This window comes from Bubalus kerabau, chromosome 7, assembly GCF_029407905.1.
Source record: "Bubalus kerabau isolate K-KA32 ecotype Philippines breed swamp buffalo chromosome 7, PCC_UOA_SB_1v2, whole genome shotgun sequence".
Taxonomy (NCBI): Eukaryota; Metazoa; Chordata; class Mammalia; order Artiodactyla; family Bovidae; genus Bubalus; species Bubalus kerabau.
In genome coordinates, this window is record NC_073630.1 from 76487995 (window position 1) to 76776352 (window position 288358).

The following is a 288358-nucleotide window of genomic DNA, read 5'->3' on the forward strand; positions in this document are numbered from 1 at the left end:
CAGGAGACCTGGGTTTGATCCCTGGGTCAGGAAGATCCCCTGGAGAAGGAAATGGCAACCCACTCCAGTACTCTTGCCTGGAAAATCCCATGGACAGAGAAGCCTGGTATGCCGGGGGCCGGCATATTGCATATTGAGTGCATATTGCATATTGAGTGCAGCACTTTCCACAGCATCATCTTTCAGGATCTGGAATAGCTCAACTGGAATTCTATCACTGCTGGGAGCCAGCGTGAGGAACTCCGCCCATGACAAAGGTCATGAGGAAGGAGGCTTGGCATACGCAAAGGCGGGATCGAGCCTCAGGAGTCCCCCTGGAAATTCTCGAGCATCTACCCCCAAAACCAGTCTGCCTACTTTCTGCTTTGTGCTTTCACCTACACCTCTGACTTTACGGGGGCTGTCCCCCACTACCTCTCTCTGAAAAAAGAGTTAGCTTACAGTTCCAGTTAATAATTCCTGGGTGTGACAGTGTTTCAACCTACAAACTCCTTTGGAAGTCCTCTGGCCTGCCTGAATAGGTTTTTCCGGCCACATGTGATTGTTCAGAGCCTCCCAACTGTGAGAGGCGGGAGATGTTCTAAACTGTCTAAACACAGATTCCTTTGAGTAGTTAAAAGATTGATTAGAAATTGTATTGGTGAAGGGTTTTTCACTTATTGAGCCAATGTTTGCTGCTAAGTCTCCATACTCCTTACTTACTGTGTCCTTGGCAGTGTATTGATTGATATAATGGGTGTATAGAAATGTAAGTAGTAGCCTCAATGTTTGTAACCTTGGACCCTTGAGTTAATTCTTTTCTTGATTGAGCCCACCTCACCTTTGCCCTATAAGAATGCAGCTTTGTCCAATGCTTTTTTGGAGGCTGGTGCCTGACTTTAGAATAATCACCTTTAGAGAAAAATAAGTTTCTTAAAATGTTAACAGGCCTCCTGACCAGAAGATGATGTAATTCACCTGAACTTTTGCATATGATAAGTTTGAAAGCCTGGCTTCAATTAGGACCAGGAACTGCTGTCCTTGCATGACCCCACCCCTTCCCCCATTATCCTCTATGCACAACTTAAGGTATAAAAACTACTTTAGAAAATAAAGTGTGGGCCTTGTTCACCGAAACTTGGTCTCCCCATGTCGCGCTCTCTCTCTCAAATTCTGGCTGAGTCTCCATCTGGAGTGCGGAACCCGCCATGCTTGCTAATTATGCCTGGGCTTCTAAGATCCGACCGGGGAGGCCTCAGTGTCTCCTCTCCTTCGGGAGAACGGAAGGACGCCTGCGGCCTACGTAAGTGGTGCAAACTTCTTGTCTTGAAGTTTTATTGGTCTCCCGCGTAAACCAAGCTACTCAGCCTCTTTTCTCCACTGAATTTTCCTACTGAGCTATCCTCATTCTATTACTCTTTATATCCTTAATTAATGTTTAATTAAGCAGTTGTTTCCTGATCCTCGCCTACGCCGTCTCTCCTTCGAATACCCTGGATCAGCCGGGGCTGGACCCCGGCACTGGTAGACTACAGTCCATGGGATCGCAAAGAGTTGGACACTGAAGACTTCACTTTCACTTCATAGCAGTAGTTCAAGGGTGGAGTTGTTGACAAGATCAAGGTGTGTCCAGGCTCTGCACTTCTCTAATCTGGTCTCAGGTAATCTTCTTGATGAGCCTTTCTGCTTTCTTTAATCTGGCCTCAAGTTATCTTCTCTGACATAATCCATTTGTTGGGTTTTATTCTATAAAGAGCTTAAATATATTGTTATACCTTGTATTCCTTGAAGTGGAACCAGGACCCTGCCCCAAGGCTACACTACTGTTTCTAGACTGCTCCTCCTTTGTCTCTGCATCCACTCCCTTCCCTGATTAGCAACTGTTTGTACCTGCCCTTTCAGGGAACTTCAGGAAACTGAAGCCTATTCCCTATAAACAAGAAACAGGGGACACAGAATGGTTTCTAGTACCAGGAGTACAACTAGGTCCTGCCTGGTTTCATTATTGAAAGGGTCAGTAATACCCACTCACTGTGACATAAAAAATTATCTTTATTAAAATACATTTGAGTTTGTAAAATCTCTTATAGTCCTAAAAGCAGAACTAAGAACCAATTGTCATAAATTCCCTTCACTAGAGGCCATCCCTGGAATCTTCCAGGGATGACTGACTCTTATCATGAGCAAAGATAAGTTTTCACAATGTAAACAGACATTGTCACAAATTGATCCTATCTCCCATCTATTCTCCTGATGCACATTTATCTTTCCAAAATGTCATTTGTTTTTGAATAAGCTCCCTTCTTCCTCCCCTTCCCTAATTGAGAACTCATTTATTTTCCCATTAGTGTCTTTCTCTTCCTCTTCTTCCCCTATAAAGATGTTACATAGCCCTCCATGTATAAATTCTAACTGCCCTTGTGTCACATTTTTTCTGTGCACTCTCTATATACCTTAATGAAAATATGATGATTAAATGTTACTTTTGTTACTCTGTCTTTTGTCAGTTGAATTCAAAAGACCCCAATCAAGAAAGTACAGGAAAAGTTTTTGTTGTGGTGGTTTTTAAAATTGAAGTATAGTTGATTTACAATGTTGTGTTAATTTTTGCTGTATAGCAAAGTGATTCAGTTATGGATATAAGTATATATATATTTAAATATTTTTCCCATTATGGTTTATCATAGGATATTAAATAAAGTTCCCTGTGCTATAGAGTAGGAAGGACCTTGCTGTTTATCAATTCTATATATAATAGCTTACATCGGCTAAACCCAATCTCCCACTCCATCCTTTCCCCAACCTCCTCCCCTTTAGCAGCTGCAAGTCTGTTCTCTATGTCTCTGAGTCTGTTTCTGTTTTGCAGGTTCATTCATGTCATATATGAAGGATATCATATGGTATTTTTTACTTTCTCTTTCTGACTTCATTTAGTATGATAATCTCTAGATCCATTCATGTTGCTGTAAATGGCATTATTTTATTCTTTTTTAGGGCTGAGCAGTATTCCATTGTATATATGTACCACATCTTCTTTATCCATTCATCTGTCTATGGACCATATAGGTTGCTTCCATGTCTTGGCTATTGTGAATAGTGCTGCTATGAACATAGGGATACATGCATCTTTTTGAACTAGAGTTTTGTCTGGTTATATGTCCAAGAGTGGGGTTGCTGGATCATACGGTAATTCTATTCTTAGTTTTCTGAGGAGTTTCCATACTGTTTTCCATAGTGGCTGCACTAACTAACATTCCCACCAATAGTGTAGGGCAGTTATACAGGAAAAGTTTTAACTCCTGGACATTTTATTGTATGAGTGTATTAAAATTTGTTTATCCCTTCATCAGTTGGGTTTTAGGGTTGTTTCATTTTTTGAACACTAATCTCCAGGTTTTTTTTTGTTTTTTTTTTTTGCATGGCATAAGTTTTCAATTCTCCTCAGTTAGTACCTAGAGTTGGATACCTATATTATATTCTATGTGTCTCTATAAGAAACTTCAAGACTGTTTTCCAAAATGGTTGTTTTGGGAGATGTTGGGCCAAAAGATACAAACCAAAGCTTGGGAGAAGGATTTATTACTTGCAGTAAGTAAGGAGAACACCTGGGGTCTTTTCCAATGCAGTGTCTCCACAAACAGCAAAATGGGAAATTTTTAAGCTAAGGGTACATGCATGTTCTTGAAGGGGTTAGAGCAGAAAATTCCACATAGAATTGGGGCAAAGGTAGACAGAGTCCAAGCTTTAGCTGATAGAATTCAGAAGAGGTAAAAATCATCATTTCATCCTCCACCTGGGTAGGGGGATTAGTTCCTGAAGAACTCAAAAATATGTAACAGAGTGTTATGTATATTCCTCATTGCTTAGTTTCTAAGTCATGTTCAACTCTTTGTGACCCCATGGACTGTAGCCCACCAGGCTCCTCTATCCATGGGATTTTCCAGGCAAGAATACTGGAATGGGTTGCCATTTCCTTCTCCTGGGGATCTTCCTGATCCTGGGATTGAACCCACAGCTCCTGCATTGACAGGTGGATTCTTTACCACTCAGCCAACAAGGAACCCCAAGGGGCAGGAGCTAAAACTCTGTTTTATCTTTGAACTATTGTTTCTTGACTGCTTTTCCTTTGTTCCTGCTTCCCCTAACTTCCCTTAAGATCACTGATTATTGAGGCGAGCATGGGGCCAGCTTAGATGCAAAAAGCTTAGGCCAAATTGGTTTTTCTTATGTCAAGAAAACCATGCCTGGTTCTCTTTCTCTGAGGATCCCTGATCCTATCAGTTGTACCAGTTTTCATTTTCATTGTCAGTAAGTTTTCATTTTCATTATCAGTAGATGAGAGTTCTAGTTGCTCAGTGTCCTCATCAGCACCCTTATTTTCAGTCATTCTGGTGGATAAAGTGATTATTTGAAGACAAATATGGAAATGTCAATTGAAGAAACATTTATTTATAAAACCAGCACTGTGTATTAGCTTTGACTGGGTTGATACACTTTGTTGCAAGTTTAATTTTATTGACTGTGTCAGAAATAACACAATTCCTTATCTCTTCAGGTCCTTGTAGTCAGGTCAGAAACAGGAATGAAAGTATGTACAACAGTATACCTCTCATGGTACTCTGGATGCTTTTGCCTCTTTCTGGAAGGAAGGAGAAGTCTTCCACAAGTTGTATTTTGAATCAAGTCCCATTTCCCCTAAATTGACAGTTAGCTCTATAGGTTAAAATGTCAAAGCTGTGGCTGGAGTATTTTAAAAGCAATGGAGGAAAATAAGGGTTTCCCTTGCCAGGAGATAACTAATCTTAACCTTAAAATAGGGTCAAGAGTTAAGGAAATGTGGATCTGAAGAGTATTTTAACCTCAGATATATACTGTCTGTATGTCCATTGAACATAGCAGCTCATCAGGTCCAAAAACAGTAAAAGATGTTTTAGGTAAGGGTGAGTTGCTGCCAGCGATTAGAGTTTAAGGCACACTGGAAGAGCACTGGGCCAGTTGGAAATCTGTGTCCCTGGGCCCAAGTTCTGGCTGTGACCTAACTAGGTGAGCAAACCTGGACAAGTCAAATGCTTGCAGGCCTGTCTTTTCTTCTATAAAACAGAGCTTGGATTCCTAAGATCTCTTTCAGTTGTGACATTTTGTGGGCTGCATATGACATGGAGAATTCTGGGAAGAAGGACAATAGGGAAGGCCAGAGCAAAGAGATAGAATGCAGGGGAAGGGCAGGGTTGTGCAGGGAGAGAGGTGTGGCTTATATGTAAAAAGGGGCAGGGAATTCCCTGGCGGTCCAGTGGTTAGGACTCCATGCTTTCACTGCTGAGAGCCTGGGTTCAGTCCCTGGTCCAGGAATTATGATCCTGCAGCTGCACGGTGATAAAGCTAACAAAACAAACGACAACAGAAACAGGGGCAAATAGAGGGACCCTTGAGGCCCAAACAGACTTTTAAATTCTACCTAGGAAAATCCAAGGAAAGACTGGTATGTGGAACTAGGAGTGTACTAGGAGTACCATATGCAGAAGAGCAGGAATGGAGATTTTCAACAGGAAGGCAGTGCAGAGGAACCAGTGACCTAAGAGCATTTTTTTACCCATTCAACAGATAGCTATTGAAAGGAAATATTTTAGGGGACAAAGAGCTAGGCCAGCATTCAGCATGAGGGAAGTCTGTGATGGGTGTTGAACTGGGGGTACGAGGGGCCCCACTGTGAGAGATTGTGACATCAAGCTAGGATCCCGTAAATATAACAAACACATGTTGAGCAACTACCACATTATAGGCATTGGAGATAAGGACTAATTTCTTTGTTCTTTTGGACATTAAGTTCTGTTCCCAAAATCTTGGCCCCCTGTCCACCAGTGTTGAATAAAGAATATGGAGACAGAATTCAGAGGAAATAGGAAAATGACTCTATCTTTGCCTGGCACAGAGGAATACACAGCAGGCTAGCACCTCAAGAACTAAGCCCCTCTCCCCTGGGGAATAGGGAGAGGGTTTTCTACCCTCATGAAGGTCTTGTGTGTATGTATATATATATAAAAATCTTTTTTTTCTTTCCTGCAAGTTTACAGCCAAAAGCTGGAGTCAGGTGGCTCAGCAACCTGATCTGGTAATCCCTGAAGTTATAGGCCAAGAACTTCTTCCTTTTGAGATGCAGAATCCTACTAGAGAGTGTAGGGGGAGAAAAATGTCAGGTGCAGAGTATAATTTATGTGGAATCAGATAGTAATTAGCTTTGTGAAAGACAAATCCAGCTACAAGTGTTTGTCAGTAGTAACACCTAAAGAATAACCAAGATTATTTAACTCTTGCAGACATGTTTGGCTGGTATGTGCCAAACGCTGTCTACTCTTTTTTGTTTTTGCTGTGACAGTTTTAGTAAGGAAAGATAAACAATAAATGGTAAATAAATAAAATACATGGCATGTTTGTTAGCAATAAATGCTAATAGCAGGGAAGGACAGTAGGATTGGGTGCAAAGGGGAAGAGCTGTAATTCTAAAGATTGTGGCCGCTGAGAAAAAGCTGCCATCTGACCCAGGAGGGGAGGGAATGAGCTTGCACGGATAGAGAGGTACGGGATAGTCTTTTAGATAAAGAACAGCAAGTTCTAGTAGCCAGGGTTCAAGGAGGCCAGGGAGTTGAGGGGAAGAGGAGCAAGGGGAGAGTAGTGCAAAATGTCATCTGGGCTGCCTGAGACAGCAGGAGGAGAAGCAGGAGGAGCCCAGCTCCTTCCAGAGCTCCCTGGCTCCCCTCTTTCCCTTCTCTCAGCATTTTTAGATACTGTCATGGATAAGACTGTATTCTGATTACCAGAACCAGAACAAAAGTTTGGGGCTCAACTGGCAGCAAGGGTAGATGAAGTTGCTGTCAACAGTGCTAGACCTGGCCTTAAATCTGTCTTCAGACACCATTAATCTTTTTGTTGTTGTTGTTCTGGCTGTGCCACATGGCAAGTGACATCTTAGTTCCCTGACCAGGTGTCGAACCTGTGGAATCTTAACCACTGGACTGCCAGGGAAGTCCCCAGACACCAACAGTCCTAAAGCCAGTGTGGCTCAAGGCCTACACTGGTGGGTTTCCCCACAGAGTGCAAAAGAAGCTGCAGAGAAGAAACAAGGCTGCCAGGTATATTGAACTGAAAAAAATACATATATGATTGTTTTAGGAAATACCTGCACTAGATTCAAAATTTAACAGAATAAAAAGCATTTGAGGGATTTGCCTGGTGGTCCAGTGGTTAGAACTCTGTGATGGTTCAATTTCTGATCAGGGAGTTAAGATCCTATATACTGTGAGTCAGCCAAAAAAATTAAAACAAACAAACAAACAAACAAAAAACAACAGAACTCAGTCACAGTTCAAAGTCTTTTTTTTTTTTCTCAAAAGATCTTAAATTTTGGATACAGCAAAGTAAAATACAGCCTCTTGAAAAGCAATTAGTAATTAGTTTATAGAACCAGCTTACCCCAAGGAGAGTTCCTATTAATTTATAAATTTGGCCTTAAATTTGACCTGTGGCCTTCACATCATGATGATTTGGGTCACTCTGAATATGACATCTCTGAAACAAGGACCTCTGCTAATTTTAAATGAATGCAGCTACCTATTTCTCATTCATTTATTTGCATCACAATATGTTGGAATAAATTCCCAATTAATAAAACATTTCCAGTAAGCAGTCAGACTGAGGAAATGAAGGACATTTATCTAGTAAGTTTTAAAAAGAAATGTTTCATTTTTGTCTTTTTTGGACATGAAAAAGGGGAAAAAGTTTATATTTTTGCAGGCTGTGACAGAGGCCAGATTTGTTCTCAGGGTTACAGCATCTAAAAAATCCTGCAAGCATTATATGGATTTAAAAAAAAAAAATTTTTTTTTTAAAGTGAATAAAGGTAGTAAAGTTTAGGGAATTCCCTGGCCATCCAGTGGTTCAAACCTGGCACTTTCACTGCCAGGGGCCAGGTTCAATCCCTGGGTCTACAGGCTGCGTGAAAGTGAAAGTGGTAGTCGTCACTTGTGTCCGACTCTTTGTGACTCCATGGCTCCTCTATCCATGGAATTCTCCAGGCAAGAATACTGGAGTGGGTTGCCATGCCCTCCTCTATGGGATCTTCCCGACCCAGGGATCGAATCCAGGTCTCCCGAATCGCAGATTCTTTACCATTAGAGCTACCTGGAAAGCTGCATAGAGCGGCCAAAGAAAAAAGGAAAGAAAGAAAAAGTTTGCACCAGGCCTACAAAGGTTTTTTTTTTTCTTCCTTTCCTTCCTTTAATTTTTTTCTCCCTACCCCAACTCTTTTTTCTTTTTCACCATTCCCTCCTGCATTTCTTTCTTTCTCTTTTGGGATCAATGAAAACGAATGCGTCTTAAGTTTGATTCATGGGGGGATTTTGCATTTGAACAGCAAGGAGATCAAACCAGTCAATCCTAAAGGAAATCAACCCTGCATATTCATTGGAAGGACTGATGCTGTAGCTGAAGTGCCAATACTGTATCCATCTGATTCGAAGAGTTGACTCATTAGAAAAGACCCTTATGCTGGGAAAGATTGAAGGCAACAGAAGGGGATGACAGAGAATGAGATGGCTGGAGCATCATCTACTCAATGGACCTGAGTTTGAGCAAACTGTGGGAAATAGTGGAGGACAGGGAGGGAAGCCTGGCATTCTGCAGTCCATGGGGTCACAAAGATTTGGACACCACTGAGCGACTAAGCAACGAATCAAAACCTTTGGTAGTTAAGCATGGAGGACCTTTATTCCATTTTCCATTTGACCCTGTACGTTATTTAATAATGTACTGTCAACAATTAGACAGGGCTTCTAAGGAGTAGACCAGGAACATAGAGTGTGGCAGCTCTCTCATAAAAAAGTAAAGGAACTTTAAAGAGAAGGAACTGGGTAAACTGAGTAGGAGGTACGGTCTCAGGTGTTTTTGAGCTTGCTGTTTTTACTGCTTATAATGTTCCTTCCCCTATTTTCCACCTGTTGAAATCTTCCCAATGCTCAAGACCAGATCAGATAATCATCTACTGTTGACTGTTTCTAGATCCTATTAGAAACTAGCTAAAGCGTCTGCCTACAGAGTGGGAGACTTGGGTTCAATCCCTGGGTCAAGAAGATCCTATGGAGAAGGAAATGGCAACCCACTCCAGTACTCTTGCCTGGAAAATCCCATGGACAGAGGATCGTAGTAGGCTACAGTCCATGGGGTCGCAAAGAGTCGGATACGACTGAGCGACCTCACTTCACTTCCTCTTCTAAACCCCCAAAGCCCTTGTTGCTACCTCTTTTATACTATTAGTGATAGTCCAACTTATCTTGATCTGGGTAGTCAGGGCCTTGAATGCCATACTAAGGAATTTAAGAGAGTCATTACATTTCAGAGGATAGCTGTGAATTACAATACTTAGGCATTTCTGGGGCAAAAAGAAACTTTTTTTCTCTCTCTCTTCCTCCCTCCCTCTTTCTAGCCTATTACTGTGTGCCAAGTAGCAGGCTTGGTTACTCCACTTTATAAACATGGACGCAGGTTACTCTCCAAAACTGGCTCAGGATGCAGCCTCGAAGTCCTCACCACCCTCGTTACCCTCTATAATCTGAGGGTAACTGCTACACTGAAATGGTGCTTTGAAGGCTCCTTAATGACTTGATACCTTCCACGTCTAGGGACTTGTCCCCTCTGTGCTCATTCTCACAATTTTGAATCCACTTCGTTCCTGAAATACTTTGTTTTCACAACTTACTGGGTTTTTGTTGTTGTTCTTTTTGTTTTTTGTTGTTTTCCTGGCTTATAGCTTAACATTTGGAAAGCTTTTTTTTTTTTTAGTGTAGACTCAAAACGAAGCTTAATTAGTTAAGGGTGGCTATGGGTGGAGATCAGAAGATTCTGAAAGGTACTTTTCAAGCATTTTAGACTTGAAAGGGAGGTGACAAAGCCTGTAAGAGCGCTCCTTTTAAGAGCGCTAGTCTCTTGCGTGCATTCCAGGGCTGGGGGTAACTTTTCTGTTGTTAGTTTATGAAGGAAATCAACAAAGGAAGCGGGGTTGGCTTCTTTTCTGACCTCAGAGCCCGAGTTCGAGACACTGGGGAAATTAGGTGCTGCTACGTCTAGGAGCTCCCCCATCCAAAGACCGGGCCCCCAACGGACTCCTTCGCCCAGGGGCGGGGCGCGCTAGGCGACTACGCGCGAGGGAAGCGGAGGGGGCGTGTCCGGCGGGCGCGCGCGGGCGGTGAGGGGGCGTGTCCCGGGAGTGGCGGCGGCGGCGCGGGTCGGGTGCGCGGCGCAGCCTCCTGTGTTGGAATGTGCGGCTCCCGCGAGCTCAGGGCGCAGAAGCAGAGTAAGCGCCGCCGAGGCCTGGGGCCCCAGAGCCCGCTGTGGGTGGCGGCGGTGGCTCGGACCGCAGGGCGAGAGCCAGCGGCCTGAACACTCTGCAGCCCCACTGGGTCTTCGCTGGCCTCGACGAGCCCAGCGTCCAACTTTTCCACCGTCACCCACCCCTCCCCCGAAACTCCTGCAACAAAGAAAAGTAGTCCGTGAAGGAGCGGCAACGCGGGTCGTCGCCCCTCCTCGCCCAGAAAGGCCGGTAAGCGCGGCGTGGTCTGACACACGGTCGGGTGGGGGCGGCGGGCCGGCCGGGCGGTCGTGGCCGCGGAAAGGGGAGGGCGCGGAAGGACGCGGAGCGAGGCGCTGTCCAGGGCTGATTTGCAGATACTGTGGCTCGGGCGGCGGCGACCGCCGCGTCGGGCGGGGGCGGGCGGCCGGGCGGGATCGGGTTACATCGTCGCCGCCGGGGGGCTGGGCCGGGGGCGTTTGTGGGGAGCGGCGCGTCGCCAGGACCCCTTCCCCAGTCGAGGCCCGGCCGCCGCGTCGGAGCGGGTGCAGGAGCGGGGATATCTTGTCCTGAGGCCGGGAGCGGAGCTGCTTGGGGCCCTAGTCCTGAAACTAACTTCCTCTAGTGCTCCTCCTGCTCCGAGTCCCGCCGCAGCCCCTCGCCTGCCGGCGGTCCTCGCGTCTTCCTCCCTCCCCGGCCTCTCCCTTTCGCCGGAAGGCGCCGTTGAGTGCGGCCGGGCGGGTTGAGTCAGCCCGGGATCCGGGCGGTTCCGCCAATGGGGCTGGACAGCGATTTCTGCGCTCTAGCCGCCAGGCCGCCGAGGCCCTGCGTGCGGGGTCGTCTGGCCGCCAGAGTCGGCGGGCCCGGGGCGCGAGTCCCGCGGGGCGCCGTGGGGGAGTGAGCCTCAGACTTCCGGGGCGCAGGGGGCCCCCTCTGGCGCTCGGGGCCCGGGGCCTCGGGAGGTCGCCCGCGGAGGCTCCCGGCCCCCTGCGGAGGGCGAGCCCTGGGCGGGCGAGGAGCCGGGGAGACGACGACGCGGCAACTTTGCTCACTCTTCCCGGACTGGGGCGCGCGGGCCGGGAGGGGGCAGCCTGGACTGGGAAGACTCGGTCTGGCCCAACGGCGCCCCGAGTTTGCTCGTCTCGCCGTCTTCAGTGGTGGGGACCCCAGGAAACGCTTCGGGACGACTTGGTGTGTCGATGGTGCAGTGAGCGGGCCGAGGTGAGGGGAAGCGAGGGCGCCGGAGTTTGCGAAGAGCTGCTTTGTGTTTGGTACGTATTTTGAGAAAATGGCCGAATGCCTATTTCAGTCAGGAATGCCGCGGCCGAGGCCGGCGCTGGTGAAGGCAGCACGTAGGATCCGAGCGGCACGTTGGGCTTTTCTGGCTGTGCGCGGACGGCCTTCCTGAGCAACGTGGAAATGCCTGTGGGGATGGTAGGTAGGGTTTGGGGAGAATTAGGAATTACGAGTCGCCTGGGCTGTTTCGTTAAGGCTTTGGACAGCCTTTGCTGTGTGATGGCATTTGATTCCAACTTTCGTTGGTACCTATGACTCAACGAGTTTGTGTTTATGCGCTTGGGTTAAACTGATTACTTTTGGTATTTTGGGTATAAAACTTTTTGAGCTCTTGCCACTTTGCTTTTTCTAATTCGCAAGAGAACATCTAATTTGAGAATTAACACCTTTTAGGTTGGAAAGTAATGAGGTTAAGACACTTCATTGAAAAGCCCAACGTTTTTTCAAAGTGATTTTATTATGGCTCCTCTAGGCAGTTGAGTCAGATCAAACACAAGGCAAGAAAGTTGCTGATTTGAAGATGAGTTATTCAGTTAATGGGTGTTTGAAAGCTCTTGTGTTTTTATTTATGTATATTTAAATACACTAAACTTCCTTTTTCACAGGAAAAAAGATATTTAATTTTTGTTTACTTTTAAACAGATCATCAAGAAAAGAAACTTAAGTAATACTTTTAGTGGTATGCACTTTTTCAAAGTACATTGGGCCCTTGAACAACAGGAATTTGAACTGCGTGGGTTCACTTATATGTGGATTTTTTTTAAGAAATATATTGGAAAATTTCTCATAGATCTGCAACATTTTGCAGAAGTCTACAGATGATACACATAGCCTAGAAATATGGAAAATTTAGAAAAAGGTACATCATGAATGTATAAAGTATACATAGATAATGTATTTTATCATTGACTACTGTAAAATGTATACAAATCTAATAAAAGTTACCAAAAATTACAGACCACCATGGCACCATTCCTGTCCAGAGAGATGTAAACAAATGTAAAGATCAATCATTCACCCATAACTGCATATTAACTGTGGTCCATACTGTGGGTCTGTAATCATTTCATAGCTACCTCCTGTTGCTATTTTGGTGAGCCTCAAGTGTTTAGAGGTATCCACTTAAAACGTCTTGTAAGTCTAATCATATCTGGGTGAGCAGTTCTCTCTAGTAAATTGTGCTTGCAGAAAAAAAGCCACCTCTCCCATTTCCTGAGTGTTTTTCATTGTGTTTAGTGGGATACCAGAAACCTTGAATGACTCCATGGGACCCATATAAAGTGCCATTGGTGATGCTGGAAATACTCCCAAGCAGTAAAGTCATGGCATTAGAAGAAAAAGTTAAATTGCTTGATATTGACCGTATCAAGTTCTGCAGTTTCCATTACCCACCACTTCAAGATCAGTGAATCTAGTGTAAGGGTTATTGCAAAAAAAAAAAAAAAAAAAAAAGAAAAGGAAATTTGGAGACTGTCTCTGCATTTTTGCCAGCAGACATGAAAGCCTTACACTTTTTGTAAAATGCCTTCTGTCTGATATTAAAAATGCCTTTTTGGGAATTCCCTGGTTGTCCAGTGGTTGGGACACCGTGCTTTCACTGCTTGAGGATTCAGGTTTAATCCCTGGTTGGGAAACTAAGATACCACAAGCCACCAAGCTGTGTGATGTAACCTTAAAAAAAAAAAAAAAAATGAATTTTTTATGTGGGTATAGTTATGAAAGGCATACCTATACAGTAAATTGATTCGAGAAAAAGTGAAGTTATTGTATGACAATTTAAAGCAAAAAGAAAATGAAGTTTCTAAATCTGGAGACTTTAATGCTGGCAGAGAATGGTTTGGTAATTTTAGAAAGAGTTTTGGCTGAAAAAATATCAAGATAGCAGAACAGCTTTGAGTTCCCGGATGCTGTTAACAAAATTATTGAAGAGAAAGGCTGTCTGCCTAAACAGGTTTTTAATACAGAGTAATGTGCCCTAGTCTGGAAAAAGTTGCCGAAAAGCTCATTCATTACTAAAGAAGAGAAGTGAGCATTAATTTGGATTTAAAGCTGGTTGAAGACTAACTTGTTTTGTGCAAATTGAGTTTTTGATCAGGACTGTTCCTATCTATAAAGCTGCCAAGCCCACTTTTTTTTTTTTAATGGAATTGTTTTTCTTTCATTCTTTGTCTTCCTTTCTTTTTTTGCTTTGCACGATCTCAGTTCCCCCACCTGGGACTGAACCTTGGCCACTGCAGTGAAAGCCCAGAACCCTAACCATTAGGCCACCAGGGAACTTAATAAGCTCACTATCCTTAAAGATAAACACTAGTTACTATTCTTTTGGTTGTATAACAAGAAGGCCAGGGCAATGAGAATACTTATCTAAATTGGTTCCATTGATGCTTTATCCCTGATTATGAAGTACTTCGCAGTAAGGGGACTGCATTTTAAGATTCTTTGGTATTGGACAGTGACCCTGGCCACCTTAACCCCATGAGTTCAACATTGAAGGTGTCAAATGGTATTCATGCGTGTGTGCTAAGTTGCTTCAGTTGTGTCCCACTCTTTGCGACCCTATGGACTGCAGTCTGTCAGGCTCTTCTGTCCATGGGATTCTCCAGGTAGATTACTGGACTGGTTTGCCATTTCCTCCTCCAGGGGATCTTTCCAACCCAGGGATTGAACTGAGGTCTCTTACATCTACATTGACAGGCAGGTTCTTTACCACTAGCACCACCTGGGAAGTCTGTCAAAGTGGTTCCCAAACACAGTGTCTTTGAATAAAGCCTATATTAAGGTATCTTAAGGACCTTGAAGTGTCATTACACATGGTACTCTAGAAATCTAGAAAGGATTGTCAGTGCTGTGGAAGACAACCCTGATAGAACATCATGAAAGTCTAGAAGGACCATACTGTTGAAGATGTTATCATTGTGATAGCAAAAACTATGAAGGCCATCAAGCCTAATACAAATTTCTGCTAGAAGAGACTGTCCACGTCTTGTGCATGAATTCACAGGATTTACGACAGCCAATCAAGGAAGTCATGAAAGAGATGGTGGATATTGGAAAAAGGTGGATGAAAGGCTTCATGATACATAGTTTGGGAATATTCAAGAGTTAATAGATAGCATACCAGAGTAATTAATGGAAGTTAATTTGGAGGTGAGTCCTTTATAACCAGTGCAAGACTATAAGGAAAAAGACATGGAAGAAGCAGCGCCAGAAAACAAATTGACATTAGACAGTCTGGCAGCAAGGTTCCTTTTGTTGAAGACTACTTTTGACTTCTTTTACAGCTTGGCCCCTTGTATGATACAGACACTAAAACTAAAGCCCTTGGTAGAAGGATTAGTACCAAATTGAAACATTTTTAGAGAAGTAGAAAAGCAAAATTTGGACAGAAATTTACAAATTAACTTGTCTCTCAAGTTACGCCTCTTTCCACTTCCTCCACCTCTTCTCTCTCTGCACCTCCTTCTGCCTTCCCTTACACTTCCTCTGCCTCTTCTGACTGCCACTCCTGACTCGGCAAGAGCAACCCTTCCAACCCCCACCCCCTTACTCAACAGAAGACAGGAGGATGAGGACCTTGATGATGATCTACTTCTCTGCTTAATAAATGTTAATCACACCATTCAGTTAATAAACTTATCTGTCATGTATGTGTATGAGTGTTTTGTAAAAAATCTAGTAATTGTACACCAAGAGCTGGAAGACACTGTGTCATCACCATTGTTACCTAAGAATTCATTGTGTGCAAGACTTGAAAAAGGTTTAAAGTGATATTTAATATGAAATTTATACTCCAGTACACTTGCCTGGAAAATCCCATGGATGGAGGAGCCTGGTGGGTTGCAGTCCATGGGGTCGCTAGGAGTCGGACACGACTGAGTGACTTCACTTTCACTTTTCACTTTCATGCATTGGAGAAGGAAATGGCAACCCACTCCAGTGTTCTTGCCTGGAGGATCCCAGGGACAGGGGAGCCTGGTGTGCTGCCATCTCTGGGGTCACACAGAGTCGGACACGACTGAAGTGACTTAGCATAGCATAGCATACTGTATCAGAGAAGGCAGTGGCACCCCACTCCAGTACTCTTGCCTGGAAAATCCCATGGATGGAGGAGCCTGGTAGGCTGCAGTCCATGGGGTCGCTGAGAGTCGGACACGACTGAGCAACTTCACTTTCACTTTTCACTTTCATGCATTGGAGAAGGAAATGGCAACCCACTCCAGTGTTCTTGCCTGGAGGATCCCAGGGACAGGGGAGCCTGGTGTGCTGCCATCTCTGGGGTCACACAGAGTCGGACACGACTGAAGTGACTTAGCATAGCATAGCATACTGTATCAGAGAAGGCAGTGGCACCCCACTCCAGTACTCTTGCCTGGAAAATCCCATGGGCAGAGGAGCCTGGTAGGCTGCAGTCCATGGGGTCGCAAAGAGTCGGACACGACTGAGCAACTTCACTTTCACTTTTCACTTTCTTGCATTGGAGAGGGAAATGGCAACCCACTCCAGTGTCCTTGCCTGGAGGATCCCAGGGATGGGGGAGCCTGGTGGCTGCCGTCTATGGGGTCGCACAGAGTCAGACACGACTGAAGTGACTTAGCAGTAGCAGTAGCAACATACTGTATTAATTTTTCTACTGTTGTATAATTTTGTTTTTAAATAATTACATTACCTGGAACTTCCTTGGTGGTCTAGTTGTTAAGAATTCATGTGCCATGCTGCTGCTGCTGCTGCTAAGTCGCTTCAGTCGTGTCCGACTCTGTGCGACCCCATAGACGGCAGCCCACCAGGCTCCCCCGTCCCTGGGATCCTCCAGGCAAGGACACTGGAGTGGGTTGCCATTTCCTTCTCCAATGCAGGAAAGTGAAAAGTGAAAGTGAAGTCGCTCAGTCGTGTCCGACTCTTCGGGACCCCATGGACTGCAGCCCACCAGGCTCCTCTGCCCATGGGATTTTCCAGGCAAGAGTACCGGAGTTGGGTGCCATTGCTTTCTCTGCCATGTGCCATAGCAGGGGATATAAGTTCAGTCCCTGGTCTGGGAGGATCCTACCCACATGCCGAGCAGCAGTTAAGCCTATGGGCTGGAACTACTAAAGCCTGGGCTCTAGGGCCCCAGCACTGCAGCAAGAGAAGCCACTGCAACTACAGAGCAGCCTCTGCTTGTCGAAACTAGAGAAAGCCAACATGCTGCAACGAAGGCTCAGTACAGCCAAAGATAAATTTTCAGTCCAGTTCAGTCGCTCAGTCATGTCCAACTCTTTGTGACCCCATGGACTGTAGCATGCCAGGCTTCCCTGTCCATCACCAACTCCCAGAGCTTACTCAAACCCATATCCATAGAATCGGTGATGCCATCCGACTGTCTCATCCTGTATTGTCCCCTTCTGCTGCTTTCAATCTTCCCCAGCCTCAGGGTCTTTTCCAGTGAGTCAGTTCACATCAGGTGGCCAAAGGATTGGAGTTTCAGCTTGAGCGTCAGTCTTTACAATGAATATTCAGGACTGATTTCCTTTAGGATTGACTGGTTAGATCTCCTTGCAATCCAAGGGACTCTCAAGAGTCTTCTCCAACACCACAGTTCAAAAGCATCAATTCTTTGACACTCAGCTTTCTTTATAGTCCAACTCTCACATCCGTACATGACCACTGGAAAAACCATAGCCTTGACTAGAGGGACCTTTGTTGGCAAAGTAATGTCTCTGCTTTTTAATATGCTGTCTAGGTTGGTCATAGCTTTTCTTCCAAGGAGTAAGCGTCTTTTAATTTCATGACTGCAGTCACCATCTGCAGTGATTTTGGAGCCCCACAAAATAAAGTCTGTCACTGTTTCCCCATCTGTTTGCCATGAAGTGATGGGACCAGATGCCAGGATCTTCGTTTTCTGAATGTTGAGCTTTAAGCCAGCTTTTTCACTCTCCTCTCTCACTTTCATCAAGAGGCTCTTCAGTTCTTCACTTTCTGCCATAAGGGTGGTATCATCTGCATATCTGAGGTTATCGATATTTCTCCCGGCAATCTTGATTCCAGCTTGTGGTTCATCCACCCTGGCATTTCTCATGATGTACTCTGCGTATAAGTTAAATAAGCAGGGTGACATTATACAGCCTTGATGTATTCCTTTTCCTATTTGGAACCAGTCTGTTGTTCCATGTCCAGTTCTAATTGTTGCTTCCTGACCTGCATACAGATTTCTCAGGTGGTCTGGTATTCCCATCTCTTTCAGAATTTTCCACAGTTTGTTGTGATCTACACAATCAAAGGCTTTGGCATAGTCAATAAAGCAGAAGCAGATGGTTTTCTGGAACTGTGCTTTTTCGATGATCCAGCGGATGCTGGCAATTTGATCTCTGATTCCTCTGCCTTTTCGAAATCCAGCTTGAACATCTGGAAGTTCATGGTTCATGTACTATTGAAGCCTGGCTTGGAGAATTTTGAACATTACTTTGCTAGTGTGTGAGATGAGTGCAATTGTGCGGTAGTTTGAGCATTCTTTGGTATTGCCTTTCTTTTGGATTGGAATGAAAACTGACCTTTTCCAGTCCTGTGGCCACTGCTGAGTTTTCCAAATTTGCTGGCACTTTCACAGCATCATCTTTTAGGATTTGAAATAGCTCAACTGGAATTCCATCACCAGTAGCTTTGTTGGTAGTGATGCTTCCTAATAAGGCCTGCTTGACTTTGCACTCCAGGATTCACTCTAGGTGAGTGATCACATCATCGTTATTATCTGGGTCATGAAGATCTATTTTGTATAGTTCTTCTGTGTATTCTTGCCACCTCTTCTTAGTATCTTCTGCTTCTGTTAGGTCCATACCATTACTGTCCTTTATTGTGCCCATCTTTGCTTGAAATGTTCCCTTGGTATCTAATTTTCTTGACGAGATCTCTAGATCCTCCCATTCTATTGTTTTCCTCTATTTCTTTGCACTGATCACTGAAGAAGGCTTTCTTATCTCTCCTTGCTGTCTTTGGAACTCTGCATTCAAATGGATATATGTTTCCTTTTCTCCTTTGCCTTTGGCATCTTTTCTTTCCTCAGCTATTTGTAAGGCCTCCTCAGACAACCATTTTTGCCTTTTTGCATTTCCTTTTCTTGGGGATAGTCTTGATCACTGCTTCCTGTACAATGTTAGGAACCTCTGTCCATAGTTCTTCAGGCACTCTGTGTATCTAATCCCTTGAGTCTTTCACTTCCACTGTATAATCATAAGGGATTTGATTTAGGTCATATCTGAATGGTCTAGTGGTTTTCCCTACTTTCTTCAATTTCAGTCTGAATTTGGCAATAAGGAGTTCATGATCTAGGCCATAGTCAGCTCCCAGTCTTGTTTTTGCTGACTGTATAAAGCTTTTCCATCTTTGGTTGCAAAGAATATAATCAGTCTGATTTCGGTGTTGGCCATCTAATGATGTCCATGTGTACAGTCTTCTCTTGTGTTGTTGGAAGAGGGTGTTTGCTATGACCAATGTGTTCTCTTGGCAAAACTCTGTTAGCCTTTGACCTGCTTCATTTTGTACACCAAGGCCAAATTTGCCTGTTACTCCAGGTATCTCTTGACTTGTAACTTTTGTATTCCAGTCCCCTATAATGAAAAGGACATCTTTTTTGTGTGTTAGTTCTAGAAGGTCTTGTAGGTCTGCATAGAAAAATAAATTAAAAAAAATATATAATAATTACATTACTATATGCTCTTTGAGAAACAGCATATCAGCCCATCATACATATATGCAGTTAAAAAAAAACTTATTTCAAATACTATGTTATGAAAATGCCTTACACTATATGCCATAAAAATTTTATGACTCATTTATTTGCATATCGGCTTGGCGACTGGGAAGCAGTCCTATCGATTGCAGTAGATTTCAGTAAAGCAGTCATATCGTTGCTTCAGTGTTATCAGTGCTTTGTTATAACTGTAAATGAGTATGAATTTCTTTTTCACAATATCTTTTCTTTTTTGATGACTAGTGTTAGTAATATGTATAATATCTGCAGTATTTTGTATCATACAGTATTGGTAAAGGTATGACAGGTGTAATTCATCTTGTACCCAGGGAATGTAAACTGACTGTATTTATAAATACAGTACTGGAAATGTAGTCCTTATGATTTTCTTAACAACTTTTTCATGTATCTATTATATAAATGCATGTGACATGCAAAATACATGTTTACTGTCTTATCCCTAAGGCTTCTGGTCAACAGTAGACTATTGATATCTTAGTTTTTGTGGAGCCAAAAAGATGAGATTTTTAACCTCACTGGGGGTTGGTGCCTCTAACCCATTTGTACAAAGGTTGATTTAATTTTAATTAGCACTAAAAATGAAGGTTACTTACATTTTTCCACCAGAAACAGTAAAAGTGCTTAAGGGAAGGCACACTGTTGGTAGACTTGGTTGATGGATGAGTTGTGTCAAACACTTGATAGAATTTCTTATAGGGGTTACAGAAAATTTTTTGATGACTGCAGTAAAGAGGGTTTGGACTTACAAAATGATTTTAAAGACTGACTTTCAGTAGTTAATGAAGCTGATTGAGTTTAAAGATGATGTGGGAAAATGTATTGTTTTAAGTTACAAAGAACTATAGGGATATGTTGTTTTAGACTGGTAGACGTTGTGCTTAAACTGGTGCTTTTGTGTGTTTTGTTTTGTTTTGAATGCAGAGCACAGATATGGCCACCCAGGTAATGGGGCAGTCTTCCGGAGGAGGAGGGCTGTTCACCGGCAGTGGCACCATGGGCATGGCCTTGCCAAATGACATGTATGACTTGCCTGATCTCTCTCGAGCTGAACTGGCTGCGCCTCAGCTCATCATGTTGGCAAACGTGGCCTTAACTGGGGAAGTAAATGGCGGCTGCTGTGATTACCTGGTTGGCGAAGAAAGACAGATGGCAGAATTGATGCCTGTTGGGGATAGCAACTTCTCAGATAGTGATGGAGAAGGACTTGAGGAGTCTCCTGAGGTGAAAGGCGAACCCAGTGGGCTGGAGAACATGGAACTGGAAAGTTTGGAACTCAATGTTGTGCAGCCACGGCCTGTGTTTGAGGTAGCAGCTGCCTCAGAAACGTACAGCTCAAATAAAGACGTTCCTCAGGAAACACCCGTAGCAGAGGACAAGTGCAAGAACTTGAAGAGCAAACCCTTCCGCTGTAAACCATGCCAGTATGAAGCAGAATCTGAAGAGCAGTTTGTGCATCACATCCGAGTTCATAGCGCCAAGAAATTTTTTGTGGAGGAAAGTGCCGAGAAGCAAGCAAAAGCCAGGGAATCCGGCTCTTCTACTGGGGAAGAGGGCGATTTCTCCAAGGGCCCCATCCGCTGTGACCGCTGTGGCTACAATACCAATCGCTATGATCACTATACTGCTCACCTGAAACATCACACCCGAGCCGGGGACAATGAGCGAGTCTACAAGTGTATCATATGCACGTACACTACAGTGAGTGAATATCACTGGAGGAAACACCTGAGAAACCATTTTCCAAGGAAAGTTTACACATGTGGAAAATGCAACTATTTTTCAGACAGAAAAAACAATTATGTTCAGCATGTTCGAACTCATACAGGTAAGAGTACCTTTCTCACTTATTAAGTGTACTGTACCCCCCAAAATGAAACAGTCTTAAAGATGTGAAAAATTTCAAACATCTCAGAAGTAAAGAGAATTAAAGATGGGTAAATCTCATCTCGGAAGTAAATTACATCTCAAAAGTAAAAAGTAAAGATGGGTACCCACAGGTATGCATCACCTATACCCAACAGTTATTAGTTATTAATATTTTATCACATTTGACAATTCATGTTTTAAAATAACAGCTTTATTGAGATATACTCCACTTCCACACAGTTCATCCATTTAATGTTAGAATGCGTTGGCTTTAGTATGTTTGCAGAATTGTGCAGCCCATACCACAGTCAATTTTAGGACATCTTCACCCCAAAAGGAAGCACCTCTCAGTGGTTGCTCCTCATTTTCCCCAATACACCTTATTTATTCACTTTTAAATTGACTTTCAAATCTTTGTAATTAACGGGTCTTATTTTTTGAAAGCAATGTTTATAATATTGATAGTTGCAGTACATTTTCCTGGTAAGAATTGGTACCTTTGAGGACCGATTGCTGGTCTGAATAATATGGATACGGTAACCTAGTACTCTGCTTCTCACATCAGCAGTGAGAAGGGCTGTGGAATGCTGTTTGCATCAGATCCCATTTGCAGTGGTTCTCACTCTGCAGCACTGAACCTTGAAGTGAGTCCTAGTGAGGAGAGGAATTGATGTTGAAGTGGTAGACATAAACAAGAAGACTTGCAGATGAAATTCCATTACAAGAAAGACATGTGTAGCAAGATTTCTAGACTCCAACAGATGGCTTCTGTGTAATTTAAAGCTTAAAATCTAGTTATATAAAAGAATTTGAAATCTCTTTGGAATTTGTTATAATCTGTGATTGTCTCTAGGCTTTGCAACCATTTTATCTCAAAAGTAAAAAAGTTTCAAAATTACATGGCATAGGAAATGAGAGTAACCGGAGAATCCTACACCATTAATCACTTAAGAGTTTTAATTAAACAAACTGTTAGACTAAGGTTAGACTAAACTAACCTCACTCGCAGTATCATAAAATAAATCCCAGATACCATATATACTTTAGCCATAAGTACTTCATGTTCCTTTAACAGTCCTGTGAAAACTGGGGCCTAATTTATCATAGAATTGGCCATAATCTATAGAGCTTTTAGGTAATCAGTGTGATAAACGGTGAAGTACATGACTTTTACATGTACATATTTATGAATTTTTAAAAATTGAGGCATTATTGACAGTGATGAATTTTTACAAATATATATACTTAAAACCACCATGCAAGTCACCATAAAAAATAATACCAGTGTCTTTATCTTATTAAATTTTTTTGGGGTGTCAGTTATATTTTTGATACTTTCAAAATTGTTGAGTCACTGAACAATTTTAAGATTTTCCCCAAAATCTAAAAATGTTTGAACAAAAAATTTAAATTAGTTGATTTAAGAGATTTTCAGAGTTAAGGAAAATGGAGAGAACTGGAAAAATTTCAGTTTGGTATATATTTCCAATTTCTCATGTATACTTTAAAAAAAAATTAAAACATAGGATCTCTACTTTTTGCCATTTCTTCTTTTTTTCTTATGGTGGTTTATTTTCATTTAATTACAATCTAGGCAACTAATTTTAATGGCTGTTTTTATATATTTCATCATTACTTAATATTTTTTCTACATTAATTTAAAGTTGATATTTCCACAATTAAGTTTATGACTTACACAGCTAACTCTGGTTGTATGTATTTCATTTCACATTTAGTGTTAAACTTATTTGATAATACTTTTTAAAAGCTCCCTCATTGCTTGTATTACCTTATTTGTGGTTTTTAAAAAAAATTTTTTGTAAGCAGTTTGTTGGTGCATAAATAGAATGTTATTATTTTGATTATTTAAAATTTGAGAGTATCAGTGGTATTAAAGGCATAGTTCTAAAAATTATATTTATGGAAAAATTAATTCATCGAGTGCTGAAGAGCAAAGATAAATGATCATCAGCAGGAATCCATTATTTCTTATCTCTCACTTAGGTAGCCAACTTTTCAGGTTCACTTACCAAGTCTGGTATGTTTCTTTATTGAGTGCTCAGGGTTAGGTGCTTTCTTCTACTCTGCTGCTGCTAAGTCGCTTCAGTCATATCCGACTCTGTGCGACCCCATAGACGGCAGCCCAGCAGGCTCCCCCGTCCCTGGGATTCTCCAGGCAAGAATACTGGAGTGGGCTGCCATTTCCTTCTCCAGTGCATGAAAGTGAAAAGGGAAAGTGAAGTCGCTCAGTTATGTCTGACTCTTAGCGACCCCATGGACTGCAGCCTACCAGGCTCCTCCGCCCATGGGATTTTCCAGGCCAAGAGTACTAGAGTGGGGTAATCGTCAGAAAAATATGCTAAGGAAAACAGGTAAGTGTTTATTGAAAGCCTAAAGTATTGTATCCAGGGTCACATACAGCTAAGATTAAAAGTTCTGTATCTTTTTTATAGATAATTATTATGGTAGGCGGCTGAGGATTTTCATTTGAGTCTTCAGTAGATTTTTCATTTTGTGGTTTTGCTATCTTAACCAGTTCACAAATTCTGCTTTGAAAGATGACATTTTTGCCTGTACGTGTGAGTGAAAAATTACTAGTGTTTCTAGAGTATTTATGCCTGTTTTGGTGAGTGGCACAGATAGATGCAATCTATTTTGTTATGAACAATTTAAAAATAAAGTATCTGTACTTGATCCTATATGTTAATCTTCAGGGTATTAAATTTTTCTTAGCTTTTTTTCATAACAACTTGACTGATACACAATTGATATACCATACAATTCACTGTGAATTGAACTGTTCAGAACACTTCATATCAATGGAATCAGATGATAATGAGGCCCCCAGTGGCTACTTTCTTTCACTTATGTTTTCAAGGTTCCCCCACATCAAGCCTATAGTACTTGTTTTCCTTTTGTTGCCAAATACTACTCTAAAATGGGTAAGCAACACTTTGTTTTTCTATTAGTTAATGGATTTTTGGATTATTTCCACTTTTTGGCTATTGTGAGTAATGCCGCTATTGCCATTCTTATGCAAGGTTTTGTGTAGACATGTTTTTATTTTTCTTGGGTAAATATACACCTAGGAGTGGAATTGCTTAGCCATATGGTAATTATGTTTAATCATTTGAGGGACTGACAAGCTGTTTTCCAAAATGGCTGCACTATTTTACAATCCCACCAGCGCTGTATTAGGGTTCTAAGTTCTCCAGAACCTAACAAATAAATGTTAACATCTGTTATTTTGATTATAGCCATCCTGGTGGGTGTGAAATCATCTCACTGTGGTTTTGATTTACATTTCTGTTGCCTAATGATATTGTGCATCTTTTCATGTGCTTGTTGGCAATTATGTATCTTTTTACAGAAATACATTTCAACATTTTTTAAGTTATCTCAGAATTCTTCCAGGCTAAAGTAGGCATCCTGTTGCCATGAGCTATTTTTGTCTAATCTACAGGTACCAGCTAATAATAGCTAGATAGTTACTAGGAACACATTTCACACTTATCACCACATTCTTTCTTTCTTTTTTTCACTTTGTCGTTTCCTTTTCTCCTTCCATGGGTTTTTTTGTTTGTTTTTTGTTTTTGGCCAAGCCACATGACCTGGGGGATCTTTAGTTCCCCTACCAGGGATTGAACCTGTGCCCCCTGCAGGGGAAATATGGAGTCTTAATCAGTTGACTGCCAGGAAAGTCCCTCCTTGTCCCTTGTTATTAGGTACATCTGTTGCTGTAATGCATAATATAGACAGAAGAATAACATATTTATTGAAGGCTGTATGTGTCAGGCACAGGGCTGAAGGCTATCCATGTATTATCTTAATTTAAATTCTCACAGTTCTAGAAAGTGGAGGTACTGTTACTTTTATAGATGAGCAAGCTTGCCTGAGGTCCTAATTGTTATCTTGTGGCCAAAAAAATAGACAAATGTCAAGATTTTTTAGTATATTTTGTGGTCGACAACCCATGTCCAAAAAACACAAATTTTCTGCCTTTGAGACTTAAATTCCTTAGTAGTAAATCATTGTTCTCTTATCTTCAGTTGCTGTCAGTTCTTGTGGCTTTATGAGTATAACTGGGACTTCCCTGGTGGTCCAGTGGTTAACTCCATGCTCCTAGGGCAAAGGGCATGGGTTCGATCCTTGATCTGGGAACTAAGGTCTCACATATGGAACTGAGCAGCCAAAAAACCCCCCCAAAACTCAGTATTAAATAATGTACGTATTGCTAGTGAGAATTGTAATTGCCTTATTTTGTCATTTGAACATTAATCACTGTATTTTTGTAGGTGAACGTCCATATAAATGTGAACTTTGTCCTTACTCAAGTTCTCAGAAGACTCATTTAACCAGACATATGCGTACTCATTCAGGTTGGTAAAAAAATGGAAACTTTTCTATCATTTTTAGTAAACTACCATTATTAAGAAGTTGTTCTATACCTGGAACTGGGTCATTTCTTATAATTTATTTTTAATGTAATTTGGATATTTATATATTTTTTAAATATAATTTCAGTGTGTGGTTGCTGGGTTCCAGGGATTCCTTGTTAGTTGTTTAGTTCCTGACATTTGGTTTTGTTCTCTTGAGAATTGTTAAGGCTTCCAAAGATTGATTTACAAAAGCCAAACTTTAAAGAATGATTGATAATCCATGATCCCAATTTATTCACTTATAATAAATAAAATATAGGACTAAAACACCTGGGAGAATTGTCCACTCTAGAACTGCAATGACCATGATCACTGTCCAGAATTGGCCCCTATTGTGAAGGTATGGAGATGGCAAAGTTAAAAAGTATTTGCGTAGGTGGTCTTGAATGGATAATTATTTCATTTTTGCCACATTAACCCTTGGGAGGTCCTGATATGATCCACAACTCTTCCTTTTCTAATTCTCAGTAGATATGTTACCATTTCATCTTGGATGAAATATTTAGAACTGGAGGGAATGCATCCGATTTGCATGTCCCTTTGTAATATTTTTGTAGGTATCATACTGGATAGTTCTTCCATCCTGCTAGCATAGGGATTCATTTTGAATATTTTCCAATTACGAGCACAGTGAATGTTTGTTAAAGGGAATTAACATCTTACTGAATTCTATCATGGACTACTTATTTTTAAGATGGAAAAATAATTTTTTCAGCAAAAACTATTTTCCTTCCACTGAGTACTTGGTGATTATTATGGAGGCACTGTTTTTTTTTGTTTTCTCTTGGCCAGGTGGCTTTCAGGATCTTAGTTCTCCAACCAGGGATCAAACCTGTGTCCACTGCAGTGGTTGCATGTAGTCCTAACCACTGGGCCACCAGTGAATTCCCTGAAGGCACTATTTTTAATAGCTGGGTCATTTGAAACATATTATGGTTTGAGAGTCTTTTTGTGAAGTTTAGAATAATTTTTTTTTATTCTTTGTTATTTTTATTTATTTATGTTTTTTGGCTGCAGTGGGTCTTTGTTGCTGCACTTGGGCTTTCTCTAGTTGCAGCGAGCAGGGGCTACTCTTTGTTGTGGCGCATGGACTTCAGTAGTTGTGGCACACGAGCTGAGTAGCTCTGCGGCGTGTGGGATCATCCCAGACCGGGGATCAAACTGGCGTCCTTTGTGTGTTGCAAGACAGATTCTTAACCACTGGACCGCCAGGGAAGCCCTTAAACATATTTTATTAAGGTTTAATTTACCCACACAAAAATGCACATGTGTTAGGCATATAGGTCAGTGATTTTATGTATGCTTTCTCTTATTTGACTGCCATTTTGGTGTAGACATGAAATGTTTCTACTACCCTTAGAAAAGTTCCCTCCTTACCCTTTCTAGTCAGTACTCCCATATTCTTCCATCAAGTGATACTCTGATTTCTATTAAAGATTTAACATCCTTCTGTAAAATGTTTTCGAGAGTCATTCCATGCTGCATTATCAGAATGTTGTGTTTATTGCTGAGTAGTACACCCCTGTTACTCTTGAGTTAAAAGGTCCCTTGTTATTCTATCTGGGCTCTACTTGATAAGAATGTATATAAGCTTGTAAAACTCTCTTTTTGAATTTGCCTTACATTTATAAATTAATTTGGGAAGAATAAAACAGACACCTGGCATATTTATAAAGATGAAAAACAGGTAGAAATTTTTACTAGAACTGGAAAAGGAAATTGTTAAAACTGTTGGTATAGGGCAAAAGAATTTTCATTCAGCTAGGTATTAATAAACTAGTCAACTTGATGAATTGATCTTCCAATGCAACAGATTTAATGGCAATAAAGCAAAAATAGGGGTGGGGTGAATGAAGCAAATAAATGATGCCATTGGAGTTTTAAACAGAGTACTAGGAACTCCATTCCTTGATCATTTCACAGGTGGATGCTTGCATCTTGGTTGATGCTGGCTATGAAAATGCTCTCATTCATTAGGGCTTAAAAGTGGTGACATTTTCTTTATAATTCTTTTAAGAGCACAGATATTTTCCTAACGAGATCAACTTCATTCATCAGCTCTTTGTTTACTCAAAGGTAAGGTTTATATAGTAAGGCAGGATAAGCACCTGAAATCTTCCTTTGTGTTTACCCATTCTATAATATACCAGTTCATTCCAAAAGTCATAAATTACAGGTAATATGTATTGACTGTTTGGCCATCTGTTCTACACTAAGTGCTTTATATGGATTAGATTATTTATAGCTTACAACACATAAGAATAGTTTACAGATGAGGAAATAGAGCCTTAGAGAGTTTTCAGTACCTTGCTTAAGACCTCACAGTAAGTTGCAGAGCCCGTACTTGATCCCTGTAGGTAATCTTACTATAGAACAAGGTCTTAACCGTTAAGTCACATATCTTGTTTCTGCCATTCTGTTTCTATATATATTAAGTAGATGTTTGTCTCCATTGAAGTCATTCAATGGAAAGGACAAGAAAGGGCCAAGTGGAGAGGAATGTAGCATGTTGTCAGAAACCTCTCTTTATGAATCTGTTACTGGACTAATGTGGAAAAGAGCTTATAGTTTGACATACTTGGATAAGTTTTTGTTTTTGTGGTCAAGTATTCTGTAATCAGATATCTTCTAATTATGTAAAGCTTACTATCAATGGTTTTACTTAATGTCTGAGTAGTTTTGCTTTACAAAAAAATTTAATAAGATTTTACGTGGATTTGAGAATGTTGAGAGATGAATTTTCATAAATGTCAATTTCCATTTTTCTGCTATGCATTCCATTGGACCAGTGGGGTATGGATACCGTTTGGTAATATTTGCTAGAGTGTGATCTAGATGGGTATGTATTCAGGTAGAATGAGTTAAATCTTATGCCTTTAATTTGGGGGTGGGAGGGCTTCTGGTCTTATATGTGCCTGTGATTATAACTTGTGCTTATTTTATATGCCATATCTATTTGTATGCCCCTGGTTTCTTTGCTCATTCGTTAGAAGAAAGTGGGAGAAAATCTAAAAAGGATTTCTGACTTTTTATAGTTTGCTGTAGAATAGCAGCTCTGGCAGTGGAAAAATTTGCTGAATGAAATCTGATTCAACTCTGCTATGATGGACAAAGGGTCAAAGCATTGTTTTAAAGCTTTCACATAAAGGTCTGGGAGTGTGGCCTAGAGTATGAAGTATTTCTTTTGAAGTCTCAAGGTTTATCTTAAATGTACGGGAATTTTATGTTCTGCTCCTTTATACATTTGTTTTAACTACATAAAAACGTTAATATGTTACCTTTTTGAGTGCCTTTGCCCAAGAATTAACATCAAGAGCCTAAGTCACTTTTTTAGTAATTGTATATTTCTTGATGTATCTGTGTTCTTTAAGAGTGTTTGAGCTAACTTGATGAACTTTTTAGAAGATGATTAAGATAATTATTCCTTTGTTTAGGATGAGAATCAGAAGTCAAGGGATAGAGAAAAGATACACAAATAAATATGAAAGATATACAAATAAATATGGTAAATATAAATTGCATGATTAAGTCTTCATGAAATAGTTTTGGTGGTTTTATTTTATTTATCTATATCTATATCTATATCTATCTCCACTTGTTGATGAGCATATTTGAATAAACCTTGAATTCATTTCTTAATGTGTGCCTTCTGTAACATCTCTTGTCTACCTTCAGGTGAGAAGCCATTTAAGTGTGACCAGTGCAGTTATGTGGCCTCTAATCAACATGAAGTAACCCGCCACGCAAGACAGGTTCACAATGGGCCTAAACCTCTTAACTGCCCACACTGTGACTACAAAACAGCAGACAGAAGTAACTTCAAAAAACACGTGGAGCTCCATGTTAATCCACGGCAGTTCAACTGCCCTGTATGTGACTATGCAGCTTCCAAGAAGTGTAATCTGCAGTATCATTTCAAATCTAAGCATCCTACTTGTCCTAATAAAACCATGGATGTCTCAAAGGTGAAACTAAAGAAAACCAAGAAGCGAGAGGCTGACTTGCCTGATAACAAACTCACCAGTGAGAAAACAGAAACAGAGCAGACCAAAGGAAAGGGGGATGTGACTGGGAAGAAAAACGAGAGGTCTGTAAAAGCGGAGAAGAAAGATAATGTTTCAAAGGAGAAAAAGCCTTGTAGTAATGCCTCAAGCCAAGTGACCACCAGAACACGCAAATCGGCCATGGAAACTAAAGAAGTGGATGTGTCCCCGGGAAACAATTCAGAAAAAAGCTGCAAAAGCAAGAAAAGCAAAAGGAAGGTGGAAGCTGAAGCCCATTCCTTACAAGAGCCTGTTAATGATGAGGAACCTGTGACAAAAAAGAAAAGGAAGGCAGAAAGCAAATCCAAAAATAGTCAGGAAGTGCCAAAGGGTGACAGCAAAGTAGAGGAGAATAAAAAGCAAAACATTTGCGTGAAAAACAGTACAAAGAAGAAAACTGTGAGAAGTAAATCATGTAAGAAAAGCAGCCAGCCTGCTCAGAGGCGGCCCACTCAGATGGAGTCTGCTCAGGTGGGGTGTGTTCAGACGGAGCCGCGGCCGCCTCCTTCTCCTCCCCCTCCCGCTCCCGTGGGGTGTGGTGAGGTCGAGGTTGTCCAGAAGGGGCCTGTTCCCATGGAGCCATCTCCTGCCATGGAGCCTGTTCAGGTGACCCCTGTTCAGATGGAGCCTTCTCCTCCTCTTCCTCCTCCTCCCCCAGAGCCTGCTCAGGTGGGATCTGTTCAGGTAGAGCCTCCTCCCTCGCCTCTCCCTGTGGGGGCTGCTGAGATCGAGGTTGTTCAGAAGGGGCCTGTTGAGACAGAGCCTCCTCCTCCCATGGAGCCGATCCCCAGAAGGTCTCCTCGAAAAGATAATAGAAAGGAAAAGTCCAGCATGCTGAGTGAAATGGCACGGAAGGAGCAAGTCCTTATTGAGGTTGGCTTAGTGCCTGTTAAAGACAAGCAGCTTCTAAAAGAAAGTGCCGGTGCACAGGATCTCTTCCCACCATCACCACCCCTGCCAAAGGAAAGCTTAAAGGGGGAAGAATCGAAAGACCAAAATTTGTTCCCTGCAGGCGAAGGAAATAAAGAAGCCCCTCTTGAAAAAGTGGAAGCAGAAGAGGCAGATAAGAGTCTGGCTGGTGTTGCTGCTGTTATCAAGGAATCTGCCAACACTTCATCCTCTGAAGAAAACTTGAATATGCCAGAGGGTGAAACTTCAGAGGATAAACATCAAGCTGAAGCTGTGCTCTGTGAAATGGAGATGGACACTGATGAGAAGAAAGCAGAGAATATCCCCAGCAGAGACTTGGCAGTTGAAGAACCAGTTTCACCACCACTTCCTGCTCTACCGCTAGAAAAACATGAAGCCGTGTCCACAACTGCTGTGGCCTCACCTCCTGTCACCGTGGCAGTAAATGAGTCTCAGGAAATGGATGAAGACGAAGGCATCCACAGTCATGATGGAAGTGACCTAAGTGACAACACGTCAGAGGACAGTGATGATTCTGGATTGAACGGTGCTCGGCCAGTTCCACAAGAGACCAGTGGGAAAGATGGAAAGGATGCCTTGGCTGTCAAAGTGGCCGAGGGAGATTTCGTTTGTATCTTCTGTGATCGTTCTTTTCGAAAGGAAAAGGATTACAGCAAACACCTCAATCGCCATTTGGTTAATGTATACTTCCTTGAAAAGGCAGCTCAAGGGCAGGAGTAATGAAACTCTGGTCAAGGCTTCAGTTCTTAGTGTATAAGGTCTCTGACATTTTATATGCATTTGGAGTAGTAGACAGCCTTTTGTTTTTAAAATCAATTACTGTCCAATCTTGATTTTTAAGTGGCACTCTTTTTCTTAGGACTCCGTGTACCTACTGATGTACACATTTTAGTAAATCCAAGGGAGTTACTGTAGCAGACATCTAAATCTGTGAGCTTTTTTTTTTTTAATCTGTTTTTGCTTTTAATTGAACTAAGGTGGCCAAGGTGGTATTAGAGCATTCTGTCAATTTGTTCAGCTATATAACTTAATCCGTTTTTTCCTCATGTCTGTCTTCCTATTTCACTTTAGTTTATTCTTCGTTTATAGCCCTATAAAAATTGGCTTACTTAAATAGCAAATGACTTGAAGAATTTGCCTGCTTTATATAAAGTTAGCACTTTAAAATTGTTCTAGCGATAAGAAGAGAGACATTGAATTTGAAGAGAAATTCTCCCAACAATGGATGTTCTATCAATCCAGGTATTTACCTTCCTGAATTTTGATCAATATGTATGTTTATTTGTGTATGTGTTAATTGTCATAAAAACAATGATTTTGGTGGGTTTTTTGTTTTTGTTTTGGTGCTTTAATGCCCTAAGATGTTGCACATTGTTTTTTTTTTAACCTATGCAGTTAAACTTTTTCTAGAAATAGCATTTGCATTGTAATACTTTATATATGCATGTTTATTTTGATCTCTCTGGAGGGATGCTTTTTAGTCTTGTTTGCAAAAGGGGCAGTTTTCTTTTTCCTTGCCGCAGTTATCTTTTTTGAAGAATAGTAGTCTGTGCAAATTTGTGAGCAAATGAAAGATGGAGGTTTAGTCCATTGATTTTGATTTTAACATCTATGCCAGAATCTGTATTTCATATAAGTTATTTATTTTAAATTGATGTAGTGAGTTCACACCTTTCAGTTTGAACTTTGCCGTAAATAAACCACTAGATCTATGTTGAATGGATTTTTATCTCAAATACCAACCATAAGTAAACTTTTTGGCCCGTCTTAGTACATCTACTTCCTCAATGTGTGGTGTTAAGTTGTATCTTATAGGAAACCTCTTTTCCTAGATGGTTGGTGTTTATTTATATGTCTGCTCCGCTGAATAAAGAACTATAATTTTAATTTGGAAGCTGCAAATCTGGAACTAGGAGGCATAATTACTCCTTCAAGTTACACAGAGTATCAGTTTGTGAGATTCCAAAGCCATAGCAATTACACAGAAATCCTAGGATGAGAAAGGTAGTATGACTGCTGGTAGACCAGCTGCTCCTTCCCGTGAATATAGTGAAAAAGGCTGGCGAAAACTGAAGTTCAGTCCAGATTAAAAAATCACAGTTTCTCAGGGATCTCCTCCAACTAGTGGGTGTCCTGGCTATTATCGGGACAGCCTTTTGCTACAGGTGAGGCCCCAAATGAATAGCTATTTTGGTGTTCCTACAGGACCACTTTGTATGGAAAAGAGTATGTGCCCCAAACTTGCTGGTAGGTTCTTTGGCCAGTCACCAAAGAATATGAAAGAATCTAACATAGGTTTTTTGTTTTTCCTTGTAAAATAAAGTATGATTCCAGTAAGAAACCTTGATTCTTCTTATCCTCCCAGGTTCTATTCTGAAGTAATCACTTTATATATTGTTTGTTTTCTTTTGTTTGGTGGATCTCTGAGGCAGGTTTCAGGGTTTGGCAATGCAACATGAAAAATTAGGAAAAAGTGTTAAACTGTGTGTGGAAAACTAGTTATTCTGAGAGTGGGTGTTTAAGGTAAAGGACATTTGAACTTGGAATTGACTGGGAGGCCAAAGATTTAAAGAAGCAGAAAATTTTCTCAAGATATGAGTAAGTTGTGTATTACTGTTGTGTGTTTTCTGTACATAATAGGGATTTGTAAATGATGTTGAATTCTAGGTGAATTCTCAGCTCCGACAATCATTGTCAAACAGATCAAGCTGCAGATATTTATGTTTTAAAACTTAAATTATAAAGCTAGTTAAACCTTTCTAACAACTAGATTTAATGTTCACTAGTACATTTTATATTAAAACGTTACCTTTTCCAGTACATACAGAAATATTCATATTAAGTACAAATTGGAGATGGGGAATCAGTTTGGATTCTTTGATACCTCAAAAGAAAAAAAATTGACTTCTGGGGAATTGAACGTATTTTCTTATCTAGATTTTAAGACTAGAATGCCAAAACCAAAAATATGAAAGAAATTAAAACCCCTCTATTAAAGTGATTTGTGAAAACATTGTGACTGGAAATTGAATGGACTTGAGGCCTTTCCTCCAGAAAACAAGGACTTGTTTGTCAGGCCTATATTAGGTTCTGAACCTTAGTGCCATGTATTTGTTCTTATTAAAAATCATTTGATTAAAAAATTGGTTTCATTGAAAAGTATATTAGTAATATGAACTTCTGGTCTAGTTCTTCCATTTGAAAAATGTGCTGTTTGCATGGGACTATTTGAATCTTTTTTTTTTCTCAGTTTCCCTTCCACTGGATAGGATTGAAGCTAGACTTTTCCCTTTTGATAAAGGAATAAAAAGTAAACATGTTGTTTGTAAACTGATGTTTAGTATTAAAGGTTGAAATACTTAGAATACCTTTATAAGCCTAATCCTAGGTAGCTTTGTAAAATATGTCTCTTACCTGTCTTCTGAACCTGTGTTCACATTGCTTTTCAGGATATTTTAAGTTTTTTTCCTCTTTTCAGAGAGCTGCTTCATTGAGGCTTTTTTTTTTAAAAAAAAATTAAAGTATAATTCATAAAGAGCTACTCTTTTTTTTTTTTTTAATTAGGCTTCTTTTTAACTATTGCTGGATGTTTTGCTCTAGTCTTCCAAGAAAGGCCATTTTATTTTTTAGTCACTTCTAAAGTCACATGGTCTTAAACTTTGGGGACTCTTGCATCTGAGTGCTAATTCAGATTTAAGCCTAAGTAACCTCATTGCCTCTCACCCCAAGAATGTTGACAATGGAAGAAATACTTTGCTGTAGTTCTGGACTAAAAAGCTGGGGAAGAAACTTCATTTTCTTTTTTGCACAAGTCAGAAAAACAGCTACTGTGCAGAGTTTTCTTTTTGACTTCAGCTGATGAACTGGATTGATAGTGTTAATTCAGATTTAAGAGATTATCTGAATCTTGGTTTGAACAGATTTGGGATCTGCATGTAACATTAACTAGATCAGATAGCTTTTTTATATTTTCACATGTATACATAGGCTCTCCCTACCCTTGTCAACATCATTAGTTATTGAACTTTGTGAACTGGCATTGAAACATTACAACAATGTTTTGTTGTACCAGTTGTATAAACTTTTACAGTGCAATACGTGGTATTTTTCAGAGACAAACCAAAGGTTTATTTCTCAAGGTTCCTGCTGTTTGCTTTAGCAGCATTTAATGGAGAATCTTTTATATACATTTTTAATAGATGAAAAACCAGATTGCAAATTCTTTTTATTGTTTTTGTTTTTTGAAGCAAACCATGTACCAGGTTTTTGGTCCCAATTGTGTAGGATAAGTTAAATTGCATTCTATTAACCCATATGAGTGTATTTCGTAAGCATAGTAATGTTGAAATAAAGTTTTAAAAAGCGTGTTATGCCTTTGTTTATTTGTGGTACATCAAATGTCAAGGAGCCCAAATTTATTTGGCTGGAACTAGAAGTAAATTAATAATTCTCAAAACATTTTCACTCTGATAACCCAGGGTAAATAGAAGGGTACTGAAAATCTCTGGGGATAACCAGTCTGTGTGTAGAAGTCCAAAGCCTCTCTTCCTATAATCTGCTGTCTGGGAAGTGGATATGTAGTAGGTAGGGGAGAAACAACCTGAAGACAATTTATAGGAAATTATATACTCCCAATCACAGGTCCCTTAACAGTCATCATCTACATGTCTGTTCTCAGTAGTAAGCCTGCTATCAGTAAATATTCACTCATTGGAAAAAGATGCATTGAACAGAAAATAAGATGAGTTACACTAAGTGTTCACTGAGTGCTAGGGTACTATTTTGACTCTAATTTTACTCTAATGGAAGTCTGAGAAGGAAATGAAGTCCAAGGGAAAGTGATAAGCCATATCATAAGGTTCTGCTTCCTATGTTACTGGAAATGACTGTGCTGTATGTTGAAAAACAGTGTTGAAGACCTAGGTATTTCTTAGATATTTCTGTAGACTTGAGAGAAAAGGGAGAACAAGTTGGAGAAACATCAGAACAACTGGATTGCATTCTGTCCTGATGGAGTAAGTGACCTAAAAGTTCATGATTCAGGAAAGGATATTTAAATGTTACTGATGTGTGACTTGTTTGTTACCTTTAAGTGTGTTACCGCAAGTGTGTTTTTCCAGTCCCTTGCTATTTCCTTCTCAGAGGCTCACCCTGTTATGATTTTTACAAGTATCCGTTTTTCACTTAATCTTTGGCCGTCCTTGTATTCTGCCCAGGGGGAGTTAATGGTACAGCAGTGGGCCCCCCTCCAAGGGTACTCAGCCTCAGCTCCATACAGGTAGGTTGGTGAAGAGGCTAACAACAATGTACTGATCTTTGGTAATCAGGGGAAGTTTCAGTGTAAACAAAATTGCTTATTTAAAGGATTATTATTGATGTTTGCTGTATCAAGTGCTCTGTGGCCCTTGCAGTTAGAGTTGGGTTCACTGTGGGCCTCTCTTCCTTACAACTATAATTTTGCAAATACTTTTAACTTTGTTAAATCTGTTTCTTCATCCTGAAAATGAGGTCATATGGTACTTGTATCCATAGGGTGACTCTTAAGTGTTAAATGCTTTTGTTGGGTTTTTAAAATATTTTTTTGACTGCACTACACCAAGCTTGGGGGAATCTTAGTTTCCTGATCAGGGACTGAACCTGGGCCACAGCATTGGAAGGGCTGAGTCCTAATTACTGGACCGCCAGGGAATTCCTGAGTGTTAAATATAATTCCAGCTGAACTATTTCAAATCCTAAAAGATGATGCTGTTAAAGTGCTGCACTCAATATGCCAGCAAATTTGGAAAACTCAGCAGTGGCCACAGAAGTGGAAACGTTCAGTTTTCATTTCAATCCCAAAGAAGGGCAGTGCCAAAGAATGTTCAAACTATCACACAATTGCACTCATTTCACAGGCTAGCAAAATAATGCTCAGAATTCTCCAAGCCAGGCTTCAACAGTATATGAATGAACTCCCAGATGTTCAGGCTAGATTTAGAAAAGTCAGAGGAACCAGAGATGAAATTGCCAACATCCGTTGGATCATAGAAAAACATCTGCTTCATTGATTTTGCTAAAGCCTTTGACTCTGTGGGTCACAACAAACAGTGGAAAATTCTTCAAGAGATGGAAATACTAGACCACCTTACCTGCATCCTGTGAAACCTGTATGCAGGTCAAGAAGCAACAGTTAGAACTGGACATGAAACAATAGATGGTTCCAATTTGGGAAAGGAGTACATCAAGGCTGTATATTGTCACCCTGCTTATTAATTTAATATGCAGAATGCTGGGCTGGATGAAGCACAAGCTGGAATCAAGATTGCCGGGAGAAATATCAACAGCCTCAGATATGCAGATGACACCACCCTAATGGCAGCAAGTGAAGAGGAACTAAAGAGTCTCTTGATGAAGGTGAAAGAGGAGAGTGAAAAAGCTGGCTTAAAACTCAGCATTCAAAAAACTTAGGATCATGGCATCTGGTCCCATCACTTCATGGCAAATAGATGGGGAAACAATGGAAACACAACAGACTTTATTTTCTTGGGCTTCAGAGTCACTGCAGACTGTGACTACAGCCATGAAATTAAATGACGCTTGCTCCTTGGAAGAAAAGCTGTGACCAACCTAGACAGCATATTAAAAAAGCAGAGACATTACTTTGCTGACAAAGGTCCATATAGTCAAAGCTGTGATTTTTCCAGTAGTCATGTGTGGATGTGAGAGTTGGAAAAAGAAGGCTGAGCACTGAAGAATTGATGCTTTTGAACTGTGGTGTTGGAGAAGACTCTTGAGAGTCCCTTGAACTGCAAGATCAAACCAGTCCATCCAAAAGGAAATCAGTCCTGAATATTCATTGGAAGGACTGATGTTGAAGCTGAAACTCCAATCCTTTGGCCACATGATGGGAAGAACTGACCCATTTGAAAAGACCTTGATGCTGGGAAAGACTGAAGGCAGGAGAAGGGGACAACATGTAATTTGACATATGATTTTAGTATTAAGTGCTTGACATGTAATTTTTGTATTAAGACCTTTTACACTAATAACAAAGCAAGTAAGAATCCTTAAATATATAAAAGTGCTTCCTCTATTTGGCATAATTAAGGTGTATAATCCACCTGCCTCTCTTGCATGTCTTTTATAGTAGCTTTTAATGTTAAAATAGTATGTGGGCTTTTGTGTCAGATGATATAATTGCTACTAGAGTCAGAATGATTTTGTTCTCACTGCTTAACCCAAGTACCTAAAACAATATCTGGCCCTTGGAAGGGCAGATAGTTGTTGATTACCCAGGGCTACAGGTGTGTTGTGTGTGTGATATTTTTCTGTGGGTGTGTTCTCCTTGATTTCAACCAATTCATATAGAGTGGTCATTTTACTGTAATTTAAAAATTGTGGTGATAAATATTGTTTCATAGACTGAGTATTGTCTGAACACATTAACAAGGCAAGGAGAGAGTTCACTCAGGTAGCAGAAAATAGCAAGTCTTGAGAAAGTGACTTTGTTAAGAAACTGAGAAATGCTTAAGTTTACAGAGAAGTTGTGGGAATGGTACCCTGAAATCTTGTGTACCCCTTATTTGGGATCCACCACTCAGTGTTTGTTTTCTGCACATTATGTGTATTACATGGTGGAAGCCCAGAAATTAAGTTGAAAGCATACCTCTTCATCTCTGAATATTTGTTTGTATTTCCTAAGGATAAGAGCACTCTCTTATACAACCATCCTGTAATAATTAAATTCATGACTTTAAAGATTGGTGCAGTCTGTATAGTCTTAAGTTCAGATTGTGCCAAATATCTTAATAACTTTACATATCTCCCTGCTCCTAATTCCTTGTTGTATTTGGTTGTCACATATCTTCATTTCTTTTAGTTTGGAACAACTCCTTAGCATTTGTGCTTAACAACATGAAGAGTTTGAAACTGTTTAAAGAATGTTTCTTAATTTGAATTATAGTATCATAATTATTTTCTCATGCTTCAGTTCAGGTTATGTCTTGGCAGGAATAGTCAGTACCGTACATTACATCAGAACATTACATCAGAAGGCACACGATCCTGTTATTGGTTGTGTTAACTTTTATTGTTTGGTTAATGTGTCATCCACCAGATTTCTCCACTGACGGTATTATTTATTTCCCTTTGTAATTAATATTCCATGGGATGATATAGTGAAATTATCTTAATCCTTCAACAAACCTAGTGATTTTCTCATCTATTGGTTCTTGCTTGAGTCAATTATATCTTTTATGGTAACTGATATTCTTTATCAATAAGAGCTTCCTTTCCATTTTACCCATAGATTCAGGGTCTTGTTTCCTGTGGTAACTGGCACTTTACCCCCATTCATACAGTGGAAGGGGGAGGGGGATACCCTTTCAGGCTCTCTAAATTGGATTCTTAAGAGTGAGACTATTACACGGAACAGTTAAAACTCATATATCACATTTCTCCTTGCTTGTAACAGTACTATAAAATTGATGAAAGCTTGAAAGAGTGTCTTAAGGATTAAATTGTGGAAACTTACCAGTGGTCAGGCTTCTACCACTAGAAGGGGCAATTTTAGAGACCAGTATCCTAATTACATTGATTTTGAAATACTGCACCTTTGATTTCTTTTTCTGTGTGCTCTAATTACTTTTTAATGATCACATAATGCAGGTACAACAGCAAACTCATTATAACAAGTTAAAATCTATCTTGACTAGCTGTCTTCCTACTAATCCTCTTAGTCTCATTTGTTTCTTCTGCAGACTTAATTACTGTTAATAGTTAATATTAACTCTACCTCCATATGTGTATGCATATTAAAATGTTTGATTTCTGGGCTGTTTACATAACTGGGATTATTCTGCAGTGAGTAGAATTTGGAGAGCACTAGTTTTTAGGACTATTTTCATTCGGTTGTACAGTGTTTTATTGTATGGATATATCTGGTTTTTATCAAATTAATTATTGCCAAAACTGGTTGATAGTCTGGAAATACTTTGAGAGTGGATGGGCAGTGGTTCAAGGAACCCATAATATCTTACAACCTTACAAGTTATGGTTATATTTGTGTCCTTAAAATAGAACTTATTTCAGACTTGCTGATAGTGATCAAGTCTGTCCTCTTGATTTTTTTTTTTAAACAGAAGATGTATATATTTGGGATGTTTAATTTACTGTGGCTTAAAATAACAATGATGGATAATATGTTCATGTAGCATTCAGCATTGATATGGTAAGGGACAGGAGATAACCTACATTTGCATCTGAATTGATTTTTTGCATTTTAAATTTACAGAAGTAATAGTGCACACTTTTCTTTAAAAACTTCCTAAAAGATTTATGATGAAATCAGAATCGTACAACCTGTGTTCCCTCCTTTTTTCAATCACGTAGCTATTCTATGTATCTGACTCCTGAGGTAAATCTAAGTCATCATCAATTTTCTTTCCTATTCATTTATTTATTTGGCTGCATCTGGTCAGAGTTGTGGCACACAGGATCTTCATTGTGGCACATAGGCTCAGTTGCCCTGTGGCATGTGGGATCTTAGTTCCCCACCAGGGATCGAACCCACTTCCCCTGCATTGCCAGGCGGATTCTTAACCACTGGACCACCGGGGAAGTCCCATCATCAAATTTCTTGTTTGATAAATTTACAGTGGGTTCTCTTCATATAGGTCAGAACATACAGCATGTTATACTGCATTTGCCTCAGGGTGATGAACATGCTGAAACTGTGTGGTGGATGAAAGTAGCCACAGATTCTTGGCAGCCCTTCCAGTCAGCTTGAGTTTCTGCTGCCACTGCAACTTGCTTTGACCAATAGAATACAGCAGAGTGACATTGTGTGATTTAGGAGCTTCAGCCTCCAGAGGCCTTGCAGCTTCTACTCATGCTCTTTTTGAACACCATCACCTGTGATTGAGCCAGAACTGGCCTACTTGAGGATGAGATTCTAGGTAGAGAGTGTGACCCCTGGGAAAAGACCCAGGTTTCTCAGCTGTTACAGCCATCCCAGCTGAAGTTCTTGACATGGATTGAGGTCTGCAAATGCATGTCCCCAGAAGTGGGCAGAAGAACCACTGAGCTGAGCCCAGATTAAACTGCCAAATGAAAGAATCAGAGCAAAGCTTCTTTCAATTCACTAAGTTTTGAGGTGGTTAGTTACTGAGCCATTAGATGTGGATACAAACCTAATTATGCCCTCAATTTAGTTAAAAAAGAAGCATTTCCAATTGACAACTGAGTAATTATACCTAGTAGTGACTGAAGCCACACTGAATGGAGGAGTTAACGGGTAAGTGGGACGGTTAAGCACCGTTTTGTTGAACAATCTTACCCAAGTTCCCTTGTTGCAAATCTTCAACACATTCCTCAGAACTAACTTGACATGATAGCCTTAGTTGTCCAGTGAAAAAGACATTTTCTTAAACTAATACTTCAATAAAATACATCCTTTATCTGATACTTTAGGGACAGTAGTCCCCATTTTCCTTCTGTTGAATACTAATTTTCCTTCCTGTTGAATATTTAACCATAATTTAAAGTCAAATATAGGAAAAATAAATGTTTTTAGGCCCAATGTTAAATACTGAGGAAAATTGGTCAACCAGGATCTCTTTTTATTTAAAGTAAATGTGAACAGGAACAGGAAACAGGACGAGTGCTACACAAGTAGAAAAGACAGGGCCATTTGAACAAGTTCAGGGCCAAATCTGGTTTTTGGAGCTATTTGATTTGTGAATACATAGGGACCACCAGTTCTCCTATGTCACTAAAGGATCAGGGTTTTAGATCAGCTTTTCTTTTAGGATAGTTTCTTTCCTATGGTATGATTCTTTGGATGTTTGCATTCCAAATTTCCTGTGTATGTTATTTCCTATTAATCAGAATTGTGGGTTAGGATCTCCTTTTATGCTGTGATCTGTCTGTGGTACTTGGCAAAGATCACTAGCAATGTGTAAAGATTTTTAGCCAGCCAGGAAAGTACTTTCAATTTTTTTGTTTTTTAAAAATTTATTTTATTGAAGTATAGTTGATTTACAGTATGTTAACTTCTACCGTATAAGTGATTCAGTTACATCTATAGGAGTTCGTCAAGGCTGTATATTGTCACCCTGTTTATTTAACTTACATGCAGAGTACATCATGAGAAACGCTGGACTGGAAGAAACACAAGCTGGAATCAAGACTGCCAGGAGAAATATCAATAACCTCAGATATGCAGATGACACCACCCTTATGGCAGAAAGTGAAGAGGAACTCAAAAGCCTCTTGATGAAAGTGAAAGTGGAGAGTGAAAAAGTTGGCTTAAAGCTCAACATTCAGAAAACGAAGATCATGGCATCCGGTCCCATCACTTCATGGGAAATAGATGGGGAAACAGTGGAAACAGTGTCAGACTTTTTCTGGGCTCCCAAATCACTACAGATGGTGACTGCAGCCATGAAATTAAAAGACACTCCTTTGAAGGAAAGTTATGACCAACCTAGATAGCATATTCAAAAGCAGAGACATTACTTTGCCAACAAAGGTCCATCTAGTCAAGGCTATGGTTTTTCCTGTGGTCACGTATGGATGTGAGAGTTGGACTGTGAAGAAGGCTGAGCGCCGAAGAATTGATGCTTTTGAACTGTGGTGTTGGAGAAGACTCCTGAGAGTCCCTTGGACTGCAAGGAGATCCAACCAGTCCATTCTGAAGGAGATCAGCCCTGGGATTTCTTTGGAAGGAATGATGCTAAAGCTGAAACTCCAGTACTTTGGCCACCTCATGCGAAGAGTTGACTCATTGGAAAAGACTCTGATGCTGGGAGGGATTGGGGGCAGGAGGAGAAGGGGACGACAGAGGATGAGATGGCTGGATGGCATCACTGACTCGATGGACGTGAGTCTGGGTGAACTCCGGGAGTTGGTGATGGACATGGAGGCCTGGCGTGCTGTGATTCATGGGGTCACAAAGAGTCGGACACGACTGAGCGACTGATCTGATATCTATATGTATAGATACAGCCCTGTATGAGGTGTTCCCTGTTCCCCTTTCCAACCCCTCTTTCCTAACACTCCCACTTTGATTTGAAAACCCTAGAATGCTTTAGCTCCTCCCACATACTTGTGCCCTTTTCTCCCTTTGTTCAGGTTATTAAGAGGTTTTCTTGAAAACTTGATTCTACCCTCCTCCCAGGCTTGGGCTATTTCCAAATACACACATATAATGTGTATATTATACATACATACACATTTTTCATATTCTTCCCCAATATGGTTTATCTTAATTCCCTGAAAGCACTTTTCATTTAAAACTACTGATATGGTAAGACAGAAATCACAGAAGAACACTTGTATAGATTTGGGTAAGGGTACAGCTCAACACACATACACCCCCTACCTATGAAGAATATTCTTTTTTTAAAAAATTAAAATGTGTGTGTGTATGTATGTATGTATTTTGGAGGAATAGTCTTCTCAGACTGGAATTTTATATGAGAGGATTAAAATGAAGCTAGGAAGTGTCTGTAACACAGGGTTTCCAAGGAAATTGTGTCATTACCTTTGAGGTCTTCAAGTGGGTTGATTTTCTTAGATGGTGCTAGTGGTAAAGAACCTGTCTGCCAGTGCTGGATGGTGAAGGGCATGGCAAACCAGTATTCTTGCCTGGAGAATCCCATGGACAGAGGAGCCTGGTGGGCTAAGTCCATAGGGTCACAAAGATTCAGATACGACTGAAGTGACTTAGCACACATGCGTGTATATATTTAAAATCCATAGAACTACGTTAAAAGGGAAAAAGTCAGTTTCACTGTATAAAGGTGCTAGAAGCTTGTGTTTGAATTTTGAATCACATCTCTGTCATTCATTAGTTATGTGACCCTGGCTAGTTACTTTTGCCTCAGTTCCATCTCTAAATGCAGATAATAGTAGTATATTCCTCCTGCATGGGGTTGTTCTATATACAAAATGCCTAAAACAGTGCCTGGTTCACTGTCCTAAATAAGGGCCGTGTGCGTGCTCAGTTGCTACAGTACTGTCCGACTGCGACCTAATGGACCATAGCCCTCCAGGCTCCTCTGTCCATGGGATTCTCCAGGCAAGAATACCGGAGTGGGTTGCCATTCCTTCCTCCAGGGGATGTTCCCAACAAAGGGGTTGAACCCGAGTCTCGTATGTCTCCTCCTTTGGCAGGTGGGTTCTTTACCACTAGCAGCACTTGGGAAGGCATCATATGATCATAGCAGCAATGAATATTCTCATATACAACTGTCCTGAGGTACTGCCTTTAGGCAGGATGGGAAGAAACCCTAGAAAAGTGTCAATGCTAAGTCAGCTTTCCATTTTTCAGAGAAGGAAAAAATCAAACCCTCAGAAAAGTCCCTTTGTTCTCCTAATTCATTCATACATTGAATGCATATGGCTATTTTCTGGGGACTTAGTGAAAAGTTAGAAAGGAACTTTGGCTGTCTCACATGTCCAAAATCACCTGATAATGTGGTCTCTGCCCCACATTAAGAAACAGATAGTGTCTTTCTGTGTGTATGTGGCCTTAGTTTTCTCAGATCTACCAATGCTCCTGGCCAGAGGTACTCAACAGTGTCTGTGATTAAGCATCATACCTATTATATCTACCAGTGAGAATACTAAGACCAAAGAAATCTTTCCACTAGGTTTATTACTCAGAAGGCAAATTCTGAGAATTACATGAGAAACAAAAGGAAGCTTCTGAAAAACAGGAACCTCTGAAGCTCCAAGCCATAGATATTTGCTCTAAAACTCTAGACTTAGGAGTTTTCAGATCATGAAACTCTTGTACTACATGAGAGAATATCTGTCGTCTTTGACATGATGGGGAAAAGTGATGCATTGTTCATACATTAAATTATTAATCTTAAGCTGTTCCCACCCACTACAGGGCATCAGTGAGACAGACAACAGGACAAAGATTAAGAGCAGGCAGAGGTGCTATCTGTTGGATTCACATGAGTCTGAAGTCTTGTTTTTATTGTTTAAGCATTACTCTGACATTTGAGAGAAAACAATCCCTGGGGAGGAGGAGAGGAGCCAAGAGAAAATGGAGCAGTCTGAGAAAGAATGGAAATGATTCTGTTGCTCCACAAGACACAGCCAGGTGGGAGGGAAGCCAGGGTAAATGATCAGAGGCCGTCTACAAAACAGCTCACCTCAGCTGGAGCACAGGGGTGCCTATTCTGTGAAGCAATAAGCGGTCTGCCATGTCTGGCACCACTGGAGCTCCAAGTTAGTCATCTGCAGGAAACCAGCCTTGATTTCCATTTTGCAGAGAGTGAGTGAACAAGAAGCACAAGCACACAGGATTGTGTCTGTTCTCCACTTCTCGGTTGTCATGGCAAGTGTTGCAGGTAACAGACAAATTAGACACTGGGGAACTACACAGTAAAGCCCCAATGATTGGTAGAACTTGCTGTTTATGGTGATTAGAAATACAAAATACATTAAACGTCACTGAAACTTTGAAGAAAATGCTATTTTAAAAGGGGAGAAAAAGAGAAGATGGAACGTCAACCCCTATTCTGTGGACATGAGGGGCTGTCCTGACACCTTGCCGTTAACTTCTCTTTCCTGACTCCTGCATGCTGCCATGGTATAAATGATTAATGCTGGAAGGGTACTCTTCATACTGAGACCAGTGGATTAAGAAGTATTAGTAAGCTGACTTACACTCAGAAACCAACACAGTAAGAGAACTTTCTTAATAGCAAATCCACTGTGATCAGTTGAATAGACCAGCAGTGATCTGGGCTGCGCTAGGATGGCAGTTCAGTTCAGTTTACTCGATCAGTCGTGTCCGACTCTTTGCGACCCCATGAATCGCAGCACGCCAGGCCTCCATGTCCATCACCAACTCCCAGAGTTCACCCAGACTCACGTCCATCGAGTCAGTGATGCCATCCAGCCATCTCATCCTCTGTCGTCCCCTTCTCCTCCTGCCCCCAATCCCTCCCAGCATCAGAGTCTTTTCCAATGAGTCAACTCTTCGCATGAGGTGGCCAAAGTACTGGAGTTTCAGCTTTAGCATCATTCCTTCCAAAGAAATCCCAGGGCTGATCTCCTTCAGAATGGACTGGTTGGATCTCCTTGCAGTCCAAGGGACTCTCAGGAGTCTTCTCCAACACCACAGTTCAAAAGCATCAATTCTTCGGCGCTCAGCCTTCTTCACAGTCCAACTCTCACATCCATACGTGACCACAGGAAAAACCATAGCCTTGACTAGATGGACCTTTGTTGGCAAAGTAATGTCTCTGCTTTTGAATATGCTATCTAGGTTGGTCATAACTTTCCTTCAAAGGAGTAAGTGTCTTTTAATTTCATGGCTGCAGTCACCATCTGCAGTGATTTTGGAGCCCAGAAAAATAAAGTCTGACACTGTTTCCCCATCTATTTCCCATGAAGTGATGGGACCGGATGCCATGATCTTCGTTTTCTGAATGTTGAGCTTTAAGCCTTTTTCACTCTCCACTTTCACTTTCATCAAGAGGCTTTTGAGTTCCTCTTCACTTTCTGCCATAAGGGTGGTGTCATCTGCATATCTGAGGTTATTGATATTTCTCCTGGCAATCTTGATTCCAGCTTGTGTTTCTTCCAGTCCAGCATTTCTCATGATGTACTCTGCATATAAGTTAAATAAGCAGGGTGACAATATACAGCCTTGACGTACTCCTTTTCCTATTTGGAACCAGTTGTTGTTCCATGTCCAGTTCTAACTGTTGCTTCTGACCTGCATACAGATTTCTCAAGAGGCAGGTCAGGTGGTCTGGTATTCCCATCTCTTTCAGAATTCTCCACAGTTTATTGTGATCCACACAGTCAAAGGCTTTGGCATAGTCAATTAAGCAGAAATAGATGTTTTTCTGGAACTTTCTTGCTTTTTTCATGATCCAGTGGATGTTGGCCATTTGATCTCTGGTTCCTCTGCCTTTTCTAAAACCAGCTTGAACATCAGGAAGTTCATGGTTCACGTATTGCTGAAGCCTGGCTTGGAGAATTTTGAGCATTACTTTACTAGCATGTGAGATGAGTGCAATTGTGCGGTAGTTTGAGCATTCTTTGGCATTGCCTTTCTTTGGGATTGGAATGAAAACTGACCTTTTCCAGTCCTGTGGCCACTGCTGAGTTTTCCAAATTTGCTGGCATATTGAGTGCAGCACTTTCACAGCATCATCTTTCAGGATTTGGAATAGCTCAACTGGAATTCCATCACCTCCACTAGCTTTGTTCGTAGTGATGCTTTCTAAAGCCCACTTGACTTCACATTCCAGGATGTCTGGCTCTAGATGAGTGATCACACCATCGTGATTATTTGGGTCGTGAAGATCTTTTTTGTACAGTTCTGTGTAGTCTTGCCACCTCTTCTTAATATCTTCTGCTTCTGTTAGGTCCATACCATTTCTGTCCTTTATCGAGCCCATCTTTGCATGAAATGTTCCCTTGGTATCTCTAATTTTCTTGAAGAGATCTCTAGTCTTTCCCATTCTGTTGTTTTCCTCTATTTCTTTGCATTGATTGCTGAGGAAGGCTTTCTTATCTCTTACTATTCTTTGGAACTCTGCATTCAGATGCTTATATCTTTCCTTTTCTGCTTTGCTTTTTGCTTCTCTTCTTTTCACAGTTATTTGTAAGGCCTCCCCAGACAGCCAGTTTGCTTTTTTGCATTTCTTTTCCATGGGGATGGTCTTGATCCCTGTCTCCTGTACAATGTCATGAACCTCATTCCATAGTTCATCAGGCACCCTATCTATCAGATCTAGTCCCTTAAATCTATTTCTCACTTCCACTGTATAATCATAAGGGATTTGATTTAGGTCATACCTGAATGGTCTAGTGGTTTTCCCCCCTTTCTTCAATTTAAGTCTGAATTTGGTAATGAGTTCATGATCTGAGCCACAGTCAGCTCCTGGTCTTGTTTTTGTTGACTGTATGGAGCTTCTCCATCTTTGGCTGCAAAGAATATAATCAATCTGATTTTGGTGTTGACTATCTGGTGATGTCCATGTGTAGAGTCTTCTCTTGTGTTGTTGGAAGAGAGTGTTTGCTATGACTAGTGCATTTTCTTGGCAAAACTCTATTCGTCTTTCCCCTGCTTCATTCCGTATTCCAAGGCCAAATTTGCCTAACTCCAGGTGTTTCTTGACTTCCTACTTTTTTTGACTTACTACTTTTCCATTCAGATCACAGTAATCCAAGTCTATGCCCCAACCAGTAATGCTGAAGAAGCTGAAGTTGAACAGTTCTATGAAGACCTACAAGACCTTTTAGAACTAACACCCCAAAAATATGTCCTTTTCATTATAGGGGACTGGAATGCAGAAGTAGGAAGTAGGAAAGATGGCAGAATGTGGTGTAAATTAATAACAAAACCTAGCACCAGTCTCTACTGTCTATGCTCAGAGGGCTTTTTTCATCTGAGGTCTTGTAACCACCCTTTGTTGGCTTCCCTGCGTGTTTTTGCTGAGAATCCTATAAAGTTAGGACTGAGAAATATATAGTATAATTCCCTCATTTTATAGATGAGAAAATGAAGACCCAAAGAGATTAAAACCAGGGAAACTGAAACTTAGTAAATTGCACTGTTTAAAACTACTAGCAAGGTACCTTGGAACATTTTTAGATATGCCTTAGTGAAAACATAACCATTGAATTTTAGAGGTAAAAGAATCCTGAGAATATAAACTCTGAACATTTAAAAATGAAATCTATGCTAGTTGAGACGTCTGAAAGCCTAAAGAAAAGATGAGGGAGAAATGTTCAGCTTTCTAAAATATGTAAGTTTTCAGGGTAAATACAGCATCCGTTTTTGGGTTCTATATTTTTCCATAAGTGCACGTTTACCATATTCTTTTTAATCTAAAGATTTCAGGCCTAAGCTCCAAACTGCAAACAGTACACAAATACAATGGTCACAGTTTTAAGTTATGAAATTTACAGTATTTCATTTTCTCCAAAATAAACTAGAAATCAGCTACCATTTTCTTAACTTGGGGAGCTACCGCCCTCTAGAGGGTGGGTCTAGAAACGTCAGGGTTCTCCATTGTCACAGTGAGGAATGGGCCAGGGGTGCTGCTAGTGGCATTTGGTATTTGGGGATGAAGGATACACATATAGAACCACTTTCCCCAAGATGCCAACAGTATTCCCTTTGAAACATAATGAAAGTGAGACCTACGGTTTTTACAAGTAGTTTTTTAAACTTTTATTTTTGGCTGTGCTGGGTCTTTGTTGGTGAAGCTGGCTTTTCTCTAGTTGTGGGTAGCAGGGCCTACTCCAGTTGCAGTGAATGGGTGTCTCACTGTGGTGGCATCTCTTATGGAACATGGGCTCTAGGGTGCGTGGGCTTCAGTAGTTGCTGCACAGTGTCTCTAGAGCACAGGCTCAGTAGTTGAGGCATACAGACTTAGTTGCTCCACAGCACGTGGGATTTTCCCGGATCAGGGATTGAACCCGTGTCTCCTGCATTGGCAGGCAGATTCTTTATCACTGAGCTACCAAAAAGCCCTACAAGTTGCATTTTAAAATACTGACTATTTATCCTATAATGACCTACTTAGTGAGGGGGGAAGAGGGGGCTCGAGTGTATATGTTGTCAGAGAATACAGGACTATTAAAAAGTTAACGCTAACCCTAAGTCTACAGGAAGTTCAGGGATCTGTTTCAGGCCAATTAACTTCACAGCTTTCATCTCATCATGGGACCTGGGACTTGACTTGCCAATTCATTGTCCACAGCTATAGGGCCACTCAATCGACTAGAAATACTTGAAGGTAAACACTTCTGACTGGTGTAATGTTTTATTTACAGTGTTTACAGACAAATGTTGATAAAATAGTTGAAGTGCTCTGATCCTTGCAGAATAGATCTCAGATTCCAAAAGGATATAACATAAATCCTTTTCTAAGATTTTCAGGCACTTTTAGATTATGTAAGGGAAATTTCTACTTGTTTTCCAGATTTCTTTCACTGCTGCTTCCCCTAAGTAATAAAAATCTGACTCTGCATTTCCGTTTACATCCTCCAGCTTCCTCTTGGCAGGGTGTGGCCATGGAAACATTGACCACTGGACACTGTGATGTGGGCAACTTCCAGCTCTTCCCTTCATTTCAGTACGGTAGCTGCATGCTCTTCACACTCTTCTCTTCTTCCCATTGCTGTGAAAGGATGACAACTTGAGCAACCACCTTAGACCCAGAGATGGAAGCCATGGTGTGTTCCCCAGTTGGGTACTTGGCTGACTGCATGAAGTGTAGCCGCTTACTCACCTCTCTGATTTAAGCTAGTATATTTTGGAGAAATTAACTTGCTGCCATTTTCTCTTAAGCCAACTGCTAAGCTGCTCTTTCAACTAGATTCTAAATGAGAAGTGCCATCTGGTCTCAAATACTAGTGGGAGAAAACAATGTAGCAGAACTCTCTTTTAGGTATGTTTGAATCACAGATACATACATGTATGTACCCTACTAAAAAAAATAACGTGTTTACAAACTCAGTTCATTAAAAAGAGGCACAGTCCTTGGTAGTTTAAAAAGGGTTAGGGGGCTTTATTACAGCAGGATTTAATAAAATGTGGTGCGATGCACACAGAATGTTCTATATAGTTCATCTTCGATGTGAACAGGTCAGCTTCACGTATCTATCTTTTCTTCTGCAGATTGTACACAAGAGCAGGAGGCCTTTTGGTTTTATACGCCACACTTCCCTTGATGCGCTTTCCTTTGATGTTAACTATATGTGGCAAGAGAGGGCGCCGGACTGTCAGGACTGTCCCCTGAGGTGTATAGCCTCGGAGGGTCAATGTGTCCTTAAACTGCGGTGTTACTGCTACCCAACCTATGCAGGCACGTGAAAAAACACAGACGGTGTTAGCAAGCATCCTATTAAAAACACCAAACACAGCTCCAGATGGAGACCCAAGGGAGGCTACTGCTGCCTCACTATTTTTTTTTTAAAGCATCAATACATTTGTGAAAATGTACAGATTCATTTTCAGAGCAGGTTGCATCTTATGGATAATCTAGCATGTATTTCTTAAAATATTTGGCTTATGTCAGTTAAGGCAAATCTGTATAAAAATATGATAAACTGTTGTGCTTGGTGTAAAATTACCTGCAGAGGAGAACTTGATGTCAGCCACTGCTTCAGATTCCCCAAGTCCTTCATCTAACGTGATGTCTTCAGCAACAAGAGGAGGAAATCCTGCCATTCTTTCTTCTCCACCCACTGGTACCTTCCATTGGGAGGAGATAAAGTTATTTGGAAATTCAAATGAAACCCCTGATAACTCTAATATTAAGTAAGGCACTGATAAGATAATACTGTACAGGTATCAAAAATAAAACCATTAAACTAACAGGCCTGTCTGGACACACAGGTTAATCCCTGCCTCATTAGAAACCAAGGGTACATGGATAATGGTTAACATCAGCTCTATGTTTACAGATGTTTCAATTATTGGAAATAAGAGGATAATAATTTACCTATTTATTAATGGATTTCTCTGTGTTTATCACTAAGAACACAAACACAGACGTTACAGTATGGTCCCTGCTCCTGAGGAGATCAGAAGGTGGAAAAGCAAGTAAATAAAAGGTAAGATATATAATGAGAGGCAATCTATTAAGTACTATGGTTGTGAAAGGAATAATGAATGTGGCTTGGTCAAATAAAACCATTAATGAGCAGAATTTTGAAAAATAGATTAAAGTTACTCAGGGTTGAAAGGTATTCTGAGTAACATACAGACACAAAAATTGGAAAAAAGATGATGAGTTCAGAGAATTGTAGTTTAACTGTGCTGAGTGTGTTATGTGTGTGTATTAGTGATGAGGCTTTCAGTTTTGACTTCTCAGTAATGTGGAACTAACAAGGAATCATAAGCAGGAAAGAAAAAAGAATGAAAAAGAATACTGGGACCTGCTTTATATTTTGGAAAAACCTGTACAGTGCAGGATTTATGAACCTCAGCACTATTGACCTTTTGAGCCAAATAATTTTTTGTTGGAGGAGGCTGTCTTGTGCATTGCACAATTTTTAGCAGCCTCTACTCAGCGTCCATTAAGTTGTGAAAACCAAAACTGTCTCCAGGCTTTGGCAAATGTTGCCTTGCGATAAGAGTCAACCTGGTTGAGAACTACAGCTGTAGTGGGGTGGGGGTGGGAGGAAGACAATAAAATGAGTCTAGATTATACCTCATAATCTCAGAAAGCAGGCTACAGTTTGGACTGTGAGGCTGGTCTCAGTGATGATTAGGAGGCAGGATTGACTTTGACTTCGGAGATAAATGAAAACCAGAAGGCAAGGAGGAGGCACAGAGTGGCCCAAGAAACTGTATTACGAGGGGAGAGAAGCCTGGGTGTCGCTTTGAGAAGCATCAGTGAGTCCACCCTGAAGACTACAGAGATGCATCAAGGTGGAGCCCTCCCCTCAAATCCTACATGTGTCTGGAGCATCAACTTTAGGCCAGTTATTTCAATGGAGTCTTAATTTCACTCTGGCTTTTTTAGTCCAGACAGAAAGAAGCATTTGCTTCTGAAGTCAGGTTGGTTTTATTCTGGTTGAAAGGCAGGTGTGCGTTTTGACCTATTTTTAGTTGTACGAGCATTCATTAATGTAAATCACATCTGCATTGGATGCACCTGGTATTTTTGCAGGAGCTATGTCCCAACCCCTCCTCATCACCACAAACACTTACACAGCAGTGACAGCGGTGCCCTGGCTCTGGATCTTCTCCACAACCTCATGGTGTGGTCACAGCAGACAGAGGTAAAGGAAACTCGCCTCAAGTCGCACAGCTTCACTTAAGTGGTGGAGCAGAGTAGGATTTGAACCCAGCCTAGCTCCAGTGATCTTAACCATCATACACTACAGGCTAGCCAACAGTGTGTATGCCGGTCTGGTTAAAGAACTATAAATAGGGCCCCATTCAGTTTCTAGTGAACTTGGAACAATTTCAGTGGCACAAAAAGGGCACAGCAGGGACTGCAGAGGATGGGAGGTGAAGAGCAGGAGTCAGCTTGATTGTAAAGAAGAGGAAGGAGCGGGACACTTGAGTTTTGTTTTGTTTCTGGAAGATTAGAGAAATTTTCACACACTGCTTAACAGGTCAAAGGAAGGCTCAAGTAAGCAGGAGAGAAGACGTACGATAGTCTCTAAGTATCTGTGATTAAGAACGTGGGAGGAGAGCTTTTCTACCCAGACAAGGGCTTCTAAGCTCAGCACTACTCACATGTGGACCAGATAATTCCCTGTTGTGAGGGGCTGTCCTGTGCACGCATTATGTTTAGCATCATCTCTGGCCTCCACCCACTACATGCCAGGAGCATCACCCAGTTGTGAGAAAATCCAACGTCTCCTCACTCACATTATCCAGCGCAACTTTTTGAAATGAAGTGACCACTGGGCAGTTGAAAAGTGCCTAGTGTAAGTAAAGAACTAAATTTTAAAGTTTATTTAATTTTAATTATTGAAATAGCCACATGTGGCTACCATACTGGACAGTGTCACCCAGAGAAAACCCAACTCTGTCAGTATCGCGGGGTCAGTCCAATCCAACATCCCTTTTGTTATCAGAGCCTGTCTCACTTTATAGCCAAAATCCTCAAGGTGAACAAGGTCAGGGAGAGCTAGCTGATGATGTAACAAAGATAGTTCTGTCCAACAAAGGCTTTTTATCAGGGCTGTGGGACTACCAGGGTGTATTAACCTAACTATTCAACCATCAAATCACGTTGGCTCACCTTCAGTAGCGTATGACCTGCGTGCTTCTGATACATAGTATCTGCCTTGTCCAAGGAAGTAATGTGAACAGGAAGGAAGTTGGAAGCCACAACTGTAAACCAAGCTGACTGATTTCCCTTAAGAAAGGAAGAAAGAACTTATCTGTACAATGAAAACTTAGAAAACCAGCACATTACAAGGTACAATTTTAAAAATCTGGGGAATTCTCTGGCAGTCCAGTCCTGAGCGCTCTGTGCTTCCACTGCAGTGGCCTGGGTTCAAGCCCTGTTCGGGGAACCAAGGTCCTGCATACTATGTGGTGTGGCCAAAAAAAAAAAGAGGAAGGTAGGAAAAACATGGCAGAAGCAATGCATTTACACCCATATAAATAAACCTATGATACCTTATATACACTTTGTGGATACTTAAACAAATGTTTATTTTTATGAAAAACAAATGAATATACCATCTGCTTTAATTGTCCCTGTATAAAATTTGGTTTAAAATGTTAATATTGTATGGTCTCTAAAAATGTATGTAATGTTTCAAGTATGTAAGGCCAAATTTTCAACAAATTATGAACAAACAGAAACCCAAGACGTGTGCTAAGGCAATGGCCACAGGGTGCACTGAGTGTTGTTGGACATATCCATCTTTCATTTTCCATTTTTCTGCTCACTTTGGCAAAAATGGGGAGCAGCTCTATAGATGCTCTAAAATCTCTAAATGATGCTATGTAAATGAATACCAAACCAAAAAAATACATGTATAAAAGTATACGTGTCATCGGATATAGAGTGTGGAATTAATTTAATGCCATATTAACCCTGCCCCTAAACGTATGCCCTCTGATTTCCACAGAAAATAATACCACAGGAGAGGGAAACTATCTTTTTAATGTCAAGCTGTATGGGACATTGAGCTGTTTTTTGAAGACAATTTTTTTAAGACCTATTACTTTTTCCCACTATTTCATTATCCCAGGTTTATATTACAGACATTTTAAAACACAGACATAAAAGGATATCAACCCCAACAGTCATGACCTAGTTATCAACATTTTGCTAGTCCTGATAATATCTGCTTGCTTAAAGTAAATCCCAAAAATAAAGTCATTTTTCAATGGTACAGACTTTTCTTACCTTCAGAAAATCTATGCGGCCTAAGGCACCCAAAAATAGAACCATTCCTGGTTTTAGCATAAAAGTTCTTGGAATAATGGAATGTGTTGGCAATACAATATTTACTTCTTTTTCTGTTAGAAGACTTAAAATCTGTAAAGCAAAGTGCAGATTTTTTTTGAGAATTACTTTCAATGAACATATGCTGTATCGTGCTTTACCTGTAAGATAAAAAAGTTATGATTATATATTCTAGGCCTCACAATACATCAAAGTATGTATTCTAGAATTTGCTGCACATAAAATTCATAGCTTCTTTCTGTCTCATGGAATCAATTTATAGTTGGCTCTACTCGTTTTACAACTTAATCTTAAGTAATGGCAGTATACAGGTATATGAAACAACAGCATCCTTTGAATTCTGTCAAATTTGGTGTGATCTGAACACATTGATGATTCAATCCCAGGATAGAAAAATATGTTCCCTTGTCAAGGCTTCTAGGGAGCAGCAATTCTCAGGTAATGGTAAGGTAATGTGCTGTGTTTTGTCCTCATGGCAGCTATGCATGCATTAATTGAGAGTGATCACCCTATTCTAGGCTCAGGTAAAAAGCTTGAAGAATCTTTGCTAAATTCCAGTATTCACTTTCCTTATTTCCTACAAATACTCAGCAAAAACAATGACAACAACAACAAAAACACAAAGGTATGGATCCTGTGACTTAGGAGGATGAAGATTCCTAAGTAGACTAGAGAAAATGGAAAAGAAAAGCCAGGAAGTACAAGATTCTGGTGAGACTAAAATAAAAATCTGACTAAAAAAATTCGAGAAAGTAAAAAAATGGCTTTTTGTGGACTTGTTTCTTAAAGAAAAGCAAGAAGAAAATAAAAAAAAAAAGTAATATCTAGGGAGACTTGAAAGAAAATATGTAAGGGGGTGGTAAGTAGTTTTCTTCAGTACTTGTGTTTGAGAAGCACATTTAAAGCTCCTGGCAGGAGAGAATTACTTTAACCCTTTTAGCAAAGACCCTCATACTTCAATTTTACAACAGAGTTCCTTGCTTTAGTTTGGGAAACACTGGTTCAAGGCATTAAATAAATATATCAATAAACTGACAGAGAATCAAACTGCCTCAGAGAACTTTTGTATCTAAAAACTTGAGGGTCTCAATGCTGGCTATAGTAGTTAGCAAATTCTTGCCTTTTTGACCAATTGACAAGAGGGCATACCTGACTAAAGGAATTGCTATCCCTGACCTGCTGCTGCTGCTAATTCGCTGCAGTCATGTCATTGCCCTGCTGCTGCTAAGTCGTTGTCTCCGACTCTGTGTGACCCTATAGACGGCAGCCCACCAGGCTCCCCTGTCCCTGAGATTCTCCAGACAAGAACACTGGAGTGGGTTGCCATTTCCTTCTCCAATGAGGAAAGTGAAAAGTGAAAGTGAAGTCACTCAGTCGTGTCCGACTCTTAGCGACCCCATGGACTGCAGCCTACCAGGCTCCTCCGTCCATGGGAGTTTCCAGGCAAGAGTACTGGAGTGGGGTGCCATTGCCTTCTCCATGTCATTGCCCTAACTGAGCCTAAAAGTTAAAGATGAGTGGGTAAAGTTAAAGTGATAGCAGTAGTAATGTTCAATAGTAGTGGGAGCCAGTTTCCTAAGCTGAAGCAAGGAACTCTATTGTGAAATGAAAGTATTAGGGTCTCTGCTATAAGTGTTAAAATATTTCTTTCCTACATGTGCTTTTTCAAATACAAATACTGAGGAAAACTACTTGCCACCCCCTTACATTATTTTCTTTCAAATCTTCCTAGATATTACATTTAAAAAAATTTTCTTTTTATTTTTAAGAAACAAGCTTGCAAAAGATTTTTAGCCATTTTTTTTAACTTCATCAAATTTTTAAAGTCAGATTTTGATTTAAGTCTTAACAAATTCTTGTACTCCTTGGCTTTTTCTTTACTCTGTGAAGTTCTGAATCGCTAAGGGAGTAAAGATTGGACATAAACAATGAGTTGATCCTATTCTAAATTAGGTTCATCTAAGGGGGCACCTACTTAAGAAATTTAGTACTTTGTGTCACTTTTTCAAGAACAAAAACAAATTAGAACTCATGCTTGAAAGTGTCATGTGTTTATAGCCTATTCTCAGAATAGCTCCAGGAAATGAAGACAAATCATCTAGATTATGTCAGCACAGTCCCCATGTTCGTAGGATGAATTAATGACAGAGAAGAAAAGCGTAGAGTAAGAAAGAAAGGACATTATACTTTAAAACATTTCAATGTCTGGCAGAGGGACCGAGGCATTACATTTATTCCATACACCTTTGGGGAACAATAAGTACAAAGTATGTACAGAGAGACTGCCCAGCTCAATATAACGAGCAGGTCAAAGATCAAATGGGTGACCTTGGGACGTGAGGTGGCACTGCTTTAGCTGAGGGTGAGTCCCTCCTTACTTCAGTTCAAAGTGAGTGCACGTCTTGGTGAATATGTTATGGAGGGAATTCAAGTATGGGACAGGTGGCTGAACTGCAGTGACATTTATGATTTCTTCCAACCTTAAAATATAGGATTCTGTAAATATTTTTCTAACTAAGGTAAAAATCACAAAGATAGAAACAGGTTGTCAGAAGTGACGCCTACCAAATGGCATATAGATTCACCAAGGAAACAGTCTGAAGAATGAATCAGAACTGAGTCTAAAATGAAAGGATGTCTTTTTTTCTTCTGCTGATTAAAATAGTACTCCTGCACTTGAAAGTTAATGTTTCTAAAAGATATGAAATACATACACAATTTTCTTTTGTAATTCCAGGGGTGTCATAAAACCAGTGGGCATCTTTCACATCTTCTGGGGTCAGTTCTACTCGTTTGGTGGATTTATCTGCAGCCAGAACAGGTTCATTTCCCATGTCAAAGGCAAATGAATCGGCATCAAATTCAAAGGCAGCTTTATCCTTCTGTGCTTCTGAATATGAGAATGTTCTCCCAACCCTTCCTAGAACAAGTTATATTGAAGTTAGTAGTCACTCCTTTAAAGCTTTTGACTCCTAATTTTTCTGTTTGCTTCAAACAAGTTACTAAGACTAACTGGTGTTTGGAAGGAAGTGAGACTACAGTGATACTTTTGCTCTGTTTCTAAATGCAGCCAGAGTCAGACTCTTGTAATGAGGAAATGCGTGTGGCTGGCTGTGCACATTCGGTGGAGGGGAAGAGTGTTGGAAATCAGTTTTTCGTAAATTAAGGTTGGAAAGAGATACTAAGGAAAGGGGGACAATCCAATTTAAAGCTGTTACAGTTCAACAACTTGTATGGTCTGCAAGGAGGGGGCTGGCATCTTAGTGCAAACGGTTCTACTTCTAACAATAGCCAGATAGGCAGTTATTCACATTTCCTTTCCTGGATTTCTTCAAGTATCTACCATCTCAATTTTCCCAGTGCAGTGAATTCTGGACTTCCAAACAGCAGCCTTGCCTCTAAAAGGTCTCTATGTTCTAAAAAGAGGGAATGTCTCTTCCCATAAAAAACTGGCTAGTCTTAGAGAGCTGTATTTCAAGATGCTCAACAAAAAATTTTAGCATAGAGTTACACTAGTTTTCCTATAGAAGACACTTACCTACTAAATAACCATGCTTTTTTAAGAGATTCAGTTTATTTTGTTCTTGTTGACTAAGATCTTCTTCTGCTTCAGTTGCATCTCTTTTAAGCCTTTTTTGCCTTTGAAACATTCTGTAAGGAGTTGGGTTACAAATAGGAAACTTCAGAAGGTTTAATGTAGTACCTGAAATACCAAATACATACACTGTTATAAACATTGTACAGGAAAATGGAATAAAACATTTAAGAGGACCTGTACCATCTTGAGTACTGTGATTATTTCTCTTAACTTTCATGACAACCCTCTACAAAATTATTCTTACTTTACAGATAAGGTAATAGGCTCAAAGACTGGCTCACAGGCTCAACTAGGATCTAAATGCCAAATCTATAGGCCTGATCTCTTTCCATCTTCTGCATACTACTAACAGGTATAAAAGCATTTCTGTATATAAGTCTCCCAAAGTCCAGGACAGAGAATATAGTTTACCAAGCAAAGTTAAACACTGGTTTCAAAGGAACAAATGTAGTAGTTCATTTTGCCAACTGTTACATAAAAACAGGTCACAGAAGGCTTCATTCTGTAATTACTTAAGATGTTTCTTGACTGAAAATAAAAGTTGACTTATTTTCAGCGAAGCCACACATCATATTGCATCAGTGAATTATTCATAAGTTAAACCTATAGAATTCTCATGAGTAAACTCAAGATATGAAGAGTAAGACTGAGGGATGGAAGGAGGCTTTTCGCCACAAAAATCAAAGGACTTTTTGGAGAAACTTACAAACGACTTAAAGCTACAAGGGAAACCTTCAAGAGAGCAAACATTGCTTTGTCCTTTGGGCCACCTGCAGTGCTTGGAACGGTGGCTTGAACATAGGAATACTCCATTGAGTATTTCTATTTCTATTGAAAAGTTACTACAACATATACTGAATTTGCAAGCACTAAGCTGCCACCGAAGAGAAATGTGAACAAAGTAGGTAGATAATTTTTAAAGGGAAGCCTCCCACCAGCCCCTGATGGACATTAAGCAAGAATACATGACTAGGAGAGTGAATCACGATCAGACTACCAGCTTTTCAGAAAACGAAGGGGCGCTCACCAGGCCAAGGAGAGATGGTGGCCCTGTCGATAGCTTCAGCGCCCTTGGCGATGCAATAATCGGACTCCAGAAGCGTATTGAAAAGAGTGGACTTGCCAGCGTTGGTTGAGCCAACCAGGTAGACGTCGCCCCGGTAGCGCCAGGAGCGCTGGAGCGCGGAGATCAACTCCTCAACTCCATAGCCAGTCTTGGCGCTGATGAGCCGCACGTCTCTGAGCACCGTGCTGGACTTCGACGGAAGATTCGCATTGTCCTCCCAGCCCCGTGGCCGGTCCCCACTGGAACGTTGAGCTCTTCGGTAGCCGCGGGGCGGCAGGAGCCCGGCGCCGATACATTCGTCCCACAGTCGCTCCCGGAGCCGCTGCCGGTAGTTGGGAGTGTCTTGGGGCAGCAGGTCCACCTTGTTTCCCAGCACGATCAGTTGCTTGGGGCCTACCAGGGCGGGCAGGTGGGGCAGCAAGGTGTCGGGCAGATCCAGTAGGTCCACCATGTACAGTACAAGAGCTGGCTCGGGCCGCCGCAGCGCGGCGCTCACCAGCTCCAGGAACTGTCCCTGGCTCACCTGAAGGCGCAGCGCGCGCCGGTGATGCACTAGCAGCCAGCAGCGCTGGCATACAGTCCGCTCCAGCCCCCCTTCCTCCGCCACCGCGCTGTTAAACTTCTCGCTGGGCAGGTAGCCGGGAACGCCGGGGTCCTGGCAGTGCAGCTCCGCACCGCAGCCAGAACAGTTCTGGCCGCTGGGCGGCACCGTCGGGTCCGGGTGCCCCACCACTTGGTGTACCCGCCGGCCGGCGCCTAACTTCTGCTGCCGCCTTTCCTCTCGCTGCTGCTCTATCCGTCTCTCCTCCTCTTCCTGCCGCTGCTGTAGCTCCCGCAGCTGGTCCTGGAGGGTTGCTTCGGACTCCGAATCCAGGACGTACTCAGGGAACAGAAAACTCTCCTCCAGGTCAGCCTCTCCTGGGTTACCCCCAGTCGCCGTCGCGCCACGAGGAAGGCCACGTCCCAGGCCCGCTGAGTGTCGGGAGGAGTAATCGGTAGCGCATCTCTTCTCGAGGAGCGTCTCCCGGACGCCGTTACGCGTTACAGTGGGAGCGGGTCCCCGCAAGAAGCCGCAGAGAAGCCTGCGAGCTAGGCGCGCGGGCAGCATGAGAAATGCAGGCGAGGGCAAAGGGGCGGAGCCACCTTTTCGCACGTGCACTGTGGCCCCAGATGGGCGTAAAACAGCAGAGACAGGCCGGGAGTACCTGAGAGCCGTCATTCGTCAGCGTTGCACCGAAGCTCCTCCTTCCATGTCTAATCTCGTGAGTTCTCGCGATAAAGGCTCTGTGGCCCAGAAACCTACTTAAAGCTATACCCGGGACTTAGATTAGCGTAGATCGGTCGAATAGGCTAGTTAGTGAGGGTGTATCAACTTTCAGGCTTGTTTAACGCGCTGTCCGTGGCACCACCTGCTGTTAAGAAGTCACATTGTTAGGAGCTACGTGTTTGTCTTTTGAACTGGAAAATTAAAAATCGAATGTCGCAGACTTACAGCCACAATTAAAACCTTTTATTAATACATCTTCTTGGCTTTTTTCGGGTATCATTATTCGTGCAATAGCATTAAAATCACATTTCTTAAACATTTAAAAAATATGACGCATAGTTGTACACAAATCCTTCTTTTTTTTTTTTTTTTTTTGTGGATGCCACATAGAATTTATTATAAGATTGAATATACGATAGAAATGACTTAGCACAGATTTATCAGTTAAAAATAATTTCTTAGAATTTTAACAGCATGGTTCTATTATTTCAGTTTTTCTTTCATTCCCTTTTTCCTTCCTTACAGGTATTTCAAATTCAGTAGGTCCACAGCCATAATCCAATGCCACCAGAAAATCCTGTTACCTCCAACTTTTAATCTATCCTGAATCAAATATTTTACTGCACCTGATTCTCTAGTCTGAATTACCATCATTCCTCTCCTGAACCTGTAATTAACTGGTCTTCATGCTTCCATGTATTTTAAAATTGTAAAAAACTTTAACTATCCATACCTTTATACTTTTTACTATATAAAGTATGAAATTGTACATAGTCATAAACATGGAATTGTTTTAAGTGTTTACGTTTGCTGGTCCTGAGTGTGTCATGCTTTGGCCACCTGGTGTGAAGAACTGACTCATTGGAAAAGACCCTGATGCTGGGAAAGATTGAAGGCGGGAGGAGAAGGGGATGACAGGATGAGATGGTTGGATGGCATCACTGACGCAATGGACATGAGTTTAAGTAAAGTCCGGGAGCTGGTGATGGACAGGGAGGCCTGGCGTGCTGCAGTCCATGGGGTCACAAACAGTTGGACACGAATGAGCGACTGAACTGAACTGAGCATGTCAGCGGCCTCTTACTGCAAACATCTAGGACTCTGTCTAGTCGTTGGTGTGTTCAGTCATACATAGGTCAGGGGGTTGACAACCCTGGGAGTAGCCCCCATCAATGAGTGGGGGATAAATACTCCAGCTTTCCTCCCCTCCATTTCCCAGGTATTTCAGCAGTATTGAGTTTGTAACCCAATTGGAACCTGCTCACTGACCTTGAACTGGCCTTCTTACCTTCCCGGTTTTACTTTTCCACGTACCAACTGATGCTTTCGGATATCATCTATCAAATCAATTGGCATCAGTGAGAACGCCACATCTATGTGTGTGGATGCTACCCTGCTGTAGCTTTAATTTGCATTTCTCCAATTAGGCGAGGACATTTTGGTCATTTGAGTTTCCTCTTCTCTAATTGGCTTCCTTCTTTTTCGTGTCAGTATCTAACATCTATAAACTCTGGATACTAATAGTTTTCTGGTTATGTTCCTTGCAGAGAGTACCACTGTTTTCTTGTGGTTTTTAAGTCTTCCTCAGTATTGGTTCCTATTTTTCTGTGTGATCTGTCTTTTCCCTCTAAGAAGATTTTAGGACATTTCTTTTTACTTCTGATGGCCTGTATCCTAATTTTACTGCTAAACATAAAGGGCTCTATTTATTAAGTCATTTTTGTAATAAAAATAAGCACATAATACTTCAAAAAGTCTAATCACAACAGACATACCTAATGCAGAAAATAACACTCCAAACTGGTACTGTCAATAGCTTGCTGCATGCTTTCCCCACACATTAACATTGATTAGACATTTTGAGTTGATACATAAGTTGCTTCTTAGCAGTTTTTGGCATTTTTCAGTCATCCTTTTCTTACTGCTGCAGATGTTACATTTTATAGACATATTAAATAGTTCTTATTAATCAACATTTGGGTTCTTTCCAAGTTTAAAACAAAATTTTGCAACAAATATTCTTGGATCCATCTCTTTGTTCAGGAATAATTTTTAGAAGTGGAAACTCTGGGTCCAAACCCAGAATATTTTGAATTTTAATTGATATTGCTAACTTACACACTAAAAAATTTGTACCAATTTATAAGGCAGAAAATGCTATTTTTTTTATATTAGTAATCTAAATCTTCACTAATAAGACGGGTAAAACATGGTTTATTTTTTAATTCTGTGATGTTTAATTTATAACTTACTAATTTTGGTTTCTAGCAATATTTATTCTCAATTTATTACCTTTTAAAATTTTAGCCATTATGTGTGATTTTAGATTATCCTTTCTTGTAAAGAGCAGCCAATTCTTGTTCAATCATTGTAACATCTTGTGAAATCTCACTGAAGGTCAGAAACAAAGTGTTTAAAGGTCTCAGACGTTCTCTTAACCATCAAAAGGTAGTCTTGTACCTGTTCATCACTATCCTTGTGGAATGGTCTGTGTGAACAGAATTTTTTTCAGTAGTGTGATCTATATGGAGTAATTCTTAGTCCCTCTTTTGATCTAATTTAATAACGGAATGCTAGTTTTCCTGTTTATTGTCCATTTCTGACCTTTGAACTTACCCCCTAGCTCTACAGGCTCTGGTTTCTTGCCACCAGGGGACTCTCCTACTTTCGGCTATCTTGATAGATATCTTCTACCCTAGGTGGTGCTGGTAACCTATTCCTGGCCCTTAATGGGAATTCAGACAGTTATAGCAAGAAATGTTTTACAAATGGTATCTGACATAGTCTAGTTAAGATTAATGGGGAATATACAACTATGGAAAAAACAGATAACTCATGAGAACCTACTATATAGCACAGGGAACTTTACTCAATGGTCTGTGGTGATCTAAGGTAAGGAAATCCAAAAAACGGGATATATATGTATAGCTCATTCACTTTGTTCTACAGCAGAAACTAACACAACATTGTAAAATAGATGGGAAAACATTTTCACATTAATTGTTCTTTTCATATACTTCAAATTTGTACTTAATGCCTTTTTCCTCCTGGACATCCAAAGGAACACCTGGATATTCTGGAAGAAGTTTATATTTTTCAAAATCAATTTCTGGGAAAAACGTATCACTTTCAAATTCTTGCATGATCCTTGTCACAAATAGTCTAACATGGCCTGGCTTGTTCATGGCTTCCTTATAAACAGAACTGCCTCCCACTATCCAAACCACGTCTACTTTATTTGTTAATTCTGGATCTTCAATAAGTTCTAAGGCATCATCCAGACTTTTGGCAAGAAAATGAGCTCCCTTTGGAGGTTCCTTGAGTTCTCTACTGAGAACTATATTAATTCTGTCCTTTAAAGGTCGATTCTTCTCTGGAATGGAGAACCAGGTCTTCCTACCCATAATCACCAAATTCTGTTTACCTTCTACTGAAGAGCCTGTAGTCATGCTTTGGAAATACTGGAATTCATTCCTGAGCGGTGGCCAGGGCAGGTTCCCGTTCTTGCCGATGCCCATGTTCTGGGACACAGCGACGATGCAGTTTAGCGGACGAACCATGACAGCGGCAAGAAACACTTTCTAGCTAGCCGTGGACCCCGACCGGGCACGTTCAGCCAGCTTGGCGCGAAATTCACAAATCCTTCTTAAAAGCTTCGTGTTTTTAAATCTTTGGAACTGAAAAAAATAGAGCACGGCGACAATTAAACCTTTTATTATTAAATCTTCTTTCTTTCTTTTTTTGGTGCCATTATTTGTGCAACAACACTAGAAAACAAAGCTTCATTGGCAGGAGCCAACTCGCAGACTGTAAGCAGCGGTCCTCCCACTCAAGAAAAGGAAACCTCAATCCACAAACCGCGCATGTGCAATACTAACCCTTAATCACGTTTTTTCTCCTTGCCCTTCGCGCAGGCGCAGACCTTAATTGGAGTCTTTATGGGCGGGGCTTCGTGTGGGACGCAGAGTATTCTGGGTACGCCGGAGACGGAAACTACTTCGCCTCACTTTGCGGTGGTCGTTGGCAGCTACGCGCCTCTCTGTGTGTGATTTCTAGATTGAGGGGCTCGGGATTCGTTTACCAAGATGTACGACGCGGACGAGGGTAGGTGACCAGTCAGGGCACTCCTCGGCGACACATTTACGGGGGGGAAACGTGGGGAGTTGGACGAATGAAGGATTTGCGGCCCCCTCCCCGGCCTGCCCAACCACGTCCCCAGTCGTTTCCCCACATCCCCAGGCCGGATCCGAGATTTTGAGAGGCGGAGGGTGCAGGGAACGTAGCCTTTATGATCTCGGTCAGGAGGACTCTTGTTCTCTTGATTGAATCTGACGCTCCCTTCCCGTATTGAAAGTAGCCTGCAGAACCATACGACAGGTTCAGTTGTTTTGATTTCGTCTGAAGCAGAGCTCCTTTTCAAATTTACGTTAAGGCCAGAGCTAGTGGATTTGTTGAGTAGTTTTTGAGCGTCGGCCTGTGCCAAACATTGTGCTAGGTTCTGGTAATACCCCAGGGACAAAGAATATAGTTTCTGTTTATGTGTGTGTGTTGTGGGGGCCGGGGCAGGGTTTGATCCAGTTTGGCATTTCTTCATGTTACTTTATGCCTAAGTAAATTATCTTAAAAGGTGATATTTACATTTCCTTTTACCACGAGATGACACAGTTCTCAATGGTATGCATTTTACTGAACAGGAACTCTGTGTCTTTTTTTCTTTTTACATGTAGAAATCTTAGTCATGAGTAGTGTATTTTCTTTGTATATTTTTAATGCTCCCTCTTCCATTCGCCACAACTCCTTTTTCAGAGTTCATTTTCTTCTAGCTCCCAACCTCCTGGTTGCCCCTCACTTTTCTGTTCCTTGCTTACTATAGAAGCAGAAACTTAAGGTCTGCTGTTTAAACTTGTGTCTCATTTTTATCTTGCATCTAGAAATTTATTAGTATCATTGTATTCTTTTTCTTAACTTCTATCTGCGAAAAAAATTCAAAAAAAATCCTAGCTTAATTTTTTAGTAGGTGATATATTCTCATTTCTCATAAGCTAGAAGTCATGAAAAACGTTAAAAGGGATAAATGATCAATAAATATAAAACTAACTTGATTATTACGGCTCCTTTTCCAGCCTTATTAGCTTCTCCTGTGTGCTTGTGATAATAACATCTAGTGTGTCATCAAAGCTTGAAATCTCTAAGCCGTTTTAGATACCTTAGTTTTTTTACCCCGCCAGGACAAGGAGGAACAGGGCCTGACCCTGCAGGTCCTTGATGCCTCATCCCTTAGTTTCAACACCAGGCTGAAGTGGTTTGCCATATCCTTCGTCAGTGGCATCTTCTTCTGCATCCTTGGAACTGGATTGCTGTGTCTCCCTGGAGGCATAAAGATTTTTGCAGTGTTTTATACCTTTGGAAATACTGCTACCTTAGCCAGTACATGCTTTTCAATGGGACCTGTGAAACAACTGAAGAAAATGCTTGAAACAATGAGATTGCTTTCAACAGTTATGCTTTTGTGTTTCGTGCTCAGCCTGTGTGCTGCTCTTCGGTGGCATGAGAAGGGACTGGCTGTATTATTCTGCAGATTGCAGTTCCTGTCGATGACCTGGTATAGTCTGTCATACATCCCATATGCAAGGGATGCAATAATTAAATGCTGTTCTCTCCTGAGCTGAAAACTCTTTGAAAAGAAGGAGACTGTTTGAAAAGACCTTTTGAAAGTTGATGTTCTGTTTTTGGCCTTTTCTTGTTACAGTGATCACTCCAGAACAACTGCACTGATCATCTAAGAGCATTTTGTATACTGATAAAACTACATACCCATTAAACTGTTAAGTGCTTGTGACAGTAAATTCATTATGTGCCATTAATACGCCTTTTCAGAGACAAGGATATTTTAATCATTGCCAATTGTAAATGATTTTTAGCCAGTTTTTAAATCTTTTCTAAACAGCATTTGATATGTAAATATTTAAGGATAAACCTACACTGCAAGATATGATCACCTTTTTTGGTGGCTTTTACGTGTTTACATTTTAAAAATATCTTTTTAAAATAAAAAGATGTTTTATTTAAAAAATAAGTAAAAATATATTTTTAAAATAAAAACTTTAAATGTGAAAGTTTTACTTTAAGCTAAGCATTGCTTTATTGTATGTAATAAAAAATAATGTAGAAATCTTCATAATTTCAAAATAAACCCACACTTGGAAAAAAATTAAAAAAAAAGATGAGACTAATATTAGGACCAGTGCACACTAATTTTTCAAATGCCCCATTGCACACATGACTTTTGCTGCATGACTACCCCAAAATTTGGCTGCTTAGAAATTATTTTGAATTGAATGGGCTAGGAATTTGGGCAGAGCATAGTAGGAATGGCTTGACTGTTGCCTGATGCCAGTGGTTGGCAGACACAAAGGCTGGATATTGACAGCTGGGGATTGTGATCTGGAGTGTTTACTCACACTCTGCTTTCAGTGCATCTGGCATCTAACCTAGGAAAATTCAAGGACTAGGTTTGCTGACTGGAACATCTCTGAGTGGCTTCTCTGTTTAGGCTTTCTCACCTAAGTATACCAGCCTTAGAGTAGTAGGACTTCTTAATCACAGCTCCAAATGTAAGTATTTCAGCAAACAAAGTGGAATTGCATTGCTTTTCCTGATCTAAAGCTTCTAAAATTGTGTAACATTGGTTCAACTGTATTCTCTTAGTTATGGGAGATTCAAAAACCTATCTAGAATCAAAGGGAAGAAGCATAGACCAACCTCCCCCGCCCTTATATCTTGATGGTAGGAGTGTTAAAATCACTTTATAAAAGAACACGTAAAATGGAAGATACAGTGTGGCCACCTTTGGAAAATAGAGGCTGTCATCCCTGTCCATGCATGAAATGTTGCTGTAATAGACACTGCACCTTAACATATTGCCCAGCTATTGGAATCCTTGGCTGACTCCTACGTCTTAGCCTTATCTCTGACTTTGGATCAGAGGACTGTGAGCTTGCTGTTAGTTATTATAATATATTTAGCTGTTAATAAGAGTTACATGAGCTTTCTGGAGAGGATGGAACAGTTATAAATTCCTATGACTATGACTTGTACTGAACCTTTCTCATGAGACCTCTTTGTGAATTGGGAGAATACCTATGTGACATAGACTCATGTGTATGTACATACATTCATACATTATTTCATTACAATTCAAGTAATGATTGAGATTTTACAGAAATGGGGTAAAGCAGTTGTTTTTATTTAGTATAGATAAATGTGTTTCTGCTACCTCACATGATAGGAGTGAGATGTGAGCTAGTAGTATTTATTGCAAGTGAGAATTTTTTTTTTTTTTTGCAGATATGCAATATGATGAAGATGATGATGAAATCACCCCAGATTTATGGCAAGAGGCTTGCTGGATTGTAATTAGGTAATGTTTTAGATCAAACTGAAAAAGTTTTAAAAGGCACTGTAAACCACACAGTGATTTCCTGCTTATTCTTTGCTTGAAAATTAGATGTTTTTTGTGAATAGGCTTCAAGAGTGCTGGCTTGTTATTTATTTAAGTATCTGACTTTAACTTGCAAGGTGTTTTGATTTATAGGAAAATTATGCAAGAATTCATGTATATACTTCACCTAGATTCCGTAAAGGTTAACCTTATGCTGTGTTTTCTTTGCCTTATTCTTTATCTATCTGCATTTTTTCCTGAAATGTTTGAGACTTAAGTGACTTACCTAGGAATATTCTTTCATATAATCATAATCTAAGTTATTAAAATAAGGAAATTAATTAATATAGTAATCTTATTTAACTTAGAGACCTTATCCAGATTTTGCTGGTGTCCCACTAAAGTTGTTTGGAACAAAACAGAAATTTTCTGATCCTGGATCCAACATAAGATCATATATTACATTTAGTTTTCATGACTTATTCTTTTGTCTCTTATAACCTAGGACAGTTACTTGTCTTCCTCTTTTTTGGGGGGGGCGGTTTCTGAAACCCACTATCTCTTCAAAGTGTCCAATGGCCTCACTTTTTTTTTTTGACCTTGATGTTTTTGAAGAATACAGGTTAATTACTTTGTAGACTGCCCCTCAGTTTGGGTTTGTCTGATGCTCATATTTAGGTGATTACTTTTGGTAACAATGATGTTCTGCTCTCAGTGCATTATATCAGATGGCATATGATGCCTGTTTGTTACATTACTGGTGCTGTTAATTTGATTCCTTGGTTTTCTCACTGTTTTAAATGGATAGTTATAACAGGTTGTATTTCAACCCACATTCCCATCCAAGTCTAAGTGTAATTAAACTGTTAATAAAACTGAGCAGGAAGCCTTATGTATAGGTAAGAAAAATAACTTTTAAGTAGTTAAGTCACCTCTTGCTATGTTAGGATATAAAATGCTACAATTCTCCTCTCTTACCAAAGTGACAGTTGCTTTATATATAGTAATATGATGATGCCTCACCCTCTTCCCTTTTGAAGAATACATGCTTCTAGATTCTGCTAGTTGTGTTTGGAGTAAAACTGAAGCTTTGCTGAAGATTGTTTTGTTAAAAATGTATTGAGTTTATGGGATGTAAGTATGTATTTGATTTTCCTATTAAACATGGACTATAAACTTCATACTGAGACATTTACATCTTCTGTGATTTTTACTATTAAACACCAAGAGACATTTTACTAGGAAACAGTAACCAGCTAGATGTTTGGAGGATGCCTGTATTTGGTGATCGCCAGGGAGAAAGAATGTTTTGATCTTAGCCAAAAAAAAAGTTGTCAACTTATGTGGCAAATTGCTGAAGGATTAAATACACTATTTAACAAGTCCTTGCATTTAATGTTTCTTACAGAATAAAATGTTTGATTTTTACATTTTAATTGATTATAGGTACTTTAACTATGATGAGATGATGTTTTGTTTTTCCACTATTTGATATCAACTGATCTTCCCAGGCTTGTGAATGTGATAATACTTAATATCATAGTGACTTTAGTAAGATGACTTCTTGTACATCAGTCATGGTAGTTGTTTTTAGTCACTGTGTCTGACTCTTTTGTGACCCCATGGACTATAACCTGCCAGGTTCCTTTTGTACATGAGATTTCCCAGGCAAGAATACTGGAGTGGTTTGCCATTTCTTCTCCAGAGGATCTTTTTGATCAAGGGAATGAACCGACATCTCCTGCATTGGCAGGTGGATTCTTCACAACTGAATCTGGGAATTCAGGGAATCCCATCATAGTAGTAGATACCATAAATAAGAACTACTCATAAATAAGAACTGTAGGTGTTTAAAGGGTGGCATTCTAATGAGGTACTGTTCTCATGATTTGGGGAAAAGTAGCTATGGTTCAGCTTCCTGGGAGGATGAAACTTGTCCTTAGTTTTTAAAAAGATTTTTAATTGTAAATTGTCCGTAAAACCATTGTTGTTTACTTTACAGCTAGTTCCTTCCATGTGTCTCTTATATACCAATGGCTGACCCAAATGGTTGTGAGAAATTTCTTTCCTGTTAGCTCACAGTCTCTACTGAAGGAAATTACCTTCACCATTCTATAAATATGTACTTACTTTTATTTATTTATTTGGCTGTACCAGGTCTTAGTTGTGGCATGCGGGACTTTTTAATTTTGGCCCATGAACTGTTAGTTGTGGCATGTGGGACCTAGTTCCCTGATGGTGGATCAAAACTAGCCCCCTGCATTGGGAGCATGGAGTCTTAGCCACTGGACCACCAAGGAAGTCTCTGCCTCCATCATTCTTGAAGCTGTACCTTATATATGGGTGATTGTTACTGTGTTCTCTGCCATAGAGAACTTCTGATATTGGTAGCCATGGGTGACTGAATCAGGGTGGGACCCAAAGCCAGCCAATCGATAGGCTGGCCAGCAACCTGTGAGATGATCTCCTGATGTGGAATCGGGAAGCTGATGGTTTGTTGGGCTATGCATGGTGCTCAGAAAATTGGTGTGAGATGAGGGAGCTAGTTAATAAGCAAAAGGGGCTAGAAGCTAGGTCCAGCTATGCAGCTCTTCCTGTGTGGTGGTGAGGGGAGGCTTCTTACAAATAGTAAGTTGTTTCTTTTTGAGCCTCTGTCCTTCATTAGGGCTTTCACTGTTTGATTTCTGTGTCTATACCACTAGCTCTGATCTCTCAACCTTGCTCCATTTTTAATGATCAGTCATTTGCTAAGTATTTTCACTTAAATGACTTTGCCTCATTTTACCTTTAACATATACAGAATAGGATAATCTTTAACCTAAAATTGAAATTCTTAACATGCTATATTTTAGTCATTGACATCATCATCTTTCTTCTTATTAAAATTAAAGTTCTTATTTTTATCTTTTTTTTTCCCATGCTTTTTTTTGTTATATAAGTTTCAGGTGTACAGCGTTATAGTTCAGCATCTGAATATACCACAGAGGGATCACTGCCACAGTCTAGTTATCATCCATCATTTGTATCACCATACATTTTACTCCCTTCACCCATTTCACCTATAACACTAACCACCTTCTCTCTCTGGTAACCTCTTATCTGTTCTCTATGTCTGTGAGTTTTTTTTTCTTTTGTTTGTCTGTTGTTTTGGGTTTGGGTTTTTTCCTTTTTTTTTTTAAGATTCCACATATGAGTGAAATCATGTGCTATCTGTTTTTCTCTTATTTATTTCTCTTAGCGTAATATTCTCATGGCCCATCCATGTTAACATTTTTCTCTTTGACTATACATTTTCTTTAGTTTCAAGAAATGTTTCAAAGAGATTGGATAAAGTTTATAAGGGATATTTATAAGTTAGGGCTTCCTTATAGTTCTTACGTTGTGTTTTAGTAATTTTACCCACAAGTAGAAGTCTCATTTCCCCAGACTTAACAATAAGTTCTACAAAGAAAGTGTTCCTAGTCTCATCCCCTTTTTAGATCCATGATAGTATTTTATATAGTGATGGGTAAGAGTAATTTCTATTTCATGATTAATATTTGTTGAATTTAATGGTAATGAAAATGGGGAAGTATGCTAGAAAACATCACTGAGTTGTAACTGATTGTAAACTCATATTTTCGCAGTTCCTATTTTGATGAGAAAGGTTTGGTGAGACAACAGCTGGATTCTTTTGATGAGTTTATTCAGATGTCTGTTCAAAGAATTGTGGAAGATGCTCCACCTATAGACCTACAAGCTGAAGCTCAGCATGCTAGTGGAGAAGTTGAAGAACCGGTAAGATGGTTACTTTAATAAAGTAACATAAATAAGGGTATTGATTCGAAATTTCAATCCTTTTCTCACCTGGCTTAAAGGTAAAAAAGAAAGTAGGTGTTTTCTGTAGTGTACTTAAAACAGTTTCTATCAGCTCCTGATTATTCTTACTAATGGAGAGATGCATTTTTGCAAGTATGCAGAACTGTTAATTCTTATTCAGATAGTAGGTATTTAATAGGAAGAGGAATCTCAAGAGATATGATGAGCTACTAAGAGAAGCAAGCCAGAAATAGTCATATTACTTCAGAAAATCCTCCTTTTGTCTTTCCAAGTATAAGGAATCGAAAGAAAAAGTAGGTGAAGAACTTCCGCCTTGATTATTTGTTGCATGAAATACATTATTATATCAATATAAGAGATAAGGGAAAATCACCCAAATATATCAGCTCTTTTAATTTTTCTAAATTCATTTGTAGTCTTTTTTTTTTTTTTTAACACATGCATGTTTTCAGCATTGTTAAAATCATAGCAGGGCTATCATTTTAGAGTCTAGTTTTAAGTGAGTGATTGTAAAGAAGTGTGTATGTAGTCGAAAATAATGACTGTCCCTAGTTTTTTTTCTTAATTTATTTTTAATTGGAGGATAATTGCTTTATAGTGTTGTTGGTTTCTGCCATACAGCAACATAAATCAGCCATAGGTATACGTATTTCCCTCCCTCATGAACTTTCTTCCCACCCCAGTTTTTTTTTTTTTTTTAAGCACTATTTATTTATTGGCTGCGTGGCTTGGGGGATCTCAATTTCCCCCACCAGGGATCAAACCCAGGCCATGGCAGGGAAAGCCCAGAATCCTAGCCACTAAGCCACCAGGGAATTGCATGTTCCTAGTTTTTGAGTAGAGAGGCAGCTTGATTGGTCTTGAGGGACAGGGAAAGCTAAAAACCAAAATGAGGTAGAAAAGAAGTAGAAGTAGACAGAGGGAGAGATTATTATTTCCTGCCAGATCAGTCCCTCTTTTCCGTAGCTTGTCTCATAAGGACTGGTGTTTAGGTGGAGATACTCCATAGACTTTGCTCTTGAGAACAAAAATAATTGACTCTTCTGGCACTGTGTTGGAAAAACAGGTATAAAATGTCTTTTTTTTTTTTTTTAATGTATGGCATTTTTTTCTATATGGTCTTTTCAAAATGAGAGATAACAATATAGCATATTCAGAGTTCCAAAATAAGTACTATGGAAGGAAGAGATCTCTCAAGCTTTGGTATCAGAGCTTAGTGAAAAAGACAGGAGGGACTTAAGCTGACCATGAAGGGCATTTGTCTTAGTAGAGAAAAGATATTTAATCATTTCAGCAAAAGATACTTCATGAATTTGGCTTGTGGTTGGAATGGAGGGACCACCGTAGTCAGTATATTGTTTTTGACTTGATCTCTTTTTGATAGTGGAAGATAAGATGGAACTAGGTTTTCACATGCTTGGATGTCATTGTCTGTCATGGGAAATTGTGGAAAGACTGTCACAGAATGTATATAAAGCGTTATTTTAAAAAGGTTGCTTTGGAAATGGTGTTTACTGAGAATGGCAAGAGACTAGAGTCAGATACAAATTTTGAAATAGCTTAAGTTTCAGATAATAATGCCCTAAACTAAGGTGATAGTGCAAATGAGTAGCTGGATGGCTGAATTCCTTTTGTTTCATTATCACCAGTAGTTCTTTTTGCTCTTTCCCTACTCCAGCTTGGGGAACTTGGGTATTAATGATTTTCCTTTAGTGATGTGCTTAGTTCCATCTTTTCCTTTTCTGAGGTTTGATTTAGAGAGAAATTCTGTATCCATTTAACTCTGAAAAGTTCTCGTGGATCTTGTTTTATTGGGTAGCAGATATTTAATTGAAAATTTTTCTTTGTCTTTTCTTTCTTTCCTTTTTTAACTTTGAAATAAGCTATAGTCACCCATAGTTGGAAATTCTCATTTCTTTATGTAGAATAGTAATTAGGATTTTCTGTTGTTGTTTTCTTTTTATTCCTCTTTGCACACAGTATTGTAAGAAGGTGGCTGTCATACTGATTCCATACATCTCTTACACAGAAATGCCCCCTCAAGGATGCCCAGTTATCTGCCCATGGGAATTGGCAGTTAGTGAATGGGGCAGAATGCTAAGTCTCAGGAAGGTTTCTTGAGACATTTTTGTGGGAAGTTTTGGGTCAAAGGGAGAGATGAAACTCAACAATGAGCGTTCCATCCTTCATCTTCCTGGGGAAATTCTAATCCCAAAGGTTTTCTGAAGAAGGGCACCTCTCGTGGTGATCTCGGGATGGGTGGTGCCCAGACCTACTGCCTGGATTAGGTTGAGGCAGAAGAGGGCAGCATTAAGCAGCAGAGTTCACAGACCCAAGGCAGAGAATTGAAAAGCCAGGATCAAGAAGACATACAGATGGCTAACAAACACATGAAAAGATGCTCAACATCACTCATTATCAGAGAAATGCAAATCAAAACCACTATGAGGTACCATTTCACACCAGTCAGAATGGCTGCGATCCAAAAGTCTACAAGTAATAAATGCTGGAGAGGGTGTGAAGAAAAGGGAACCCTCTTACACTGTTGGTGGGAATGCAAACTAGTACAGCCACTATGGAGAACAGTGTGGAGATTCCTTAAAAAACTGGAAATAGAACTGCCTTATGATCCAGCAGTCCCACTGCTGGGCATACACACTGAGGAAACCAGAAGGGAAAGAGACACGTGTACCCCAATGTTCATCGCAGCACTGTTTATAATAGCCAGGACATGGAAGCAACCTAGATGTCCATCAGCAGATGAATGGATAAGAAAGCTCTGATACATATACACAATGGAGTATTACTCAGCCATTAAAAAGAATACATTTGAATCAGTTCTAATGAGGTGGATGAAACCGGAGCCTATTATACAGAGTGAAGTAAGCCAGAAAGAAAAACACCAATACAGTATACTAACGCATATATATGGAATTTAGAAAGATGGTAACAATAACCCTGTGTACGAGACAGCAAAAGAGACACTGATGTATAGAACAGTCTTATGGACTCTGTGAGAGAGGGAGAGGGTGGGAAGATTTGGGAGAATGGCATTGAAACATGTAAAATATCATGTATGAAACGAGTTGCCAGTCCAGGTTCGATGCACGATACTGGATGCTTGGGGCTGGTGCACTGGGACGACCCAGAGGGATGGAATGGGGAGGGAGGAGGGAGGAGGGAGGAGGGTTCAGGATGGGGAACACATGTATACCTGTGGCGGATTCATTTTGATATTTGGCAAAACTAATACAATTATGTAAAGTTTAAAAATAAAATAAAATTAAAAAAAAATTCAGCTGTGTTTGAAATACAGAATTTTGTAGACCCTCTTTGATAAAATTTAAATTACTGCTTCCATGCTGTCCTTTCCTATGTTCCCAGTATTTTTTTCAAGACTAGAGGTCTGGGCAGTAAGAAGAAATAGGAGAAAATACCTAGACTCAAAATGCCACTCGCCACCCCCACTTATTCTATACAAAAGAATTCTCTCTCCCTCCTCTTGCTGTTGGGATGAAGGCTGTGTAAAGGCAAAAGGAGGAAAGCCCTCAGCACGTTCCTTCTCCTGCTTTGAAGTGTAGTTGTATCATAGGGCACAGAAGTGGAGGAGAAAATACAGGCTCTAGGAGAGCGTGGGAGCATAATCCCAGTCAAAGAAGAAAGAGGGTGCTTCCCCTGCCCTGTGTCAGATGTGCTCAGAGCTTTCCTTCCAGTACTGACAGGAGTGAGAAGGAAGGGGAAGCGTGTACAGGTTGGGGTGAGGGTGGGGCACCTACAGACATGATGGAGTCTTAATCCCTGTGACCCCAAGATGATCCTACAAGCATCACTTGTGGGACTGGATGAGAAGTCACCCAGGAGCTCTTGGATTTTTTGAGGAAGTGAAGAGCCAGCTCAACATTCAGAAAACTAAGATCACGGCATCTGGTCCCATCACTTCATGGCAAATAGATGTGGAAACAATGGCTGACTTTATTTTTCTGGGCTCCAAAATCACCACAGATGGTGATTGCAGCCATGAAATTATAAGATGCTTACTCCTTAGAAGAAAAGTTATGACCAACCTAGACAGTATATTCAAAAGCAGAGACATTACTTTGCCAACAAAGGTCCATCTAGTCAAGGCTGTGGTTTTTCCAGTGGTCATGTATGGCTGTGAGAGTTGGATTATAAAGAAAGCTGAGTGCCAAAGAATTGATGCTTTTGAACTGTGGTGTTGGAGAAGACTCTTGAGAATTCCTCGGACTGCAAGGAGATCCAACCAGTCCATCCTAAAGGAGATCAGTCCTGGGTGTTCATTGGAAGGACTGATGTTGAAGCTGAAACTCCAGTACTTTGGCTACCTCATGCGAAGAGCTGACTCATTGGAAAAGACCCTGATGCTGGGAAAGATTGAGGGCAGGAGGAGAAGGGGACGACAGAGGATTAGATGGTTGGATGGCATCACTGACTCGATGGACATAGGTTTGGGTGGACTCCGGGAGTTGATGATGGACAGGGAGGCCTGGTGTGCTGTACTTCATGGGGTTGTAAAGAGTCGGACATAACTGAACTGAACTGAAAAGCCAGGAATGGTGGTCTTCACTGGAGTGACTGCTGGATCTTTTCTTGGCTGACTGCAGCACCTGATATTTGATCTGCTCCTTAATGCCACCGGGTGTACCACTTGATGGGAACTACTGTCTCGGATCATCCCTGCATCTATGATTTCTTCCACAACCGAGAAGAATGTTCACCAGCAGAGCTTGCTTTCTACATTTTCCCTCAGCATCTGTCTCAATTAGTTGAAGAAGCAGTTCAAAACAACCATGAACTTCAGCTCATTTTTATAGGAGCTGCCAATCATACAGAAATAGAGATTGATACAGCTTTTGTATACCACTTTCAGGCTTTCTAAAAGGGCAGCTTCACTGTCAATCCTATGGGTCTTGTTGAAAATATTCTTCTCAAAGGCCTTTTGCTTCTTGATGCTGGTATAGGTGTCATTGTACGTGGCAAAAAGTTGATCTCCTTCATTGTTCAGAATAAAGATGTCTTTGAGCAGTATACAGGAGGGGTTCCAGAATCAGCACCTCCATTTTGCCCTGCGACTGGTGCTGACATCTTCTGTTATGTTTAATTAAGAGTTAGGTTTACTTTTTCCCATGTCCCGTTGATTAGTTTAGAACACGTTTCTAATTGTATGAATTTATCTTTTCTTTGTTTTCCGGTAACTTTGTTAACCTAACCTCAGCTAAGGAGAGGGCACATGAAACAGCTGTACAGATCATTAATGCAAATCCATTTTAGTTGTTTGACATGAATTCAGAGCATATGATATATGCTTAGTCTTTACAGTCTCTTTTTGTCTTCCACCTTAAGAGAGTGATGAAGTATAAAACTTCATGTCTATGGAATATGGATAGTGACTATGGAGAGTTACCATTTTAGTAAAGTGGATTAACTTTGGCATTACAGTAGAGCTGTTTCTACTCAAAATGTTAATGTTGATTAAAACTGAATCATTAAATTTTTTATGGAAAAAATTATTTACTTTTTTCCATGGTTTTTTGTTTCATTTTAGCCAAGATATTTGCTGAAGTTTGAACAGATTTACCTGTCCAAGCCCACCCATTGGGAAAGAGATGGTGCTCCATCACCAATGATGCCAAATGAGGCCAGATTAAGAAATCTCACGTAAGAAACCATGTTTCTTTTCCAGCAGCTAATTTTAAAATAAAATTCAGAAAATAAAATTTTGGTCAGTTGAGAGTTTTAGCAAATACCTTACTATTAACTTGTGATCTACTTTTATTTTCAAAGGTACTCTGCTCCACTTTATGTTGACATAACAAAAACAGTCATTAAAGAAGGTGAAGAACAACTTCAGACACAGCATCAGAAAACTTTTATAGGAAAAATTCCAATTATGTTGCGTTCAACTTACTGCCTATTGAATGGCTTAACTGATCGTGATCTTTGTGAGTTAAATGAATGCCCCTTGGATCCTGGTGGCTACTTCATTATTAATGGATCAGAAAAGGTATAATAGCATTATTTATAAAAAATAACAAATGATCATTAAGCTCATGAAAGTTGAAATTAAAAAGTAAATTTTGTGTAATAATCTGGAAGTAGCAGTTGAATTATTAGGCAGGTGACAGCTGAATTTATATTAAACCAAGACTTTGTTTAGCTATATATAATATACACTAGAAATTTCGACAGTTTGAGCTTAATATGTTGTAGTTGTGTTTATGCAAAATGGAATATGTAAAGTTTAAGAATTGTTATTTCAGTGAGCTTGTACAGTCAGATTAAATTAAGATGCAGCTTTCACTGTTCTTCGTAATTCAAAGACCTTGTGTGTTTTATGGCTATAACTTTTATTGTCCATGTAGGTTCTGATTGCTCAAGAGAAAATGGCAACAAACACAGTCTATGTGTTTGCCAAAAAGGATTCCAAATATGCCTACACAGGAGAGTGTAGATCATGTCTGGAGAATTCTTCTCGACCCACCAGCACTATCTGGGTTAGCATGCTGGCGAGAGGAGGACAGGTATGGAATATTACATGATATTGTTTGGGTTTATTCCTTCTAATCTAGTTCTGTAAGTTACCAGGCTGCATGCTTTGTCAAAAAGTTTTTCTGGAACATATTATCAGTGTTGTATGAAAGGCACTTTCAGTTCAGTTCAGTCACTCAGTTGTGTCCGACTCCTTGCGACCCCATGAATTGCAGCACGCCAGGCCTCCCTGTCCATCACCAACTCCCAGAGTTCACTCAAACTCATGTCCTTCGAGTCAGTGATGCCATCCAGCCATCTCATCCTCTGTCGTCCCCTTCTCCTCTTGCGCCCAATCCCTCCCAGCATCAGAGTCTTTTCCAATGAGTCAACTCTTCGCATGAGGTGGCCAAAGTCCTGGAGTTTCAGCTTCAGCATCATTCCTTCCAAAGAAATCCCAGGGCTGATCTCCTTCAGAATGGACTGGTTGGATCTCCTTGCAGTCCAAGGGACTCTCAAGAGTCTCCTCCAACACCACAGTTCAAAAGCATCAATTCTTCGGCACTCAGCCTTCTTCACAGTCCAACTCTCACATCCATACATGACCACAGGAAAAACCATAGCCTTGACTAGACGAACATTTATTGGCAAAGTAGTGTCTCTGCTTTTGAATATGCTATCTAGGTTGGTCATAACTTTCCTTCCAAGGAGTAAGCGTCTTTTAATTTCATGGCTGCAGTCACCATCTGCAGTGATTTTGGAGCCCCCAAAAATAAAGTCTGACACTGTTTCCACTGTTTCCCCATCTATTTCCCATGAAGTGATGGGACCAGATGACATGATCTTTGTTTTCTGAATGTTGAGCTTTAAGCCACCTTTTTCACTCTCCTCTTTCACTTTCATCAAGACGCTTTTGAGTTCCTCTTCACTTTCTGCCATACGGGTGGTGTCATCTGCATATCCGAGGTTATTGATATTTCTCCTGGCAATCTTGATTCCAGCTTGTGCTTCTTCCAGCCCAGTGTTTCTCATGATGTAATCTGCATATAAGGTAAATAAGCAGGGTGACAATATATAGCCTTGACATACTCCTTTTCCGATTTGGAACCAGTCTGTTGTTCCATGTCCAGTTCTAACTGTTGCTTCCTGACCTGTATACAGGTTTCTCAAGAGGCAGGTCAGGTGGTCTGGTATTCCCATCTCTTTCAGAATTTTCCACAGTTCGTTGTGATCCACACAGTCAAAGGCTTTGGCATGGTCAATAAAGCAGAAATAGATGTTTTTCTGGAACTCTCTTCCTTTTTCCATGATCCAACTTTGTTATTTATTAATACTTATTGCTGTGTAACAAATTACTCCAGTAGCAACATTTATCATGTCACAGTTTCTGGATGTGGATTAGCTGAGTCCTCTGGTCACAAGGCTGCAATAAAGGTTTTTGGGCCACAGTCATTATTATAAGGCTCATTTTTGTGGTTGTTGGCAAGATTCAGTTCCTTGCCACGTGGTGCTCCTCCATATAGCCCCTGACAACATGGCAGCTTGCTTGTCACAGTAATTGAGCAGAGCCTTAGAGCATATGAACAACATGGAAATTGCCATCTTTTATGCCTTAATCTTAAAAGCAACATCCTTTCATTTTTGCCATGTTCTTTTTGTTAGGTGCAATTCAGCACATCCAGTCTCTTCTCCAGGGGGACCACACAAGGCAGTAATAGAGGCAGAGATCACTGAGTGCCATCAAGAAGCCCCCCAGCATAGGCATGTTACTTACGATAATGTAATCTAACAATAGCATTTCTTGACTATAGCTGTGTGCCAACTATGTTACTTAGGTTACTTGATTTAATTTTCACGGTTCTCCTGGAAATTTGTTGTAACTAATTTCATGTATATTTTTATTTGTTAAAATTTTTAATGTAAGTCATATATGCACATTAAAGTGGTTCAGAAAAGTACAAAAAGTAGTCTTCCTTTGACCTCCAAATCTCTTCCCTCAGAAGCAGCTACTTTTGATAATTTCTCATGAGTCCATTCAGAAATAGTCTTAATTCAAAAACAATGTTTGTGCCTTGCTGGTATCTTTTAAAAACAAGTTTAGATCAGCAGTTTTTCATTATTTCTGAGATGTGATACTCCATGTATGGATGTAATATAATTTATTGAGCCATTCTCTTGTGATGGACAGGGAGGCCTGGCATGCTGCGGTTCACGGGGTCTCAAAGAGTCAGACACAACTGAGCGACTGAACTGAACTGAACTTGTGATGGATGTTTAGGTTTCCAGTCTTGTGCTCTTATAAACACTTCTGCAGAGTGTAATGTCACTTTGATGTTTTATAAAGAAGAACTTGAACAAAGAGGTTTAAGGGCCTCAAGTTAAAAATCCCATGTAGAATAAGTGTTTTAAAGAATTAAAATGGTTTTCTCTTGTGACTGGGGGTAGAATGGAGCCCAGCTACAAGTGTTTAAGAAAGATCCCCAGGTGATTGTGATGTGGATTCTTAATTGATAAGTGTTGACTTGGATTATGGAGGCCAGAAGTATAAGGAACACAGTATATTAGGGAGATTATCATGGAAGCTATGGGCAAAATCACTTAATCAGAGACAGAGAAAGGAAAATCATCTAGATTTAGTGATAAAGTTTGATATAATATGAGGATGACTCAAGATCCTATGGTGTTTTCCAGAATTTTCATTTACTCAGTTGAGGAATGGGGCTTGGGGACCCATGTTGTATTTAATTCCCTGGAATATTCTCATGCGAAGCCAGAGTTGAAAATCACTAAGCAAAAACATAAGGTCTTTGTCTTATAATCATGAAATAAAATTAAAAGGATAACATTTTAAAGGGAATGAAATGAACAGTTTAGGTGTATGGTCTTTATTTTGTTGGCATTTCAATATACATGTATATTTCTGTGTAGTTATTTTTAGGCGATTTTGCTCCTGCTTTTTCTGACTGTGGCTTGTGGCTTGTAAGATCTTAGTTCCCTAACCAGGGATTGAACCCAGGCCCCAGCAGTGAAAGGGCTAAGTCCTAACCACTGGACTAGCGGGCAACTCCCTCTATGTAGTGTTTTTAACTTTTTTAAATTCACAGATAATTGTTCATAGTGATTCTGTCAACTTGGAAGTTGTGGCTAAAAGGTGTAGCCACCTGCCCATTCCCATACTCTGTATGCTTTTGCCGTGCTCTGTAGTCAAATCTGGCTAAGTGTCGGACACTTGGTATCTCACAACTCTTTGCATCAACCAAGCTTTGTATAATCATTGCCCAGGGCTTCACTGTTTTGCCTGTTAGTGCCCACAGTAGCTATTTGATTACAATCTGAAACCTTCCCTCACCTCTCTAACTTGACAAATTAGGAAATGGAGTTTAGTTACTTGCCTTGGGCCTTGAGGCTTGCTGACAAAGAGACTGAAATTAGTATTCTCAGCCATTGAATTTCCTGTACCTTATTAAGCTCCTCAAGTGTGTGTGCCCCAAAAGAAGACTAGTCAGTCTGCCTGAAGTGGAAACACTGTGGTTATGAGTGTCAATAGCCTATAGGCAGCCATGAAAAAAAAAAAAAGATTGTCTTGTTCTATCCTGAGGTTCAAGATAAAATAGAGAACTTCCAAGAACTGATTTTTAGAATGTAGTGATGTGAGAAGTACGCGGTGTAGGCCTTCTTTTTAAATGTTTTGCATATTTTGAAAAACGTCTATGATGAAACAGGTGGAATAATTGTTGAAACAACCAAATGGCAGTTGGAGTTGTGAGGGTTGTGGGTACAGGAAAAAGACCAGGATGAAGATTTAGATATCAGTTGAGAAAAGTTGTTACTGAATACTCATGAGATGAAATAAGGTTTCTAAGGAAGGAGGCCTGAAGTAGGAGGAGGAAGACAAACAGTTATTAAATGGACCATGATAATGTAGGACTATGAGGCCAAGAGAAGGTAGAGTTTGATAGTAAAGGAAAGAAATTTGATTAAAATTGAGCAACCAGGTGTTTGTATGCCAGTGAAGGGTGGTGACTTATTTCATTTCTGTATGTAATTGAAGAGAGAAATTGTAAAAGAGAAGTCTATATGAAAGAGACTGTTTTTTTTATAATCATTCATATTTGGAGATACCTCACCAACCAACTCTCAGTTTATTTTTCGTCCTCTTCTTAGCTTTTTCCCACATTTGCCTGTCTATTGTCTCTCTTAGCTTCCCTTCATCTATTTCTTCCAAACTTCCTAATTTTTTTGGTTGGGGGAAAGGACAAAGGGTAGTCTGTGTTTGTATTCTTTTGTGGCCAGAGTTTCCAGATACAGTCTTGAGGTATTCTAGAGAATCTTGGCAAACAGAGTAGAGAATGGAAATTCTCTCAGGTCTGAATGACCAGCCTGTCTGTCAAATAAGTAAACCTGTTGCAGTGGTTTTTGAAAAGCAGCCATAGGACGTTCCTTAGAGTATGATAGGCATGCTTTTTTTGAAATACATACAATGGACATTTATATGAAATGGTTCTTATGATGTTTATATATGGCTGTAATCTCTGTATTCTCATATTCTAATGATTTTTTTTCCTAGGGTGCAAAAAAGAGTGCTATTGGTCAACGTATTGTGGCAACCCTACCGTATATCAAGCAAGAAGTTCCCATCATTATTGTGTTTAGAGCGTTAGGTTTTGTGTCTGACAGAGATATTTTAGAGCATATTATTTATGATTTTGAAGATCCAGAGATGATGGAAATGGTAATGTGCATGCAAAATGTATTCATAGTGTTTTTCAAGAGATTGAAAGTTACCGACTGTTGTTAATCCTAAAACACAAAAGAAAGCTGCTCTGAAGGTCAATTTAGCTGTTGTAAACCCCCTTCTATTTATTGTATAGCAAAAGCCTTCAGCCCTGCCTTGACTTCTTTGCCTGACAATTCTATGTAAAATTGACCTGAAAACTAGAGGAAGCCAGAGTTCATTGACAGCATAAGGAAGAAATAGTAATAAGGAAAATCATAAAGGCACACTAGTCTGATGCAGTTTAGTAAGGGGAAAAGAAGAGTTGATATCTTAAAAAAAAAACAAACAAAAAAAAACCACTTGTATTTTTAAACCATTTCAAACCTACAGAAAAGTTACAAATAACTCCTATTAGTCTGTGCCTGTATTTAGCAGCTGTTACTTTTGCCACATTTGTTTTAGGATTCTTTTTATCTATGTATATACATTGTTCTTTTCTGGATCATTTGAAAGTGAGTTTAGGCATCATGCCCCTTTATTCCTAAATACTTCAGTGTATATTTCGTAAGAATCAGGATATTTACTCACATAATCATAGTGCAGTTTTTAAAATTGGTATTTTGGTGTAGTATATACTGTTAACCTGGAGATCTTATTCAAGTTTTTGCCAGAGATATTGCTAATGTCCTTAATGGCATTTTTTTTCCTGGTTCAAAATCCAGTCACTCATCCATTACATGTTGTTTTTAATGTTTGCTTAGTCTCTTTTAATCTTCCCCTGTCTCTTTCTGTTGTTTCATACCACTGAAGTTTTTGGAGCGGGTAGGCCATTTATTTTATAGAATATCCTTCAACTTGGATTTTTCTGATATTTCCTCATGATTAGATTCAATTTACGCCATTTCTTGGCAGGACAAATCTAGAGATCATAGTGTGTGCTTCCCAGGGCATCACGTCAGGAGTCACGTGATGTCATTTTGTCCCATCATTGGTAATGTCAACTTCACAGCAGCAGCTGTTAAGTTCTTCCACTGTAAAGTTACTACTTTTATGGGAAGGTTTGTTGAGTCTAGATAAATATGCATTTCCTCATCAACCATCCTTATCTAAGGAGTACTTGATATTCTTAAAATTGTCCTGAATTATCTAAAGTCTTTAAGACTGCAGAGAAATAAAGTAAAATATAGGCTAAACATTGGTTACAAAGTTAGAAAGTGAAGTATATTTTAGTTATTAGAGTATTTATTGATATGATTACATGACAAAATGGATTCTGTTTAGATTTTACTTTAAGCTTTTGGCAATAGTTACGCTTTTTTCCCCTTAATACTTAAAGATAAGTATTTAGATAGTTGAAAGGATAAACTTCTTAAACCAAGACTGACAACATTATGACACATATATTCATTTGAGCTTAGTTTGAGTGTTAAACTTCTCTAAATTGATTTTAGATATTTGAAAGGAACTTTTTAAAGCTATTGTTTATTAAAATGTAAAAAAAAAAACAAAAAACTCAAACCCACTGTGCTCTGTTATAATGGAATTATTTGTATTATTCTGGAAAGTATGATTGTCCATGCTGATCATTTTTTTCAGAGTTCCCTAGATCAATAAGATGTTTTTAAGTTCTAGGATTTTGTGGTTCCTTGAATTTCTAAAAATATTGGCATATTTAGTTAGGTGTTCTTAGGGATATTTAACATATTATAAGTTGACAGTTGCCTTATCTTAAAGATAATTCAAAAATAATTTTGTTTTAATTAACGAATAGGTTAAACCATCACTCGATGAAGCTTTTGTCATCCAAGAACAGAATGTTGCACTAAATTTCATTGGTTCAAGAGGGGCAAAGCCTGGTGTTACCAAAGAGAAAAGAATTAAATATGCCAAGGAAGTATTACAGAAAGAAATGCTCCCTCATGTTGGCGTCAGTGATTTTTGTGAGACCAAGAAAGCTTATTTCTTGGGGTATGTCATATTTCATTGTTTTAAGTTCTTTGCCAAGATGTGTTGAGATGAAGTTTTTCTTAAAGCTGAAAATGTCAAAATTGATGTTTTCAATATATGTTAAAAAAAAAAAAAGGAAAGCCAAAACCATGTGCTTTCTCTTTTTCTTTTTTAAAGGTACATGGTTCATAGGTTGCTGCTAGCAGCTTTGGGTAGAAGAGAATTAGATGACAGAGATCACTATGGAAACAAAAGATTGGACCTTGCTGGACCACTACTTGCATTCTTATTTAGAGGGTAAGAGATTATAGAATGATACTGTTAAAAGTAGATAAATTTCAGTTTAGATTGGTTACGGCACATGGAGGTGCTAAAAAACTATCTTGGCATGCATAATGGGTACATGTGAAGTTAGCTACATTCTTTGCCAGTTGTGCAGTTTGGTTTTGCTTCACATCTGAGAATTTCAAGATTGTGGGAACGTTTATCACTTGTTTACATTTTATTCCTCTCCACCATTGCAAAGCATTTGAGAAAGCTCAGTTATTGATTGACTTTCTGAGTGCTGATATTGGAATTCTGTTAGTTCTACTTTGCAGTTTATAAAAACACAAAAGCTAGAGAGGAACCAGTGGTTGTGTCAGAATTAAGGTTATACATGATTTTTATTTTATTCTTAATATGTTTTTATATTTTCTATAATGAACATATACTACTTCTATAATTGGAAAAACTTATTTGTAAAAATTATGTAGACAATTTAGCACAAAAATGATATTAGTGTTTTGTGCATGTTCTATTATTTATTGTGTTGTATATTAGAGTTTTTCAATCTTGTTTTTTACCACCCCACTAAGGACCATCTTTCGACTATTTTTCTCTTACTGCTTTGCTTGTGTATGTTTTTGTACTGTATGTACATCTGTGCTTTTTATATAAAAAATAACCCCCCATCTCAACTACTTTTCGCCTCCTTGTGGGCAACAGTGTCCTTGTTAAAGAATTCATATTACAGACCTTGACACGTTTAAAACATTTTATTGGGCAGAATGTTTAAGAATTTGCTTAAAGAAGTACGGATCTATGCCCAGAAGTTCATTGATCGTGGAAAGGATTTTAACTTGGAATTGGCAATTAAAACAAGAATTATATCTGATGGCCTAAAATACTCTTTAGCTACTGGAAACTGGGGTGACCAAAAGAAAGCTCATCAAGCCAGAGCTGGAGTATCTCAGGTAAGGATGTCAACTGTGACTACAGGTTTGGTAAGAAAACATTACGAAACCAATAGAATCTTCATTTATTGAATGTAAATTGTTTTCCCTTTTTTTTTTCTTGGTTAGATATAAAAGCACTTGGAGGCTTTTGAATTATGAAAGTGAAAATTTTCTTAAGTTAGCTGTTAGCATTATTAAGAGATTTTAAAGTTTTGACTCTCATCAAGATATTTAATAAATTCACATAGGTTCTTAGGAGGTGAAACAGTCTATGTTCATGAAATTTTTGTCTTAAAAGTTCCATATTAGAAACCGATACCCAGGGGATAAATTATTTTGTGTAATGTAATACTTCTAAACTGATTTCTGTATGTTGCCCTGTTTTATGTACAGTGATTGCAGTAGGTACTCTCAGAATGATTAATGGGGGAAACATTTTACAAAAATGTCTCACCAGGTGTTTTTATTTGTTTTTCCTAATTACTTTTCATATGAGATTTAAAACTTACCATGTACATGTTTAGCTTTATGGAAGGGATCTCCCCCTCATTTGCTTTGTTTTTTTTTTAAAAAACAAGCCTATACCAGTATCACCTGATTAATTTGGCATTCAGACATGAACTTTAACCTCCTAATTCCTGGAAGTCTAAGTATCTTAAGAATTATGGAAGGATGCTCATAACCCAGTTAAATTTCTAGTTTCTTTTAGTTTAGTAAGGATTTGTTGACTCTAGTTGGTGTTTGTGATGTTGGGTTCACAGGTTGATTCCAGCCCTCAAGGAGCTCACCATCTATTAGAGGAAACATTTGTCCTTATATATCTCACTATGCCTTGAGCGAATTATGATAAACGCCGTCCTGCCGATTGAGTTCAGTTCCTGGGTTTTAAGATGTGCCAAGAGCTCTGTCACACATTGGATCTGCAAAGAATGAATAAAACATGATCCCTGATCTTTAGTAGCTTACAGTCTGTACTCAGAGATGGAAACAGATATTACAGCATGGTACAGGGAGTATTAAATGAGAGCTATGCATGCTTGCTCTGTGGGGATGCTGGAGAAAGGCATATAGCACTGCCTGAGAGTGTGAACAGAAATGTTTTCTTTAGGAGGTGGCATGTGAGCTGGCTCTTGAAGGGTAGTTGAGAAATAGCCCAAGCCCTGGAGGAGGGTAGAACCGATAGCTCATAGGAAAGCTGGAGAAAATTTCTTAATATCCTGAAAAAAGGGACAGAGGGAGAAAAGGGCTCATGTATGTGGGAGGAGCTAGATCATTCTAGTGTTTTCAAATCAAAGTGGGAGAGTTAGAAACTTGGGGTTGGAGAGGGGAGCGTGGGAACAGCTTGTAGAGGGGCATTCATTTTTGCTTTTTAGGTAGCTTCACAGTAAATGTCATTGTGGAGAAAAGATTTGAGAAGGGCATAGTTGGTGGCAGGAAGATTGTTGGAACAGGCTCAGTGAGAAATGGTTAGAGCCTGCAGTGGAACAGTTCTATGGAGGTAGAGAGTGGAGTCAGATTTGAGAAATATTAGGAAGTTTGGAAAGCTTTGTGATTAGATGAATGATGGAAAACTCCATAGAACAGAGAAAAGAGAACAGTTCTTCCTGGAGGTGATCAGATGTCTTCTATAGAAGTGGTAGAATTTCACCAAGCAGAGCAGAATGGGGAGTGCATTCCATCCTGTGGCAGTTGTGGAGGTGAGAAGTGTTCGGCAGTGTGGATGGAGTACAGGAGTTCTGAAGACTATAGTAGGGGAAGGTTGTCTGGGACTTGATTGAAAAGAGCTTCAGTGTCATGCTCCTTTAGCTGGTGGGGAACTGTCTAATATTTTTTAATTCAGTGAGTGATGTGAACTTACCTATATCTGTGTTATAATTCTGGTAACTGACCAGAGTAGATTGGAGAGGACATTGCAGGGACTTACGAGCTAATGATAGTAGTACAGGTTGAGGTGAGGAGCTGGTTTTTTGCTGTGATGTTGGGAATGGACGGTTTAGTTTTTTCAGGAAGTTGGGAAATAGAGTTGACAGGATATGTTTATTGATGCATGAAAGGAGGAAGTCAGAGACAAAGATATCATGAGATTTCTAGGTTGGGAGATAAAGGGAAGGGTGACACCATTAACCATGATAGGAGATTTAGGAAGAGGAAGGAGGATGGATTGTTGTAAGTGTGGGGAAAGAGGTGATGTGTTATTAGGTACATTGAGATTGTGTTGATTACTTTATATCTCTCTAAATATTACCGTACTTACACAAGTATTACCTTGTTTAGTGTTCTGTAAATATTGAATCTCTTTGTTGGGTTCAGAGGCCTCAACCTGGAAAAAGTTCTGGGATGGGTTAGTGATGTTTGCTATGGTCAAAGGAATGAGAGTTGGTAGCATATAACACTTAGTGGCTGATGTTTGCTAAGTACTGTTCTAGGTACTGGGATACAACGGAGAAAAAAACAAGTTAAAAAAACCCCACTAACATCCAAATGTTTGGAGATAGGCCATAAAACATTTATGTGACATGTTAGAACTGTATGTCATATATTTGCCATCCTTGCTATAAGGGTCAATTAAGTTACAAGAGTGAACAGAATTATCCAGGGCAGATTGGAGAAAGGAAGGATGGAAACTGTTGGACACTGAGTGGATTATATGTGAAAATATGACTTTGCCTCATTTTAGTATTTGCCAAAAATACGATAGTGTAACAGAAATGCCCAAGCTCTATAAAGATTTGTTATTGTTTTCTAGGTATTAAATCGCCTGACTTTTGCATCTACTCTTTCTCACCTGCGTCGTTTAAATTCTCCCATTGGTAGAGATGGCAAACTAGCAAAACCTAGACAATTGCATAATACATTATGGGGAATGGTGTGTCCTGCTGAGACCCCAGAGGTAATGCATTAGAATTTATGTTCAAGACAAAAAGTACAAGAATTATCATGTAGAGTATAATTACTTTTATAAGTAACTTTTAATTTTATTTAATTATCTAAGTGTAGTATAGAACTAAGATATTATAATTTTGTTTTTAGGAAGTAAGAATATATTCTGAAATCAAATTGGAGGAGAAGTGTGGAAAAGAATTTTGAAAGGCATGTTAAATCAGTATGAGTAATATGTACTTTATTTATTCCAAGGGCCATGCTGTAGGACTTGTGAAGAATTTAGCCCTGATGGCTTATATTTCAGTTGGATCTCAACCTTCTCCAATTCTGGAATTTTTAGAAGAATGGAGTATGGAAAATTTAGAAGAAATTTCTCCTGCAGCTATTGCTGAGTGTGTATAGATGCAATTAAAAAAAGAAACTTGTTAATTTTTGGTTATAGCTTATTACAGAGTTACTAAGTACAAAATACTTTTGGTTTTCTATTTTAGTGCAACCAAGATTTTTGTTAATGGCTGTTGGGTTGGAATACATAAAGATCCTGAACAACTTATGAACACGCTACGGAAGCTGCGGCGTCAGATGGACATCATTGTGTCTGAAGTAAGAATCTTTAACTATTTAAGAGGACATGATCTCTGGGATTTCTGAACGAGGCATAAGTCTAAGTGAAAGTTATCTTTACATTGATATCTTTCTTGAACTGTTGTCCTTTGAATTTTAAAGTGCATTGTCAAAAGTCTAGATAATGTTTTGAGCTAGATTTAATAATAAGGTATTGCTCACTTTAATGCCTTAGATATATGCATCCAAAGTTTTGACATGTAATTTATTATTAAATTATATTTTAGAATTCAGATTACATTTTAAAGTGTATTCTTTGGAGAATTGTTTTGTGAAGCTGACAGTGCTTTTAAAGAAGGAATGATCATCTCTGATAACTTCCTTTGTTGGAATCCAGAGATTGATTCTTTTTTTTTTTTTTTCTTTTTTTTTTTTTTTTTTTAATTTTATTTTATTTTTAAACTTTACATAACTGTATTAGATTTGCCAAATATCAAAATGAATCCGCCACAGGTATACATGTGTTCCCCATCCTGAACCCTCCTCCCTCCTCCCTCCCCATTCCATCCCTCTGGGTCGTCCCAGTGCACCAGCCCCAAGCATCCAGTATCGTGCATCGAACCTGGACTGGCAACTCATTTCATACATGATATTTACATGTTTCAATGCCATTCTCCCAAATCTTCCCACCCTCTCCCTCTCCCACAGAGTCCATAAGACTGTTCTATACATCAGTGTCTCTTTTGCTGTCTCGTACACAGGGTTATTGTTACCATCTTTCTAAATTCCATATATATGCGTTAGTATACTGTATTGGTGTTTTTCTTTCTGGCTTACTTCACTCTGTATAATAGGCTCCAGTTTCATCCACCTCATTAGAACTGATTCAAATGTATTCTTTTTAATGGCTGAATAATACTCCATTGTGTATATGTACCACAGCTTTCTTATCCATTCATCTGCTGATGGACATCTAGGTTGCTTCCATGTCCTGGCTATTATAAACAGTGCTGCGATGAACATTGGGGTACTCGTGTCTCTTTCCCTTCTGGTTTTCTCAGTGTGTATGCCCAGCAGTGGGATTGCTGGATCATAAGGCAGTTCTATTTCCAGTTTTTTAAGGAATCTCCACACTGTTCTCCATAGTGGCTGTACTAGTTTGCATTCCCACCAACAGTGGAAGAGGGTTCCCTTTTCTCCACACCCTCTCCAGCATTTATTACTTGTAGACTTTTGGATTGCAGCCATTCTGACTGGTGTGAAATGGTACCTCATAGTGGTTTTGATTTGCATTTCTCTGATAATGAGTGATGTTGAGCATCTTTTCATGTGTTTGTTAGCCATCTTTATGTCTTCTTTGGAGAAATGTCTATTTAGTTCTTTGGCCCATTTTTTGATTGGGTCATTTATTTTTCTGGAGTTGAGCTGTAGGAGTTGCTTGTATATTCTCGAGATTAGTTGTTTGTCAGTTGCTTCATTTGCTATTATCTTCTCCCATTCTGAAGGCTGTCTTTTCACCTTGCTAATAGTTTCCTTTGATGTGCAGAAGCTTTTAAGGTTAATTAGGTCCCATTTGTTTATTTTTGCTTTTATTTCCAGTATTCTGGGAGGTGGGTCATAGAGGATCCTGCTGTGATGTATGTCAGAGAGTGTTTTGCCTATGTTCTCCTCTAGGAGTTTTATAGTTTCTGGTCTTACGTTGAGATCTTTAATCCATTTTGAGTTTATTTTTGTGTATGGTGTTAGAAAGTGTTCTAGTTTCATTCTTTTACAAGTGGTTGACCAGAGTTCCCAGCACCACTTGTTAAAGAGATTGTCTTTAATCCATTGTATATTCTTGCCTCCTTTGTCGAAGATAAGGTGTCCATATGTGCGTGGATTTATCTCTGGGCTTTCTATTTTGTTCCATTGATCTATATTTCTGTCTTTGTGCCAGTACCATACTGTCTTGATAACTGTGGCTTTGTAGTAGAGCCTGAAGTCAGGTAGGTTGATTCCTCCAGTTCCATTCTTCTTTCTCAAGATCGCTTTGGCTATTCGAGGTTTTTTGTTTTTCCATACAAATTGTGAAATTATTTGTTCTAGCTCTGTGAAGAATGCTGTTGGTAGCTTGATAGGGATTGCATTGAATCTATAGATTGCTTTGGGTAGTATACTCATTTTCACTACATTGATTCTTCCAATCCATGAACATGGTATATTTCTCCATCTGTTAGTGTCCTCTTTGATTTCTTTCACCAGTGTTTTATAGTTTTCTATATATAGGTCTTTAGATTCTTTAGGTAGATATATTCCTAAGTATTTTATTCTTTCCGTTGCAATGGTGAATGGAATTGTTTCCTTAATTTCTCTTTCTGTTTTCTCATTATTAGTGTATAGGAATGCAAGGGATTTCTGTGTGTTGATTTTATATCCTGCAACTTTACTATAGTCATTGATTAGTTCTAGTAATTTTCTGGTGGAGTCTTTAGGGTTTTCTATGTAGAGGATCATGTCATCTGCAAACAGTGAGAGCTTTACTTCTTCTTTTCCAATTTGGATTCCTTTTATTTCTTTTTCTGCTCTGATTGCTGTGGCCAAAACTTCCAAAACTATGTTGAATAGTAATGGTGAAAGTGGGCACCCTTGTCTTGTTCCTGACTTTAGAGGAAATGCTTTCAATTTTTCACCATTGAGGATAATGTTTGCTGTGGGTTTGTCATATATAGCTTTGATTATGTTGAGGTAGGTTCCTTCTATTCCTGCTTTCTGGAGAGTTTTGATCATAAATGGATGTTGAATTTTGTCAAAGGCTTTCTCTGCATCTATTGAGATAATCATATGGTTTTTATTTTTCAATTTGTTAATGTGGTGTATTACATTGATTGATTTGCGGATATTGAAGAATCCTTGCATCCCTGGGATAAAGCCCACTTGGTCATGGTGTATGATCTTTTTAATGTGTTGTTGGATTCTGATTGCTAGAATTTTGTTAAGGATTTTTGCATCTATGTTCATCAGTGATATTGGCCTGTAGTTTTCTTTTTTTGTGGGATCTTTGTCAGGTTTTGGTATTAGGGTGATGGTGGCCTCATAGAATGAGTTTGGAAGTTTACCATCCTCTGCAATTTTCTGGAAGAGTTTGAGCAGGATAGGTGTTAGCTCTTCTCTAAATTTTTGGTAGAATTCAGCTGTGAAGCCGTCTGGACCTGGGCTTTTGTTTGCTGGAAGATTTTTTATTACAGTTTCAATTTCCGTGCTTGTGATGGGTCTGTTAAGATTTTCTATTTCTTCCTGATCGAGTTTTGGAAAGTTGTACTTTTCTAAGAATTTGTCCATTTCTTCCACGTTGTCCATTTTATTGGCATATAATTGTTGATAGTAGTCTCTTATGATCCTTTGTATTTCTGTGTTGTCTGTTGTGATCTCTCCATTTTCATTTCTAATTTTATTGATTTGATTTTTCTCCCTTTGTTTCTTGATGAGTCTGGCTAATGGTTTGTCAATTTTATTTATCCTTTCAAAGAACCAGCTTTTGGTTTTGTTGATTTTTGCTATGGTCTCTTTTGTTTCTTTTGCATTTATTTCTGCTCTAATTTTTAAGATTTCTTTCCTTCTACTAACCCTGGGGTTCTTCATTTCTTCCTTTTCTAGTTGCTTTAGGTGTAGAGTTAGGTTATTTATTTGACTTTTTTCTTGTTTCTTGAGGTGTGCCTGTATTGCTATGAACTTTCCCCTTAGGACTGCTTTTACCGTGTCCCACAGGTTTTGGGTTGTTGTGTTTTCATTTTCATTCGTTTCTATGCAAATTTTGATTTCTTTTTTGATTTCTTCTGTGATTTGTTGGTTATTCAGCAGCGTGTTGTTCAGCCTCCATATGTTGGATTTTTTAATAGTTTTTCTCCTGTAATTGAGATCTAATCTTACTGCATTGTGGTCAGAAAAGATGCTTGGAATGATTTCTATTTTTTTGAATTTACCAAGGCTAGCTTTATGGCCCAGGATGTGATCTATCCTGGAGAAGGTTCCATGTGCGCTTGAGAAGAAGGTGAAATTCATTGTTTTGGGATGAAATGTCCTATAGATATCAATTAGGTCTAACTGGTCTATTGTATCGTTTAAAGTTTGTGTTTCCTTGTTAATTTTCTGTTTAGTTGATCTATCCATAGGTGTGAGTGGGGTATTAAAGTCTCCCACTATTATTGTGTTATTGTTAATTTCTTCTTTCATACTTGTTAGCATTTGTCTTACATACTGCGGTGCTCCCGTGTTGGGTGCATATATATTTATAATTGTTATATCTTCTTCTTGGATTGATCCTTTGATCATTATGTAGTGACCATCTTTGTCTCTTTTCACAGTCTTTGTTTTAAAGTCTATTTTATCTGATATGAGTATTGCTACTCCTGCTTTCTTTTGGTCCCTATTCGCATGGAAAATCTTTTTCCAGCCCTTCACTTTCAGTCTGTATGTGTCCCCTGTTTTGAGGTGGGTCTCTTGTAGACAACATATGCAGGGGTCTTGTTTTTGTATCCATTCAGCCAGTCTTTGTCTTTTGGTTGGGGCATTCAACCCATTTACGTTTAAGGTAATTACTGATAAGTATGACCCCGTTGCCATTTACTTTATTGTTTTGGGTTCGAATTTATACACAATTTTTGTGTTTCCTGTCTAGAGAATATCCTTTAGTATTTGTTGGAGAGCTGGTTTGGTGGTGCAGAATTCTCTCAGCTTTTGCTTGTCTGAAAAGCTTTTGATTTCTCCTTCATACTTGAATGAGATCCTTGCTGGGTACAATAATCTGGGCTGTAGATTATTTTCTTTCATCATTTTAAGTATGTCTTGCCATTCCCTCCTGGCTTGAAGAGTTTCTATTGAAAGATCAGCTGTTATCCTTATGGGAATTCCCTTGTGTGTTATTTGTTGTTTTTCCCTTGCTGCTTTTAATATTTGTTCTTTGTGTTTGATCTTTGTTAATTTGATTACTATGTGTCTTGGGGTGTTTCGCCTTGGGTTTATCTTATTTGGGACTCTCTGGGTTTCTTGGACTTGGGTGATTATTTCCTTCCCCATTTTAGGGAAGTTTTCAACTATTATCTCCTCAAGTATTTTCTCATGGTCTTTCTTTTTGTCTTCTTCTTCTGGGACCCCTATGATTCGAATGTTGTAGCGTTTAATATTGTCCTGGAGGTCTCTGAGATTGTCCTCATTTCTTTTAATTCGTTTTTCTTTTATCCTCTCTGATTCATTTATTTCTACCATTCTATCTTCTAATTCACTAATCCTATCTTCTGCCTCTGTTATTCTACTATTTGTTGCCTCCAGAGTGTTTTTAATTTCACTTATTGCATTATTCATTATATATTGACTCTTTTTTATTTCTTCTAAGTCCTTGTTAAACCTTTCTTGCATCTTCTCAATCCTTGCCTCCAGGCTATTTATCTGTGATTCCATTTTAATTTCAAGATTTTGGATCAATTTCACTATTATTATTCGGAATTCTTTATCAGGTAGATTCCCTATCTCTTCCTCTTTGGTTTGGTTTGGTGGGCATTTATCCTGTTCCTTTATCTGCTGGCTATTCCTCTGTCTCTTCATCTTGTTTAAATTGCTGAGTTTGGGGTGTCCTTTCTGTATTCTGGCAGTTTGTGGAGTTCTCTTTATTGTGGCGTTTCCTCGCTGTGTGTGGGTTTGTACAGGTGGCTTGTCAAGGTTTCCTGGTTAGGGAAGCTTGTGTCGATGTTCTGGTGGATGGAGCTGTATTTCTTCTCTCTGGAGTGTAATGGAATGTCCAGTAATGAGTTATGAGATGTCTATGGTTTTGGGGTGACTTTGGGCAGCCTGTATCTTGAAGCTCAGGGCTGTGTTCCTTTGTTGCTGGAGAATTTGCTTGTTATGTCTTTCCCTGGAACTTGTTGGCCCTTGTGTGGTGCTTGGTTTCAGTGTCGGTATGGAGGCGTTTGATGAGCTCCTGTCAATTAATGTTCCTTGGAGTCAGGAGTTCCCTGGAGTCAGGGATTGGACTTAAGCCTCCTACTTCCAGTTATCGGTCTTAATTTTACAGTAGTTTCAAAACTTCTCCTTCTATACAGCACCACTGATAAAACATCTACGTTAAAGATGAAAAGTTTCTCTACTGTGAGGGTCACTCAGAGAGGTTCACAGCGTTACATGGAGAAGAGAAGAGGGAGGAGGGAGTTAGAGGTGACCCAAATGAGATGAGGTGGAATCAATAGTGGAGAGAGTGGGCTAGCCAGTAGTCACTTCCTTATGTGCACTCCACAACTGGACCACTCAGAGATGTTCACGGAGTTATACAGGGAAGAGAAGAAGGAGGCAGGAGACAGAGGTGGCCAGAAGGATAAAAGGGGGAAATGAAAAGGCGGGAGACAGATCCAGCCAGTAATCAGTTCCTTAAGTGTTCTCCACCGTCTGGAACACACAGAAATTCACAGAGTTGGGTAGAGTAGAGAGGGGTTAGGGAGGAGATACAGGTGACCTGGTGGAGAAAATGGAGAGTCCAAAGGGAGAGAGAGCAGTCAAGCCAGTAATCTCGTACACTAGTGAAAAATGGGTCCTGAAGATTGGGTTCTTAAAGGTACAAAATTGGTAACAAATACATAAAAACAAAAATTAGAAATTAGAGTAGAGTTTGGAATTTCAAAAATGCGATGTTAATGAAAAGGAGAAGGAAAAGAAAGAGAGAAAAAACGAACAAAGAAAAACAAACAAGGTCGTGAAAGTAATAAAGAAACTACAGGTACAAAATTGATAACTAATACCAAACAGCAAAAATTAAAAATCCAGAGTAGAGTTTGGAATTTCAAAAATACAACGTTAAAAAAAAAAAAAAGAAGAAGAAGAAAAATAAAGATAGAAAACAAACAAACCAACAAAAACAATGTCGCAAAAATTATAAAGAAAATACAGGTACAAAATTGATATCAAATACCAAAAAGCATAAATTAAAAATCTTGAGTAGAGTTTGGAATTGCAGATATACGATGTTATATAAAAGAAGAAGAGAAAGAAACAGAGGAAAAAAAAAAAAGTCACAGCAATTATGAAAAAAACTATAGGTACAAAATTGATAACATATATCAAAAGGCTAAAATTAAAAATCTAGAGTAGAGTTTGGAATTTCAAAAATGCAATGTTAAAGAAAAGAAGAAAAAGAAAAAAGAAAAAGAAAAAAAAAAAAAAAAAACCACGGTCAAAAAATTATAAAATATATATATGAAGTTTGCTGAAGAAGAAAAAAAAAAAATAGGGTCTTTTTTTTTTTTTTGCAAAGTAATAGTTATAAAAGTGAAAATTAAAGGACAATAGAGGACTTAAAAAAATTTTTTTTTTTTAATTAAAAAAAAAAAGAAAGAAAGAAAGATTGATCGTAAAAATAGTAAAAATATATCTAGGTCTTTCTCTGGTTTTGTTGTGAGTATTGTGGGTTCAGTTAATTTTTGGCAGTTCCTTAGTCCGACTTATATTTCTCAAGATCTATAGGCCCCTTCCTATGTAATCCGTAGTAACCACAGGGTTTTAATCTATGGCCTGTAGCTTCCAAGGCGTTTCCCTCTGTTAGAGCTTCTTCTGTTTGCTGGTCTCTTCAGTGTCTGGTTCCCGCCCTGACACAAAGGGGACGGTGGAGGACCCTATTTTTTTTTTTTTTTTTTTTTTTTTTTAATTTAGGCTCACTTGTTCAGCCGCGCTGTGGGGAGGGAGGGAGGGATGCTGCAAACAGATAACACTGGTGTGCGCTCGAAGTGCCTCAGCCACACTGGGTCTGCCCCGGCTCACGGCGCGTGTAACCTCCCTGCCCACACTGCTTGGGCTCTAGGTTGTTCCGCCGGGAACAATCAGAGGCCGGCCCTGGACTGAGCTCCCAGGTCCAAGCCGCTCAGGTTCAGGCACTCGGGTAGTCCTCAGAGGCGCAGACTCGGTTGGGCCTGCGTTTTGTGTTCTTCCCAGGTCGAGCAGCTCAGGCGATGAGGTGCTTGGCGGGCGCCAATGCTGCGACTTATCGCCTCCCCGCCACTCGGTTATCTGGGTGTAAAACCGGCGCACCTTCTCAGGCAGATGTTGACCGTCCAGACCCCCAAGAAGTTTTAGTTAGCAAAGAAGCCTGCTTACAGTTTTATAGATAGTGTCTCTCTGGGGCTGCGATTGCCCCCTTCCGGCTCTGGTTGCCTGTCACCGGAGGGGGAGGTCTGCAGCCGGCTATCTCTGTTCAGTCCTTTGTTCTGTGCGCGGGCCTGGCGGTGTCTTAGGTTAGGGCTGGCTTTTCGCGTGGTAGATATCCCACAGTCTGGTTTGCTAGCCCAAATTATTTCGCTCAGATAGCGCTCAGGACATTCGGCCCGATTCTTACTCTAAGGGACACAGCCCGCGCCGCACTTCCCTGCCCAGCCCCCGCTTGCTAATGCCGTGTGCAGGCGTCTGCGCTGCTTCTCCGCTGGGGGAGTTCCCGTAGGGCTCACAGTCCGCGATTTTTAATTGTTTATTTTTTTTTTTCCCCTCCCTTTTATGTTGCCCTCTGTGCTTCCAAAGCTTGGCACAGATTCGGCAGTGAGAGGGTTTCCTGGTGTTTGGAAACTTCTCTCTTTTTAAGACTCCCTTCCCGGGACGGAACTCCGTCCCTCCCTCTTTTGTCTCTTTTTTTGTCTTTTATATTTTTTCCTACCTCCTTTCGAAGAGTTGGGCTGCTTTTCTGGGTGCCTGATGTCCTCTGCCGGCATTCGGAAGTTGTTTTGTGGAATTTACTCGATGTTTAAATGCTCTTTTGATGAATTTGTGGGGGAGAAAGTGTTCTCCCCGTCCTACTCCTCCGCCATCTTGGCTCCTCCCTCCCAGAGATTGATTCTTGAAATGTGATACACCTCTATTAGATTCTTTTATGTTTAGGTGGATGTTGAAGTGCTCTGGGTATAGGATTTTTTTTTTTAATCATCAAAATACCAAATGAACTTTATTCTTCCCCAAAATATGGCTTTTGCTTTCAGTGTAATACACTGAGGGCTGGGCTCAGGCTTTTTTTTTTAATTTTCCCAAATCTGCACCTTTGGGTCTTTCTGGATGAAAGTGGATTTGGAGAGAAACTAACACACTTAAGCTGGCCACCTGTCTACCTAGCAAAGCAGAGAATCAAGGTTTGGCTGCTCCAAGGCTTCGTCTAGCAGGCAGACTCTGGGTTTTGAGCCAGGGATATTCAGAGCTTGAAGTCAGGAGCAGCTTGCCTCACTTGAGGGCAGCGGGCAGAGATAAGAGAAAGCCCAAGAACCAGCGTTGTGTTTTTTATGATTGAGAATTTTGTTAATGCCATTTGTTTCTGTTGAGGTTTGCTGTGGTCTCTAGGATAAAATTTAAGTTCTTCATGCTGTTTAGGCCTCTTTACCTTTCAATGGGCCTTTTCCCTCAACCTGGAATGATTGTGCTCCCTATCCCATGCCTCCTCAAAAACGGGTAATAGGGATAAGGTGTTTTTTACTTTTTTTTTTTTAAGATAAATCTCACTAATTCTGAAAAACTCTAGTATTAATTCTTGTCTTCTTCAGGATACTTTACCTGACCTCCCAGTTTGATTTAGATCAGAGGTTGGCAAACATTTTCTTTAAAGGACCAGATATTAAATATTTTAGTCTTTGTTCACCTTACAGTGTCTGTTGTGTATTCAGCTCTGCTGTTGTAGTGAAAAGTAGCCGTAGACAGTACACAAATCAATGTGACTTTATTTTTTTTAAAAAATAGATGGCAGGTAAGGGCAGATTTGATCTGTTGGGCTCTTCACTGAACCCCTGATTTAGACCTATCTCTGTGACTATATCGGAGAAGGCAATGGCACCCCACTCCAGTACTCTTGCCTGGAAAATCCCATGGATGGAGGAGCCTGGTAGGCTGCAGTCCATGGGGTCGCTAGGAGTCAGATACGACTGAGCAACTTCACTTTATTTTTTCACTTTCATGCATTGGAGAAGGAAAAGGCAACCCACTCCAGTGTTCTTGCCTGGAGACTCCCAGGGACGGTGGAGCCTGGTGGGCTGCCGTCTATGGGGTCGCACAGAGTCGGACACAACTGAAGCGACTTAGCAGTAGCAGCTGTGACTATATATAGCATATTTTCCTTGAATAAGTTATGACAAAATGCATATACCAGATAGTAACTATTGATTTATGTGCCTGCTTCTCTCACTATACTGTTAATGTCTCAGAGGCAAGGAATGTGTCTTAATATGACTTTGTATTTTCAGTTCTGAGTGTGGTGCCTGATATGTAGTGTCTGACAGTGAGTGTTTGTTTGAACTATAAATCGGCCCTGTGTCCTTGAACTGGGCTGTTTAATCTCCTATTGGAGAATGTTGTTAGGAGCCTCTTAGTAGGAGAATTGTATATATTTTTTAGGAGTCTAGTACTTTTTCTTTTCCTTTACGTTTTCTGATAACCAGAGATTCTCATCTTATCCATTTCTAACTTTAGCTTTGTGTTGGACCTGTTAGGCTTTCCTGTCAGTAGTCTTCTCGAGAACACCTATTTCCTTTGAAATACAAGATTCTGTTTGGCCTTTGAGGAGACACAGCTCAGTTTATATCTTTCTGTTAAGACAAAAGAGCTATATTCTGTTATTGTAATATAATATTTTATATTCTATTAGGAATTCTCTAAGGATTCAAGGAAAGCATTTGAGAATGCTGTTCTTGGTGTGTTTGCTCATACACACAGTTTCATCTCAGAGTTTTTCTAAGGATGGGAAGTGGGCTAAGAATGTGGGACATTTTCTTTTTCTTGGCTTTTGACTCTTTACACTTTGGGAGAACTTAGTGTTTTTTGATTAAGCTTTAATGATTTGCTGTTGTTTTAAAACTGAATAATCCAAACTTTTTCTTTAAATAAACCCAATCTTTTTTTTTCCTATGGCTACGTTATGTGGCTTGTGGGTCTTAGTTCCCCCACCAGATATTGAACCTGGGCCCCAGCAGTGAAAACGCAGACCAACAGGGAATTCCCTACCCAATCTTTTCTTTAATAAAAGTATCCAGTTGTTATTTCACTTTCTGAAAGTACTTTTATGTAGAAATACCAGTCTATTTTTCCATTTCCTAACTGATTAGCAATTCATTTCTTAGTTGACTTTTAAGATTATGTATTAGATCTTGAAAATTCACTGGAAATTTTTATTTGTTTACTTCTTGATATTGGCACTTCAAATTCTATAGTGCTTTTAATATTATGTTCTTTATTGTAAATTTTTCCAAAATACTTTTGATATTTTCCAGGAATATATTTTCTAGCACTATCCAGTAGAAATGCAATGTAAGTTACATAGACAATTAAATTTTTGTAGTACTCATGTTAAAAAAATTAAGGAAAAAAAAAAAAGGGTATTTCCTGGTGGTCCAGTGGTAGGACTATGTGCTTTTTCTGCCGAGGGTATGAGTTCAGCCCCTGCTCGGGGAACTAAGATCCCGTGAGACACGTTGTGTGGCAGAAAAAAGAAAAGATAAAAAGAAATAGATGAAAATAAATGTGTTTTATTTAGCTTAATACATCAAAAATAGTACAGTTTCAACATATAATCCATGGAAAATTATTAGTGATAAATTTTATCATTGAAATTCAGTAAGTAGTTTACACTTAAAGCATATCTCCTTTTAGAATGGTCACATTTCAGGTGCTTAGTAGTGACCTGTGGCTAGTGACTGCTGTATTAGACATATAGATTTTAAACCATTTGCTGATAGACTATCATGAGAAGTCAGGCTTACAGTTGGGAAAGCTTGATTGAAGCAGTGACACAGGGCTAGATATTGAAAGATTACACAGTGAAGTATATGTAATTATCAGAGACAAAAATAAGAAATTGTCACATACTAGTGTTTTGATATCCAAAATACATTTTATTCATATTTTATTTTGCATGACATTACTACCAGATGTTGTTCAGCTCTATAATTATCAAGGTTAAATATTTATCTTCTATAAAATTTTAAATTATACCTAGGTTTTTAGCATATTGAACAATGATCAACTAAGATCTATTAGTTTTATCTGATAATTTATTAATGTTATTTTATTTCAGCCTTAATGATACAGAGAAGATATAAATTCATGAGACTATTTTGTCTTCTTATGTGTAGGTTTCTATGATCAGAGATATTCGAGAGCGGGAGATTCGGATCTATACAGATGCAGGCCGTATTTGTAGACCACTTCTAATTGTGGAAAAACAAAAGCTGCTTTTGAAGAAGAGACACATTGATCAATTGAAAGAGAGAGAATATAACAATTACAGGTGAGAACATGCAGTTAGGAAAAAAAATGAGATATAATTAACATGACATAAAACATTTTAAAGTATGTCATTGAGTGGTTTTTAGTATAGTCACAAGATAGTACAACTATTGCCACTATCTAATTCCAGAATATTTTCTTTGACCCAAAAAACAAAGAAACTCTGAACTCATAAGCAATTACATTTGGTGTTCTTAATTTTTCTTAAGTAAGAGACTTGGGGCTTCCCTGGTGGCTCAGACGGTAAAGAATCTGCCTGTAATTCAGAAGACCAGGTTCAGTCCTGGGTTGGGAAGATACCCTGGAGAAGGGAATGGCTACCCACTCCAGTATTCTTGCCTAGAGAATTCCATGGACAGAGGAGCCTGGCAGGCTACAGTCCAAGGGGTCGTTATCAGTTGTATACAACTGAGTGACTTAACACTTTCTTTCAAGAGACTTGTATGGTCTTATTTAAGAATAAAAGTCTTTGTGACATGGTAAAGACTATCTCTACTAATAAAAAATGACCTACATAGGACTCTGAGCTTCCACTGCTTGGAGGGGACTCAGGTTTGATCCCTGGTCGGGGAACTGGAATCCCACATGCCATGTGGTATGGCCCAAGAAAAAGAAATAACCTATGTGATGAAGTAATATATAACATAATATGAACAATATACTCAATTTAATAAAAAGAATCTTTTACAATTTATTATTAGTGATATATGAATGTATATAGTTTTGTTGTAAAAAAATTCAAAAAATAGATGTAATAAAATATATAAAAGCCTCCAGTTCACACCTTCCTTTTCAAAAGTAAGTACTGTTACCAACTGGGGTATATATTCCTCCAGACCTTATTCTTTGTTTTTATATACTCACCCCCTAGCCTCACAAGTAGGTTCTTTAGATCAGAGCAGATAAAAACAAACTAATAGTAGTTACAGAGCCATACTTTATGTGTATTGTTCAGTAACTTTTTTTTCCCCACTGTTAACAATAATATACGTATTTTAAGACTCTTCCTGTATGAGTACATACAGATACAGGAATACTCTTTATTAAGTAGGGAGCCTAGTTAACTAAGATAGTTGAGGAAGCAAGGAAATTAAATGAATTCTTCTTTAGTTGGCAGGATCTTGTGGCCAGTGGGGTGGTAGAATATATTGATACTCTTGAAGAAGAAACAGTGATGCTTGCAATGACCCCAGATGATTTACAGGAGAAAGAAGTAGCTTATTGTTCCACATATACACACTGTGAAATTCATCCATCAATGATTCTTGGTGTCTGTGCCTCTATTATTCCTTTTCCTGATCATAACCAGGTTGGTACCAGTTTTTAACTATGCTTTGTGAGGAACTGGGGGGAAGTAAAATAAAAATTAGAAATTAGTCTATAGTTTCTTCTGAAAGAAAAGCCTTGTAGTGTAAAGGCTATGGATTACAGCATTTAATATGCATAATTCTTGTGTTTGACTCTTAAGAGCCATAATTGCTTATTCCAGAAAAAGTAGAAACTTTACCAAACATATTTCTGATTTATGAAGTACCCTGTAGAGTCTGTTTATTTATTTAGAAGTAAATAAATTTTCATTGATTGTGCTTTTCATTTCTACTTTTAGTCCCCTAGAAACACATACCAGTCTGCTATGGGTAAGCAGGCTATGGGGGTTTATATCACCAATTTTCATGTTCGTATGGATACGTTGGCCCATGTTCTGTATTATCCTCAAAAACCACTTGTGACTACACGGTCTATGGAGTATCTGCGATTTAGAGAGCTGCCAGCAGGTATGTTCAGTTTTGTTCTACATTTTGTAAGATCCTGCCATGGTTAAGGCATTTTTGTGGGTGCTTTGAAGAATTAATAAAATGCATATGACACAGTCTCTGTTCTCATAGAATTTACAATGTGGCAGGAAAATATGAGCACAATTAAATAAAAAGGTAAATGTGTGGAAAGTATTATGATGGAGATATAGACTCCTTTGGAAGCACAGAGTGAAAGAAATGATTGATTCCTATTGGAGTCTAGTGCCAATTTCATGGGGGAGGTAGCATTTGACCCAGAGTAAAGTTGATGAAAGAGTAATTGAATTTGAGAGGTGGTTTGAACTAGGGCCTAGACGCATGAAGGCAACTGTCAGTACTTAGTCAGTTTAGTGTGGCTGGAGTGTAAATGCATGGGAATGGTACTTGATCTCATGAGATGGAGACAGCGTGTTGAATTTTATTTTGAGAATGAAAATGTCTAGCCTTTTTGAACAAGGAAGTAATACAATTGGAAGTGTATTTTGGATGTCATGCTGGCTTGCCACCTAAAAAATAGAGTCAGATATGGTATTAAGTAGGGAGATAACTTAGAGGTTCTTGCAGTGGTCTAAGTGAGAATTGGTACCGTTCTTACTAAGAAGTGAAAAAGTATAAGGGGTTGAAACACCTGTTGGAATACATTTGATAGGACTTGATTATTGTTTGGATGTGAAATTATGAAGAGAGGAAAGAAAGGAATTGGAAATATTGTTGGTCTTCTTGACTTGGGTGATCTAGCAGAGAGAGAGACTATTAATAAAATAATATTGGGAGCATGTTAGAAGAAAGAAGAGGTGTAATTTTTAAAATTAATTTTTATTGGATTATAGTTGATGTACAGTATTGTGTTAAATTCTGCTGTACAGCACAGTGAGTCAGTTATACATACATGCATTCTCTTTGGATTGAAAGAAGAGGTTTTAGAGGTAAGATAACAAGTTCAGTTTTTGACATGTTGATTTTGAGTTGCTGCCACATCATCTCAGGAATGATCTTCCAACAGTGAGTTGCAAATATAGTTAGAAGAAATGTCAAATCAAGAGCTGTGAAGTTTTTGATATGTTAATGATAAATTATAGATGACTGAAATTGCTCAGGGAAAATTCAGAGTGAGAATAAAGTCAGAGACAGCCAGAACTTGGGGAAAAGAAATCAGGAGAAGAGATTTGAGATGAATCTGATAAGGAGAAAACCCTGGAATTTCCAGGAAGAGATTTCAGAACAACAGTTTCTTGAAATAGTGCAGAGAAGTCTGAAGGGTATAAGAGAGTTGAATATAAAGGAGACAGCATGGTTCTTCCACACAGTTGTTGTCTTACCATATTATTAGCAGAATTTTGGCTTTGACTGTGGATAACATTATTTATTAAAGTGTACCTTGTAAATAGTGGCTTTAAATCATTTACTGTAATATGGGATCTAGCATTTTGATAGCAGATTCTCACAGCTTAGAATGATTTAAGAGTCCTCCACAAGGGGTTACTCTTGTCTAGAAAAAGAAACTAGAAAAGCAGAATCTGTTACTCTGTCTGCAGTGTGCTGGAATCTTTGGTCTGTGTTTGCAGTGCCGGTGTTTTCTTGACATTTAGATGATAGTTTCTTTATGGCTAGAGAAGAAAAGAAATATTGGTGAAGGATTGAATTTGAAATAGAATGTTTCTTTGGCACTGGTATGAAGTGGTAAGGGCATGGCTGGTAGGGACCACATGCCTTTCAGTTTTGTTACTGCTTCATGCCTTAATCTTGTTAGCTATTTTAAAACTTTATTTTGAGATAATTTAAAGCTTGCAGAAAAGTTGCAAGACTATTAAAAAGAACTCCTGTATACTATCCATCCAGATTTCTGGGTTCACATTTTACCACACTTGCAGTGTTCTTTCCCTTTTTCTTCCTAAACCTTTTGAAAGTAAGTTGCAGGCCTGGAAGCCCCATCACTCTTTAATTTTTCAGTGTATATTTTCTAAAAACAAAGATATTCTGCACAGTCCATCTGTCACCATCAGGGAGTCAGCACTGATCCCCATCTAATCAGTAGTCCCCAAATTCAGATTTTGTCAGTTGTCCTCATAATGTCCTTTATGGGTCTAGGGTCTAATCCAGGATTCTGCATGTCTCTTTAGTCTGAAACAGTTCTTTGGTCTTTCCTTGTCTCTTATGACCTTCACATTTTTGAAGAGTCCAGTCAAGTTAATTTATACATTGTCTCTCAATTTCAATTTGACTGTTGTTTCCTGTGGTTTATATTCAGGTTATGAATTCTTGGCAGGGCTAACAGAAGTGGTGCTTCATTCTTAGGGCATCATGTCAGGAGGCATATGCTGTCTCTATGTCCCATTGTTAGTGATTCTAACTTTTATCATGTAATTAAGATAGTGACTGTCAGGCTTCTCCACATTTTATTAAATAAGTATTGTGTACTTGCTCAGTTCGATTCAGTCACTCAGTCATGTCCCACTCCACGACCCCATGGACTGCAGAGCATGCCAGGCTTCCGTATCACGAACTCCTGGAGCTTGCTCAAACTCATGTCCATCAAGTTGGTGACGCTACCCAACCATCTGATCCTCTGTTGTCCCCTTCTCTTCCTGCCTTCAATCTTTCCCAGCATCAGGGTCTTTTCCAGTGAGTCAGTTCTTTGCATCAGGTGGTCCAAGTATTGGAGTTTCAGCTTCAACATCAGTCCTTCCAATGAATATTCAGGACTGATTTCCTTTAGGATGGACTGATTGGATCTCCTCGCAGTCCATGGAACTCTCAAGAGTCTTCTCCGACACCACAGTTCAAAAGCATCAATTCTTTAGTGCTCAACTTTCTTTATAGTCCAACTCTCACATCCATACATGACTATTGGAAAAACCATAGCTTTGACTAGACGGACCTTTGTTGGCAAAGTAATGTCTCTGCTTTTTAATATGCTGTCTAAGTTGGTCATAGCTTTTCTTCCAAGGAGGAAGCATCTTTTAATTTCATGGCTGCAGTCACCATCTCTGATTTTTGAGCCCAAAAAAAACCCAACAAAGTCTGTCACTGTTTCCATTGTTTCCCCATCTGTTTGCCATGAAGTGATGGGACCGGATGCCATGATCTTAGTTTACTGAATGTTGAGTTTTAAGCCAGCTTTTTCACTCTTCTCTTTCACTTTCATCAAGAGGCTCTTTAGTTCCTCTTCACTTTCTGCCATAAGGGCAGTGTCATCTGCATATCTGAGGTTATTGACATTTCTTCTAGCAATCTTATTAAGTAAGTAATAAGTCTTTGTTAGAAGATACTTTGAGAGGATGTAAATATCCCATTTTTTATCTCACTTTCTGCCATTAGTTTACTGTGTAAGTGTTGCCAAATGGTGATCTTCTAATTTTATCATTCTTTCCTTTTTGATGCTGAAATTTGATGCTGAAATTCGAGATTTTCCAGTGGGAGTGTCTTCAAGATGACTCCATTAGGTCCTCATCATTCTTTAAGCACTTCCTTACCTTTTGTTTCATCTTGTGCCTTTCTTCCCCTAAACTTGGACTTGGCCATTTCTTCTTTTAGTGAAGGATAGTTTGTGGAAACCAAAATCTGGGTGCTGGGCTTGGTCCTTGGTATTAGAGTGTCATCATTTCTAGGTCCTCTCAGCTGCTGGAGCTAGGAAAATATATGTATGCATATACTCCTCTCACTTTTAACTATTTTTATATCTATATATACTAAAGAACTGTGAGTTTATACCATATCTCCCAGTACAACACTGTAGTGTTTGTTTTAGAACTCCATTCTCTGACAGTGAGAAACCTGGCTCCCATTGTCCCCAGTTTGTTGAGTTATTTGCTACGTCTATTGATGTAATGGCAGTCCACTCCGGTACTATGCCTGGAAAATCCCATGGACAGAGGAGCCTGGTAGGCTACAGTCCATGGGGTCGCAAAGAGTTGGACACGACTGAGCAACTTCATACACATTGATGTAACCAATCTCCTGACCCTCCTGGCTAAATAATTAGCTCTGTCCCTGCCTGATATGCCAGCTGCATTGACCAGATTCTGATCTCTAAGGGGAAGGGGCAGATTGGGTTATCTTAAGTGATCTTTTGATTAGTATCATTCCTATTTTATAGGGTACTGTTACCTTGGATGGTATCTTCTGGGAGCAGAGATCCTTGTGACAGAAGTTCACCTTGATTTAAAGTGGCTCAGGGTACTTAGAGCTTCCTTAGTGCTGAGCTGAGGTTTGAAGTGGGTGGGGACAGCCTGACTGATGAACTGTAATCCTGGATTTCACATGTTGATAGTCTTTGGGATAACAGATAATGTTTTAAAAATTCCTGTTATTTTTTGAGCAGTTTGTGAAATACCATCCAAAGTACTTCACACATATTACTTCTAAGCATCATAAAAGTTTTGTGATGTTTTTTCACCTACAAACTGTCTCAAAGCTTTTGTGATGATTAAATGGTTATATCCACTTAAAACTCATGGCTTTGTGCCTACCAGTTAATAAGGGAGAAATAAATGTTAATTGATTAGTAATAGTGGTGGTTGTATCTTCTCTGTTTTACAGATGTGGAGACAGGATCAGAAAGGTTATTTGCCCGAAGTTGTACAACTTATTTTGTAAACCCGGAATGCAAACTCTGGCTTTTTTTTTAAGACCAGAAATAGGTCTTTCCTCCATTTTCCTTTTTTGTTCTCTTTCCTCTTCACTACACTGTTTTTTGATTTTGGGCTTTTAAGCTAAGAAGAAAGTATTAGAAATAAAATTCAGAAGTTTACTGCTTTTAGCTAAATTTATCTGATCTTTCAGACTTGCCTGCGTACCTTGGATAAAGGTTGTAGGATGGAGGAAGTTGCTTCCTGGGATGCAGTAGATGTAGCGTGTATGGGCTATCAGGGGTTGTTGCAGCAGAGGAGGAAAGCCCTACAAGGGCCAAGACCATTTAGCATCTACAGGCTCTGTCACCTGGACGAGAGGGAGGGCCATAGGGTAGCACTGTATGTCGTGAGGATGTGCAAGGGAAGTCTTGCCCATTCCATGTATCACAAACGTCACGTAAGTCCTCCTGCTGGCTTCCATAGCAGTAGAAGCATATCACATCTCCCGAGACCCTGGGATTTCTGCAAATGTCATCTATCTTCAGATCCCCCCTACCTTGAGGATCCTGCATCTTTATGTACTTTCTCTGCATTATACAGCTTGACCGTGTTGATGGATACTTACGTTGCTTCCATACCTTAGCTATTATAAATAGTGCAGTTATGAACACTGGGGTGCATGTATGTTTTTGAATTCACGTTTTCATCTTTTCTGGATATATGCCCAGGAGTGAAATTGCTGGATTATGTGGTAACTCTTGTTTTGTTTTTTCTTTAGTTTGCTAATATTTTGTTGAGGATTTTTGTGTCTGTGTTCATCAGGCATACTGGCCTGTAATTTTCTCTTTTTGTGGTATCTTTCTCTGGTTTTGATATCAGGGTCATGGTGATCTCATAGAATGAATGAGTTTAGTAGTGTTCTGTTCTCTGCAACTTTTTGGAATAGTTTCAGGAGGATAGGTCTTAATTCTTCTCTAAATGTTTGCCTCTGTAGCCATCTGTTCCTACTCTTGTCTGTTGGAAATTTGAAATCACAGTTTCAATTTTAGTACTTGTGATTTGTCTGTTCGTATTTTCTAGTTCTCCCTGGTTCCGTCTTTTTCTAAGAAGTTGTCCGTTTCTTCTAGGTTGTTCATGTTACTGGCATATAGTCACTTGTCGTCATCTCTTCTGACTCCTTATATTTGTCAGTTGTAGCTTGTCTGTTTTCATGAATCTAATTTTTGATTTGTGCCCTCACCCTTTTTTTCTTGATGAGTGTGGCTAAACGTTTATCGGTTTTTTTTTGTCAATACTTGATATTTTAAGTCTTAAGGTCTCATTAAAAATAGTTTTGGCAGTAGCAACTAAATAAAATTGAGGTAGAAAAGATAATACCACTTTTCTTTGTAGTACAGGGAGAGGATCTAGGAGCAGAGCAGGGCTGCGAAGAGAGGAACAGAGTAGTACCAGGTCAAACTTAAAGTCAGGAGACAAGAGCTGGGACCTGATTCTATTGCTTATTAACTTTGAGATCATGGATAAGTTTTATTTTGTTAGATCTTTCTAATAATGCAAATAATAATACTTGCCTTGTTTATGGCACAGGGTTCTGGTGAGAATCATGAAACCTGATTGGGGGAGGGACTTTATAAATATACGGTTACATGTATATAATCACTGACTAGAAAGTGGATACAGTGGGAGTGACTACTATTAGGATTTGCTTATATTAAACATTTAACCATCAGAGTCGTTTTCTCACAGATTGCTCTTGCAGGAGGAGTAGACTTTGACAGTTACCATGGTGAAAACATTTGCGGTAAATATAGTTAAATAGGATAGATTTAAAAGAAAGAGGTGATTTTTCTTTGTTTCTCATGTGATGCTTTAATGTTTGCTATTTGAATATACAACAGGTATCAACTCAATTGTAGCCATTGCATCATACACTGGATATAATCAAGAAGACTCTGTTATCATGAATCGTTCAGCTGTAGACCGTGGCTTTTTCAGGTCAGCTATTTATAACAGTTTCCAAAATACAGATATAGTGGAAATATTAATATTTTAATTTTTTAAAAAAGTTTTTAAAAAATAAATGTGGGAATTTCCCTGGTGGTCCAGTGGTTAAGACTCTGTACCTCCAATGCAGAGGGCATGGTTCTCCTGTATCCCCTGTATCACCTGTATTCCCCTGTATCACTAACACCCCATGTATCATGTGGTACAGCCAAAAAGAAAAAAAAAGGTGTGACGTGTGTGTCCAAATTTTTTGAATGTTAGGCAAGAAGAAATGTTGATCTGACAGCAGAGAAATTTTTCTGTTAAGATAGGTAATCTGTCTCCATTCATAAAACTTTGTGGATACCTGTCAGACGTAGATTGTTGTATGGTTGTCTGCATAGGGGTTAAAATGGTGAAATCAGCTCCAAAAAGTAAAGATAAACCTAAGAGTTTTAGGACCCTTAAATAACTACTATTAAAATTATGTTTATGTTTTCTTTTTCAGTCTTATTTTCTGTTATTCAGTTTGATTGTTGAACATTAATCACAAATCCATGGCATGTGAAAATTGGTTAAAAAACTGAGAATTTAGAAGAGAGGATAGATTTTTTCTGTTTAGTTGTCAGAGGATATCAGACCAGAGTTGGATATTATAGCTTAATATCATAAATTTCTCAATAGAAATACTGGGGCAGATCCTGGGTGACCATCTCTGAGAGTTGTTATGGGAGGGATTCTTATATTGGTCGAGGGTTGGACTTAGTATTCCTGTTCTCATAGTTCAAGCTGTGTTAAGGATCAAATGTTACATGGGTGACCTGTGTAATAGCTCTTAGGACTTAAGTTTGACCCTTCATACAGTTAACTCCTGTCCTAGAGTCATAGTTTAATTGCTGTGGTTAAAATTACCAGATATCAACTAAGTAAAAATTATTGGTATGTTCTAAGTTGTATTATTAAAGGAAAATAAAGTTCACTTTAGAACCATGTATTTTTAGGTCTGTTTTCTATCGATCATACAAGGAACAGGAATCTAAAAAAGGGTTTGATCAAGAAGAAGTTTTTGAGAAGCCTACACGTGAAACTTGCCAGGGTAAGTGATACTGACAGTGAAATTATGGAATTCAAAGTTAACTCCTGATTAGTTTTTCTGGGTTTTGTCTTCCCACCCTCCTCTATGCAGTGTGACAGTATGTTTGCTAGTCATTCTTAGAGCTTATATTTAAGGAAATAGATATATTTGCCAGAAGTCTTTATACCTGGAGTGGGCTTGCTATAGTCCTTCTATTCTCCTAGGTCTGTTCTTCTGTCCTTTTATTCTGTTAGGTCTATTCTTCTATTCTTCATTGAGGAAAGGATTTAGGAAAGAAGAGAGGCCATATAATTGCATGGGACACACCCAGCCTCATTCTCACTTGTACCGTGTCCTGTCCCTTAGTTTACATATTTTCATGGGAACTTCCTCCACTCTTCACATACTGATGTGACCATAGTGTTTGTCTGGCCACAGTGTATGTATATATTTAGCAGATAAATAGTGAGAGAATGTCTACAACTTTGTTTCTTCTGAAAAACTCAGATTTATTTTCTAGTTACTGTTTTTACAGACATTTAAAAGCTATATACAGCTTTTGGGATGGATGGGATGTCCTGGGGGAGTATCTGCTACAGTTTTGGCTTCTAATAGTATTGCATGAAGTAACACGTTTTTGTACTCACATTTCCTGTGGGTGCTTCTGTGTAGTAGTGAACTGATTTTCAGTGGAGTTAAGGTTACAGTTTAGATTTCAAGTTTTCTGTGGGAGATTTTGTATAGAGGACATAGATAACTCTTTCTCATGTAATATAGGGAGCAAAAGATGGCAACACATTTATCCAAAGTCACTTAGCAAATGGAGAATCTTGATTTTCCATTATTCAGTCCAGTGCCTTTTTTTAAAGTTCAGAATTGTTTGTAATGTTTGGAATAAGGGCATGTTACTGTAACATGTGTTAGATATTCCTATGAACTTCTCTCTGGTTAAAAGTGATGTATATATTTGCTTTTTAATCTTTTTGAGAGAGGGATTATGTGACATTTTAAATACTTTTCTTTATGGTATTACCATTTCAGAAAATTCTCTTTCTTCTCAGGTATGAGACATGCTATTTATGACAAGCTGGATGATGATGGTTTGATAGCTCCTGGAGTTCGTGTATCAGGAGATGATGTTATTATAGGCAAAACAGTCACCTTGCCTGAAAATGAAGATGAATTGGAGGGCACTAATAGACGGTATACAAAGAGAGACTGTAGCACTTTTCTCAGGACTAGTGAGACGGGCATTGTGGATCAGGTTATGGTAACTCTCAACCAAGAAGGATATAAATTTTGTAAAATAAGGGTAAGTATAGCTTTGTCATATTGTTGTTTATAGAAGGTAAACCAGAATGACCTAACTAACTTATTTTTATGTGAATTTAGGTACGCTCTGTTAGAATTCCACAGATTGGAGACAAATTTGCTAGTCGACATGGTCAAAAGGGTACTTGTGGTATTCAGTATAGACAGGAGGTAGGTATCTTTCATTACCTCTGACTCACAATTTTATTCTTCATTTTATTAAAATGTGCTTTAAGAGCCCAGAGGCAGTAAAGGCTTGACTTTTAATTGTAGTGCTGAACAAGCAGGTGAACATCTATGTTGAGGGCTTCCCAGGCGCTAGTGGTAAAGAACCTGCCTGCCACTGCAGGAGACATAAGAGTTGCAGTTTCGATCCCTGGGTTGGGAAGATCCCCCGGAGGAGGGCATGGCAACCCACTTCAGTATTCTTCCTTGGAGAGTCCCACGGACAGAGGACCCTGGCAGGCTACAGTCCACAGAGTCGTAAAGAGTCAGACACAACTGAAGCAACTTAGCATGCATACTGTGTTGAACAGAGTTTAGGACATAGAAAAGTTCAGATGAAGGGGAATCAGTTCTAGTTCTGTAGCTAAGAGATTTAAGTTTTTCAAGTGTCTTTTAAAAAATTCCTTTATAGGATATGCCTTTCACCTGTGAAGGTATCACCCCCGATATCATCATAAATCCCCATGCCATCCCCTCTCGTATGACCATTGGTCACTTGATTGAATGTCTTCAAGGGAAGGTAAGAGATTTTCTTTACAGATATAGGTCTCAAATTGATGTTTCTTCCAAAGTGTTAGGTGATTTCTCTCATTCTGAGCCAGGGTACTGTGGAAAAAGCCAGTGTGACACTTACTTTCCTGCTTTTAAATTGGTTTGATTATGTCTGTCTTTCTTTTTGCAAAAATTTGTGAAGTTATGACTAAAAATTCTTGCAAAATTTACTATATCCAGTCTTTGAATATATGGTTATTCTTTTGATTGGTTCTTTTCTGTAAATGGTGGTTAGTTCATTGTGAACCTAATGGTTTTATAGCTGTAATATTAGCTATGCATGTATCTTTCAGTGGAGGTTTTCTATTTTTAAGGATCTTATTAAGGTAGAGTAGCTACAGCTTAACACATGGATGGCTTGGTTTTAAGGATTAAAATGTCATCTTCCTTGAGTCATAGGAAATATTTGAGAGTCTCAATCTTTTTGTATGTGGTCTCACAGAGAGCTTCCTATTTGAAGACTTAATAAGTAGTTTGTTCTATTTTATGTAGGATGCTAATAAAATGAACCCTATGTTACAGCTTTCCATAACATAGATATTTAAGTTAATTTGTAATCTTAAGTTCAAAATCCCCCCCCCCCTTTTTTTTTGCATTGTTGTACAATTTTAATTTAATTCTTGCAACAACCAAGTAGGTGAGTTAGTGACAGTGTTAACGGGACATATTCAAAGATATCCAGAAGCCAGGGGTAGAAGTGAGCTGGAATGCTCCTTACCATGGTGACCCCAATTCCATGACCCCAATCTTCCCTTTCTTAAAAAGGTGTTTTTGTTTTTTTTTTTTATCTGACTATATTTGTATTAACATAGACTTCTAAAGAGAGACAGAAGGAAGCAACCTTTTAAACATTACTTTTCTTTTTAAAGGTATCAGCTAACAAGGGTGAAATTGGTGATGCCACTCCATTCAATGATGCTGTTAATGTGCAGAAGATATCTAATCTTTTATCTGATTATGGCTACCATCTCAGAGGAAATGAGGTATGTTTGCTTTTACACTGGTAATTTGTTAAGTATATTCTTTTTTTGCATGTGTGTTACTTCATTCTTAAAAAAATAAATCTTTCATTGAAGTATATACCACATACTTCAAATATATACATAAACCATAAATGTTCAGGTTGATAAATTTTCACCAAGTGAACACAGGTGTGACTGCCACCCAGACCTTAAAGAAAATGATCAGAATCCTTTTATGCCTGATGCTGTCTCATGTCTCCTTCCAGTCACTGCCTTCATACCCCCACCCCAAGGCAATTACTCCTTTTACAGCATAGATTATTTTAGTCTGTTTTGATTTGTATAGAAATGGAATTGTATAGTGTATGTACATATAGTCTTTGAACTTGTTTAGTAATTTTTCAGTCTGTACTTAAAAATCTGCTTGTTTCAGGTCTTATACAATGGATTCACTGGTCGAAAAATCACATCACAGATTTTTATTGGCCCTACTTACTACCAGCGTTTGAAGCATATGGTGGATGATAAGATTCATTCTCGTGCTCGGGGACCTATTCAGATTCTAAATAGACAGCCGATGGAGGGTAGATCTCGGTAAGAGAGCTGCATCATCGATCTTATATAAAAGAATGGTTCTCATATTTCTTGAGTCCAGGATCCTAAAAGGCTTTTGTGTGGGAGTTGGTATCTTTTGATATTTATCATGTTAGAAATTAAAACCGAGAAAGGTTTAAAATATTTATTACTTGGTTTAAAAAATAACAGTAACAAATTCATTATATATTAACATAAATAACATTTTAAGTGAAAAATATTTTCTGGATAAATTTAGTGATAAGTGACATTGGTTTATCTTTTTGCAAATCTTCTTAATGAACTGGTTTGCGAGAAGATAGCTGGATTCTTGATTCTTGTGTTTGCTTCTGCATTTAATCCATTGCAGGATTTCATTTTTTATAATTAACTATGTGACCTCACACAGATTTATGGCTGAAAGGGAAAAATATTTTAGTAATTTTCAGGTGACTGAATTTTTTTTTTTTTTTTTTTTTGATGCTGCACTAGAGTGACAAGTTGTCCTTTCTGAAAGGTTAGCTGTGATGTAGAATCTGGAACCACTTAAATGAATCTTTTATATTGAAATCCATTGGCCTGTCTTATACTTTGAGTGTATCTTTTATACTTATGTAGTTTCGTAGTCTCATAATTGGTTATTTGGAAAATATTTTCATTGAGTTGTGTAGATTTTTACATGTTGACACATTTCATTATATCAAAAAAAAACTTTCACATTTGTGAATATCACTACCATGTCATCAGAAAGTTTTTAAGTATTGGGAAGTTATCAAGCTCAGAGTGTTGGATAGAGGTTTTCTTTTTCTAAAATTGTTCTCTTTGATTGAAACTCTAATTTTTAATCATTTACAACAAATATTTAAAATTGTTTTCCTTGAGTGAAAAAAATGTCTGCCAAATATCTTAAGGCTGAATTAAAATAGTTGGTGCTAATGTTGGCAAATTAACATGATTGGTGTCAGCTGTTTTTTTAGGTACAAAAGATATTTCATGATAAAAGTGACTAGTTCAGAATTGTGCAAGCACTTCAAGGGCACCATCTTTAGTATACAACTAAAGTGCCTTATGAGAACTCATTTTATCAGACTGTTAAAATCTATGTACTCAGGCGTCAAAGTTGAATAAAACTAATCATTTTTTTTACTGCTTCATTAATGACATTCTTTATATAAAACTGGTTTTCTCACCCTTCAGATACACTGGAGAATATGATTGCTAGTAAAGTATGGTTCTGCCCACCTGATGTGTTCAGGTGCCAGCAGTTTATTCAGTTACTTTTGCAACTGTCAGTGCAAATGTCAACACAGTGAAAGAAGCAAATGTGTCATTAGTATTATTATAAAAACAGTTTTCACCCTTAAGAGTCCACAGACCACACTCTCAGAACTCCTGCTTTAGAAGATAGGAAAGTTATAAAAGCAATCACCGTACCTCCTTAATATTATTAAATATCTAGTGTTTAGATTTTCTTGACAGTTGCATAGTTCTTAAAAAACGTTTGTTGGTTTCAATTAGGATACAAATAAGGCCCATGGTTTGTAGTTGATTGATATGTCTCAAGTATTTTTTTTTTTTCCTTAATCTGTGGGTTACCCTTTAACTTTTTTTCCTTGCACTTTATATTTGTTGGATTGTTTGTCATGGAGGGTTTCTCACAGACTGGATTTTTTGAATTGTGGGATCTTAGTTCTCCAACCAGAGGTTGAACCTAGGCGCCAGCAATGAAAGCACTGAGTCCTAACCACTGGACTGCCAGGGAATTCCCTCTCACAGTCTGGATTTTTGTTGATTGCATTCCTGGGCTGTGTGTGCCTATTTCTTGTAAATAGCTAATTGGATTTAGAGCCTTGATGAGGTGAAGGGTTTGTGTTCTTTAATAGTAATACTTAAAAGGCAGTATTCAAAATTGTATACTTTCCATATCTGGTTGTTTTTCTTTTGTGACTTCAGTAGCTATTAATGATCATTAATGTTCATTACCTAAAACCTTTAATTAAATAGGGATTGCAGACTGATGAGATTCTAATTTTATCATTCCTTCATTTATTAGCTGGAATACTTTCATAGAGAGAAATTTTGTTTCATCATCTGGTTACCTGGTGACATAGTTCATATAGTAAAAGACATGATAAATGCTTGATTCTTTCCTTTTATTTACCAGTTTTCAAAATGATGAGTCAGTTACTTAGAATCCTCTAAAGCTGTCCAAGTGTTTTGTTTTTGGTAATATCATTAGAAGCTCTTTAATCATATGTATTTTATTAATATATATATGTGTGTGTGTATATATATATATATTCCCATGAAATCATTCTTTATCTTTTATATAGAAGAATATTAAGGAAGCCATCACCATCTACTTGGCCTGCCTATCAGAACAGTGTATTTCATTTCACTTACTAAGCTGGGGAAACCTGTGACTGATTCACCTGTTCTTTCCATTACTTGTGCCAGTGTGCATTTATTGTTTCAGGTTTGACTGCTTGGGAGTCTCATTCGTGGAGAAGCTACTTTATTTAGATTAACTTTTATTATTAAATTTTTAGCATACGGATGAATTCGAATAAGTTAAATGATAATGGTACAAGATTTTATTCTGTATGTCATTGTATTGTATTTGAAAAAGTATATGCTATACTTAAGAAATTAATGGGTTTATTCTGGGGACCTTCTAGTGCACATCAAATAGTTGGTAGACTTCTTAGCCTCCTAACCATGTTGACAGAATACAAGAGTAGAAAAATTGGAGTCTAGTTCTCATTCTTTAATGCTAGGTTGCTTCAGTCATGTCCGACTCTGTGTGACCCCATAGACAGCAGCCCACCAGGCTCCCCCGTCCCTGGGATTCTCCAGGCAAGAACACTGGAGTGGGTTGCCATTTCCTTCTCCAATGCATGAAAGTGAAAAGTGAAAGCGAAGTCGCTCAGTCGTGTCTGACTCTTCGCAACCCCATGGACTGCAGCCTACCAGGCTCCTCCGTCCATGGGATTCTCCAGGCAAGAGGACTGGAGTGGGGTGCCATCGCCATTCTTTACTAATGTTACTTTTTATACTTGCCATTAGTCAGAGTGGTATTGATAATAGAAAACCAGTACAAAACAGCCTGTTGTTTCCTCCTGTAATAGTGACGGTGGCTTGCGTTTTGGAGAGATGGAACGAGACTGTCAGATCGCGCATGGAGCAGCCCAGTTCCTAAGGGAGAGGTTGTTTGAGGCGTCAGATCCGTATCAGGTTCACGTTTGCAATCTTTGTGGAATAATGGCGATTGCGAACACCAGGACCCATACATACGAATGCAGGGGCTGCCGAAATAAAACCCAGGTATGTACAGACATTGCTGGCAGTTATTATCTATTCAGGATATAACCATGTTTGCCTCATCATCCAGGCAGATTTAGTGTGGTGAACAGATTGGTGTTTTCACAATTTTGGTAGCATTTTTCTATAAGATTCCTGGTTTTAAATGAAGAAAAAGATATCAATTCTGTTTTTCTAAAAACTAATATAAGTTTTAGCGTGGTAATTTCTGTAAGCTGTTCATCTTTTGGAAATAATAAGGTCTTGTACAAGGAATTTTAAACAATGAGTGTTTTTTTTTTTTTTTTTAAAAACTTTTCATGGAGAAGGGTGAATATAAATTAAGTCTCACAGAAAGGGTAAAATACCAAAGCCTATTAGGAGAAAGAGCCACCATAGGCCAAGGTGATGGGATGAGTGTTAGCCCACTCATTTGTTCATCGCCTCTAGTGCCAAGTCTGTGACTTTTCCTGGGGTACGGAAGTGGGGTTGCTTCAATACAGCTTTGCTAATTACCTCTTTTTTCTCCTTCCCCAGATCTCTTTGGTTCGAATGCCTTATGCGTGCAAACTGTTGTTTCAGGAACTCATGTCCATGAGTATTGCACCTCGAATGATGAGTGTTTAGCTCTTTTAAAAAATCTTTGTGTCTTGTTTCTGTGATACAGCTTAAAAAATTTTTTTTAAACAAAAATGTACTGCGCTGTGAGAAAACACATTTTATTTGTTTTGTTTAATGATATGCATGCTTTTCTTCTGTAAATAGACAATAAATTTTTGTAGATAGTCTTGGTGTGTTATCTTAATTTCGTATTTCACTGTGTAAAATCAGTGAATATAGCTAAAGTGTTAGTGGACTGGATGAAAAGAAACGGGTTACTAGGCAAGAACAGGAGGCTGTAGTTACCCATGACTACTTTTAGCTATGCAGACTAATACATTCTGCAGGTTTACAGCTCAGCACCTTCACCTGTTTAAAAAAAAAAAGAAAAAGATAAAAACTAGTTACACATATGGATATGGTTTTATTTTCTAATTTTGAGGTAGTGTAGTGTTTCCAAATAAATGAAGATGTTAAAATGTGGGGATAAAGAATGTGTGAGGATAAATTGATATGGTGGGCGGTGGGAGTGCTCTTTGAATTTCAACTACCTGTATATGATTTTTAGATGTGGAAGGTGATTTTTTTGTATTGGTCCATCTGTAAGAGAGGGACCTTATTATAGAACTGGGAGAAGCACATTTCATAGATGAGCAAGATAAGCTAGAGAGAGACTAAGGAACTTTGCTTTGTCTTCCAGTTCTTATTCAGAATTGAAAGTGGAATAATCAGTGGCAGAGCTGAGGCTCAAACACATGCCTCTGAGCTACTGCTGTTTGTTCCATCACTTGGCTTTACACATCTTGGCTGAAAAGAATCTGACCAAACACATCTTTACTTCATATTTCTTCCTTTCATACCACAGCTGAGTGGTCCACACAATAGAATGGTTTTTACAAATGCTCACAATAAATTTTGTTTTTATTTTTAGCTTAAGAAAAAACCAGTTCAGACATCAGTCTAACAGAACTATATAAATGGAAAGTAGCATGACTCTCATACCGCCAGGATGGGTGCTTAAGAGGAAGATTTTGACAGTGAAGTGGATGGAGGCAGAACAGAATTGAATACCTGCCAATATACTCTTTCAGGTTTTTTCTTATAATTAAAAGCTCAAAGTGATGGACCAGAATTGTCTATAAATCATTTCCTTTTAAATGGGAATTTAATAGTCACAACATCAAGGAAAATGCAGTGAAGATAGATAGAAAGTTATGGGAAATATAAACCATTCTAATCAGGTTTGAGTTTTGATTCTTACATGTAAGATAAAGTGAAAGCATCTAAGTCATAGTAATAGCATTCCATCAACCACTGAACGTTCTTTTGGAGCCATGCACTCTAAATTTTGATTATATACTTAATGCCGTTCCCTTGTGGATTCCTAACATCAACAGAATTTCATTAAGAGCTGTCTGATACTTTTATACTTGGTTCTGTGCTTTATTAAACAGAAGCACTAAGTAAACAAATGTTAGCCGCTCAGATGTATCTGACTGTTTTGCGACCGCATGGACTGTAGCCCACCAGGCTCCTCTGTCCATGAGATTCTCCAGGCAAGAATACTGGAATGGGTTGCCATTCCCTTCTCCAGGGGATCTTCCCAACCCAGGGATCAAAACCAGGTCTCCCACATTGCAGGCAGATTTTTTACTGCCTGAGCCATAGGGAAGCCCAAACAAAAGCACTAGTCATTTTTAAATGCTTATGAGATTTATTACCTACCTTTTTTCACTGGTATTTCATGTAAGGCATCAACCACTGTAATTTTTGCTGATGCTGAAGCCTGTCCTTGGGAATTGGATGCATGGCACTCATATTCTCCGGCATCTTCCTTACTAAGAGGAGATACCTGTGAAAGAAAAAAAGATCTTCAGTTTCTCTGTGGTGGTCATCTTTTTCCAGTGGCCTCAATTAAGTCATTTCATAAGTTTCCTAACATGACCAAGAGGGTTCATGGCAGATACTGCTAGAAATAGTACTAGTCCTGTGCTAGGAGTAATTATGTAGCTATCAAATGCTCTGCCAGGAGGATTCCTACTCTGAGAAAAAGCCATGGACAACTTTAGATCACTGCATAGGTTAAAAACAGGCCAGGTGCACATATCCTTGTTTGAGGGAGACCTTGGTGTAGGGTATGTGATCTAAGAACTAGGGACACTAGCCTTGCATGTACATGGTTATCAAAGGTCAAGTAAAATAAAGTAATAACTGATAAAAATAATGCTTGGGTCATTTAGTTCCCTTTTGCTTTGAACACCTAGGGGGCAAAAATTGGTTCTCATTTATTTGGTTGTTTCCAAAATATCCTAATAAATTCCAGCTGTTTTGTTTTGTTTTGTTTTGTTTTTACGTTTCCTCTGAAAGAGAAACAGCCGCTCTGTGGTAAGACTGTTCTAAAGAGATGTGGCTGCTAAGTCACTTCAGTGGTGTCTGACTCTGTGTGACCCCATAGACGGCAGCCCACCAGGCTCCCTTGTCCCTGGGATTCTCCAGGCAAAAACACTGGAGTGGGTTGCCATTTCCTTCTCCAATGCATGAAAGTGAAAAGTGAAAGTGAAGTCACTCAGTCGTGTCGGACTCTTAGCGACCCCATGGACTGCAGCCCACCAGGCTCCTCTGTCCATGGGGTTTTCCAGGCAAGAGTACTGGAGTGGGGTGCTATTGCCTTCTCCAATGAAGAGATGTAGAAGAGCAGGCAAATACTTTGAGCCTGGCAGTACATTAGGCACCTTCACCAGGTTTGCTGTGTCTTAATTCTAAGAGTGAAATATTTGTCAGCTCTTGGTACTCACCAGCACCCAGCCAGTAACTTCATGCTTTTCTGGACCACCCCGGGTCTGAATGGCCAGGTTGTCTCGGTCGCCAGGCAAGAGTTCTGTTCTTTGAACTCCATAGTGACCCCTTTTTACCTGCAAAAAAAGCGGGGAGGCAGGGGAATAGTCTGAGTTCTCTGCACTGAATCATCAACTTGGAAGTGGTCAGTATTTCTAGAATTGCACAGGGTATACATGAGAATTTCCAGCTGGATTAAGCCTAGCAGTTTCCATGTTACTCTCTCCTAAATATGTAGAATATACATTCTCTTTTATTCCTTCCTCTAAGCTTGTATATTTAAAATTAATGTATTTTTTTGCATGCTTGGGGAATATAAACTCATACTTCCCTGCCACTGGCTACCATCATTCACTCACACCCTTGTAAATCCTGCTTGTCAGTGTTGGGCCTTGTTTGCCCTATGCCATTTTGACAAACTGTTAGCGCCTTAGGTTTGATACTTGGGACCTCGTGTAAGAGCCCAACTCCTGGAGCTCTTCCTCTAACAGCCTCATCAATAGAAAATAACGAGTCCAAAGCCAATACCATCACTTTGTTCAGAGGGCTAAGGGTTTGTTCATCAAATGATTTACTAAAAGGCCTGAGAGCAAAAATGCCTGTCCAGTACAAGCTGTCATTGTTCTCTTACAACACAACTTGGTGTGTATCCCTGTGCATGTCGTGATGAGATTCAGAAAGATGAAGAAAAAACTCAGTTTCCTTGGCTTGAGGCCACTAGTGAATACTTCTACTTTCCTCCTCTCATTTAAAAAGACAAACTATTAATACGTGTTCATTATATAAACTTTGGAAAATATTATATAAAGATTCACAAAACAATAAAATTTGCCCATAACCTCTCCATATATATGCATTTAGCATAAATTTCTAGAAGCAGAATTGTTGAGACACAGAGTATAAATATTTTAAGGCTTGTGATAATGATAGGTTTAAAAATATATATCAAAGAATACACGAGGCAATGTTTATTTCCATCCCAGGCCATCTTTAAGAGTTAGGTTGATGTTTATTGCTATTAACCTTTGTAATTAGAAAGATGGATTTACATTCTCAAATAGGTAGTTTTGCTTTCCTCTTATAATTAAGCAAATCTTGAGTTAGACCATAGTATCTAACTTTTTTGGACACTTTACATCAGAGTTGCTTCTCTTACTTGTGAGCCCACTGCCACCACACAGCTACTAAGCTGTTGTCTCAGCATCAGAACCACCCTTTTATTTTTTCTGCTTCATGACACTGGGATTGGCACTCTGCAAACCATGTGGAATCTAGGCTAACTCCTACTCTATTAAAAAAAACAAACCCTAGGCGTTACTGATCTGGAGTGGCTGGTTTTCACCTGTTTGCTTTTTTCCCCGAGAGTCCCCATTTTGCCACTATTAGAGAAAATTAGGTATCTCAGTATTTTTCTCAAATGAATTTTATAAAGGCAGATAAATGCAATAGGCCTCTTTTCCCCTTCCCTTCCCCAAGTAGCTGGCATAAATGGTTTATACTAGTGCAGATTTTGAAGCAGTTACTTAAAAATGGTTTTAAATAATGGTTTTAAGTATTAATTTGATTCAGCGGTTAAAGTAATACGCCTCTGGTCTTGATATTCAGAATTCTTCAAGGATTTTGTATGTGACCAAAGCAGAAAAATACTACTGCATCAAATAGTGAGTCTTGGCAACTGAGCTGTTTCTCCCCAGCTCATGTAGCTCTCAGTAAATAGCATTCTCTGCCAATTAATGACTCACTCTGTACCAAGAAACTTTTAAGTACTTGATTGGAAAATGAATACCTATATTCAACAAAACTCATATTTATTAACATTGTAAATGTTTTATACCATGTAGAAAACATACAGAAAGAAGTACAGAGAATTTTTACATGGAAAATTTTTATACAGCAAACTCCTTTACCGCATTACTTATGTAAGGGGAACTTGTTGATAAATACATTTTCAGTTTTAGAAAAAGATGCAGGCTGGGCTGACAAAAGTTCTACATATGTGCATGGACTGGAGGTTTGTACAGCAGAAAAAACTGCCTAGAAGTCACTGCTCACCACAGACTCAGCTAGGAGGAGAACCAGAGGAGAGGGAGACCCAGGAAGTCATCTCAGCCCTCTGCAGTTGTATTTTAGCTGCAACAAGCAATAACTAAGAAAAAAGTGCCAGTGACTGCAGAATGATGCATTAGTCTGATTCCTACAGGTTGATGTTCAAGCATTCACTGACTTTCAGGGATCTTTTATGCAGCTTAGAACATATTTGCTGTGCCTTTCTGGTGAAGTTTCAGAACTTTATGATGAAATAGAATCTATAACTATCATAATTTTCAGCTCCACAGCTACTGTAAACAAAAGACAAAATGGTTGTCTAGGAAAAGAATCTGTAATACATGACAAAGGGTCATTATCCCGAATGTGCAAAAAAACCACAAAATGATAATAAGACTCGACCCCATGGAAAAAAGAGTTAAAGGCTACAAACAGATAATTCATATAAAAAGAAAATCTAAATATGAAAATATTTTCAAGGTAGTCAAGGAAATAAAAGCAATAGTGAAATGATACTTCTACTCATTAACAAAAACTAAAAGGGGGTAATACTCAGTGCTGGTGAGTATGCAGGGAAATGATACCCATACATTGCGGAGGGGGAGGGTGAACTGCTACAATGAATTTAGAAAGTAATCTGACACCACAGCAATCAGACAAGAAAAAGAAAAGATAATCCAAGTGGAAGAGGTAAAATTGTCATTATATTCAGATGGCATGATTCTGTATATAGGAAACCCTAACAATTCCAGAAAACTACTAGCACTGATAAATGAATTCAGCAGGATACAAGAATAACATACAGAAATCAGTTACATTTCTTGACATTAACAATGGAATACTGAAAGAATGCAAAAAAAAAAAATACCTTTCAAAATTGCATCCCCCAAAATAAAACACTTAGAAATTAACCTGGGCAAGGATGTGAAAGACATATTCTGAAAACTAAAACAATAAAGAAGACTGAAGATGATTCCAGGACATGGAAAGATCCCCTGGAGAAGGGAATGGTTACCCACTCCAGTATTCTGGCCTGGAGAACTCCATGGACAGAGGAGCCTGGTGGGCTATATAGTCCATGAGGTGGAAAAGAGTCGGACACGACTGAACAACTTTCACTCACTCACTCACTCACTCACTCATGTTCTTGGACTGGAGAATTTAATGTTAAAATGGCCATACTACCCAAAGCAATCTACAGATTGAATGCAATCCCTATCAAATTACCCATGACACAGAAAAATTACCTATTTTTTACAGAACTGGAACAAGTAATCCTCAAATTTATATGGAACCATAAAAGACCCAGAATTGTCAAAGCAGTCTTGAAGAAAAAAGCAGGAGGCATAACCCTCCAAAGCTTCAGACAACACTACACAGCTACAGTAATCAAAACAGCATGCTGCTGCTGCTGCTAAGTCGCTTCAGTCGTGTCCGACTCTGTGTGACCCCACAGATGGCAGCCTCCCAGGCTCCCCCGTCCCTGGGATTCTCCAGGCAAGAACACGAGTGGGTTGCCATTTCCTTCTCCAGTGCATGAAAGTGAAAAGTGAAAGTGAAGTTGCTCAGTCGTTTCTGACTCTTCACGACCCCATGGACTGCAGCCTACCAGGCTCCTCCATCCATGGGATTTTCCAGGCAAGAGCATGATATTGACACAAAAACAGACATGGATCAATGGAACAGCACAGAAATAAACCCACACGCCTGTGGTTAGTTACTATTTGACAAAGGAGGCAAAAATACACAATGTGAAAAACAGTCTCCTCAACAAGTGGTACTGGGAAAGTTGGACAGCCTCACGTAAATCAATGAATTTAGAATATACCCTTTCCCCATACACTAAAATATATACAAACAGCTTGTACAACTTAACAACAACAAAAAAACCCCCAATTCAATCAAAAAGTGGTAAGACCTAAATAGACATTTCTCCAAAGAGATACAAATGGTAATAGGCACATGAAAAGATACTCAACATTACTAATTATTAGAGAAATGCAAATCAAAACTACAATGGTAGGTATCACCTCACACCAGTCAAAGTGGCCATCATTAAAAACTCTACAAATAACAAATGCTGGAGAGGATGTGGAGAAAAGGGAACCCTCCTACACTGCTGGTGAGAATGTTAGCTGGTGCAGCCACTATGGAAAACAGTATGCAGTTTCCTCAGAAAACTAGAATTTTAATTTATGTTTCAGCAATCCCACTCCTGGATATATATCCAAACAAAACTATAATCCAAAAAGATACATGCACCCCTATGTTCACAGCATTATTCACAATATCCAAGAGATGGAAACAACTAAATATCCATTGACAGATGAATGGATAAAGATGTGGACTTGTATACAGCGGAATACTACTCAGCCATAAAAAGAACAAAATAATGCCATCTGCAGTAACATGGATGGATCTAGAGATTATCATACCAAGTGAAGTAAATCAGAAAGAGAAACATCATATGGTATCATTCATATGTGGAATCCGATATGGCACAAATGAACCTATCTATTAATACAAAACAGAAATAGGCTGACAGACATAGAGAACAGACTTGGCGGTTGTAAAGAGGGGAAGGGGTTTGTGGAGGTATGGAGTGGGAAGTTGGGATGAGCAGATGTAAGCTAGTAATGCATACTGAATGGATAAACAGCAAGGTCCTACTGTATAGCATAGATAATAATATTCAGTACCCTATGATAACCGTAATGGAAAAGAATGTAAAAAAAAGTATATATATATAACTAAATCACTTTGCTGTATAGCAGAAATTAACACAACATTGTAAATCAACTATACTTCAATTGAAAAGAAACCAGACAGAATTCCTTGAAGACAGGAACCAATGAGACTAGCAGAATGCATAAGACATTGCAGATAAGAAATTTTTATTGTATTGAGGGTACTAAAGGGTTCTCTCAAAAGGTACAGTGCCTCCAACTGGTTTAACATTTTCATAATTATTAAAATCAGGTGGTAAAATTTTTTTAAAAGAAAATATTCTGACAATGTCTATTAAGACTAAAATCTTTTGACCTAATCATGTATCTTTGGGTGAATCTATCCTATAGGGAAAAAAGTCAGTTGCATGTAGGATACGTATACTCAGATATTTAAGGTGATACTTATTTAAGGTGATGAAAAGTTGGAAACACAGAAATTGTGTTTAATAATTATGGAACACCCATAGTTGGAATATTATATAGTCCTTGAGAAGCAGGCCTGGAGGGATGCCCATGAAATATTTCTTGAAAAAAACAATTTCAGAGTAATTGCAAACTTTATTCTCATTTCAACCCATACTCTGGGAATATGTGTTTGTATACATACGGGCATGAATAGGAGTATAGAAAGATACAAAGTTCATATTGGTTATTTCAAGGAGTGGAAGGAGGTGGAGGACATTATGAACATCTTTGGATCGTTTCTCCTTTAACAATCACTCTTTTTTTTTTTAACTGAAAAAAGAATATTCTTAGAGGTCATGAGCCCTAATCTGAAAAAATGTTCAGGCAGGAAAAGAATGGAATAGAAAGCCTCTTAATCTTGGAAACATCTAAATGTTTGGAAAGAATTCTGGTCTCTCACCTTCCCTGTAAGCATCCCTCTGACTTACCAGAGTTCAGGTAAATACAGCTTTTTCAGTTCATTTCCCCATTTCAAAATATGGCTCTTGTAATCTTTGTAGGCTGGGGCTTTTTTTTTTTTAAATAAAAAAGTTTTTATTGGAGTATAGCTGCTCACTATAGAGCAAACTCCAGGAGATAGTGGAGGACAGGGAAGCCTGGCATGCGGTAGTCCATGGGGTTGCAGAGTCGAACACAACTTAGCGACTGAACAATATTTGCTTTACAATGTTGCTATTTTTCACTGTACAGCAAAGTGAATTAGCTACATGTATACATATATTCCCTCTTTTTAATATCGCCTTCCCATTTAGGTCACCAAAGAGCACTGAGAAGAATTCCCTGTGTTACACAGTGGGGTCTCGTTAGTTATCTATTTCATACATACTGTGCTGTGCTTAGTCACTCATCTGTGTCCAACTCTTTGCAACCCCATGGACTGTAGCCTGCCAGGCTCCTCTGTCCATGGGGATTCTCCAGGCAAGAATACTGGAGTGGGTTGCCATGCCCTCCTCCAGGGGATCTTCCCAACCTAGGGATTGAACCCAGGTCTCCTGCACTGCAGGCGGATTCTTCACGGTCCGAGCCACCAGGGAAGCCCATTTTATACACAGTAGTATATATATGGGACTTGTTGAGGTCACACAATAGGTACTGGTCAGAAGAGCACAGGCCACTCACCAGGCTGGGCCTGCCACAGAACTGCCACTGTAGCCAGAAGGGTCTCAGAGAGAAGAGTCATCCTGTCAGTTCTGCTGCTGCTAAGAATCTTTGAGCAAGAAAGACATGCTACCTTCTTGGAACCTCAGTTTAACAACGGAGGATTCTAAGATTCATTTATGTCCCAAAAGCAGTGCCATGCTTAAATTGGATTTGACAGGTGATCTTAAATATAAATCTGTATTTCTTAACAGGCTGGTTACAAGGGGAGTGGAGGAAAAAAAAAACCAGCCTGTTTAATTCTTTAGGCCAGTGACTTTCAAAGTGCTCTCACGTGGCCCATAGTAAGAAACACGTTTTGCATTGCTATCTGGAATATACAGAAGAAAAGTTTTATGAAATACCTTTACTTCCCTGGTGGTACAGTGGATAAGAATCCACCTGCCGATGCAGGGGACATGGGTTGGATCCCTCATCCAGGAAGATCCCATATGCCTCAGAGCAAGTACAATCCATGTACAACAAGTGCTGAGCCTGCGTGCTGCAACTACTGGAGCCCGTGTGCCTAGAACCTGTGCTCCCCAACAAGAGAAGCTACCCCAAGAAGCCTCTGCATCTCAACGAAGAGTAACCCCTGACTCACAGCAACTAGAGAAAGCCTGCGTGCAGCAACAAAGACTGTAACCACACATAAATAAATAAGAAATACCTTTACTAAATGTGCCCTTACCTAAGGTATTTTCTGTTCTACTTTTTAGTCTTTAAGAAAAGACTGGTTGTGATCTCTACATTAAATTCAAGACTCACTGATGGGTCATGGTCTATAGTTTGAACAACACTGCTTTAGGTCATGCATGTGCAAATTACATTATGAAGATAGAAGAAAATCAGCAGAACCTAGTAGTAGGGTTTTTGTTTGTTTTGGAAGGTCTATAGAAAAAAGATTTTTTTCTGTTTCTTTCTTCTCGCTCCCACTCCATCCATTCCCACCCTCCCCCAGAACTCCTCCAGTTGACAAGCCCTCAAGGGATCCAAGGGATCAATCCCAGAGGATCTCAAAGTTTAAAGGAAAAGATTCCTGAGGCTAATTTGCTCCCTGTGTGTGGGTATGTTAGCTGCAAGGACGGGTAGACAAAGGACTGAACTCCTCTCCGCCAAGATCTGTCATGATGTTGGGTCTTGTCAAGATCTTTCATGATACCTGGGTCACCCTGGCTTCTCATTGTGTGATCCTTAGAGAGCTGCACAGAGCTTTTTATGGGAATTCTTGAAAAAGTTGTTCCTTACCTCTTCACCCCCTGGAACAAACCAGAAACCTCCGAATAAGCAATGAAGGAGCACCAGCAGCTTTCACTGAGGGCCAAGAGGAATACATCCATCAGCTGAGTTTATGCTCTTCACTGCTCCTGCCTTCCCTTTAAAAAAGTAGTTTGCTGAGGTAAAATTTCATCCCTCCGTTTAGAGAAATTTCAGCTGTAAAGGGCAGCTGTAGTACAGCTTCTGACACCTCTGCCTACCCCTACCCCAGGCAGGTTCTGGAGTCACCCTTGTTCTGCTCCAACAAGGCTCCATGAAGGTGCCACACCCATCTGGCCACACGGGGGAGCCAGCGGTTAGCAGGTGACCCAACCTGGGTCAGAGTCCTTCAGTGGGAATTTTACAAAGTAGCACAGGGATACCCTCTTTCCTCTGAGGTCTTTGGAGTTGCCTGCGACAATTGTCGCCTACAGCACGGAGGAATCTTTCTGAAGCACAAGGAGAAAATGAGATCCCCTACACTGAGAACAAAGAGCCAAGATTGGAGTTCTGACCCCACTGGGCACTTGGACTCAGATGCCCTTGAGGCTAGAATCATCCCTTTCCCCCACCCCAGTTTTTGTTGTTGTTGTTCCCTAAACTAGTGTGAAGCGAGTTTCTATAACTTGCAACAGAAGGAGTTCTGACTATGGGAGCCACAATCACTCCTGGAGTTCCAGAAGTTGCTCCTCCGTTCAGACACCAAGCAGATCAAATAATCAGGACAGACGTCATCCATCTCAAAGCTTGCTGGAGAAGCAAACCAGCTGCAAAGGGGCTTCTGGCTATGCCTCTCGACTGAAATAAGGTTTCCCTTTTGTTAGCATGAGCTGGATGATATATACTCCACAGACTGCTGTGAGGTTTAAACAAGTCAAAAAGTATAAGAGCACTAATGTAATGTATGTTATGACTGTGAAGTGTTACAGTATCAACTGATTTAGCCAATCTTTTCCCTTCTACAGGCGTGCGAGAAATTTGTTGTCTTTCATATGCGAAGGTAACACTCATATACAAGATAACGCTCTTCAAAGGGAAACATTTTCAGGAAGAGTAGCTAACATCGCCCCTGAGCGCCAGTGATTTAGCTGGGTGACTTCCTACGTAATCTTTACAAGAATTCCAAGCTACGTTCATCACACAGTGGAAAAATTGAGGTCTAGGGTGACCTCCTCCCCAGGGAACATTTGATAATGTCTGGAGGCATTTTTAACTGTCACAGTGGAGTGTGTGTGTGTGTGCGCGTGTGTGCACACATGCGAGAATGCACACATGCTCCTGGCATCTAGCAGGTAGAAGCCAGGGACACTGCAAAACTACTTAGAGTGCACAGGGCAGCCCCTGCAACGAAGAACCATCTAGCTCAAAATGCCAGTACTGCTGATGCCGAGAAACCCTGACTCAGAACCCAGCCAGCCCGCCTGAGGAACTCACAATCTTAACCACTGTGTTATACTGAGCTAAACACACGTGCACTCAGAGGCGGGGATGTGTGCCCAGCATCACAGTTCCTCCAGCCCCTGAGGCTTGGTGCTTGGGGACTGCTAACAAGAGCACAACAGGGACTATTCCAGAGGTCAGAGAAGTCATTTGATAAGACACAGGACTGGTGTCCGGAAGACTGTGGGAAAGCCTTAACTGGCTGAAGATTTTAGGCCATTACTCTCCTAGGCAGTGTAACTACTCATTGGTCAGTCTAGGGTGTCTTCCTGAAGTCTCTGCCACTGACCTTGTTCCAGATGAGGACAGGGGTGGGGATTCCGATGACCTCGCAGCTCAAATACACCTGGGCACCAGTGACATTCCAGATGTCCTTGGGGGGCGTCACGATGGAAGGACCTATGGGAGGGGGCACAAAGCCAAACCATGTTTTTAAACAGTCTTTAACATCCATCAGCACGCTAGAAATCTGCAAGTATTACTAGAAGTAAATACTTGATTCTGTTTGGGAGACTGTCCCCTCCGTTGGTTGTCTGAAGTTACTTTCAAAGACCAGACTAGCTTCCCCCAGCCACCAGCAGGATTTTAAGCTATACTTCGGTGATGCATACATCTTGTCAGTCAGAAAACAATTAGGAAGAAAAATTTATTGCTTACAAAATTGTCTTCTCCTGTGATTCATGCTTAAATGAGTTTTAATTTACCAGCTGTTTTGCTTATCTGCAACTTTCCAATTAATATAGTGAACTCCCAAAATATTTAATGTTTTTCCTTTTTATATACTAGTATTTCTGTTTGGAGAGGCGGGGACAGTAGCCAATCTTTACTCTTTGGATAATGGAAGAAAAAAAAAGTCTCAGAAGATTTTTGCAAATGCGCTCCACTGTTAATTCACAGGGCACAGCCCCAGGCGCCTGAGAGAGTCCACGTTAGAGGGACAGAGCCTGGAATCCCGGGATGACAGTATAGTACTTCCAGAACCAAACCTGGCCCAAAGTCAAAGCTCGAGGCCATTTCTTCAAAGAATGAGTTAATTATTCCCTCTGAATTTCAGCTGTTCACTGCTTTGGGTCTTGGAGCTGAATAAAGAATCTAACTGCAGGGACATCTTGCATCAGAGTCCTGGGAAAGGGACAACCTTCCCTTGGGGCCTGGAAAGTTTTCTGGCATAATCTGCATTCAAAGGGCATGAAGTCTCCCCTCTTGCAACAGGCTATTTCCAGCCCACAATTAATTTCTTGAAACAGAAGGGAAATGACAACAGCATGTAAGAGTTTTCCCACTCGTCTCAAGTACTGAAAGCTGATTTTTAAAAAATCCCTCAGGGTAGTTTTATTTTTTCCCTTTGTAAGAATAGGCAAAACATAGTTTTGAAAGCTCTAAATATATTTCTTGCTTCCTTCCCTCTAAAGCCTAGGTCTGAAAGGAAGCGTGTCTCTTGGCCAGGGGTCTTAGTCTTTTCTGTGGCTAACGTGGACACGCTGAGTACAGCGGGGCTGCGTTTGCGTGTGCTGCTGGCTCTGTTTCCGATGCTTCCTCGGCTGTCCTCACCAACAAAAGGCCCCTCACCGCATCTTGGGCTCCCTCTAGGGCCCTGGGACCCAAAGAACTTGGACACCACACAGTGGATCTGGCTCAAGCCTGAGGGCCCCGTGAGGCTCTGTCCTTCCCACACAGACTTGGCGGGACAACCTCAAAGCTCAGGGGATCTCAAGGGAGTGTTCTGAGAAGAATGCTCCAGTGTTCAGAGATTGGAGGGGACCTGGAACAAAGCTGCCTCTCACGTAGCAAAACCACATGAGGAATGCAAGACTCCTGTGAGATTCGAGTGCCTCAGCCTTGCAACAAGCCACTTATTTCAACTCGCAGCCACTTCTCTATAGATGGAGCAAGGAGCAGGGTCATTGGTCTTAGCCAAGGCAGTTTCTGGAGCCCACATGGAAGAACTCTAGCCTGATTTTCTATCACATGTCTTGAAGACATGCTATGGATTCTCTAACAGCCTAATTTTAAAACTAAGATGTCCTTAGTTTTAATATAGTCCAGTGTATCAAATATTTCTTTTATGATTGATGCTTTTTGTGTTCTGTTAGATTTTTTGTTTTTGGCCCAGACCAAGCCCATTAACATCTCCTGTTTTCTTCTACAAGCTCCATAGGTTTACCTTTCATATTTAGGTTTTGGTCCGTCTTGAATTAATTGTTGTGTACCAGACCACCTGACCTGCCTCTTGAGAAACCTGTATGCAGGTCAGGGAGCAACAGTTAGAACTGGACAGGGAACAACAGACTGGTTCCAAATAGGGAAAGGAGTACGTCAAGGCTGTATATTGTCACCCTGGAGGAAGCACAAGCTGGTCAAGATTGCTGGGAGAAATAGCAATAATCTCAGATATGCAGATGACACCACCCTTATGGCAGAAAGTGAAGAAGAACTAAAGAGCCTCTTGATGAAAGTGAAAGAGGAGAGTGAAAAAGTTGGCTTAAAGCTCAACTTTAAGAAAACTTTCAGAAAACTAAGATCATGGCATCCAGTCACATCACTTCATGGCAAATAGATGGGGAAACAATGGAAACAGTGGCTGACTTTATTTTTCTGGGCTCCAAAATCACTGCAGATGATGACTGCGGCCATGAAATTAAAAGATGCTTACTCCTTGGAAGGAAAGTTATGACCAACCTAGACAGCATATTAAAAAGCAGAGACATTACTTTGCCAACAAAGGTCCATCTAGTCAAGGCTATGGTTTTTCCAGTGGTCAGGATGTGAGAGTTGGACTATGAAGAAAGCTGAGTGCCGAAGAGTTAATGCTTTTGAACTGTGGTGTTGGAGAAGACTCTTGGGAGTCCCTTGGACTGCAAGGAGATCCAACCAGTCCATTCTAAAGGAGATCAGTCCTGGGTGTTCACTGCAAGGACTGATGTTGAAGCTGAAACTCCAATACTTTGGCCACCTGATGTGAAGAGCTGACTCATTGGAAAAGACCCTGATGCTGGGAAAGATTGAGGGCAAGAGGAGAAGGGGACGACAGAGGATGAGATGGTTGGATGGCATCACCGACTCGATGGACATGGGTTTGGGTGGACTCTGGGAGTTGGTGATGGACAGGGAGGCCTAGTGTGCTGCGGTTCATGGGGTCGCAAAGAGTCGGACACGACTGAGCGACTGAACTGAACTGAACTAATGGTAGGAAGTAGAGGTAAAAGTTCATCACCCCTCCCCAAAAGACAACCAATTGCTTTGGCATCATTTGTTGAAAAGACTGTCATTTTTCCTACAGTAAATGGTGCCTTTGAAGTAAATCCATTGCTTATATATATGTGAGTCTATTTCTGGACTCTCTACTCAGTTCCACTGCATTTATCCTTGTACCAACAACCATGGTATGATTTAGAAATAACTGTATTAAAACTAAAGCACTGAATGGAGGCTAGATCCATTATATCCACTCCCTTCAATTCTGTCCTTATTCCAAGAGGCAGAACATTTTAGGAGGAGCAAAAATTCTTTAAAAACATCTTAAAGTGAAAGCTGCTCAGTTATGTCCAACTCTTTGTGACCCCATGGACTATATAGTCCATAGAATTCTCTAGGCCAGAATATTGGAGAGGGTAGCTTTTCCTTCTCCAGCATATCTTCCCAATCCAGGGATCGAACCCAGGTCTCCCGCATTGCTGGCAGATTCTTTACCAGTTGAGCCACAAGGGAAGCCCTATGCAGAAATACTTTGCATAAGAGCCATCCCCAGAGCATTCAGATGAAGACAAATCATGCTGAGTTCCCACCCCCTCTCTCTCCCAACTCTTTGAATATATATCCAACCTCAGGTGAATGGGCTGAGTGAATATTCAGACCAGAATTTGTCAATTCTGCTACCAGGCCATGCCTAGAATTCTACAAGAATTCTATACCATGAAAATCTGTATCACTCACTGACTCCTGTTGAGTTGATGGGGTGGAGAGGCAAAGGAGGAACCATTAGGATCAGTTCCCTGCGCAACATTTATGAAAACCCTTGCTATTTCAAACGTCCCTGAACAAATGTTGACCCACAGAGATACCAAGTGGACGTGATTTGTATGGAAGTGTAGGATGGTGAAAACATTTGGGGCTGATGTGGTGGCAGATCCAACACTGCACCCCTCTCCCACTCTAAAGAACCACCATCCCACATATTCCGTTGACAAGCAGTTTCACTGCCTGAATTACCTCGAATTGTATGTGTACCATGGAATTCATTTCCTGAAGGTTCTGTCCTACCTCATCAGTGCAGCTGACAAAATGACTCTTTACCAAATAACTTCTAACTCTTTCCATGTTGCCTTTTTTCCCCAGGAAGGCCAAAGCAGATCCAATTATTTCTGTTTTTAAGGATAAAGGAACTTCTAGTTCATTCTGAGCTTATTTTCGGGCAGAAAGCTCAAAACCAGTCCTCAAGGCCAAGCCAAGGGTAACAAAATTGCCATCTAAATCTTGCTCTGTGTTTGGATTCCATTTAAAACGAGTCACAGACTATTTAAACATATAGGGACAAACACCCGGATAGGTTCAGGTTCAATTATTTATTTGTCTTTGTCTTTGTTCCAGTAAAGACTTCAAGCCACTCAAACATACGTCTAGCAGACATCCTGTACAGAATAAGTGCCCACTGCGTCTCTCCTCCCCTTCCCCACCGTGGACAACTCCAGGCAGCAACCAAGCTGTAGCAGTGATGCCTGGTGGCTGGAGTAGGGAAAAAGCCATCCCAAGACTTTCCTAACTTCCAACGCTCCCTACTTTTCTGTTCCAGATGAGTGCCTCCAGCCAGGGTACTCCATGTTTCTTTCTTACCTTTCTCAACTCAATTAGTTATTTTTCCATTTCATTTGATCTTTACCAGCTCTCTAAATTTATTATATTACTCCCTTATTTTTTATAATTTTTGCCTGGTAAGCTTAGGTGGTCTCTTCCTTTTAATCATTCCTTGAAGGGAAAGAGGAAGAAAAAGAAGGGAGGAAGGAAGGGAGGAGGCAGAGGAGAAGGAGAAGAAAGAGAAAATGAAATACAGAAAGACCCAGATTTAAAGCTGTAAGGAAGAAGAAATTTCGAAGTTTGGAAGAAAAGTAAAATTCAATTTAATGAGTCAGTGTCACCTTAAAAGTACCTGGAAAGAGTCAGATCCTCCTAAGGAATGTCCACCTAAGTCTGTGTTCTCTCCCTCAGACACTTTTTTTTCTGGCTGTGCCATGTGACATGTGTGATCTTCGTTCCCCGGCTAGGGATTGAACCCACAGCCTGTACACTGGAAGCTTGGAGTCTTAACCACTGGACTGCCAGGGAAATATCCACTTAGAGACTTTTAATTAAGTTCTAGACAAATGAGCGACAGACTACAGCTTACTTGCTGCTATAAATAGCAATGTTCTGAGAAATCACTAAAGATACAGAAAAGGAAGAACTGTTGACAGATTTAAATTCGGAATATTTCAGTTTCATTCTGAAGAGTTAAAGAAGGGCAGTTCCCACAAAACACACAAATGTCATGAGGAAAAGACCCTGAAATAGGATTAACTTTGAACTTGACAAGCAATTCATTTAAGCCAATCTTATACAAAGCTGTAGTAGAGAGGAGAGAGTTAAAATTTGTTGTCCTATAAAAAGCATGGGAATACTATAAGAGAAATATGTGAACAATTTCCTAGTCTCTTACAGAACACAAAACACTCCCTAGACATGACCTGAGATGCCCTCACCATGTTACCATTAAAATAACAAACAAAATCCCCAGAGCTCTTCTGGGGAGAGAACGCTTGGCCCTGGATGCTTGTCTACCGCTTATAGCTAGGAGACCTTAGACAAGCCACTTAACCCATTTGTACAGAAGAAACTGGGGCAGGTCTGAGAATTTTCTTTTGGGTTGGAAGTGAATGTACCCATCATGAATGTGTCCTAGAGCACATTCATATGGCATCTTTAACATCCATGAAGTTTTGAGATTCCACTGCCTGGTTCTGGGAGCTCTCGTATCTCACAAACCAGTCTAGTGCACCACCTCATCTACCTAAATGCAATGTACATGACTCATAACAAAGTCATTCTCCCGGTGATCAAGAAAAATAGAGCTTTAATTATAAAGGTATCCATGCTTACCAAGATAACTAATTCATTGATCTGAAAAAGCTGCACAGAAGATGTTAGGAGAGGTCATGTTTTGGAGAGAAATATATGTACTCCATTGAACCTGGGAAGTGGCCAAAAGTCAAATTCTTCCTAATAGTCAATTTTTGTCTGATTTTGTTGATATACTATTCAACCACATCTTCCATTATCTCTCCGATGTTTATCCTACAAATTCACCCTTCTTTCTTATTCTCACCAAAACTCATTCTCTGCTCCTAGCTTTCATGCCCACTCTCTCATTACATGCTTATTGCTACTTCTAGAACCTTTGCTTATACTGATGCACTTGCTTACTTGGAATGTCCTCCTTCCTCTCATCTATTATCTATATCTTATTCTTTATTTGGAGCTCTAAGGCTGAAATTTCATCTCCCTATTGAAGTTTTTTTTACAGCTCCTGTTCCCTCTTAATTCTCTGAAATCTTGTTGGACTCAGAATTAGTGCCATGCAGCTTAGTGCATCGTTGTTCTCTAATGCTTTCCCCTGCAGGGCTAATTGAGAGATGCCAATCTCCTTACAGAATCATAACTGAGCCAGAAACTCTGGAATCAGGTATACTTTCTGTTCATTGGTAGGAGGGACAGATACGATTGTATATAGTGGGAAAAGGGCAGCAGAAAACTCAGAACATAACATGACTAGTTACATGGAACTAAGAAGATAGCCATTATCTTGAAAATACACCAGTGTACACATTGCCAAGGTACCTAACCAAAGTGGTGCTCTAGTCACTTCTTATTTATCAGCCAGAAGATTATTCATTGTGATTTTCCTTAATCTTCCACTTGACTTCCTCTTCCTTCTTGGCTATTGTCCATTCACCAATGAATTTGCATATGATGAGGGATGCAAAATAATTTAAATCTATGTTAGCCAAGCAAGTCCCAATGAGAAGGGTAGATCTACTGTGGGGAAAGATCATCAGTCATCCTCACATCAAAAACAGGACTTCTACAATATGCAGGGTTATATCATTGACATTATAACTCTTACTGAGTATTGATTAGTGTGGCTAAGAGAGTGAAGTATAAAGACTTCTCCAAGTTATGGTAGATTTGCAGACCACACTAATCTTGTCTCTTAATGATGCTGGGTCCTAAAATAGCTCATAGAGAGTATGTGCATTCATACCAAAAAAGGAGGGTTTAAAAACGAAGTGAGATACCACATATGGAGATAAAATATTCAGACAACTTGGCAAAATCCCCAGATTGGATTCCGATAACACACTGAAGGGAAAAGCACCAAACAAAAGTACAAAATGGGAAAAGAATAGTAGGAAGGCACTATGTCCAAGAGGGGGAAGGGGATGAAACACATGGACACTTCCTGATATTAAATAAGGGGAAGCAGGAACTGAATGGCTAATTAAAGGGCAGAGCCATCTGCCAAGGCAAGTCATTTTGGGGACTTTCGGAGGTGGGGTGATGCAGCAGCTGACCCTAGGTAGGGGAATCAGGCACACAGTCTCACGGGTGCAAGGGCAGCAAGGGCAGGGGAACAAAGTACTATATTGCAAGCAGCACAGCCCAGATGTAATTTCAGGGTTTTGGTTTAAGGCAAAATCATCTGGTTATGGATGCTCCAGTTGGTCGTTTACATCTTAGTGTGAGTGAAGATGCTCATGCTTGTGTTCAGTTGCTCAGTCGTGTCCAACTCTTTGCAACCCCATGGACTGCAGCCTGCCAGGCTCCTCTGTCCATGGGATTTCCCAGCAAGAATACTGGAGTAAGTATCCATTTCCTTCTCCAGGGGTCTACCCGACCCAGGGATGGAACCCATGTCTCCTGTATCTCCCGCATTGCAGGTGGATTCTTTACTGCTGAACCACTGGGGAAGCCCTTATCATGAGTGGGCTCTCTCAAACACTGCTGGGGTAAGAGTATATAAGAAATGATTCCTCTTCCTCAGATAACAATGTATTGAGGTAAGATGGGAGATGTTTAACACATACAGACAGATCAAAATGCTAGGGAGGCAATAGACTGTGATGAGCTTGCAGCATGGACTTTGGAATCAGGAATTCTGCTCTACCACTTCTGAGTTACGTGACACTGAAGAAGTTATTTGACATTTCTCAGTTTATTCATCTGTGAAATGGGATAATACCCAAGTCATTAGATTATCAGAAAGATCAAACAAGATACAGCAATTAGCACAGGACCTGGCATGTGCTAGGTCAGTAAGCATTGCTGTGCTGTGTTTAGTCGCTCAGTAGCATCAGACTCTTTGTGACCTCACAGATGGTAGCCTGTCAGCCTCCTCTGTCTCTGGGGGTTCTCCAGGCAAGAATACTAGAGTGGGTCACCATGCCTCCTTCAGGGGATCTTCCCAACCCACAGATTGAACCCAGGTCTCCCGCATTGCAGGCGGATTCTTTACCAGCTGAGCCACCAGGGAAGCCCCAGTATTAGTTACTGCTTTAATTTCAAAGCAAATTCTTATGACTAAAGCTGATATAAATTGCTTCTTCAAAGAATGGAGAGGACACATGACTGGGGCAGGGGATGGCTGGGAAAGGAGCTGGCATTTGAGCAGGCCCTGAAGTTCAGGAGTCAGCCTCCTCTCAAGGAAAGGTTTTCACTTTCAGAGACCTGCCTGAATAGAGGTGTGCAGGCAGGAAAACACAAACTGGCTGATGGAATAGTGAGTAGCCCAGTCCGGCTGGGGAAGAGTGAGGTAGAAGAGCTGAGCATCAGGTGCCGGGCACAGTGGAAGGCATAGGGGGCGGGGTTTGGAGTCCTGTGTGTCTTTGAATGTCAGAGAGATGAGATTCAAGTGGCGTTTTGGGAGTTGACTTTAGAGGCCTTGACAGCAGGACTGGGATGCGTTAGGGATTAGGAGTGTAAATCAAGGTGGTAATAATGGGAATAGGCTAATAGAGCTCTGCCAAGAGAATGCACTGGTCATAGCAAACAGCCTCTTCCAATAACACAAGAGAAGACTCTACACATGGACACCACCAGATGGTCAACACCAAAATCAGATTGATTATATTCTTTGCAGCCAAAGATGGAGAAGCTCTATACAGTCAGCGAAAACAAGACCAGGAGCTGACTGTGGCTCAGACCATAAACTCCTTATTGCCAAATTCAGACTTAAATTGAGGAAAGCAGGGAAAACCACTAGATCACTCAGGCATGACCTAAATCAAATCCCTAATGATTATACAGTGAAAGTGAGAAATAAATTTAAGGGATTAGATCTGATAGATGGAGTGCCTGATGAACTATGGAATGAGGTTTGTGACATTGTACAGCAGACCGGGAGCAAGACCATCCCCAAGAAAAAGAAATGCGAAAAAGCAAAATGACTGTCTGAGGAGGCCTTACAAACAGCTGTGAAAAGAAGAGAAGCCAAAAGCAAAGGAGGAAAGGAAAGATATAAGCATCTGAATGCAGAGTTCCAAAGAATAGCAAGGAGAGATAAGAAAGCCTTCCTCAATGATCAGTGCAAAGAAATAGAGGAAAATAATAGAATGGGAAAGACTAGAGATGTCTTCAAGAAAATTAGAGATACCAAGGGAACATTTCATACAAAGATGGGCTCAATAAAGGACAGAAATGGTATATACCTAACAGAAGCAGAAGATATTAAGAAAAGGTGGCAAAAATACACAGAAGAACTGTACAAAAAAGATCTTCATGACCCAGATAATCACGATGGTGTGATCATTCACCTAGAGCCAGACATCCTGGAATGTGAAGTCAAATGGACCGTAGAAAGCATCACTACGAACAAAGCTAGTGGAGGTGATGGAATTCCAGTTGAGCTATTTCAAATCCTGAATGATGATGCTGTGAAAGTGCTGCACTCAATATGCCAGCAAATTTGGAAAACTCAGCAGTGGCCACAGGACTGGAAAAGGTCAGTTTTCATTCCAATCCCAAAGAAAGGCAATGCCAAAGAATGCTCAAACTACCAAACAATTGTACTCATCTCACATGCTAGCAAAGTAACGCTCAAAATTCTCCAAGCCAGGCTTCAACAATACGTGAACTGTGAACTTCCAGATGTTCAAGCTGGTTTTAGAAAAGGCAGAGGAACCAGAGATCAAATTGCCAACATCTGCTGGATCATTGAAAAGCAAGAGAGTTCCAGAAATACATCTATTTCTGCTTTATTGACTATGCCAAAGCCTTTGACTGTGTGGATCACAATAAACTGTGGAAAATTCTGAAAGAGGTGGGAATACCAGACCACCTGACCTGCCTCTTGAGAAATCTGTATGCAGGTCAGGAAGCAACAGTTAGAACTGGACAAAAAGGAAAAGGAGTACATCAAGGCTGAATATTGTCACCCAGCTTATTTAACTTATATGCAGAGTACATTATGAGAAACGCTGGGCTGGATGAAGCACAAGCTGGAATCAAGATTGCCAGGAGAAATATCAATAACCTCAGATATGCAGATGACACTACCCTTATGGCAGAAGTGAAGAGGAACTAAAAAGCCTCTTGATGAAAGTGAAAGAGGAGAGTGAAAAAGTTGGCCTAAAGCTCAACATTCAGAAATCTAAGATCATGGCATCCGGACCCATCATTTCATGGCAAATAGACGGAGAAACAGTAGAAACAGTGGCAAGACTATTTTTCTGGGCTCCAAAATCACTGCAGATGATGACTGCAGCCATGAAATAAAAAGATGTTTACTCCTTGGAGGGGAAGTTATGACTAACCTAGACAGCATATTCAAAAGCAGAGACATTACTTTGCCAACAAAGGTCTGTCTAGTCAAGGCTATGGTTTTTCCAGTGGTCATGTATGGATGTGAGAGTTGGACTATAAAGAAAGCTGAGCACAGAAGAATTGATGCTTTTGAACTGTGGTGTTGAAGGATACTCTTAAGAGTCCCTTGGACTGCAAGGAGATCCAATCCCTCCATCCTAAAGGAAATCAGTCCTGAATGGTCATTGGAGGGACTGATGTTGAAGCTGAAACTCCAATACTTTGGCCACCTGATTCGAAGAGCTGACTCATTTGAAAAGACCCTGATACTGGGAAAGATTGAGGGCAGGAGGAGAAGTGGTCGACAGAGGATGAGATGGTTGGATGGCATCACTAACTCAATGGACATGGGTTTGGGTGGACTCCGGGAGTTGGTGATGGACAGGGAGGCCTGGCGTGCTGAAGTCCACGGGGTCACAAAGAGTCGGACACGTCTGAGCGACTGAATTGAACTAATGGGAACAGAGAGGAAAGGGGCAGACTTGAGAGATTATTCAGGAAGAACCAACACTAGCCAGGAACTGACTGGATATGGGAAGAGGGAATGAGTTAAAAGTTGTAAGAGGGGGTTGTGACACCATGAAGAGAAGCTGAATCTGAGGCATCACCCTGGGCAAAGAGGAGGTACGAATGCCACAGAGAGAAATGAAACAGACGGGGACCAGTGGTACTAAGGTAAACACGGTCTACTTTACACTTTAGCCCTGGAAGGCTCGGGGGGTTCCCTGGTATAGAAGGAAAACTGCTTTCCTGGCTCTTCCCTGGACAGCTTCTCTGGAGGGCATTCCATCTGTTCACTGCTGACCCCTGCCCATTCTCACCGCACACCATCCCAGGTAAAGCAGGGGAGTAGACAGCTAAGGAAATGGCCACCCACTCCAGTGGTCTTGCCTGGAGAATCCCAGGGATGGGGGAGCCTGATCTATGGGGTTGCACAGTGTCGGACACGACTGAAGCGACTTAGCAGCAGCAGCAGCAGACAGCTAAGACACTGCTTAGCAACCTGCCACTTACCTGCAGGGGCAGTTCATCTCAGTGCAGACTGTCTGGTATGATACCACCCTAGAGATGGCAAACACAGATCCTGAGAATTGCATTTCCCGACAGCTAGTTACCTCCGGGTTAGTGAGACACCCCATTTTGGTTCCAACGTTTGATGCTGAAAATCTTCTTAGTCTATGTCTTCTGTAGTAGACATCATAGTATTCAGATGTCTCTCTACGACTGAATCTTGCAAGGTCTCAAAATTATCACAGGTTTGAACTGACTATGGAACATAAACAGAAAGTTGCTTCTTACAATCCGTTGCTTGCAAACCAGTCTCTTATTTGATGATGTCTTCTCATTCTTTTCCCCTAACATGCAAGAGCTCAACACAAAATGAACAGAATAATGATTAAGGGTCTGACTTCAGGCTGAGATTCCCATGCACCGGTGATTCTGGTACATGAAGTCTGAGATTATCCTTGGACGAGTCCTGTATTAGGTAAGATAAATCCATGAAAGATTCAAAGCCAAGTTCAGACGTGTAAGGTAAAGAGATCACTCAGGCAACCATGTGGTGGCTGAGCTAACCTGGGGCTGTGTCGGCAACATTGCCCATGGGTGAGCTCATGTACTCGGGAGAGTTCCCACAGAAGCTGAAATAGCTAGACTGCCTGTATGACAGTGGACTGACTGATGTCTGCACAAGTTAAATGAGCAGGCTACATTTTTATTTGGTTTGAGCACAAGGAAGAACTGACTTCATACAGAGTACCTTTATGAACGGAAACTCTCAAGTTATGTAAGTGTACCTTGTACATGCTAATGGAGCCTTGGAAATTTTTCCCCTGCATTTCATGGGCCTGTCCTATTTGGACTATGCCTCACCTTAAACCCAACATATTACAATTTTGGGTCAGTTTTTCCTATTCTACCAGCACAGAACTGGGTGGGGAAGTTTCCACAGGAGGGCACTTATTGCCACCTGAATCTGGGCTTTCTAGAAACCCAGAGAGCGAGTTCCCCCAGGATACTTCATCTTTGCCTCCCTGTCTCCCAGTGCCTGGCATTGTCAAGCATCAGAAGTGTTTCCTGAACCAAGCTGCGAGCTGCAAGAGGAAGTCTTCCAGAAACTGGAGGCTACCTGCCCCCCAGAACTTAGTCTCTGTCCACAGGCCCTAAGCTGACTGACAAGCGCTGCAGTCTGGGCAGATCCAAAAAAAGAGATGTTCCTGAATCTCTGGCCCTGGAGGGAAGGATATGAGGGACTGTCAGGTGGCCTTTGACTTCAAAGAGGGTTGGACTGGCTAAGCCTACTGCCTAGAACACTTTAGAAAGCTGAAGAAGGCTAAGACCTGAGCTCCCAGGAGGCCCTAGGAGGATACCACCATGGGGCCACTCCTGCTGTTTCTTGTCCACCAGATAGCCTGGCTTCCAGGGAGTTTCCTGCTGGGCTATTTCATAGAAGATTAAAGTCATCAGCTCCTGGAGAACTAGGTAAGCCCTCAACTCCACTTTGTTCAAGGAGGAGATTTATGTGGTGGGAAACCCCTCAGTCCAGGTTGATGGCTCTGGAAGCAGCCTGTGGGAACTGACAGTGCAGGGTCCCCCTTTAGACTAGGAGTTATCAAAAAGAGGAGATGTGTTCAGCTGCTGGAGGTCCTGCAGGCTGGAAGAGATCTCACAGAGGGGCGTCTGCAGGAATAACAGATGCCAGACACAGCCAAAGGGGCAAGCCCCGGCCACCCGGGAACTGGCCTATAAGAAGGATCCTATGCCGCCGTGCCTGCCAAGCCTGGCTGCTCACTGGGCTCCTCGGGGAATGTTTAACTGGACAAACCCAGGCCTGGGCTGCACTCCCAGAGTTTCTCAGTCTGGGCGTGGAGCCTGGCCCTGGAATTATTTTTTTTCTACTCCCCAGGTAAAACCACTCAACTAAAACATAGCTGCAGAGCAGGAGATGCTCAGATGCTGAAGACACAAAGGTGGAGAGTAAGAGAGGAGGAGAGGAGGAGAGATTTGGAGAAACATCGCTCCCAAGTCTTCTTAGGGAGAGGCCGAGGACAGTGGAAGATGCCAAGATTCAAGGAGAAGAGAGGACAGTCCCCGGAACTGGGAGGGGTGAAGCATGTAGAGATCCCATAACAATGCTCCTTAGTGTTACTATTACTGCGTTAGTTCTCTGGGGGGACGGTGGGCCATGTCTGACTTTCCCTCCTTTGTCGGGAGCTTGGAGTTGCCTGCTCTCAGAGTCTTAGCAGTTCTCCTTCTGTGCTGTTTTCCATTTTCCTAAAAATAAAGCATTTGGCTCATAGCCCCAGCCCCACCCCCGCCCCTCTCCTGCATTTAATGGCAACACCAGAGATGGGGCTTTGCGCGAGTTTGTGAGTCTCACTAAAGAGCTCACTGAATCTGGACTCTTTGGCCATTTAGAGTCAGGTCACCTCTCTGCTAAGACATGTTCAGCTTGGCTTTGCCAGGGCCCAGGGCGAGAAAAAACACAAGGGAGGCACCCCGCTTGTGCCTCCCGCTCCATACCCACCCCCAGCCGCAGGATACGGCGTGGGGTGTGCAGTGCCAGCCAAGCCTGGCGGGTTTTGACTTGGTGAAGTCTGTGCCCATCAGGCCCCGGCCTCTAGAGCGCTCGTGGTTACAGCTGCCTCCTGGGCTGACAACCCCAGACACTCATCAGCCGTGCCTAATAGCTCCTCCCTTCTCTTTCTCAGGGTTTTTTCTCTTCTTATCTGGTGCCCTCTGGTTATTGTCTGCACTCCTCTGTGAGCTCCACAGACTTGAAAGCTCGAAGTTATTTACCCCAAGTCTCACTCTTTGTTTATCTCTGCTTTGCTGAGTGTTCTCAGATTTCCTCCCAGCTTTCTTGTAGGATTCAGCTTTATTCCTCCCACGTTCTGCATTTTTCTAGCACTGCCCTGCAGGCTCAGACTGGAGCAGAACACCTCTCACTTTGTGGGCTAGTTCTTCTCAGCTGTGTCTCCAGCTCTTGGACGATGTCTGCTACAGCGCACTCGCTTTGTGGACATGCTGTGTGCTCCCAGTATAGCAAGACCTTCTTTCTGAGTGGTGAGGGGAAAATCACGTTACAGAAGGTGCTACATGTGGGTGCCGTAGACTACCTGAGCTGGGAAGGGCTGGATTTCTCAAGGAGCCTCAGAAATGTCAGGAAACACAGCTCTGGAAACCAGCGAAATGGGCATGTCCCTCTGATCACGGGGGATGAGAACCTCTCCCATAGGAACTGGGGGATTTGAATAAAGGTTTTATATTTTCATTAGTGAGGCAAGTCTTGCTTGCTCTTATCTGGCGGAGGCTGACCTGGAGCCCACCCTGCTGGGTGTGAGCTATGAAAAATGGAAACCAGGTAAAGGAAAGCTATGTCACCGCATGGGTGAGTAGTTACCCTAGAAGGAGGGTCCCTGGGGGTATGAGAAGGCTCTTTGCTGCTCTTGTACTTCAGTGGTATCCGACTCCTTGTGACTCCATGGACTGTGTAGCCCACCAGGCTCCTCTGTCCACGGGATTCTCCAGGCAAGAATACTGGAGTGGGTTGCCATGCCCTCCTTCAAGGGATCTTCCTGACCCAGGGATTGAACTTGTGATTCTATGTCTTCTGCTTTGGCAGTTGGGTTCTTTACCACTAGCACCACCTGGAAGCCCTCTTACTGGTATTTATAGGACCAGACAGCTTTACTTTGGCATTTTGATTTATTTTTCAGACAGTGATTATTTTTCTATAATTAGTGGTACTTTCTCTGTTTTTGAGTTTTGTTTTCCTTGAATTATAAATTTCTTTTATAATGCAGGGGGGAGAAAAGAAGCTTTCACGGATTCAGTAGTAAACTGGGTTTTAAAGGTGAAGATGTGGCATCTTTATGAGGACTGGGAGCAACTGCTGCGAGGAAACCCATGGGGCCGGTGGTTGAAACATCCTTTCTCTCTGCAGGTGTTCCTTCTAGAGCAGCCATCAGCTCCAGCCTTGGAAATTTTATTCTTTTATTTAGGTGAAGAAAAATAATTTCCTCAGAGCAGCAGCTGGGATTTCAGACTTGGCACCTCTTCAGAGCAGCCATACATAAAAGTAGGAAACTCATTCTTGACAAACTTGGGGGAGAAAATGTTCTTGAGTTTCCTGAAACTGATGTAGAAGTTGTGCTTTTTGCCTCCTTAGTCCTTGCCTTTGGGTATATTCTCAGGAAATCTTTAGCAAATGTGTGGCCCCTTTAGGAAGGTGGGGGCTTCAAAGATGAAGCTGGTTTGTAAAGGAGCCTGCTTTGCTCATGAACAAGGGGAAGAGCTGGGAAGCAGTCCAGACTTGTCTAGTCCATGGGAAATGACGATGGTCTCTGAGCTTGGAAATCAATTAAACTGACACTTGAGGAGAAGAAAAGTCAAAGTAGACTCAAATAGATAACATGACAAGACCCCTGGGACGAATATGATGTTGTAAGTATGACAGCTTGATAAGTTGACAAGTACGACGTCATGTAACCTGCCTCCACTCACACACCCATGGGAGCTTGGCCTCTGTGGAAATTGAGGGGCATGATCTCTGGAGCTGAGAGAGCTTAATCCCACTCACAGACAGTTCTGAATAATTTTTTGAAAAATAAGTAAGCAGCATTTTAACCTACACAACAATAATGAGGAATAACAAATCCACAAATACTCCACAGTGTCAGCACTGGACAGCTTTCTCAAGGTCATAACATACGCAGATGATTAAAGAATGGATCTTTCTGTAACATATCAGTCATCAGCTATAAAACTGGACTGCCCAGAGGTTTAATCCCTAATAAGAAAGACAAATGTCATCTATTCATCATTAATATTCATTTCCTGTAATAAGAACACTAATTTCTACTATTGCCTAGATGAATTTACTCACTGAAGGAAAATCTCTGTGGAAAAAGGTATAAAAGTTGAGAAAGATTCACAATGATACAAACTAAATCGAATTTCAGCATTGCAAGGCACTAAGCAGGTAAAAGCATGGAGTGGATCCATGAACTAAGTGCTGCGCTGGGTGACACAAGGGATGGAGAGATGATGGGGTTGTCAGAAAAAAAAAAAAAAAGATGATGGGGCTAGACTCCTACCTGATGTGGATTTACAAAACACAAAGTATAGACAAGTATATAAGTACAGAAGCAATTATAATATGGGAGGAGTGTGACTAGTCCAGTGATATAAATACAAAAAGCATCTGGGGACTTCCCTGGTAGTCCAGGGGTTAAGAATCCACCTTGCAAAGAAGGGGATGCAGGTTCGATCCCTAGGTGGCAAACCAAGATCTCACGTGCCTCGGAGCAACTAAGCCCGTGTGCTGCAACTGCTGAGCCCTCATGCCACAACTAGAGAATCCTTGCGCTGCAAGGAAAGATCTCGTATGACGCACCTAAGACCTGACACAGCCAAATAAATAAACTTTTTTTTTTTTACTAGCATTCTGACCAAGTAGGTCAGAACTGAATTCATGGAAGAGGAAAAGGGCTTTCAAAGTTAAAGCTAGTGGGTGGAGTTGGTGAGGAAATTCCAATGAAAGGATCAGCCTGTTCAAAGAGGTGGAATGTGGCTTTATATTGGTATTAGGGTTTTCAGCCCACAGAGTTTTTATATCCGTTACTTCATTTTGATTTTCCCCATAGTCTTGTGAGCTGAGCCAGTCACTTTACAGATAAAGACACTGAGGTTCAATAAGGTTAACTGTTTTGTGCTATGTCCACAGCCTGGAAGTGGTATGCCTGGAACACGAATCTGTGTTTTCTAAGTCCAAACCCAGAGCTTTCCTAGGCTCCTGCGGTGCTGCTCTACATAACCCAGGATGAGTGAAATGTTCTATCTTGCTTTGTTCTGTTAGAGATGAGGGGTATGGGTGCTTTCCAGGTGGTGCAGTGGTAAAGAATCTGCCCACCCATGCAGAAGACTCAGGAGTCACAGGTTTGATCCCTGGGATAGGAAGATCCCTTGGAGAAGGAAATGGCAACCCACTCCAGTCTTCTTGCCTGGGAAATCTCACAGACAGAGGAGCCTGGTGGGCTGTAGTCCAGGGTCACAAAGAGTTGGACACGACTGAGAGCACAGCATGAGGGGTTTGGGGAGAAGGAAAAGAAATCTTGAGAACTGGAGACCAGACATAATTGCAAAGGTTTTCAGTATCAAGCCAAGGAAATCATGAAGACAAAATAAGAGAATAAAAACATTCATGTATTTTGGAGAAAAGATGATACAATTATGAGAATCACAAAGAGAGATCACGGCTCACCGTTCACATTCTGGCCTAAACTATTTCACAGGTATTTTCTGAGTTGTTCTGGGTAAGCGGTTTGGAATGGCAACCCCAGATAGGTGAGAATTATCCTCCTTATACTGAATGCTGGGGCTTCCTAGGTGGTGCTAGTGGTAAAGAACCTGCCAGTCATCGCAAGAGATGCAGGAGACTTGGGCTCCATCCCTGGGTCAGGGATGACCCCCTGGAGCCGGGCATGGCAACCCACTCCAGTCTTCTTGCCTGGAGAATCCCACAGACAGAGGAGCCTGGTGGACTACAGTTCCAAGAGTCAGACATGGCTGAAGCGACTTAGCACCACACATACTGAATCCTGAGTAGATGATAACCCTACTGTGATCACATGCTTAGAGTCCCACCCATGTCTTATTAGAACAAAGCAATCTGGGGACTCTAGAACTTTTCATTAGATTTTAATGGTTTCAATGAATGTTTATTGTGAACATCAGTATTTGAAAATACGCCTCATGTTTTGTTTCTTAAATCATTAAGAAGATGCCATCTTCTTAGAAAGCACCTTACATAGACAGCAATCCTATGAAAAATTTAAAAGTCAATGTTAACAGTAAACATTCCTGGGCAGAACCAAGCAATTCCCATATTAGTGAAAATATTTCCTCTTTGGGATTGGATATGTTTCAGATTTACATCCTTATCTTGAGAAAAACTTTAACGGCCAGAAAGGGGATACATTTATCTAAAGTATAAAATCCAGAATAAATAAGATCTGGACCTGAGTATGTTCTCAGCCTAATTTCTTGCCTCATCCCTCCTGAACTCTGAGCTCGACCCCTAATGAACTTCTGTCTTCCTCAAATATGTCCTGCTCTCCCTGGCCCCAAGCCTTTGTGCATTTCATTCCTTTTCCTGGAAAATTCTCCCCCTTTCCCATTTTTTCCCATCTTTGCCTTTGGATCTCAGTGTAGTTATCTTTTTGCATAACAAATCTCCCTTAACCCTTCTTTTCCTATCCTTCTCCCCAGACCCACTTAGAATGCGGGCCTCCTTCTGGGTTCTCCTATTTACCATCATCCCAACATCTTCTGTAAAGGACTTCCCTGTAGCTCAAATGGTAAAGAATCTGCCTGCAATGCAGGAGACACGGGTTCAATCCCTGAGTCAGGAAGATTCCCTCTGGAGAAGGGAATGGCAATCCACTCCAGTGTTTTTGCCTGGAGAATTCCATGGACAGAGAAGCCTGGTGGGCTACAGTCCATGGGGTTGCAGAGTCAGACGCGACTGAGCATTATGTGCCAGTCATGCAGCATCTTCTGGTTCTCCTATTTACCTTCATCACAGCATCTTCTCAGGGCTGTAACTGTTTGTGAACCCCACTATACTGTAGGATCAATGCTGGTAAGGACAGGCCAACTTCTCTCTAGTTCTTTTTTGTATCCCAGTGCCTGGAGCTAAGTAGATTAACAAACCTGAGTAGCTGAATGAACTGATGCCAATACCTAAATATACACCAGATTTTGTACTTCCAATTCAAAGTTTTAGGAAGCACTAAATATACACCAGATTTTGTACTTCCAATTCAAAGTTTCAGGAAGATTTTAGGAAGCACTCCAAGAGACTGGCTTCCTTTGTTGCGGATTTTGTGAGGCTATAACTACTTTTATCACAGAATTTGTACAAAGGCGTGTCATTGGGCAGAGATTTTGATTACTATGGCTATTCAAACATTGGTCCTCAGCTGTTCAAAGGAACAACAGGCCAATGTTTAGGGAGGCCCTCCTTATTATGTTCCTGACCCAGCTACTCAACTAGAGCAATAAGATGGCCAGAGTTGCTGATGCCGTATTTTTACACTTACATTACATGGATCATGTGTTAAAAATATCTACAAAAGTAATAATCTCATTTAAAATTTAGATAAAACCCAGGAGACCAAAGATAAAGGCTGACCCTTTAGGAAAATGCTGCCTTATTAGTCAATTTATAAGATTTTAAAATTGAGGGTCATTGGTCAGACTTTTAGTAGGAGAAACCAGAGTGAAGTTGAGGGCAACTATTTAAAAGTATAAAAGTGCAAGTCTGTGTTGACGAGCAATAATATTATATTGGAAAAGATGGATTTGAAAGAAACAACCAGCAAAGCATAAACCCCAGTCCCCTAAAGATGTTAAAAACATTTATATGAGGTTTTAAGTACAAAAGGTCAACTTAATAGTCTGTTTCCAAATGTGAAAGAAGAATTGTTGATTCCACATGCAGAGGAAAAGCTCCAGCTAACAGACAGGCCCCTTCCAGGAGAATAGTCTCAGGAGACAGTACTGAGATTCTCCTCTTGTAAATAACTCCTACCTGATGAATACTTCCTCATTCTTAAATTATCATATAGCCAGTGACCTTAGATGTAGGAGGACCCCAAGATCCATCATGTCCAAATTCTCACTTTATAGATGAGGCTTGGGGATGGGGAGGGGATGGTTAAACATTTGCCTACTCACTCATCATTGCCAGGATGCTGGCAGAAATGGAACTAGAACTGTTTGAATTCATCCCCTTGTACTTTATTAATAATCAGAAAAAACATTATCTGCTCTCCATCAGCTGGCCGCCGTTTAAACAGTATGAAGCTGAGAGATTAGAAAGGTGCTGAGCAAAAGCATTAAGCATGAACAGCTGCATCTCCCAAGCAGAAGGGCAGCACACAGTTTAGTTGTGGGAGGATGTCCAATTTGCATGAATGGAACATGGACAAGATAAAACCGGCTCCAGAAAAGTAATTCCCCCAATTCCCATGAGCCTTGGATTTGGCAAAGTGCAGTCTGCTCAGGGATTCGGGGACATGGCAAATGGTTCTGGGTAGACCTCCCCAGATGACCTCAGCCCACGCATGCATGGAGGCTTGTCAAGGTCCCAGGTGCCGGCTCACCCGCAGCTTGTGGTTGAGACAGAAAAACAAAGAAAAAAAGTCTTCCCCACACATGCACATAAGCAAAAACTATCTTCCCATGTGCTCTGCCAAGAGAGCTGGAGCCAAAGAGAGGAGTTCAAGACTCTGATTCATCCATCAAGACAAATCGACTCAGTCTAAGGAGGTTAGGAAGGCAATTTAGGAAGTAAACAAAAGTTGGGTTTCAGAAAGAAGCTTTGGAGAAAACAAAGAGACTATCCCTGGAATCAAACTCCATAATGAAAACAGAAAAGGGCTGCTACGGCAGGGAATTCTGAAAATGCCAACAGATGGACGCATTCAAAGGGGCAGCTCCAGAGGCAAATGGCATCAAGATGTCAGCCCTCCTCCCACGTGGAGTCTGGTTTCTGAGCCAGTGCCTTGCTGAGCTGAAGAAGCATCTCTAGTGAAGAAGGCCTAATAGCACTGCTCAAGTTCAGCAACAGCAAAGCGAGATTGGTGAAAAGTGCTCCCCTTCCAGGAGTGCCAGGCCCCTGGGCTGGCCTGGAGCATCCACCCTTGTGCTCTCACCTCTATCGCTTTTCTGGTTGCCTGGCCAGTTGTTCCCCTGTCTCCCCTCCCTCCCTCTTGGCCCCCATGCCAACCACAGATGAGAATTATGTCCACATGCTCTTTCTTTTGCCTCCCAGGCATGACTAGAGTATCTGGTCTGGGTCCTGTTCATCCCTTCTGCAACATGACTTTCCCATTTCCTTATCAAATCCTCCCTTTTTAGGTGGAGCCAAATCCTGCTCCCCTTGAATGTGAGCTAGACTTAGTGACTCCCTTCTAACCAACAGAATGTGATGGAAGACACAATGTGTGAATTCTGAGACTAGGTCATTAAAGGCACTGCAGCTTCCTTCTTGCAGCTTCCTTCTTGCTTCTTTTTAGATCATTTGCTCTGGGGGAAGTCAGCCTCCATGTTGTTAGGATGCTCAAGAAGTGCAATAGAGATGTCCATGTGATGAGGAACTAAGTCCTCATGACAACAGTCATGTGAGTGAGAAGTCACTCACTCAGTGAGTCAAGCTGGAAATAGACCCTCCAACCTCAAACCTTCAGATGAGTAGTACCCACTGACATCTTGACTGCAACCGCATGAGAGACCCCCAAGCCAAAGACCACCTAGATAAGCCAGTCCCAAATTTTTGACCCACACAAACTGTATGAGATAACAGATATTCATAGTTGCTTTATTTAGGCTGCAAGTTTTGGACTAATTTATTGAGTAGCAGTAAATAACTAGAATGCAACATCTTTGAACTTTTTAGTTGAACCATCAACTAGAATTGTCCCTTGTTCATCATCTCTTTTTAGAGAAGGAGATTTTTTTGGTTTGTTCTGTTTTTGTAGTAAAGTCCTTTCCTCAAAGGTTAGGACAAAACCACTCATATTTATACAGTCCTCATGGACGGAGGAGCCTGGTGGGCTGCAGTCCATGGGGTCGATAGAGTCGGACACAACTGAGCGACTTCCCTTTCACTTTTCACTTTCATGCATTGGAGAAGGAAATAGCAACCCACTCCAGTGTTCTTGCCTGGAGAATCCCAGGGATGGCAGAGCCTGGTGGGCTGCCGTCTATGGGGTTGCACAGAGTCAGACACGACCGAAGCGACTTAGCAGCAGCATGGAAGAAATTTTACTGCTTTGGGGTCATTATGGCTCAGTCCTAAGGAGGTGATTGCAATAATGATACTATGTATTTTCAAGAACTGTTCTTTGTACATGCTATCCTAGAATCTTTTATGTTACTTTATCATTATATTAAAAATATTGCACCTTACATCTCCCTAGGATCCTCCAAACATAAGCCTTAACTGAGCATTTGTAACCTTAAACAGCCCATAGGAAATATAAGCGGCTTCTTTTCCTTAAGAGTCTTGTATTTCCATTTTAGGAAATAGTGAGAGAGATTAAACTGCCATATACTACAACATGGATGAGCCTTGAGGACACTACGCTAAATGAAATAAGTCACAGAAGGACAAATGGTGCATGATTTCACTGACATGAAGGATCTAAAGTAGTCAAGTTCACAGAAGCAGAAAGTAGAAAGGTGGTTGCCATGGGTTAGGGGGAGGGGAAGTGGGGAGTTGCTGTTCAATGTTCCTGCAAGATGAAAAAGTTGTAGAAATGTGTACACTAGTGTGCACATATGTAACAATACTGTACGTACACTTCATTTGTTAAGATGGTAGATTTTATGTTATGTGTTTTTGCCCTTAATTTTTTAAAAAAGGAAACAGTGAGGTTAAAATGACCTATTTATTAGTGATTCCTTTTTTGCAACACTCCATGCCTCTTTCAACACACCATTGAGTGTCATATGCTCCCCAAAACTCCTCAAGCCTAAAAAAGTTTTACTTGTTTTTATATTAAAAACAGAAATGTTTCTCTCTTCTTCCTGCAGGATTCACAGGGTGGATAAGGAGGGGTATCTCATTCAAGCCAGACATAAGGATAGGATCCTGCAGTTCCCAGAAGTTTGGAAATCATGGATCTGAAGATATGTTGAGGTTTCAGAAGAAGTGGCCTTTAGAAACATCTGAGTGTTTGAAGTGCTAAATTCTAAAGGATTGCTGTCACCAGTTCACTATCTAATTCTCCACAAGAGCCAAGACCTGTAGACACAATGCCCAAGAGATCAGGGCAAAACAGAAGCCAGTGAAGACTCAGATAAGCAATGAGCTAATGCCCAGATGAGAGGGGCCTATTAATACATCAGTGATGGAAGAGAAAAATAAGAAGACTGAAATACTTTCTATTCATTAAGACATGATTGAGGGGTCAAAAATGAGGAACATATAGATAGTGAGATTCTGTTATATCATTTTCCATAAAAAGGAAAGAAAATATCAAAAGAGAGGAAATAGTACACAAAGGGTTGATTATCATTGCCAGATAAACCAGGAATGGGGTTAGTGGAAGGTAGGGAGGAAGTGAAAGGAAACTTTGGGTGTTAAACAAACAAGGAGAAAGGGACACATTAATTTTAGAACATATACGAATGCTCTCAAAGTTGACTAATGTCTGGAGTGTGCTTTCTCTTTAGTCATTCCTTAGCTTGCTACTTTTCTTTTTAAACATCAAAAGCTGATTCTGTGAAGCTTTTCAATTGGGGTGCAAGATCCTTCTGAAGGACATGAGAGAAAAGCCAAAGCTCTAAGGAGGCCTTTCTGGCCAAGACTAGAGACGTGTTCTGAGCCTCTTACTCAGACATATCAGAGGGTTCAGGGTGGGTGGCTTCTGTGAGGGATGCTCCCAGGAGTCAGGGTGAAGGAGACTGTTGTATCCTCTCCTTGTACAGTAAGTCCCCTACATACAAACCTTCAAGTTGTGAGCTTTCAAAGATGCCAACAAGTCCCTGTGTGGCAGCCGTCATCTATACTTTTCAATGTATTGTACCTTAAGATTAAAAATGTTTTATTTTTTGTGTTTCTTAATGTATTATTTGTGTGAAAAGTATTATAAACCTATTACAGTACAGCACTATATAGCCCATTGTGTTAGTTGGGTACCTAGGCTAACTTTTTGGATTTATGAACAAATTGGATTTACAAGTGCTCTCTGGAACTGTGAAACTTGTTCATATGTAGATGACTTACTGTACTATTTCAGGACAGAATGTTACCATGAGACACATTGACTTGTCCAGGAGGAAAACTCACATTAATGTACAAGCATTAAGGCTTCTCTGAGTCTCTTGGGCCATCTGTGAGGCTGGACAGAGTAGAAGAGAATTCTTGTTGTTCAGTTGCCCAGTCGTGTCTGACTCTTTGTGACCCCATGGACTGCAGCACACCAGGCTTCCCTGTCCTCTACTATCTCCTGGAGTTTTCTCAAGTTCATGTCCATTGGGTGATAACAGCTAATCATCTCATCCTCTGCTGGCCCCTTATCCTTTTGCCTTCAATCTTTCCCAACATCGGGGTCTTTTCCAATGAGTCACCTCTTTGCATCAGATATCCAAAGTATTGGAGCTTCAGCTGCAGCATCAGTCCTTCCAATGAATATTCAGTTCTTTCATGAATATTCATTAGAAGAGAGGAAAAAGATGGTTAATGAGCAGAAGCTGGGGAGGAACCAGAGGCTGGGCCACAGGGGAACCTCCAGTTACTGGGCTCTCTCTCTTCAGGTTGTTTATGTTTCTCACAACAAAACCCAGACAGGAAGCCGGCCATCAGAAGGCTTCAGCACCAGGAGTTCTCTTTAGATCTCCTGCGGGAATCTTAGGTGAGTTTTCTTTCTTCTAAAAGTCCTCCCAGAGCAAGACATTGTCTCTTCAAAATGCTCAGAACACTGTATAATGTCTTATTAAGAAATTAATTTTATAAAGAGGAGGCTGGCTTAAATAAAAATGAAAAGCAAGGGGACACTCATTTCATGTTTGACAGAGTTTTTTCTATCTTTGTTTCTTCTATTCTGTCCCCTCCTCCCAAGTCTGATGAGCTTATTATATTCACACAAATTCTGTTTATGCATTTCCATTATGGCTAACAAATTGAAAAAAGCACATTTCCTACTGAAAATCACATTTAATGGATCCCTTTGGGGACAGAAAGACGTGCACATCATTTAAAATGATTAGTTTATGGGAGGAAGAAGTCAGGCCCCAGTCACTCCTCTGCATTAAGCTCTAGTTAAAATGAGGTGGGTGCCCCAGGCCACATTTATAATGATGGAAGCCACTCAATCTCTGACTGCAGTACCGAACCTCTATGAGACCACAATCATTCTCAACACTATGCAAAATGAACCACCAAAAGCTTACATAAGAATGCTTCTCTTCTGAATGCCTAAGAACACTTGAGCCAGCTCACAAACTGCGGGGAGGAGTAATAAGCAATGAACATGGGATGGGGAGAGGGGCTCAGTGCATTTTTCTGTTAGATTAAGATTACTTTCTCCTGAAAAACAATGCAATTGATCTTGAAGATTAGTGTTAAATGGTACAACAGAATGTATTAAAGAATTTATTGAGGGGACTTCCTTGGCAGTCCAGTGGTTAGAACTCTGGGCTTTCACTCCCAAGGGCGTGGATTCAAACCCTAGTTGGGGTACAAACCCTCAAACCATGCTACGTGGCCAGAAAAAAACAATTTTATTGAAATAAAACTGCTAACTGAAAAGGCCAATTTTTCTGCATATGGGCTCTCCTTACATGTGTTCATTTTATACTACATTCTATTTCTTCTGCTCTGAACACACCAGGCTCGCCTGGTTAATGAAGCTCCTCAGTCTATTTGCATATGGTGGCAGTGAAACCTGGCTGGACGAAGTGCGTGAATGGGTACAAGATGCAGCACAAATATATTTGACCCAAAAGTGATGCCGATCAGTACACAACTCTAGGTCCTACTGACGGTGCCATCTATACATCTGGGGTCTGAAACACTAGCTTGAAGTTTACAAAGAATGTTCCTCCTGCTACAGCCTTTGGAAAGCCTCTTCTAGTCAAACACTACATACCAAGCTGCCATTGAGTACAGATAGGTCTCATTAAATCAGGCGAGTTCTATGTGGGCAAGGAGAGAAGAACTAGCCAGCAGGAGGCCTGCTGTGCCTCTCACATCAGCAGGTCTATTTCCCTCCGCCCTCCAACCAGCGGATGTTCGCTTTCCATCTGGTGCTGTCCCTGGTTCTTGATCATTCAGGCTTAGATTAAGCATCTGCAGATTCCAACACTGGTGGGTTCCAACACACACAAGGTAAGACAGCCTCCCTTGGTTTTTCCTGGGTGGTCACTCATTGGGCAGAGTCCCCCAATAGCAGGCACAGGGGTATCCTCCCAGCCCATAATCCTGGTGCCCAGCCCAGCAGAAAGGGCTGGCCTCAGTCAATATCATGGCAGGTTTAAGGGAGCCACGCTGCTGTAATGCACACGGTCCTCCCTCAGTATCCATTGGGGGTTGGTACCAGGAGTCCTGTGGATATCAAAATCCACAGATGTTCAAGTCCCTTACATGGAATAATACAATACAATGAATACAGGCAGCTCTTGGAATCTGAGAATGCAAAAATCTGTGGATATGGAGGGCCAACTGTGCTTGGCATGGAGGATATCTAGGTACTCAGGAAGGCAGGTCCACACTGGGTTTCAAAACTTTGAGTCTGCTTAGGAGGACTTGTCTTTTTTTTTATATATATTGAAATATTTGCTTTATTGTGGTGGTCTGGAACCAAACTTACAGTATCTCTGACGTGTGCCTATATATTCTTTGTTAACAGCTTTATTGAGATGTAATTTACACACCATTCAATTCACCTGTTTTAAGTGTATCATTCAGAGATTTTCAGTGTAGAGTTACGTAGCCATCATTACAATAGAATTTTAGAATATTTTCATCATCCCCAAAAGAAACCCCACACCAAGTTTATTCCTTATCCCCATCATTTCTTGGCAACCACAAATCTACTTTCAGTCTCTGCAGACTTACCTGTTCTGGATATTCCATACAAATGGAATCATATGTTTATACACTGCCATATATAAAATAGATAACCAATAAGAACCTACTGACTAGCACAGGGAATTACATGTTTTATAATAACCTATAAGGGAATCACTGTGATGCACACCTAAAACTAACACAACACTGTAAATCAACTATAGTTTGAAAAATGGAATTATAGAACATGTGGTGCTTCCCTGTTGGCTCAGTGGTCAAGAATCTGCCTGTAATACAGGAGGAGACTCAAGAGATGCAGGTTCGATCCCTGGGCTGGGACGATCCCCTGGAGAAGGAAATGGCAACCCACTCTAGTATTCTTGCCTGGGAAATCACACGGACAGAGGAGCCTGGTGGGCTACGTCCATGGGGTTGCAGAGTTGGACTCAACTGAGGAGAACGGGTCTTGAAGAGTTTTTCTCTGAGGATTGTGAACCCTTCCTTCAGAAAGAGAGGTGGCTATAAAGAAAGCCTGACTGTCTGGGGTTACCAGGTCTCTGGATCTGCAGGGGCAGTGGGATGGGCCTCCTGGGCAGCCCTATAAGCTTGCACAGTGGCAAGGGAACTGGCAAGGCTTTGCGTCAGGCTGGATACGCCCCACAGTCATAACCATTGCCTCCAATGTCCCCCACGTCTCTGCCCACTTGTGGAGAACTTTCTAAAGTGTGTTATCTTACCTGCCCCACAGCACAGTGCTTTGAAGGTGGTTGGGAGCCTCTGTGACCCTAATGCATGGAGATGAGGCAACACAGGAGAGTGGGGTGGGCCTCGGGGATGGGAGTGGGGGGTGATCGGGACTAAGTAACCTGCCCAGGCCAGCGGCTCACACAGCAGGTCCTGGTCTGAGCGTGCAGATGTCCGAATGGCCTTCCCTGCTTTCCTCTGGAAAACATACCTCACACCCAAAACTAAACCATTTTTATTGTCTCTGCCTTTCCATTCCTCTCTTCTATCTACCTTGGAAGGTATTAAAAGGTGAAACTGAGCCATTACTGGTATCTGGGTTCTGCCTGTCAATCAGACATGTCTAAAAGCGCCACTGGCTTCTCTCATTTATGTCTGTCAATGTTCAGGATGCTCCAGTTTCCTCTCCAACCTGACTGCAGGGGCTTAACATCACTATTGCCCAAACGCTCCATTCCTTTCCCTTTATCTCTTGAAATTGAAGGAGGCCCTCCTTTCATATAACCACTTGCCTTCTGCGCTCTATATACCATTCTAATAACTGAGCCCTCTTTTTCTTTTTTAACATTTTTTTTCAGACTGCTTGCATCAAGTCTTTCAATTAAAAGAAAAAATATACAGCTCCTAAAAAAAAAGTCACCAGCACCTAAGTATTGCCATGCTTTAGGAACTTGTACTTCATTTGGTATAATCTGTGTTAAAACAATATAGCATTATCTACTTTGAATGCACTAGACGCCCTCGGGGTAGCGTTTTGTATGAGAGGTATTAAATCTGGTTGGAACTTGACAAGAAACAGTGTCATGTGGGGGAAATCCATGCCCGTTGAACCTTTGACTGATCACATTTCAAAGCCTAGTGCTTTGCTAAAGGGCATCTTTCTTTAAAAAATAAAGCAATCCTATTACTCAGAGCCTTCTCTGCACACCATAGCTTTGAAGGAATTTGGTAGTTTGCAAATTCGAAGTTGAAAATTAAAAACCCACGAATAAGACTTGAATCCATTTATTCATGGTAAAATGAATATCGCTTTGAAAAGTCTATCCTCATTAGGATCATTTCGATGTAATCTGTGATCTGGTGTGAGTCTGTTTAACTAGGCTCTTGCCACAGAAAGAGACCCATTTTCTAAAAAAAACGAAGCACTGTCTTCAAAGGACTCAGGAGGTACCATAGAATAATATTAACTGAAGTGCAGTTCGTTTTCAAGGATGTTTCATTGTTTTCTTAATCAGTGTTATTTTTATTTTGCCAGATTTAGCGTACCTCTTCCCCTTCCCCCTCAAAGGCATTAAAATAAATCCTGGTCCCTGCAGGAGAGATCAGAGCCTCCCAGTTCACAGAGGAATGTCCAAGCTTGGGGAGGTTTCCTAACTAATGAACTAGAACACTGTCAGACGTCTCGTTGCCAAGTAATATATTAAAGTGCTTTTCTAATGATATTTCTGCAAGGTAACTATAAAACCATAAAAAGCACACTAAGCTTCAGTGAAGCAAAAACATTAAAAAAATAATCAGACGCCTTTAAGGAAAAGAATTCAACACAGCAGTTAAAAAGCTGAAGAGAATTTGACAAGTGGAAAAAATAAAGCTCAACAATTTCACATCTGAGAAAAAGGGTGGACACCAAGCAGAGCAGCATAGGGGTGAGGTCAAAGGAGCTGCCTGGTGATCTCTGGACCCGCCTTTCAACATCTCCTTTCCACGCATCCCTGTCTATTTGTAACATGGACCTGTGATAAACATGTCAACAAATGTCCCCTTGTATGAAAAGAAGGAATAGCTCTTCATTTTTAGAACTTGTGCCTGAGAATTTAGGAACAAATCTTGAGTACCAAGGATCTCTCTGTTAGACCAGCATAGTAGGAACTCTCACTTGAAATACAAACAATAGCAATGACAACTCAGCCTCTGCCATGGACCACTCAGAAAGTGTTTGGGGGAAATCCTTCTGTTGGCTGCCGCTTATCACTTGCATGTGTGCTCAGTCATGTTTGACTCTTTGCAACCCCATGGACTGTGGCCCGCCAGGCTCCTCCATCCATGGGATTCTCCAGGCAAGAATACTGGAGTAGGGTGCCATTTCCTCCTCCAGGGGATCTTCCTGACCCAGGAATAGAACAGTGTCTCCTGCATTGGCAGGTGGATTCTTTGCCACTGAGCCCATATCACCTTGCCTTTATAATTTAACCAGGGAGCCCAGAATGACATCAGTGAGTCTGGGAGGCTGGAGGTCAGTGTCTGGGTCTGTAATTGCGTGACCAACCCTATGGCTCCAGTGTGTTCGGTACTGCAGTGTGTTCTGTTCTGTTCTGTTCTGGCCAGTCCTGCAGCCCTGGGTCTTGTTCAAGAGGTTAAGAGTGGAAGCCACCCATCAAAGACTGGTGTGGGGTCTGAAAACCAACACAGAAGATGATGTGGGTATTTACCTTAAAGAAGAGATGCCTGGGGTGGGGGACTACCTGTCAAATATCTTCTAACATCTGAAGGGATGACATGAGAAATCCTGATTTTAGTTACTCCTGAAGGAAGCACTAAGATCAAAGACATCACATATTTAAGGTCAAGGTAACAAAGCATTCATCAGCAGTTAAAATCTCTAAGAATAAACTTGCTTAAAGTGCATTCATGCATGGATGAACAATGGCTGAGTTGCCAGAGATGAATTCTTTATTTTATTCACAATTGCAATCAAATCCAGTCAAACGATGAACTGATTCCAAAGGAAACTTTCTTATTATCTGATATTATCATTTCTTTGAAACAGTTAACATAGCACTGGGAAATAATTTATTCAAGTTTAATACAATGAAAGTATTTTTCAAAATATGGTGCCCTGATTTATATGGAGCAAAAACCAAAGGAGGCATGTATTCATGGATATTAAATATCTGCTTCAAAGAGAACTTGCTGCTGCTAAGTCACTTCAGTCGTGTCCGACTCTGTGCGACCCCACAGATGGCAGCCCACCAGGCTCCCCCGTCCCTGGGATTCTCCAGGCAAGAACACTGGAGTGGGTTGCCATTTCCTTCTCCAATGCATGAAAGTGAAAAGTGAAAGTGAAGTCGCTCAGTCGTGTCTGACTCTCAGCGACCCCATGGACTGTAGCCCACCAGGCTCCTCCATCCATGGGATTTTCCAGGCAGGAGTACTGGAATGGGTTGCCATTGCCTTCTCCGCAAAGAGAACTTAGAACACAATAATCAGTCCTGCCTTTGCAGAGATTCTCCAAGGAAAGACTACTTTAAAAAGTCAAAGAATTGACAGAACAATGACCCTGACCCTCCAAGTCCAATGCAAATGCTGGGATGAATCCCTTCAGTTGAATTCTGTCCCAAAGCATTAGTCTTGGGAAAGTGATAGAAAATTGAAAGCAAAGGGAAGAGAACTGCTGTGTTATGAACATAATCTCTGGATTCAGGCAGATCTAGGTGATGTTGGGTAAGTTATCTAACATTTTGAGCCTAGTTTTGTCACCTGAAAAATGGGGTAATAATAAGTACCCAGGTCTTATGGGATTTCTGTGTTACAAGCACAGGGCTTCCTTGCTTTCTGGCACACAATAAGCACTCAATAAATGGCCACTGTTATTTATGATTTCAAAATAGTTATTTTAAAGTGGGATAGGATTTGTTTTCCTGGTTAAGGAGGAAGCTGGACCAAATGACTTTCATAGTGTCTAACCACCATATTCTATTATTAACCCATTTCATGTTAACTGTTTCCCCTCTCAGTCGTGCCCCTCACATCCCCATCCGTGGCATTAACAACAATATGTAGGTCCATTCATTGACTGCACCATGGGCATTCAGATGTGTGACTAATTTAACCTTCTCAACCACTCCTTGAGGTTGGGGCTGTCTCCCGTCTTACAGAGCAGACAACCGAGGCACAGGAAAGTTGAGTGATTTGCCTAAAGTCACGAGGCTTATAAATGGAAGAGCCGGGATTCAAAACCAGGCAATTTGGTTCTAGAACGTAGGTTCCTAGCCAGCATCCCATATTATCTTATAAGTAACCTAAAACTCTGCCTCAACATATGGACCAACCAAATACAGTCAACTGGTCAACTGTGTGCTGCAGCTGATGAAACAGTGGTACAAGATCCAGTGCGTGCTTTCAGTCTCCATTGTAGATCTTCCAGCTTTACACCCTAGAGCTTCATTGCTAATCATCAATTTTTCTCCCTCCCTTCCCACAGAACACTCTTACCCTTGATGGACCAATGATATAAATATGCATTCCCATTCACTTCTGGGTTTAGGGTTAAAAAAACTTGACTCTACCAAGTTCCTCTGCTAGTGATACAGACCAGGTCCCTGGAGGGCTGGCTAACCCTGAGCTTAACAGAGCCCTGAGCACAGTCAGGCATCTCAGAAATGCACTTAGATGATGACGAGGGGGTTGCTCTAACAATGAAAAGTTCCCAATAAAGCTGTCAGGACTTGAGAGGACCAGTTCCACCACCCCACCCCTGCTGGCCTGGGAGCTGCCACTGGGGCATTGCTGACTCCCCACCCACAGGGACCCCAATCCTCCCGGATCAACTAACTCCATGCCTCTGGTTGCGGCTGTTCGTTTCCTCTTGTTCCACGTGTTTCCTCCAACACTGATGGCTAATGCCCTCTCTTTTAGAAAAATGACCTTGCTCTCCATGCAAGTAGGGGCCACTCATTCCATCTACAACAGAAGTATACAGCTACTTGATTCAGCACAAGAGTATCTTCTCTGCGGACTTCCAGTCACTTTTTCAATCAAGGTATTACATTGTCTTGTGATTTCCTTTTTTTCTCTTAAAATGAAAACAAATTGCAGGTGATCCCTTGCATTTTGTGTTGCTAAAATTCACATTCTGCTGTACTTCATTAGTAAAAGCTCTTTCCCCCCCACCTTTCCACAAGGCTCTATGAGATGCAAATAGAACCATTTCAGTTTTCCAGTTGAACAGCCAGGGAAAAAAGTAGAAAAAAAGGAGCAGCACCCTGCTTATCTCCATGTTACACATTAACATGGTTCTCCTTTGCAGAGGTTCTTCAAGGTAAGCACACTTTAAAAGTCAAATAACTGACAGAATAATTACCACAGCACTCTACCGTCAATGCGAATGCTGGGATGCAGTCTTCAGTTGAATTCTGCACCAAAGCGTCAGTCTTCAGGAATGTAATAGAAAATGGAATGCAAAGGGAAAGGAATTTCCCAATTTCTCCACTAAGATGTGATTGAAAATTATAATAGGGCTCAAGGGAAAGGAAGCCCACAAGTCAAGTTTTCTATGAAATTTTCCCAAGGTCTCCGGTCTGACAATCTCTCCCCTGCTGAAACCTATCACTTCTGCTTTGCTCTTGCACTCCTGTGCTAGAGGTCTCATTAATAATGATGATAATCAGTAATAATAAAAACTACTATTATTCTTACCATTGCCACTAATACTGCCTCTACCACCATTTACTGAGCTTAATATACGCCAGGCATGGTGCAAGCTTTCCCATATTATTTCAGGAAACTCATACAAGAATCGAATGTTCATTAGCCCCATTTTCAGGTGAGAAATCAGAGGCTCTGAGAGGTAAATAACTCGCATAGAGCCTACAAGTCAGTACCAGGGCCAGGAGTCTACAGTAGGTTTAACTCCAGAACTTTCATCCTGATCATGATTCCCAGTTTTCTGAGTAATGGCCCTTTGACATGAACCTCCCACCACAGGGCTTGGAGGGCACTTGAATGAATGACTACATGAAGGAACAAGCCAATAAACAGGTGAATGTGCTTTCTGAAGACTTTTTCAAGTAAAGTTCTCTCTCTGCCAGAACACCAAGAAATGTCTAAAATTGAGTATGGGAATTCTCAAGATGAGATCTTTCCTCCACATCTTTAAAATTCAGCAGAGAGGAACTGACACGATTGCATTCTACCTCTGTTGGCTCTTGGTGCTCCTGGCCACAGGCATAATGGATGAAATAACCGAGCTGACATATTCAAAAGAACCTTGATTTCAGAGACATGAAGGTTTTCACCAAAGTTAACACCAATGTCTTTTCTTCCAATACTGAACTCTCTTCCTCCCACTTTAGAGGGAGCTTGCTGAGTAATGTTTACTCTTCTTACTTTTTATCTAGTATTAGGGAGAGAGAATATCAATCTTTACCCACATCTCCTCCTGCCAACACACACCCAAACGACCCATGGGTATGAAAGTGTTCAAGCCGTTAGATCAGCACTACCAATGAAAGTGTTCTGGGTCACAGAAACTGTGCTGCTTTCTTTCCCCCATGAAGGGGACATCTATGCTGGCTCCATGCTCTTCAGTCTCTCCTCCCTGTCCTGGGCCAGCATTCCCAGAATTCCTTGGGTGGGCTGAGGACACTGAGAGGTGCCATCTGGTCCATCTCACCTTTCCTCCTATGAGAGGCAAGGCCAATTTCCTCTATAGAGCTTCCCCCTTTTGTCAGCATAGGAAGTGAGCATTCCAACTGGGGTACTTACATTGTGCCTTAAGAGGATGTCTTTTGGAGCACTCCTGGCCTCTGGGTGGGAACCAGTGAAACTTGACCTAATTGCCTCACTTAGCTCTAAACTTTCCTGGTAATCACTCTGGAGTTGTCTGATCTTCACAGATCCCATTCCTCTCCTTTTTTTGGCAAGCACCCAGGTATGGGTTCTAAGTATAAAAGCCTGGTAGGCTATTAAAAATGGCTGCTGTTAAAATGCTTAAGAATTATGGAGGGAGGAAGCTGCTGTTTGGATTTATTCCCCTCTGCTCCCTCCCACTCACACCATAGACTGCATAGTTTCCCCTCAGAAAGGAAAACATTCTTGACCTCTGTTTAAATGTTTATCAGAAGTTGTCTCGACTTGCGGAGTCTCTGAAGTCACATTTAGTATTAGTCACATCCTTCTTGGTGTGTGGTGTAAACCTCCTATCAGGCCAGGAGAAATACTTGGACTTTCTGCAGAAACCATTTGGTGTTGGAAGCATCCATTCTCAACCAGGGCTTTTCACTTAGCCCAAACACAAGCAGAATCTGAGCAAAGAACCTGAGCTTCCTGATGGTGTCAGGGCTTCAGTTTTGAATAGGTATGAAAAAAAATCCTGGGGGACCTTGATTTTAAAACTAAGCTCTAGCATAGAGCCTGGAACCAGTGGAGGTTCTAGGTCCTCAGCACAAAATGAAAAACTCAGAGTTTTATCCTTGCTCCAAAACACTCCTACTTTGGAGTAGGAAGGCAAATCGCTTTGACTTTTTTGTTCTTCAATATTGATAAATTAGTTTCTGCTTCAGAAGTTTTTTAAGTAGTATGTATCTATCAGACCCTGTAGCCGACAGGCATTGTATGTAGAATAAACTAGGTGATGCTGGTGTGTGTGTGAGAGAAAGTTATGACTAGGGCAATAGAAAGTGCACTGGTCTGGCAGGTATGATAAGTGAGTTTTGGTACCAGTTCTCACCAGAGGCAGGTTACACATTCCACTTGTCCTCAGTTTTTGCATCTTTAAAATGAGAGGTTTGAAGCAATTATCTTGGAGGTCCTTTGGGGGCCAAGAATAATTTCTGATTTTTGCCTCTAATATCTAAAGTTGAGAAAATAGGAATAAGCTTCAGTCCAAAGGACATCAGTCACAATAAGAAAGACTTTCCTGAGAACAATATGGGTTTGCAAAGGACACTCTGGAATTTCTCCCTCTAGACCAGTCTGGATCTTAAACTGTTGTCCAAGAGGACTCTTCCAGGACAGATGGTTTGGAGCTGTCATGTTTGCAATCTCATAGACTGGGATGATACAGAGAAGGGGGTAGTGGATAGTTAATGGTGAACTAAAATATCACTTGAGAACCATTCTAGATCTATGACTCTACACTTTAATTAGGTTTTTTCAGTAATTAAAAGAAGGGAAAGAAAATACCTTCACAACTTTAGCAGCTTTTATCATGTTACAAAGGGAACACCAATGCTGTAATGGTATAGTATTTTTTAACATTTTGTTGGTATTTAACAAAACACAAAGTACATGCTCATCAACATTATTTATGATAAAGACTCTCAACAAAGTGGCTATACATGGAACATACCTTAACATAATGAAGGCCACATATGATCAGCCCATAGCTAACATACTCAATGGTGAAAAGATAAATGCTTTTCCTCAAAGATTATGAACCAGACAAAGATACCCTCTCTTGCCATTTGTATTCAACATGGCATTGGTAGTCCTATCCAGAGCAATTAGGCAAGAAAAATAAAAGCATCCAAATTAAAAAAGAAGCAGTAACTCTGCCATTTTTGCAGATGACATAATGTTACATAGAGAAAACCTAAAAACTCTACCAAAAAGCTGTTTGAACTAATAAAAATATTCAGTAAAATTATAGAGCACAAAGTAAATATAAAAAAATCAGTTGCATTTCTATATGCCAACAATAAACTATCAGAAAGAGAAATTAAGAAAAGCAGTCACATTTACAACAACATTGAAAAGAATAAAATTCTTAGGAATATATTTAGCCAAGGGGAAAGATCCACACACTGAAAACTATTAGACACTAATGAAAGGAACTGAAGAAAATACAAATAAAAGAAAGGCATCTATTGCTCATGGGTTGGAAGCATTAATATTGTTAAAATGTCTATACTATCCAAAGCAATCTAAAGAGTCAATGTAATCCTCATCAAAATGGTACTTTTCATAGAAATAGAAAAAATTCCTAAAACTTGTATAGAAGCACAAAAGACCCTGAATATCCAAAGAAATCTTGAGAAAGAAGAAGGAAGCTGGAGGCATCATGTGTCCTGACTTCAAACTATATTACAAAGCTATAGTAATCAAAAGAGTATGGTATTGGCATAAAAACAGACACACAGATCAATGGAACAGAATAGAGAGCCCAGAAATAGCCCAAACACTTATGGTTAATTAACTTATGACAAAAGAGCCAAGAATTTACAATGGGAAAAGAATAGTCTCTTTAATAGCTATGTTGGGAAAACTGGAGAGCCACATCAAAAGAATGAATCTGGACCACCATATTATACCAAACACACACAAATTATCTCAAAATGAATAAAAGACTTGAAAGTAAGACCTGGTACTATAAAGCTCGTAGAAAAAACATAGTGGGTAAACTCCTTGACATTGATTTTGGCAGTGATTTTTCAAATCTGACAACAAAAACAAGTGAGACCACCTCAAATTAAAAAGCTTTTGCACAGCAAAGGAAATGATCAACAAAATGAAAAGGTAACCTACCAAATGAGAGAAAATATTTGCAAATCATATTATCTCATAAGGGGTTAATAGCCAAAATATATAAAGAATTCATATTCAATAGCAAAAAAAAAAAAAAAAACCCACAAAATCTGATTGAAAAATAGGCAGATGATCTGAATAGACATTTTTTTCCAAAGAAGACATACAGATGGCCAACAGATACACGAAAAGGTGCTCAGTATCACTAATCATCAGGGAAATGCAAACCAAAACCACAATGAGATAACACCTCACACCTGTTAGAATGGCTACTATCAAAAAAGAAGAAATAACAAGTGTTGGTGAGGACAGGGAGAGACGGGAACCCTTGTGCACTGCTGGGCAATGTAAATTGGTGCAGCCACTGTGGGAAAAGGTATGAAGGTTCCTCAAAAAATTAAAAATAGAACTACCATATGATTCGGCAATTCCACATCTGGGTATTTGTCTGAAGGAAGCAAAAACACTGACTTGAAAATATATGCACTTCTATGCTCACTGCAGCATTATTTACACTAGCCAAGACATGGAAGTAACCTAAAGTCCACTGATGGATGAATGGGTAAAGAAGATGTGGTGTACATACACAATGGAATAATCCTGTACCTGTGCATGCTCAGACATGTCCAACTCTTTGTGAACCCATGAAGTGTAGCTGCCAGAGTCCTCTGTCCATGGAATTCTCCAGGCAAGAATACTGGAGTGGGTTGCCATTTCCTATTCCTGACCCAGGGGATCTTCCCGACCCAGGGATTGAACCCTTGTTTCTTGTGTCTCCTGCACTGGCAGGTGGACTGTTTACCACTCTGCCACCTGAGAAGCCCACAAAGGAGTAATACTCAGCTGTAAAAAGGAAGTTTTGCCTTGCAACAACAGGGATGGATCTTGAAGGCATTATGCTAGGTGAAATAAGTCAGACAGAGAAAGACAAATACCATTATGATCTCACTTGTATGTAGAATTTAAGACAAACAAAAACGGAACTCATAGATACAGAGAACAGAGTGTGGTTACTAGAGGTAGGGGTGTGGTGAAGGGCACAAAAGGTACAAAAATTTCTAGTTACAAAATAAATAAGTCACAAGGATGTAATAATGTACAGCATGGTGACTACATTGATAATACTATATTTGAAAGTTGCTAAAAGAGTAGATCTTAAAAGTTCTCATCACAAGAAAAAAGTATGACTATGTGTGATGATGGATGTTAACTAGACTTTTTGTGGTAGCCATTTCGCAATATATACAAATACTGAAGCATTATGTTGTACACCTGAAACTAATATAATATTGTATGTCAATTATATCTCAATAAAAAGACCTTTAACAAAAATGATTATAAATCTCACTATATAATACTAAGCTATTATAAAACTTCTGAGGTTGGGGGAACTTCTCTGGTGGTCCAATGGTGGGGACTCCGAGCTTCCACTCCTGGGGGTATGGGTTCAATCCCTTGAGGAGGAACTAATATCCCATATGTTGTGCAGCACGGACCAAAAAAATAAAAAAAAACAAAAAAAAAACTGTTGGGGTTGGAAGCAATCTTGAGTCATTTAATCCAACCCTCAAATTGGATACAAAAGTCTGCTCTCTACCAGTTTATGGTTCTCTGAAGGAAAACTTCCCGAGACCCTCCCCCAAGGCTCCCAAATCCATTGCTGCATCACCGTTGTTGTTAGAAAGTTTTCCCTTAAGTGAACTAAAATCAGCCTTCCTGCAACCTCCACCACTAATTAAAATTCCATTCTCCAAAACATCATGGAATAAATTGTTTTTCAAGATGATAAAAAAAGAAGTCCATGCTCATTGTAAAAATTAAAACAATACACAGTACATAAAGAGGCAGTAAATTGTCTACTTTAATCTCATGATAATCCTAACACCACAGTAACCTGTTGGAGGAGGAAATGGCAATCCACTCCAGTATTCTTGCCTGAGAAATCCCCTGGACAGAGGAGCCTCGTGGGCTACAGTCCATGGTGTTACAAAGAGTCGGACATGACTGAGCGACTAACACAGTAACCTATGTTAACAGTTCATACCTCCACATATTTTTTCAGTTTATTTTTTTAATTAAAATTTTCATATTTAGCTGACACATTATCTGTTGTCAGTGAACAATCAGTGTATCATATGATGATTTATTAGGTCAATATACATAAAACAACTTCATTCTTTTCAATAACTACAAAATGTTCCATAACATGGGTGTAGTTCTTTAAGAGCATTCAGGATGTTTCCATTTTTTTTCTGTATACAAACTATGATACAATAAATATTCTTACACATATGTCCTTATGTATTAGTCCTTTTGTTTCTGTGGGATAGGCACCAAGAAAAGTGCTTTCTGGGTCAAAGGGTGTGAAAATGCTTAGTTTTCATAGACTTTCTTAGATTACGTTCAAAAAAGTTGTTAGGGATTCTTGTCTTTGGTGATAATAATCCAGAGTGCTCATTTCCTCACATATTTCCCAGCAGTGGGAGGTAGGAATTTTTAAACATTAGGCCCAGTTGAAGGGGGAAACGCTGTACGTCACTGTAGTTCTAACTGCATTTTCAGGACCACTTGTGAAGTACAGCAGCTTATTAGGGCAACTCTTCACAGGTTTATTGGCCACTGGCAGTTGTTTTCGTTTTAATTCACTATAACTTTTGCTTATTCATCTTGGGCTTTTTAAAAAAATCATTGTATGTGAACTCTTGTTTATTACAGATATTTACTCTTTGTCATCTATTTTGCAAATAATTCCTCCATGCTACAAATGTCTTTCAGCTTTGTTTTTGTTTTTTCACCACCATTTATTTGTGGTGGTGGTCGTGGTGGTTTAGTGGCTGAGTTGTGTTCGACTCTTGTGACTCCAAGGACAGCAGCCTGCCAGCCTCCTCTGTCTGTGCAATTTCCCAGGCAAGAATACTGGAGTGTGTTGCCATTTCCTTCTTCAAGCGATCTTTCTGACCCAGGGATCAAACCCACATCTCAGGCATTGAAGACAAATTCGTTACTGCTGAGCCAGCAGAGAAGCCCCATTTATTTGTGGTACTGGTTGTCACGTAGCCTGTAAGCTCATTGAGAGCACTGAGCTGGTTTTTTAGTACACCGCTATACCTTCAGCATCTTAAATAGTGCCCAGCACATAGTCGGTTCTCAATAAAAATGACTGAATGAAGAATACATAAGCTTAAACTTTTATGTAGCCAGATCTGTCAATCCTCTCCTTTATGATTTCTGGGTTATCAGAATAGTTTTATTACTTTTAATTTTTTGCAATTAATCCTTTAATCCAGCTGGAATTTTTTGTTCAAAAATTTTTTTTTTCTATTTGGAGTTCAGGGTCAAACACTTTACCCTACTTCCTACCACATACAAATTCTACATTAATACAGGAATACACCCTATCACTTTATGTGCTATTAAAATATCTTTGCTTAAGAGCAGTGGCCCTTGGATGGCTCACTCAACTATTATGTGATCTTGCAGTTAGAAATGTTTGGCAAAAGAGTAGGAAAAAGAGATGAGATACTATATATAGAAGCATTTACACTATGGCATCAGGAGAAAAAGGAGTCAGAGGACTTACCACCTTATGGTGTGGAGGTCTGAGAGAAAACCCAAACAGGTTATCTAGACAAAAGAGCTTAAACAAAATTCAGAAGATAAAACAGAAACCAACTGAGGATCCATCAGAGTTTCTAGAAAGGCTTCATCAAGCTTATACATGCTACACAGATAGAGACCCTGAGACCCGGGAGAATGTAAGGATGATAAATAAGACCTTCATCAGGCAAAGCACCCCAGAGATTACAAAATTATGGAAATGGATTATTTGAAATGAACCCTTCTCAATTAGTAGATGTTGTTTTTAAAAGTATTCAACCACAGGCAACAATGTCAAAAGCAAGGAGATGCATGTTTTTCAGGTAGCAGCACTGAAAGCAAGTAACTTAAAGGAGGGCTTCTCAGGCGGTTCAGTGGTTAGGAATCTGCCTGCCAATGCAGGAGACCTGGGTTCAATCCCTTGGTTGGAAAGATCCCCGGGAGAAGGGCATAGCAACCCACTCCAGTATTCTTGCCTGGAGAATTCCATAGACAGAGGAGCCTGGTTGGCTAGAGTCCATGGGGTTGCAAAGAATTGGACACAGCCGAGTGACTGAGCATGCAAGCAATTAATTGTTAATTAATTTGGTTAATTCTATCTTTAATAGCACATAGAAATAAACCAAATGAATTAATAAATAATTAACCAAAAAAAAAAGATAATTTGCTTTTTGTGATTTCCTGTTATATTTCTCTCTCCAGCTCTTTATTACCTCTCCACTGGAAAATTTTTAAAATTTTTATGTAATTGGTGCTGAGTTGAGCCCCAGGAGAGTAACTTCACAAGCAACCAGGTGCTTCTTGAGAATAATTCTACTTAGACAATAAAATTATGTCACAGGATTGAATGTGGTTGACTATACTTTATTATATAGTCCAGGAACCTTAAAGATAGAAATCATACCTTATTCCTTCTATATCCTGCCATAATTCAAAGATCATTTTGATATATTGGTCAAGAAACCATATTTAAACCTCTTCCTTTTCTCCAGTTGTTGTTGAGTTGTCTTGTACTCACAAGGACCTAAATCACTCCCCAACTGGCTCTGTCTTTCCTTCCTCTCTACTGTTCTACTTTCCTGCTCACTTTTGATTCTACTTCCAGAAATTTCTCCTGGGTGAAGGACCTTGTCCTGGAAGGGAGCCCTAGCCGGTCAGTTGTGAGAATTCATGGGGCTCAGACCGCTCAGCTCCACAGGGCCTTCCACGGTTTCCTTGCACTCACCGACTAATGGACTGGGTGCATCACACTTTCCAGGAGTGAGTGCTTGTTGGCTATTCTGAAATTTTCTTGTTATCAGGTCTGTCATCACCTCATTATTTTCCTCTGCTTCCATCTACAAAGCTGCTGACATCATGCAGGTCTTCCAGCAGAGCTGGCTTGCTTTAACCCACTTACTTTACAGGGCTAGCTTGCTACCTTTTGTGTGGTTAACTGTTGTCCAGGGGGTTTTGATTTTGGTTATCTAGTGGCTTTATTTTTACTTTTAAAAAACAGTAAAGTGAAGTCGCTCAGTCATGTCCAACTCTTTGGGACCCCATGGACTGTAGCTTACAAGGCTCCTCTGTCCATGGGATTTTCCAGGCAAGAGTACTGGCGTGAGTTGCCATTTCCTTCTCCAGGGGATCTTCCTGACCCAGGGATGAAACCCGGATCTCCCACATTGCAGACGCTTTACCGTCTGAGCCACCAGGGAAGCCCTGGCAAAATACACATCATAAAATTTACCATCTTAGCAATGTTTGAGCATATAGTTCATAGGGTTAGGCACATTCATACTGTTGTACAATAGATCCTCAGAACTCTTTTCATCTTGCAAAACTGAAACTGTATCTATAGCCACTCAACAACTCCCTACTCCTCCTTTCCCCCAGCTCCTGGCAACCATCCTTCTCCTGGCTGTTTTTCTGAGGGGATTGAATTCAGAGAGATCAACAAACTCTGTTGCTGCCACCGCCCTGCTATTAAATCCTAACTCTTGGAGACTGGAGCCTGTGTTCCATACCCACAGTGCCAGGGTAGCACCTGATAGAAAGAAAACACTCCTATACTTAACCGATGAAGGAGTCATTCTTAATTCCTGTTCCTTTTGGCAGGGTGATAGGATGCTTTCTTGTACTCATTAAAGTGATTGATGGTTAACATAAAAGTTGCCATCTTTATCTGGACTGATGCCTTTCCAGGCCAATATGCAACACAAGCCCCTAGGTGGGAGAGCGCTGCCAACTCTTGATTACCCAACTAACGGAGGGCAGGGAAAGGAGAGACTAGCTCCAATGGATGCTGATTTTGAAGTACCTTATGTTTTGCTGTGTATGAGTTTGTTGTGGCAGATTTCCTTACTAATTACCTTTGGTTCAGGCTGACATTATAAAATAAGCAGTTCCCAGGCCCTATTTGCTGGTAGTGATTTGAAGGGAAGGTATACACGGGGTGGCCTATTAAAAAGTAGACATTTGACACAGATGTACACAAGGTAGTTAATTGGGCATATTTGAGAGTTGTTGTTATAGTAATTGGTGAGATCAAAGGGAATACAATCTTGCATTCATATAGGGCTTTACAAAAAGCCTTCAAATCTATTACCTCATTTCTTTCCCTTGACTCCAACCCTTGAATACAGGCCTTGATAGTGTCACTTCACAGTGAGGAAATGGACAGGCCTGGGAGGTTAAGTAATATAATCACACATTTAGTCAATGTATAATCAGCACTGTTTTCTTCTCAGGTTAGTTTCTTATTTAAAATTTTTAAAATAATTTTATAAAAATTTATCATAAGTTTTACCCTGTCTTTTTTATTCTTAATACCATATAGTCATATCATCTTTTTAAATTTATTATTATTTTTAATTAAAGTTTAATTGACCTACTAATGTTATGTTAGTTCTACATATTAAAGCAAATAAAGCACTAACTCACAAATCTGTTAGCCATCATTTCTGTTAGAGACTTGAGGAGTGAAATATCGTTTCTTTCAAAATGCTTTCTTTCAAAATGGTCTCTATGAAGATCTTTGGCACCTTTCATATACGACTTCTTCCCTCTTTCCACTGAATTTTGGGAATGACATTTTTCTAGAAAGCTCTTTTTTTTTTTTTCCCCAGTCATGATCTGTTTTATCACCTGCTTCTCAATAGCGACTGGTGATTGATTACTGTTCAGTGAAATCTGATGGGGTCTATGGACTCTCAAACACTGAAGTCATCCCTTAAGTGTGACTCCAGAAACTTTCTGAAGTCTAAGACTACAAACTGCTGCCCAGCTATGGCAGACACTTCAGGTAGGCCCTAATCACCACCCTCCTCAGTCTTTCTTGCTGCTAGAGGTAGTCAAGTGATTCATTTTCAGCCAATGAAACAGATGTTTGCTGAGAGGAGAGGGTATGGGAACCCTTTGCTCATTTGGTAAAATGGGATGACAGGCACTGCCTTGGATGAGGACTCAGTGATCGGAGGTACTGTAGCCTCCTTGTGAGCATCAAGCATGAAGTCAAAAACCACACACAAAGGATGGCAGAGCACAAAGACTGAACCTGGGTCCTCCATGCTGTTATTGTTGAGTTGTTAAACCCACACCAAGCGCTGTCTACATCTGGACCCTCTGTTCCGCAGGCAACTCCACCCCTTCTAGGGGAGCCGCTGTAGCCAGGTTCTCTGTTACTCCCAGCTGAACACATTCCTTACTGATGGACCAACTGTTGCCCTTTCGTGTTATCCTTCTTCTTCCCCTCTTCCCCAACTCCAAGCATCTCCTTAAACATTGTAGGAATTGGCATAGAATGGCACTTTCACATCAGGTACACGTAACCTAAAAGTATTTACAAACTGAAATATAATGCACACTCAATTACATGACTGATTCTGAAAATCGCTGACAAGTGTTCACCTCTGCCTAAGAATTTCTTCAGTCTGAGATAAATGTCACGCTTCCATGAAGCATCTACCATTTCCCACTTTTTTGGGGCAGTGTCAGAGGTCAAGATCTAGTTCTTACGATGTACTCCGTTGGTTTTAGGGATCTCTTAGTGGGTCACATTCCACAGAGATATGAAGCAGATGCACATGAATGCATGCAACACACACAAAAAACACGAAAACTCTCTGAGACTCAATTTTATTATTCAACTCATTAGAAATTTAATTTGTTCTTATGCTCTTCAGTGATATTGGTTTTATTTTTTTAGAAAACATGTGAAAGCAGAGATTTACCTGATTACCTTTTCTAACTTATTTTGGATTTTCTTCAGAACACTGAATGGCACATTTGTTGGTTACTTCACTGAGCAAAGCTTATGGATCCAGGCAGTGTGCTTGCTTTGGGAATTGGATCACCTGTAATTAACCAAGTTAATCACAAGCACTTGGGGAACAATTATATCATGCTATATTAGACAGATGCTACTGCCAAACCTTGAATTTCAGTTATTTACTAAAGCAACAGCTTTAGGATCTCTGGAGAGTGTTCTTCAAAAACACATATATGGTTTAACAGAACAAGCATAAGTATATGCATTTCCATACTTTAGTAATAATCAGAGTAACTGAAAATTGTGGAACCGTAGCATATTAGCAATACAGGCAGTTTAAAGGAGACACAAGTTTAAGAATGGAAACTGAAATTCACAGATTAAGAACTGGAATGAAGTATTTCTTATGTTTAGCTGTCTCTGAAACTCAATTTTAGCTTCCTGTGGCTTTAAATGTGGGGACACGTGTGTGTCCATCGACACAACAGCTCACCTGAAACCCTTCCCACTTAATTAGGCTCTGCTTGGGCACTCAAACTGAATCATGGTTGCCTAATATATAATGTGAGGACAACACACCACAGGGTTCTGGTGGGGATTAAAAAGGTGTTATATGTGTGCACGTATGTGAAGATTCTTATAAACTGTACTGCACGATGTTGAGTTAAGGTCTTGTTAGTATTCCTCTCTCCCAGTCAAATATGGGAAAAATTCCACCAGAACAATTACACACAGCCTCTCCATTTTATAAATATACTTTCTACACTGTTTAGTTACTCTCTTAACCGGAATAACTGCCTTACAGAGGACTATTATTGCTGAATGTACTGGAGATTAAAGGATTTAAGGAAAAAAGAAACGAGGCTTTGCCAATCTCTAAGAACCCAAGGAGAGCTCCAAGGACACGTGTAGTAAAATGTTGTAAGTAGGTCCTTTTCCAGTTTTATGAAGTGGAGCAGGCCATAGGCTCTCCTGGAGAGGTGGAGAGTAACAGTGCCTCTCACCCGGAGACAAAACAGGGGTCAAACTGTGGTCTCAGTATTATGCACAGAACTTGTATTTAAAGAGATGCTAAGAATCAACTATATGTATATTTGACTGTATGTAGTCAGAGTTGTGAAGGCTATTTTTTTTCTTCTGTGAAAAAATACTAAAGACAAACCTTCCAAATTTCACAGTTTTTTACTGTTTACGTCTCACATAGATGGCTGCCACTGCAACATTTTTAAGCTACCCTGGCAGGGCTGCACAGACTTTTTATAAACCCCAGTTCAGTGATGGAAGAAGAGTTCTAACTGATCTGATCTACTCTCAATGCCTGGAAGTCTTGGATGCAAACTAGGGCCCTTGGGTTTTTGGCCAGTCATTACAAATCTCATAAATAGGAACTGGGCTTAAGGAACAACTCTCAACGGTCTCCAGGCCATCAGAGAGGGACGGTCACAAGTATAATCCAAATCTGAAGATAATTAAAAAGTAATTTCAATGGCATATTAAAATGTTTTGCTTTTGGCTTTTTGTTTTCAGAAAATGTGTTTAAATTATTTTGGAGAGACTGATTTTTAAACAAATCCATCAATATCAACATATATCAACATTTTAAAAGAATCTTCACACCTTTGAATGAGTAAGTCTAATTTGGGATCTATTCTAAAGAAACAATGCAGAAGAAATAAGATCTATAAATCCAAAGATGTGAATTTAAAGTTTATTTTTGATAGAGGAAAACTGGAATATATTATGGCTCATTCAAATGCTTATGCAACATCATATGTATTTATAAAACATTTTAAACATATGGAAAATAATTATAAATAAAAACAAGATGTAAAAAATACTGTCAAAATGGTTATATAACATATGCCTAGAAAAACACTAGAATAAAATAAAATATGAACTTGGTAGAATAAAAACATTAATGATTTCAACAAATTCTACAATTTTATTTAATGTTTTTCTTAAATAACAAAAAAGATCTTTATTTAAAATGAAATTTAATTCTGGGAATTAACATTCCCAGAACACGAAGCTGAAATTAATTTAATTAACAAGGCTATGTAAGTCTAGAATTTATAAACCACTGTGGTTTGTCCAAAAAGCTAAACAACTGCAAAATATATCCTCCTGGTCTCAATAGGTCATTGCACCTGTTTAAAACTTAGCTTTTACACATTGCCAGGGGAAGGTGAATTTACTGCATATTTTTTCTTAGCGTTACTGAAGTATTTAAACACCATCTTAAAGATTCTTTTGGATCAATATTCTATTCTTCAATTCTGAGCCGATGAAAACAAAATTCACTCATCTCTCCAGAATGTCACTTTAGGCAAAGTAATAACTAAGTTTATATTATATCTTTAGGCCTAGTATATTATTTACAAGCCCTTAAGTCTGTAGTTAGGATGCATTCTTAGGCCACAAACATGAATGTAACTTTGCTCATCTTTTCCCTTCCAGTATGAATTGCACAGAAAATATATACTTCCAATGATAAAGAGTTGAGATGAGTACATATATGTGTGTGTATCCTTTGCTCCCATGCATTCTTACTGACCAGATTTACCAGGAGCTTTTTTGTTTTAGCCTAACTCCACTTCTGCCTTGCCACACTTCACAAACCACCAACTGGACCACAGGTTTGTGGACTCCTTACAGAAAGGGCATTATCTTTTTCCTCACTGCAAATTTCCTTGTGATGGCTCTTTGCACAGCATTTACAAAAAGCAGGCACTTGACATGACTGACAGGGAAATCATTATAATTTTCCACTTATGATGACAGTGAAGGTCAGGCAACCTTTGTTTCCTGAGCTAAGTGATGGGTGAGCTCAGTTAGGCCAGGGTAGAGTTTAACTGCTAAGCATAAACCTGGAGAGCGGGGAGAGGCCTGGCTGCAGGCGAGGTGAGGGATGATACCCTGAGCCTGGCTCTGCATGAGGGGAGGAAGGGCATGAGGGAGGTCAGCTGGTGGGAAGGCTGGAGGGAGAATTGGGAGGGCCTTCCTGCACCCTGTGAAGATTTAGTAAAATCTGCACTTGGCATTGGTGCCTGTGGAATGGGAGTCCTGCTTGCAGGGGGGTGCAGGGCAAAACTAGAGACTGGCCGCGGGGGCGGTCAACACAGGGACAGCACATGTGTTTGTTAACCTGGGTCAAGAGTCCAAGAAGAATCTTCTAAGCGCCTGTTAAACAAGCACCTCTAGGCACCAGAACTAAGCAAAGGAGGCATAACCCCTATGTGTGCTCTGATTTCAAAAGCCCTGGCAGTTCCCTAACGCTTATCACTGATCTGACCCTTCGCAACAGTGTTGATCATCATTATTTGTGAGTGCTGTATGTGCGAATCCACCTACTTGCTAAAATCTATTTATAACTCCCCCTCCCCACAAATAAGATCATCCTTGGACCTGCACAGAGTGGCAAAAACTGTGAGGCCCCAGCTGAGGTCAAACAAGACGACATTCCACCTTCTTGATCCTGGTTTCCCACTGTGACTTTGCAGTCTAATACCACTGAGAATTCAACAAAACAGATTACAAAAAGCACTGAACTCATGGAACTTAGGTTCTAGTGACACGACTGAAAGACTGGATTGGATAGATTTAGGTGAATACCTAAAGCACCGTGGTACTCAAACTTTCATTACTACCAACAATACTGATGGATGTAGAAATATTTTCATTCTGTAGATTCAGATTACGGCACTGAAATAGTCAAGGAGATAAAAAGCCGCCAAAGCATCAGCCTGCTTGTGCTGTATCCAGTGACCATTTTTTCTAGGGCTTTCGCTTTCTACCATGTATCAGATAGCCTGAAAAGTCAACTCTGCTGTAAAACACTAGAAGCTGGATAAATTGAGCATAATTGGCCTCTTGTTATTATAATTATCCCAAGGAAATGATGCTCCCTCAAAGACACAGTAAGTCTTTTTAGGACCTTGGTTCTGAACCTAGCCTGGACCTTAAAATCATCTGGGAAGCTTTTAAAAGGCTCGCTGCCCAGATAATAAGAAAACCAGTGAAACCAGAATCTTGGCACTGGAACTCAGGCATCAGCATTTTATAAATTCCCCAGGTGATCTGGTGTCCAGCCAAGGTCCAGAACTACCACTGTAGAAGGTGACGGTGTACCTACTGCATGGAGAGGCATTAGTCCCAGTGTTCTGTCAGCTTGTTATTCAAAATGACTAATGCTTGGGGAATCTGAAAAGTTATCCAGTTTCTTAAATCTTTTCTCCACACCCTCATTTCTTGTGCTCTCCCCTCTATACTGGGAGGTGGATGTTATCACTTTTCAGATGGATACAAAGAACCAACCTAAGTGGGTACCTTCCTGAGGCTAAATATGCCCATTGATAGTTAAACAGTTCATTTTTTAAAAATGAGCTCCTGCCAAGGCTACATGTGAAAGCCAAAGCAGAGATACATGAATCACAAGCAAAAGATTTTATTATTTCTATCAATGAGTCTCTAAACGTCAAGGATAACACCCAATATGTACATAATGGATACTGATCGTACTTTTCCTCTGCCAGTCTCTGTGATTCTGGTTCACTCTCCTCTTTGGAGACAGTACCTCCATTTCTAAACAATGAACCAACCAACAAAACCACGCAACATTTCCTATATGTGCAGGGAAGAAACAGGCCAGTAATTACTGAATTTGAGTGTCTCCCAAATCCAAAAAGTCCTCTATGCATAAAAGATGTTATTAGAAAATACTGTGTGTGACCTGAGCTGGAACATGGAAATATTCCATGCTGTGAAAACAAAGTGAACCCTCGGGCCAGCATCCTGGGGGGTTCCCATGTGATTGTCTGCATTTGGACTCTCTGCCCTGGAATCCTTGAAGAACAAGGACAAAAGCTCGATGGACGTTTCCAGGGGTTTGTTTATAAGAACATTATCCTGCCTTTTTGTTTGCAGAGATCTAAACACTGGTTTCAGATCTCACTTGAAGATAGTCTGGATTGGTTAAAATGAGACATCACATGTTACAGTCAAGGCACTTATAAGCTAACTCATACCAGGGTTTATGATGCTAATACCAGTAAAAATGAAAATGAAACTGTATTTAATGAGATTTTACTATATGCCAGGTACCAGGGCTTTCCATGAATCTCACTTAAGCTCCCAAGAACCCCAAGTGGCAGACGTTATTATTATATTTGTTTTGAAAGTAAGAAAACTCTGAATCGAGGAGGTTAGAGTCACACAGTTAAGTGGCAGAGAGGACTTTGCCTCAGGTGGTCTGAGTCCCAAGTTCACACTCTTGACCACTCTGCCATATTTCCTTACAAATAACCAGCCACGTTTTGGCTTCTGTGCGACCAGCACAGTCACAAGAGTTGAAGACAAGGGTCAGATCTGGGGTCAACCTTGGGGATCTGTTAAACCCATGGTCACCAGGGGGTGTGCTTGTCTCTCCCATACCCTGCACTGGACCTGAGATGGGTCACAGGGTTTGGGGCTGATGCATGGAATGGATTAGGCTCCTAAAACATTGAGAAAGCTTCCTCCCAAAGGAGTGTCAAGACAAGAGGGGACAGCCATCTCTCGCATGACGTGGGCTGAGCTGGCTGCCTCTAGGGGTGGATGTCAAGTGTTTGCTTCTTCACCGTCTTCTGCGAGAAGCCAGGAGATGGCTCATGAGTCTGGGGATGGAGTTAAGGGAGAAGACGGAGCAGAGCTCACCATTTATAAAGTTGCTGGCCAGGCTTTGTAGCTAAGAAATGGTTGAGAGGTGGAGAAAGAAAACCCCCTTTCTTTGCACTCCATCAAACAGGAAAAAAGAGCAGTCTGTAACGACAGGCCAGGCAGAGCAGGTGAAAGGAAAGAAGCCTCAGATGAGGCAGGACTGCAGGAGGGGGCTGCTAACTTGCCCACATCATGGCTGGGTCCTGAACAGGCCCGCCCCAGCCCTGACAGTTATCTTCTCTTGAACCACAGGCTCAGTGGTACAGCAAGAGCCAAGCTGGATCACCTTCTGCCTCCTGCTCTGCAGCTCTGATCTGAGACACACCTGAGCAGAGAGGGGCCTTCGGCTCCACAGTCCTGACCTGTCAAAACTCAAGCAGCATCTTGATCTCTGCCCTGGCCTGGCCTCTCCAGCTGGGCTGAGCATCTCTAATAAGCGGCCTCACTGCAAGGGTCCCTCGCTCCGACTCCTCTCACTCACTCAGGGCTGCGCTGCCACCCAAGCCCTTCATTCAGGATCACAGGCTCCACGGCTTCCTGAGGGGGCTTCTTTGGAAGCCAGGGCTGCAGTGTATTGCTACAGCTGCTATTGAAATTCACTCTTGGATTTCTGTTCCCTGAGCAGGAAGTTCTGAAAGCTCCCACGGAGAAGAAGCGGGCTTTGCATCCTTCAGGCTTGGGCTGTTCCGACAGATTCCTAAAGCCTCATTTCTGTGTGGTCTCTTTCAAAACCTTCTGAAGGTGCCAGGAGATCTACTTCTTGATAAAAATTTTTCTCCCATGCTTGGAGTCAGGCCAGAAAATTGCTGAACAGATGTTAGATCTGAAGCTTTCTCAATTCAGCCACTTGACCGCCGGCCTGCTAATCTGCCCGGATGTAAATGAGATGTCTTTGAGCTTCTCTCACTCAGGGAAAAAGACAAGATTCCAAAAAAGCTGGAGTCATCCCCTCCTCAAGAAAAACAACATGAAAGAACAGAGTGATTGGAGTCAGCTGCGTTTATGCCTGTTAAGACTATTAGAGTGCTCTCTTTTTTTTTTTTTCTTTGTCAGGAAGTCACAATGGATTAGACTTAATTGAATCCTCAAACTCCTACATGGATTTTTCTTCTTTGGCAAGTTGTCACTTGACTGACAAAAAAATACACTCCAGTCCCAAAAAATGCAAATTCCCTAAAGAGAGTATACGGACCTATGTATGATGAACTACTGCTCAGATGTGGAGTAAATATTATTATCCCAGCCAGGAATATTGATGGCTCTGTGCTGGGGGGCAGGCCTCAGTCAGCACTCGGGGCTGAAACCTCAGATGAAAGTCCACACTTGAGTGTGTTGGCAGTTTTCTTGGGGATCTTCTCCTATACCCTACTCAGAGTTACCAGAAAGGCCTGGCCAATGACCAAACACCACACACAAACGGTATCTCCCAAGAGGTCCTGCTTGGGAGAATCTTCATGCCAGCTGCCCCTAGCATACTGGACCTTTAAGAGCCTCTTGGTTGAGGAATCTCCCTGGTAGTCCAGTGGTTAAGAAAGAGCCTCCTGGTTGCAACTGAAGAGGCTTGCTCTTAGATTTCCAACCTGAGCCTCTAAGGGCCAACTCTAGACTGGGCACTCAGGGACCTGTACAAAGTCCCCTTGGAAACATCCATTCATAGAAGGCATACCATCTTTCGCTGAATGTCACACAGTTATTACAGGTGCACCACACTACCACAAAAAGCCAGTTGAACCATGACATCAATTCTGTTATCATACAGAATTTCTCTTTTATGCTATTGAAAAAGCTCTTTCAGAGCAGGTTAGACAGGAATGTATCTTATATCCCTTTTGTTAACTCATCAAAAGGAAAAGAGAAGTAAGATAAATTCATTAAGGTCTTCCTAACATTTTTTTCACACCCAGGAGTTTGACTTTTGTGAATCAAACTCCTGCCTTCAGAGAAGGCAATGGCAACCCACTTCAATGTTCTTGCCTGGAGAATCCCAGGGATGGGGGAGCCTGGTGGGCTGCTGTCTATGGGGTCGCACAGAGTTGGACACAACTGAAGTAGCAGTAGCAGCAACACTTTTTCACACCCAGGAGTTTGACTTTTGTGAATCACTTTTGTTTTAAGTTGTTAATTTTGAAATAATTTCAGGTTTACAGAAGAGAAGGACAATACATGTAGAAAGCCGATGCCACTGGTCTACATACCAGCTGTGAATGGCAAGGCTGCAGAAGAATACCTAGATTTATGTCCTAGAACTGCTAGTTACTGGCTGTGTGACCGCTGACCTTCAGTTCCCTTATTTGGAAGCTGGGATAATAGCTCCCCTTACCTTCCAAGGCTGTTGTGTGGTTTCCGAGGAAACATCCACGGAAACCCTCAGTAAAGCATTACACAAACACCAGTTATCATTATCACACCCTACAAGGCACTCTGAGAGTTCTGGCCCAAAGGAGTTTACAGATTAGTCAATAATGGTTCTTTACATTTTTTGGTGCTGCACAGTATTACAGAATGATTTCATGTCCATTCTATAATCTGACCTTTGTGATAATTCTGTGAAGTAGGCAGAATACACTGTGCCTTCATTTATGCAACTTATATATAATAATATATCTTAATTTATATATACTAATTTAAGTATATATAATTTATATCTTAATTTATATATATATATATATATATATATATATATATATATATAATGTTATTCTGAGGTTTTTGAGGGGGTTGCTTTTTCATAGTGGTAAACTCTACTCTGAACATGTCAGCTCTCCTTGCCTTGCCAACACTCTTCTGTAAGTAACTTCATAGCATCTGAATGGGGCTTTGTCAACCCTGGGTTACTAGGTCTGTTTTACCTGGTCTGAACCTTTCTTACCTTTCAGACTTTGCAACCTGGACCTGCTTTCAGACCCAGGCAATTTCATGCATGACTCCTCTCTCTCTAACCCGTGGCTTGGTGGAGGTGCTGAGAGGGCAGGGTTCTTGCTAGGCTTCAGCTATTTCTGATTAACCTCACCCTGCTTTCCTTTGCAGGATGGTTAAGTCAAACTCAACAAGTTAAATGTTTTAAAAGCACTATTTAGAATAAGAAGAAATTTCTCGAGCCTTGGGAACCCATGTCCATTTCCTCTGAGTTCTTTTATTTAATAAGTTATTTTTGGCTGCCCTGGGTCTTGGTCACTGCATGCGTGCTTTCTCGAGTTGCAGTGAGCGGCGGCTACTCTTTGTTGCAGCGCAAGTACTTCTCATCGCGGTGACTTCTCTTGTTGCAGAGCACAGGTTCTGCGTGTGCGGGCTTCAGGAGCTGTGGCACACAGGCTAGGCTGTCCATGGCATGTGGGATTTTGGCATCCGGACCAGGGATTGAAACTGTGTCCCCTGCATTGGCAGGTGGATTCCCAACCACTAGCCCACCAGGGGAGCCCAAGTTAGTGTTTTCAAAGGCATCAGATCATTTGCCATTAATCTAACTTGGGACAAAACAAAATTCAACTATTTTACACATTAATTTTAAGTCATAAATAAACATCACCGCCCCCCCCCCCCCAATATCAACCTTTTTTCTTTTTCCTGACCTCCTCACTTTCTCTCAGAGGCTTCATGGAGGTGATGGGATACTGGTGGGGTGGTGGTCTTAAATCAGCCTGAAAGAGCCACACAGATCAGGCTTGGCAAAGTTTCCCTTGGGTATTTCTATAGTCTTTCCCATTCTCCTATGCCACTCATAAGGAGTAAAGGACTCACTGGGAAAACTTTAAAATTTCCTAACATAACCAGGCTCATTCATTTACATATTCCTAAATCTTCTTCCAAAGTCTTCTTCCATCTCAAAGCTTTTTAACAGTGCTACTCCTGGATCTAAATTACAAAAAAAGGTTACACTCATATGCTCCCTGGTGTAAAAGTTCTTTTGATAATATTTCAAGGTTCTCTTTTTTTTCCCCCAAACAGTTGGCTAAAAACAAACTGTTATCTGTCTTACAGTTAAAAACACAGACGAGGTGAGATCATTTGTGAAGCAGCTTAAAGTAAAGGAAGCACCATAATCTTATCCACTGGGGGAGGAATTTAGAAAGAGGGAACGCTGGCTGGCCTTGGATTCTATTCAAGGGAGTTCTGTCACTAAACTACACAAAAGAGAGCCTTATAAGGCAGTTTCTTCTAGAAGGCAAATCTATGACAAACCCAGAGGGCAAGCTCTAGAGAAAGATGGGAGAGCATATTTAAGGGCATTAAATAAATGTCTTCTCAGCTCAATCACTCCATCTCATATGTCTAGAATGTAAAACATCTTAAAAGACCTTTTATAACCTTATAACATCATCTCCCAGACACTTTCCCTCCTCCCTTAGGTTATCTCTCAGTTTCATAGAAAAGAATCTTTGAAACAGAATTCTCCTGACTCCCACCAGAGCACATGACGGTATTCAACAGCTTTTACTGCAAGTTCTTACTTGTGTGTGATCTAAAAGTGCCTCGTGGCTATTTAATTCCAAGCCTGTTAATTTGTCTCCTGAAGAATTGTAGAACAGTAGGTCAGGCACCTTCCATTTAATAATTAATTCCTAAACCATGAAGAAACATTAACTTGTTCTTTGGATTACTTTCCTCTAAAAGAATCTTAAAGCAACATATGGAATGGGAGAAAATATTTGCAAGTGTTGCAACTAACAAGAGTTCAATTTCCAAAATATACACACAGCTCATACAACTTAACAACAACAACAAAATGACTCAATCGAAAAATAAACAGAAGACCTAAACAGACATTTCTCCAAAGAATACATACAGACGGCCAATAGGCACATGATGCTCGACAACGCTATTAGAGAAACGTAGATCAAAATGACAGTGAGGTACTACCTCACACCAGTCAGAATGGCCATCATCAAAAAGTCTACAGACAATAAATGATGGAGAGTATGTGGAGAAAAGGGAACCCTCTTACACTGTTAGTGGAATATAAACTGTTAGAGACACCATGGAAAACAGTATGAAAATTTCTTAAAAAATGAAAAATAGAGCTACCATATGATCTAGGACTCCCACTCTTGGGCAAACATCTAGAGAAAATCATAATTCAATAGATATATGCACCTCAATATTCATTGCTGCACTATTTACAATAGCCAAAACATGAAGAAACCTAAGAGGCCATTGACATATGGAAGGATAAAGGAGATATGGTCCATGCTCAGTCACTCAGTCATGTCTGACTCTTTGTTACTGCATGGGCTGCAGCCCGCTGGGCTTCTCAGTTCGTGGGATTTCCCAGGCAAGAATACTAGAGTGGGTTGCCATTTCCTCCTCCAGGGGATCTTCCCAATCCAGCGATCGAACCAGTTTCTCCTGTGTTGGCAGGTGGATTCTTTACCACTGAGCTACCTGCTGCTGCTGCTGCTGCTAAGTCACTACAGTCATGTCTGACTCTGTGCGACCCCATAGACAGCAGTGCACCAGGCTCCCCCTTCCCTGGGATTCTCCAGGCAAGAACACTGGAGTGGGTTCCATTTCCTTCTCCAATGCATGAAAGTGAAAAGTGAAAGTGAAGTCGCTCAGTCGTGTCCGACTCAGCGACCCCATGGACTGCAGCCTACCAGGCTCCTCCATCCATGGGATTTTCCAGGCAAGAGTACTGGAGACCGAGATACCTAGGAAGCCTCAAAAGAAGACGTGGTACATGTATACAATTGAATACTACTTAGCCATAAAAAAGAACGAAATAATGCCATTTGCAGCAACATGGATGCAACTAGAGATTATCATATGTATTAAATGAGAAAGAGAAAAGACATATGATATCACTTATATGTGAAATCTATAATATGGTGCAAACTTATCTATGAAACAGAAATAGACTCAGTAACATAGAGAACCAACTTGTGGTTGTTGGGGAGGGGGAGTTGTCAAGATTGAGTCCCTCTTTTAGGATGCTCCCAGTCTAGTGGGGAAGACAGACATTCAAAGAGCCCTTTTCAGGCAGTGGAAGGTGCTATACTAACTAGAAGAGCTCCTTCTTCTCCCAGGAGCTCTGCTCCATTGCTGAAATCCTCACAAGGGCCCTCAGCATGGCTTGGCCCACCCCCACTTAAAGCTGCTCATCCACCCCTAGTTTCTATGCTATTTCCCTTGTGTACATTCTTCACAGTACTATGTGAAACTACCTGTTTACTTGTTTGTGTTTAAAGTTTATGATAGATGTCATGAGAGAGGGATCTTGTCTATCTTATTCAAGGCTGCTTACCCTGAGACTAGAAAGAGCACCTAAAAATTCATATATTCATTCATTCAACATATATTCAAAGCATTTACTAATGCCAGGGACTGATTTAGGCCCTTGAGGAGAGAACAGGGAGTGAAATTCCCCTTCCCTCATAGAGCTTGTTTTCAAGTTGAAAAATGACAACAATGGATATTCATTGAGTGCTTTCTATGGATCATCTTATTGAATCTTCACAACAGTTCTATGAGATAGGTATGATTATAATTCTTATATTACAGGGGAGGAACCAAGGCCCAAAGAGGTCAAGGATCATGCTCAAAGCTAAGTAAGTGGCAGAGTTAAGATTTACACCTGGGAGTCTGGTTCTGGAGCTCAGCATCTTAACTATTCTGCTAGAATGCCTTGTGCTCACATACACGCAGTACATGTGCAATAAATACTAGCTAGAAAGCAGAGGAGCTGAATAGGTATTTTCCCCAAGAAGACATGCAGAGGGCCAACAGGCACATGAAAAGATGTTCAGCATCACTAATTGTTAGGGAAATGCACATCATAACCACAATGGAGTATCACCTCTTGCCTGTCAGAATGGCTGTTACCAAAAAGGCAAGAAATAACAAGTGTTGGTGAGGATGTGCAGAAAAGGGAACCTTTGTACACTGTTGGTGGGAATGTAAATTGGTGCAGAAACTATGGAAAACCATATGGATATTCCTCAAAAAATTAATAATAGAACTACCATATGATACAGTTATCTGGCTACTTACCCCAAGAATACAAAAACACTAATTTGAAAAGATAGAGGAGATGGTTAGATAGCATCACCAACTCAATGGACATGAATTTGAGCAAATTCTAGGGGATAGCAGAGAACAGAGGAGCCTGGAGTACTGCAGTCCATGGAACTGCAAAGAGTCAGATATAACTTAGCAACTGAACAACAAAGTCTGAAAAGATATATGCACCTTAAGTTTATCATAGAATTATTTACAAAGGTACAATAGCCAAGATAGGGAAACAGTGTTAAGTGCCCAGAGACACATGAACGGATAAAGATATGGTACACACACACACACACACACATATATATACAATGCAATATTACTCAGCCATAAAAAAGATTAAATCTTATCATTGGTGACAACATGGAATGGATCTTGAGGGTACAGTGCTAAGTGAAATAAGTCAGAAGGAAAAAGACAAATACTGTATGATTTCACTTCTATGTGTAATTAAAAAAACAAAACAAAACAACCCAAGACCCAAAATAAATGAACAAACCAAGCCAAACAAAAACAAACAGGTAGCTATAGAGAACAGAGCAGTGATGACCAGTGTGGGTGGGGTGGGGTAGACAGCAAAATGAGTAAAGGGGGTCAACTGTATGGAGACAGATGGAAACAAAAGTTTTGGTGGTGAGCACCCTGTTGGGTATATAGAAGTAGAAATATAATGTTGTATACTTGAAATGTATCTAATGTTATAAGCCAATGTTACCCCAATAAAAAATAAAGTAACATCCTCCACCTCCCACAGAGTATATAAACAGACTCAGAACATTAAAAAATAAAAAAGATGCCTGGAAGCCTACACAGAGCTGAAGAAGGACAAGAACATAATTATGAGGGGTAAGGAGGGGAGGGGAGAGACAAGGGGTTTCATAAAGACAATGATACCAGCTGATCCTTGAAGGCTAAGAGTTCCAAGAGTGGAAAGATAAGTGAAGGTGTGACTGCAAACAACAGCTAAGAGCAAACAATTACTGTGGCTGGACCATAAAGGTGATTGGAGAGAAGAGGCCAAAATCAAAATAAGAGAGTTATTGTGAAGTGCTAGGTAGTTTTAAGTTGGTCCTAGAGGTACTAGCTGAGCTATTCAAAATCCTTCAAGATGATGCTGTTAAAGTGCTGCACTCAATATGTCAGCAAATTTAGAAAACTCAGCAGTGGCCACAGGACTATAAAGGTCAGTTTTCATTCCAATCCCAAAGAAGGGCAATGCCAAAGAATGTTCAAGTGAAAGTGCTAGTCACTCAGTATAGTCTGACTCTGTGACCACATGGACTGTAGTCTGCCAGGGCTCTTCTGTCCATGGAATTCTCTAGGCAAGAATATTGGAGTGGAAAGCCATTCCCTTCTCCAGGGGATCTTCTTGGCCCAGGGATCGAACAGTAGTCTCCTGCATTGCATGCAGATTCCTTACTGTCTGAGCCATTTGCTTATTTCACCTGCTAGCAAAGTTGTGCTCAAAATCCTTCAAGCTAGGCTTCAGCAGTACATAAACTGAGAAATTCCAGATGTACAAGCTGGGTTTAGAAAAAGCAGAAGAACGAGAGATCAAATTGCCAACACTTGTTGGATCATGGAGAAAGCAAGGGAAGAACATCTACTTCTGCTTCATTGATTATGCTAAAGTCTTTGACTGTGTGGATCTCAACAAACTGGAAAATTCTTGGAGATGGGTGTACCAGACCACCTTACCTGTCCCCTGAGAAACCTCTATGCAGGTCAAAAAGTAACAGAATTAGAACTGGACATGGAACAATGGAACAACTTCAAAATTGGGAAAGGAGTATGACAAGGCTGTATATTGTCACCCTGCTTATTTAACTTATATGCAAAGTATTATTTATTTGGAGTCGCTCAGTTATGTCTGACTCTTTGCGATCCTGTGATCTGTAGCCCACCAGGTTTCTCTGTCCATGGAATTTTCAGCCAAGAATACTGGAGTGGGTTGCCATTCACTTCTCCAGGGGATCTTCCCAACCCAGGAATCAAACCTGGTTCTTCTGCATTGCAGGCAGATTCTTTACCGTCTGAGCCACCAGGGAAGCCTATATGCAAAATCCATCATGTGAAGTGCTGGGCTGGATGAATCACAAACTGCAATCAAGATTGCCGGGAGAAATATCAACAACCTCAGTTATGTAGATGATGCTACCCTGATGGCATATAGTGAAGAGGAACCAAATAGCCTCTTGATGAGGTTGAAAGATGAGAGTAAAAAGGTGGCTTGAAACTCAACATTCATAAAATTCATGGCATAACATCATGGCATTCTATCCTATCACTTCATGGCAAATAGATGGGGAAAAAGCGGAAGCAGTGACAGATTTTATTTTCTAGGGCTCCAAAATCACTGCAGATGGTGACTGTCAGCCATGAAACTAAAAGACACTTACTCCTTGGAAGGAAAGCTATGACAAACATAGAGAGTGTATATAAAAGCAGAGACATCACTTTGTCAACAAAGGTCTGTATAGTCAAAACTATGATTTTTCCAGTAGTCATGTACAGATGTGAGAGTTGGACCATAAAGAAGGCTGAGTGCCAAAGAATTGATGCTTTCAAATTGTAGTGCTGGAGAAGACTCCTGAGAGTCTCTTAGAAAAGAGATCAAATCAGTCAATCCTAAAGGAAATCAACCCTGAATATTCATTGGAAGGATTGATGCTGAAGCTGAAGTTCCAGTACTTTGGTCATCTGATTTGAAGAGCTGACTCATGAGAAAAAGACCCTGATGCTGGAAAAGATTGAAGGCAAAAGGAGAAGGAGGCAGCAGAGAATGAGATGGTTGGATGGCATCACTGACTCAAGGGACATGAATTTGAGCAAACTCCAGGAGATGGTGGAGGACAGTGCAGTCTAGTGTGCTGAAGTCCATGGGGTCACAAAGAGTCGGAAACATGACTTAACAACGGAATAAGAGCAAACAACAAAGGGACTAGCAAGAAAGAGTCTTTTAAGAATGAATTCTGATTCTACAAGTAAAAAATTAATTCTGAGGGAGAAGAGGGAATGAGACACAAGTACCAAGGGATTGCAAAGTAACTCAGATATAAAGGATTATGCACAAAAGGAGTAACCAAGACCCAGAATAAAGCGGCATGGTGTTCTTCCCTGTGAGATTTTATTACATATCTTGGCATCTCTATTAACTTTTTTAAAAATTTATTTTTATTTGTTTGGCTGTGCCAAGTCTTGGTTGTGGCATGTGGACTTTTATTTGCAGCAACCAGTCCATCCTAAAGGAGATCAGTCCTGGGTGTCCATTCACAGGACTGATGTTGAAGCTGAAACTCCAATACTTTGGCCACCTGATGTGAAGAGCTGACTCATTTGAAAAGACCCTGATGCTGGGAAAGATTGAGGGCAGGAAGAGAAGGGGATGACAGAGGATGAGATGGTTGGATGGCATCACCGACTCAATGGACATGGGTTTGGGTAAACTCCGGGAGTTGGTGATGGACAGGGAGGCCTGGTGTGCTGCAGTTCATGGGGTCGCAAAGAGTTGGACGCTATTTTTTTTTTTTAATTTTATTTTATTTTTAAACTTTACATAATTGTATTAGTTTTGCCAAATATCAAAAAGAATCCGCCACAGGTATACATGTTGAACTGAACTGAACTGGGATCTAGTTCCCTGACCAGGGATCGAAGCCAGGCCTTCTGCATTGGGAGCACAGGATCTTAGCCACTGGACCACTAGGGAAGTCCCTCTATTAACTTTTAATTAAACTGAATTTTCAAATCTCTTCTAGTTACTCATGACTTCAGGGACCTCAATAAGATCTAATGGCACTAAATTCATGATGACAGTCTTAGGTGAGATTACTAGGTCACTACCTTTTAGATCAGGGTTCTCCTGGACTCCAGGGAAAGTGCTCTGGGTGACAGGTTTGTAACTCATATGGATACTTTGTTAATCAGCAAGACCAGACTTCTTTTGTGCATCTTCAACTGTACAGCATCTAGCAAGAGTGCCGACACCTGCCACATGGTCTCAGTAAATGCAGGTTAAGTGAGACAAACAGTGATGCCCTCTCCATCTCAATACTTGAGGATGCATAACTTGAGTTTCTTCTGAGGGTAGAAGAAGAACTCTTTCTAGACTGGAAGAACCTAGAAAATGCATTTCTATTCTTTTCAAAGTCCCAGTACTAAATGGCATAGAAGTTAAAGGCACTCTGATGGGTTTGCTTTTGTGATGTGTCAAAACACATTCAGGAATCAGGAGAAATAAATTAGATCTGGCTTTAGTCCCATTTATCTCTGCTGTGGAAATGTACTCTGGTGGACCTCACATTCTTTTCTGCTCTCCCTGGCTTTTTTCTATAAAATGGTCTCAGGCACTAGACTCCTTAACTCTAAATTTAGATTGGGGGGAAAAAACTAATTTATGACAAAGTTTCCAGTTTCAGAAGCTATTTCTCTTAACATTTTCCCAAACATAAAGGAAAACTAGGTCTGTAACCTCATGACATTGGAGAGATGCTGAGGATCTCGGTTTACATGATAATGAGGTTACATGACTACTTCTACATGACTATCAGTCTCAATATTTTATAACTGCACTGTGTGAGTGTTTAGAGATGTAAATAGCAACGAGAGAAGATGAATAAAACTAGCTACAGGCTAGAAGTGATCATAATACTTAAATAATCTCCAAGCTAACCTTCTGCTCTGATAAGGCAAATTCCACTGATTTGGAGACTGTGGGGAAAAATTCCCCTTGGAATGTGTAAGAAAAATGTCAATATTTGGAATGAATTCTTCAACTATGCACATTTCTCTTTTCATGGTATGACTGATAAGTTAGATCCAAAGGAACAAATGACTGTTTCTGTTGGAAGAGCATGTGGATTACTTTGCACTGTGGTTTTTCTAAGTTTAAGGTGATGATAATATAGTTAACGGCAAGTTGGTTACACTATTTAAAGCTTTCAATCAGTGACAGATGACCTATTTGCCATTTGGACTTCTGGGAAAAACTCTAACAAAATAACTGGTTGGGAGCTTGGAGAAAGTCTGAGCTGTGTTAAAGGAGCAACTGCTTCTGTCATTTCAGGAGAACTGCCTCCTCTCTCCCTTTCTCTGCCTTGGCTGGGACCAGGAATGAGGCTGCCAAAGTTGGATTTCTAACTTTCCCCTGAAACTGCTTTCTATGGAAAATGTTATTTCAGACTTGAGAATTAAAAGCCCCCTCCTTTTATTTTGCAAGTCCAGACTCTCTTTATTTTCCCCTTTCATTTACGGCAAGCTTGGACTTGTCTGGAATAAAATAAACGACCAAACATAACCTCAAAGGCATTCCTGCTGAAAAGTGCATCCTGGGGACAAATTATTCAAAAAAAAAAAAAAAAAAACGAAGAAGAAGAAAGAAAGAAAAGAAGGAATAAGAAAGAAAAACAAAATGGTTATAAGGTTCATAATATATACGACATCTTTAAAGAGGTATTTTTTTTTCTCCCCACAAATAACTAGCTAGTTTAAATTACTGTTTGAGAATCTGTAAAGTCCAGTAAGTGAATTATTTCCTTTGACATTAAGAAATCATGAAATCTAATTTTTAAAATTCTTACAATCTAGTCCATCAAACATGAGACAACTTCTCTCTGAAAGTCCTTATTCTGTATTTCATTGTCAAACTCCTTTTCCCTATCTCTTGCCTTCATCTCTATCTAGACACTCAAGCCAAGAAAGAAAAAGGCGAAAATGTATTTCTGGGTTCCCCAAAGAATGGGGGCAGCTTTCGTGAATCGATTTGCCAGTTGTTAGTATGAGCTGGGTGGGCTTTGGGGACGGGAGAGTCTATGGTATCGGGAAATCTTTTCTCCATGAGTCCTCACTTTCTTGGCGCACGCACCGAACTCTCAAAATAAAATCACAAAAAAAAAAAAAAAAAGAAGAAGAGGAGGCGTCGCCCATCACTCCCTCCGGGCATCCCACGACCGCCAACTCCCCCAGCTCTGTCTCCTGGGATGCCCACGGGAGGAGCCGCGGGAATCAGCCGGGCGCGCAGGCCGCAGACGCCCTGCCGGCTCTGCGCCGCGAGGGGGCGCCCAGCTCTCTCAGCGGGGCGGGGCGGGATCCAAGGGGAAAGCGCAGGTGCCCACCTTGCTCGCAGGTGCCCTTGCTGACCTGGGTGATGGCCTTCTCCCCGCGGCTCTCGGCCCTGAGGCTGGCGGCGCGCAGCTGGCAGCCGCTGGAGTAGGTGACACCGTCGCTGCCGCACACGGGGTAGCGGCTCTTGCACACACACACGCCGCTCACAACCGGGCCGCCTGCTGCTGCCCCGGCTTTACCCTTCCGCCTCTTGCGGCTCTTCACGCACTCCATACCCGGCGCGCAGTGCCCCCTGCCGGCGCCGCCACCCCCGCACGGCTCGCCCTCGCCGCGGGCGCACACCGGGCAGCAGCCGCATGCATCGCGGGTCTCGCCCAGCTGGCAGCCCCGCGGGGGCAGGGGCGGGCAGGCGGCCGGCTCGCAGGGGCCGCAGGCGTCCGAAGAGGAGGAAGAGGAGAGGGGCAGGAGCAGGAGCAGCAGCCCGGCGGCGCCGAGGAGCAGGGCGGGCAGCGGCGGCCGCTCCATGGCGGGGCGCGGTGGCGGCAGCGGGAGCGCGAGTGAGCCGGACCCCGCAGGCCAGCGTTTTAAACCCGGCCGCGGGAACCACACCCCGGGGCGGCGAGAGCGGGGCCGCCTGGCCCGCGCCGCCCCGCCCGGAACCGCGGGGCTCGGGCGCGCCCCTGCTGGCGGGGCCGGGCGGGGCGTCGCGGGCCCGGGGATGCTCGGTCTCACGCCACTTGGCTTTGGGTTTTAGCTCCGAGCGCGCCCCGCCGGGTCCTGCTCGGCCCCCTGCTCCCCAGGGCTGCGTGCACCCCATCCTTGGGGAATCGCCCTTAGTGAAAACAGCTCCCTCACACCCTTGTTCCTCGGCTCTCGTAGTCCGAATATTTATACTTCTTCATAACAACTTTGAGATGGTCTCCTGTGTAATCCATTATATTCTCGTGGGTCTGGGAGACCTGAGTAGTGATCGTTCTGCGGTTTGCGAAGCTCTTTTAAGAACAATTCGTTTTCCAAACCCCACTTGGAGATTTTGTGTCCCGGTTGGCCACAAGCCTGGTGTGGTCTTGGGTGCCGAGCTTAAAGGACAAATTGTTGCCAACCGCTCCTCTTTTTGGAACCTCGTAACTTCCTGCTCCCCCTGTGCTTTCTCATGTCAAGTTTTATGTGTGAGTACTGGAACCCATGCGAGAGCTGGTTGTGTCCTCAGTTTATAATATGTGGTGCTGGACTGCCACCAAACCCCTCTGGAGGCCTGAGCTCGACTTGAGGGTGTGGCGGAGGGGGGGGGGCGGGGAGTGCGGCCACTGAGGCCGCTAGAGCGCCCCAATTTTCACCAGTCATTCTGTTGAGGTTTTTATTTTTATATAAACGACTGACAACTCCCCCCTCAGTCTTCCTGAAAAGTACTCTGGAAACTAAACTTCAAAGCTTTTTTTCCGAGAGAAAGGGCTCCATAAATCCCTCTTATTAAGCAGACTTTTAAGTTGTTTCCATGTTTATGAAACTTAAGCACTGCCGTGTGTGTCATTCTACACACTGCATTTGAATTCTTTGAATTCTTTTTTCCTAGCATAAATCCAAGGGTTAGGATTGCTAACTCAGTGTGCGGTTCACCATACCACCAGCAGTCTCTAGATGTCACTCTCACCAGAGGCTTCCTTGGATAATTATTGTACTTTTTTTTTTTTTGAAAATTAGTCACAAAATTCAGAGAATAAAATATCAAGGGCCCTCCTATTGGGAAAACTTAGCTCTTATTTTCTGGCTTCTCCTTAGCATATTCTAGAAAAGTGCTATTTTTCTAGCATATTTCTAAAAAAGCACTTTTTTTTTTCTTTTAAAGGTCTATGTTGACAAGAAAATTGTTTATAAAACAATGAAAAGTCTTTAGAGCAGATTTTTCGTAAGTGTTCTTACCTTTGTCCCCCAGTTATAGAGTTTACACGACCCAGTCTACTGTCCCAAATTGAACCAAATGCAGACAGGGCACTCTGATACTGCCTATTCTATTTCAGTTTTATGAATTCCCTGGTCAAGGTCCACTAAGTTGACTTCATGACCCGCTGTGACTATTGTAGTTTTCAGATCTCCAGAACCTGAGACAAGGATTCCTGGGCAAGTCGTTTACCTGAGGTCAGGATGCATCAACAGAGGGGAGGGGGCAGAGGCAGGACGAGGTGAGCAGGAGGGAAGACAGCCAATAAAGGTGATTGATTATCAAGTCGGATCTGGGCAGGATGGGCTCTGTGACCAGATTCGGCTGCCCTCAGACTGTATAAAGTTTTGTGTAGGGAGGGTCTGGGGAGTAGGGGCAAGCACGGACAGCAGCTGCACCACTCAGGGCTGTACCTCACAGGGTTTTTCACACCCTGAGTGGAGTCAGCAGGAAGAACACAAACGCATGGCACAGTAGTGTCTCTTTGATGGGGGGACCTCATTGCCCAGCAAGTGGAAGGGCAAGCAGGGTTTTTATCACTGAAGGGGGTGCCTTGGCTCTGTGTGATGACACCAATCTGGAGGACTTGAAAATAGAGCGATGTGGTTATTCAGAAGAAGGAGAAAAGGCAGGAAAGGGGAGTCTTTACAAAGAAACTTGACAACTCCTGCCTTTCAAGAAGGAAGATACTGTTTCCCATTCAGCTTCAGTTCTGGTGAGACGAAAAGCCTAGATATGTAGACGAGATATGTTCTCTGCAAATAGAAGAATTTTCCTTCTTCCTGTTTCATCTGGATGCCCTGTATATCTTTTTCCTGCCTAAATGCCCTGGTTAGAACCTCTAGCATTACATTATATATATATATATATATATATAATATACATATATATATTATATATAATATTATATAATAGAAGTGTTGAGAGTAGGCATCCTTTCCTAGTTCCTGATCTCAGAGGGAAAGCTTTCAGTCTTTTGCCATTAAGTAAGATGTTAAACATCTATGTTTTCATAGATGTTCTTGTTACATTGAGGAAATTGCCTTCTATTTCCAATATGTGGAGTGCTTTTATCATGAAGAGGTATTGCATTTTGTCAAATGCCTTTTTTGCATCTATTGAAATGATCAATAAAGATGTATTTTATTCTATGATATAATGTATTACCTTAATTGATTTTTGAATGTTGAACCAAAATTGCCTTCCTGGAATAAATTTCACTTGGCCATGATATATAGCCCTTTTTTTATGTTTCTAGATAAGATTTGCTAATATTTTGCTGAGGATTTTTTTTCATAGGAGATATTGGATTATAATTTTCTTTTTGTGTGATGTCTTTGATTTTGATATCTGGATAATAGTGGTTTTTGTAGGCTGAATCAGAAAGTATTTCTTTATCTTCTGCTTTTTTTGGAAGTTTGTGAAGAATTGGTACAATTCTTCTTTAAATGGTAAGTAAAATTCAGTGAAAGACTTCCCAAAGAAAGGCAATGCCAAAGAATGCTCAAACTACTGCACAATTGCACTCATCTCACATGCTAGTAAAGTAATGCTCAAAATTCTCCAAGCCAGACTTCAACAATACGTGAACCGTGAACTTCCAGATGTTCAAGCTGGTTTTAGAAAAGGCAGAGGAATCAGAGATCAAATTGCCAACATCCTCTGGATCATTGAAAAAGCAAGAGAGTTCCAGAAATACATCTATTTCTGCTTTATTGACTATGCCAAAGCCTTTGACTGTGTGGATTACAATAAACTGTGGAAAATTCTGAAAGAGATGGGAATACCAGACCACCTGACCTGCCTCTTGAGAAACCTGTATGCAGGTCAGGAAGCAACAGTTAGAACTGGACATGGAACAACAGACTGGTTCCAAATAGGAAAAGGAGTATGTCAAGGCTGTATATTGTCACCCTGCTTATTTAACTTATATGCAGAGTACATCATGAGAAACGCTGGGCTGGAAGAAGCACAAGCTGGAATCAAGATTGCCAGGAGAAATATCAATAACCTCAGATATGCAGATGACACCACCCTTATGGCAGAAAGTGAAGGAGAACTAAAGAGCCTCTTGATGAAAGTGAAAGAGAAGAGTGAAAAAGTTGGCTTAAAGCTCAACATTCAGAAAACGAAGATCATGGCATCGGGTCCCATCACTTCATGGCAAATAGATGGAGAAACAGTGGAAACAGTGGCTGACTTTATTTTTCTGGGCTCCAAAATCACTGCAGATGGTGACTGCAGCCATGAAATATAAAGATGCTTACTCCTTGGAAGGAAAGTTATGACCAACCTAGATAGCATGTTAAAAAGCAGAGATATTACTTTGTCAATAAAGGTCCATCTAGTCAAGGCTATGGTTTTTCCAGTGGTCATGTATGGATGTGAGAGTTGGACTGTGAAGAAGACTGAGCACCGAAGAATTGATGCTTTTGAACTGTGGTGTTGGAGAAGACTCTTGAGAGTCCCTTGGACTGCAAGGAGATCCAACCATTCTGTCCTAAAGAAAATCAGTCCTGGGTGTTCACTGCAAGGACTGACGTTCAAGCTGAAACTCCAATACTTTGGCCACAGCTGACTCCATTTGAAAAGACACTGATGCTGGGAAATATTGAAAATGGGAGGAGAGGGGGATGACAGAGGATGAGATGGTTGGATGGGATCACCAACTCAATGGACATGAGTTTGAGTAAACTCTGGGAGTTGGTGATGGACAAGGAGGCCTGGCGTGCTGCAGTCCATGGAGTCGCAGAGTCGGACATGACTGAGCAACTGAACTGAAAATTTAGTGAAGCCATCTGGACCTGGGCTTTTTCTTCATTGGAAGTCTTTGGTTATTATTTCAGTCTGTTTACTTGTTATAGGCCTGTGTTAGTTTGCTATGGCTATCATAACACAGTACCACAGACTGTGTGGTTTGTACCACAGAGGCTGATTATTTTCACAGTTTTGGAGGCTGGCAGTCCAAGATCAAGGTGCCAGCAGGGTTGGTTTCCTGTGAGAGTCATAATCTTCCCCACTTCAGACAAGTTGCCACCCATAAAATACTAAGAACCTTCATCTCTTCGCTGAACAAGACTGCTACTTTACCAATTATAGCTTTATATTGCTTGTCTTCCTTCCTTATAGATATGATATATTGAGATACTCAGTCACTGAATTATTTCTATCTAGGGCAAGCTCCAGCTTCTTTGAACCTTTCCCAACCAACCCCAAATCCCATAATAGTTTCTTTCTAACTCCCTCTTACTGGGAATCCCAGCAGTTCTGTATGGAGTCTATTCTGTTTTGCTATGATGAGTAATAAACCCACCTTACTTGACTATAGGTATTTTCCTGGTGGTTTTTGGATGAAAGGCAATGACACATGAGCTATCTCCTTTTAGCCCCTTCTCTTCTATCAACTTCAGCAAAAATTTCTCCATCCCAATCCATGTATGCGTAGTGGCTCAGTTGTGTCTGATTCTTTGTGACCCCATAGACAGTAGCCCACCAGGCTCCTCTGTTAATGGAGTTTCTCTAGGCAAGGATACTGGAGTCGGTTGCTGTGCTCTCCCTCGAAGCATCTTCCCAACTCAGGGATCGAACCCAGGTCTTCCGCATTGCAGGCAGATTCTTTACCATCTGAGCCACCAGAGAAGCCCAAGAATACTGAAGTGGGTAGCCTACCCCTTCTCCAGGGGAACTTCCTGACCCAGGAATTGAACCAGGGTTTCCTGCATTGCAGGCAGATTCTTTACCAGCTGAGCTTTAGCCCCAGTCCATAGTACAATCTAATACCCTTCACTGATGGGTCCTCATACCTGGCAAGCATCCTTCTTGGTTGGGCATCTTTGAGACTTCTCTGGCTGGAAAACTTCAGCAGCATTTGTAGAAAACCCATGGTGCCATGCAGCCTACCCTGCTCTGTTTCTCTGTGCCCATCCTTCTCACCAAATGTCTAATTGGAAAATGGAATGTTTGTCTCCCTGTATTGCAATAATCACAAATACATTGGCTTCCCACTCTCCTTCCTTGGCTTCTTTGGGTGGGGGCGGGGAGAGGCATGGGAGAGGAGAAGCCCCTTGCATCCTCCAATAGGCTTTTATCCCACAACCTCCTTGTATAGAATGGGGGTTAGTGTGCTGCTGGGGTAGATTGAGGTAGGGCTATTTAGGAAAAATTCGAGGAATAGTCTGCTCCAGTTCTTGGTGGCCCTTTTTCAGAATGTGGGGACACATTATTTTGGGTTATGGATCTTAGTGTCATTTTCAGGCAAGAGAAAAGTTGTTCTATTCAACAGTCTGTTATAGTAATTATCTATCATCTTTATCGTCATCTCACTTTCCCCCCTCTCCTTCCTCCTTCTTCATCATCATCAGTAAGATTTTCAGGTGGTGGGGTGGGATATGGGTGACCATCCTAGCCCAGATAAACAGCACATAAAAAGGAATGAAGGCAGTGGAAACCCTTTTAGTACATTTCAGCAACCAGAAAATATCCAGCACAGCTGAAGCAAGGTGTGTATTGGGAAAAATAGGGGGAAATGAGTCTGGAAAGAGGGGAGATGTTAGATGACCTAGGACTTTGCAGATCATGCCCAGGACTTTGAATTGTGACTTCTAGCTGATAGTGAGTTGCTGAAGGATGCAGGGAAGAGGCAAGATCAGGTTTGCAATGTAGGAGGGAAATGGATTCACATGGAGATGGACTTGAAGAAGGAATGTAATGTCCACAGTGCAGAGGCTCCCTGAAGCCTATGCTGTGGCTTCCTGTGAATTACAAAACAGCACCCCAAATGAGCAGCTGCAGGACTGAGGGTACAAGATTGGTAAGCAGCTGGCACCAAGAACAAGGAACATCTTTCTCCTGAGACGAGGACCTAGCTCCACCAAGGTGCATGGCCTGGCAGGTGGAGGGAAGGCTGAACTTTAGCTTCACTTGTTCCCTGGGCTGGGCACCCTTGTGCAGTGTGCAAAGCCTTACAGGGAAGTTTGCTCTGGTGCCAACACTGTCTGGTTCAGAATTGGCACTCAACTAAAAAGCTTGGAAAGTAAATGGATGAAAGGGAAGATCAGTTGGACAGCCTCAACCACCCACTACTGCCAACTACTACTGCCGTCCAGGCAGAAATCAATGAGAGCTTGGAGCAAGTCCGGGCCGTGGGACTGCAGGGAATGGACCATACCATTTCTTATCCTTCCTGGACACATTTGTGAGCACAAGGCGGGCACTGTTCATAATTACACTGGACAACAGGCATAAATCAAGATCGTCCTGGACACCAGGAACATATGTCCTACTAAGTAGAGAGGAAGGGATGGTTGAGGGATTTTTAAGAGGTAGAGTCTGTCAGGCCTCTAGAAGCTTCTAGGCCTCAGGAAGCTTCTGACTGGGAAGCAACTCAAGAGAAACCTCGACATTTCTTGCATGGAAGATGAGACAATAGCTGCTGTGGAAGCAGGTTTGTGTTGGGGGAAGGAGATAGCCATTTATAGGTGTTAATAGCCTATATGAAGCTGAACCTCCAATAATTTGGCCATATGATGCAAAGAACTGACTTATTGGAAAAGACCCTGATGCTGGGAAAGATTGAAGGCCGGAGGAGAAGGGGACGACAGAGAATGAGATGGTTGGATGGCATCACCAACTCAATGGACATGAGTTTGAGTAAACTCTGGGAGCTGACGATGGACCAGAAGCCTGGCATGCTGCAATCCATGGGGTCACAAAAAGCTGGACACGGCTGAGTGGCTGAACTGTACTGAATAGCCTATAAAATTCAGTATTAGAGACAGCACTTGGAGGACTCTCTAGAGGTCACTGATTTTGGACATGTTGATTCTTTTTAAATTAATTAGTTAATTTGGTCATATGGAGTCTTAGTTGCGGCCTGTGGGATCTTTCTTTGACGTGCACAGACTCTCTAGTTGCGGTGTATGGGCTCAGCAGCTGTAGTCCACTGGCTTAGTTGCTCCAAGGCATGTGGGATCTTAGTTCCCCAACCAGGGATCGAACCTGCATCCCCTGCATTGCAAAGCAGATTCTCAGGGAAGTTCCTGGCCATGCTAATTCTTTACAAAAGCAGGTCTGTCCTTTTTGGACAGTTCTAGAAAGGGAAGCAAGAGAAGTTCTCTAATAATTATATCACATTGCTCTAGGGGTGCTTCAGGGCCCTGACTAAGAGTCAGCCCTTGAAGTTTGTTTTCTCTCTATGTGAAGTCTCTCAATGATAAAATCTTATTGTTTAATAAAGGACAGAAACGGATTTCTTATCAGCTTTCTATATCTGACCTCTTAAAAGACCTATCACTATGCAGGGAAATAGCTAATGATATAATTGAAAAGGCGATAATAGCCTATAAAATTCAATATTAGAGACAGAACTCGGAGGACTTCTCTAGAGGTCATTGAAAGCTAGCTGACGCGGGTGTGCTGTTAGCCCTGATTGTAGGTCATTAGGGGCACAGAGATAACCGAGAACTCTAAAAGATCATCGAGGAAGATGCTCTTGTTTGTATTCTGCTCTGTTATTTGACAGTCTTTCAAGATTTAAGAAAGTCACTGAATAATAAGCCAACTTCCAAATATACAGAGTTGCAAAGAAAATGTAGGTTTAAGTTCTCGAGCCTCATTTACCGGCTTACTGTAGTAGATATATCACGTGAGGATCTGAAACCTCTAGGAGTTTCATTTCCCGGCTTAAAATTCATTATTTTACACCTTAACTTTGAATTGATGTAGACTTTTACATTTTCATTCCCGTATGAAATAAGTTAGAGAGCATTGCTTTTTGTGACAACAAGTAGGAAGAAATCTCTTTGGGTTATTCCATAATTAGGCTCCATCCTTTTTTGTTGTGGGGGAAATGATATGATCATTTGGTGGTAAATGATGCAGTGCCCTCACATTAATCTTCCAGGTGCCTGATTCCATAATTCACCTTGGCAAAGTAGAAGAATGACAAGTAAAAAATGGCTCCTCAAGGTAAGTGGTGTGGCAGAACGTGAAACCAGGAGGGAAAAATCATTTTCAGGGGATAAGGGTTCAGTCACAAACTTCACTGTGAGTACAACTGAAGGGGTTACATGGGTGTCTTTGAAAATTTGTGAGGATGTTTATCCTGAGTGCCTGGATCCCTTCCCTTCTGAACAGATCATCAGCTACAGTGTTAAGAAGTTGAGTAACACATTTTCTTTCACTGATGCTGGTTTTTTCCTAAGCTTGTTAAGGGATTAGAATAGCAACAGTCCTTTCAGTGATGCTAAAGATTGACTTTTTGAAAAGCTGATTACCCAAAGGACATGATTGTTGCTTTATTATATTCCTGCCATGGAGCTACCTCTCTGGGATGTCTGCCTCTTAGGGGAATAACAAGCTAATTCCAGTATCTTCAAACTCCATAACTATCAAATTTCAAATTAAAATCCCTTCATGCCTAGCCATTTCCCACATTAGTACTTCCTCATAGTTTGATATAAATGCTTGCTTTTTAAGAGACATGGTGATGGGCCAGAACAGAGGGAATCCTGGAAAAGTGTAAGACCTTCTTCTTTTTGATTCTTGTTGAGTGGAATTATCTCAGGTCATTTGAGTATATTCCTGATGCCTTCTTGAGAAGTAACATTTTAAAGTTTTCTCCAAGGTTCAAGGGTGAAAATTTTGTGCTCGAAACTATCCTGAAAGCCCATGGTGGGTTGGCTTGAAAGTCAAAGCTTTCAGGGGTGGGGGAATTGGCTTGAAAGTCAAAGCTTTCAGGGCTGGCGGAATTGGCATGAAAGTCAAAGCTTTCAGGGATTTCCCAGTGATCCTACTGCAAAAAAAGTAATTTGGGGGTGAGATAGTCAAGAGAGGGGAGAGAGGATATGACTTCAAGAGAAAGGAACTCCTCGGCCTTCAGTGAAGTCACTGTGTGTGGTCCCAGGTCTCAGGAATCCACCTGGCAGGTTAGCACATAGCAGGGAGCTCTAGTGGAGGGCTGACCCGGCTCAGGGGTGGGAAGTAGAGCTGCTGAGTTGTCCTGATAGGTGTGCAGTGAGTGGCAGGAGGGGCTTTGTAGTGGCAATGATGTAGGTGTGGGAAAACCTTCCACCTCTTTAGCCATGGCAGTGAGGTGATGGCCATTCCAGAACCCAGGAAATTGACTTACTGTGGGAAAGTGACACCTTCATGTGCCTCTCAGAAACCATCTTGCTAAATCTTTTTGGGTCACATTCTTTTTTAAAAATTATTTATGGCTTTGCTGGGTCTTCGTTGCTGTGTGGGCTTCTCATTGTGATGGCTTCTCTTGTTGCAGAGCACAGGGTCTGGGGCTCCTGGGCTTCAGTGGTTGTGGCATGTGGGTTCAGCTACCAGTGAGCTACATGTGGCATGTAGTTGCAGCTACCAGTCTCTAGAGCACAAGCTTAGTAGTTGTGGAGAGGCGCACAGGCTTAGTTGCTCTTCGACATGTGGAATCTTCCTGGATCAGGGATGGAACTTGTTTCTCCTTCATTGGTAGGTGGATTCTTTACCAGTGAACCACCAGGAAAGCCCCACTGGGTCACATTCTTAATGTGATTCTATTGCACTTGCATTTGCAAGAAGAGCTCTTTGGGGACTGAATTAGAGCTCTTCTCCAGAGAAGGCAATGGCACCCCACTCCAGTACTCTTGCCTGGAAAATCCTGTGGGTGGAGGAGCCTGGTGGGCTGAAGTCTGTGGGGTCGCTAAGAGTCGGACACTACAGAGTACCTTTGCTTTCACTTTTCACTTCATGCATTGGAGAAGGAAATGGCAACCCACTCCAGTGTTCTTTCCTGGAGAATCCCAGGGATGGGGGAGCCTGGTGGGCTGCCGTCTATGGGGTCACACAGAGTTGGACACGACTGAAGTGACTTAGCAGCAGCAGCAGCAGGTATAGCTGCATCAACCATTTAGAACATATAAAATTCTTTACACTCTTGAGGCAGCTCTGGTTAGTCGAGGTTTTATTCTCAAATAAATACTATTGATGTACCAACCCCAGTTGATAGAAAAAATGCAATACTTCTTACAATTTTCTTTCTTTCTTTCCCCAACAAGGATTGAACCCTTACCTCCTGTAGTGTGGAAGTGTGGAGTCCTGACCACTGAACCACCAGGGAATTTCCTTACAGTTTTCTTTATAAGGTACTTAAAACCTGTCCTCCAGTTGCATCCCTCCACCCTTCTCCTTTGACCCCCCTGATTTGCCAAACCGAAAGGCTTCTTGTTTCTTGGACATACCATCTTCTCTAGACTTCTCATGTGCTATTTCTGTTTTATGTAGTTCCCTGGAGAAACTGAACGTTCATCTCCTTCCCATGACCCTGCTTTCTCTGCCTCCTTTGCCTGTTTCCCTTCAGGGAGTGGTCTTTCTGAACCCCAGGCATGTCTGAACTCCCATGGTTTGTTGGCAGGCCTGTCTGATGCCCGCCTGCCCACATGCTGTCTGTGTTGTCCACTCCACAAGTTCAGTCCCTTCCTTCTGAGAGCTCACTTGAACTACTTGTCATCTATGTGTATCATATTCTCCACGTACATGTCTACACCTCAGGCTGTGTCCCCCCACATCCTCTGAGTTGGTTTGCCCCCAAGGGCTTCCTTCCTTTCAGTAAGCACATCACATCCCAGCTTCCAGGCTTTCTCAATCCATCCATCCTGCCTTTACCAAGGATTTTCTCTTTCCATGGGGGCTTTGAGGGTAGGAGGAAAAATAAACTCTGACTGGAATTTGCTTGTCAGAATCTTCTTTTCTTTTGGAGTTTATTTTTAAGACATTCAGGGCTTGGGGTGGAGGGATGGGTGGGTGTGTGAAAACCATTCTCAAAAAGTTAAGGCATTCTGCTCTGATCCCCTAGAGCCTCCTTGCCTCTCCCTTGGGTCTCAGCTCAGACATTGCTCTCCGTGGGAAGAACATCCTCTAACCCTCAGGTCTGGTGGAGTGGCCTCTCCTGGCCATATTCTACTGCTTAGCTTCATTGCCCTGTATCCATCCAACAGACTGTGCAATCTCAAGGATGTTGACTGGCTTTAAAAACTGATTTACTACGAACGCTCTAGCAGTCAGCCAATAGGAGCATGCATGCATGTGTGACTGAAGGCAGGAATGAATGGCTGCTCTATATACCTTCCACCGGTGAGCTCTCTGTTGTCAAAGACATCTCAGTCACCATACATTCTTTAGACTGTGTGTGTGTGTGTGTGTGTGTGTGTGTGTGTGTGTGTTTGAGGGGGCTCCTTTCTTCTCTTATTCCAGTCATTTCTAACTGTATGATCTTGAGTAAGTAACTTAACCTCTCTGTGCTTCAGATTTTTCATCTATAATGTGAGGATAAGAGTAGCACTTACTTCACGAAGTTGTAGGGACATCAAGTGAACTAATACACATGGAACACTTAGAACAGTACTTGGGATCTAACTAACCACCAATAAATGTTATTTTTCAATCATTTCCTGTACATTCCTTGCTGTTTTCAAAGGGTTACTAAATCAATGATTTTTCAAAACTGATGGAATAAAATATTGTTGGACCTTTTCCTCTCACTAGGTTGGGGGAAGTTATGTGAACACAGCTTTGTTTTCCTGTTTCTTTGCTTCTGCATTTGACTCCTCCGGTGTTTTTTGGAGGGACTCGGGGAACTGAGGAGGGTGGGTGGATAGCTCTGTTGGTAGCCCTTAGGGCTAAATGGCTTTGCAAGCCACATTTAGGATATTAGTGATACCTGAGGTTTGAGACTTAAGTTTGAAGATGTTTTAACAGTTTTACAAGGACCTCCCCATTAAAAAAAACAAAAAAACCCCAACAAGCGAACAGAAAAACACAACCTTACATGAACGCTAATAAAATGGTGCCTGGGACAGGCCGAAAACTCATTTGTGTAGGGCTGGTCTTCTTAGCCTGACTTGCAAGACTTACAGGCTGATCCACTGCTAATGGAAAGTCCTCTGGAGAATAGTCTGCATTTCTTGAAAAGCACTGCTTCCTCCATGCCCATGGAGTTCTTCAGGGTTGCTGCTTTAGGACCTACTGAAGTTTGTGGATCCTCCTTCCTCATTCTTTTAAAAGAAACAAAAAGGCCAAGGTTCCAAGGCATCAAAGGGCTTTCCTGCTGCTGCTGCTAAGTCGCTTCAGTCATGCCCAACTCTGTGCGACCCTATAGATGGCAGCCCACCAGGCTCCCCCGTCCCTGGGATTCTCCAGGCAAGAATACTGGAGTAGGTTGCCATTTCCTTCTCCAATGCATGAAAGTGAAAAGTCAAAGTGAAGTTGCTCAGTCGTGTCTGACTCTTAGCGACCTCATGGATTGCAGCCCACCAGGCTCCTCCGCCCATGGGATTTTCCAGGCAAGAGTACTGGAGTGGGGTGCCATCGCCTTCTCCAAAGGGCTTTCCTATTGCTCTTTAATTCTCAAAGAGTAGGAAATGGCATTTGAATATTCCCCACATTGATTTCAGCCCCCTACTGGTGAGATACCTTTTTTCCCCACAAGGCTAAATAGCTCTAGTCTTTCACTTTTAAGGGCAGCGTGGACACAGAGAGTTCTGCTCACAAACAGGCTGATTCAAAGGGGTTGGGGCAGGGCTGTTTTTATCCCTTTTTATTATCTCCTATGTGGCAGAAGTGATGATTAGTGCCAACATCCAATTTGAACTTAATTACTTCATTGGAAGCCCCTTCATAGATAAGTCCACCTCTGCTCTGTAGTAGCAGCCTTGAACAGTAAATGGACACAACTCTGTGGACAGATGTCTCCCAGGAATCAGAGAAGCAGTACATGTTCCACCTGTTGCACTATTTGCCTTTTTGGAAAAGGTGATTGCATATCTCAGATCAACTTGCTTAATATTCGTAGAGTGGCAGTTCCATCTTCTCTTCCAGAGAGAGGAAACATTGTTAATTTTATAGTGGGTGTTGGGGGGATGGTGTCTTAGGAATTTGATGAAGCAGAACCTTGATGAGAAAAGCCAGTAGATACTTTGGACAGGTCCTGTCATTCCGTCCTGAATAATGGAGGGGGTGGTGGTTGTATTAGCTTTCTATTGTTGCCTAACAAATTAATACAAGTTTAGCAGCTTGCATGATTGATTGGGTTCTCTGCCTAGGCTGAAATGAGTATGGGTTGGTTTGGGTTCTTATCTGGAGAATTCGGGGCAAGAATCCAAAATCATTCAGGTTGTGGCAGAATCTAGTTCCTGTGCTTGTAGGACTAAAGTCCCCACTTTCTTGCTGGTTGTTGGGTGGTCAGCTTTCTGGTCCTTACCTGTGGCTTTTTCCATCTTCAAAGCCAGTACTTGTCAAATCCCTCTAGTGCTTCAAATCTCTCTGACTTCCTCTTCTGCCACCAATCACAGAATACACTCTGCCTTTAAAGGGCTCATGGGGTTGCACTAGGCTCATCCGAACAGTCTCCTTTTGATTAACTCAAAGCCAATTGTTTGGAAATAATTAAATTATATCTGTAAAATCTCTTGCCAGATAATATAATCAGGGACATGATATCTTATTATATTTATAGTCCTGGAGATTTAGGTGGGAAATCTTCGATGGTCAGTTTAGAATTCTGCCTATAACAGTAATCAAGTGTTGTTTTCTCAAATTAACTCTTCATTGAAGCCAAGCTTCTGTGGTTTCCCTTTATTACTTTTATGTACTTGTGAACTTTGCAGTTTGTTGCTTGTGCTTTGTCTTATCAATGGAATTTTTCCATTGGTTCAAAGAGGGTGCCAGTCTCCCAGGGCACTGATTCCTGGGACTCATCTGTTGGTTTTGGACTTTGAGGTTTGATGTTCCAAGCGCCCATCTTGGTTTGGACCACACAGGGAGAGCCATGAGAGGCAGACAGCAGTCAACAGAACCAGGGCTAACCTTCAAACCTGTGTGTTTTTAGTGTTAGAGGGAAAAAAGAAATTGCTGCTGTATTCACAGACTGATAATTATCTCATTAAATAACTTCTCAGACCTTGATTTAGCCATTATGAAAGATGTTTTGATCAAGAACATCTGGTGTTGTTTTCAATTACATATTGTATCACTAAACTTTGATTAAAAACTGATTTAAAATTTTAATAGCCCCTTCTTTAGAAGATGGTTAAATGCAAAAAAGAAAAATGTCGCTTATTTAAATTGTTTTCCCCCTTCTTTGTTGCTCTATTTTAGCCAGATTCCCATTAATGACTGTTTAAAACCCACACAGTTTTGGATGCAGTAAATCCAGATGCATAAATAAGATTACCATACCAATACTGCTGTTCTTACTCTTTTACTATTGATACCTCATTTTATTTTTATGCTTTAATTAAATTGAGTATATTTTATGTTTCAGTTTGCTTTAAAACAACTGCAGTGCATATAATTGACACTATTTCATTCTTGTTAGAAAGTGCTGAGTTGAATTAAACATACCAGTTCCATTTCCTTACATTTAATCTGTGGAAAAACTAAGACAGAAATAATATGAACTATATTTCTTTTCCAAGTTGCCTTGATAGGTGAAAATAATTAACCACTTAGTAATTACTAATAAAGACTGAAATGAAACCTTTACTGTTATCATAACTCCTACCTATATAAAAATACTTAGTGGTATAAGGTAGTTTTACTTAGTAATTTTTCTCAGCTAATATGTAACAAATAAATACATTATTGCTATTTGATGTACTCCATATAAAGCATAAATCTTCAAGCACATATTTTAATATATTTTTACTTAAGATATCATGTCTAACCTAAGTATTTTGGGTGGGGAAATGACATTATGCCATGCTTGTGAAGAGCAGGCTTGGTAAACTTTTTGGTTAAGGGCTGCATAGGAAGTAGGGCTTCCCAGGTGGCACTAGTGGTAAAGAACCCAGCAGCTAGAACAGGAGAGGTAAGAGATGCAGGTTTGACCCTGGAGGCAGGAAGATTCCTTGGAGGAGGGCATGGTAACCCACTTCAGTATTCTTGCCTAGAGCATCCCAATGGACAGAGGAGCGTGGCAGGCTACAGTCCATAGGGTAGCAAGGAGTCAGACATGACTGAAGCAACTTAGCACGCATGCCCTAGGAAATATTTTCAACTTCGTGGGCAGTATGATTTTGAAACTATACAGATCTGTTGTAGCATGAACACAGCCAGAGATGATAGGTAAACAAATGAATGTGGCTGTGTTCCAACAAACCCTTATTTACAGAAACAGGTAGTGAGTCCGGGGTTTGACCCATGGGCTGTAGTTTGCTGAGTCTACTATTGATGATTGTAACCAAGCGCTGGCTAAGTCCACAGTTGAGAAAAATCAATTGGTCAATTGATCGGTTAGGGGCTGATTGGGGTCCTAATTTTTGTTATCATAGATTTTTTTTTGCTTGCCTTTTGCAATAGTTTGTCTTAACTTGATTGAGTCTCACATTGGAATTTCCTCCCACATCTTGCATTTTAAAATGGGCATCTATGATACTTTTAGACCATCAAATTTTTGCACCTGGTCTTATATCCCTGATATAAGTGTCTCCTAGTTTATAGTCTAGGAACTTGAATAGAATTTGTATACTACTGTTGTGTGAAAACTGTATAAATCTTAATTATGTTGAATTGGTTCATAGTGCTTTTCAAATCTACTATATCCTTCTGTGTGTGTGCATGCTCAGGCTCTTCAGCCATGTCCGACTCTTTGCGACTCTATGGACTGTAGCTTGCCAGGCTCCTCTGTCTATGGGATTCTCCAGGCAAGAATACTGGAGTGGGTTGCCATGCCCTCTTCCAGGGGATCTTTCCGACCCAAAGACTGAAACTGCATCTCTTAAGTCTCCTGCATTGGCAGGTGGGTTCTTTACCACTAGGGCCACCTGAGAAGCCCACTATATCCTTCTACTTCTCTGTGTATTCTACTAACTTTTGAGAGTTTGATAGTAAAACTCCAACTAAAAATCTTAATGTACTTAAAAAATAATTGTCCTATATAATGGAACTATATGTAACCTTGTTCTATATTTTCCAAGTCTCTTGTAAATGTGTTATCATATTTTCATAATTAAAAAAAGAGAAAGTGGGAGTCTAGGGGATTTCCTTGTGGTCCAGTGATTAGGACTCTGTGCTTTCACTGCCAAAGTTCAATCCCTGGTTGGGGAACTAAGATTCTACACACAAGCCTCACTGTGTAAGCAATAAATAAACAAGTGGAAAAAAAAAATAAATTGGGAGTTCAGGCTCATCATTTCCACAAGTCTAAATGAAGTCCATAAATAATTATCCTGATTAAAATATTCTCTTTGATGGTTTAGACTATAATGACAACATATTTTACACACAAAGTGGTCCAAAGTCAGGCTGGAATTTGCAAGTCTCAGTTCATGCAATTGTGTTCTAGGTTTAGTGCCAGGCTGAGGTGGGAAGAGGATCAAGTACAGTGAAGAAGCCAGAAAGCATTTCTTGAATGGAACGTGGGAACTGAATATTGTTATTTTGCTGGTGAAAAAACAAGAAGGATATTTCTCCTTACCTTTGATTCATGGCAATGGATTTCCCCTCATATACAAATGTGCCTGTTAAATGCAATAGGCGCCTGGCCCATGCTCACGGTCTGTTCCCATAGTGCTGCCTATCGCTTTCTGTGGGCACAGCACTCTTATTCAAGAGCAGTCACTGACATCCACATCGGTTGCTTTGTGGCAGAATAGCTGTGCCCTGGTCTGGAGTTGCTGACACAAATGTTATTTATTAAGGGCATATCACCTCAATGAAAAGGCAGATTCTGGACGATGTTAATTTTCAGAAAAGTGTGCATCTAGCCTGACAAACAGTTTTCCTATATGCCTGGGCTGAGGTGGGCTACACAGAAACAAAACTGCCTTTAAAGCGCTAATATTTTGTCATGTAGGTAACATTGTCTTACATGTTTAAACCATACAGTGTTAAATATCAATCTGCAACAGATTGGGGGAGGCATTAATAATACTTATACTCACCATTTCATGAAGGGTCCATTATGCTCTAGGAATTTTGAATGTGTTTTCTTTAATCCTTACAATAATCATACGAGACAGGAACTATTAGCACCATCTCACCTGTATGGAGGCTTAGAGATTTTAAGTGACTTGCCAAAGATGGCAAAGCTGGTAAATGGTGGAGTTGGAATTCATGATTTGGAAGCAAAGCCCTTGTCTTTCTCTTATGATAGGTGTTTTGACACGGATTCAGGCCAGTGCTTCTCCATGACCACACCCTATCTCAGAGCAGTTAAGTCACAGTCTCTAGATTGGGGTCTGGACTTGGGTAGCTTTCAAAAGTACTCAAGGTGACATTCATCATTGGTCTCAGGGGAGTGGCCTAGTGACACCTGCATTTGGGTAAAGGCTGGGCTTATCCTGGTTGTTAAATGCACAATTAATCTATGTCACCCTTGAAGATCCCTTGGAGGAGGGCACGACAACCCACTCCAGTATTCTTGCCTGGGAAATCTCATGGACAGAGGAGCCTGGTGGGCTACAGTTTGGGTTTGTAAAGAGCTGGCCACAGCTGAGTGACTAAACAGCAGCAGTAGCTCGCTGCCTCTGTCCATGTCCTACGAGCAGCTGCAGCAATCTCCAGTAGCCTCTTAGGAATCCGTGCCCTCTCCAAGAACACACTCATGGTGCATCTTCTTGCCCCTGGCATGGATGTCACATTTCATCTCTAGCTTACTGTGAGTCTTTGGGTTACCAACTGTGGGGGCTTTGTGTGGCATTTTATTACCTGATTCTTGTCTTTCTCTTAGAAGGAAGCCTGGAGTAAGTCCCAAATAGAAGTTAAAACAAGGTGGTCCTTTGGGGGTGGGGGGTGGGAGGGGAAGAAGTAACTAACTTAGAATTGAAGAATCCAGAAAAGAAGTGAAATCTCAGTGAATTCTGAAGTGAGGCTATAGCATCTACAGACTGATAGTGGGGTGGGCCTAGCTGGGGCAGGCCTTTCTGGTAGAGAGGGAACAGCTTGAGGCAAGATCTGGAAGTAGGGGATACAGAGTGACCAAACAAAAAATGTTTTTTAACAAAAATTTTTGAGTGTGTAGTTTGAGCCAGGTGTCTGCACGGTACTTGGCCCATGTGAATGGGATGGAGAATGGGTTGCACACACACTTGTGTACATACATGTGTAATAGGAGGTAACTGCAAAGTGTCCAGCCCCCTTTGATACAGGTTTCAGTATCTTCTCCATCCAGACATCCCTCTAGAGACCCAGCATCTCCCATTCTTTTGGGAAGGGCGGTCTCTGACCCCTCTTCCATGACCTGGCTGATTGGACCAAGGGCAGATGTCAGAATTAAAGGCACAAGTCCATTGGTTGGCTAGAGCACCAAGTGGATGATCTCTCTTGGGAATTTGAACCAATGATCACAGAGATTTCACAGCAGAGGGTGCTGGGTATGAAAGACCATGAGTTTACAGAGTGCTACCCCCGCATGCTGTTTTAGGGCCTAAGGCTACAGCAATGCACATGAGAAAGTCCTGTCCTCATCAAGCTTATGTTAAGTGGGGAAACAGCCAAACAAATAAGAAAATGTCAGTGGTCATTGTCCTAGTCAGTTTGGGCTGCTATAACTAAGTACCATAGACTGAGTGGTTTATAAACTACAGAACCTTGTTTTTCTCAGTTCCAGAGGCTGGAGTCTGAGATTAGAGTGCCAGAGTAGTGGTCAGGTTCTGGTGAGGACCTGCTTCTTGATTTGCAGACAGCTCTTTTTTAGCTGTCCCCTCACATGGTGAAAAGAGGGCTATGTATCTCTTTGGCCTTGTCTTCTAAGGGCACTAATCCCATTCATGAGGGCTCCACCCTCATGGTCCAATTACCAAAGGCCCCACCCTAAATAACATCACAGTGGGGATTCAGTTTCAACATACCAGTTGTGTGGGGGAGAGTGGACACAAACATTTGATACATTGCAGTGATAAAGGAAATGGAATGATAAAACAGGGTTATCTGATGGAGTATAATTGGGAGAGAGAGATATCACCATATGCTGCCGTCAAGGAAGGCCTTTCCAAGAAGGTGACAGAAGCAAGTGGGCAGAGGGCCCATGGCCACAAGCAGGAAAGTAGTTAACACACACACACACACACACACACACACACACACACACCCTCTTTTGAGCTAGCTAGACTGGGCCTCCCATTCTGCAAGCCAAAATGCTTCAACTAAGAACAGGGATAAATGGAGGAAGATTCTGGATGGCAGTCTGCAGTTTTGGACTTCGCTCTGTCTCTGAAAGGGCTTTTGAGCAGTGTAGAGCGTGTCTTCATGCTCTAGTGTCCAGGAAAACATTCCTTTTTGAGAGTGGAAAGCTACTGATTGTACTGAAGCATGCCTTCCTCTGCCAACTGCTGGAACAAGAAAAACAACCGCCGCCATCCTGACTGCCAGCAATCTGGCCAGCCACCACCTGTTCTCAATGCCTGTGCACTGTGTTTAGCTTAGCTGGGCAGCTCCAGCAGCACCTGGGATGCAAAAACATCCTGAATTTCTCGAAACACTGCAGTGGGGCTGTTTAAACAGCACGATATTCAGGAAATAGTCATTATCTCCATACCTCCTGCATCCAGTGGAGTGGATTATTGGATGAGCTTCAGAGGGCAGCTCCAGTGAGTGCCAGGTCCTACTCACCTAGATCTTTCGTCCACGGGGCTATGCTGCCAGTGGGGACGTGGGGGCAATGGAGCCAGGCTGCTCCTCAAGATGTTGGAGAGGAATTTGGGCTTGATTCTTACTTCTGGGTGGGATCGTCTCTGCACATCAAATTAAATGTCTGCATCAGCACAAACAATGGGTGCAGATTTTCGAAGGAAGGGAAGAAACTGCTGCTTCTGCATGTATTTTCCACAGGGGCTACTTTGGCCAGCAACAAGGTGGGGAAGGTGGGGGTAGGCAGAAGAGTCTTGTTTCTCTTCACTTCCCTGGGGAAGAGAGAGGAAACACTGTCAGCCATCGCCTGGTGTCTTCTTCCCTTCATTGCTCCTTTCCCTTCCACACCTGGCAGTAATCAAAGCTGACCTCAGAGGGAAAGCAATTGCTATCAGCTTGGGCTGGATGAGGTTCTCATCAGAGACACAGAGGTTGGTAGTCAATAACCCTGTGAGACTTTAAAATACTCTTCATTTTACAACTGCGTTCTGTCACCCTCTGGTGGGCTCTGATGTGCACGCCGATGCTTTCGTGGTTGTTAAACTTAAAAGTCAAACCCTTTATTCATGTGAATTTTATAGAGCTGGATTAAGGAGCAGGTCAGCTGAGCTACTTCCTAGGGAGGCAACTATAATGGATTCTGGAATAAATCAGAAATAGGGTACTTTTAAACTCAGGTTTCCACTTGCTGTTATCTTCAGAAGCTTCAAAATGTTCATTGTTTCTAATCCTAGTGAAGTAGAGGCCTTCATGTGGAAACAAAAACAAAAGCACAAAAAACACTTTTGGATGGTGATGGCCAATTTTGTTTTTGTGACCTCAGCACACATGAAGTTCACTCGGCCCCCACCAAGCCTGGCTGGCCAGCCAGCAACTGGCCAAAATTCTGAATCCCAACGACATGTCGCTGAGTCCTGCTTACTGAGGACAAATGCTTTATTTTATCACATGAATTTTAAGCCCTTGAATGTCTCCTAAAATATGACTGACTTGGCTACAACCAGATTTGCATCCTAAATAAGAAACAAACATTTCAGAAAAATAGAACGTTTTGTTAACAGAATGACAAAACAAAACAGGATAAAAGCTCATTGAAAAAGCCACATAAGCTGCTTTTATCCCAGTGAGTCTGAGGGGCTGGGCTCTGAGGGCATAATACTTTAGCAATTAGGAATAATGGAAAATCAGTGAAAGGAAAGACAACTGCAAATAAGTTGAAGTATTATGTTAATGATAAGTATATGGGATCATCTGTTTTTCTGAACATAAAAAACATATATAATTTTTATCAACAGAAGTCAGTTCATTTCTTTTTACTATTTATTTACTATATACTTTCAGTCAATATTTAAAGAATTGGCATGAACCATTCACCAGACCAGAGAGCCCAGCTGTCCTCTTGAATAGCCTGACTAGGTAGAATCCTCATATCTGTAGAATGAGAGTAAGGTCTCTCTGGTTGAAGTGGGAGCCGGAAGACCCACGGCCAACTTTCTCCTCCTGCCCTGAAGCTGCTCTGTTTGGTCACTGTCTGATGGTTCCTAATCTTCCTCTCTTTCTCTATACTCTCTGCTGCTGCTGCTAAATCGCTTCTATTCTGCATCAACTTCATTCTTGTACTTTTCACCACTTCTCAGCTGGTGGTCCCCAAATCCCAGTGCTCAGAGCAGCCCTGGACCCCAAAAAAGTCCATACTACATGGCAAGTGGTGAGAGAAAACATAAATCACCCTGCAGTGAGTTTTTGCAAAGCCAAATTAATTAATAATACAAACCATTTTTTTTATCATGGGATATCTACCCTACTTGTATAGTTGTTAAAAAATTCTTCCTTTTATGACATAGTGAGGATAGCAGATTAAATAAATCTTTTGGGAGGCTAAATATAAAATTATTTACCCTGTGTTAGTTCTCAGGATTTTCATTAAAATTGTACGTGTCTGTAAAATTCTAAAATCTGGGCACCACTGTCTTAAGGTACATTTTAAAGACACTCTGTGCTTTATTGGAAAAAAAGAAATATGTTTATTAAAAAATTTAGAAAAAAACAGATATGATAGAATTGGTGACACCAAAAATATTAATGTGTCGGTAATCACAGGTTTCCCCTCTCCCTCCCTCTTTTTCTGAGAAGGCTGGGCTCTAGAGTTTTTCTGTGGTAACTGAGAATATGTGAGGCTGCAGAACTGATTAGTAATAGAAACTGGAGGAGTAAAATAGATACATATGAAGTAGGTGGGATGGAAGTGCCTACACATTCGGCACCACCTCTATCTATAAAAGAAAAGTGAATTTGGAAGCTTGGGGCAATTATTGGATCCATTTAGTGTAGAGTAGTTTCTGTCATAGAGACCTTGCTGAAAAGAGATAATAAAGAGGCCTTGAATACTTGCTTCATTTAAGTCTCAATTGAGTTGGGGGAACCAACTCTGCTCTTACTTGGGGGAAAGAGAAAGATGATTAAGTCATTAGTTAGACAAAGTAAGAGCTGACAACAATGATAAAGCATTGATATATCTAAAGGGATATTTTATGTGTGTGTGTGCTGCTCTAACAGCAGTATTTTACACTTTAAAAAAAAGAAAGTGACGTCAACTGATTTGTCTTGCTGCCTATATAAAGCATTAAAAATGTTTTCACCGACACTGGAAGATATTGACTGGTATGGTATGTTTCTCCTCTTCCTGTCCTCCATACTTCAAGTCTGTCTGCCCCTGGTCCTGTCTCCTTCATTAGGTACCTGGAAGCACCCCATGAAATGAGCTACAAGACTGGGAAGGCATGAAAAATCTCTTTGCAGACTTAGTGAGGCTCCAGCAATGTCCTGTGGTATTTTACTTCTGTCCACAGAACCTCTCATGGGGACGGATTTTCTTTATGAATCATTGGTGTTTTACTGCACTGACCCTGGAGAGTAGGTATCTTCAGGGTCTTCCTGCATTTCTTTTCTGAGACTCTCTTCCTGTTCTGGGGTCTGTCCCCAGTTGGGATGTTTCATATTCTCATAAAGCCTTGTGCCCAGTGCCTATTTAGAGGACATCTCTGCTAAGGTGATATTTAGCCCTCCCCATGGTACTAGAATTTCATAGGGGCCATCGAGGAAACCCAGTTTGACTGAAGTGTAATGAAGCACATTTTTAATGGTAAAGTTTTAGGTCCAATAGGCTCTCGGGGAAGGGTTTTAAGGGTAAACATTAGGAACCCTTGAACTCCATCCTGTGAGAAACTTCATTCTTAAAATCCCTGAGCTCATTGGACTCCGATGTCCTAGGATTGTGAACAGAATGGGGCTGATGCTCAGACAGACAGACCATTCTCATCTGCTGTTGGCCTAACTACCTTCTGAAGCATTTACAATTATTCTGGTAGCCAAATTAGCCAGTAATTCTTAATTCATCAGAAAGTGATAAAAACGATTGGTGTTTTTGAGCAGCAAGGATGAAGTTTGGTCGGGCCCGGGGAGGGGGGAGGTGATGACATCTGGTATATATGCTGTCTTCCATTTGGTCCCATTCTCAGTCAAGCAGAAACTGTATACAACCTTCGGTAGGTCAGGACATCAGAGATTTAAGTTGGTAAATGGTGGCTGGGCCTGGAATATGGGGTGACTTCTGAGGAACTCAGTTCTACAAAAGTTTAAAGAATATGAGGATGCCTTTATCTTGGTCAAATGCAGACAATCAATCTGCCCTTTGCCTGTGATAAATCGGGACCTTTAAAGGGAAGGTCAAACAATCCAGGATGGAAAATTGGCTGCAGAGCATCCAGCCTGACCTGGATGTAGAAATTTCTCCTGCCTTGTCTTGTCTCTTGCTGCAAATCATCCTGCGAGCAATAGGCAACAGCAACTTCAACTCACACACATTTGAAGGATGGTGACTTGCGCATTATCCATGGTGAAAATCACAGCCAACAATCAATATGTATTTTCAGGCAAAGAACCATCATTCATTTCCGTTATCGGACAATCTCAGGCAGAAATCATATCTTTTGTGACTCGAATGCTCAGCATTCTGAACCGCTTTTATTACTGTGACTGAGAATAGGGCTTTGCTTGGATTGGCACTGAGTTGCTGCAGTTTTCTGAACTGCCATTTCTATTTGGGTGTCCAGCATCAGTATGAGTTTTGGGAGAAGTGAAGGGGAAGAGAAGGAAAGAAAAGTTGCCCTTAGGGAACAAGCTATTTTTGCTAGCTTGAAGCAGCTTAATTTGTTATCGCTGATACTGAGTGTAATGTTGATTTAACTTTTGCATTTGAGGGTATTGATTTTACAGTGAAAAGCCAGACACGAGCCATTGTCTAACAATGACCAGCATGGTTAGAATTTCAGACCCAGTGTGACATAGAGGATGAATGGCTGCCAGAAGATAAAGGGTCTTGTCCTGGCTCTTTGAAGAATTAGCTCAAGTGACAGTTTGTTGTTCAATCACTCAGTTGTGTCTGACTCTTTGTAACCCCATGGACTGCAGCATGCCAGGCCTCCCTGTCCTTCAGTATCTCCTGGAGTGTGCTCAGACTCACGTCCATTGAGTCAATGATGCCATCCGACCATCTCATCCTCTGTCGCCCCCTCCTCCTCCTGCCTTCAGTCTTTCCCAGCATCAGGGTCTTTTTCAATGAATCTGCTCTTTGCATCAGTGGCCAAAATATTGGCGCTTCAGCTTCAGCATCAGTCCTTCCAATGAATATTCAGGGTTGATTTCCTTTATGATTGACTGGTTTGGTCTCCTTGCTGTCCAAGGGACTCTCAAGAGTCTTCTCCAGCACCACAGTTTGAAAACATCAATTCTTCGGTGCTCAATGAAGCATCAATGCTTCAGCTTGAGTGACACTAGCCAAGTCACTTTACCTCTGTGGGCTTCAGAATTTGCGTCTCTCAGGAGATGGATGTGGAATACTTGATTTAAGATGCCTTTGAACTCCAAGAGTCCTTGACCCTATCATCAGGGTTGTTTTAGTCTTCATTAATATCATAAATGCCTAAAATAAAGCAGGTTTCTATTGAATGACAGCAGGCTGTTTCCAACTCTTTGCTATGACAATGCTTCAGTGGACTTCAGGATTATACATATATACATTTCCATACTTGTGAGAACATTTCTGATATTTTTGGAATTAGACTTGCTAGAATAAGAGTTATTGCACAGAATTTTTAAAATAGATATTGACAAGTTACCTAACAAAAGCTGTAATGATATATGCTCTGTTACCCATTAAGATAGTTTTGGTGTCATGTGATAGAAAAATCAATCCAAAGTGGAGAAAGAAAATTTAATGGACCTTGTACCAAAGGTTGAGAGGAAATCTGGTTTTGGGCATGGTTCGATATAGGCTCGAAAATGATGTCATCTGGCATCAGTTTCTCTCTCCTGGCCTCGCAGCTCTACTTCCTCAGGCAAGTTTCCCTTCATGGAATTAAAACAGCTTCATCATTTCAGCTTCTGGTGTAGTGAGGAATATCACACATTTCTATCCCTGAAGTTTTAGTCAATGCCTCTTTGGCTTTAATGGGTCACGTGCCCATCTGTGAATTAGTGAGAGTGTCCAGGGTCATGAAGGCTTTTACTGGCCAAACCTGGAGCTGGAAGTGTACTCAGCTCACCAGAACATCGTGATCTGAGGGTGGGACAAGATGGCTCACCAATTAGAGTTGGCAGCTATTTCTGGAAGTAGGGCCAATAGGTGGACTGTGAAATCAATAAAGGTGTATGGAGTCCTACTTACGGAGACAGACTCTCTCATCTGGATTTAGAAGTTTATAGAGTGTGTTCCATCCTGAGAGCTGGCTTTCAGAAGAGTTGGCATAGAGGATCAATGCAGTGGTATGATTTAAACGACATTCTTTGCACTGCTGGCTGGGACTGTAATTATGTACTACTGAAATGTTTTTAAGAGCTATCCTTAGATAAGATTGGCTTTATAACTGGAAAAGGAACACAAGTTGCTGTAAAAGAAAGGAGCAGATGTATTAAAGAACAAAAGCATCATAATGGTTTTGTTAAGGTTGCTATGGAAATGACTGAATGCAAATTTTATTTTAAGTCCCTTGAAGTTAGTCATCTGCATAGAGGAGAGAAGTTTGGAGCAGGTGTTCATTTTTTCATTTGTTTTGTTTTGTTTTGAGAGAAAGAGATACCCTAAGGTTGGAGCAAAAAGAATTTGAGGTATTTATCCTCCCCCAGATTATTTAAACACTTAAAAAATTTAAATTTTTTATACAGTTTTTAAAGGTTACTTTCCATTTACAATTATTATAAAATATTGGTTATATTCCCCATGTTGTACAAGACATCTTCAAGGATATATTGCCCCTTTCCCCCTCACACTGGTTGGCCCTAGTTTGTTCCTTATTTCTGTGAGTATGCTTTCTTTTTTGTTATATTCTCTCACTTGTTGTATTTTCTGGATTTCACATGTAAGTGATATCATATAATATTTGTCTTTCTCTGTCTGACTCAAGTTTGAGGTTTTTAATCTGGAGGAGACCAGATTATTTAGGCCAGTGGTTCTCATATTTGCGGGAGAATCATCTGGAAATTCTGTTAGATTTCTGGGCTGTATCCTAGAGACTCTGATTTAATGGTTCTGGCCATTCAGTAGTTCTGACACATGGCTCATGTGTCTGCCTTCCTAATAAATTCCCAGTCATGTTGGTGTGGAGGACCTCACCTTGGGAAGCACTGCTCTAGGCACCTTTCCTTTCTCTTAGTTTAAAACTTGGAGAGGTGAGGGGCCGGCTCAAGGTGACCTTGAGAGTAAGCAGAAGAATTGGGGTTAGAATCAGCTCCCGTCTTCTCCCTTTCCTGCATCCCCTCTGTAAGGAAATTGAGCCCCAGGTTGGTTAGTGCCAAGGTCATAGAGCAGAGTTAGCAAAGAACCCAAATCTTTTGACTTCTAGGCTTGCCCTTTCTTCACGTGTCTCCAAGGTTTCCACTCCTAGAAAAGTCCCAGGGGCTTGCAAATTTGCCCTTTCAGTAGCCAGGTTATCCAGAAAATGTTTGCCTTCAGAGCAGAGAACAAGGAGTTTGCACTGTTCAGTAAAATGAATCTTGAGCCTCATGATAGGGAAACTCAAGAGTAATCAAAAGCCTCTCTGGCTTGGAATAAAAGGTTGTAGCTGGTGTTGGGGAGGAAAGACTTTCCCCTAGCCTCTTAAATTCAGTATCTGGAGTATGCAAATTAAACTAACAAAAGACCAAATGGCAGGAGAGAATAGTACAATCTTATGAATATTTTATTTGCACACAAGTTCAGAGAAAAGAAGTGAAACTCAAAGACATAGTGAGACTAGGGAGCTTATATGCCATTTTAACAAAGGAAAGTGGGTTTGGGCTTCAAGGGATGCAAATCATGGGGAAGCAACCAGGAAACAAACCGGGGGGAACTAATGGAAGACCCAGGTTATTTAGTAAGGTCTGTTTCTGCAAACTCTTCTCAGTGGGATAAGAATGCTTTTCCCTTCCTGGTATGGGATGGGAAAGGGAATATCTTCACAAAGGGAAATGTGTGCTTTGCTTGTAAGTGGGTAGGAGGAAGGCAGAAAACTTTCTGCATCCAATGACTCTCAATTGCCTTTAGCTCAAAACAATCTTTATGTTGGCATATTTGGGGGGGTGGCATATTCTGGATGCCTTCACTGGATTCAGAGACTTGCCAGCATCAAGGGTGATGCAACTCAGATGTCTGGTAGTGCATTGTCACAGGGTTTAGGGTGAGAGAGTCGGGGTGACAGTCATCCAGCCCACGGAGAGATATGCTTAGATTAAGAATTACTGAAAGGACTAACAAAATTAGATTTCAAATGATTTTATTTATTTTTATGAAAAAATCTCCCCTTAAGTGTGTGTTATGTTTTAGAGACTAGTACTTAATGATGCAGCTTAATGAAGAATTCTATTTTGGCTTTTAGAAAATACCTATGTTAACCAGGCCCAGGTAAAGAAGAGCAATTTTTACCACCAGACAATTACTAAAGGACCATTATCTACCTTATCTCAATTATGGGCAACATAAGAAGGGAGAAATAAACAGCTGTAGGAGTGTTGGACTTGCAAACGCAAACCTATTAAGTGAAAGCAAATCTCATGATCCTCTTGCTTTAAAATATCTTCCCAACCTAGAGTCCCTGTGCTTAGATTAGGCACTCACTGCTCCCTGAGTTATCCTGCAAAATGTACACACGTTTGCATGTTCTCTGAAGGAGTTCATTTATCAGCTCACTTCTCTTGAGGACAGGATAGGAATAGGAGGCAAAGCAGAAAATGACAGAAAGGCGCACAGAAAGGGGTGCCTGGGGCCTGCAGACCTAGCCATACAAATACATTTATGTAAATTCAGTACTCTTCTCAGGATTATGTATGAATTTTTCCTCTCCAATTTAGGGACTGTAGTTAGCACTTGGCCAGGTGGGAGGAGTATTTTGGGTACAGGGGACCATCTAAGAAACCCTGAAATCTCTCCCAATGGTGAGTCTGAAGTTTTTCTCCCATCTCTGCTCTTCCTTTAAAGGGGCTCAGTCCTTCCCAGACTTTCTGGTGCACCGTGCGTGTGTGCGTGCTAAGTTGCTTCAGTCCTGTCTGACTCCTTGTGACCCTGTGGACTGTGGCCCACTAGGCTCCTCTGTCCATGGGATTCTCCAGGCAAGAATACTGGAGTGGGTCGTCATGCCCACCTCCAGGAGATCTTCCCCACCCAGGGATCGAACCTGCATCTCTTAAGTCCTCCCGCATTGGCAGGCAGGTTCTTTACCACTAGCACCTGGGAAGCCCTGGTGGGCTTAATTGTGTGTTAAGCCACCTGAGAAGCCCTCTGGTGCACTGTAGGTCATCAGAATTAAACTGGAGGGTCTTCTCATCTGCAAGCCCCTGGCGGTAGCATATACTGGTGCTGGATCGGGTGAGTTCAACCCCAGTTCTGCCAGCATGTGACCCATGGGCAAGTTACCAAACCTCCTAGAGCCTGGCTGTCCTCACTTGTAACAGGGAAATTATCTATTTTCTCTATCTATCTACTCTATCATCCTCTTTCACAAAATAGTGCCCATCAAGAGGAGGCATTATCAAATCTAGACAACTGCAGACTGGGTTTTTCAGAAGCAGATGCTGAGATGGAGTTTGGGGTACATGACCTCTCTAGGGTTCCTCTCCTGTGAGTGGCAAGGGGAGGAGGCAGGCCTGGGCACAGGAAGAGCTGGGCTGCAGGGCAGGCTCCCCAGAGACCCAGAGTGACTCCTGCCCATCAGAGTGGCCCCATGAGGGGCTGAGCTGGCTAGCTCTCTCCATCCCTGCCTCACTCAGCCACCCGACAAGGCTGCCTTGGGAAAGGTGCACCCTGGGGCGAGGCCGCTCCTTCGTCAGAGGCAAGCCCTGAGCTAACGTCTGGCGTTGTTTGCTGGCCACAATCCTGGAGCAGAGCAGCCAGGCCCTCCCTTAAGGCTGGGATGGGGGTGCTTATCTTCACATCTACCAGGTAGGCACCCAACAAAATGCCTTCTCTGGCCACTGGAACCATCCTCTTTTTTTGCTTTTTCCCATCTTCTTTCCATCCTCCATTCGTCTGCTTCTCTTCCACCTGCTCCTTCTGGAACTCCCATTCCCCCCCATAGTCCTGAGAGCCCACAGATCCCCTGAAGTGTGTGTGCTTCAGCTGTTGTCTGTACAGTTCTATGTAAGCAGGAAGTTTAACATTTAAAAAAAAAATCTCATTCAGATAATTTGCCAGTTACTCATGACTCCTCTTTTACTTTGGTAGAGAGGAAAACCAGCCAGCTCTATTCTGCTGAATAGAACAACACAGATGCTGGTGAATGCACTGTGGGCCCATGGCCTGCCAGCTGGTACTAACAATAGGGAGGCTTGCATGCCTTGCTAACAGATTTCCAAGAACACCGTGGGCCGCCAAAAAAGCCATTTGGGCTGGTTTCTTTTCCCTCTGTTACCTCTCCAAGAGATAAAGAGGCTGATGGATCAAGAATGGGAACATGGTTGTGATAACATTTGGGAGGAGGTGAATGTCAAAGGTGCTGGGAAGCCAATGTACAATATAGAGGCTAGGAGAAGACGGTAGATTTCTAATGCCTTTGGCATACAGAAGCTGCTCTTGTCGGAAATTTGAAAATGTGTGGGCAACAGGAAGCCTGATTATGGGCAGAGGGTGGGAAACAGCTGGGAGGGCCCCTAGCTGGATTGGTGCCCGTCTTCCTCTGATTTGGGCATCACTCCGTGGAGACACCCACGTTTATGGGTGTTCTGGTCTGCTTCTCTCTGAACCCCTGGATCATTCTAAAGACTGCAGAGAGGGAGCACATGTGCACCACTTGGCCACGTGACGGAGAGGGCCACTGACTCTGTCTTCTGGCGATTGACGTGCTCTAAATGGAATCTCCTGCATGTGGGCTAGAAGCCCATGTAAGGGGCTGGAAGAGACCACCAGCTCCCTCCATGGAGGGCAACCATGAAATCCACTCCCCACTAGCTTCCTTCAGGAGTCCCACGAAGGGGACTAGGGGAGTCCTAGGGAAGTGGGAAGTCCCTTTCAAAAACCATTTCAAGCCTTGGCCATTCTTTTTAAAAACATTTTTGCTTTGGTAAAAACACTTAACATGAGATCCATCCGCTTAACAAATCTGAAATGCGTACATTATTGTTGGTTAGAGGTACAATGTTGTGCAGCAGGTCTCTAGAGCTTGTGTGCATGCATGCTAAGTCACACAGTCGTGCCCAACTCTTTGTGACCTTATGGACCGTAGCCTGCCAGGCTCCTCTGTCCATGGGATTCTCCAGGCAAGAATACTGGAGTGGGTTGTAATGCCCTCCTCCAGGGGATCTTCCCAACCCAGGGATTGAACCCCTTTCTCTTATGTCTCCTGCATTGGCAGGCAGGGTCTTTACCATTAGCGCCACTTGGGAAGCCCCTCTAGAGCTTACTCATCTTATTTAACTGAAACTTTATGCCAGTTGATTAATAACTACATCTGTCACTATCATTCCAGGCTTCGAGTTTATGAACCTCTTTTGGGTATCTCATATAAGTGGAAACATGCAGCGCTTGTCTTTCTGTGTCTGGGTTTATGTCCCTTCGCATAATGTCCTCAAGGTGCATCCACATTGCTGCTTATTATACAGTTTTCTTATTTTTTTAGTCAATCCTTAGACATTTCGTGGAAGAAGCCAACAGCAGGAACCCCCATTTAGTTCCATGTTTGGGGAGGTTAGCCTAGAATCCTGCCATGCTTTGTGCAGGAAGAGGAGTATGAGGTTTGGGTTGTTGAAACTTGATTCTTGCAGCAATGCTCCACGTCATTTTCGAGGACACGGGCACCTGGAGAGGTTGAGTGACTCGCCCCAGGTCTCACTGATCATGAGCCGTGGGGCAGGTCCCGAGGTTTGGCCCCATCTGGCTCCACAGCCTTTAGGTCTGTGGTGACTCTGCTTCTGATTTTCCTCCAATCAGAGAAGACGCGGGGACATGTCTTCTCTGATTGGAGGACATGGACATCTAACTCCATGGAGACTCAAGTCAGGCTGACTAAATACCCAGGGCTTCAGAGGATGTTGTCATCCTCACATGTGAGTGGTCAGACATCTGTGCTCTGCGCTTGCTGGCCACCAGCACATGTGGACCCTGAGCCCTTGAAATGCGGCTCATCCAAATTGAGACATGCTGCGTGAATTTTAAAGGCTTAGTATCAAAGAAGAAGGAAAACTACCTCCTTCACGATTTCTAGATGGATTATATGCCAAAATGAAATTTTAGGTAAACTGAGTGCAATAATTATATTTAAAAACTATAATTTGTATTTATAACAATATGAAATATTACAATTAATTTCACTTGGTTCTTCTTACTTTTTAAAATTATGGCTACTTGAAAATTTAGAATACCCAAGTGGTTCACATTACATTTCTTTTTAAAATTTTTAAAACTTTTTCTTTTGTACTGGGGTATAGCCAATTAACAAACAATGTTCTGGCAGTTTCAGGTGAACAGTGAAGGGACCTAACCATACATCCACATTACATTTTTATTGGATTACTCTAGATTCACCCACATCCCTGAATGCCTTTCCTCTATCTGTAGCTTCTACTTCTTCATTTGATATCACTGTTACTGGTGGTTACTGAGTTCATCATCTGCTTTGGACCTTGAAATTTAAGAGGTAGTCCACAGCATGGTGTTACTTTATACTCAGGTATGCATGGCTGGGGCTTCCCAGGTGGCTCAGTGGAAAAGAATCCACCTGCCAATGCAGGAGACACGGGTTTGATCCGTGGGTCGGGAAGATTTCCAGGAGGAGGGCGTGGCAACCTGTTCCAGTATTCTTGCCTGGAGAATCCCGTGGACAGAGGAGCCTGGTGGGCTACAGTCCACGGGATCGCAGAAAGCTGGACATAACTGAACATGCACACACACACACACACACACGCACGCACATGGTTATAATCAGGTGTTCATAGGGGTCTTGGCAGTTTAATGTCAATGAAGAAGTCTCCTGGGATTATTCATTCAACAGATATGTATGTAACATCTTCTTATTGATGAACTATTATGCCAGGTTCTGGAACTATGTTGAGAACAAGAAAAAATTGTCTCTGGGCTCAGGGAGCTTATAGTGGTGGGGCAATGGACATTATGATGCTTAGTGTTATGTGTCAAAAGACCTGGTCCATGGGCTGCCCAGATATTTAGTCTAACATTATTCTGGGTGTTTTGGGTTGTGATTAACATTCGAATCTGAAGACTGAGTAAAGCAGATTTCCACCCCCAATGTGGGTGGGCCTCATCCAATCATTGGAAGGTCTGAATAGAACAAAAGGGCTGAGTGAGAAGGAATTTCAGCAGCGACCCCTTGAGATGGACAGCAGTCTGTTCCTGTCTTTGGACTTGTACTGGAATTTACATCTTTTGCTCTCTTGGATTTTCAGCTTGCTGGCTGCAAATCTTGAGACTTTTTTTAGCTTCCATAGTCATATGTGCCAACTCTCTATAATAAATCTGTTTATCTCTCTCTGGAAAATCCTGATGAATCCAGACACTAAACAATGTACATACTGGATAATTATATAACTGCTTAGGGATGTGGCATGTGGTGAGCTGATACGGAATATCTAGGGGCATAGTCTATTCCACCATCTTCAGGGTTACCCTGGGCTCTGGCTCTTCCCCAGAGCATCGTGGTCCACTGGGTCATCTCCCCCAGTCTGGCCACCTCCTTGTGTCCACAGGGCAGGACATGAACAGCCAAGTCTCTACCTTAAGTCTGGGCTAGACTGGATAGACTCTTCCTGTGCCTTTCCCACTCTCTACCCCAGACAGGGGAGGTCTGCTCTGTTTTTCTGTTCCCCTCATTTCCTTTTTATTATTTAAATTTCTTTTTATAAGATGGATGAGCGAAAATGAACACCTTGAACACTTCTGCCACTTGGTATCATGTATGTTTTATGAAGTTTTGACAGTGAAACAAAAAATGTCATCCTTCTTTATATAGCTCAATACCACGTTTGCAGTTTTAGAAATGCCTTGCATTCCTGGTGGAGAGCCTGGGAGTGGGTCGGGGGTGGGTACCACACTGTGGATGTAAGCATGTGGGGTTTGGCTGCCGTGTGGTCAGATTAGCGTGGATGTCAGTCCTGGCTGTCTACTGTCTGCGTGACCCTGGGCAAGTCATTCAGAGTTGCCAGACCCCAGCTTTCTTGTCTGTATGATGGGGTTCATACCGTGTACTAGGTGGGTTCCCAGGAGGATTAATGATAAAGTATAGAAAGCACCAAGCACCAGTCTAGCATACAACAGGTGTCCAATTAGTGGTTTCTGCTGCCATGGTGAATGCTTTTCATGGGGAGGTTCCTATGCTCTCTTGTTCCTTTGTCCCAGTAAATCAGGTGACAGAGGGTCAGAGCCTGAGCGCTTCGTTAGAACTGTTCAGCGTGCCACCCTGAAGAGCGGCCGTGCTGTATGTGCATGGGTCCTGTGGGTTAGGGATTTGGACGACACACGCAGGAGCAGCTTGTCTGCTCCACCATGTCTGAGTGGGAAGACTTGGATGGCTGGGGCTGGAATCATCCACAGGCTTCTTCACACACATCTGGTGTGGGGTGAGGTGGGTTCTCTGATGGCTAATGACACTAATGACCTTTTCATATGATTATTGGCCATTTTTATATCTTCTTTGGAGAAACATCTAGTCGAATTCTTTGCCCATTTTAACACTGGGTAATCTTCTAAATTATTGAGGTATATGAGCTCCTTATATATTCTAGATACAATTTCCTTATCAGATATTTGATTTGCAAATACTTTATCCCATTTTATAAGGCATCTTTTCACTTTCTTGACAGTGTCCTTTGAAGTACCAGTTTCAAATTTTAAGTCCAATTTATCTGTTTTTATCTTGGTCAAAAATCAGTTGACCATAGTGTTAAGGTTTATTTCTGACTCCAGTTTTATTCCATTAATCTACATGTCAATCCCTTTTCCCATAATAAACTTATGCCATGATTACTGTAGTTTGCAAATAAGTTTTGAAGTCAGGAAATGTGAACCCTTCAACTCTGATCTTTTCCAGTATGTGATGTTTTGGCGTCAAAAACATATCCTATCAACAAAGCCAAAACTCTAGGTAAAACAGTGAATTAGACAATTTTGGGCAACCTGCCTCCCTTTCTATACCCCTTTTCTTTTTTATTCCCTGCAAGCATTTAGACTCTACATGCTTTCCATCCAAGTCTTTATCAAAAGCTGCTCTCTGGGGATGAATATAATAAACTTTTTCTTACTTAGGTAAAATGACTAAAGAAGCTTATAGTCATTACCATTCTCAGGAGAATTTGCTTTTTAAAAAAGGGAACAAAAATGTCTTAAACCTGAGGAATTACTGTCTAATGGTAACATTTTCTCTGTAAGCAGGCATAGAAAGTGCTTTTTTAAGTCAGGGAAGTCATCATATTGCATTCAAAAAGATGTTATGGATGGGCCCTTATCCTGCCTCTGCCCATGGCCAACTTTGTTCAAAGTTTATTGATTCTTTCTTCCCCCACTGTGAGTTTTACACCCATTGCTTACTTGCATCATGACCTTGGGCAAATTAACCTCTATGAAGCTCAGTTTTCTCTTACGCAGTATGGAGAAAATCATTCTCACTGCAAAAAATGCCAGGCGTTTGTTCTGTTTAGCTATGAAAAATAAGACGGACACACGTTTGGATTTAACAAGTACAACTCCAGAAACTGAATGAACTCATCGAGATCTCTCCAGGAACAAAGACAAGCTTTCTATTTAAGCGATTTAATTTTTCCTTTCGAAATCCCTAGGGATGGTATCTGAGAACCATTTAGGAAAGTCGGGTTTTATTGAAAACAATATCTGGGAAAATGGAATACAGATACTCAATCTCTCTCCTCCTTCCTAGCAACTGCTTGAATGTGGGACACCTTGCTCAGTCATATTTGATTTGGAATAAGAATTTTTGTTTTTTGCACCTAGTGAGGACCTGTTTTATACTTTCCACGCTCTTCCCAAGGATCAGCATATCTGATCCTCCAGGCATTCCTGCGAGACCAACTTTACTGCCATGTTACAGATGAAGCAACTGAACCCAGAGAACTAACAGACTTAATCCCCCAACCCTCTTTCTGTGCACTTCACAGATTTGTAAGGCTGAGTGAGAATGATCTTGGCCCTTAAGACTGTCACCTATACCATTCCAGACCCAGAGACCCTTTTGTTTCCTACACTTTTTGGAGATTTTACCTCATTTGACCAATGGGAGCTCTTCTGTTCCTAGAAGCCTCTTTGTTGATGTTTAAAGCAGAGTTCCAAAGAATAGTAAGGAGAGATAAGAAAACCTTCCTCAGTATTCAGTGCAAAGAAATAGAGGAAAACAATAGAATGGGAAAGACTAGAGATTTCTTCAAGAAAATTAGAGATACCAAGGGAACATTTCATGCAAAGATGGGTTCAATAAAGGACAGAAATGGTAGGGACCTAACAGAAGCAGAAGATATTAAGAAGAGGTGGCAAGAATACACAGAAGAACTGTACAAAAAAGATCTTCATGACCAAGATAATCACGATGGTGTGCTCACTCACCTAGAGCCAGACATCCTGGAATGTGAAGTCAAGTGGGTCTTAGAAAGCATCACTACGAACAAAGCTAGTGGAGGTGATGGAATTCCAGTTGAGCTATTTCAAATCCTGAAAGATGATGCTGTGAAAGTACTGCACTCAATATGCCAGCAAATTCGGAAAACTCAGCAGTGGCCACAGGACTAGAAAAGGTCAGCTTTCATTCCAATCCCAAAGAAAGGCAATGCCAAAGAATGCTCAAACTACCGCACAACTGCACTCATCTCACATGCTAGTAAAGTGATGGTCAAAATTCTCCAAGCCAGGCTTCAGCAATACATGAACTGTGAATTTCCAGATGTTCAAGCTGGTTTTAGAAAAGGCAGAGGAACCAGAGATCAAATTGCCAACATCGCTGGATCATCGAAAAAGCAAGAGAGTTCCAGAAAAACATCAATTTCTGCTTTATTGACTATGCCAAAGCCTTTGACTGTGTGGATCACGATAAACTGTGGAAAACTCTGAAAGAGATGGGAATATCAGACCACCTGATCTGCCGCTTGAGAAATTTGTATGCAGGTCAGGAAGCAACAGTTAGAACTGGACATGGAACAACAGACTGGTTCCAAGTAGGAAAAGGAGTACGTCAAGGTTGTATATTGTCACCCTGCTTATTTAAATTATATGCAGAGTACATCATGAGAAACGCTGGGCTGGAGGAAGCACAAGCTGGAATCAAGATTGCTGGGAGAAATATCAATAACCTCAGATATGCAGATGACACCACCCTTATGGCAGAAAGTGAAGAAGAACTAAAGAGCCTCTTGATGAAAGTGAGAGAGGAGAGTGAAAAAGTTGGCTTAAAGCTCAACATTCAGAAAACTAAGATCATGGCATCTGGTCCCATCACTTCATGGCAAACAGACAGAGAAACAGTGGAAACAGTGGCTGATTTTATTTTTCTGGGCTCCAAAATCACTGCAGATGGTGATTGCAGTCATGAAATTAAAAGACGCTTACTCCTTGGAAGGAAAGTTATGACCAACCTAGATAGCATATTAAAAAGCAGAGACATTACTTTGTCAACAAAGGTCTATCTATGGTTTTGGCTATGGTTTTTCCAGTGGTCATGTATGGATGTGAGAGTTGGACTATAAAGAAAGCTGAGTGCCGAAGAATTGATGCTTTTGAACTGTGGTGTTGGAGAAGACTCTTGAGAGTCCCTTAGACTGCAAGGAGACCCAACCAGTCCATTCTAAAGGAGATCAGTTCTGGGTGTTCATTGGAAGGACTGATGTTGAAGCTGAAACTCCAATACTTTGGCCACCTGATGCGAAGATCTGACTCATTGGAAAAGACCCTGATGCTGGGAAAGATTGAGGGCAGGAGAAGGGGACTACAGAGGATGAGATGGTTGAATGGCATCACTGACTCAATGGACATGGATTTGGGTGGACTTCGGGAGTTGGTGATGGACAGGGAGAAATATCAATAACCTCAGATATGCAGATGACACCACCCTTTTGGCAGAAAGTGAAGAGGAACTAAAAAGCCTCTTGATGAAAGTGAAAGTGGAGAGTGAAAAAGTTGGCTTAAAGCTCAACATTCAGAAAACTAAGATTATGGCATCCAGTCCCATCTCTTGATGGGAAATAGATGGGGAAACAGTGGAAACAGTGGCTGACTTTATTTTTCTGGGCTCCAAAATCACTGCAGATGGTGACTGCAGCCATGAAATTAAAAGATGCTTACTCCTTGGAAGGAAAGTTATGACCAACCTAGATAGCATATTCAAAAGCAGAGACATTACTTTGCCAACAAAGGTTCGTCTAGTCAAGGCTATGGTTTTTCCTGTCATGTTTGGATGTGAGAGTTGGACTGTGAAGAAGGCTGAGCACCGAAGAATTGATGCTTTTGAACTGTGGTGTTGGAGAAGACTCTTGAGAGTCCCTTGGACTGCAAGCAGATCCAACCAGTCCATTCTGAAGGAGATCAGCCCTGGGATTTCTTTGGAAGGAATGATGCTAAAGCTGAAACTCCAGTACTTTGGCCACCTCATGCGAAGAGTTGACTCATTGGAAAAGACTCTGATGCTGGGAGGATTTGGGGCAAGAGGAGAAGGGGACGACAGAGGATGAGATGGCTGGATGGCATCACTGACTCGATGGACGTGAGTCTGAGTGAACTCCGGGAGTGGGTGATGGACAGGGAGGCCTGGCGTGCTGCTATTCATGGGGTCGCAAAGAGTCGGATACGACTGAGCGAGTGAACTGAAAGATGAGAAATCCAAAACCTATGACCCTCAAACACAAAACACCTGCATATTTTCCCGAGTTGCTTTGTGAGCGGTTAAGTTTTAGTGTTGCTGAGCCTGAAAACCGCTAAGAACAGAGCCCGGTGCGACTGTAGAGCTAGACACTGCTCCCTTGGCATTTAACTGCGGGCCCTTCCCTCCCCGTGGCCCTTCCTGCCCTCCGGCCCTGGGCTGGCCGAGCATTCCCAGACTTTCCCGGTAGATGGCAGCATTGTGCAGCCGATGGCCCCTCTCCTCTGCACCGGCCCCACTTTCCCCATCCCCGTCTTCCCAGTGATTGGCCGCGCGGCGCAAGTAACAGCTCCTCCAGACTCCCGGAGGCTCGCTGTGCCGCACCACCTACAGCTGGTCGGTTCCTGGCGGGCCACAATAGATCTGAATCCACAGCATGGGTTTCACTCAGGTGTTTTTGTGGCTTCAGGCACAACCGTTGCTTTGGCTGACTAATTGGCCCAGATCGCTACCCCTCCCTCCGCCCCCTAACACACACAAAGAAGTGCAGGAAAGGCGGATAAACGTACCCTATCGAAATACTTTACTCCCCCACTCCTTTTGTGCCGTGAACTTTATCCTCGGTGACCCCCCTGTCCCCAAGCCGCTCGGGTCCGGTTTCTCTCTCCGGCAGGGACTCCGCGTGCCCTACGATTACGACTATCGCCGCTAGAGGGCACCGACGTCACGTGTTGTGCAGGAGCCGGGCCGGGACAGAGGCCGGCTGGTCCCGCGCTGCCCGCGTCCTCGGCTTGACCTTGGGACCCGCAGCTGCCGGTGACGGCTGCCATTTCCTCTTCCCGGCTCTGTGGGCTCCTTCAGCGGTGCTCTGGGTTCCTTATCCTCAGAAATCTCCTTCCGCCCATCCCCCCATCCCCGCCCCGCCCAACTTGCTTTTCTTTTTTTTTTTTCTTTTAATTTTATTTACTTGCTTTTCAATCGTGCTGAATCCTATCACCTTTTAAACATCTTCGAGTAAACCTCAGGCAGAAGGGAGGGAGAGAATCTTTGTGACGCTAAGCTCCTCTCTGGTGTCCACCTGTGTCTCTCAAGACACCTTCCCCCCACCACCAAGCTTTAGGTTGGCCAACTTCCTCAGTCCCCCTCACCACTCTTCCACCCACTCCCCTCCACTTCTCAGAAGCTCATCCTTAATTTTTGCATCTCCCTAGAATTGGCACCTTCTCCCTGCCTCCAAGATCTATCTCACTTCCAGCGCTCTGGCGGTTCCTTTCTCTATTCTCAGAAATTTGCTTTCCTTTGCCAACCCTTTAAATGTCCCTGGTCCCGGTATTCTATCTTTGGCACCTTCTCAACTTCCCTGGTGGCTCAGCTGGTAAAGAATCCGCCTGCAATGTGGGAGACCTGGGGTCGATCCCTGGGTTGGGAAGATCCCCTGGAGAAGGGAAAGGCTACCCACTCTAGTATTCTGGCCTGGAGAATTCATGGACTGTAGTATAGTCCATGGGGTCACAAAGAGTCAGACAAGACTGAGCGACTTTCACTTTCACTCTCCCCACCTTCCCTGAGAACCTGATTATGTGCCTGGAGCCAAAACCCACCACCACCTTCTCAACAACCACAAGCATTTGTTGATCGCTATGGAAACAGTGTCAGACTTTATTTTTGGGGGCTCCAAAATCACTGCAGATGGTGATTGCAGCCATGAAATTAAAAGACGCTTACTCCTTGGAAGGAAAGTTATGACCAACTTAGTGTATTCAAAAGCAGAGACATTACTTTGCCAACAAAGGTCCATCTAGTCAAGGCTATGGTTTTTCCAGTGGTCATGTATGGATGTGAGAGTTGGACTGTGAAGAGAGCTGAGCGCCGAAGAATTGATGCCTTTGAACTGTGGTGTTGGAGAAGACTCTTGAGAGTCCCTTGGACTGCAAGGAGATCCAACCAGTGCATTCTAAAGGAGATCAGCCCTGGGTGTTCTTTGGAAGGAATGATGCTAAAGCTGAAACTCCAGTACTTGGGCCACCTCATGTGAAGAGTTGACTCAGTGGAAAAGACTCTGATGCTGGGAGGGATTGGGGGCAGGAGGAGAAAGGGACAACAGAGGATGAGATGGCTGGATGGCATCACCGACTTGATGGATGTGAGTTTGAGTGAACTCCAGGAGTTGGTGATGGACAGGGAGGCCTGGTGTGCTGCAATTCATGGGGTCACAAAGGGTCGGACACGACTGAGTGACTGAACTGAACTGAATCCTGATGACAGTCATGTTTCTATGTACTGCTCAAATTCCCCTTCTGAACTATGGACCCATTTCTTCATTTTGCCAGGCCAACAGGGGCTGCTTGGAAAATATGTTTAGCAAGTAGTCTTTGGGCTGTTACACTCTGAGGGTGGTGGGCAGCCTCTATATCTTGTTTAGCAATGCTTTGAGCTGACAACGCTTCACCCAAACAGCTGGGGTTTCTCTTTCAAGGCTTGTCCAAGATTGGAAAATGTCCTTACCCAGTGCTGAACTGGAGATGCAGTGACTGAATCTAACCACTCCTTGCTCTGCCGCATCCTTTGCCCCTGCGATGTGGGAAGCACATCCGGCCACGTGATCCTAGTCTCCATCCCAGCCCTGGATGACTGGAGCTAGGCAGGATGCCTGACCCAAAGCTACAGAACTGGGGTGGTGGTGGGATGATCCGAGTCTTCTCTTGTGATTTTGGGACTGAAATACTGAAAAGGCTGGTCTAGTCAGAAGATGGAGAAGGCAATGACAACCCACTCCAGTACTCTTGCCTGGAAAATCCCAGGCAAGAGCCTGGTGGGCTGCAGTCCATGGTGTCGTTAGGAGTCGGACACGACTGAGCGACTTCACTTTCACTTTTCACTTTTCATGCATTGGAGAAGGAAATGGCAACCCACTCCAGTGTTCTTGCCTGGAGAATCCCAGGGACAGGGGAGCCTGGTGGGCTGCCGTCTATGGGGTCGCACAGAGTCAGACACGACTGAAGTGACTTAGCAGCAGCAACAGCAGCAGTCAGAAGATGGAGAGCTGAGCTGAAAAGTCACCTAAATTGGGGCAGGGGTATGTGAAAGATGAGTGAACAGAGGCAGCCAGCTGAATCAAGGGAGGAAGAAAGAGGGGAATGTTCCAGAATATCTTCATTTCCAGTTTCTCAAGAAACCCAGCAGTGCTCTCTGCCCTTGGTTCCTGAAGGTTTTCCTGTATCCTTTCAGTGGCCTCTTCACTTTGAGCCAGTCCAGAATTATGGCTATTTCAATAAGTGGAGGGTGGTAAAAGCAAAGAAAGAAAAGATAGGCTGCAGAGAGGACCAGCAGCACTGAGTGGGCATCCCTGGGGGACTGACAGAAGCCGAGAGGAAGCAGAGAGACTCAAGCCCCCTTCCCCCACCCCGTCCCCCGCCCCCCACCGGAAGTTACCACCTCTGTTACTGAGACTCTCTGCATCTCACATATCACTGGATCTTAGTTTGGAGTTGGTCAGCTATGGCTCCAAAAGTAATGTGTTTGAAAGGGTCACAAGATTTGCAGAATGGAATAATACCCAAGGACACAGTGATATGAAGCATTTGTTAAATACTTGTTTTATGTCAGGAACTGAGGTGTTTCTGGGGAAACAGAGGTGATCAAGACATGGTCATCAACCTAAGGAGCTCAGATTCCTTCAGAGATCACACATACACCTAAATATAACACAGGGTGAACAGTCTGAAGTAGAATTATGTATGAAATGCTACAGGAGTATAAGCAGGGCATGGGGAACTAAGATCCTGCATGCCACATAGCATGGCCCCTCCAAAAAAGTGAAAGAATTCAATAAATGTGAAGTTGTATATTTAGGGTAACATTTTAAGTTGATTTTCAACATTTAAGTTGATTGACCAACATTTAAGTTGATTTTCAAAGATTTATGTTCAGGGATGTTTATGGTCAAGGATATTTATGTCTCCATATTTGTAAAAATATTAAGTGAAAAAAATAGGGAAAATGAAATATCCAACTATTGGAAAATGATCAAATATCCTGTGTATTCAAAATTGGGTCCAAATCCCCACTTCTCCATTTATTAGGCATTATTAACAAATTACATTGTCTCTGTATGCCTCTTTCTAGAATGTGTATATGTGTGTGTGTGTGAGTCGCTCAGTCGTGTCCGACTCTTTGTGACCCATTGGATTGTAGCTTGCCAAGGCTCTTCTGTCCATAGAATTCTCCAGGCAAGAATACCAGAGCAGGTTGCCATTCCCTTCTACAGGGTATCTTCCCAACCCAGCAGTCGAATCCAGGTCTCCCGCATTGCAGGCAAATTCTTTACTATCTGAGCCACCAAGGAAGCCTTCTGTTTAGAATATAGGGTTACTAATACTACCTCATGGTGAAATATAGGCTTACTAATACTGCCTCACATGGTAAATGCTACGCTCCTCCGTCCATGGGATTTTCCAGGCAGGAGTACTGGAGTGGGGTGCCATTGCCTTCTCCGCTACGTTATATTATTGCCTATTAATATTACATTTTAAAATATGCTTCATGTCATCCGCAAATTTTCAGTATATAATGGTAAGTGGGGAAAAAAGTCTACATTATGCAGTTTAATCTTATTTTGTTACACATTATGTGCATTTGTGTTTGTAGTTTGGATCTTCTGCTTGGTCAGCTTGGGATATACATGTGGTCACATGTCTCCAGTGAGCCAAGGGGAGGCCCCGTCTCACTGTGCATGAAAATTCCTTTCCCTTTCCCAGTGATTCCCATCCTGTGAGACGCTGAAGTCTCCTCTGTTCCATTTATTAAGAATCAGTGATGCTCCCACTGCCTTGTGCAGACAACCTGGGAGAATATGACTGGCCCAGCACGGCCTGCGTCTGCCGCTCCCAGCACTGGGGCTCGGTGGAAGCGGCCGGCCGCCACCTCCTGGGGCCCTGCTGTCGCCACTGGTCAGGGCATGGCTCTCATGGTTCTGGGAGGAGGGTGTGTCTCCTCATGTTCTGTGTGCACAATGGCCTGGCTCCCAGAGCTTCAGTTTCCTAGTTTACCCTTGTACGCGTTTTCCCCAGACTGCCCTTGGTGCCTCAGGGACTGCTGCAGTAGAGGGCTTCAGGGTTGGCCTCGTGCTGCGTGAAATCACCTCCCCTCCACACCGAGAATTCACTAGTCCAGGCTCTTGCATGAGACCTGTTGAACTCATCAGGGACGTTTGAAAACAAGTGAACCTCAGGAGAAGTTGTTGGGGGTCTTGATTCCTTTCCTCCTAGGAAGCTTCTGGGCTCTCTCAAATTGGCTCACTGATTCCCCAGTGTTGGCCTTAGTAATGGGGCACTTGATGGACAGCCTTTGTTAAGGAAAGTGTTGCCTGTGACTGGCATTCTTGCTTCTGGTTGGTAGGTCTCTGCCTTACATCCGCAAAACTGAAAGAAACTGCCTGTGTGATGGTTTCCAGAACAAAAATGTGTCCCCAGATGACTTGTTAGACATGGAAGTGGCTGGCAACTTTTAACTTGCAGATTTTCTTGCTAACGAAAAATTTTTTAAAGATTCTGTCTCATCAGGGACACTGCTGCATATTCATGAAAAAGAAATTGACTGGAAAAAACCGTACCACAGTATTAGCCATGCTTACCTCTGGGATGTGGGATTCCAGTGGGCTATTTTTTTTTTTCAGTATATTTTGTTTTGTTTTCCAGATTTTCAACAATGAATATGTATCGCTTGCACAATTAGAACCATAGATCCTGCTAACAAACTTATTTAAAAAAGCAGTCACACAGAAGAAGACCAGATGGGGATATCTGTGTGAATTTTTGCCCCTGCCCTGGATCCACCCCATTTATGGCAAGTTACAACTCTGTTTTCTGTAGGCAGATATGCCTCTCCCCAGCTACCAGTGAGAGGGCACTGGGACTGTTACATAAGGTTCCATATGGTCACCAAGAGGGAGGTTTAGAATTAGTCTTTGTGTTGGGGTCTACGTCTGAGTTCTAAGCCTTCCAACAAGGCTGCTGATCACAGCCACCCCCTCACAAAGTCTGCCATTGGGATGTCTGTGTGAGGTCCATAAGGTTACCCTCTGGCTTGACAATTTCCTAGAAGCACTCACAGACCTCAGAAAAGCTGCTTTCTGCTTTCACAGTTGTGGTTCACTATAGTGAAAGGATGCAGATTAAAACTGGCAAAGGGGATATCGAGTGGAGTCCAGGAGGAACCAAGCATGAGCTTCCAGGTGGCCCTACCATGGAAGTGGAGTTACACAACTCCCCCAGCAATGATGCCTGCTGGCACACATGAAGGTTGCCAAATTGAATCTCGGTATGTAGGGTTTGGGGCTTCCCTGGTGGCTCAGGCAGTAAAGAATCTGCCTGCAATGTGGGAGACCTGGGTTCGATCCCTGGGTTGGAAAGATCCGCTGGAGGAGGGCATGGTGACCCATTCCAGTATTCTGGAGAATCCCCATGGACAGAGGAGCCTGGTAGGTGACAGTCCATAGGTTGCAAAGAGTTGGACATGACTGAGCAGCTAAGAAGAGCGCACAGCATGTAGGGTTTGCATGAGGGGTCAGTCTTGTAGGCATGTAGTGATTGGCCTTAGCTACTCAGTCTCTGGCCTCCCCAGAGGTCAAAATGATAGAGTCTGGCCCAGATGAACCAAAATAAGCATTTCCCAGATATCACAGTAGCATAAATTATCTGACTTGGCCCCCTGCCTCTGGTATACAAGATAGTCTTCTCAGGCAGGATGTTCCAGTAGATTACCGGTTATCGCCCAGAGCTGCTCAAGGCCCTGCCTTCCTTTGCCAAGTGCAGAGTTTGGGCTCCCAAGCCTTCTGGGTTAACCCTTTACTGCCCAAGAGGTCAGGCTTTACAAGCTTGGGCCTAACCTCTTTCTGTTTAGATCTTCAAGTTTTCTTGTTGTTCATCCCTTTTTAGATCATGGGGCCTGAGCCAGATGGACAAAGCCCTGCTTTATCCTCCTTGTGGCTTTTACACTGTTCTCCAAGTCTCTGTTGGCTTCCTGGTATCTCAGTTGGTAAAGAATCTGCCTGCAATGCAGGAGACCCCAGTTCCATCCCTGGGTTGGGAAGTTCCCCTGGAGAAGTGATTGGTTACCCACTCCAGTGTTCTTGGGCACCCCTGGTGGCTCAGATAGTAAAGAATCCACCTGCAATGTGGGAGACCTAGGTTCAATCCATGGGTTGGGAAGATCCCCTGGAGGAGGGCATGGCAACCCACTCCAGTATCCTTGTCTGGAGCATCCCATGGACAGAGGAGCCTATCAGAGGAGCCTGTACAGTATCCTGTACCTGGCGGGCTACAGTATAGCCCAGAGGATCACAAAGAGTTGGACACGACTGAGTGACTTTCACTAAGGCTCTGCTGGAGGTAGATTTCTGTGTGGGACCTTGAGTTGGCTTGACATTCTCATAGTTAATATTCTATACCTCTGAAGCTGTGTCTCTGCTCTGGTCTCCCCACAGGTCTTTCTGAGACCCGTGGAAATAGGCTGTGTTGGTGATGTATGGATTAGAGTTTGGATGGTTGATGGCCTGTTCTGAGGCCACACAGCCCTGCAGCCCTCCCAGGCTGGGCCCAGCTTCCTTCTCCTAGCATGCCTTGCAATGAATGCCAGTAGCTTACAAAGTAACTGACTTCCTGCTGGGTGCAAATCCTTAAAATAGGTGAAGGTCAAAGACATCTGGAGATTGTAGTTGACCAGAAGTTCTAATGAAAAAACAGGGAGGTAGTCATTAAGAAAATATTAGGCAGTGACAGAGAAACTGACAGCATCGGAGTCAAACAGAACTGGATTTGAGTCATTGCTTAATTATTTTCTAGTTCTGTGAACCTGAGTAAGTTACTTGCTGTCTGAGTTTCAATTTTTTTTCATCCTTAAAATGGGAATAGTAAAACTGGCTGTAATTCTGATTAGAAAAAAATTATATACATAGAGGCTAGCCCAGTATGTGACATGTGATGGGCTACAATGAATGGTAGTTACTACTAATGTTATTTGGCTGTATTAATGTCTTTCTAGATCAAAGGAGGTAGTTGTCACACTCTCAGCTTCATCTGGGGACACATGTTCAATCTGAGACACTCTGCTCTAGGATATGTGTGTGGATGTGTGTGTGTGTATGTACATGACTGAACATTTGGAGTTTTTCCAAGGATGGTGGCCAGGAAGGCAGAGTCTAGAAAACATGTCATATGAAGGAAATGGGGATATTTAACTTGGAAAAGAGAAAGCTTGGTTTGCTCTGCCTTTAAATGTTTTCTGGGTAACTATGTAGACATATGTGGTGTAGCTCCAAATGACATACTAGATCCCAAGGGGAAACTAGGGAGGCCAGACTCATCAGAAACAATTCCAGCTGTCTAACAGAACTTCCCACAGTAGAAAAGCTGGAAAAAAAAAAAAAAGAGAGAACAATACGGTAGCACATTAGACTCCCCCTGATTTGTCCTGGTCCTGGAATCATGCATTGGAAGATATGTAATAGGTATGAACTTGGAGATTTCAACTTAGGATGGAGGCCTGGCTGAGATCAAACTCCAAGGCTCCATATCTTAGTGTCTGTCTTGTCTGTTTCTCTTGTTAAGATTTGGTAGGAGGCACTACTCATAAAGATCCCTTGATACTGAATACTGTTATAACTTTGAAGAAGCTGTAGATACCCATGGAATGTGGAAAGTGAAGTCCTGTTCTCTTCTACACAGTTGTCTTTCTAGAATGAAATTTCAGCTTGGTTTGCGAGAGAGTGTCCCAGCAAGTGTTTCTCTTCAGAATGATTAAAGTCATTGGGCCCATCTGGACTCATTCATTTTAACTATTCCATTTCCCAAGAATATCATCTCATTACTTTTTCAATGACCCAATATTTTCAGCACAAGTGAATGAATCCAGAAAGTCATTTCAGCCATTGATTATTTTTGGTAACCTTCTGATCCGTTCTGAATCCCTTTTCTTTTAATTTCCATTTATGTCCTCCTGTCTTGTCATCTGTTCTGAGCTGAAAATAGTAACTTGACTTGACCTTATTATCTACCATTTAAGATTTTTAGTCTTTGGTTAAATCTCATCTTAATAAGTGTAGCTAGGATGTGGACTGTAGTTTCTTTCTTTCATTTTTTTGAGGCAGCTCTTTGTAGCTCATATCTGTTATCACAGGAGAAACTTTACTATCCTCCTCTAGGTATGCCAGAATCTCACTTTATCTTTTTGATAAGAGGTGGCTTCAAAGCCAGCCTTAAAAAAGATATACCTCTTTGCTTAGAAACCAAAAAAAAAAAAAAAAAAAAAAAAAAATCACGTCTTTAGCTTTGAATTCTCTCCCAGATCTGTTTGTGAACATACAAAAAAATTCTACCTACATGGTATTTCAAATGCCACTGGGCAGGACAACATACTAAGTGGTGTTAGTTAGAACTGAATGTGGCTGGATTGATCAGCTCCTTTGCTAGAAGTAGAATTTGATGCTGGATAAATGCTAGGTAATAGGAGAAATCTGGGCATTTATTTGGGCAAACGATATTCTTTAAGCCAACATGTTATGATTCAGTAGTAGGATATGGAAATAAACATGAAATAGACACAGTAGTTGACCTCAAGTACCCACCAGGCAGGCGTGTGGTGGGACGGTGGGTTAAGACATGTATGAAAAGATAGACAGGCAAATTTCAGAGCCTCTTAGAAGACACACTTCGTATTTTGAGGACAAGATCTGGGTAGCCTAAACTAGTTTTCATACTAAGAAGTGAGGAGAAAGGAGACAAAGAGTGATAGAAAAGAATAATTTTCTTCCAGCTCTCTGGGATGCTATTTTCATTGAGGAAGATAATTTCTTTAAATTTTTAATGATCTTTCTAGTGTGTCCTGCCTGGCTGAGCATCACTAAAACCCATCCAGTTCTTTGAAATTTGGACAGACCTCTGATACATGTCCTCAGGGCCTGTCTTTGGTGGCAACTCCAATTTAAGAGGAAGCAGGAAAGGAAAAGACACCTCTTTCTTCATGTCTAGAGCCCTCCTCCTTCCTCTGTATGACATCAAGTTGTCTTCATGTCCCCAGGCCCAGTTCGCATTCCACCTCCCCTGGGACACCTTCTCTGAGCCCTCGCTGGACTGGAGCTCTGATGAGCTGCAGTGCATCCAACCATCATTCTCCAGAACTCTCTGGTGGTGCTCACCACTCCCTGGCTGGCCTCTCGAGCTGTCCTTCCTGGTTAGGGTGGGAGGGTGGCCACAGTCATTTCCTCATCATTCCTCTCAAATAGTGGGAGAAAGGTTGCCAGGTCAAGGCACTGAGGATTCTTGCCAGACAGCACTTAGACTTGCCCTCTGTCAAGGGCTCACAGTCTAGTCCAGTCTTTCTCCAAATAAGATTTACTGGCATTATCTAAGGTACATGAATTCTATGAGAACTTTAAAGCATTATTTCTCTTTCAACAATAAAAATATTTTTATCAGTTATAAGGATTGAAATTATATTTTTTTACAATGATAATTTGCTACTGAGAGACATGTTCAAATAAGAATGAGCTATGTTATTTAAATTAGGGTTTTATAAACAATCTCTGGGGTCAAGAGACTATTATTTCTGCAAAAGAAGTCCCTAATATTGCTCAAATTTGAGAGATGGTAGTTTACTTGATTTCATTCATTCATTGACTCCATAAACATTTATTATATGTCTACACATCACAAGGCTCTTCCCTGGTGGCTCAGATGGCAAAGAATCTGCCTGCAATGCAAGGGACCTAAGTTCGATCCCTGGGTTGGGAAGGTTCCCTGGAGGATGGTTATCTATTCCAGTATTCTTGCCTGGAGAATTCCATGTAAAGAGGAGCCTGGTGTGCTATACTCCATGGGGTTGCTAAGTCGGCTGAGTGACTAAAACTTTCACCTTCACCTTCAAACGTCATGTGCTGGGCACTGTGTCAGGCCCAGGAGCAAGTGGTCATTCATGTTCTAGGCTCCGACCTAGGCCCAACCCTAAGTGTTGTTACTGACTTACATGTGGGAGGCAGCACCTCCCACGTGGGACCAGGTTGTTGATTTTTCTATGCTTTGTTTTCTCCATTAATAAAGGTCACAGTATCTTATCTATTTCTGTCATCTCAGAGGTGTAGGAAAACAAACCCCAAGATTAAAAAAAAAATCCTGTGACAAATTACTTGTATCCAAATTTGGTGTTTCTAAGTCAGCTGCAGGTGCTAACTCCACATCTCTTCCACTTCCTGCTAGTCTTAAGGGCAGGGATCCGGGGCCCATGGAGGGTCTCAACCAGTTTTAGCAGAGATGGGTTCTACACTGCAGAGCAAAAGATTTTTCACAAGAGCTATTTTCAGATTTGTTTACGCTGCCATCGACCTCCAATTTCACATTTCACAAACTCCCGTGGGGCTGAGGAGTTACTCCCTGGGAATCTTCTCTGCTTAGCAGGAACTCAAGGGCAGAGTTACCAATGAGTCTGGTGTTTAAAGAACAATCTGTCACAAAGCTAAGGGGCTTATTACTCATTCTAACGCTGAGCACTAAATAAACACCAGACTAGATGGAGACATAACCTGGGACCTTTTAACACGGAGCTAATATGAATAGCCATTAAAGTAGCACATTTGCAAACCCACCACCCACTGAAACATCTCTTGTTAACAGTGCTTAGCCATCCGGCAACTAGTTGCAGCATAGTCAGCAAGAGCGACAGCGTGATGCTTACACATGCCAGAGTAAATCTCTAACAGGGCCACTGCCTTGGTATTCCACTACTCCTGGAGTATAGGTGGGATACCCTTTGTGTTAAGGGAGAAATTCCTTTTAAATTATGCTAACAGGCAGATGTGGACCCAGAATCTTTCAGTCTGGCTGGGAAAGTTTTCCTGATCCTGAACACTGTATCCAGTAGGGCAAGGTTTGTTTCCAAAGCTTCCGGCCTTGAGCTAGACTTCCCTGGGTACCTGCAATTCAACCTGTGTGGACATTGTAGGAGACACAATATAGTCCTATCCATGTGCCACATTATTATTTACCAGGGCCTGCTGTCTCTGGGTGTGGAGCAAGAACTACTAAGAACTTTGTGGGGGGCACAACGCCTTCATTCATTCTGCCAGTGGCTGTTGAGTGTCTACTTTGTGCCAGAGCCGGCACTGGATACAGAGGTGGATAGGACACAATCCCTACCTTACAGATGCTTATAGTCCAGGTGGAGACACCAAGTAAGGAGGCGATTCTAATACAGAGCAATCAGTGAAACTGGCTGCTTTGACCTAGTCTTGGAGGTTTGGAAAAGGCTTGTTGGAAGTTCAAACTGAGGCCAGAGGATGTATAGGATGAAGCAGGCCAGTTTGAGGGGATGGGAATACCAGACCACCTGAACTGCCTCCTGAGAAATCAGGAGGTGTGCAGGTCAAGAAGCAACAGTTAGAACTGGACATGGACCAACAGACTGGTTCCAAATAGGGAAAGGAGTACATCAAGGCTATATATTGCCACCCTACTTATTTAACTTATATGCAGAGTACATCATGAAAAATGCTGGACTGGATGAAGCACAAGATGGAATTGAGATTGCCAGGAGAAATATCAGTAACTTCAGATATGCAGATGGCACCACACTTACGGCAGAAAGCAAAGAAGAACTAAAGAGCCTCTTGATGAAAGTGAAAGAGGAAAGTGAAAAAGTTGGCTTAAAACTCAACATTCAGAAAACTAAGATCATGACATCTGGTCCCATCACTTCATGGCAAATAGATGGAGAAACACTGACAGACTTTATTTTTGGGGGCTCCAAAATCACTGCAGATGGTGACTGCAGCCATGAAATTAAAAGACACTTGTTCCTTGGAAGAAAAGTTATGACCAACCTAGACAGCATATTAAAAAGCTGAGACATTACTTTGCCAACAAAGGTCCGTCTAGCTATGGTTTTTCCAGTAGTCATGTATAGATGTGAGAGATGGACTCTAAAGAAAGCTGAGCACATTAGAATTGATGCTTTTGAACTGTGGTGTTGGAGAAGACTCTTGAGAGTCCTTTGGACTGCAAGGAGATCCAACCAGTCCATCCTAAAGGAAATCAGCCCTGAATATTCATTGGAAGGACTGATGTGGAAGCTGAAACTCCAATACTTTGGCCACCTGATGTGAAGAACTGACTCATTGGAAAAGACCCTGATGCTGGGAAAGATTGAAGGGGGGAGGAGAAAGGGATGACAGAGAGTGAGATGGTTGGATGGCATCACTGACTCGATGGACTTGAATTTGAGTAAGCTCCAGGAGTTGGTGATGGATGGGGAAGCTTGGTGTGCTGCAGTCCACGGGGTCACAGAGTCAGATGCAACTGAGCAACTGAACTGAATTGAACTGAACTTGAGGGGATGGTAAAGAGTACAAGTCTCAAGGTGCAGAATAGCACGTCAGTTTGGAAATTACATGTATTTCCAGATGGCTGGTCATAGAATGCAAGATGGTATGATGAGAAATGAGATAGGAGAAGTAAACATCCTGGATTAAATTGCCTTTTAGTTATTTCCCCTGCATTCTTTCTCTGAGGCAGACATGGCAGGGTGTATCTCTCTGTGCATTAAAAAAAACCAAAAAATAAAAAAAACAACAAAAACCCAAACCCAACCCATGAGTAACCTTTCCAACTGCTTGGTTGGCGGCTATTTAGAAGTAAAGTGATGATCTCTGCTTGCTCCAAGTCAGGTTGGGGAAAACAACACATGTGAGGCTAGTTATTACAGGGGCTGTGACCTGGTATTTGCCGGCCTTGCAAGTGCTCAACTGAAAGTTTTATTTTTTAAGAAAGAAAGTTACTGCGGGCTTGGTATAGAAACAGAAGGAACTGCGCCAGAGGGGAGCTAGGAGCAACTCTCACATGTGAATGCAAGACATCTGAATGTCTCGTTGTGCAGCCTTCGAGACCTGCAGAGGCAGAAATTGTAGTCCTGTGAGTAAGAAGGTGATTGCTTTGTGACAACTCCAGTTGTCAAATCAAGATAGCAGATGTAATTAACAATAAGAACAATATCAAGTCTCGGCATAACGGCTTATGTATTCAAAGGATGTTGCAATAATTAAGATACTGGCTCAGTTGCTATATCAGAGAATAAAATAACAGTGGGTTTAATAGTATAAGAGGATTATTTCTTTCTCCCATGGAAATATGAGCTGGTAGGTGGGCCAGGGGCGGTAGGCAGTTCTGCTTCATTAGATTGTACATCTTCTGTTTTGTTCATCCATTATCCTCTAGGGTAAAAGACCCACCACCATCACATCCAACTTCCAATGTAGAGAAAGGAGAGGAGAAAGTAGAGCAAATGACTCCTTTTTAAAGGTGTGGTCTGAAAATATCTTTTCTCTTTAAGTTGCCTTGGCCAGCAGTTGGTTGCTTGGCCACGCCTAGCTGCAGAGAAGCCTGGAAACTGTAGTCTCTGAGTGGGCAGTGTGTGTTTAGCTGGAATTTGGGGTATTATTGTTGAGGAAACAGATGGGAATGGATAGTGGTGGGCAGCTGGCAGTCTCTGCCATAGATGTTAATCTCCATCATGTCATTTGAGCCTCTCAACAACCTTGTTAGAAAGGTGCTCAGTTGCTCAGTTGTGTCTGACTCTCTGCAACCCCATGGACCACAGTCCACCAGGCTCCCCTGTCCATGGAATCCTCCAGGCAAGAACACTGGAGTGGGTTGCCGTTTCCTTCTTCATGTTAGAAAGGAGGCAGAGATTATTTATCCTCCTGTTTGTAGACAAGGAGACTGAGACAGATCGGTCCATATATGCTTCATGGCATAGTGGGACAACCAAAAAGGCTTGGTCATGAGGTGCCCTGTAGGGTTCACTATTAATCTTTAAGGTTTCTAAAACGTAGTCCTCAGCCTGGGAATTGTGTTTCCGTGATATAACTCCTTTCAAGAAAATCTTCATTGTAAACACAAGTTAGAGGCTCAATGAACGCAAATTCAAGGGCATCTTGAACGCGGCTCCAAGTTTGGGCTGACCATGTCATATTGTGCCTCCTATCCAAGCAAGGACCTGGGCAAACAGGACATTGGGGCTTAATGGAAAGAACATTGAGTGAGGTGTCAGGAGGTAGGGTTCCAGTTCTGTGACCCATTAGGTCATCTTTCATGACATCAATGGCCTGCCTAGGAAATCATGGACCCTGAGGCTGACACCAGCACGGCTTCCCATGTAACCTCAGAGCAACACTGTGAACTGGATATTATTATACACAGTTTACACAAGCTGTACCAAGGCCCACAGAGCTGAGCTGGATTCCAGCCCAGGCCCTGTGACCCTAAACCCAGCGCTCCTCCTGCTAAAGCATACCATCCTATACACCAAGCAGTTGCTAGGCAAAGAGGATCTGAAATCAGATCCATGACCCATGGCATGCCCGACCAACAGCACTTCTGCTTGGGACCCACAGACTTAGGTTGTGCCCCTGTGACTCTGCCATCTTGTGGAAGAAGCCCCTCTACTGGAGGGCAGATCCCCTAAACCCACCTTCCTCACACAGGCAGTTTATTGGACAGGCTTTCCCTGGGCAACTCTTTTTTCTTTATTGATTTTCTTCTCCTTTCAAAATTATCAAAGGAATACATGCTCACAAAATTCAAATACATGAGAGGGTCTAAGATAGATTGTGACAGTTTCCCTGGCCTCCTCATGTTCCCTTCTAGTCCTTTTTCCCAGAGGTGACAAACTGTTGGAAATCTGGTGAGAATCTTCAGGTGTTTTGTCTATGCATTTATTTTTGTCTAGATTTCTAAAAAGTGACAGTGGGAATGTGTAGATTGTTCTGCAATTTTCTTTTTTCACTTAAATGAAAGATATGTTGCATTTATCTTTCTATCCTGGGACATTACAATTGGACTCATTCTTGCTGGTGGTTGTCTATTAGACTGGCCTTGGAGCTGACTTTGGATCCTGTTCACATTTTGGTATTGTATGATGTGTTGTTAATAGTGTGGACTTTAGATCCATACCATTTCCCTCCTGAATCAATCCTGGATTCTTCACATTTTAGCTGAGTCATGATGGGAACTTAACTGCTGGATCCTGGGAGACTTAACTGCTCTGTGCTACCATTTCTTTGCCTGTAAAGTGAGGTTACTAACAGTAACCTTCCTCATAGAATACTTGGAGGACTAAATGAGCTAACAATGTAACATACTTAGATCCTGGCATATATGTTGTGTGAGTGCTATATGAGGGTTAGCTGGTCTCAATGGCACCCCACTCCAGTACTCTTGCCTGGAGAATCCCATGGACGGAGGAGCCTGGTGGGCTGCAGTCCATGGGGTTGCGAAGAGTCAGACACGACTGAGCGACTTCCCTTTCACTTTTCACTTTCATGCATTGGAGAAGGAAATGGCAATCCACTCCAGTGTTCTTGCCTGGAGAATCCCAGGGATGGGGGAGCCTGATGGGCTGCCGTCTATGGGGTCGCACAGAGTCGGACACGACTGAAGTGACTTAGCAGTAGCAGTTATTCCTTGATAATATTTCATATTATGTCCAGTTTCCCATTACTTGACATTAAAATTGTGATTTCTTTCTTTTTTTTTTTTTTAAAGCAAATGTTGTTGTGATCAATATTTTTTACAAATACTTTCATACATATGAAGTATTTCTGTAGAATAAATTTCTTGGAATAGTGTTAATGAGGCAAAAGGTATGGGTGTTTCCAACAGTGATATAAGCTGGTGGGCTTTGCCTGATCATGTTTTTCTTGGTTCTTTCACATCAGCTCACCCAGTAGCAGCTATTTGGCATCATGCCATCATCTTGTCCTTCACATGGCCAACGGCTGGAAGAGCTACATGGCAGCAAGCGGTCCTCTTTATCTTCCCATGTCCTGGCGCTTTGTGAATATACAGTGGACTGGATGGCTTCCTGGTGATCCTGATGGGGATTCTGAATTGCCACTTTATGTTAAGTGGATGCCCAGGGGGCAGGTGACCCTAGCCAAGAACCCTGATCAGATCCCCCATGCCCATTGTTAAGCTGAGACTGAGATGGCCCAGGTGGTCAAGAGACCAGACATGCGGTTTTCCTCTTGAATCTGTCCAGCTTCACCAAGGGCTTGATGACCTGGGACTTTTTTTTTGGCCTTCATGTCTTTGCTGAGTGACATGGGGGGAATGAATATGGCAGTGTGGATGTGATGATTCATAGGATGTAGGTGCCAAGTGCACTCCTGGAAACATCAGAAGAGGAACAAGACAGTGCTGTGCATTGCTGCTGTGCATTTCTCTTGATCTAATTAATACAATGGGCTTCCCCAGTTCAGTGGGAAAGAATTTGCCAGCCAAGCAGGAGATGCGGGGTCGATTCCTGGGTCAGGAAGATTCCCTGGAGAAGGAGATGGCAACCCATTCCAGTATTCTTTTTTTTTTTTAATTTAAATTTATTTATTTTAATTGGAGGCTAATTACTTTACAATATTGTATTGGTTCTGCCACACATCAACATGAATCCGCCACGGGTGTACACGTGTTCCCCATCCTGAAGCCCCTCCCACCTCCCTCCCCATACCATCCCTCTGGGTCATCCCAGTACACCAGCCCCAAGCATCCTGTATCCTGCATCGAACCTGGACTGGCGATTTGTTTCTTATATGACAGCAAAAGGGACACAGATGTATAGAACAGTCTTTTGGACTCTGTGGGAGAGGGAGAGGGTGGGATGATTTGGGGGAATGGCATTCCAGTATTCTTGCTTGGAAAATCCCATGGACAAAGGAGTCTGGAGGGCTACAATCCATGGGGTTGCACAGAGTCGGACATGACTTGGTGACTAAACAATAAGAACAACAATTAATGTAACACGGACTAAGGAATAAATGTGATAATCTGATGGGGAATAAAAGGTTGGTGATTTATCTAATTTATGAACACTGAGCAGTTACTTTATGTTGGGCACTATGCTTGTGATTCACTGGCTGTATGGAAATGACTAAGACATGATTCCACCCTATGAATATACCATAGATATTCTAAGAGTCCTTGGAAAGAAAAATTTTGAAGGACAATGAGATTTATGATAATAATAATGCAGGTGGGGCCCGAGTTCTATCAATAACACAGATCTGAGGCTTGGGGGTAGGTATGAGTGGACATTTTGGGGTCCCTTTACAAAGAAATGATTAGTGGAGAGGACTTCCTGTACAAATATTATAAAATAAAAATTACATTCTATCTTCTTTTTCTTTGATTAGAAAAGATACAGTTGTATAGTCACTTAGAAAAATGTAAAGGAAATTAAAGATCACCCATAACTTTCATCCAGAGACAGCCATTGTTAACAGTAAGTTTATCTATGTTTGACCATGTTTATATGTAAGTATATGTCCACACGCACAAACACAGCCTTTAAAAATTATTGAGAAATGCACACGCTTACACCTCAGCTGATACAAGAACAGTAAAGGGCGCAGGGATTTCAGCCTTTGTTGATGATGTACTCTGGGGAGGTGGCAAGGCCTCACTGATTGACTATCATTTCTCTGATGACTCTTGTTTTTTGCTTTTATTATTATTTTTTAAAAGATAAAAAACCTAGAATTCTGAGTGTTGAATCCCCATCTTTTGCAAACATGGCTCACAGGCACACTAAACATTAACATCATATCAGCATCTACATTCATGTTAGTATTTAAAGTCACCATTGAGGGAAGATTCTGCACTCCTAATGCAGGGCGCCTGGGTTTGATCCTGAGGGAATTAGATTCCACCTGACTCTGCTAAGAGTTTGTGTGCCAGAACTAAAAAGATCCCCTGTGCCGCAACTAAGACCTGGCACAGACAAAGGAGTATCTTTTGAAAAAATCGTTAAAGAAAATAAAGACCATTACTGAAAAATTTCTTCCTAGAACTTGATTTGGACCTGTGACCTGATCAAAGCTCACGGCTCAGACTCACCGCCTTTCCCCTTCTCCGTCCACTCACCTGGTGCTGTTACTCTTTCCTTTTCACACACCTCCACGGCAGCTAACTCCAGAAACAATTTTCTTTTTTCAGTCTGCTCCACAGGGTACCCTCTTCCCCTCATCATTTCTCGTTTCTCACCTTGAAAATCTCTCCTTTCTCTCTTAATGGGTTCCTGAGACCTGAAAATAGAGGTAATTTAAATTTGGCAAGTGTGATGGCAACGGAACAACTTTTGTGAAAAGCAGAGTTTAAAATTCAGGAGTTTCCTGCTGTTGAAACGTAACCCTCTCTTTGCCTTCCTTCTGTGGATACCTCTGGGAAGGGGGTGTCTCTGAGGTCACCCCAGACTCAGTTGCCCAGCCCTAGAGGATGAGAAACAGCGACCACACTCAGGCAGGTGATTCCTACCCACCTGGAGGGGTGGGGTGGGAGTGGAGTCAATGGAAGTCACCAGGTTCGGCCTGGCCTCTTCAACCTGGAATGACCTTCCTGACCCCTGTGTGCAATCTCTGCCCTGGGACTGTCCCACGCCCCAGCCCTGGGGTGGCAAGAGGTAGCTGAAGTCACAGAGTCAGGGCTGACAAGGGTGCCATTTCCTCTCTGCCAATACCTACAATAGTCACCTCCTTCTGGGTGCTCATGGCGCCCTTTGCCTCCATCCCAGAAGCAAGGCCTTTTGAAGACTTCACCTTTTCCATTAGGAAATGTTTTGAACTTTCCAAAGTTAGCTGCAAACGTATTAGTGTGTATTAACATCCCACTTCCCTGGCACTCATCTAGGTTACCACTTAAACAACAGGCTCCAATTCTCTGTTAAAAAAAAAAAAAAAAAAAAAGATCTGCCAAAATCTCGTTTCAGAAAGAGGACACGGGAGACACAGAACATGGAGCCCATCTCCCGACGAGAGCCATCTGTTCTCATTAGAGAGATCTCGCAGCCTCAGCTTGGGAGGGAGGGGCCTCCAGGTGCTGTGAAGGAAGCCTGCCTGCCAGTGATCCTTTCGGAGACTTTGCTTTTTTTGTTTTGTTTAGTTTTGTTTTTGTCTGGCAGGCTCAAAGAGAGACTGTCCTACTTTCCAAGAGAACGATGGCTCCAACATTTTAAGAAATTAAGTCCCTGGGAAAAAAAAATCTAGTTTGAGAGGGCTTGTAATGGCTCCTTGACTGCATGCTGTGCTGTCCAATTTATAAGGGAGAAATATCACAGAGGTTGGGAGCCAAAGTCGGTGTGCACAGCCATTGCTTAAAAAGGGACGGATGCTTCCTGGGGACTGTGAACCTCCCCCCCCCCCCGCCCTCAGGCCCCCCAGCATTTATTCAATCTGGAGAGAATCTGTCTGCCAGGCTCCCACTCCTACATTCCAGGAAGAGCCAGGCCGGTTCATTGTCCCCTGTGTTTGGAAAGTGATAATAATTCCTCTGAGACCTAACGGGGCTCGAGGCTCAGGAGGATGTGATCAGAGTCCTGCTGGTGATGGGAACTGCCTGTGGCAGGGGGTTTATACATTTTGCAGGTGTCTTTCTATTGCAAGCCTGTGGGGATGCCCACTGAGTCAAAAATATATTACCATGAAAATATTCCTTTTGGGGGTATCCTATATCACATTGTAGGGAAAGGCAGATAAAATAACAAGAGCATTTGGCCTCAAATTGAAAATGACTTTTCCTGGATTTTATATTACCAGCTTTGCCTGCAAGATTGGCCTGAGGTCTAAAATGTGACTCTGGGTTTCCTGCATATTTGGAATAGCTTTCTCCTCCCTTGGGGTCTCCCTCCTTCCTGGCCCCCAGCACCCCTTTCCAAGCTGCTATTCTGCCTTTCATCAAGTGCTTGGCTTGTGTAACATGTCCTGTCAGTCCATTTCTGCTAAAATGTTAGCGGATGTTAGGATGTTTTCAAGCAGGGATATTTGCATTTTAATAGATGGCTTGAATATGGAAGAGCTTCAGCCTGAAGCTGGGAGGCCTCACTGGGGAAGAGGTGGGCAGTTTTAGATGGGGGCGAGGGTGTGTGAGATCTGAGACATTATCAAATCCTACAGTGTGTATTCCATGAACTAGCCCTTCTTTCTCTTTTGTCCCCAGAGTATACGGCATCTTACACACTCTTGTAGGGCAGAAAGGAAGGCTTTTATAGGTTGGTGGAAAGTAAGACAGCAACTTTTCTGAGAGTACTGGAACTCAACAAGTCTGAGCCTGGAAGCAGTGTCATTGGGGAAAGCCCTCTGCACCTGCTCCTGTATGAGGGGGACGATTTAAGCTGTTTTTGGAAAGCACTAAGTAAAATTCTGCTCTGAAATTTGGTGAGGAGGTGCATTGATGCAACTGAGCAGAAGTCAAACACAGAGAAAGGCGCTTCTTTCTATTCCTGACCCTGGGAGCAGATAGGGGCTGAGGGGGCAGCATGGTCAGCTTCCCAACTTCCCACCCATGGACTGTAGGATTTAGCAAATGAAAATACAGATGGCCAGTTAAGTTTGAATTTTTAATAAACATTGATTTTTTAAAAAACTGGGAATATGTTCCATGTGATATTTGGGACATATTTAAATAAAAACATTCTTGTTTATCTGAATTCAAACTTAACTGCATATCTTGTTAGCTGGTAACGCACTACCACACTAGCTTTTTGCACTTTCTTGCTGACAAAGGTCTGTATAGTCAAAGCTATGTTTTTTCCAGTAGTCATGTATGGATGTGAGAGTTGGACCGTAAATAAGTCTGAGCACCAAAGAAATGGTACTTTTGAACTAGTGCTAGAGAAGACTCTTGAGAGTCCCTTGGACAGCAAGGAGATCAAACCTGTCAGTCCTAGAAGAAATCAACTCCAAATATTTATTCATTGGAAGAACTAATAATTAAGTTGAAGCTCCACTACTTTGGCCACCTGATGCTAAGAGCTGGCTCACTGGAAAAGACCCTGAGGCTGGAGAAGATTGAGGACAGGAGGAAAAGGGGACGACAGAGAATGAGATGGTTGGATGGCATCACCGACTCAGTGGATATGAGTTTGAGCAAGCTCTGACAGATAGTGAAGGGCAGGGAAGCCTGGTGCGCTGCAATTCATGGAGTCGCAAAGAGTTGGACACAACTTAGTGGCTGAAAACAACAACAACAACAATATAATTGTTAAATAATTTCTTAAAAAGGTAAAATCGTAACTCATACAAACATATAATAAACATATGTCAAAGACTTTTTCTCTCATCGATTAATGAGAGAACCAGTAAGATGTCACTACGGGCTCAAAAAAGATCTCAGTACAAACACACACACATCACAAAATGCTGAAATGAAGTTTTTAATAAATGTAAAACTAATCATATTTATAGAGCAACAATTAATTGCATTCCGTTGGACTAAATTAGTTTGCATTTCTATGGATATTACTATCAGTTTTATACAATTTGCAATGGTTGTAAGACAGGCCAACAATAATAAAAGGCACAGATAACCAGGAAGGGTATGCTAGACAGAATATCCATTAATCATTTTTTGCCTATCTTCAAGTCTTTCATCATTTTTCCTGACAGTGTCATGCTTGCTCCTGTCTCAGAGCCTTTGCGAATGACGGTTCCTCTGCCTCCTTTGTTATTGTACTTATTGTTGAGGTTCTTGTTGAGTTGCTAAGTCGTGTATGACTCTTTGCAGCCCCATGGGCTGCAGCAAGCCAGGTTTCCCTGTCCTCCACTATCTCCTGGAGTTTGCTAAAATTCATGTCCATTGACATGAATCACTGACATAGCATAGTCAGTGATGCTATCTAACCATTTCATTCGCTGCCACCCTCTTCTCCTTTTGCCTTCAATCTTTCCCAGCATCAGGGTCTTACTGTTGATATCTTGTCTCAAACATCATTACCTCTGGAATCCCTCCTTGACCTTAATTGAAGTCAGATTCATGTGTTACATGTTCTCACAGGAGCATATTTCTTTCTTTAGAACATTTAAGTCAGTTTATAATTCCTGCTCCTTACTGAGGTCTCTGATTCCTTGATCAATCAAGCCCCTGTTCTCCCTAGCTTCCCTTCAATAATTATGCTCTGGTCATACTCTTCTCCTTTCTGTTCTTTGACTATAGTAAATTCTCCCCTGCTTCAGGGAATTTGCATCTGCTGTTCCCTGTGCCTGGAATTTTCTTGTCTCTTGGCTTTTGCATGGCATGTTTCTCTTCATCTCTCCAGTCTCTGTTTGAATGTCAGAAAGGCCTCTCCTGATCATCTTCTCTAAAGATGCTCTCCTCCCCACCTTACTTTCCAACCAGGTGGTTCTTAAACCTTTAAGCACAAATCAGAGTCCCCTGGCAAGCTTGTTAAAACACAGATTGCTGGGGCTCATGCCAAAGTGTTTGATTCAGCAGGTCTGGGGAGGGGTGTGAGGAGCTGTGTTTTAACAAATTCTTGGGTGATGCTGCTGCTGCTGGTTTGGGCACCACTCTTTGAGAAACAAGATTACGTTCTCTCCAAACATAACATTATATTTTTCCTTTTTAAGGATTTCCTTCCTGTTCCCTATATGACTGAACATTCTAGGTGGGGAGGGTCAATGATGACTCTATTCTCTGTTTTGCCCACAGTACCAAGGGTAGTGCCTGCTTTATGGTGAAAGTCACTCAGTCATGTCTGACTCTTTGCGACCCCATGGACTATGGGGTCCATGGAATTCTCCAGGCCACTCCTGGAGTGGGTAGCCATTCCCTTCTCCAGGGGATCTTCCTGACCCAGTAATCGAACCAGGGTCTCCTGCATTGCAGGTGGATTCTTTACCAGGCAGGTTCTACCAGAAAGATGCTCCATAAATATTAATTGAATGAATGAATGAATCATTTTCTCTCTTCTTGTTCTGTATTGATTAAAGGTTTTTTTTTTTTTTCCTGCAAAGCACTGCTGAATTCAATTGCCGAGACTAAGCCAGATTGGCTTTTGTTGCCAAAATGAGTTTGTGAAGGAGACCAATATCTGATTAGTAGCTTGGATAAAGTCCTGTGATTGTTGGGGTCTGTGCTGTCCCAGGAGTGTGCCCTCCTCCCCAGGGCCAGTGCGTCTAGTCTACAGTTAGTTAGATGATATCAGGGCTTTGGGTACTATTGGCAGGGGGTGGGCTGCAACTTTCAAGCCTACAAGTCCTGTACTCGCTCAGCTTCGAGACTGAAGAAGGAGCCCAGAGTCAGTGGCAGAAACATCAATGATCTAATGTATGGGGAAGCTTATGTGTTTGAAGCAAGGTCCTGGAGCGACACCCCACCATGTGAGGCAGACGGTGGCCAGGAGAGGGCAGCAGTCTTCACTCTCAGGAGGACCGGGAGATTGCCAGTTACAGGAGGAACTGACATCTGGTTGGCTCATTGGTTACCAGGAAAACCAGCAGAAGGGAACACCCCTCCCCACCACTTTGATAAGAGCAATCAATAGCTGGGACCTGGTGCAAGTTCATAGCAAGGTCAGGCATGTGAGTAGAGTGTAGATGAAGAAGGCACTAGCCAAGCAGGATCTGAACAGAGAGCAAGAGAACAGCTGCCTTGAGTGGACTGACCACAAAGCAGGGCACAGGCTGACCTGGCTTTTGCTAAGACCAGCAGCTTGATGAGCTTGCAGAAGATGTAGACAGGTATGGAGAGGAGGGGCTTATGCTGAGGCCTCAGGTGTGCTACCTGGATGAGGCAGTGTGGGTAAAGGAACAGTGGGAGTAGGGAGCAGGGGGAGGCCTCCCTCTAAGCTAGGCTCTAGGTAGTGCTCTCACATCTTCTGGCATCTTCTTGAATGTCTTAAGGGTCCTTCGCTCTTCTGCTTTTAACTCTTGGCCTCTGATGCCAATACAGTGTTCTGTTCAAAAGTCTGCAGTCCAGGCCTTAGAGTACATCCTCAGGCCTTCCTCCCCAGTAGTCCTCCAGGTTCTAGCTCTTTCTCACTGACTCTCTTCTGTACCATTCCTCTAGGCTTTCCTCTTACCAGTTTATGTAGTAAACTCATAGAGCACATTGTGAAGTCAGCCTTAGATTTTGATCATATTCCTGCTAAATTCTGTGTGTCCTTGAGAAAGTTACTTAACCATTCTGTACATCAGATTGTGGAGATAATGATAGCGCTAAATCTTAGGGTTGTCGCAGGTATAAAAGAGATGATACCTGTGAAGAGTTTAGTTTGTGTGCCTTGTATTGATGGCTCCAGGATAGTGGCCAAGTACTCCTTATGGAAAGAGTTTTCCATTTTAACAGGAGACTTCAATAGACACTACTTTGCTGAGTCTTGGCAGGTCGGATATTGGGGGTCCTTTACATGACAATATGTGAGCAGATGCCTTTTCCATCTGCATTTTAGAGGAACCTCTGCAGACCTCTCTGGGGGACAGAGCACTAGGTGACTCGGCTATTGCCTCCTAGCTTAAGAAAGAAGCCCTGCTCAGACCCTGGCAATGGAGGATAAGACAATAATAGCAATGTGGTATTCAGGAACATTGCTTTAAATAATCCTTTTCCTTAATAGCTTTGCCCTGGCGAGTGACAGGTGTTTACATTATTAAGTAAAAGCATTTAAACAGTGACCTCCTTCGTATAAGGGTGAAGGAGATTAAAATCCAAGCAGTGCTCCAGCCATTTAAATCAATGAGACTTGTCAGATTGGTAACACATGAGCCACTTAGAGGGCGCAGGCACCTATTGTTTCTGAGCTTCAAGTAATGTCTCAATATGCTTGTTCCTTCAAAGTCTGCCCGGGCCCTGGGATGCTTGCTCAAGGCTGATCTGGCTACGGCCTCTTTCCCTTTGGAACCAGAATTATTTAATAAACAATAGCATTATTTAGTTGCAAAATGTGCATCAAGTAGTTATGTTATTAGGGAAGATCAGAGCTTGGGTTGATTCCTTTTTAGAGAAATGACCTTCCAAGGAATCCCAATGGTCAAGTCCCTTAGCTAATCAGAAGCAGGGACCATGAATGCTACTCTTTTCCACTAGGGGTGCTACATCAGGCTTCTTGAGCTGACTCCCAGTCACCTGTTCTTGAATTGTGTCATCCGTCTTTAGGCACAATACCGGCATATCTTATGTCTACCAGCAGCATTGAAGAACAGAGTTTTTGAGACTTATATTATTTTTTAAAGCTTCATGATCGTTATTCTCTCTTCAGTTCATTTCAGTGGCTAAGTTGTGTCTGACTCTTTGCGATCTCATGGACTGCAGCACGCCAGGCTTCCCTGTCCATCACCAACTCCCAGAGCTTGCTCAAACTCACGTCCATCGAGTTGGTGATGCCGTCCAACCATCTATTCTCAGTCGTCCCCTTTTCCTCCTGCCTTCAATCTTTCCCAGCATCAGGGTCTTTCCCAAGGAGTCAGTCTTCCCATCAGGTGGCCAAAGTATTGGAGTTTCAGCATCAGTGCTTCCAATGAATATTCAGGACTGATTTCCTTTAGGACTGACTGGTTTGATCTCCTTGCAGTTTGATCTCCTTCTTGAGAGAAGACTCTCAAGAGTCTTCTCCAACACCACAGTTCAAAAGCATAAATTCTTTGGCGCTGAGCTTTCTTTATAGTCCAACTCTCACATCCATACACGACTATTAGAAAAACCATAATTTGACTAGGTGGACCTTTGTTGGAAAAGTAATGTCTCTGTTTTTAATATTCTCTCTTCCTTAATGAGCAAACCTAGATTTTCTGTATTTGGCAATGGAGGGGGAAATCTGCATGTAAGAATTGCAGCTGAGACTTAAAGATGCAGCTCTTACTCCTCAAGCTTTATCTTTCTCTTTGATGTCTCTAAGCTAATTCCTTTTCTTTCTAAAATAATATTTATTTGGCTGTGTTGGGTCTTATGTAATTGCAGCATGTGAGGTTTTTAGTTGTGACGATGTGAACTCTACAACTTTGTTGTAGCATGTGGGGTCTAGTTCCTGGACCAGGGATCAAACCCGGGCCTCACGCATTGGGAGCATGCAGTCTTACACACTGAACCACCAGGAAGTCCCTGTGTAGCTAGTTTCTGAGGTCCCACCAAGCTGGTTTCAGGGTGTTGATTCATTATTACTGCATGTGTGTTAAGTTGCTTCAGTCATATCTGACTCTTTGCAACCACATGGACCATAACCTGCCAGACTCCTCTTCCATGCGATTCTCCAGGCAAGAGTACTGGAATGGGTTGCCATGACCTCCTCCAGGGGATATTCCCAACCCAGGGATCGAGCCCAAGTCTCTTACATCTCTTGCATTGGCAGGTGAGTTCTTTACCACTAGCACCACCTGAGAAGCCCATTATTACTGTTCCAGTTCTGAAGGAAACATCTGACTCTCCTTTTAATCCCTAGGATACACAATCGAATCAGCCTGGCCACCAAAGGGACTGCATGCAGGCGTGGTTACAAGGCAGAGTTCATTTTCCTTCCTGTTTTGGCCTCATATGTGGGCCTGCTGTGGGGAGTGGGCTGGACCCTGATCATCACTCAGGTCTTGGTTTGCAGATGGTGAGGAATTTCACTGTCTTGAGGCAAATTTCCACAGTTTATTGTGATCCACGCAGTCAAAGGCTTGGCATAGTCAATAAATCAGAAATAGATGTTTTTCTGGAACTCTCTTGCTTTTTCAATGATCCAGTGGATGTTGGCAATTTGATCTCTGGTTCCTCTGCCTTTTCTAAAACCAGCTTGAACATTTGGAAGTTCACGGTTCACGTATTGCTGAAACCTGGCTTGGAGAATTTTGAGCATTACTTTACTAGTGTGTGAGATAAGTGCAATTGTGTGGTAGTTTGAGCATTCTTTGGCATTGCCTTTCTTAGGGATTGAAATGAAAACTGACCTTTTTCCAGTCCTGTGGCCACTGCTGAGTTTTCCAAATTTGCTGACATATTGAGTGCAGCACTTTAACATCATCTTTCAGAATTTGAAATAGCTCAACTGGAATTCCATCACCTGCACTAGCTTTGTTCATAGTGATGCTTCCTAAGGCTCACTTGGCTTCACATTCCAGGATGTCTGGCTCTAGGTCAGTGATGACACCATCATGATTATCTGGATCGTGAAGATCTTTTTTGTACAGTTCTTCTGTGTATTCCTGCCACCTCTTCTTAATATCTTCTGCTTCTGTTAGGTCCCTACCATTTCTGTCCTTTATTGAGCCCATCTTTGCATGAAATGTTCCCTTGGTATCTCTAATTTTCTTGAAGAGATCGCTAGTCTTTCCCATCTTATTGTTTTCCTCTATTTCTTTGCATTGATCACTGAGGAAGGCTTTCTTATCTCTCCTTGCTATTCTTTTGGAACTCTGCCCCAGTCCAGCAGAGGGTGAGGAATTTCCTCTTCGGATGGTCTGAAGGGCTCATTCAAGGAGACTGATGTGGGCAACAGTCTTCGTTTCTGAGGAAATCCCTCCTCCTACTCAGAGAGGTAAGGTGAAGCTGTGGCCTCGTCTCCACTGAACTTCTTTGTCAAAATGCAACATTGAGGGCTTCACACTGGAGGAGAGATAAGCATAAATGATTCTGGTCACTCATAGGTTCGGGACCACGGCAGGGCACCCCCTGCAGGCTTGTCAGAAATGTAGCATCTCAGGCCCTCAGGGGCTTCCCTGGTGGTGGCTCAGTGGTAAAGAATCTGCCTGCTAATTGAGGAGACCCAGGTTCGATCCCTGGGTTGGGAAGATCCTCCGGAAAAGGAAATGGCAACCCACTCCAGTATTATTGCCTGGAGAATCCCATGGACAGAGGAGCCTGGAGGGCTACAGTCCATGAGGTTGCAAAGAGTCAGACACGACTTAGCGACTCAACAACAGGCCCCCAGACCTGCTGCAAGAGGATCCGCATTTTAACAAGCTCCCTGGTGATTTGTGTGTTTGTAGAAGCCTGAGAAGCACTGGTACAGCACAGAAACGGCTGTATTGTCTGTGCCATCTCCTTCTATCACAGGGAACAACTCCGTTTAAGTCTAGCTCGGGGAAGAAAGATCCAAGATATTCCTGCCCCTTGGAGCTGAGACATCAATGTGGGCTCTGTAGGGCTTTTCTGGATTAGGGCAGAATGGGGACTCTTAAATTTCTGAGATGGTTGAACCGAGAAGGAATGTTAAGGACCTTCTGCATAGAACGAGGGGATAAGACAGTGCATTACGGGTGGGGTACTGCTGAGCAAGTGAATTTGTTTATTTCCGCAAGCCTGGTCAATACCTCCAACAGTGTTTGACCAATGGTGTGCAGGCCCTCTGGGGCCTGGAGCAAGCAGGCAGCAGCCTCCTGTGAAAAAGCCCTATTCAAAGCACCAGGAAGCCTCCCAGGCAAAGGAACACTCATTCAATTTCAATCAATTCTGTCAAAACCTCATTGGAAAACACTACCTCCTGGGTGTCCCACTGCTCAGTCAGTTGAGTCTCCATTATAGCTCGGAAGCTTCTGATAAATGTAGTCTTAAGGTATTGAAGGAATTCAGGTACTTATTCACAGAGGCAGTGGAAAACCCTTATCCCCCACTTGCTAATTCTGTGACTGGGTGCAAGTGTTTAACCTCCCTGTCTTTAGTTTCTCCATTTTAAAATCAATTATCAGAATGGTACTCACGGGGTACTAAACACTAAGCTTAGTATTCACCCTGTCTAACACTCTGTATCACGCATTTAAAGTCATCTCTACAGGAGGTAAGAATTTTATTTCAGGAGTGGAAGGAATCTTGAAGTCACTTGATGGAAAAGAGATGAGAAACAATAACCACAAAGATGAAAAAGGCTTCTGTTTTCATTTTGCCAGAGCCCGGGGTTTCAATTCTAGGTCTGTCTTTGTGTTAAGAAGATCCAAACAAGCCTAACTTCCCAGGGCCTGTGAGGGACTCTGGACAAAATATGAGCTAGGAGGAGGGGTGGGGCTGCTTCAGGTCAGCTGGAGGCCATCAGGCTAGTTAACTGGGAAGATGGAGGAATCTATTTGTTATGGCAAAAGATCAGAAGGTCTGAGGTATATCCAAGTGTTGGAAAAGAACATGATGTTTTATTCTTGATGATCAATATTGTGGCAAAGGAGAAAGACATGGCCAAATACTATGCTGTGGGTTTAAAAGGTGCTCCCTCAGGGACTTCCCTAGTCCAGTGGCTAAGGACTCTGCACTCCCAGTGCAGAGGGGCCCAGGTTTGATCCTTGGTTGGGGAACTAGATCCCTCATGCCTCAAAGAAGATTGAATATTCCACATGCCTCAATTAATTATTTTTTAAGAGCTCCCACGCACCCCTGTGGGCTCTGCTCCTCTCCTACTTGACACCCCCACCCCCACCCCCACCCCCTTCACTTCCCATGGCTGGCTGGGTACCGTGGGAAGGAGAAGATCCCAGCACTGGAGAGGATTTTCCAGAGCCGCCAGCAAGCCTGCGAAGGCCTGGTGCTTTCTAAGGAACATTCATTCTTGCGGTGGGATTCCTGGGGCTTGAATAGTCGACTGCTTTCCACAGATAAATGATCTAAGGTGGGGAGATCTGTGACCTTGTAAATATGGCATGTACATTTGAATTTTTTCTTCTGGAAGCCAACTACTGAAAGCAAGAGTTTTTTAAAAAAAAATGATGTTCCTGTCTGATCTCTGGCAGAAGCTAAAAACACGGAGAGGGGTTTTCCTTTGGCAGTGGGGGCTGGGCTCCCACCTTCAGATCGTCATCTCTTTGATCTTCTATTCTCTGTGTTCAGGAGCCCCTTTGTGCTCACCTGAATCATGTGAAACAAATCATCTTAATTACCTCAGGTCTGGCTTCTTCCTCTGGTTCTTATTTTTTGAAATTCCTGCAATGGTTACCAAATAAATCTATGTTGAGCTCTACTTCTTGGAAACAGCGTGGAGGCACCTGCAGTGGGATGAGGAATTTCAAAGTTAGTTAAAAGGCACAGGAGGGGTGAGGGAATTGAATGAGAACCCCCCTGGTTTGCAGCCTGGGGTTGTAATGCTGACTGTATACATCAAGTCCATGTTCATTGCAGGGCACAGCCCTCACACCTTTCTTGTAGAAGAGAGAATACTTCATGCTGGGGCTCCTGGGTGGAGGTAGGAGAGCTCTGCCCCCATCAGCCGTGCCTCAGCTGCTATAGGAACCGATAAGGTGAGGAAGCCCAGGTGGGCAGAGAAGGAGGGAGGAGGTGATGGTGTATTCTCACCTGCGGGGGCTCCCGGGTTTAACCACTAGGACGCCCTAAGCAAGTCAGAGGGTTACGGGAAAGCCGGCCAACTCCTGAGACCTGTCACTGAGTTGGAGCGCGGTTGTGAGGGGCTGCATTTTAAGTGGGCCATTCTGAAGGAAGAACCTTCCCGGGCGGAGAGGTGCTGAGGCAGGCCAGGCTCTGATCCCCTACGCCAGCCGGGCGGTCCAAAGGGAGGTAATTAGGAGCAACGAACTGAAACTGCGGAAAGGAAAAAGTAAGCTGCGCCGCATAAAAGCCTTCCCGACAGTAGTGTCTATTAGCCGTTGGCAGGCTCTCCTCAGGGGAAGTTCCGAAAGCCCCATTACCGGAGGCTTTAGGGGGGCCCTGGTAACCTCTGGGGCGGGGGTGGGCGGGGGAGGGGCTGCTGGGAATTGCATCGCTTCCTCTCAGGACCCAGCCCTACCAGCGTCGGCTTGGGGCTAGCTGCTTGGACCCCCACCCTTCCTGTGCTGTAGGAACGAACACTTAACACATGTTCCTCCACAAAGGCATCATTTCCTTTTGGAGTGATTTCTGCCTCTGTAAAATGAGGCTGCTAGGTAGGCACGTCTGTAAATACAGGCAGCACACTCCACAGCCCCTCAGGGGTGGGAGGGACAGTCAGATCCCGTAAGAGAAATTTTGAAAACAAAATTTTCACTGGTTGGGTGATGGTTTGCAAAATACTTTTGAGGGAGTCTTGTCTGAGGTGGATAGGTTAACTCAGCTAGTGTGCTTAATTTTTAAAACATGGTGATAAATCAGGTCAAGGTCCACCAAACCCCTCTCCCTGAGGGCCCCAGTGCTCTGGACACAAGTGACCAGAAAGTGGCTTCTCTTGAGATAACTATCATTGTCCCTTCTCTCTACTTCTTTCTGTTCACAAAACTGCATGGCACCCTGGGAAGACAAAATGAAGTAGATTTGGGCCCCACCAGGGCTTTGTACTCTCTTCCCTTATTCCCTCCTTTCCCCTCCTTCAAAGGGGCTTTTGGTGGTTACTGGTCAGGCAAGCATTTAGGATGCAAAGCTAGACTAAGTCAACGTCTTGGACCTGTAGTTGCTTTGGGCTCCAGCTCACCCTGTATTTGGGCTTCCCTGGTGGCTCAGAGGGTAAAGGATCTGCCTGCAATGCAGGAGACATGGATGTGATCCCTGGGTGGGGAAGATCTTCTGGAGGAGGGAATAGTTACCCACTCCAGTATTCTTCCCTGGAGAATTCCATGGACAGAGAAGCCTGGTGGGCTATATAGTTCATGGGGTTGTTGCAAAGAGTCAGACACTAATGAGCAACTAACACTTTCACTTCACTTTCACCCTGTATTTTCCTAGGCCATCAGTCCTGTAGCCCTGTTGATAGCTTTTCATGGTGTTGCTCATGTTCACAATCTCCATCTCATGTTAGATGACCAAGGGCTCGTGCATTCCTGGATAACTGCATGACTTCCTGGTCTTTATATCTGTTCCTTTGAATCCATCCTTCCACCCTAGCCAGGTCTGTCTCTGGAAATCACCTTTTCATCATGACATGCACTCTTGGAAAAACTTGTCAATGCCTCCCATGGCTTCTAGGACAAGAACTGGGCTGGAATGATGGTCCTTTTCTACATACAAAAATAGTTGGTTCTGGTAATATTTTGAGAGATTCAGACCTGTTCATTTCAGAAATTGATGCGGATTGACATTAAGAACAGTTTATTTCCTATTTATGATTTTAAAGTATATCCAAACTTTGGCTATCGAGGTACATTTTGAATCTTTTACCTTTCAAGCTCACCCTCTTCTGTAAGATGATAGGGTAGTGATAGACCAGTAGTCCTCAGCCCTGACCCCATGTCAGATTCATCTGAGAAATATTGAAAATTATGGATGCGTAGATCAGAATCTTTGCCAGTGAGGCCTGGGTATTGGAATTTTTAGAGTTCCCCAGGTGATTCAGATGTGCAGCCATTGTCAGAAGTAATATATTAGGATTATTTCTAAGCCCTCTGTTATTTTATTTCAGATATTTTTTTGGCTCCTATAATTCTTGCACTGTTCTAGTTCAACTCAATAATTCTTAGCTTGCATTGTAGTAGGATCCTTTTAGTTATATACAGTCTTAGATCCAAACTGATACTGCTTTTTTCATGGCCACTATAACCTCTAACAAGATTCTGTTTTCCTCCTATTCAAAACACAGTCACCCCTGAGATCATCCTCTTTGCCAGTTCACCCATTCCACAAGTGTGTATTGAGCACCTGCTGAATGCCAGAAACCCCATTCTAGATACTGGGAAAACATACAGTGGTGAGCAGTTCAGACGAGGAGCATGTTTTCATAGATCTTATATTCTAGAATCACATCCAGGTTAATATGAATCTCATCTTGATCTTATTTGAATCACTTTCTCAAGTTTTCAACCATATTTTTCTTGTTGCTTATTCCTGCTTTGTCCCAGGGCATCAACATAAAGTCCACTTTTTATACTTGACTATCTTTCATCTATAGATAAACACCAAATCAGATAAGAGATAACAACAATTGTGAAGAACAGTATCTAAAGGGTATTATGGTGCTTCCATAGCAGGTGGGATTAATATCCTTTTATAACTAAGAAGGTTTAGGAATCTAACCATCTGGATGTATATATTTCGCTCTGTGTTTTTAAGATAAGTCCTTTTTTTTTTTTTGGTAGTGGACATCTCTTTTTGCTATCACCATTCATTCACTCTTGTGAAATATTTGGAAGAGACATTTCCTCCTCATTCCTCCATTGTTGTGTGTAGGAACTTCTTCAGAGTAATAATCCAAGCTTCTTTACCCCCTGTGCCCACCTTCTCCCTTTGCTCCAAGGAAGGAAGAGTGACTTACCCGATGGATGAGTTTTGGTGCAGTGACCAGGCACATTAAACTCAACCCTCTTTTCTGTATTTTTCCTCATCACCTACAATTTGCAGAGAGCATTTTCTGCTGCTCCATGCCATAAATCTGACAAGAGCAGTCTGCAGTGGGAGAATGAATGTCTATGATGCGGCAGGTCCATCTAATTCAGGAGTTAGCAAGCCAACTTGGTTAACAGATATGAAGACGTATCATCAAGGTGACATTTTTGTAGCTCTCTACCTAGCTCCTGGATCCTTCAGTTAGTTCCAAGTGTGGGGTATTGAGACTTCTCCAATCTCAACAGCATCTATACCCTAATTCCCCTATTTAGAACCACCTTCTCCATCTCATAATTTGGATTACATGAATCTGATTCCATACATGAGACCCACAGTTAGTTCCCTCTGGCTATAATAAGTTTCAAGGTGAACATGTGGCCCAATCGGATCCAATGCGATGCAGTAATGTTTTCCTCATTGAGGAACTCTTGATCTTCTCTGATGGACACCTAAGAGAGTATAAGAGTTACAACCATTGCTTCCATTCCACTTTGTCATGAAGTTGAGAGACGGAGAGTCATGAAGCTGAGAGATGGAGAGAAACATTCCTGATGATATAGCTTGAGCTCAGCTTTCAACCGTGACTGAAGCTTAGTATGCCTCTGGACTTTTCATCTTAAGTGAAACAATAAATTCTGTTTTTGCTTAAGTCTGTGCTCAGTTTTGTGCTACTTGCAACAGTAAAGGAGCCTCTCCTCATTTTATTTTCATAGTTTTATTTTTATTTGGTTTTAATTGATTTTAGAAGCTCACAGATCACCTCTATAACTCACTCCAGCTCCCAGGAGTTAGTGATGACTTCAGAAAAATTAATTCACCACAAGGAGTGTAGATAGGTTATAATGTTGCATTATTAATTATTTTAGGCACTTTTCATGGCATTTTTCCTTTGTCTATTTATTTGGAAAGATAATTTGATGTGATACTTGACTCAAGTCTTTAATCAAAAACATTCAAAATGCAAACAGCTTATATTTTCCTTTGATGAACTGGAGAAGAATGAACATTGTTCTTTAAAGTTATAATGATGATAATAAATATCCTCAAGGAAACAATAAGCTCTTTGGAAGAAAGTTACTTTATCTACTTACCAAGATAAAAGACTGGAACTTTTTTTATTTGGAATTCTGGTGGAAGTGAAATATAACCAGAAGGATGTTGAGGTTTGGCTGGACAACAGGAAAGGAGAAGAGCCTTCTGGTAATGGGGAAGGAAGTTAGCAGAGGAAGAGCAAGCCATATTTATGGCTGCTGCAGTGGAGATGTCCACAACAAAATGTGGTCTCCTTTCTAGTTTGTGGAATTAGGAAGTGACTGTCCTGCCAGGGACCATATTTCTCAGCATCTTATGCATCTAGATATGACCATGTGATTAGTTTTCACCAATGAGATGTGAGTAGAAGGGATATGTAACACTTCTATGCCAAAGCTTTTAGAAAGTGTTTTGGTTTCTGGATATCTTTCCCCTTTCTATCTGTATAGATGGTCCTAGTGGGCAGTAGAGATGTAAAAGGTTAAAGTAACTTGGGTCCTTGAACACTGAATGAAAGAAAATTTGCTTTGGATTGTTTCGTGAAAGAGAAATAAACTTTTATTGTGTTTGGCCCCTATACATTTACAGAAATATTTGATTCATGAGAACTTGGTGTTCTCAAAGTATGGTCACCAGATCAGGAATATCTGCATCACTGGGACTTGTTAGAAATGCATATTCTCACACACCATTCTAGATCTACTGAACCAGAAACTCAGATCTAGAAATCTGTGCTTTAACAAACTTTCCAGGCGGTTCTAATACATGCTGCAGTTTGAGGGCCACTGCCTTCTTTACTGACTTCACTGCCACCCTAGCTGATCATTAGATATGAGTTATTACCTCAGTTTTTAATTAAGAGCTGGCTTTAGTTAGGAATGGTGACTGAAAGTTCAGAATAAATTTAGAAAAACTTGTGCAGTTGGGAAGACATTAGGTGAGTTTGAAATTCCACTGAGTTTTGAGGAGAAACATCTTTGCTTTGAAATAACTTTTGTTCAGTTCTATATATTTTCATTGTTTAAAGAGCATGTATCCTAGAACAGGGGTCACAACCCAAATGCCTACTAGGTGGTCTAATCAAGGGAAGTGAGCTGAGGAGAGTGAAGCAAACTACTCAGCTACAGCTGATCATTGAGAATGTGGGCCCAGGGTTTTCAAGTCTAAATATTTTAAAGAGAACTGGAAATTTGGATTTTCATGTCAAATCTTCTGGTTTGTACATCTTGGCTTACATTAAAAGAAAAATTACAAACAAAACCAAAATTTTTGTTTGGTCAAACATGCCCATGTATTGAATTTGGCCCATGGGCTGCCAATTTTATAACATATATCTGGAAGAACCAGGGAACCAGTCAGGCTAGCTAATGTCTTGTCTTAGTCATTAGGAGGCAAAACAACTTTTACACAAATGATGAGCTTCAAAGGAGGGAGGAGTAAGAGCTGTACAAAGTAGTTGCCATGGTAACATCTTGCTGATCAGAAAGGGACTGCAGTAGGGTTTTATGTAGACGCAGTGGAAGAATGAAAGATAATCTTTCTCTGTATTCTTTCTGTTTAAGATCAGTGAGGAAAGGGATGTGGATGCAGTGCAGCTGCCTGAGATTAGCAGGAAGTAATTCTCCCATTTGAAGAGACCCCAGTGAGACCTGATCACCAACTAGCAACACAGGGAAGTCACACCTTTAACCTTCCAATTTGCTAGCAACAAATCAATGAACTCTGAGAGCTGCTGCCCTAAGCTAGTACCCAGGCGACTATGGATGAGCTATCTGAATTTTAGTGAAGGAAAGTTCAAGCTTTTTCTTAAAGCAAGGGAAAAATTTTTACTATGCAATGAGAGGAAAGAGTTGAAGTTTTGTGAAAGACAGTTGCTTTAAACTATCTTTACTTAAATGTATTGGAAAACTATTCATAATTAGTGTTTTGTTGTTTATCTATACTAACATTAGTTAGAAAGATTTCTAAATTTAATTTAATTTCATTGAAGCTTATCTTAATTTTTTATTATGGAAATAAGACACTGTTGTAGGGCCTGCCAAATTTAGGCAGTCTCTTCTCTCTGGGAAAAATTAGACTTTGGTATATTTTCAGCACAGTAAGATGGAAATTTGAGGACACCAAGAGATAGATACTTTCCTGAGGAGTTTTACTTGCTCTTTAATCTTTAGCAAATATCCAGATATTACCTGTACTGCCTTGACATGCTGCCTGGAGGTGGGATTCTTCAACTGCATCAAAGAGTTCTGAGCCCAAAGTTCAGTTCAGTTCATTTGCTCAGTCGTGTCCAACTCTTTGCAACCCCATGAACTGCAGCACGCCAGGCCTCCCTGTCCATCACCAACTCCCGGAGTTCACCCAAACCCATGTCCATTGAGTCGGTGATGTCATCCAACCATCTCATCTTCTGTCGTCCCCTTCTCCTCCTGCCCTCAATCTTTCCCACCATCAGGGTCTTTTCAAATGAGTCAGCTCTTCGCATCAGGTGGCCAAAGTATTGGAGTTTCAGCTTCAACATCAGTCCTATGAATGAACACCCAGGACTGATGTCCTTTAAGGTGGACTGGTTGGATCTCCTTGCAGTCCAAGGGACTCTCAAGAGTCTTCTCCCAACACCACAGTTCAAAAACATCAATTCTTCTGCTCTCAGCTTTCTTTATAGTCCAACTCTCACATCCATACATGACAAAGTTAGAGGTGGTCTTTGTACTGAGGACAAATAACAGGGTGTTGTTTGTGACATTGTCAAGCCTTTTTTTTCACATAACAACCTACATTGGATGTCTTTTGGAAGAGATCTACCTCATTCCTTTTAATAACTGGGTAGAATCTTGGACATTTGGAGATTTCCAAATGTTGGTTGTCATTTGTGGTGTATGCTGTTTTTGCTGGGGCTTCCCTGGTGGCTCAGATGGTAAAGAATCTGCCTGCAATGCAGGTTTGATTCCTAGATGGGAAGATCACCTGGAGGAGGGAATGCCTACCCACTCCATGTTCTTGCCAGAAGAATTCCGTGGACAGAGGAGCCTGGCAGCTTCTGATTTTGTTATTATGATGATATTCCACTAAGTATCCTAGCAACCTATTTTTACTTTCATGTAATATAGCAGTTTTGAAGGATAAATTCTTAAATGTGAAAGTAAAGGATCAAAGTATATATGGATTTGAAATTCAATAGTTATTATACCTAATTGCCCTACAGTGGGATTATAACAAGTATATTTCTATCAATAATTCATGAAACTTCTGGTTTCCTCTCTGCCTTACTCTCTCTCTCTCTGCTGTTGCTGCTAAGTTGCTTCAGTCGTGTCCAACTCTGTGCGACCCCATAGATGTCTGGCAGCCCACCAGGCTCCCCCGTCCCTGGGATTCTCCAGGCAAGAATACTGGAGTGGGTTGCCATTTCCTTCTCTAGTGCATGAAAGTGAAAAGTGAAAGTGAAGTGGCTCAGTCGTGTCCGACTCTCAGCGACCCCATGGACTGCAGCCTACCAGGCTCCTCCATCCATGGGATTTTCCAGGCAAGAGTACTGGAGTGGGGTGCCATTGCCTTCTCCATCTCTCTCTCTCTATATATATGTATCTCTCTCTCTCTCTCTCTCTCTCTCTCTCTCTCTCTCTCTCTATATATATATATATATATATATATGGGCTTCCCTGGTAGCTCAGATGGTAAAGCGTCTGCCTGCAATGAAGGGGACCTGGGTTTGATCCCTGGGTTGGGAAGATCCTCTGGAGAAGGGAATGGCAACCCACTCCAGTACTCTTGCCTGGAAAATTCCATGGATGGAGGAGCCTGATAGGCTACAGTCCATGGAATCGCAAAGAGTCAGACATGACTGAGCAACTTCACTGTGTTCATATATATATGCGTATATGTATATAATAAAATTTCTAATCTTTTTCTACCAGGTTAAAAAACAGGCAAAAAAACCCCAGTGTTTTCTACCAGGCAAAAAAACAGTGTTTCATTGTTCTAACTTGTTTTTCTTTCATTTTGAGAGAGTTGAACACCCTCTCATGTTTTAAAGATTCTTGTATTTCTTTTGCAGTTGAATATCTCTTCATATATTTGCTTTTCCAAAAACTGTTGGGAATTTTTTTTATGAACTATGAAAGTTTTTCATATGTTAAGAAATTTAGCCTTTTAGGTAGGTTTGAAAAAAATAAATGTTCTTAGTATTTACATTCTCAGTCTAAGTTACCTGGGGCAAGTCAAGACAATGGTTATACATAGCTAGTTGCCCAGTGAAAATTGCACTAATCTCAGAGGATATAACCTAGAAAGACCTAACCTGAACACATAAATCTATAAGGGAAGACAAAGTCTTAAGACCATCTGGAGATAGTTACTGAGTACTTAGTTCAATGTCATGGGCACAGATGATGGTTGGAGGTGGTGGGATAAAGGTGTGGTGGGAGGGGCAGTCTGGGCTAGGTGAGGTGGGAGTAATAATGATGTGTATGTGAGCACCTCAGAGCTAGAAGTCTCATGGCAGAGGCTCTTTTGTTATTTCTTGCTTGTACATGGAGGGCATTAGTTTCCTTTTTTGCTGCCAATGCTTTTCCAGGCCAGGGCTTTGCTTGCATTCAGAGGGATGCTCATTTAGCCAGCACCAGACTCTCTTGGGCATAATAGACATATTTCCTTTTGAATACCCTATGTGGTCCCCACATGACACATTCCCTCATTTTGGCTCCCAGGCTGGTGTAAAGCTCTCCATTAAAGCTAATGGTAAAACCACAATTAGACTTAACCCCATTTTCCTTCTTTGGTACTTCTAAAAGGCAATACTTAAAACCTTGAAATTTACTTAACTAACAAAAAACTATTGCCCTATTAATGCCTTCCTGGAGATGGTTCTTTCTTCTTAAATAGGCTACTTTTCAGACTGGAAATCGCCCCAAATCCTCAAATAGCCCCCTGTTTTTCACGTGTGATTCCTGCAAATTGCTATTTGCCTGATGCCTTAGTGGGGGACTCACTTAACAGTTGGATTTGTTACTGTATTTACTGACATTTTAACATGACATTTTTAGCTGCCTAAATAATTGTAGTGTTTACCAGAAAAAAAGAAATCAAAGTAATGAAAGGTACTAAAATGATTCATATCTCAACATTACAAGCCTTAATTTCCTGCCTGAAGCATGGCAAATGACTCATTTTTAAAGTCATCTCTAGTTACTGGGAGTCTATGGTGATGTATGTAGATAGTTTATAGATTGGGAAAATCAATGAATATCACAGGTAGTCATGATAGGCAGTGTTATTATAGAATAATGAGATCAGCTAAAAACATAGGGTCTCAGACATCTGAATTGAAAGGAGGAAATGAGGACTAGCAAGGGGAAAATAAGTTCCTTAAAGTTTTCTGGATAGCGAACAACATAGCAGCCCCTTACCCTGCATGTCTAAAATCTTCTGCCCTCCAAAGAGATCCTCTGGAGCTCTTTTTGCCCTTACTACAGGCTAAGGTGGGGTGGGAGATGCAGGAGCTGAAAGCTGTGACCTGGACTTCGGAGGATGGGTTTTTCTGGTTTTACCATGACTATGCCCACTCAGGGAGAGGCTGTGGCAGTGTCTAGGTTAGCCAATTTCTGGACAGTTTTGAAAGTCCTTGTAATTTGAATAAATAAGTAAAAAATGCTTACTTGATTAAAAAAAATACATTTTTTTCTCTTGATAGAAACCACTCTCAGTAGAGTCACTCTTTAAGGACTCATGAGTTTAAGATGCATTTCAATAGGCTAAGTGTGCTCCTCACTGGGAGGGATAATACATTCCTAGGAGAAAGAAACATGTAAGTATTATTCCCTCCCTTCTTCTATATCTGGTCTTATAGACCCATGTGCATCTTTATGCCTCTAAGTCCTTTGCTCATATTATTCTCTTGGCCTGGGATAATTTTCCAAGGCTTAGATCAAGTATCACTTCTTCCTATGATTTTCTTGATCATTCTTCCTAAGTAGAAACAGCACCTTACATATACCTGTACAATTCATTTGTAATTAACACGAAACTCAGTCTGTAGAGAATTTGAGATAGATTGGCAACATACCTACAAAAGGATAAAGGAGAACTTGGGGTCAAGGGGAAACAAGAACAGCAAAATAAATGCCTGCCACCCACTCTGGTACAGTTGTTCAAGAGGACTGCAGAATTGGACCTAAGCTCCTGGCAGCTAAAGCAAAAATGGAAACACAATGAATTATAGAATTTTTCCGTGTCTGTAAGACAAAAACAAATGAGCTGTTCTGAAAAAGCACTTCCTGAATCTGAGATCTGAGAACTTCTCCATGAGGTCCTAAGAAAATGAGTGCAGTGTGATGTAGAGGAGGACAATTTCAACATGCCTACACTGGTTGTGAATTTAACTCCAGTCAGCAAAAAATGTTGCTCAATCTTGACAGACGATGAGACATCAAAGCACAATCAAGTAAAAGCTGCTTCACTGGGGTATGAAAACAAGACTGTGGCTCATGGTTTAGTTCTTCATAGATTTTTCTTCAAACTGAATTATGCTTCCATGTACATAAATAGTAAATTTTAGGCTATCTAAAGTAATAGATAAGCTGTTTGTCTTTTAGGTAAACTTCCATAAATTATTTATCGTAAGTGTACTTGATAAGGATTTTATGACTGAGAGTTCAAGGTTGCATTTTTTCCTCCGGCAAGAACCAAGAGTGCAGATAACCTGCAGCCAATCGGACAGATCTGAATGGTTTGTCAATCAATCTGTCAGAATGTCCCGGTAGTGTAGCACTTATCACTTTGCTTTATAGACATCTGTGTCCCTGGCATAATTGCATACTCTTCAAGGGCAGGAACTATTTATTTTTTGTCTTTGCATTTCTTAGCCCCTAGCATGCTTGAAACATAGCATCTTGGTAATAGACTTTGTTGAACTGAATCACCTTAAAAACTTACTGCTATTATCCAATGCTACTTGGCAAAAGTGAGAGTTCTGAGCAGAGAAGGATAGGGAACAGAGCTAAGCTTTGACGACCAGGAGAAGGTAGAGAGTCAGGACATGAGTGGAAACAACTTTTTCCTATTATGCTGGCTATTGTCTGTTGTTCGTCCTATTCCTGTCTTTATTTCCTCTCCTTTGAATTGCAAGCTGCTGAAAACTCTTCTAGACTCCGTTGGTAGCTGGACTCTAGGTAGGGTTTGTCAATCTAAGCATGTGTGGGAGATTGGAAAGTCATAGGAATGGAAGACTATTTGGCTGTGATGGTGGTAGCAGTGGGTGGTGCCATGGGTGACTGGAGCTCCCATAGCATTGGGGTGATTCTAGCATCATCATTAGGAGCTTGGGCTCCTGGATTCCTTGCTAAGCAGCCAGGATCAAGATCCTCCAAAGTGGCCTCTTGCTTCAGTATTCATGGTCTTGTGTAATCTTCTCCCCTAAAGTCACTTGCTGCTGACCAGTATTGAAGTGTTGAGGGATACCACTTCTGTGATTTGTTGCAAAAGATTTTGACTACTGCTGTCTTCCTAGAAGACTCTCTCTGTTGCTCTGTTGTCTTCGCAGCTTGAATGATCTTTTTTTTTTTTTGGCCACATTGCACGGCATATAGGATTTTAGTTTCCTGATGACCAGGAATAGAGCCCATGCCCTTCACAGTGGAAGCACTGATTCTTAACCATTGGACCACCAAGGAAGTCCCTCAGCTTTCATGCTTTTATGAAGCAAGTCACCCTGTTTATGAGACCCACATGGCGAGGAACTGAGGTGAACTCTGACCGATGGCCAGCAAGGAACTGAGGTCCATCAGCCTATAAGGAACTGAATCCTGCTGATATCCACATGAGGCTGAAAGTGGTGTTGTTGTTGTTTAGTCACTAAGTAGGGTCTGACTCTTTTGGGACCCTATGGACTGTAGCCTGCCAGGCTCCTCTGTCCATGAGATTTTCCAGGCAAGAATATTGGATGGGTTGCCATTTCCTTCTCCAGGGGAATCTCCTTGACCCAGGGATGGAACGCGTGTCTCCTGCTTGGCAGGTGGATTCTTGACCACTGACCAACCTGGGAAGCTCACCTGAAAGTATATCCTTCTTCATTTGAGACTTCAGATGAGTATAACCTGACACCTTGACAGTTTTCTAAAGAAACCCTGGAGTAGAGAAAGGACTCAGCTAACCCATGTTAGATTCCTGACCCACAGAAACTGTGAGATAGTAAATGTGTATTGTTTCAAGCCATTACATTTTGAGGTAAGTTTTTACACAATAGCAATACATAACTAATGTAATGGCACAGCCATTGGGTGCAACCTCAGCAGGGAATGTGTGCTGATGGACTCTGGGTGACATCACATTCACTCCTCACTCCTCCAACTCTGGGAGTAATGGCTACTTTCTGCAATTGCCAATCTCTAGCTAATGCCGCTTTCCCCTTAGCCACTGTTTAATATTACTGTTGTCAATTTTTTGTATTAAATTTCCTCTGTCTGAACTATCTAAATGGTGACTGATAAATCCACATAACTATTTTTCCTGGGAAGGAGATAAAGGGGAATATCACATTATTCTAAATGCAGTTGTGTCTTTTTAGACATTAGAAAATGTGATGCAACTTTTTTTCTTTTTAAAGTAAATGGAGGTTTGCTTCTCTGCAGGTCTTGGTTTCTGGGGCAGGTCGACATCAAAGGTGGAGTCACCTGTACCTTCTTTCCTGGGTATATGAGGTATATATCTCTGCCCACCTGCAGACAGCAAAGGCAATGCATAAGGGATGCTAAAGGACACACAGTGGCTTCTTTTCCATTTTCATATGGGAGTCCATGGAAGTACAATCGCTGCATGATCCCTGTAACTAGAATAAAAAAATATGGCATGTGTATGAGTTAAGACTCAGCAGGTGAACAACCCACATGGACTCCATTTCCCCAGGAGACTGTGAAACTAGAAAGAAACTTATGTATCAGGACAGAGCAGCCCTTGATGAGGCTCAAAAGAGAGGTGGCAAAGTCACAACTACCCAGCAGAAAACCAAGTCAGAGGAGGCGAAAGAACAAAGGGAGAGAAAGAGACTACTCAAAGAGGCCACATCGATCCACCCACAGAACACCCGGCAAAGAAAATGAGCTACCCTGCTTCCACTGGAAGGCTTTGGGGAAGGGAGACATTCAGGAAAACCACAGGGGTAGAAAATTAGATCATTTATCTCAAAGAGAAGAAATGAACTAAAGTGTGCTTTTGATATATAGCTGCAAGTGAGGACAAAGGCACAACACCAACATATGCTTGGTGTCTGAAGAATGCCTTTTATCCAAGGATCTCAAAGCAGTTTGAGTCTATTAATTGACTTGTGAGGCAGTTAAATTATGATTTGTTCATTTTATGTAGCATTTTTTATCTAAAACTTGCTAAACATTTTACAAGCCAACTACATGTGTTATTCCCCAGATAACCTGGTAACATACAGAGTGGGCATTCCTCTTTGACTTACATGGAAACTGACCCTCAGAGAAGTTAGGTGACATATTGAGGATCAGACCCGAATGTGTAAACACTGACTAAAGAGTGGGGAACTCTGCAGAGACAACTCGGTGTCTTCCATGCTTAGTCCTCTGTGGTATGTAGAATAATGGTCCCTCAAAGGTAGCCCCATCCTGACTCCTGGAACCTGTGAAAATGCTAACTTATAAGGCAGAGTGGGTCTTGCAGAGGTGATTAAGGCAAGGATCTTAAGTTGGGGAAATTCTCTTGATTTATCTGGGGTGGGCCCAATGGAATCACACAGGTCTTTGTAAAGGAAAGAGGAAGGTAGGGGATTCAAAAAAGCTGTGTGTGACTATGGTAGCAGAGATTGGAGTGATGTGAGGCTGTGAGCAGGATGGTGGGCAGCCTCTAGATGCTGAAAAGGGCAAGAAACGTATTTTCTTTTTAAATTAATTTTTTTTGGAGTATAGTTTTACAACATTGTGTTACTTTCTACTGTATAGCGAAATGAATCAGCCATATATATACATATATTTTCTCCCTTTTGGATTTCCTTCCCATTCAAGTCACCACAGTGCACTTAGCATAGCTCCCTGAGCTATGCAGTATGTTCTCATTAGTTATCTATTTTATATATGATATCAAAAGTATATATGTGCCAATCCCAATCTCCCAATTTCTCCCACCCCACCTTTCCCTCCTTGTTACCTATATATTTGTTTTCTATGTCTGTGTCTCTCTTTCTGATTTGCAAATTAGGTCATCTATACCATTTTTCTAGATTAAGAAACATATTTTCTTCTAGAGCCTCCTGACCACCCATTTTAATCTTCTGATTTCCAGAACTGTAAGGTAATAACTTTGAGTTGTTCTAAGTCATTACATTTTTGGTCACTTGTTATAGCAGCAATAGGGGACTAATGAAAGAGGGGAGTGAAAAAGTTGGCTTAAAGCTCAACATTCAGAAAAAGAAGATCATGGCATCCGGTCCCATCACTTCATGGGAAATAGATGGGGAAACAGTGGAAACAGTGTCAGACTTTATTTTTTTGGGCTCCAAAATCACTGCAGATGGTGACTGCAGCCATGAAACTAAAAGACGCTTACTCCTTGGAAGGAAAGTTATGACCAACCTAGATAGCATATTAAAAAGCAGAGGTGTTACTTTGCCAACAAAGGTCCGTCTAGTCAAGGCTATGGTTTTTCCAGTGGTCATGTATGGATGTGAGAGTTGGACTGTAAAGAAGGCTGAGCGCCGAAGAATTGATGCTTTTGAACTGTGGTGTTGGAGAAGACTCTTGCGAGTCCCTTGGACTGCAAGGAGATCCAACCAGTCCATTCTGAAGGAGATCAGCTCTGTGATTTCTTTGGAGGGAATGATGCTGAAGCTGAAACTCCAGTACTTTGGCCACCTCATGTGAAGAGTTGACTCATTAGAAAAGACTGATACTGGGACGGATTGGGGGCAGGAGGAGAAGGGGACGACAGAGGATGAGATGGCTGGATGGCATCACTGACTTGATGGACATGAGTCTGAGTGAACTCTGGGAGTTGGTGATGGACAGGGAGGCCTGGTGTGCTGCGATTCATGGGGTCTCAAAGATTTGGACACGACTGAGCGACTGAACTGAACTGAACTGAACAGCAAGTTTGAGGAGTGGAAACTGAAACTGTTAGTTGCTCAGTCATGTCCGACTCTTTTGTGACCCCATGGACTGCAGCCCACTAGCCTCCTCTGTCCATGTGATTCTCCAGGCAAGAATACTGGGGTGGGTTGCCATTTCCTTCTCCAGGGGATCTTTGGACCCAGGGATTGAACCCTGGTCTCCTGCATTGTAAGCAGATTCTTTACTGTTTGAGCCACCACGGAACCTCTCTTGAGGAATTGAGAAGTGGAGATCTGGATGATTCCCTGATACCACAAACCTGAAATTTTATTTTCTGAATTATTTTGGGGGAACAGTTAAATAAGATTTGGCAGAGGGAGAATTACTTGGATATTTATTCATAACAATAATGCATTTAGTGGTTTGAAGGAAACAAATGATGGCAGTAACCACGGTAACAGTAATGGATGATGATTGCTAAGTTGCTTCAGTCATGTCCATGTCTGTGTGACCCCACCAGGCTCCGCTGTCCCTGGGATTCTCCAGGCAAGAACACTGGAGTGGGTTGCCATTGATGGTTACTGAGGCTTAATATGGGCTGAGTGCTGGGTCAGCCTCCTAATGTGCCTTCTGTCTCATTTCTTACAACAGCTCTATGGGGTAATAATTACTCTCATTTTATAGGGGAGGAAACTGAGTCTGGGAGAGCCATTCAGGTGGTGAGGGAGCTGGTATTTGCACACCAGTATATCAGACTCTTAAGCACTACTTGCAATAACTTTTCTAGAGACTTCTTAATTCATTGAAGGGAAAGAACAAGTCGGATGTGAAGGCATGTGTGACAGAAAGTCGAGGACAGGGCTCTCTGACACTGAGGAGGCGTGATGACTGGGCTTCCCCAGGAAGGAGGTGAGGGACAGCGTCTCCTCTCCTTCTTGTCCTTCTGGCACTCTAACCAACTGCTTTATAAAGTACTCATCATCAGAGGGTACCACCTTCCCCACACTATTTTTTTTTGGGGGGGGCAAGAGATGCCTCTATTGAAAGCAAGCAAGTAATTTCACATTGCATAATGAATGTCTTTCCAAGCAGAAGCAGCTACAAGGGCGCAGAGGTCCCGGGGCTTCAGTTTTCTCAAGTGGGGAGGAGGTTTCAGTGAGTGAGATCTGGAGGCATTGAGATAAAATGATCATAGTCTTACTGAGATATTGTTGGAACTAGCATAATCAAGTTTGGTATCAGTTAGACTGAAGTAATTCAAAATGTTGTAGGGACCATTGTAAAACGGACACTTGTAGTAATCCCTACTTCATAGGGTAGTTGTGAATTGAACTAATAAATGTAAAGTGCTTTGAATAGTGCTGTAAAAGTGTAGCTGGTACTCTACAGCTGGTACTCGGGCTGCTATTGACCCCACCATGGTTATCACCACTGTTATGATAACAATGCCCCACGGCCGCTACCACCACTATGATTACTATACCCCCGCTCCTGTTACTACCACTATCGCAGTTACTTTTATTTCTATTACCGTTGAATGCCCTTGCTATTATCACTATTATTTCAGATTCTACTATTGCTACTACAGGAATTATTACCATCACCATCACTACCACCATTGTCAATGTCCAGGCATGGCAAATGCTTCCATCATCATAAATATGCGACACCAACTTCTGTGCCTTCAAAAAAGGGCGACTAGAGCAAATTCTCAGGTCCTCCTGGCTTTTTGCCTGGCAATACTTTCTTGTCTGGTTCATTTTTGGGGCTGTTGCCATCTTTTTGCTACTGCTCAGGCATGGACAAAGTGGCTATCACTGCCCTGAGCTCTCTGAGGTAGCAATTCTGCTTGCTTCACTAATCCTTGTCAGTGACAAATGCTCCTCAAATCCGTCCCAATGGCCCTTTGAAGTGGACAAACAACTCCACAGCCATGAAATATCATGTTTTAAATAAAAGGCACTGTTTCAAATGTCATCAGCACCTCAGCCAGAGGGCTGCTGATCTCAGATGGATGCAGATAGTGTGGAGATAATAAGAACTAATCTGTATTGAGTGCCTATCGAATCTTTTCAAGTGCTTTTTGAGGCACTAAACACAGATTGACTTCTTTCACCCTCCACAAAATTTTGTGAGGTGGTTCCTACTATTAATCACAAACAAGAACAAATGAGAGCACTGAGGCACAAGGAAGTTGAAGCACTTGTTCAAGGTAACACAGTAAGTGGGAGAGCTGGGTTTTGAACTCAGTCTAACTCCAGAAAAGACGCTGCTGGCCCCAGCAGACCCACATGCTGCTTTTCCATACACAGCATTCTAGTCAAAGGAGATCAAGACCTGGTGAAGACAGGTGCCCATTATGGGTGCTCAAAAAGTCCTAGACCAGTGAATGAATGAATGAACAAGAGGAAGAATGAAAGTATCATGACACATCATTTGTGAGTGAAGAACAGGAGACATTATGAGTGTTATAAACCAAAGGGGTAACTCAGTTATCTGCAGAAAGATTGGAAACAGAGTCACAGAGGTCAAGAAGAAATTGATGAGGAGGTACTACTTTGAGATCTACCTTGCTGGAGATCTAGGCAATTTGCCACTAGGTTCTCAGCCTCTGTGGATTTTCCTGGGCTTCCCAGGTCTGTTACTGTCTGCAAGTGGATGGCAGCTCAATGGTGGGAGGACTTCTGGACACTTGACCTTCACCTCACATAGCATGGCATACAATATGGTACCATTCTCTACAAACTGGCACCTTTCTTTCATGTGGAGAGTGATTTGTTTGCTTCTCTTAGGTATTAAGGGGCTTCCCAGGTGGTGCTAGTGGTAAAGAACCTGCCTGCCAATGCAGAGATGTAAGAGATGTGGGTTCAATCCCTGGGTCAGAAAGATCCCCTGGAGAAGGAAATGGCAACCTACTCCAGTACTCTTGTTTGGAGAATCCCACAGACAGAGGAGCCTGGCAGGCTACAGTCCACAGGGTCACACAGAATCAGACACGACTGAAGTGACTTAGCATGCATGCTTAGGTATTAGAAATTGCGTGCCATAAAATTTTAGTGTTGAGAAACTCCTTGAAGGTCAACCCCTTTCATTTTCCTCATTAGGAAACTGAGTCCCATAGGCATCAATGACTTGATGAGGCCACAACACCAGCAAGGAGCAAGTTCCCCTGCTTCTCCAGGCACTAAACCACATCTTTAATTATGGTTTATTCCTTTGTTTGCCCTGATCTGGTGACAGTCCCTTGTGCTGACTTAAATGTCTTGGTGTTTCAGATAAAATGGTTCGCTTGAGCCAGGGCCTCAGGCACACTTTGCCTTCCAAAGCACTGGATACAACAAAGACCTAATTAGCTAATTAATCTACACTCCATTCCCTTGACACAAGGTCATACAACTTTCATCTTTAAGATGGACAAACTAAGGTAGTTTGCATTTTCCTTCATTTAATATTTAGAACCTCTTTATAAGGGAAAACGGCCCCAAAGAATTCTATTTGCACTTATATTGATATCACTTAATTAAAAACATTTTTCAGCATTATAACAAATAGAATAACTGCCTTAGCTATAATATATGTTCTTCTAGCAGCAAAATTTTGCCTCTTTACCTAGTTAACAAATATGAGCATCATAAGACTATAATAAATTATTTAAAAGATATTTACTTTTAATTATTATTTTCTCAATAAATTCTAGAATTCAATTCCAAAGAAACTAAGATAACTTGGTTACATACAAATGTTTCACACTGGATGCATTTTGGCTTTCTGGAAGTGACCACATTGCTTTATTAAAGATTTCTTTTGTCTTTAATAAGGAAGCAGGGGAGAGACCACTGTGTCATTTAATTGCTCACTCTGTCCTGCCTAGCATGTTAACTTCTCTATAACTGTGCTTTCTCATAGTTCTTCCTCCTGAATAGAACATATTAAATCTCCTAATAATTACTCCTACCTGACATAAAAGGGTGATTAAAGTAACTCATGTCTAGAACCAATTTGATATATGATAATACAAATTTCTTGTCAAATTTCAATGTGATCTGGGTGATTTAGGTGTACACATGTAACCTATTATTGATTCTCCCCACTTTGATAATTCAACATTACTTGTCTTTGGATTTTCTCTAGCTCAAAAGGGAAAAATGTTTCCATTTTTATTCTTATTTTCACCACACATTTTTGTTTATAAATGACCATTCAGTAGTAGTATATTCTGCAGTATTATACTCCAGGTGAGTAATCTAGTCCTAATAGCTTTCAGTCATAGACACACAATTTTGTTGGTTCACTGGCTTACACTTCAATCTGAACCCAAGATATTCTCTAGTTCCCTTATTTCTTTCACTTCTCTCTTCCATTATTCCATTATTTGAGTCTTGTGGGGTTAATATGAATTAGCACAGAAAATGAAACTTAAGCATTTGGTCTGAAGCCCCTTTCTTCCTTTGCGGAGCTCATAGCAAAAACAAATGTGGCTCTAGGAATCTTTCCTCCTTTTATTTGCGACCTTACAAGGAGCCACCCTTATTTTTCCATTTTATAGATGGAGATATTAAGACAGAATCAGCTTGGGGAGTTGCTTCAGGTTATAGAGTGAGTCAAGGTTGCAATCAAGAAGAACAAAATATAGGAATAAAAGTCAGTTAAATAAAGAAACTCATTGCCCCATGCACATATTAGCTGGAAATGCCAGTGTGAAAGTCAAGGAGGATTTAAGTAAAGTTGTGGGTGACAGAGCCTTAAGAGGAATTTAAGGACATTTAGGAGTTGCTTCTAAGCTTGTGAGGCTGTGATTATGGAGGAAGTTACCACTCTTTCCTACAAAATGTCTCTTGGTGCTATTATCAGACACTTTGTCTACGCCAGTGTGGCAGTGCTTATTTTGTTATGTTTCCCCAAACCCCTTTTGGTGTTTTATCTACTGGAGCGTTCATTTGAGACAAACAGCTTGTGTAGTCTTTCTAGCCAAGCAGAAATCAGAATGAATGAGAAAACCGCCTAAGAAAATCTGTCCTCCTGATTTCCCACATGAGGCTGGCTGGAGAGTTGCTGTTCCCCTGACGGAGCCTCCTCAGTGCTCGTCAACTGCCTGGCTTGTTGCGGCGATGCCAGCAGCTGCCGCTTCCGCTTCTTCAAGATAAAGACTGCAGATAAGTGTATTCAAAAAGTGGGTTCATCCTCGTTCTTGTTTCCGGCTGTTTTCCTGGAATTAGATTAGTGGTGTAAGTGAAATCTTTTCTGAACCTCATTGAAATCCAGACTTGCCTAGTCAGTGGCTTCATTTATTTTTATTATCTGTGTTCTTATTTGTATACTTTTCTTATTTTTATGAACATTTACTATATACCAGAAACTGTACAAAAAGCTATATATACTTAGTTCAGTCTGCTGTAATCACATACCATTGATTGGGTGGCTTAAACAGTGGAAATGTATTTCTCCCAGTTCTGAAAGGTGGGAGGTTCAAGATCAGGGTCCCAGCAGATTCAGTGTCTGGTGAAGACTCTCCTCCTGGTTTTCAAATAGCTGCCTTCTCATTATATTCTTATGTGGTGGAGAGAGTGAGCCTTAACCTCTGTCTTTTCTTATAAAGACATTCATCTCATCATGGGAGCTCTACTTTCATGACCTTCTCTAAACCTAATTACCTCCCAAAGGCCCCACCTCCTAATACCATCACATTGAGAATTAGGGTTTTGACATGAATTTTTTTGAGACACAAATGTGCAGTCTGTAACACATATATCTTGTTTAATCTCAAAGTAGCCCTTCAAAGTGGAAGTTATTACCCTTACTCTACTAGGATGTTATTACCCTCAGTTTATTTATTAAGTAACATGTTGAGGTCACCCAGGTGGGTGGCATACTCAGGTCCGGTTGACTCCTTGGCCTGTGTTCTTAATTAGAGTACTCTATGCCCCCAGCTGGGGACTTCATTGTTTTGCAGAGTTGAGTCCCTTCAGATGTCCTTGTAGATGCACCGCCTTGAAGATGTGTTCTTACAGAGTTTCTGTATATTTCCTATGGACTGGTTGTAATGACTCAAGCTTTCTGTGAGGTCAAATTTCATTTGCCAGTTTGGCTTCAGTGAGAACTGATCTGGCTACAGCCCTTCTGGTTTGCATGTGTCTGTGTGCGTGTGTGTGTGTGTGTGTGTGTATGTGTATGTGTGTGTGTTTTCTTTGGCTTGAAGAGTCAGCAAGTACTGATGATTAGAGTTCTTGCTGTTGGTGATTAGTCTCTAAGTGTTCGTGTTCGACTCTTGCGACCCCATGGACTGTAGTTGCCAGGCTTCTTTTCCAAGAGATTTCCCAGGCAAGAGTACTGGAGTGGGTTGCCATTTCCTTCCCCAAGGGACCTTCCCGATCCAGGGATTGAACCCGTGTTTCTTGCACTGGCAGGCAGTTTCTTTACTGCTGACCACCAGGGAAGCCCAATCAGAGTTCTTAGTATTCCTTTATTCCAAGGTCAAGTTGAGTATGGTAGTTCTCCCAGAGATCCTTCCCTCTTAATTCATCAAAGACAAGTGGGATGGGATATTTTAGCAGGACATAAATGGAAAACAATCAACACCAACCCCCAAATAACTACATACATGCACCCTAAAATATATGCAACATGGAGATGTGTTTTCAGAGTACAGATTATCTAAAGCAGACTAAATGGATAGTTTCTTGTTGGCATTGCTGAGACTTCTGAGCATTTAATTCTGCACATGAGCCCTATCACTATTCCCTTTGTGGTTAGGCTCTCCTTCATCTGTATAGTCACTCAGGCAAGTCTTTCCTGAATGCAGGAGGCTCTTCTTTCTGTGGTTTCACAGTCTCTTCCTGGAATATAGGCTATCTAGTGCTCTCTCCCCTTTCCTTGTTCATACACCCTTCATTTGTGGCTTTCAGTGACATTTAAGCTTCTTTACCCTTTGGGGTTAGGGCAATGTCTGGGCTTGCTTTCCCTTAAAGTTCTGGAGCCTCTATAGTTGAAGGATCCTTCTTAGGAAGGTCGTCACTCTAGTTCAGCTTCCTGTTAGGGTCAAAAGCCTACTCTTCTTCTAGTCTCAAAACTTTGAATCCCTTGTTGGATTTCTTACTTTGTTTCTACTTCAGTCCTAAGGGATATCTATTGGGCTCATTTGCAGGGATGGGATTACTGAAAGGTCTGTACCATGTTACCAATCATTTCACTTTCCCAGTTACTACTGGGAATTCACCCCATCAGAGGGACAGGTAACAATAGAAAAATGCCTCACATAGAGTGGCAATGATAAACATATGAGAGAAAGGGTATTATTTATTTTCTGTATGTCTTTCTCATATTATTACAAGACATAAAATAGGAACCTAGAATAATAATGAACTTTTTGGAAGGCATAGTTTTTTTCCCTTAGGCTGTCTTCCCATTCTGGGCCTCATTTTCACATTCATGTAAAACCCACAATGATAGCTATCAGTTATGATGTTTGAGTTGCATTTAACAGAGATCAGCTCTGACTCTAAAGCAAAGAAGGGACATATGAAAAGCATAGTGAAGGTTGGGAGACCATATTTGGAAAATGAACGTGAGCTAGAGAGTTGAGAAGCATGGGAATCTGGCTGTATCATCATTGTGACATGTTGCTGCCATGAGTACATTTAACCAACCCTTTAGTTTTCCTTCACTTAGAGTTCAGATGGGTGACAACATCTGACATGCTGAGCCTTGACTATTAGCTGGCACTGCCCACCAAGTGGGTGGGGAGAGGAAGGATGGAGCCTCCATAGCTTCCTCTGTAAGAGCTTCTGGGAACCCTTTAAGAGAATTCTCAAGGAGGTGAGAGGTAGGTATTCCTCAAAATCAGGACAGGAAGGGGGCAGGTTGGATGCTATACTGCCATCAAAAAAAAAAAAAAAAAAAAAAAGAAAAAAAAGAAAAAAAAAAGACAAAGGACTATAATGGGAGAAAAAAAAATCTGATGGTGAGTCCAGTATATTTTCTCAGTGCTGTTTTTTTAAAAATCTCAATTAGTATTCTTAACACTGTCCTCAATTTCTATAGCCCTCCCTTTTGTTCTCTTTCTCAAACACACAGTTTTTAGGTTAGCAATTGCCTTAATAGTGTCAACGTTTTATACTGAGACCATACAGTAAGCTGCTAAAGTGTGTTGTTAGAATTGGATTCACAAGATTGATGTCCTCTTCAGGCTGCAGACCATCTGATTACTAGATCTCCTTTGGGCAATGAAGCTGCCTCCTTTTTCTCCTCTCTCGACCATCAAGCTTGCAGCACAGTAATAATATTTAATAAGAGTAGCAGTAAAACTATGTCATTGCTTCTCTGATGGTCAGAGTGGAACGCAGCTCCAGATAAAACTGGAGTGATAGTCATACAGATAATACAGTTGTTTTAGTTCTTTCACCTTGGAAAGGATGAGGTAGCCTGAATGTTGATTGATGCTTGTCTCTCATAGTCTACTGGAATTATACATTAGGTGTTTGGGTGAAATTGTGGGGTGCACTCGATCATGTATTAAACATTTGCAAGCTATTTGCTTCTATTTGTTCTGACTGAATCTTGAAAAACAGCTTTGCTAGTTCAGGATAAAGGAGATGAAACCTTTGCATTTTTGCCTGCTCTGCCTGAATCAGGTGACTTTTTGTGAGGATATCCAAACACTTTGCCTCATTCCTTT

At 41.4% G+C, this 288358-nt stretch overlaps 5 protein-coding genes and 2 long non-coding RNA genes across 11 annotated transcripts; 2 read left to right on the top strand and 5 right to left on the bottom strand.

Annotated features, from left to right (window-relative positions):
* The first annotated feature begins 1091 nt into the window (after nucleotides 1-1091).
* On the top strand, nucleotides 1092-34993 carry LOC129657905 (RE1-silencing transcription factor-like). Of its 3 annotated transcripts, none has more exons than XM_055588678.1 (4): nucleotides 1092-1282; nucleotides 20274-21177; nucleotides 25514-25597; nucleotides 29333-34993. In XM_055588678.1, the coding sequence occupies exons 2-4, from the start codon at nucleotides 20283-20285 to the stop codon at nucleotides 31348-31350; spliced, it is 2997 nt and encodes a 998-aa protein (XP_055444653.1). In that variant the 5' UTR covers nucleotides 1092-1282; nucleotides 20274-20282; the 3' UTR covers nucleotides 31351-34993. The 3 variants fall into 3 exon arrangements, with proteins under 3 accessions (XP_055444653.1, XP_055444655.1, XP_055444654.1); XM_055588680.1 differs by lacking the exon at nucleotides 1092-1282 and adding an exon at nucleotides 10200-10567; XM_055588679.1 differs by lacking the exon at nucleotides 1092-1282 and adding an exon at nucleotides 11471-11586.
* Nucleotides 34994-50141: 15148 nt separating this feature from the next.
* On the bottom strand, nucleotides 50142-61739 carry LOC129657907 (nitric oxide-associated protein 1). The gene is made up of 7 exons (XM_055588681.1): nucleotides 59168-61739; nucleotides 58081-58245; nucleotides 57257-57462; nucleotides 54483-54614; nucleotides 53361-53477; nucleotides 50731-50851; nucleotides 50142-50454 (listed from the first exon to the last, which is right to left on the bottom strand). Exons 1-7 carry the CDS (start codon nucleotides 60423-60425, stop codon nucleotides 50258-50260), a joined length of 2196 nt encoding a protein of 731 aa, XP_055444656.1. The 5' UTR covers nucleotides 60426-61739; the 3' UTR covers nucleotides 50142-50257.
* Nucleotides 61740-63322: 1583 nt separating this feature from the next.
* On the bottom strand, nucleotides 63323-64171 carry LOC129657909 (dihydrofolate reductase). Its single transcript, XM_055588683.1, has one exon. The coding sequence runs from the start codon at nucleotides 64031-64033 to the stop codon at nucleotides 63470-63472; it is 564 nt and encodes a 187-aa protein (XP_055444658.1). The 5' UTR covers nucleotides 64034-64171; the 3' UTR covers nucleotides 63323-63469.
* On the top strand, nucleotides 64155-118944 carry POLR2B (RNA polymerase II subunit B). 2 transcript variants are annotated; one of them, XM_055588676.1, is made up of 26 exons: nucleotides 64155-64282; nucleotides 64388-64577; nucleotides 67821-67893; nucleotides 71541-71691; nucleotides 77297-77409; nucleotides 77536-77755; nucleotides 78114-78272; nucleotides 82787-82951; nucleotides 84708-84904; nucleotides 85061-85180; nucleotides 85932-86118; nucleotides 88847-88990; nucleotides 89236-89375; nucleotides 89475-89586; nucleotides 101655-101809; nucleotides 102919-103117; nucleotides 103415-103583; nucleotides 110074-110170; nucleotides 111160-111254; nucleotides 112295-112545; nucleotides 112626-112715; nucleotides 113182-113289; nucleotides 114191-114304; nucleotides 114717-114877; nucleotides 117985-118180; nucleotides 118694-118944. In XM_055588676.1, the coding sequence occupies exons 2-26, from the start codon at nucleotides 64559-64561 to the stop codon at nucleotides 118781-118783; spliced, it is 3525 nt and encodes a 1174-aa protein (XP_055444651.1). In that variant the 5' UTR covers nucleotides 64155-64282; nucleotides 64388-64558; the 3' UTR covers nucleotides 118784-118944. The 2 variants fall into 2 exon arrangements, with proteins under 2 accessions (XP_055444651.1, XP_055444652.1); XM_055588677.1 differs by lacking the exon at nucleotides 88847-88990.
* Nucleotides 97110-98369, bottom strand: LOC129657910 (uncharacterized). Its single transcript, XR_008717164.1, has 2 exons — nucleotides 98207-98369; nucleotides 97110-97569 (listed from the first exon to the last, which is right to left on the bottom strand). It is a non-coding gene; the product is annotated as an uncharacterized LOC129657910 (long non-coding RNA).
* Nucleotides 118860-195365, bottom strand: IGFBP7 (insulin like growth factor binding protein 7). The gene is made up of 5 exons (XM_055588682.1): nucleotides 194774-195365; nucleotides 130955-131064; nucleotides 121552-121668; nucleotides 120482-120608; nucleotides 118860-119125 (listed from the first exon to the last, which is right to left on the bottom strand). Exons 1-5 carry the CDS (start codon nucleotides 195246-195248, stop codon nucleotides 119106-119108), a joined length of 849 nt encoding a protein of 282 aa, XP_055444657.1. The 5' UTR covers nucleotides 195249-195365; the 3' UTR covers nucleotides 118860-119105.
* Nucleotides 195366-255475: 60110 nt separating this feature from the next.
* LOC129657912 (uncharacterized) lies at nucleotides 255476-264911 on the bottom strand. Of its 2 annotated transcripts, none has more exons than XR_008717166.1 (4): nucleotides 264653-264911; nucleotides 264241-264345; nucleotides 256403-261985; nucleotides 255476-255640 (listed from the first exon to the last, which is right to left on the bottom strand). It is a non-coding gene; the product is annotated as an uncharacterized LOC129657912 (long non-coding RNA). The 2 variants fall into 2 exon arrangements; XR_008717165.1 differs by lacking the exon at nucleotides 264653-264911 and adding an exon at nucleotides 264495-264613.
* Nucleotides 264912-288358: the final 23447 nt, after the last annotated feature.

What these genes read in the sequence shown, in the direction of transcription:
- LOC129657905 (XM_055588678.1), top strand. Translation starts at nt 20,283, where the DNA reads ATGGCCACCCAGGTAATGGGGCAGTCTTCCGGAGGAGGAGGGCTGTTC. An exon ending in GCATGTTCGAACTCATACAG is followed by an intron (nt 21,178 to 25,513) that starts GTAAGAGTACCT and finishes GTATTTTTGTAG; the next exon opens with GTGAACGTCCATATAAATGT. An exon ending in ACATATGCGTACTCATTCAG is followed by an intron (nt 25,598 to 29,332) that starts GTTGGTAAAAAA and finishes GTCTACCTTCAG; the next exon opens with GTGAGAAGCCATTTAAGTGT.
- LOC129657907 (XM_055588681.1), bottom strand. Translation starts at nt 60,425, where the DNA reads ATGACGGCTCTCAGGTACTCCCGGCCTGTCTCTGCTGTTTTACGCCCA. An exon ending in AAAGCATGGTTATTTAGTAG is followed by an intron (nt 57,463 to 58,080) that starts GTAAGTGTCTTC and finishes AACTTGTTCTAG; the next exon opens with GAAGGGTTGGGAGAACATTC. An exon ending in CAGGTCATACGCTACTGAAG is followed by an intron (nt 50,852 to 53,360) that starts GTGAGCCAACGT and finishes TCCCAATGGAAG; the next exon opens with GTACCAGTGGGTGGAGAAGA.
- LOC129657909 (XM_055588683.1), bottom strand. Translation starts at nt 64,033, where the DNA reads ATGGTTCGTCCGCTAAACTGCATCGTCGCTGTGTCCCAGAACATGGGC.
- POLR2B (XM_055588676.1), top strand. An exon ending in TGCTGGCGAGAGGAGGACAG is followed by an intron (nt 78,273 to 82,786) that starts GTATGGAATATT and finishes TTTTTTTCCTAG; the next exon opens with GGTGCAAAAAAGAGTGCTAT. An exon ending in GTCCTGCTGAGACCCCAGAG is followed by an intron (nt 88,991 to 89,235) that starts GTAATGCATTAG and finishes ATTTATTCCAAG; the next exon opens with GGCCATGCTGTAGGACTTGT.
- IGFBP7 (XM_055588682.1), bottom strand. Translation starts at nt 195,248, where the DNA reads ATGGAGCGGCCGCCGCTGCCCGCCCTGCTCCTCGGCGCCGCCGGGCTG. An exon ending in AAGTTACTGGCTGGGTGCTG is followed by an intron (nt 120,609 to 121,551) that starts GTGAGTACCAAG and finishes TTTCTTTCACAG; the next exon opens with GTATCTCCTCTTAGTAAGGA. An exon ending in TGAAATACCAGTGAAAAAAG is followed by an intron (nt 119,126 to 120,481) that starts GTAGGTAATAAA and finishes TTTTTTAAACAG; the next exon opens with GTGAAGGTGCTGAGCTGTAA.